This window comes from Homo sapiens, chromosome 9, assembly GCF_000001405.40.
Source record: "Homo sapiens chromosome 9, GRCh38.p14 Primary Assembly".
Taxonomy (NCBI): Eukaryota; Metazoa; Chordata; class Mammalia; order Primates; family Hominidae; genus Homo; species Homo sapiens.
The window spans coordinates 41,314,520-41,602,877 of record NC_000009.12 but is presented as its reverse complement, the minus strand read 5'-3'; the positions used below and the strand labels follow the sequence as shown (position 1 = coordinate 41,602,877).

Below are 288,358 nucleotides of genomic sequence, written 5' to 3'. Positions count from 1 at the left end.
TTCTTCTTTTCTTTATTTATTTTCTGGCAGTGTTAACTTAAATAATCAGTCTTCAATCTCTGAGATTCTTTTCTTGGCTTAGTCCATTCTGCTGTGAATATTTCCAATCATTTTATGAAATTCTTGTAGTGTATTTTGTAACTCTACCTGCTAGGTTTGGTTTTAGTTTGTTTGTTTGTTTGTCTTGTTTTGTTTTTTCAAATGGCTAATTTTTTTCTCTTTAATCATTTTACTGGATTCCTCAGATTCTTGGAAATAGTGTTCAACTTTCTACTGAATTTCAATGATCTTCATTTCCTTCTACCTCTCAGTTCTATATCTGTCATTTCAGCCATTTCCTTCTATTTAACAACCATTGCTGTAGAACTAGTGCAGTCATTTGGAGGTAAAGTGACACTCTGACTTTTTGAGTTGCTAGAGTTCTTATGTTGGCTTTTTTCTCATCTGTGTGGGCTGGTGTTTCTTTAACTGTGGTATAATTTGAGCATAGTCAGTTGACTTTGTTTCTGGATGTTTTCAAAGCACCTTTTTGCATGATCTTTATTAGTAGCTGAATTATTGTCCTGGGTTTCACAGAGGCTTATATTAGCAAAGTAATTTTAGAGTTGAAGTTTCTGCTGCAATCTGGCTGATGACACTTAGGTATAATGGCTGATAGGTAGGCTCTTGTTCAGCCTACCTACCTATAATGGCTGATAGGTAGGCTCTTGTTCATACACAAATATATATTTTCTCACATTTGCAGCCATGCTCCGTGTCAGTATTCTGTGTGTGTAGGCTTCCCTCCTACTGAAATGCTGGCTGCATAGCTTGGCTTGTCACTGCAGTGCTGCACATCACAGCCCTGGGGTGAGCTCAAGGTTTTTGTTTCCTCACAAGCTTGGGGACAAAAGGGGTGAGGACCTTGGCAGTGGTAATGTGTGGAGGTCTATCACTTGTCTTTTGCAGCTCCACCATACAGAAATGCAGAGATGCTGCCAAATGGAGTGGTCAACCTTTGATGGGGCCTGTGCATTTTGGAACCAAGCTGGGGGACACTACTGGTGATGAGCAGAGGGTGTCAGGGCTTGTGAGAAGACAGATTCATCTCTTCTCTGTAGGGTAGCTGCAGTGTGCTGGAGGTGTGAGTAAAGCACTTGGGGTCTTGTTCCCTCCCCAGTTGGAGGGCAGCAAGGGCAGTACTGCTGAATAGCGGTTGCAGAAAAACTTTCAGTTGCTTCTGGGATCTCCACCCCAGAGAAATGCAGAACCACTGCCACTGGGCATTTTCAGCCTGGAGTGGGGCTGCTGCACTATGAGCCTTTGCTGGGACCCCTGCCTGGTGAAGAGCAGGGGATCAGGGGCTCACAGAGAATAGAGATTGGGCTCCATGCCATATGGTGATCATATGGTAATCATAGTGTGCTGGAAGCATGAGTAAAGCATTCAGGCTCTTTTATTTCTTTCCCAGTCTAAGACAGCAAGGGCAGGTACTACTGCATTGGCAGTGGCAGTTGGCTGTCATTTGCCTCTGGGAGCTCCATCACAGGATAACACAGAGCCACTGGCAATAGAAATGTTCAGCTTGGGTGAGGTAGCTACTCTGCAGGCCCAAGCAAGGAGTTCTGCTTAGTGAAGGATAGGAGTTGGGAGCTCACAAGGAAGAGAGACTGGGCTCTACGCTATATGGCAGCTGTGTCATGATGAAGGAGCTAGTGAAGCAACCAGGATTTTGTTCTTTCCCCAGCCCAAGGGGAGTTTCTTAGTCCTTTTTTACACTGCTGATAAAGACATACCTGACACTGGACAATTTACAAAAGAAAGAGGTTTAATCAATTTGTAGTTCTACATGGCTGAGGAGGCCTCAAACTCATGGCAGAAGTCAAGAAGAGGAGCAAGTCACATCTTACATGGATGACTGCAGCCAAATAGAGACCTCGTTTGGGGAAATTCCCATTTTTAAAGCCATCAGATTTCATGAGACCCATTCACTATCATGAGAACAGCATGGGGAAGACTCACTCTCATGATTCAATCATTTCCCACTGGGTCCCTCCCACAACATGTAGAAGTTATGGGAACTACAAGATGAGACTTGGGTGGGGACACAGAGTCAAACCATAGTATTATACCCCTGGCCCCTCCCAAATCTCATATCTTCACATTTCAAAACCAATCATGCCTTCCCAACAGTCCCAAAAAGCCTTAACTAATTTCAGCATTAACTCAAAAGTCCACAGTCCAAAGTCTCATCTGAGACAAGTCAAGTCCCTTCCACTTATGAGCCTGTAAAATCAAAAGTAAGTTAGTTACTTCCTAGATACAATGGGGGTACAGGCATTGGGTAAATACAGCCATTCCAAATGGGAGAAATTGGCCAAAACAACAGGGCTACATGCCCCATGCAAGTGTGAAATCCAGAGGGACAGTCAAATTTTAAAGCTCCAAAATGATCTCCCAGTAACTCTATGTCTCACATCCAGGTCATGCTAATGCAAGAGGTGGGTTCCCAAGGTCTTGGGTAGCTCCTCCCCCGTGGCTGTGTAGGGTACAGCCTCCCTCATGGCTGCTTTCACAGGGTGACATTGAGTGTCTTAGTCTTCTCTAGGTGCACGGTGCAAGCTGTCAGTGGATTTACCATTCTGGGGTCTGGAGGACGGTGGCCCTCTTCTCACAGCTGCATTAGGCAGTGCCCCAGTAGGGACTCTCTGTGGGGGCTCCAACCCCACATTTCCCTTCCACACTGCCCTAAACAGTGGTTCTTTATGAGGGCCTCACCCTTGCAGTGAACTTATTCCTGGACATCCAGGCATTTCCATACATCTGAAATCTAGGCAGAGATTCCCAAACCCCCATTTTTGACTTCTGTGCACTCACAGGCTCAACATCAAGTGGAAGCTGCCAAGGTTTGGGGCTTGTACCCTCTGAAGCCACAGCCTAAAGTCTACATTGGCCCCTTTCAGCCATGGCTGGAGCAGCTGGGACACAGGGTGCCAAGTCCCCAGGCTGCTCACAGCATGATGACCTTGGGCCTGGCCCACAAAACCACTTTTTTTCTCCTAGGTCACCAGGCCTGTGATGGAAGGGGCTGCCATGAAGACCTCTGGCATGCCTTAGAGACATTTTCCCTATTGTCTTGGGGATTAACATTCATCTCCTCATTACTTATACAAATTTCTGCAGCTGACTTAAATTTCTCCTCAGAAAATGGGATTTTCTTTTCTATCACATTGTCAAGCTGCAAACTTTTTGAACTTTTATGCTCTACTTCCTTTATAAAACTGAGTGACTTTAACAGCACCCAGGTCACATCTTGAATGCTTTGCTGCTTAGAAATTTCTTCCATGAGATACCCTAAATCATCTTTCTCAAGTTCAAAGTTCCACAAATCTCTAGGCCTGGAGCAAAATGCCACCAGTCTCTTTGCTAAAACATAACAAAAGTCACCTTTGTTCTAGTCCCCAAGATCCTCATCTCCATTGGAGACCACCTCATCCTGGATTTCATTGTCCGTATCAGTAACATCATTTTAGGCAAAACCATTCAACAAGTCTCTAGGTGGTTCTAAACTTTGCCACATTTTCCTGTCTCCTTCTGAGTGCTCCAAGCTGTTTCAACCTCTGCCTGTTACCCAGTTCTAAAGTTGCTTCCACATTTTCAGGCACTTTTCAGTAGAGCCCACTCTACTGGTACCAATTTACTGTATTATTCCATTTTCATGCTGCTGATAGACAGACCTGAGACTGGGCAATTTACAAAAGAAGGAGGTTTAATCAACTTACAGTTCCACGTGGCTGGGAAGGCCTCACAATCATGGTGAAAGGTAAGTAGGAGCAAGTCACATCTTACATGGATGGCAGCAGGCTAAGAGAGAGCTTGTGTCAGGAAACTCCTGTTTTTAAAATCATTAGATCTCATGAGACCCATCCACTATGACGAGAACAGCATGGGAAATACCCATCTCCATTATTCAGTCATTTCCCACCAGGTACCTCCCACAAAACATGGGAATTGTGGGATCTACAGGATGAGATTTGAATGGGGACACAGAGCCAAACCATATCAGGCAGCAAGGGTGGTACCACTGTATGTAATGGCAGAGGGGCTGTGGGTTGTCACTGGGAATTCTATCCCAGAGAAATGCACAGGTGCCACTGTCTGAAGTGTTCAAGTGGGAGCAGGGTAGCTGTGCTGGGGCCGAGGTCGGGAGGCCCTACCCAGTGAGAAGTAGCAGGAGCAAAGACAGACATGGAAAAAAGTCTGACAACACCTCCATAAGGCAGATGTGCTGAGCTGAAGACCTGCTATAATCCTTAAGCCTCTTTGCTATCTCTTGATCTGAGGGCATTATGGGCAGGGGCTATAGCAGGCAAAAACGGCAGGCCTGTCTTATACCTATGAGAGCTCTGTCCCAGGGAAATGCAATGCTGCTTCTGGCCCAAGTTGTCAGGCTGAGGTAGGTGGCTGTGCTGGAGGCTCAAGCCAGGAGGCCCTGACCAGTGAGGAGTAGAAGGGGCCATGACCAACATTAAAAACTATATGACTGCTTTTCCAGAAGGCAGCTTGCCCTGTGCTGGAGGCCCACAACAGTCATAACACTCTTCACTCCCTCCTGACCTTGAAGGCAGTTGGGTAGTGGCTGGAGCTGCAATAGCAGCAAAAACAGCAGATATGTCTATTGCATCTGGGAGCTTCATCCCAGAGAAATGCAGAGCTGCTGCCAGTTGAAGAGGTCAAATGGGTGTTTCATGGCTGTTCTGGAGTTCCAGGTCAGTGTGCCTTGCCTGGAGAGGTTAACCAGAGGCAAGGCATGAAGTCCCTCTGCTCCTCAGAACCATGAATGTAGCCACTAACTTTTGGCATGCAGAGAACTTGGCGTTCTTGTTGGTGAAGCTATGGCAACTAGCACTGGGGTGCTTAGGGGTCTAAGACCCCTGGGACTTCTCATGTGCCTGATCTGGAGCTCTGCCCAGATTCTATGCAGCTCTCCTTGTTAGTCTGAAGGCCCCAGGGGGAGGGACTCAGGGTGGATCACCTGTGCCTATGATTACAAAGGTCCGTGACAGAAGTATGGGGCCATGGGGCTCTCTCTCAGTCACTATTTCTTTGTGGTAAGGATCCTCCCCTGACTCCACCCAATCCTGGGTGGGTGGCTGTTGTGTCTTGCTGTTTTTGTTCTCCATGGCTTCTGTTGCTTCCTTGCTGAATCCCAACATGTCCTCTTGGAAGATCCAGTTGAAGTGCTAGTGTTTACTGGCCAGTCTATTTCCTTTTCACGAGAGTGGAGCATACTAGCTGCTTCTAGTAAGTCATCTTGGCACTTGATCACAAAAGACATTTGTTTTTCACAGTTCTGCAGGCTGGCAAGTCCAAGTTAAAGGTGCCAGCAGATTCAATTCTTGGTAAGAGTTCTTCCTGGCTTGCAGACAGCTGCCTTCTCATTGTATTTTCACTAGGAAGAAAAAAGAAGGTCTAGTGTCTCTTAATTGGATAAATTTTTAAAACCAAAATTATTGAAGGTGATTCTAATACACCTTTCTCAGTAACTCATATAAATATACCGGATGCATTATTAAGATTATTAGTGTATTTAAAAATATACAATTTCTGGCTGGGCGCAGTGGCTCATGCCTATAATCCTAGCACTTTGGGAGGCCAAGGCGGGTGGATCATGAGGTCAGGAGATCAAGACCATCCTGGCTAACACAGTGAAATCCTGTCTCTGCTAAAAATACAAAAAAAAAAAAAAATTAGCTGGATGTGGTGGTGGGCACCTATAGTCCCAGCAACTATGGAGGCTGAGGCAGGAGAATGGTGTGAACCCAGGAGGTGGAGTTTGCAGTGAGCCGAAATCGTGCCACTGCACTCCAGACTGGGTGACAGAGCGAGATTCCCTCTCAAAAAAATAAAATAAAATAAATAGTTATATAAAAATAAACAATTTCTGCCCTTATTTATCTATATAATTTTGTATAATTATTTTATGATTGCTTATTATTCATTTTAGTGGCCACTTTGAAAATAATTAATGTTTGTATAAAAATAAACATTAATTTAATAAACTAACAGAATAGCATATAAATTTCCACTAACATCCTATCAAAATTTATATAATTATAGTATTTTATAAGTCATTTTAGTGCTATATAAAGTTAAGAAAAATGGCCAAAAGTCTAAAAAAATTTAAAAAAATAAAATAGGAATAGAAAAAGGAAGAAAATAATTTATTTTTTAAGTTAAAAAATCATTTTTTTAAATGTAGAGAAATACATGTTTTTAAGAGAACACATACCTTTAATCACAAGAAAAAAGTGCCTTTAAAAATAAAAATATTATATAACATAATAATATAAAAGTTTCTTTTTGAATTTTGAAGTTGTTATAGTTTTAAAATTGTATGTATTTGGCATTTCTTTTATTTTGCTTTATGTTAACATTCAAATTTCATCTTCGAATTTTAATTATCCTTAAAAATTTCTAGGTGCCTCTTAGTTGAATTCTAGACAAAATTTATCTTTACAACTTTTTTTTATTATACTCTAAGTTCTAGGGCACATGTGCAAAATGTGCAGGTTTGTTATATATGTATACATGTGTCGTGTTGGTTTGCTGCACCCATTAACTCATCATTTACATTAGATATTTCTCTTAATGCTATCCCTCCCCCATCTTTTTATCTGCTATACAAATATATTTTTATGCAATATCAGTCATTAATATAGTTAATGATATAGTTAGCATAGTTAATTACAAAACATAGTAATTTTATTGTTAAATATTATAATTTTAAATTATTATTGATGGTTTTTACAATATGTATCATATTAGTAATACACCTTAACACACCAAAAGTATGTCAGCCCATAATGATGTTATTTTACTCATTTATTTTAGTTTCGTGTTTGAAATTTTTATGTTCAGCTAATAGAAAAAAAAATAACAAGACAGAGAAATACAAATATAGCAAATATCGTCCAAGCAATAATCCCCAACTGAACAATGCCAAGATATACATTGTCTGATTTCTTCTTTCATTTAGATATTTGCATGAATTTTAAAGCTTTTGTATATTTTTTATTTTATTAAAAATAATTTTCTGTCTTGCTTAACATGTTACTTATTTAAAAACATAAAATATTTAATCTACTTCATATCATCCAAATATATGAATTAGCTCATTTTCTCTTCTCTATATATGATCTTGTGTCTTTATTCAGACAAAATAGTTCTGTCATTTAAATGTTTCCTTATCTTTGGCATAGTGTGATTTTTCTTTTTAAAATTATTATAGTTCAATAATATATCAAGCTAGTGGGAGAAAAGCAAAGGTGAATTAAACTATGTTTCAGTAAAATGTAAAAAAAAAATCTGATTTTAAGTAATTACTAACTATGTACAGTCACGAACTCATGAACCAACAGTATAGAAGAAATAATTGGTGCGATTTGGGCAAACTAGAAAAAGCCAAGAAAAATGAAAAGATCTTTTTATATGATCATTCTTAATTAGAGCCACTGACAGTGAATGTAAGAATGTTTAATGTATGTGACCTATAAAGATTTGCTAGATTCTGACTGACTCAGAGGTTATATATTACTTCTCACACTTCTTTATTAAAATTATTTTGTTTTTTTTTTTTTTTTTTTTTGAGACGGAGTCTCGCTCTGTCGCCCAGGCCGGACTGCGGACTGCAGTGGCGCAATCTCGGCTCACTGCAAGCTCCGCTTCCCGGGTTCACGCCATTCTCCTGCCGCCCGCCACCACGCCCGGCTAATTTTTTGTATTTTTAGTAGAGACGGGGTTTCACCTTGTTAGCCAGGATGGTCTCGATCTCCTGACCTCATGATCCACCCGCCTCGGCCTCCCAAAGTGCTGGGATTACAGGCGTGAGCCACCGCGCCCGGCCATTTTGTTTTTAACTTAAGCATCATTTTTATAACTAAAGTGACAGTTATACATGAACAAGTATAATAGTTTGTCTAAAATATTTTGTACTAAAGCAGGAAGACTGAAGTGTGAATAATCTCAGTAAAAATGTATAAAATATATTTTGGACATGCAGTCACTAAAGTGACAGTTATACATGAACAAGTATAATAGTTTGTCTAAAATATTTTGTACCAAAGCAGGAAGACTGAAGTGTGAATAATCTCAGTAAAAATGTATAAAATATATTTTGGACATGCAGTCATTCATTGAAATGTACACATGAAGTAAATCAAGTGACCTCATCATTGAATAAATTGAGAAATATATGAGGTTGAATTAATTTCTTCTTCCACAGAATTTTTTTATTTATTTCATTTTTGTTCAATGTTTCTTGATATAAAATAGATTATTTTCTATTATTTTCAGATGTCTCAGAAATCTTTCCAGTTCTTTCCTACGGTCTTCAATACATTTTTAAAAATTAATGCAAAATGTGGACCATTTAAAAACTAGATTTTCTCAAAGATTGAGTGTTGAAGGTAGTGCCCCTGGAGATTATTTGTTAAAGAATGTTTAAAACTAACTAGCACATGCCTAGTCTTTGACATGATTTGTTTTGTAAGATCCTTGTCATCATGATATGTATTCAGGAAAAGGAGTATTCTCAGATTACAGATAAAGAAGCTAAGTCAGACATGTATTGAGTATGTAACTTGATGTGAGCCATAAATAAAAATGTGCCAAATATATTAGGTAATTGTATAAATCTAAAGCATTCTATAATAGTATATTATCTCTGGCTGGTGAATCTAGCAAACACAACATATAGTTATCTCTCCATATAGGTGGGGATCAATTCCAGGGGCACCTTCATGTACCAAAATCCACATATACTCAAGTTTCCCAGTTGGCCCTGTGGAACCTGTTTATAGGAAAAGGCAACCCTACAGAAAACACCGCACTTTTTATTGAGTTTGGTTGAAAAAATAATATGCATATAAGTGGACCTGCGTAGTGTACACATGTGTTCAAGGGTCAACTGTAGCTGAAAGCAAACCACATTTAGTTTGTACATATATTTTAGAGAGAATATTTGTGAAGTGTTTTATTTTTTAAAAAAAAAAGCTAACTAAAGAACTAAAAGAACCAAAAGCAAACCAAAATATAAAAAATAAACATTTTTCTAGCTCTGCAATGTAAGACATTTACTTTAAATTATTCAAATGTACCTAAATAGGAATCTAATTTCAAGTTTATGCTATTTTTGAAGTAAGAAACATGCTGTGTCATTTATGAAACTAGAAATATATGATTGAAAAAGAGTCTACATAGTGAGAGAACTTGACCATAATCTTTGAAAGTAAAATCAAACGAAAGCTTATGTAAAAAGTGTGATCATTAGGCTTTAATTTTTAAAATATGATAATAAAATAAGAGATATTGAATGTTGCTAAAATTTTTAAATATGTTATGATAACAGCATACATGGAATATTATACATTTATTCAAATTATGTTTTAAAAATAATGACATAAACATACTTCTTATACATTATGATTGAAATGCTGAGGTTTTATTTAATACATAACCAATAAAGCTAAGAACCCCTTAAAAATCAAGACGTACTCCTTAAATAAAATATTGAGTGAGTACTTATAAGGCAATAAGTTTTGTAAAATATGCTAAAAATTTTTAAAAATTCTCTACATATTCGAGACATACTTGAAGATACTGTGGGTTTTGTTCCAGACCATCACAATAAAGCAAAAATCACAATAAAACAAGTCAACAAAAATTTTTGGTTTCTCAATGCATATAAAAGTTATGTTTACATTGTACTGTAAAGGGTGCAATAGTATTATGGTTAAACAAATAATGTACTTACCTTAATTTTAAAAAGCTTTATTGCTAAGTAATGTTAATCATCTGAGCCTTCAGTGAGTCATAATGTTTTGGTTGCTGGAGGGTCTTGCCTCAGTACTGGTGGTTGCTGACTGATCAGGGTTGTGATTGCTAAAGGCTGGGGTGGCTGTGGGAATTTCTTTTTCTTTCTTTTTTTTTTTTTTTTTGAGTCAGAGTCTCACTCCGTCGCCCAGTCTGGAGTGCAATGGCACCATCTCGGCTCACTGTAACCTCCACCTCCCAGGTTCAAGCAATTCCCCTCCCTCAGCCTACCAAGTAGCCAGGATTGCAGGTGCCTGCCACCACACCCAGCTAATTTTTGCATTTTTAGTAGATATGGGGTTTCATTTTGGCCAGGCTGGTCTCCAACTCCTGACCTCAGGTGATCTGCTCTCCTTGACCTCCCAAAGTGCTGGGATTACAGGTGTGAGCCGCCGTGCACAGAGTTTCATAAGACAGCAATGAAGTATGCTGCATTGAATGACTCTTTCATGAAAGACTTCTCTGTAGCATAGGATATCATTTGATAGTACTTATCCACAGTAGAACTTCATTCAAAATTAGAGGCAATCCTTTCAAGCCCTGCCATTGCTCTATCAATTACATTTAGGGACTATTCTAAATCCTCATTGTTATTTCAATAATGTTCACAGTATCCTCACCAGGAATAGATTCCATCTCAAGAAACCACTTTCTTTGTTCATCTATAAGAAGCAACTGCTCATCTGTTAGTTATATTACAAGATTGCAGCAATTCAGTGACATCTTTAGGCTCCACTTTTAATCCTAGTTCTCTTGCTATTTCCATTACATCTGCAATTACTTTCTCCTCTGAAGTCTTGAACCCCTCAAAGTCATCCATGAGGGTTGGAAGCAACTTGTTCTAAACTCCTACTAATGTTGATACTTTAGCTTTCTTCCATGAATCACAAATGTTCCTAATAGTATCTAGAATGGTGGATCTTTTCCAGAAGATTTTTCAGATCCATCAGAGGAATCACTATCTATGACAGCTACAACCTTACAAAATGTATATATTAAGTTATAAGACCTGAAAGTCAAAATTGCTTCTTGATCCATGAGCTACAGAATTGGTGTTGTGTTAGGTTGCATGAAACAACATTAATGTCCTTGTATATGTTCATCAGAGCTCTTGGGTGACCATGTACATTGTCCACAAGCAGTAATATTTGAAAGAGAATCTTTTATTTGGATCAGTATGTCTCAACAGTGGGCTTAAAGTATTCAGTAAACCATGCTATAAACAGGTGTTCTGTCATAAAGGCTTTGTTGCTTCATTTATAGAGACAAGCAGAGTAGATTTGGCATAATTCTTATTAGCCTTAGGATTTTCAAATGGTAAATAAGCATTGGCTTCAACTGAAAGTCACTAGCTGCACTAACCCCTAACAAGAGTGTCAGTCTGTCATTTGAAGCTTTGAAGCCAGGAATTGACTTCTCCCCTCTAGCTATGAAAGGCTTAGATGAAATCTTCTTTCAATATAAAACTGTTCTGTCTACATTGAAAATCTGTTGTTTAGGGTAGTCACATTCATCAATTATTTTAGCTAAATTTTCTAAATAATTTGCTGAAGCTTTTTCATCAGCAGTTACTGTTTCACTTTCCACTTTTATGTTGTTAAGATGGCTCCTTTCCCTCTACCTTAAGAACCAACCTTTGTCAGCTTCCAACTTTTCTTCTGCAGTTTTCTCTTACCTCTCTCAGCCTTCATAGAATTGAAGAACATTAGAGCTTTGGTCTAGATTGCGTCTTGGCTGAAGATAATGTTGTAGCTGATTTGACTTTCTGGCCAAACCACTAAAACATTCCAAGTCTCAGCAATAAGGCTGTTTCTCTTTCTTATTGTTCCTGTGTTCACTGGAGTCGCAGTTTTGATTTCCTTCAAGAATTTTTTCTTTGCATTCACAACTTGGCTAACTGTTAAAAACAAGAGTTCTAGCTTTAGATCTAAGTTGGCTTTTGACATGTCTTCCTTGCCAGGCTTAAGTATTTCCGGCTTTTGATTTAAAATAACACACATGAAAGTCTTTCTTACACTTGAACACTTAGAGCCTATTATAAGGTTATTAACTGGCCTAATTTCACTATTGTTGTGTCTCACAAATTGGAGTCACTAAGAGAGGGAGAGAGACAGGGAAGTTCTGTTCAGTGGAGTAGTCAGAAGACACACAATATGTATTGATTAAGTTGCTATCTCTTAAAGGTATGGTTTGTGGTTTCTCCCCATATTACAGTAGCAACATCAAAGATCACTGAATACAGATCACCATAACAGATATAATAATAGTGAAAAAGCTTGCAATATTGTGAGAATCACCAAAATGTGACACGGAGACATGGAGTGAGCACATGTTGTAAACAAAGTGGCTCTAGTAGACTTCCTCAATGCAGGCTTGCCACAAACCTTCAATTTGTGAAAAAGGCAGTATGTGAAGTGCAATATAGCAAAGGTATATGTAAGGTACCAGTACATCACCATGATAGACCCAAACTTTATACCAGGCACTACCGAAAGAGTAAAATTAGCACAACAGTTAGCATAGACAACATGACAACTTTTGTAGGGCCATAGTATAGTTTCAGATATTGTTCACATTCTCTGCAACAAAAGAAGTTAAGATACATTACAGAAAGGAGAATATGAAAGCAGTATTAGTAAAAGGGAATATCCCAACAATAGGAAAGCACCCCATTTGGATATTTACAAAAATTCTAAAAATTATCTTGTGAAAATGTGAAATCCATATTTTAAAGGTCTTCGAAAAAGAGAAAAATAGACTAAAATTTTATTAATTAAAGTAAATATTAACTCCAATAAATGAGGAGAATTAGAATGCATTAAGGTGTTTTAAAATTATAAAACTTACTAAAGTAATTTGGAAAAAAATGTGTATCGATAACACTCATTTAAGAAAACATGGTCACGATTTAGTCAAATCTCATCTTTTGTCCCTTGTTTTTGTTTTTAAAAGTTGTAATAATAATTGATATTTACTCAATATCTTCATATATTGAGTAAAACCATATACCAAACAAAAATTGCATCCTTTATATAAGTAGAGAAATTAGACTTAAAATAAATAACAAGTGAGAGACCATGGTGCCAACCTAGTTTGTCATTTTTCTTTAGAAAATCCTAAGTTATTTGTTGTCAAAATTATCAATATTTTATATTTTGTTGCTCTTGCAAGTAAAGCATTTCTAATTAAAGACCTTAGGGCTTCACATATCCTTCAGATAGCTGGTAAAATGCTGCTTTTTGCTAGAAGCCTTCTCCGCCCTTTCTATATAACAGCAACCTCTCTTCTCAGTTTCTTGTCATCTCCAGTACACCTTCTAGCTGCTTTTCTAATTTTATTTTTCCCAAGCACAACTTAGCACTTTACTGGAAGTCATCTGTTTTCTGCTTCACAAAGCAAGGACTTGTCTCCGTTGTGCCCAGCTCTAGCCTCAGGGCCTAGAAAAGTACTCAGCATGTAATGTGCACCAAATACATGTATATTGGATTAATATTTAAATGTGTATATACTTAGCTGTGAATAAATAGCATCAATATTCGTTTTTTAAATGTTAAAAATATAAAGTGTATAGCCTTCAAAAGTACACTGTACATAAATAATTTGAAGGTGATGAAGAGGACCCTGAAACAGGAATGGATTCCTAATTCCTAGCAGGGATTTAATGGCCATCACGGAGCAGCCAGATGTTATAAGATAAGGATATAAGATCTGAGAGGCATGGCAGGTAAGAATAGAGCTAACATACATTTTACTTAAAATTTTTGAATTGGCTATATTGAAAAAAGTTTAACACATGTTACCACAGCAAACACTCTAAAAACTCTCTACTAAGAATTTTGGCTTAGACCAAGGCCAACATTGCTCTGGACATAAAATGGCCTTTTATACATGATGATGATATTTTCAAAACTAAGTAAGTTAAGTACATTATTTAAAAGATTTTAGTCCTGTTTTACCTGTTATTTCACTACTAAAGGATTTTTCTACTCTGAGTTCACTTTATCATTCTTTTTTCAGAATTTTATCTGTGCTTATTTTAAATAAACATGAAAATTACTACCATTTAAGATAAATATCCTTTTATCTTTCAATTATTTTTCCAGAGCAGTGCTTTAAGTATTCATATAATTATGAGAGTTTCTAAAATTTTACATATTTTATAACAGTTCATTCTGTGTGAGTTTTCTTTTAATTTTTATAAGAAATATCTTGAGAACAGTGATACATAATATATTATGCAAAACCTGAAAAAAATAGTAAGTGATTTCCAGCATCAAAGGTCATTTATTCTTCTGAGAGCCTAGTGACCTTTAAGTTAATTTCCTATTTTATGGATTTTTATAAATTACTTAGTATGTGGGTTATGTGTACAGAAAGCACACCACGTAACTTTAAATTGTTCTCAAATCATTTTGTAAGTCATCAGATAAGTAGCTACTTAAGTAATCTATATATTTGTAATAAATATTTGTGTAGAAATAATAGAATGAGGAAGTCCTTCTTCATAACTTTGAATAAAACACTATTTCTCCAGTTAACCTGGAGGGCAAATAAACCTTTTAAAAATATAACAGAAAAGTTCGATAAGAGCACAAAGTGTGTATTAAGTAAATGTTACAAAGGATAAATGGAAGTGAAATACCTGGATTATCCTTACTGAGAATTCAACACCTATAAGTGAATTATAAGTGAAATCACAACTATCACAAACTTTGCTCCATCTCATTTTGGAATTGTAACAGCCTCAAGGGCATAATAACTTTCAAAAGACGGTCACTGAGTGCCAACTATATGCCAGCCCATATGCTAGGTACGGACTGCTAGGTTTTTTTCTTACTAATTAGAATCACTTAACTGCTTGAAAATGTGCATTGGTGGTAAACCTATTATCAGCCCTTACTCTATCTTTAAAATTTTAAGTTAAATTTTTGATTTAATGTAGAATCATTTTATACACACACACACACACGCCACACACCGAAACATATAACTATTTTTCTTGAAATATCAAAATACCACAAAAGCATTATGATTTTGTTTTCCTAAAATGTTTTAGTGTAAATGACAGTTAGATCTGTAGTCTGATTGCCTTAAAAAGTTGTTTCATCTCTCTGAACTTGAATTATTATTATTATTATTTTTTGAGATGGAGTCTCGCTCTGTAGCCCAGGCTGGAGTGCAGTAGCACGATCTCGGCTCACTGCCAGCTCCACTTCCCAGGTTCACGCCATTCTCCTGCCTCAGCCTCCCGAGTAGCTGGGACTACAGGTGCCCACCACCACGCCCGGCTAATTTTTTGTATTTTTAGTAGAGACAGGATTTCACCATGTTAGCCAGGATGGTCTCGATCTCCTGACCCAGTGATCTAACCCCCTTGGCCTCCCAAAGTGCTGGGATTACAGGTGTGAGCCCGAACCCTGAACTTGAATTTTTTAATCTGTAAAATGACATGATAATATTAATATGCTGATCAAAGTTTGTTTGCTCTCAGATCAATTTCCTCAGCAGTTTTCTTTTATTTTTTCACTGTAACAGAAATCTGCATTTCCCATGCTTCCTTGTCATCTAGTCTTTGGGTAGATTCAGGCAAGGGAAGGCAAAAGCCAAAGATTGAAGGACAGGAAAAGGCAAGGAGAAGGGCCACTTCTGTTTTCGTTTGTTTGTTTTCTCTGCTTCTAATGACACCTACATCAGAGGTCATATTTCTCCCTGGTCCCATTTCTCACCAGCAGTAATTCTACTGTGAAATGGCTCATTACTGGATCTCTGGAACTTTAGTTTCTCCCATTGACCTTACTATCATGAGGAAAGGATTAGTTCTCTGCTAGTGCTAATACTTTCATCACTATTCCTTGCTTTGTTTCTTAGTTATTTTCACCCCGATGTTACCTGCTCCACATAATAAAATCAGATTGTTTGTAAGTCCTAGACTAGTTTCTGCCTTGCTGGCTATATCCTCAATGAAGAGCAAATATTTACCTCATGGGAGAAATAGACCTAATGGATTTAGGAGTTTAGCAGTTTACAGGGCACAAATTAAATCTCAATAAATATTTACTCTGAGTAAAAAAGTACAAAATAGAAGTACAATTCTTTTTTATTGTCATTGATTTCAGAGCAAAATGAATCAACAGTTGACAAATTAAGGATTAACTTATGCAAGATTATTCAACAAATATTTATTATTCATTTGCTCTATGCCAGAAATGTGTCTTCATGCCAGGTTAAGAAAAAGAGAAAACAGAAAAAAAAATAGCTGTCCCTGACTAAAAGAGCTTACGTTCTTTCTTTTTGGGCGAGAAAGGCAGTGAAAAATTAAAAAAAGAAACGCAGTATTAACATGCGGATAAGTTCTAGGGTGAAATTTGAATGCAGATCCAGAGTGACTGTCTGCCTCTCAAAAGAATTCTGCTGAGATGTCTAGAAGTAAGTAGAGTAGCAAGCAAATATCTACAGCGCGTGTCTCTTTCAAAGACAGAAAAACAAAGTGGTTTTTAAGGTGGGTGAATCTTGGCATTTCCAAGAAATATCAGGAGGCTCTTAAGGATAGAATGACCAAAACAATGAGGGCTGTGATAAAATAAATTGGGGGAGGTATGGAGAAGGATCCCATATTGTTGCTTTCACAAACAATGACAAGGTTTTGGGTTTTACTTTGAGAAGGGGAACAATTAGAAAGCTATGAGCAAGACTGTGAAATTATTTGATTTATGTTTTATAATCATTCTGACTCCTGGCTGAAAAACAGCCTCTAGGAATGAAAGTGAGAGAAATAGGGTCATCATTTATGAAGCTATTCCAATGATCCAGTGCTTTGGCAGTTGCCTGGACATGGCTAGTAAGAGGTAAAAGTAATCTGATACATCTTAAAGGCAGGTGTTCATGGATTTGATATGGCAAATGAAAGAAAGAAACCGCTATGTGTTATATTCCTTGAGCCAAAATTGAGGTGTAAAATAAACATGCTCACATAAATGGTTGATTATGTTCTTAAATGAAGGAGAAAATAGTTGCAGTGATGTTAAGTCATCAACCATTTAAAATGTTGCTTTTGAAAGAGATGAATCAAGGAAGGGATGGACATGAATTTTCCTTACCTAAAAAGCTAGTGAAAATTAAGAGTGACATGAACAGGATTAAAACTTTATTTTATAGTGGTACTGAGATGAAACATCACACTATCTGACTTCATAGCTTAAAAATATAATCACCCCACCAACTTCTCACTCTTTTCAAGGATTTTGTGAGTAACCAGCTTTAATTTGGAAAACCTAGACTTCTACATACAGATTGTTATGTTTGTGAGTATGATTATTTCTATCATTTTGTTTTACATTGTGCTTTATCATTCAATAATTAATATCTATCATTTTCCATTAACTAATTTATTTTATGACCATTTATTATTATTATTACCCTATGGTAGTCAATAATTACTGATACATATTCCATTGTTTTTTGGGATTTGATATAGAATCAGAGAAGTTTGTTGCCAACTCCTTTTTAGTTGAATATATATTGTTTTTGTCTTATATTTAGTTTTTGTAAAACTTCAGATTTTTCATCTTGCCCCACTATTTATTGCTAAAAATCATATCCAAATATGACAAGGTTTAGGAACACACACAGTTAATGAACACATGTTAAAGTATAATAACACAGAATACATTTTTGAAAGTAAGTTTATTAAAATTAGCAATATATTTCTAGTTATATGCATAAGGATATACCAACATGGATTTTGCCTGCCCAATATTAATTTTCTCTTAATTTCTTACTTACAGAACTTCAATTTGGTCATGAGTCTAAGCCCCAAATTATGTTTGCTGTCGTATACTCATGACAGCTCTTTTTCTTGATTTTTCTAGCCTTTATCCATTTGGAAATGTGAACCACCTTTTATAGGTGAGATACAGTATAGCTGAACACTTCTCTAAAGGTTTCTGTAAAAAAGCATAAATGTACAAGCCTATCATCCCGATTCTATTTAGTTTGCCTTGAATATGAATGTGATAAATGAAGTAAGATCTCACATCTTGCAACATGAAATGGGAGAAGGGTCAACATAGAAGAAATGTCAGAAGAAATGAACCAATAGAAAATTCCTCATTTGCTAAATTTTGTTAAAAGAAAAAAATAGATTTTAATATTAATCTGATCTACACAGGCAAATGTTAACTGCAATGAAAATGTCTTTTAGATAATTCAGAACACTTTCCATCCTTGGTAAAAGTATTCATTTTACTGACTCACTATTATATATTTTGTTAAGTTAGAAACTCATATTCAATCAAAGGAAATAAAAGTTCCCCCTAATTTCTAGGAATATAAAAAAATAGGTACACATAGCTTAGATAATATTTTCTATATTTGTTCAAGTAAATCAGTTTAGTAATTGTTTGAAATACTTCCAATTGATATGAGTCCAATTTTAGAAGGAATTTTAGTTGGAAGTGTTATTCTCTTTATGAAGATGTAAATGGCTCTGTTTACTGGCCAATATTTACATACACATACAGTCAATGAATGTTAATTTGCACACAGTGGCATATATAATTCAAAGTTCATTTTATTAGTTAATTTAGATATGGTTCAATGAGAGTTTCAAACTGAGGGCATAGAGTCATATAACATACTCTAGAAGAACAACTCACAAAAACTAAAATAAATTGCTTTACCATGTTTGCCTTTGTATTTCACTTTTTGTGTTCTGAAGAATAAGCATGGTAAAATTTACATATATCTAATGCATATAATGGGCAATGTATGAATTATTTTACAAATTACTCATAACCAGAAGAGTTCTGTTGGATTTTACCATATGGCCAGATTCATCTTGCCTTTCAAACTTATGTAAGTAATTTTTCCAAATCTCTTTTTTTCCCATAACATACATGCTGCTGAGTCCACTCCTCCAAACTAAGTAAAGATAGGAATGCTCATGGCCAAATCATAAGTATAGAAAGTGACTTTTGAACTGATGAAGACTTTCTTCTTGTCTACGCTTTAGTCAGGCTTCTAGGAACACTCTTTTTGACTCTACTTTGTCCTTGGGCCCTGTCTTTACACTGCCTAGTCCAGCTGTTGCAAGAATGCTGCTAAGTCAGTTTAGAGAGAATCTCCCACTCTTGATATCTGATCACTCTGGCTTGCCTTCAGCAAGAATCCTCTTACGTTAGCTAACAAGAAATCCCCTACCCTTGATGTCTCCTCTTAGTAATTTGTATTCATTGACAACCTTTCACTCTGCTCATTAGCTGCACTTCCCAGATATCTTTGCTGTGTTCAGAGTTGAACCTTATCTCTCTTGCCTGTTAGAATCATCTTGACACCTATCATTTTAATCTTAAATAAAGTGATCCTTAACCATTTTAACAAGTGTTGGAAATTTTTTTATTCAGCAGAACTAACAAATTGTTTGCGAACTATTGAAATAGAACTATTCTATTACGGCCTGCAGATATTTTTCTCAATTATAATTCACTTTCATACTGTGAAAGTATCTTTGCTTTGTGTATATCTTTTTCATATAAAAACTTTTAATTTGGCAGGGAATAGTGGCTCATGCCTGTAATCCCAGAACTTTGGGAGGCCCAGACGAGTGGATCATGTAGGTCAGGAGTTGAGACCAGCCTGGCCAACATGGCAAAACCCCATCTCTACTAAAAGTACAAAAATTATCTGGGCATGGTTGTGGGCACCTGTATTCTCAGGTACTTGGGAGACTGAGGCAGCAGAATCGCTTGAACCCAGGAAGCAGAGGTTGCAGTGAGCCAAGATCAGGCTGCTGCACTCTAGCCTGAGTGATAGAGTGAGTGAGACTCTGTCTCAAAAAACAAAAAACAAAAAAACCTTTCGATTTATTTTCCAGAGGTCTATTTTTAATTTAGTAACAAGATTTTAAAAAATATTTATAAAATTAAATAACAATAGAATGTTAGAACTAGGCCCTATAAAATATAAAATTGTCAAAATTGGTTAGCATGATTGTAGCTTGAAGGATCCTATTGTTAATGTGGCAACTTCTGAAACCAAACATCATCATGCTTAGCATCAAGAGCTAAAGTAGTCATGAGTTAATGGAGAAGAACAACTAAGGAATTGGCTGCCGAAGTAAAGTTTATGCTAAATTTAAATGAAATGAAATAACAAAGTAGTTTGAAATGAACATTCCATTGATTATTTTTAAAATTTTATTTATTAACAAAGTAGCTTATACTAACTGCCCACTGTCTATCCCAATAGTTACAGCAATAACATATAGTTAACATTTGTAATTAAATATTTCATTTCATACAAATAGTATTTTAAAATTCAAGTGTTGATTTTTAAGCCTTTGAATGTTTGGCTGTTTAAAATTTAAGTGCATATAAAAATTGTAGAAAAGGGTCATTATTAATAAAATACTCAAAATATGGTAAATTTTGCATGATGATTTAATATATGCAAATTGACAAGTGATGTGAATAGTACATTTGAATAGAGAAAATATGTACATAAATGAATGGTATTTCAGAATCTAAGCAAATTGATGACTACATTATGTACTTGTCCCCAATGTAAATGAAATATTAATTAGAAAACTTTTTTTTTCACTAAAGGGCTGAACATAAAGTGTGATGGCAAATTGGTGTGTTCTTGTATTTCTTGTCTTTGGGGATTCTTTTCAGTATATTTTCACTTAATGTTTTAGCAACATTTTTCGTCATCCTTTTACACTTATAGCTGGACTATGCTTAGTGATAGAAAATAGTTATATAATGGGATTATACTTGGCCATATGAATTTGATGGTATGAGTTAATCTGTGTTTCATCTTACTTGTGTCTACTTGTAAGTCATTGATGCTAATGTTATTAGTAATTTTTAGAGGGTAGAAATGTTTTCTATATGACATTTTTGAGAAAAGGAAGTCAATAAATCCCATTTGATATGCAACAGAAATAAAGATCTCTTATTTCAATTTTAAAATGCTTTATAACTTACATTGCTTTGTTTTATGCATTATTTGTTTTGATCAGATGCAAAATGAGTCAGTAATGTCATCTAACCACAAGTTTGATACATTTTTTTAAAGAAAAATTTCCAAAATACTTTAACTGAGCAATAGGCTAATACTTCATAAATTAAAATATTTAAATACTCAATCTTTCTGAGTGGATATTTGTTGCATATCTGATAACTTGGCCTAATTCTGTAATTGGGATGAGAACTACCCAATTTTATTGGTAACCTCTTTTCTGCTCTGCAACTTTGGAAATACTATGGAGGACTCCAAATTCATTTGAGACAAAAATATTAAAAATGTATCCCCTGATTAGGATTTCAGTTCCAAAGCTCTCCTTGGAGGGATATAGAGCTGGAGAAAATCACATTTATTTTTCGTCTCTTTAATATTGATATATAAAAGTCAGGTTAAAATTAGTATCAAATTGGGAAGCCTGCATGGTAAACCGGCTGGAATAATACACTCTGCAATATGAAGGAAAAAGGAAAAATTTAGTTGATTTATTTACCTAACTATAATTTTTTAAAGAATTTTAAGTTTCTAATAAATTTAACTATAAATTTTTAATTTTCTATCTTTCATTTAGTACCATCTATATAAACTTTTCCAGGCTACTTCTCTGAATCACCTGGCAAAATCTTATAATTTACCACCTAATTGAATAAAACACACACACAAAATAATCTATTTTGAATAATAAACATCATTTATAATTATCTTGTTGAGATTGAGAGTAATCATCAGGTGTGGAAAAACTATTGAGGAAATTTTAACAATTTAAAATGTAATAATCTTTTTTGTATTATGTGTGTTTTATACTCAGAAGTGCATATGTTTTATAAAATTATGTGAATTTATAAATGTGGTCAATATTAATATTAAATTGTATCTTTTAATAGTATCTTCAATTATCTTTTTTTTTGCTGCTGGATTCCATTTAGAAAAAAAATGTTCTATATAGCAGTGTTGCTTTCTTTTTCTTTTCTTTTTGCTTTTCTTTCTTTTTTCTATTGATAAAGTATTTACTTGATCTTGGGGAAGAGGTATATAATCAAGTGACCACATTTTTCTTTGTTACATATTATTAAAAATTTATAATCAATCTTTCCAAATTGTAATCGGTCTGAAACCCATTTGCTTTACTCAAATTATTTAGTGACTGTAAAAGTTTCAGAAACATATGAAAGTTACAAATTAGCTTTAAATGTGTCATGTTTAAAGCAGTTGTTTTAAAAGCTAAGTCATTATCCATTATTATGTAACTAGTATTCTAAATATCACATCTTTGCATTGTTTGACTTTTAAGGCATATGAAGTGTTTTGGATCAGAGAAATCATTTGCTTCACATCCCTAAGAGACAGACTCTATGGGTACTGAGTCATGCTAACAGTGGCAAAACCTGACAAACAATAAGCATCTTTTTCAAATATTTTAAACATTTCACATAAAAATTTACTTTTAGCATACATTGCAGCCATCGAGGAAGCCTAAAGTAAGGAAAACCTCAGTGAAATATGATGAAGTTAATAAAAAGAAATAGCCATCATTTTATTTGTTTAAATTGCCATTATCTCTCATATAATTATGTACAATATATAACATAGGATAATTAAGTCAAACTGTGTACCTACAGATATGGAGAGCCTTATATTTTAGGAAAAAGTAAAATGTAAATTAACTGGTAAAGATGAGCTTTTCAATCTATAAGGCATAGACACTTTTCCTTGGTGGATTTGAAAAGGTTCTTATAAATCTGAAAATAAGATAGTTTTTCTATAATAAATGGTAAAAAACACTTTCACATCTTAACCTTATCATAGTATCACAATGCTGGAATGTTTTTACTAGGAAATAAGTAAGCTAATTCAATTATAAATTGCAGTAGAGGAAAGGATGAAGGTTAAAAAACACTATTCAAATCCTTAGTCATGAGGTTGAATTCATTGAATCAGAGTGTGAATATATATCTATATTTGAGACAGAATGTGTATGTATGTGTGTGAGTGTGAGTGTGTGTGTACAGTCATTAGACATTTGCCTCATGGACAGTGGAGGAAAACATTTGCTGAGCTGCTTTCCTACCTTAAAGATTTACAACTGCACTGTTTTCAAGATATACTTTCTATATCTCAAATAATTTAATATATTATGTTTAGTTGTTGATATAACAAGATATCTGAATACCCCATAATTGAAATTATACCTGGAAATAAATACTTGAAATACTTGCTTCAGTGACATTTGTGGAAGTATACTTATTTAAGTTCAAATTATAGGTATATTGAACAAAATGATATTGGATTCTTCACTGGCTGCATACTTCTGAAACTTGTAAATAATTTGAAATTAGTTTCCAAGAACAGAAAGACAAATATTAGATAGGAAATACCAAATTCTTAAGATTCATACATATAAAAGTGAAATAAAAATCAAACTTAATCTTATCATGAATTTTCTACTGTGGCTTAATTTTAGAACTTGTTATAAAAATAGAAATGCTATTAATTTAATTACATTTATTAAAATCTAAAAATAGGTGATTATAGCTAGGACATTGACAAATGTAACTATACATGAGTAAATATAACTGAGGATAGCAACACATGAAATATATCATAAAATTGAATTATTCTATAAATAGTATTAAGTCTGTATTACTTGGAACTTGATTCCACTTAGAATGTCCCTGCTTTTATTTATTTATTTATTTTTGTAAACAAAATGAACAAGAGGTTATTACACTTCATTCACTGAGAAAAGGTAACACTACATCAAAGATAACTCACATACTTGCAGAAATATGGAAGGTAGTTCTTTCTTTTTTTTTGTTAAGAAATAGGGTCTCACTATGTTGCCCAGGTTGTAGTGCAGTGACTATTCAAAGGGGTCATCCCACTACTGATAAGCAGAGGAGTTTTATTCTGCTCAATTTTTGAGTTGACCACTCCTTAGGCAACCTGGTGGTCTTCTGCTCCCTGGAAGCTAACATATTGATGCCAAACTTAGTGCAGACACTTCATCAGCATAGTGCATACAACCCAGAACTCCTGGGCTCAAGTGTTCCTCCCGCCTCAGCATCCTGAGTAGCTGGGACAACAGGTGTGTGTCACCTGGCTGAAAGGTATTTTTAAATACAAATGTTGTCCAGGAGTGACAGAAGCTGGAGAATTGGACTACTTGATGGAGGCTTTGTACAAGCTTTGAACAATAATAACAACAAAATTGAAATGCCAAAAATATTGTTTAATTAGCAGTTAACCACCAATAAAAGGAAGCCAGCCATTTCACACAGAGGATTTTGTTAATTGATTGCGTGATTCAAGGAAATAATATTATTAGGTGTGTATTAGTCCATTATTGCATTGCTATAAAGAAATACCCGAGATTGGGTAATTTATAAAGAAAAGAGTTTCAACTGACTCACAGTTCTGCATGCTGTACAGAAAGAATGTTGCATCTGCTGGGCATGTGGGGAGGCCTCATGAAATGTATAACCATGGTGGGAAAATGAAGAGGGAGCCGGTGCTTCATATAGCGGGGAGCAGGAAGAAAAGTGAGAGGTGAGGAGGTGCTACACCCTTTTAACAACCAGATTTCATAATAACTCACTCACTCACTATCATAAGAATAGCACCAAGGAAATGGTATTAAACCATTAAAAAGAAACCACTCCACAATCCAATAACCTCCCATCAGGCCCCACCTCCAACACTGGGTATTACAATTTGACATGAGATTTGGTTGGGGACATAGATCCAAACCATATTATTTTGCCCTAGTCCCTCCCAAATTTTGTCTTTCTCAGTTTGCAAAATATAATCATGCCTTCCCATCAGTCCCTCAAAGTCTTAACTCACTTCAGCATTAACTCAAACATCCAAAGTCTAAAGTCTTATCTGAGATGAGGCAAGCCCCTTCTGCCTAAGACCCTGTAAAATTAAAAAAAAAAAAACACCCAAGATATAATGTATAATGGGGGTACAGGGATTGGGTAAATACTCCCATTTCAAAAGGGAGAAATTGGCCAAAAGTAAGGGGCTACGGGCCCCATGCAAGTCTGAAACCCAGTAGGAAAGTTATTAAGTCTTAAAGCTTAACAATCTCCTTTGACGCCATCCAGGGCATACCACTGCAAGGGGTGAGCTCCCAAAGCCTTGTGCTGCTCCACTCCTGTGACTTTGCAGGGTTCAGCTCCCACAGCTGCTCTCAAGGGCTGGTGTTGAGTGCTTGCACCATTTCCAGGCACACGGTACAAGTGCTGGTGGATCTACCATTCTGGGGTCTGGAAGATAGTGTCCCTCTTCTCATAGTTCCCCTAGATAGTGGTCCAGTAGGGACACTGTGTGGTGGCTCCAACCCCACCTTTCCCCTCTTCAGTGCCCTCGTAGAGATTCTCCATCAGGGCTCTGACCCTGCAGCAGATTTCTGACTGTACATCTAGGTTTGTTCATACATTCTCTGAAATCTAGCCTCAACTCTTGTACTCTGTGCACCCTCAGGCTTAATGCCACATGGAAGCCATCAAGACTTATGGCTTGAACCCTCTGGAGCAGCATCCTGAGCTGTACCTGGGCCACTTGGAGCCATGGCTAGAGCTGCAACAGATGAGATGCATGTAGTAGTGTCCCATTCTTCCTTCGTTGTCCTCTGAGCCTGTGATGGGAGGAGCTGCCGCAAAGGTCTCTGAAATGGCCTGGAGGGTATCCCTCATTTTCTTGGCTATCAGCATGTGCCTTCCTTTTAGTTAAGCAAGCAAGTTTCTGCAGCTTGCTTGAATTTCTCTCCTGAAAATGGGCTTTTTGTTCTACCACATGGCCAGGCTGCAAATTTTTCAAGTTTCTACACTCTGCTTCCCTTCTAAATATAAGTTTCAGTTTGAGGTCATTTCTTTGCTCACACACATCAAAATAGTTTGTCAGAAGTAGTGAGCTTACCTCCTGAATGCTTTGCTGCTTAGAAATTTTTTCCACCAGATACCCACCAGAACTTGAGATACTCTCAAGTTCAAAATTCCACAGATCCCTAGGGCAGACCCACAGTGCAGCCAACCTTTTTGCTAATGCCTAACTAAAGTGACCTTTGCTCCAGTTCCCATTAAGTTCCTTATCTCCATCTGAGACCTCCTCAGCCTGGACTTCATTGTGTGTCTCTATCAGTAGCTTGGTCACAACAATGTAACAAGACTCTAGTAAGTTCAAAACTTGCCCTCATCTTCCTGTCTTCTTCTGATCTCTCCAAACCCTTCCAATCTCTGCCCACTATCCAGTTTCAAAGCCACTTTCACATTTTCCGGTATGTTTACAACAATATCATATTCCTCTACCAATTTTCTATATTAGTCCTTTCTTACATTGCTCTAAAGAAATACCTGAGACTGGGTAATTTATAAAGAAAAGCAGTTTAATTGGCTCATGGTTCTGCACGTTATACAGAAAGCATGATGCATCTGCTGGGCTTCTGCGGGGGCCTCAGTAAGCTAACAATCATGGCAGAAGGTGAAGGGGGAGCCAGCACTTCACATGGCTGGAAGCAGGAAGAAGAGTGAGAGGTGGGGAGGTGCTATACACTTTTAACAACCAGACTCACAATAACTCACTCACTGTCACAAGAACAGCACCAAGGAGATGGTGCTAAACCATTTAAGAGAAACCGCCCAATGATCCAATTGCCTCCCAACAGGCCCTACCTCTAACAGTGGGACTTACAGTTTGACATGAGATTTGGGTGGGGACACAGATCCAAATGATATCAATGTGTTAAAAGGAAAAGGAGATAGCAGTGGGAAATGGATATTTAACTTCAGTTTATGAGTTTTTATTTTAGAGTTCTAAAATTATGTCTTATACTGCCTATACAAGTGCTAGAATAGTTTCTGTATTAAGTGGTAGATATTAATATCCAAATATCATACTTACCTTCTTTGACCTTGCAGTTTAAGACGGCATTTTAAGAAAGTAAACAAACACATTGATTTTTTTTTTAAAGGAGACATTTTTCAGTAAAGGATATAAGTATGTTAACATGAGAGATATAGAAAAATTACAGATGGACAGACAATCCTACATAGAAACCTAAGGAAGTATTTAACTCAGACACAGAGATTGAGAAGAGTAAAGTGGGTGAAATCTGGGAAAGAATGCTTCCAGTAGAAGAAACAGAATATTGAAGGAACAGAGATTGATGTCAAGAGTTCAGGGAAACAAACCAGAATAAGAATGTTTAGACAAAAGGCTGATGGTAGAAGGAAATTAAGACTGAAAGTTATAGAGAGCACAGGCTTACTCGAAAATTAGTAGACAAAAGAACATCTGTAAGTTCAATCATGAAGGAGTGCCAGAATTAAAGAGAAAATAAGGAAATAATAAAGGGAATCTTTTGATGTGAGGAACCAATTGGGCTACCAACTCAGCCTGCCAGCCTGCCATTCCAGTGACAGTAGGAAATAAATGTTCTGTAAGTTATTTGGAAATTAGAGGACAAAGTAATTGTTTGTTCTATAGGTAGAGAAGCATTTTTGTAAATGATAATACAGCTGTTCTACCGATTTCTCTTAATTTTCAAAATTTTTGAAGGGGTACACATTTTCATGATTTGTTCATTCTGATTTCCAACTCATATTTGTTCATCATTTTCTCTTTACTTTTTAAAAAGTTGAAAGACATTCGTGTCACAAAATTTTCACAGGATAATTTTTCTAGTTGCAACTGTAGATTTATGTGGATATATACAAATCTCTCTAGTGACACATCTAAAGATTAATGTTATGTTCTGTTCCATAGGGAGCAAATATACCACATGAAACATTGCAACTATGAATCCAACTAGACTGTATGGGAAACATATATTGAAAAATAAATTAAAATTATAAGTTCTATGAGAAAACACAAACATTTGAGTAAAAAAATGAGAAAGGTTTAGTGGTGACTTCTTCCCATGTTAGAAAAAAGGATTCATAATGAACAACTTTTTTTTCATGTATTTCCTACAATTGAGTAAAATAATAGGACTAGGTAAGTTTACTGGTTTGCATTTTTTCATCTGGGTCTGGTTTTTCATTTCAATTGTTAGCCATTGTATTAACTACTTTCACCATTCAAAGGAATGAATGATCTGCCATAGTATTTTCTGCAGTTCCATCTCTTGTTTTCAGTATCATTCCAATTCTGCATCTATCTAATTTTGATCTCTGTTCTATTTATTTTCCTGATTCATAACATTTTGCTTTGTGCTGAGCTCCTAATTGTCTCTCTGTCATTCTCAACATTTTAGCCCTATGGTCTAAAAGATGCCCAAAAGAATGTAGCATATTCTAGTATATCAGTGGGACAACATAAACAACTTGCTTAATTGTTAATCTATTTAAAAATGAAACAGTGTTTTTCATTTTTTCAATCAATTTAATGCTGACTAGATCCTATAACTACATTCTACTTTTTATAACTAAAGAACTCCAGAAAAATAAATGTAATAGCTTTGCTGGAAAAGATTAACCTTACAGTGCCTTCCTAATGCCCTTACTTTTTTTTTTTTTTGAAAAGTGTTTTCTGGTACACAAAAATAATATTCTGAAATATCTCTCTGATATTTGATTGCCGGATTTAACCTACATACCTCTGAACCTTGGTTTTTCAGACATGCAAACTGCTTAACAAGTTCCAATGCATTAATCAATGCACCATTGCATAACTTACAGTAAGAAAAGTTGGTAGATATTTCAGCAATGCCATAAAATATGCTTCCATTTAACACTTTGAGACAACCAATACACTATTTATATTATTGAGACAAAACAAACCTAAGATCACAGAAAAATATTTATTTTAATAGAATGGTATTTAAGTAGATAGTTTTTTTGTTGTGTTTTTGTTTGTTTGTTTGTTTGTTTGTTTTTGAGATGGAGTCTCCCTCTGTCGCCCAGGTTGGAGTTCAGTGGCCCAGTCTTGGCTCACTGTAACCTCCCCTTCCCAAGTTCAAGCAGTTCTCCCTGCCTCAGCCTCCTGAGTAGCTGAAATTACAGGCATGCACCACCACGCCTGTTTAATTTTTGTGTTTTTAGTAAAGATGGGATGTCACTATGTTGGCCAGGCTCGTCTTGAACTCCTGACCTCAGGTGATCTGCCCACCTTGGCCTCCCAAAGTGTAAGTAGATAGTCTAAATGATTATGGGTTTCAATAGGTTTTGTTAATTTGTTTTAGTTGACATACAAGAGCACTACAAAACCACATTATTTTATTTTAATTTTTACCAGTAAACTTCATTATATTAAAGGCCATATTGCCCACTGAATATGATTTTGATAAGCACAACTTCTATAATTTACAACTTACTGTATATGGTCTAATATAAATTACATTTAGCTATCTTGAATAAAAGATACGAATCGCCAAAAACTTAATATATAAAATAATTTCTACAATCAATTAAGCCACATGGGGCCTGGTGTGCAAGGGCTGCAAACAGCAGCATCCTAGGTAGTGTGCAGCAGCCTGTTCCTTGCGTACAACAGCCTTTGCCATTGGACATTTATGTCTTGGATCTAGTGCTTTCCCTAGTCTAGGTTTAAGACCGGATGTAGTATGCCTTTGGAAAGCCTCAGGACCCAGAGGTCAGAGTTCACATTGGCCATGTTCATCCATACCAAGCTGCAAACCCTGGAGCATGTGACTGAGGCCTTATTTAGGGCCAAATTCAAGTTCAGTGAATGCCCAAAAAGCCACATCTCAAAGAAGTGCGATTTTACTAAGTTTAATGCATATACATTTTAAGACTTGGTGGCTGAGAAACAACTCATCCTGGATGGCTGTGGGGCCAAATATAGCCCTGGAATCATGGGCCCCTGGACAAGCAGCTAGCCCTGCATTAGAAAAGAGCTGCCCCCTCTTTACGCATGCCCACCAGTGAATTCTATTTCCTGTACATCTAATAAATCAATCTATTTATGTATCTATCTATCTATCTATCTATCTATCTATCTATCTATCTATCATCTAAATAATTCAATAATATGCAGTAGATTAAAAAAATAAACACAACTTGATGTCTAACTACTGTGGATATATTTTGTCAGTTATTAACATTCCCCTTTCAGGTTAATATCAAGTCAACAAAAATTTGGAGTTCTCTTGACCCTTTCCCCAATGTGTAAATTAGTAATATAATGTCAATATTCAGACAGGCAAATAAACTAAGCTCCCTTTGATGAAAACGACATGCAGTAACGCTTCCCTACTGAGAATCATCTTAGTTTGTGAAATCATAATCTGGAATGGCTATATCTGCAAAATACATTAAAAGAAAGAAAATATGAAAAACATAATCTACAATACTTTTATGTATATCTAATCATTTTATATTTCTTTTTTATTATACTACTTGAAATACATACATAAAGGATAAAGAGTTTCAACAAATCTCAAAAAGGAAACCTAATTATGTATAATATTCTGACTGATTTTGTTTGCTCACCAAATTGAAATTGAAAAGAAAAAATACAGCACTCTATAAAAAAAAAAGATTTCAAAATATAATTATTGTCTCCCTTTGAAAATATAAATGTTTAAATAATGGTGAAATAGAGAACATAAACATTCACAAATATTACATATCCATTCAACATTTTCAGGTATTATTTTGTTTTGTTCAAACCTCCCCTTCTGTCATTTTTCTCTCCTTTCTTTATCTTTAGCATAACTGAGCTGCTTTCCAAACATCTATAGTTATACCAGACATAGCATTTTCCAACATCAAACATGGTTTTTCTTAAACACCAGCTCCAAATATTAATTCCCAGGGAAAATGACATTTTCCATATATGAGAAATATTGGAACCGATATAACAAAACTCATTAACATTTATAACATTTGAAAATAATTTCACAAAAGTTTTATTTAAAAAATTATATTGTAAATTTATGTAAGAAATTCTCTATCCATTATATGACTTGTATAACATCCACAGTATACTAAGAAAATATTTTTAAAATATAGGATAAGTTGTCTAAATAATAAATTTTTAAGACTGCTTAGAGCCACTATTAAAAATCTGAGAATAAAGCATGAATATTTTTTGATCTATAGAGATTATATATCAGCATGCTGGCATTGGCTTTTATTACAGAATAAGCATTTTAATCTTCATTCACTCTCATCAATTCACTACAGAAAGCAGCTTAAAAAAAAAGACCATCAGTTGTAGAAAACAGTTAGTATTTCGATGGTTTACCTGGAAGTTTACTGGGCATAAATTTATAAAATACATTTATTGATGGAAATAAACTGTTTTACTAAACAATATTACAGAATTCTGAATAGATGCTGATTAAGCAGCAAATCAACAAAACTGTTTATTTACCAGTTTGGTGGCTATTATGCTAATTAGATCATCTGTTTAAAATGTGTCCATATGGACAATTTTTCTGTAAATGTTTTCTTTATCTCCACATTGTGTGGTAGTATTTTCATATAACCAAGTAGAAATTAACTTAAAAATTAGTTATTTAAAGATGACAATAGAAGGTTTTGAACTTTGAGTTCCAAAAGGCAAGCAAATATTTCTGAAATAAAATATATTATATATATTTAATTTCTAATTTAATTTACATATGAAATATTTTTAAAATTCAAATGAATTTGAGCTATTTTCACATTGATTGGACTGTTTTTGTACCTCATTTTGCTTGGTCACACTAAAGTGAGATTCATCATCTTGTGGCACCAAAGGAAAACCAGTGTGATTATAAGGAAATTATTATAGTTAGACAACTGTGCATTAATTTCATCATTAAGGACCAAACATGTATACAGATATAAATACTTTTCTCAATACATTACTTGCAACATATGCACAATTATGTAACAATTATGGTGAACTAAGTCTCCTAGAAATTTCCAAAATAATTTTTTTGTCTTTTTTAACCTCTAAATCCATATAAATCAAGGGAAAATATTCTTGCACATATGTATATTTAAACATGAACCTAGCCAAAAGTAAGAGAAATTTTAAAAAGTATAACATATCAAAATGTGGAAATTTCTGTGTTTAGGGAAAAATCTATCCCATTAAGAGCTTGCATTAGAAAAGAAAAATTACCTTGAAATTATGATGAAAGCTTCCAACTTGTTATTATAAAAATGAGAACAAATTAATTATGAAGCAATCAGAAAGAAGAAAATAATAAAGGTTAATGAAGAAATAAACAACATTAAATGGAGAAAAATTATATAGCTAAGTAAATTAAACTAAATTTAGATCTTTGAAGGGATCAATACAATTGTTAAATCTCTGGCCAGACTAAGGAGAAAATAATAGGAAATAAATAATTTACAAATTTTAAGAACGATAGAAGTGGCTGGGGGTGGTGGCTCATGCCTGAAATCCCAGCACTTTGGGAGGCCGAGGCAGGCGGATCGTTTGAGGTCAGGAGTTCCAGACCAGCCTGGCCAACATAGTGAAACCCTGTCTCTACTAAAAATACAAAAATTAGCCGAGCGTGATGGCGCATGCCTGTATTCCCAGCTACTCGGGAGGCTGAGGCACAAGAATTGCTTGAAGCTGGGAGGTGGAATTTGCAGTGAGTAGAGATCAGGCCACTGCACTCAAGCCCGGGCGACAGAACGGGACTCTGTCTCAAAACAAATAAACTACAAAAAAAGAATGATAGAAGTAACATTTCCGTTGTCCTACAACAGTTTAAGGATAACTAAATGAATACCATGATGAAATTTATAAATGTAAATTAGTTAATTTAGATTAAGTGTATAAATCCCTCAAAAGACACAAACTAAGGCAAACTCAAAAAGAAAGCAATAACATGCACATCCCTATATATCTGTTTTAAATTTATTAATACCCACCTAGATAAACGAACTGACAAATTTTACTAATATTTAAGGAGATATAATTTATACATTACACAAAAGTTTAAGAAATAAAAAAGAGGAAACACTTTTGTTTTTTTTTTAATAAGAGGTTGCTTTGTATTTTTTTATTATACTTTAAGTTTTAGGGTACATGTGCACATTGTGCAGGTTAGTTACATATGTATACATGTGCCATGCTGGTGCACTGCACCCACTAACTCGTCATCTAGCATTAGGTATATCTCCCAATGCTATCCCTCCCCCCTCCCCCCACCCCACAACAGTCCCCAGAGTGTGATATTCCCCTTCCTGTGTCCATATGATCTCATTGTTCAATTCCCACCTCTGAGTGAGAATATGCGGTGTTTGGTTTTTTGTTCTTGCGATAGTTTACTGAGAATGATGATTTCCAATTTCATCCATGTCCCTACAAAGGACATGAACTCATCATTTTTTATGGCTGCATAGTATTCCATGGTGTATATGTGCCACATTTTCTTAATCCAGTCTATCATTGTTGGACATTTGGGTTGTTTCCAAGTCTTTGCTATTGTGAATAATACCGCAATAAACCTATGTGTGCATGTGTCTTTATAGCAGCATGATTTATAGTCCTTTGGGTATATACCCAGTAATGGGATGGCTGGGTCAAATGGCATTTCCAGTTCTAGATCCCTGAGGAATCACCACACTGACTTCCACAATGGTTGAACTAGTTTACAGTTCCACCAACAGTGTAAAAGTGTTCCTATTTCTCCACATCCTCTCCAGCACCTGTTGTTTCCTGACTTTTTAATGATCGCCATTCTAACTGGTGTGAGATGGTATCTCATTGTGGTTTTGATTTGCATTTCTCTGATGGCCAGTGATGGTGAGCATTTGGTACAAGGAGGAACTGGTACCATTCCTTCTGAAACTATTCCAATCAATAGAAAAAGAGGGAATCCTCCCTAACTCTTTTTACGAGGCCAGCATCATTCTGATACCAAAGCCAGGCAGAGACACAACAAAAAAAGAGAATTTTAGACCAACATCCTTGATGAACATTGATGCAAAAATCCTCAATAAAATACTGGCAAAACGAATCCAGCAGCACATCAAAAAGCTTATTCACCATGATCAAGTGGGCTTCATCCCTGGGATGCAAGGCTGGTTCAATATATGCAAATCAATAAATGTAATCCACCATATAAACAGAGCCAAAGACAAAAACCACATGATTATCTCAATAGATGCAGAAAAAGCCTTTGACAAAATTCAACAACCCTTCATGCTAAAAACTCTCAATAAATTGGGTATTGATGGGACGTATTTCAAAATAATAAGAGGAAACACTTTTCAACATGTTTTATGAGTCTACCATTACCCCCATACCAAAACCATAAAAACGACATTACAAGAAAATGTCCTGTAGACAAATATGTATTTAGATGATGAATTTAGATTTCAAAAACTTCAGCAAAATATTATCCAATTAAATCCTCTCATGTATGTGTGTGTATGTGTGTGCATGCACGTGTGTTTGTAAAATATATCATTACTAATTGGCATTTATCTTGGGAGTTCAAGATGGTTTCCATATTCAATCAACCCATCAATGTGGACTATGGTCACTTGCAAAGACCAGCAAATCCTCTACACAAAAGGCCACTAGAAATTCATTAAAACAGCCTTCCATCACTCTCGAAATTGACCAAAGCATTCAACTACCTGAGAAATATTTATGTTTGGAAAGCTATTGAAATGCAATTAAAAATATCAGGAAACCTGTTTTTACCTTTTGTCCTAATCTTGCTAAATCCTTCTTAATTTTAGGAGACACTGCTTCTCCTTCCACTGTTCTTTTACTTTCTCCTTCCCCTTTGTTTTTGCCTCCCTCTTCCTCTCCCTTTTCTACATTCCTTCTCTCTCCTAAATGCTGTATAAATTTCTACATATATAATCATATTATTTACAAATAGGAACAGTTTTACTTATTTCTTTCCAGTCTGCATTTATTTTATTCTTCCTTTTTTTCCTTACACACTGGATAGAACTCTAAGTATTATGTTGAAAAAGAGTGATAAAAGCAAACATCTTTGCTTTATTCCTGAGCATACATGTGGAAAACATTCAGTGTTTCACAGCTAAATATGATGGATTTTTTGTATGCTCTTTATCAAGATGAAGGAATTTTCTGCTATTTCTGGTTTGCTGAATTTTTATCACAAGTAACTGTTGAATAGTGTCTTTTTCCCCTGCATTTATTGTACTGTTCATGCATTTTCCTATTTTAGAATATTAATATGATGAACTATATTATTAGATCTTTTAAAATATTGCAACTGTCTTGCATTTCTGGAATAAACATGGCTTGGTCATGTGTCACTTTTTTACATAGTGTCGTATTCAAGTTGTTGAGGATTTTGCATCTAGGGTATATTTGTAGATTTGCATCTAGGTTATGTTGGTCTAAAGTTTTGTTTGTTTGTTTTCCTTTTCTTTTTTTTATCATCTTTGTCTTCTTCTGTTTAAGTGTCATGCTTGCTTCATAAAATGAATTGAGAAGCATTTCTTCCTCTTCTGTTTCTCGAAAATTGTAGAGAACTCTTGTTTTTTTTTTTTGTTGTTTGTTTGTTGTTTTGTTTTTTCTTATTTTTATCCTCATACTGAGAACCAAACAGTCTGGAGTGTAAAACATGGTTCCTCATTCCAGTTAAATCTAGTACACAATGACAACAACCCTCTTGGGTTAAGCATTGGCCTACTAACAGAAAAAAACCTTCAGGGAGATAGATGCTGATCTAGGCATTGTGAGAAAAGCTGAATTCATTTTTAATCATGAATGGCTTTTAAGGAAAGAAGATTTATTAACTAAAATAAATAGATTAGAGGGAATTCTCATCTATGAGAGAGGAAGGGATGGGGATTCAACCTGGAAAAAATGATGAAGTTTTAGTGAACTTGGTAAGGTAGACTCAACAATTAATGATGGATAATGCTAGGACCCAACACTGGTAATGAGCTTGTATTATGACTCAATAGCATCACTTTATCACTTTAACACAGATGGAGGCCTAAATAACCATAAGGTAATGGTTCTTCTTAGATGCAGAAGGACACATTTATATAATCTTAGGGACCCCATCTCTGAGGTCACTCATAACTTATATTAATTCATTGTTATTGCCATTGCCCCAAGAATAGATAAGGATAAGACATCCTGTAGTACAGGTAGCAGAGATATAAACTATTCTTATTCTTGTGTCTTGTCTATAGGAAGGGAGTGTATCCTGGTGTATGACAGCATATAGTAGAGACCATTGTCAATTAGGGCCTGTGAACTAAGACAAGGTGACTGGCTAAGTCCACAACCCATTAGAAACCCAGAAATAATCAAATCATGCTGAGTAGTAATAACACTTATTTATAATACTATATGGTATAAAGACAAGAACCAATTATGTTGAGTAGCTGTAACAAATAGCTCTATCATTCATAATAACTTTTTCTGTAATAAAACTGAATTGTAACATGATCATACTGCAATATGACATTACACTAGCATTGTTGGTAAGATTCAACTATCTTATGTAGAGAAGTTATATAATGCTTATATTGATAATCAAATGTATTAACATATTGAGTTAAAGCCTCTTCAGAATGTAATCTGGGTGAATAATAAATGGCCTGAGAAAACAGAATTTAGCTAACCATTATCTAATTTCAATGCTAAATAGTTCTGGACAGATTTATCAAAAAGTAAAAATAAAAGCAGATTGAGAGGAGGAATGAGTAATTTCATTTGTACAAAATATTAAAGTGTATGTAATGGCCTTGTAGGATGCATTAGTAATTTTTAAAAATCAATCTTTACCCTACACTGTGACCATAAAATGCTAGGCATATTCATGTTAATATTACTGTTGTTACTGTCATATAAATGCCATATTCAATGTAGATGCTCAGAAAAATATGATTGTTTTGCTACAGAAGAGATTAGACCAGGGACAATAAATATGGATTAGGCAAGAATGTGTTAACTCAGCAGGCCAGGGTTTCTTCAACCCTGCACATTCAAAGGTAAGGTTTGTTTTTAGGACTAGCTAGCCTCTGAGTTCTGGAAATAGTCCTACCGTGAAGAGTGTTTTTGTATATCTGAGGCCTTGGGTTTATGGTGAATGACTGACTTTATATGCCTGAGGCCCTGAGCCATGCTGTATTTATTTGAACCATGTAGTATCAATTTAACCAGATACATTTATTCTAAGATATGATTTATGCTGAATGCCTGGTTTTGTTCTAGAGGGATCATGGAAAGGAAGCTGAATTTGCCAAGTTTTGCCACGTGGGCATTGCATGCCTATGTGATTAACCACCAATAAAAACCTGGGACATCAAAGAATAAATAAGCTGCTCTAATTGCCAAGAATTCACATGTGGTTGTATGCAGCATTACTGGGAAATTGAAGTGTATCTGCATGTGATTCTGCTGTGATGGACACTTGTAAGTTTGTTCCTGGAGTCTCCTGGAATTTGCCCTGAGAATCTTTTTCCTTTGTTGATATGACTCTGCATCCTTTTGTTTTAATAAACTGTAAACATGAGTATAATTGCTTCTCTGAGTTCTGAGAGTTTTTTAAATAATCAAAGCTGAAGAGCAATGGAGACCCCCACCAAAACATCTTTACACATTTCAATTTTGTATTGAAGTAAATTTTATTTTCTTTTTTATACCTCCCATATATATTCTATTTTTCTCATTATTATTTATTTTATCCCAAATCTTTTATCTGTGATCATTTTCCTTTGTTTGAAATTTGTCTTTTGAAATTTCTTTGGAAGGTGCTTTTGGATGATAAATTTTCTGTTATTCTTTGTCTAAAATGTCATTATTTTGACTCATTTATAAAAGGAGTTTTTGTGTTTTATAAACCTCTAATGTATAGAAGTGTGTCTAAACTCATTGAGGATATTTTCCAAATTTTTTCCTACTTTTTATTGCTGTTGATAAGAAGTCAGTGTTGGTATTTTGACTTTTAAGTTATGTGTCATTTTGTTGTGGTAGTTCTGAAGATCTTCCCTCTGTTTTATATTCTCCTTCACCTTTCATAAATGTACTTTATATTTATTTGGTAATAAATTTTGAACATATACTATGCTATAAAGATAATCTAGGCCCTTTGGTTACATCTTGTAAATAAAATCAACAAAATCTGTTTTGAGATTATATTGTAATATAAGATACCCAAAGTAAATAGGATGTGTACCATATGTTTGAAGGTGGTAAATACGATGAGAAAAATAGATCAGGTCAGGAAGAATGAAGATGATTGAAGGTACAGGTTATGATAAAAACTTAGGTGTGCCGAGGAATGAATTCATCTTATGTATCTTGAGTGTAATGTCTTATTTCTCCTGAATCTGAGAATTTGATGTCTTTCATTAGGGATGTCAGTAAATCTCACTAATGAATATATTAGACTCCAGTTTAATATATGATAGTCATTTTCATTCTGTCTTTCATATCACTGAATCCTTTCTCTTTATTGTTCATTTTTATACATCTCTTAATAGTCAAAGTGAATTTAACTATGTTTTACGTTATGTGGTTATTCTCACTTTAGCTATCTCTAATATATTATGAATGTGTCAGTTGTGTGTTTACTATTGTTTGAATTAAACTTTTAAATCATTCATTTTAATTCTTACTTAATTCAAACTTGTTTGTTATACATTCTTATAATTCCAGTATCTGGAGTCTTTCTTCATGTGATTCTTTTATCTCCCTGTTTTCCTCCTATATTCTTTTCATGCACCATCTTTCTCTGTGTGTTTTGTTTTGTTTTACTGTCAATTCCTAACTAATAGAAGTATATTTATGCAAATAATTTTAGGATAGAATTGAAATAGGTTTCCCAAAAGGATTATATAAATTTGTTTGTACCAAAGGCCCAGGGTTATCAACAGAATGAGATCACTTTAAATTTCTGTCCTGAGGATTTTCAAGTTACACAGGTCATATTAGTGAGAACCCCAGAAAAGGGCATTCTTTTTTTTTTTTATATTTCACTTTACGTCCTGGAATAATACATGTGCAGAACGTACAGGTTTGCTACATAGGTATACATGTGCCATGGTTGTTTGCTGCACCTATCAACCCATCATCTAGGTTTTAAGCCCCACATGCAGGTATTTGTCTTAATGCTCTCCCTCCCCTTGCCCTCCACCCCCAACAGGTCCCGGTGTGTAATGTTCCTCTCCCTGTGTCCATGTGCAGAACCTGCAGTTTTGTTACACAGGTAAACATGTGCCATGGTGGTTTGCTTCACCCTTCAACTCGTCACCTACATTAGGTATTTCTCCTAATGTTATCCTTCCCCTAGGCCCCCACCCCTTGCAGCCCCTCCCTGATGATCCCCTCCCTGTGACCATGTGTTCTCATTGTTCAACTCCCACTTATGAAAACATGTGGTGTTTGGTTTTCCTGTGTTAGTCTGCTGAGAGGGATGGCTTCCAGCTTCATCCATGTCCCTGCAAAGGACACAAACTCATCCTTTTTTATGGCTGCATAGTATTCCATGGTGTATATGTGCCACATTTTCTTTATCCAGTCTATCATTGATGGACATTTGGGTTGGTTCCAAGTCTTTGCTATTGTAAATAGTGCTGCAATAAACATACGTGTGCCTGTGTCTTTAGAGTAGAATAATTTATAATCCTTTGAGTATATACCCAGTAATAAGATTGCTGGCTCAAATGGTATTTCTAGTTCTAGATCCTTGAGGAATCACCATACTGTCTTCCACAATGGTTGAACTAATTTACACTCCCACCAATAGTGTAAGAGTGTTCTCTTACTACACTTCCAATTTGGCTGGACTTTGAACTTTGTCTCTGGTCCCCTGCTTTTTACAGTCCCAAGAAACATGGCCTCATCCTTATCAGGACCAGAGAATGCTCTCAAGGTAAAACCTTAATTTTCATAAAATTGTTGTCTTCTTGCCTGATAATTGTGACACTAAAGCAAGATTTTTTTAATGTTTCAACCAACTTTTAAGAATTATTTTAGTGGTAGGACTGAGCCAGGTTTCTAATCCACACTACTGCAGATAAAAAAATGACAAAAGGTAACTTTCAAAAATAGAGGCCGGGCGTGGTGGCTCACGCCTGTAATCCCAGCACTTTGGGAGGCCAAGGCGGGCAGATCACGAGGTCAGGAAATTGAGACTATCCTGGCTAACACGGTGAAACCCCGCCTCTACTAAAAATACAAAAAAAATTAGCTGGGCGTGGTGTCGGGTGCCTGTAGTCCCAGCTGCTCGGGAGGCTGAGGCAGGAGAATGGTGTGAACCCACAAGGTGGAGCTTGCAGTGAGCCGAGATCGCGCCACAGGACTCCAGCCTGGGTGACAGAGAGAGACTCCATCTCAAAAAAAAAAAAAAAAAAAAAAAGAAATTCATCTTTTTTCATGAAAGATTTATTATACATTCTAAATAAAATGGAGATAGAAAGTTAGCATTTGAACTTTAAAGTTGTTAGCATAAGGAGCAATGAAAACTAAATTTCTCCTGGGAGTTACTCATTTTTCTGGGTTGTAAATGAATGCCATATTATTTTTTGATGTTTAATGTAAAATATTATTGACTGTAATAATCCAATATGATCTAGGATATTCAGTCTTACACAACATAGGGATACAGTATAGGTTGATGTACATCCAAAATTATAACACACTTTGTTCAAACACAATGCACATTACATTTTCCTGTAGCTCAAATCTGTGTTATCTGTATTATTAAGAGATATAAAGAGAGGATTCAAAATAATAGCTGAAGAATTCTCACTAATTTTATGAATCTAGTAGATCAAAATGTTACTCTAACATTAATAATTTCATAATACAGACTGTGAGGCTTATATAAATCTGTTTCAAAAAATGTATAGCATTCTTTAGCTTTCATGTTGTAAAACATTCAGAATATAATCCAAAATAAAGTTGTAATAAATTATCGCATTTTAATGAGTATTTTAACATAAAACGTGAGTTTGGGATTATTATAAATCCAAAGACACATAAACTCAGTTTCTAAAAGATATGATTGAGGGGAAATCATGATTTATTATATCTTCATTTTATCAAAAAAAGACACAGTTATTATTTATAATAAAGATGATTACAATGCACACATACTCTTTTGTGAGTTGCCACAGAATTTTCTATTACCAAAACCTGTCAAGTTCAACACATGTCTAGAATATGTATAAATAAAGGTTGATCTGTGATATTAGATATTATCAAATAAAAAATATTCTTATTGAAAAAAATGTGATTCCTTATGACAACTTCAGGGCATCTTCTATTTGCCCCCTGTTATCAACAGGGGAAATTTTCTTTCCTACATTTCTCACTAATCATTTCTGACAAGTAGTTGGCAAGCTTAACTCTAAAGGGTCGTCCATAGGGTTCTAGGTCAACCTTACCCTTTGGGAAGAAAGTACACATGATGTCTATGAATAAATGCCCTCCAACAAAGGAAAAGGACAATGCTTTACATAGTGTGTGCATAATCATTTTTCAACATAATTAGCTTATCTATTTGTGACATGATTTTACTGTCATTGCAGGTGTTTGACATGACCCACGTTTTTTCTTTGTGCCAAGAAATACAATGGTTTTGTATTACATTAATACTTTAGATCATCTATAATATGAGTCAGGTTTGGTTAAAAAATATATAAAAATAAAAATCTCAGTTCTATTCGAAATACTAATGAAAGTATCTTACCAAAGTAAGACATTAGCAATGCATTGTCTGTCACTTGATATTTTGTGTGTTTGCTCATTTCAACAAGGGAAAGAGAATTAGAAAATTGGAAGAAAATTATTTAAGTAATTCTTGTAAAATTAATATACATATTAAATATCATGAAGGGTAGAAACAGAGTTAACATTTAAAACGTTTATAACTAATGTGTAAATTTAATTGAAAGCCAACTGATTGCTCTGAATTTTTATGAGGAATAATCACAATTGTACAGAAAATAACTGACACCGAAAGTATCTACCTTTTCACATTTAAATGCAAGTGACTTTTTGTTCATTCATTCAAAAATTATGGATTATTATACTTTAGCTTAAATGTTTGTCTCCCCTCTAAAAGCCATTTTGAAACTTAATCCTCAATGCAATAGTATTAAGAAGTCAGGCCTTTAGGAGTAATTAGGCCATGAGGACTCTGTACTCATAGATGGGATTAGTGCATTGCAAAAGGGCTGAAGGGAACTAGCTAATGTAAGGACACAGCATTCAAGTTACCATTTTAGAAGCAGAAACTGGGACCTCACTTGGTGCCAAACCTGCCAGAACCATGGTTTTGAACTTTTCAGCCTCCTGGACTGTGAGAAACAAGTTTCTGTTCTTATCAGTCTCAGCTATTTTGTTACAGAAGCACAAGCGAACTGAGACCTGAGATGGGAGTGTTTATGTGCTAGGTATGGAGCTAATTTCTGAATAAATAAAGATGAATACATTCTATGACCTCATCATCTAGTGCCTGTTACAGTGACGCAGCGGATATTTTTTCTTGCCTTATTACTCATTTTTGCTCTCCTCACTAAATATTGAGGAAAACATGAATGCATCATCAGTTTTTCCACTGATAGAACTGTTTAAGAAGTACATATGACATTATATTTTTTCTTTCTGTATTCTGTAGACTTACCTGTAAAGTCTAAGGCTAACATTGACTTTATGCTAATTAGTACTGTGTTCATTTCAGATGTGTAATATGCCTTGTACAAATATAAATAGATAAAACATTAAAGGTGCTACTACTCAAAACACACAGGGAATAAAATATTCTATTTGAAACATCAACATAGAGTTTACACTGAGGGAAATTTTTATTCATTAGTTTAAATGGGGAAAATACAATAAATATTATTGGGTTAAAATAGAGAAAGTTAAGTGGAAAGATGAAATGATGAAGAACCCAGAGAAAATTGTTCAGTTTGCATACAAATTGGGAAATTAACACCTAACCTGCCTAGGTAGAATTTCATAGCATTAACTAAAATAATTACTTAAACTTACAAGATTTATTAGAAAAATATGAATAGAAAAATAAAATGCATTGTTGCATTTTATGTAATTTTACTTGAACTTAGTTTATAACATGTACATAGATTAAGTTGATTTAAATATTTTATGTACAAAAAACTATATTGTTGAAGATTCTAAGAGCTTAAAACTAAAATACAAGATAAACATTTACTTAACAAAAAGAGTAAATAAGATGAAGAATTTGAAAGAATTTAAGAATTAATTTCAGTTTCTTTTCCAAAATGTATGTGGTTAGCCTACAATGCTTTTACAATCTGTTATTTCATGAGTATGAATATTGATTTTATTATTACCTAAACATGTATTATTTTTAAAATATGGCAAAAGAATTAAAGTTCTATAGTTTGACAAAGCTGTAAAGCAGATCAATCCTTTGACAGCTTAATGAATAAAGCATGCATGTAGTTGACACTAATTCATTTAATAAACATTTGTAGAACATATATGTGTAAGAAATTGTGCTAAGGAGATGAATGGCACATTAAAATAAGAAGACAAGTTTCCAGATACTAAGGAGTTTATGTAACTGTAAGGTACATAAAACAATACAAATGAAAAGGCTAAAATAAATCAGAAAATGAAGGGAAGAAAACAAATATCCATATTAAGTATACATAATATCTCAAATATTCTTTAAGATGTCTTAAATAGATTTTAATATTTAATCCTAATGACAGGATAATCTGATTTATTACAGACGATATAATTGAGGCTAATACAAATCTGTTGACTTTAAATTTTCAAAGTCTTCCTGAATTATTTGACTGTGTAATATTTTGGTAAACATAAATAAGTGGATACTAATGCATTGAAACAGAAACAGAATACTGTTCAAGAAATAGAAAAAAATGAAACAACACAAAAGATCGAATTTGTAGTATGACTACAATTTAAGATTTAATAAAGACAAAAATAGAAACCAATATGTAGTTAGGAGGATAGAAAAAAGTACAGTGGACCCTCCATATCCACAGGTTCTGCATGTGTGGATTCAACCACCCATGGATCAAAAATATTTGGAAAAACATTTATGAAAAAGTGAACACATATGGAATTCTGCCTTGTCATTATCCCCTAAAGAACACACTATAACTAACTACATAACATTTACATTGTACTTGGTATCATAAGAAATCTAGAGATGATTTAAAGTATGTGACAGTGTGGATGTAGGTGTATAAAATACTATTATACATCATTTTATGGAAGGGTCTTGAGCATCTGTAGATTTTTGTGTCTGAGGGTTCCTAGAACCAGTACCCCACAAATACAGAGGAACAACTGTAATGAGTTCCTAGTAAACTAGGCTGAAGTATTATAACTGTACACAAAATAATTTAAGGCAGAATGATTAAATAATATATAGCAGTATGTATAAGAAGTGAAGATAATTGAAAATTAAATTGATAGGAAAGACATGACAAATATAATGAAATCAATGGAAAAGTTAAAACTTTAGCAAGATGTACAAGCAAGGATTGGGTAGATTTCATCTGAAAGATATAATTTCTAATGACAAAGTACTTTAATAGTCTAGCCTAATATTTTATTGTATCTTAAAACTTCCCTCTGGCTCATTCTGGTCTTATCACACCAGCTTTCTTATGGCTTCTTTTATCTGCCAAGAATTATGCTCTGGTCTAATTGACCTCCCCAAATTTGTATATTAAAATTCTCACCACCAAGGTGATAATATTAAAAAATGGGCAATTTTGTAGGTGACTGGATCATGGGAGTGGAGCCCTTATGAAAGGTGCCAGAGAGACCCCTCCCTCTTCCACCATGTGAGGTTAGACTGAGAAATACATCTCTGTGGTTTATGAGCTGCTCAGTCTATGGCATTTTGTTATAGCAGCCCATGCTAATGAATACAGATGACCGTGTGTCTGCAGACCTTCCTAGGAAATTATTGAGTCCTTCATTGAATACTAAACTGTGAATACATGAGAGAAAATAACTGAAGCCTGGGGTAAAATGCCAACACAAAGGGTTTGAAGAACAATTCTCAAAGCTCAGAAAGCTCTGCAAATATTATTGTTGCCACAAACCAAAGTAGAAGACAGGGTAATGTATGAGCTATTAGGTAGAATCTTTGGAAGAATCCTGCTTTTGTGATGGAACTCACTCATTCCTAAACCTAAAGCAACTCTACATCTTCTCTAAGAAAATTTTATAGCAATCTCTAAAAGCATCAAACTGATTCCAAATAATTTAACTGTGTTTGAGAACAAAATACAAATATACAAAAGGAATTCAACAAAATCCATCACATAACAATATAGAATTCACAATATCTGGTTTTGGTGAACATAATAATTAGCGTTGAAACATGTTAATTCAGGTGTTAAAAATATGCTTTATTTTTTCAAATAAGATGGGAAAATATGTATATTACGAGAAGATAAAAATGGAAGAAATAAAAACAAGCAGACTCCTAAAACAGAAAAAATAACTATATTAGATTAAAAATGTATGAATAAATTTAACAGCACTTTAACCATTGTAGAAAAAATACCAGTGATTTTGATAACATAACAATATAAACTATCCAAAACAGAAAACATAGACACATTTGAAAAAACAACCACACTGTGTTTGACAATATCAAGCAGCATAATACAAGAAGAGATGGAGTCCCAGAAGAACACTGAGTGGATGTATGTGTGTGAGTATGTGGTAGGGAAGAACAAAACCAAAAATTTGAAGAAACGATTGCCAAAATGTTATTAGAATCACAAATAAAGACAAAATGGCAAGGTAAACTATTGTCTAATTTCTGAAAATCAGTGAGAAAGAGAAAAATCTTAAAAGGCATCAGAGATGAAAAAATAATCCACATCAAAAGAAATACACACACAAACACACAAATACGGGCAATTTTCTTCAGAAACTATGAAAGCTTGGAGACAATGGAGCAATCATAAATAATTAAATAATAAAAAACAGCTTTATCTACATTTTTATAACAAGTAGAAAATTTTAAGCACTAAAGCAAAATAGGGCTCATTTATTTTTAGAAAATTAAAAATAGGTTTGGAACTAGGGTAAAGAAAATGACACAACTAGGTCCCAAAACCTAAAGAGCTACTCACTTTCAGAGTTATATATTTGAGATTGAGAGTGCAAGACTTGTGCCTTGTGTGACCCGAGAGAGTGCCTCATTAAGTGTTTCACCAGAGGTAAAATTTGCTCATCTCAACGTTGTCTCAGCACTGAACAAAATCTAAAGAATTTCATTGTCAGTCATCCTCCATTGTCATTTATAAGAAAGATTCCTAAGGCAGAAGTAAAATTTTATGAGATGTATATGTGTGTCTGCAGAAAAAAACTGGCAATGTATTATACTGCATATCAAGTGATATACTGTTATTTGAAAGTAGGCTGTGGGCCGGGCGCGGTGGCTCACGCCTGTAATCCCAGCACTTTGGGAGGCCGAGGCGGGCGGATCACGAGGTCAGGAGATCGAGACCATCCCGGCTAAAATGGTGAAACCCCGTCTCTACTAAAAATACAAAAAATTAGCCGGGCGTAGTGGCGGGTGCCTGTAGTCCCAGCTACTTGGGAGGCTGAGGCAGGAGAATGGCGTGAACCCGGGAGGCGGAGCTTGCAGTGAGCCGAGATCCCGCCACTGCACTCCAGCCTGGGCAACAGAGCGAGACTCCGTCTCAAAAAAAAAAAAAAAAAAAAAAGAAAGTAGGCTGTGATGAGTTAAGTATTTATATTTTAAAACTTAAAGTAGAAGTATTTATATTTTAAACCTTAAAACAGAAGTATTTATATTTTAAACCTTAAAGCAGAACCTAAAAAAGAAGTACATTAGTAAACCAATAGTAGAAATAACACAAAATAATGAAGTACATATTTAACTAATCTACAAAATTTAAAAAAAGGATAAATAATTGAACAAGGAGCATATAAGATAAATAGAAAACATAGCAAGAAGGTATATTTAAACCTAAGCTTATTCATAATCACATTACATTACATGTAAATCATTCATACACATCAATGAAAAATCAGAAATCTAATTCTGTCTACTAAAATTCTACTGCAAATATAAATACATAGATATCTGTGTGTGTAGTACAAACAAAAATTTATAGAAAACTAGAGTTACTATATTAATGTCAAACTAAATATATTTCAGAATGAAATATATTACTAGTGATAGAAAATATACTCACTGATTATAAAGGGGTCAATTTATTAAGATAACTAAACAATATTAACACAAAGAAACTATACATGTTAAGGTGATGAATATCAGAATCCTGATTTGATAATTGTATGTCGTATGCTTGTATGCATATGTACCCCATACATATGTGCAACTATTATGTATCCATAATAATTAAAAATTTTTTAGAAATAAAGAATTAGATAAATGTAATAGTGCCATGTGTTTATGTTAGAAAAGAAAAAAGAATCTAATCAGTTCCTAAAGCAAATTAAACCCAAACAAAACAGAATGCTGTTGTCTGAATGTTTGTGTCTCCTCGAATTTCCTATGTAGAAATCCTAACTCCCAAACTTATGGTATTAGGAGATGGGGTCTTCTGGGAGGTGCTTAGATCATGAAAGTAGAGATCTGGGGCTCTTTTATAAGGGTACTAAATTAGTACTACATTAAGGATAGTAAATGAGTAGTTTTCTTACATAAGAGACCCCAGAGAGCTACCTTGCTCTTTCCATTATGTGAAGATGCAGAGAGAAGGAACCATCTATGAACCAGGAAATGGGCCCTCACCAGACATCAAATATTTGAGAGCCTTGATTTCAGACCTCTCAGCCTCCGGAACTATGAGAAGTAAATTTATAAGTTATAAGTTTATGTTATTATAAATTATAAAATTATGTTGTTTATAAGCCACAACAAAAAGGTATTTTTCTATTGCAGTCGAAATGTACTAAGGTACAAAGAAATAATAAAATACATATAAGAACAAAAATCAATAAAAATTGAAAGAACACCAAAATGGAATATCAATAAAATAAAAAGCTAATTTATTAAAAAATGAAAAAATTCTAGCTATACTTAACAAAAAAGAGAAAAAATGCTAAATACTAAAGCCAGTAATGAAAGGCTGTCACTAATTATACTATAGGTTATAAAATGATAGTAAGCATACAATGTTTAAACTTTATGCAAATACATTTTAAAAGTTTGGTAAACGGACACATTACTTGAGAGAAAAGAGGTTACAAAATTCACTTAAAAATAAAGAGACACCATGAATAATCCTGCATCTATTAAATACATTAAATCTATAATTTGAAACTCACACACAAAATAATTCCAGGTCAGGAAGGTTTCACTCTTGTATTCTCACAATGTTTAAAGAATAAATAGTAACAACTCTATGCAAAGTCTTCCAGAAATAAAAGAGGAAGCAACCCTAACAATACATTATATGAGGTACAGATTACCCTTAAAGGAAAAAAATAGGTAGAGATTAACAGAAAACTACAGACCTACATTTTGATTTAAAAAAATTTTTTTTTCTTTTATTATTATACTTTAAGTTTTAGGGTACATGTGCACAATGTGCAGGTTAGTTACATATGTATACATGTACCATGCTGGTGCGCTGCACCCACTAACTCGTCATCTACCATTAGGTATATCTCCCAATGCTATCCCTCCCCCCTCCCCCCACCCCACAACAGTCCCCAGAGTGTGATGTTCCCCTTCCTGTGTCCATGTGATCTCATTGTTCAATTCCCACCTATGAGTGAGAATATGCGGTGTTTGGTTGTTTGTTCTTGCAGTAGTTTACTGAGAATGATGATTTCCAATTTCATCCATGTCCCTACAAAGGACATGAACTCATCATGTTTTATGGCTGCATAGTATTCCATGGTGTATATGTGCCACATTTTCTTAATCCAGTCTATCATTGTTGGACATTTGGGTTGGTTCCAAGTCTTTGCTATTGTGAATAGTGCCACAATAAACATACGTGTGCATGTGTCTTCATAGCAGCATGATTTATAGTCCTTTGGGCATATAGCCAGTAATGGGATGGCTGGGTCAAATGGTATTTCTAGTTCTAGATCCCTGGGGAATCGCCACACTGACTTCCACAATGGTTGAACTAGTTTACAGTCCCACCAACAGTGTAAAAGTGTTCCTATTTCTCCACATCCTCTCCAGCACTTGTTGTTTCCTGACTTTTTAATGATCGCCCTTCTAACTGGTGTGAGATGGTATCTCATTGTGGTTTTGATTTGCATTTCTCTGATGGCTAGTGATGATAAGCATTTTTTCATGTGTTTTTTGGCTGCATAAATGTCTTCTTTTGAGAAGTGTCTGTTCATGTCCTTCGCCCACTTTTTGATGGGGTTGTTTGTTTTTTTCTTGTCAATTTGTTTGAGTTCATTGTAGATTCTGGATATTAGCCCTTTGTCAGATGAGTAGGTTGCAAAAATTTTCTCCCATTTTGTAGGTTGCCTGTTCACTCTGATGGTAGTTTCTTTTGCTGTGCAGAAGCTCTTTAGTTTAATTAGATCCCATTTGTCAATTTTGTCTTTTGTTGCCATTGCTTTTGGTGTTTTAGACATGAAGTCCTTGCCCATGCCTATGTCCTGAATGGTATTGCCTAGGTTTTCTTCTAGGGTTTTTATGGTTTTAGGTCTAACGTTTAAGTCTTTAATCCATCTTGAATTGATTTTTGTATAAGGTGTAAGGAAGGGATCCAGTTTCAGCTTTCTACATATGGCTCGCCAATTTTCCCAGCACCATTTATTAAATAGGGAATCCTTTCCCCAATGCTTGTTTTTCTCAGGTTTGTCAAAGATCAGATAGTTGTAGATATGCAGCGTTATTTCTGAGGGCTCTGTTCTGTTCCATTGATCTATATGTCTGTTTTGGTACCAGTACCATGCTGTTTTGGTAACTGTAGACTTGTAGTATAGTTTGAAGTCAGGTAGCGTGATGCCTCCAGCTTTGTTCTTTTGGCTTAGGATTGACTCGGCGATGCAGGCTCTTTTTTGGTTTCATATGAACTTTAAAGTAGTTTTTTCCAATTCTGTGAAGAAAGTCATTGGTAGCTTGATGGGGATGGCATTGAATCTGTAAATTACCTTGGGCAGTATGGCCATTTTCACGATATTGATTCTTCCTACCCATGAGCATGGAATGTTCTTCCAGTTGTTTGTATCCTCTTTTATTTCCTTGAGCAGTGGTTTGTAGTTCTCCTTGTAGAGGTCCTTCACATCCCTTGTTAGTTGGATTCCTAGGTATTTTATTCTCTTTGAGGCAATTGTGAATGGGAGTTCACTCATGATTTGACTCTCTGTTTGTTTGTTGTTGGTGTATAAGAATGCTTGTGATTTTTGTACGTTGATTTTGTATCCTGAGACTTTGCTGTAGTTGCTTATCAGCTTAAGGAGATTTTGGGCTGAGACAATGGGGTTTTCTAGATATACAATCATGTCATCTGCAAACAGGGACAATTTGACTTCCTCTTTTCCTAATTGAATACCCTTTATTTCCTTCTCCTGCCTAATTGCCCTGGCCAGAACTTCCAACACTATGTTGAATAGGAGTGGTGAGAGAGGGCATCCCTGTCTTGTGCCAGTTTTCAAAGGGAATGCTTCCAGTTTTTTCCCATTCAGTATGATATTGGCTGTAGATTTGTCATAGATAGCTCCTATTATTTTGAAATACGTCTCATCAATACCTAATTTTTTGAGAGTTTTTAGCATGGAGTGTTGTTGAATTTTGTCAAAGGCCTTTTCTGCATCTATTGAGATAATCATGTGGTTTTTGTCTTTGGCTCTGTTTATATGCTGGATTACATTTATTGATTTGCGTATATTGAACAAGCCTTGCATCCCAGGGATGAAGCCCACTTGATCATGGTGGATAAGCTTTTTGATGTGCTGCTGGATTCGGTTTGCCAGTATTTTATTGAGGATTTTTGCATCAATGTTCATCAAGGATATTAAATTTTTATAGGATTATTTTATTAAAAGTAGAAAAGCATTTGATGACATTTTACACATATTCATAATAAAGACTTACAGAAAAGTAGGCAAGAGAAACAAATTATTTCAAAAGTAATAAACATATATAAAAATAGTTAATATAGTGAAATACCAAATGGTTCCTCCTACTATAAGAAAGAATGCAAAAATATCCACTATGAACCATTCTGTTCGATACTTAGAAAACTGCAATACAGTGCTGAGAGACATTAAGGCAGACCTAAATAAATGGAGAGATAAACCAAGTTCAATAATTTGAATGCTTTATAGTGTTAAGAAGGTAGTTCTACTAAATTGATTTCTAGATTAATTGCAATATCAGTCCAAATCTCCGTAGGCTTTTTATATAAATAACAAATATTTTTTCAAAATTACTAGGTAATGTTATAAAATATTATAAATTAATATTGAAAATATTTTACATGAAAGTTCAAATTTCTGGAGTCTTTTAAGATAAGAGGATGGCAGTATTTCTATGGTATAACTACTAAGTATATAAAAACTGAAGACTTCTATTAATATCAGACAAAATGGGCCACAAATCAAGAAATATTTTTAGGAGGATAAAGATCAATATAATTGGTCCAATTCATCAAGAGAACCTGATAATGCAAAATGTTTTTTCACACATTAACAAACAATTCTGCATTTAAAATACTCAAGCCAAAAACTTACAGAATTGAAAAGAAAAATATACAAATCCACAATATATTTAAAGATTTGAAAACTATTTTCTGATATTATTAAACAAGTAAATAAAAAATTTTAAAGAAAATATCTACAAATTTAATGACATTATAACCTAACAAGTTCTAGGATGCATAGAATATTATACTCATCACCAGCAACAACTTATTTTATTTTCCAAGTGCACTGACATTCATCACATGTTAGGCAACAAATAATAAATTTTCAACAAATTTAACAGGATTAGATCATGGAGAGTATGTTCTCTGACCCAATAGAATTAAATTTAAAATAAAAAACCAAAACTACAATGAAATCCCCAAATATTTAGATATAATAAACTTCTAATGATGCCTTGTAGCAAATAGTAAATCAAAAGATAAATTAGAAAGTATTTTGGTCTGGATAAAAATAAAAACACTACAACTTCAGGATTCCTTTGGAGAAATACGAAGTTTTTAATGTTTATATTAGAAAAAGGAGAAATGTCTAAAATTAATGACACAAATGTCTACCTGAAAAAGTGAAAATAAAACCAAATTAAACAAGAAGTAGAAAGTAAAATATAGAGAAAAACTAAAATTTTATAAAGACATAACAGAAATACAAAAGGAAAAGATGAAATTTAAAGCTGATTCTTTGATAAAAGGAATAAAATGAATTAAATTCTAGATAGTCTGAGAAGGATACAAAGACAGAAATCTGTCAGCAACCACTTTCAGGAAATAAAGTGGGCAAGGTTGGGAAGATGGTAGGTGTTGTAAAGATACTACAAATATCGAAATGATAATAACTTAAATTATAAAAACTTTATGCCAATAAATTTGATAATGGTTGAATAAATTGTATGGTTAGCAAAATAATCTTTACAATTACTCTAGAATAAATAAAATTTCTTCATATCTTTAGATTTATTAAAGATACTGAATTTTAATTTAATACCTTCTTAGGGGAAACAAATTCCAGACTCAGGTGCCTTCACTGTTAAATTTCATTCTTTTTAAATAGGTAAATGTTACAGTGATTATTACTCAAGTGTATATCCTGAGAATTTTTACATAAATTTGTTACATAGATTAACTTTTTTTTCTTCAAAATACAACTAATTTACTGATTATACTTTTTGGGTCTTCTATTAACATTATTAGCAAAATTTAGAAAATTTATTCATTTATATACAAAATTAATAGATACATTAAATACTTACTCTGTGCCACCCAATGCCCAATTCACTGAGAGCATTTTACTGAATAAACAAAAAATTTTGACCCTTGATTACCTTATTGTTGGAGGTAACAAACCATAGAAGATAGACAATAGTCAATGTAAAAATAAATAAGTGGTTTTGACAATGGACAATAAGCAAAAATACCTGTTCACTTGTTGTATTGGTCCGTTCTCACACTGCTATAAAGAGCTGCTAGATGCTGGTTAATATATAAAGGAAAGAGGCTTAATTGACTCACAATTCTGCAGGTCTGGGGAGGCCTCAGAAAACTTACAATCATGCCAGAAGGGGAAGCAAACCATGTCCTTCTGCACATTGTGGCAGGAAGGAAAAGTGCAGAGTGAAGGGGGTAAAAGCTTTCTATGAAACCACCAAATCTCATGAGAACTCACTCACTATCACGAGAACAACATGGGAGAACCACCCCATGATCTAATCACCTCCCGGAGGTCCCTCCCCCAACACATGGGGATTATAAATCTGATTATAATTCAAGATGAGATTTTGTGTGGGAATGGAGACAAATCATATCACTAGAATAGATAATATATATAATACATAAGTAAATTTTATAGTATACTAGCAGATGGTTAATTCTACTAACAAATACAGAAAGGTAAAGGATGAAAGGGATCTCTTGTTTAAGAAAGGGATACACATTTATATGTGTTGATTTTAAGGAATCAACAAGGAATGATTAGCAAGACTTGAAGAGAAAGGAGAAGCCATGTGAGCCTCTGGGGTGGAATGTTACAGGCAAAGATAAAAGCCAGGAAAAAGCAGACACTTCCTATATTCCTGTATTCATCCATTTTTATCCTACTGATAAAGACATACCCCAGCCTGGGAAATTTACAAAAGAAAGAGGTTTAATGGACTTATGGTTCCACATGGCTGGGGAAACCTCACAATCATGGCAGATGGCCAGGAAGAGCAAGTCACATCTTACATGGATGGCGGCAGGCAAAGAGAGAGCTTGTTCAGAAAAACTCCCTCTTATTTAACCGTAAGATCTTGTGGGACTTATTCACTATCATGAGGATGGGATGGCCTGCCACCATGATTCAATTATCTCCCACCTGGTCCCTCCCACAACACATGGGAATTCAAGATGAGATGTGGGTGGGGACAAAGCCATACCGTATCACCATCTCTGTGCAAATGTTCTCTCTCTTCTATTTAGCTCTGCAATTCTAGCTAAATTTTCCTTTCTAAGCCCCAATCTTCAATTTCTCAATATACAGGGAGAGTTATCCTTTCTTTGGATTATCCTTTCACTGTGTCTTCTGGAAACTGAGAGAAAGCTTGGAATAAGATTTTATTTTTTCTTTTATCAGGGATCAGCATCCTCAGCTTCTTGTCAATGGTTAAAAAATCACTGTTGATTATATTTTGTCTGCAGTTAGTTTTTATTTGTGTGTGTGTTTTTTTGTTTTTTGTTTGTTTGTTTTGTAAAGAATTTAGTTTAGTTCCTCTTACTGTATCATGGTGAAGTACAGCTATCTTCAACCTATTTTTTCTGACCAACCTTTGTCTTTATATTGATTTAACATTACTTTTTAAATTTAGTCTTAAAATTCTTACTTTAAATAGTAGTTTTAGACTACTTATATTTAATATTGTTATCTATATTTTGACCTTAAATCTACTATCATAAAATTTATTTTCCATAAAATTTAATCTGTTCTTTATTACTATTTTCCACTTTTGATGCTTTACCTTGGATTAAGTGTTTAATTTTGAATTTTATTTTATTTCAACTAATAGATTATTAGTCATATGTTTTTGCTTATTTTGTCCTGTTAGGTAGGTGCTCTAAGGTTTATACTATGGACCTTAACTTTCCAATAACATTAAGGTGACTGAATATTTTTGCCCCGATACCTAGAAAAAGACAAGCATGCTTGCTCTGATAAATTCTTTTGAAGCTTATACTACACGTCTTAGCAATGCAATGAGAGAGGTAAGAATACATACAATTTAGAAAGAAAGATGTCTTTCTTCACAGATATTATTATATTCTGTGCAGAAAATAAAAAAGATATTTGCAAAAAAGTTAGTAAAATTGTGTGTTTATCTAGATCACAGGATATAATAATAATATACAGAAATCCAGTATATTTTGATAGATTTGCAATGACTATTCATAATCTGAGATTAAAAAAATAACAAGGAAAATAAGGGAGTGCTCAAATGCTAAGAAAGACATGTTAAAAGAGCTGAGAAACTTGAATAGTTCCTACTAGCAAAATTAGCAAAACTGAATCAATAAAATAAGTAAAGGAACAGATCATGGGCCACTGAAAGAAATAGGAATCCATGGGTCCACGTGAGATAAATCCACGAATTAATGAATGAATAAAAGAAGGAAACACTATTATTTTCCCACAGAGTGCCAACCAATAAAAGGAAAAGGGTTGATATTGTATGTTAAAAAATTATCATTTGAAAATTTTCACATTGTATTTGATTGAGTGTTGAGGCATCAATGGATGCTAAACCTAGTGGGTAAATGTTGGAGAAGAAATGGGATATTTTCACACTCTCAAAGTATCTCTCCGCAAAACACTTAATTTTAGATTAATTACATGTGTATATACATGTATACAATAGATAGTCTATATGTAAAAAATATCATTTTATGTCATGTTATATTAATATAAAGAAAATGAGGAGTACCTCTGCAATAGAGAAATCTGGAAGACATTACCTTTCAAATGATCAAAATTAAAATCACCACTGATGGGAAAAATTAATTTCATATATAACCTGAAGAAATATGATAAGAAGAGCATAGCATCATGTTGGTGATTTTATTGCCAATAATGCATGTCTTGACACCTCATTATGAGAAAACACCAGACAAATCGAAATTGGGAGACATTCTAAAAATAGAATCCATTGGAATATTACCTTCAAAAAATGTTTAGGATGCTATGAAGGTTGAAGAAGGACTATGGAATGCTTCTGATTTAAAGAAGTTAAAGAGACATAGAAACCAGGAACAACACATTATCCTGAAGTGGATTGTTTTTTATAAAAAGCATCAGGGCAGTTTGTGAACTAGAATGGGTCCTCTCTTGGTGATTGTTACATGACAGCCGTTTGCATCACTTTAGCAACTTAAAGATAAATTGCTTAAAGATAAATTGGCATCGTTTCATACAAACATTAAAGAAAATGGTAATGTCCAACAGGCAAAGAGTGCCTGCCTAATTACTGTTCCAGGGGTCCTCAGGGAGCTGTTTTCCTACTATCTTCTTGATTTTTAAAATATATTTTAGTTGATTAGTTTTATTCATGCCATAATTGGTGGAAATTAATCCTTGATTCTATAAATTGTTACCTCGTCAGTTTCCAATGTTTTTTGTTTGTTTGTTTCTCTTTCCTTATTTATTTATTTATGCTTTTCTTTTACTTTTTTTGTAAAGTGGAATAAGTTAGGAATGAGTATATTATGACCAACTAAACTGAGTAGTTTTATGTCAAGTTGCAAATTACGTTAAGTATCAAATATTTGATTTTTCTTAGATTTCAAAATAGTCACATTTTCAGAAAAAATCATTAGTAGTTTTCTAAAAATAAAATCCTCTTGATTCAACAAAACATACTTGATGTGGTTTTTCCTCCCAAAACAGGCTCCTCCTTGAGTTATTGGGAATAAGTAATGCTTCTCAATAAAGCTTCGTGTCAACAAATCTGAACATATAACATCTCAGCTAGAGCAAGTTACTAAAAATAGGATCAATTTGTAGCTTGCAGTCATGCCTTCATATCCACTTTTCAATTAATCCTGCTTAATTCAGAGAATGTATAAATATGTAATTTTGCATCACTTAAGGCAGCCATTTTATTTTGAAATGCAACTAACGTTATATGCATAAATTCAATAAATATAAAGCTGTTTTCAAAAATTGAATGTTTTTACTTGTAAGTTATTCTTTCAATAATAGTAAAGAGATGATCACTAGTCAGTTTATTTTTCATAGTTGAATTGATTTAGTTGAGCTTCATTGGGTGTTCTTATGTTTTAGTCATGAGTCCATGCTCTTTAACAAGCTAAAGGAAACCATATTATATGCTAAAAGATGTCAGTTTGTGAGCAATTTAATGAATATATAGAGTTACAACATTTTTCCCGATTGGATGTTGGGGTTTACTATAATTCTTTGTTACTTTATATGTGAATATACTCACTACTCACTATGTTTATGTATGTAGGAAACATGCTAGTGATGAAAATTCAAGCAGTTATTACCCTGGTTTTCTTTCATTAACAAAATACAGAATAGAAATTATCTACTTATTCTTGGAGGTCTTAAAATATCTTTTCAGTTGACTGATAATTCTGCTATCAAGAGCTACAAGTAGGTGCTCTGGCCGTCTATATCTGTATTTCCATATATTCAATTCCTTACTATATATTTCTCATTTGATATTCTATACCCAATTCAAACAAAACCATTTCATGTATACAATGTACTTTTATTTATGCTTTTCTCTATCATTAAGTAGAAAGCCATTTGCACCTTAGTCTAAATCTGAAATGTGCCTCTACCTAACATTTCTAATACATTTTCACTATTTCTTAGTTATTAGAATAAATTTGCATAATTTCTGAAACAACTTTCCCTATGGAGTATTCCCTTTAGTTTCTTTTCCCTTCCAAACAATTTAATGAATTACAAATATGGGGGAGATACTTTTTCAATGGGTAAGACTTGACTTCTACAAATACATGTTTAATTCCTTCTCAAAATTATTTCTACTTCCTCTTATTCAACACTGTGCTAGATTTTAGGGATATATAATAAGACAATATATGAGGTCCTTGCTGTTGTGAAAGGTACATTCTTATCTTTGGCAAATTGTAGAATCTTTAGCTTTGGTATGCAAGGGCATTGGTGTTTGGTACATGCTTGGCTCTTTGCCTTAAGAATTGCCTCTTTCCACCATGCATATTTCACCTGTGTGGGAATTCTTGCAGATCTCTGTATTATTGATAGTCATTTTGCTCTGATATTTTATACAAAGCTGAATCAGCAACAGTATGACTAAACACAACCAAAAAAGAAAGCTAGAAAGATTATATTAGACACTTACGTGTATGGATCATTATGGTGAGGACTGCTAAAAAAAAAAAAAAAAAAAAAACCTTCAGCCAAAATAAATTTACAGTTTAATCGAGTAATGAATGATTCATAAATTGGAAAGCCCCCACAATCACAGCAGATTCAGAGAGACTCCAGGCGTGTCTCATGGTCAGAATGAATTTATAGACAATACAAAGTAAAGTGACGCATAGAAATCAGAAGTGAGGTACAGAAACAGCTGGATTGGTTATGGCTTGGCACTTGCCTTATTTGAACACTCAGCTGTATGCGACTAGTTGAAGTATGGCTGCTGGAATTGGCCAAGACTCAGCGATTGTTACAGGCGCATATTCCTAAGTTAGGTTTTAGTCTTGTGTACCTATTGAGTTAGGTTGCAGTTCATTCACAAGGACTGAAATATAGAAGTATGGCGTTTTTCTCAGGCCATATTTAATTTGATTTAACAGGACTTTGGGTATGTCATTGTATTTTACTAATATATTTTACAAACACCCCATGTTATCTTAATCTATTTAAGTTCACACTTTTTAATCAAATTTTACTTTAAATGTATCTAACCTCCTAAATTTCTGCCTTTGTGAACCAATAATACTTTTTCCAAATTCTTATTATAGCATATATCAGACTATATAGCTATAGACACTTTGGCATCATTGTTTTCCCATACAAAACACAATACATTTAATGAATTAATGAATGATGCATCAGCAAAGAAGGTTTTACTGAAAGTAAGAAAAATTATAAGCCAGTTTGGGTTTCCCAAGAATCAGACACCAAGATGGAATTACACGTATAAGAGAGTAACCAGAGAAAACGCCTTTGAAGAATAAAGAGAAGATAGAGCAAGAGGCTGCAAGAGCCTCCAGATCATGATGCAAGCCGGCACCTCAAAAGAAGAGAGAGCATGAAAGATAATTGGAAAGGAGGAGCCTCAGAGAAGAGTGCAGATCTGAGAAATTGTCAGCCACACTGAAAGAGCACCAAAGTGAACTTTGACCTTTAGATGAGTCCATGTGGGACAAGAATGAAAAGCCCTATAATATCTTCCTTGCTCAGCATTGGCAGGGAGCAACCTAAGGAGAGCATGGCACCTGCATGTAAGCCAAAAATAAAATTCAATGTCCGTTAACCAACTAAATGGGCCCTTTATCTTGGCCAAGGGCATTTTAAACTAAACCTGAAACAGTAATGGAGGCCATGACGGAAATGGGTAGTTGAACATGCCTCGTTATTTACTTTCATCCTTTCGGAATTCATGCATAGCTGAACAGTGTTAACATTAAAGTAGAGACTTAAGAATGACAAAACAGACTCTTCGTAGCAATAAGATATCAACATGACAGATAGCAGGCCTTGAAAGAAATCAAAGTATTTCACCACAAAAATACATTTCTTTGACATATTTTGAAATGGCCCTACAAGGCTGTTTCTGTGGGGAAAATCTCCATTTTGTAGAGAATCCCCTTCTCTTTCCAAGTCTTTTTCCTGATTTTTCCTGATTCCAAGTCCTTTTTCCTTTTTATGTCTGATAAAAATCATTTACAATCTATTCTCAGTGAAGCCTGCTACCTGCAAGCTTCATCTGCATAAGAACCTTGGTCTCTAAAACACCTTATCTTAACCCATACACTCCTGTCTATTGATTCCGGTCTTTAGATAAATTATTTTAGCCAGTTGTCAAATGCCAGTCAGAAAATCTTCGAATTCACCTTTAACCTGGAAGCCTTCACCCACCCCACCCCCACCTGCTTTGAGTTGTCTCACCTTTCCCAATTTTACCAATGTGTATCTTAGGTGTACTTATTGATGTCTTATGTCTCCCTCACATGTATAAATCCAAGCTGTAGCCCAACAACCTTGGCACATGTTCTTAGGATCTCCTGGGCTGTGTGACAGGCCGAGGTCACTCATATTTGCCTCAGAATAAATCTCTTCAAATATTTCTCAGAGTTTGACTCTTTTCTTCAACACGCATTACCACTGTAGTAGCTCTGAAGTGGTTGAGTTGGAGGTAACCCACCAACAACCCTCCTCATGGAAATTTCTCTTGAATGAAAATATGGGAGGAGTAAATTCTTCACTGCCAAATACTATTTCAAATTCTTTCAAGCATAAGGTAAATTCATTATTTAACATAAAAGTCAATCAAGAGGTAAAAAGAGGTCACAGTTTGCTTACATATTTTCTGGCACTTCTTTGCTATTGGCTGTGTCACTTTTACCCTTAACATTTCTGCAAAAATGTCTGCAGACATTTAGGGTCATCATATTCAGATACAACCTTACCCAGAAGACCAAGAAAGAGACACCAAGAGAAACATTTATCTTAAAAACTCTTAAGGTAATTTGCCCTGATTTGCCTTTGTACTGAATTGGGCCATATGCGTATTTTTGTTCTTATTTTTGGCAAAGAATCAGGCTATACTTAGAGTAATCACATCATACCTGAATCTGAAGACGAGACAGTAAACTTAGAGAAGTACTGAAGCCTTAGAAGCCTTGGATATATTGAATATGTTCTATTTTAGAAAGAAAAGGTGAGATAATGTATGCTGGCAGTCAACCAACAGCATATGCTCCTAATGAACAACTGGAGAGTCATTTAAGTTCAATGTTGGGGATTTTATTAGAAACTGTAAGATGAACACACAATTCATTTTCTCTTTCCTTGTAAATTTGGACAATATTTGCTATATTCGCCTATATTTTGGCATAGAAATTTAGGTTCTAAGTATATAGTAGTGATGTAGCCTTCTTACAGGGTCACATAGACCCAGAATTAATAATTTTTAACACTCTTTTTATCCTCTCTGGTTGGCTAACATTAAAACAATCCACAGAAAACCCCCAAGAGCTATGTATTGAGGATGGCAAAACCACAGATGGGAAAATAATAAATCTTTGAATGACCCTGCAGGAAATCACAGATAGCATTCCTATTATTTAAGCAAGCAATAACTTTTATTGTTTTAAGAGTTGGAGGTTTAATTTTTTCAGCATTACTGTTACCACAATTATTACAGGAAATGAAACCAGTAAAAAAAAAATAGAGGGAACAAGGTTTATTGACATCTATGAGGCATTTTCTTTCCCCTAATATTACATACTCTAGATTTTATTTCTGCACAAAAAATATTCTCTATGTCTAGCCTAAAGAACTATGTCTTATTCATATTTATACTCTTCATAGATCAAAAGTGTGCTTAAAATACTGTACATTTAATGAGTTATTTTTGAATGTAAGCAACTTTGAATTCATCTTTGCATTTTTAATCTTATGTTTCTATTAAATGTATTATTAAATTCTACTAACACTTTCCTCAAAATAATTCTCAATATTTTGGTTTTTAATTTTTTACTGCCTTTGCATTCTCCTGGCAGAGACCCATTTCACCTCTCCTATAGATTATTTCATAAAGATTTTATCATCTGTATCATATATATTTACAATATTAAAAGTTATCTGTAGCACGCTCTCATTGTTGCTTATAGATTAGGTTTGCTTCTCTATGTACTACTCTGGTAGGCAGTGGTTAAATATACTGCTTTAAGCCTTTTCACAGTACCTTCTATAATATCATCATGCACAATTTTAGGCACACAGCAGAAAATCAATGAAACATATTTAATTGACTAAAAATTGAAAAACATTGGTATATATGTAGGACAGATACTGATATTTTTATAAGCCCAACTCGGAAATGGTGATGCATAAAAAGTTGATAATTCCTTTTAGCAGAAACTATTAATAGTCATTTTTCAACATAATGCAAAATATATTTGAGATTGATAAATATTTTAGAACTCAAGTGCAAGAAAGCCATTAAGGGAATCCCACAATTTTTGTTGTTTCTAAAACCTAATATAATTTAAGATTATGAACAGCCTTCTTTCTCAGAAGAAAAACATATCACCAACCCACCATATTAAAAAAATGCATTATTCCAATCAATCTTGTTAATATACCATAGAAATTGAATTTTTTAAAAAAATTCAGAACTTTAAAAATAAATACTAACCATAATAGCTCAATTAAAATTATATCTATATTCTTGGAGGTTTTCAAATGCCATATCTAAAAACAGGATATAGTAAGGTATATCCAGGGATAAACTAGCTGTTAAAAAATAATTGATTGAGACCTGTTATTATTGGCTAAGTAAACTTCTCTTACCTTCCAAAACATGTTCCATTATTTCATAAGATCTAGAAATGATATCAAGTTTGAAATTTGTTGAAATGTTTTCCTATTGACCTACTTATAAATGGGTTATTTACATATTCAGCGTAATTACTTGTGCTTAAAACTGTTTTCAGGATAAATTTGAACTATGTCATTGTTCATATAAAAGAAAGATGCTTCTTTTCAATTAATTTGTATTAGTTAATAATTCTACAAATTGTGTTTATTTCAATGGAGATTAAAGAATATAAAAAGAATAATGTTTCTGTTTTAGACTATACTTTATTAGTAAACCATTTGGGGGGTGGGGCAATGAGGATAAACTCCATCAAAGGAACATAAGTTAGAAAAGCTGTAACATAAACTTAGGTTATAAGTCTGAATTACCCTAGACAGTTAGTCTATGGAATATGAGACTGTATGCAGCCTCAGCTGGAAGCACTGCCCTTAAGCAAAGACCATGAAAGAGATGCTGAAATAATTATTCAGGCAGAAATTTAGTATAATATTTCTTTGGGAATGTTCTCCGATAGTTGGAAGTCAAAATAACAAGTAATTCTCACTTCCATTCTTTGTCTTCTCAATATACATCCCTATATCTTGCAAGGCATTTAGCAAATTAAAGTACATTTACCAGCCTCTTTGCACTTTGATGAGTCAATGTAACTAAGTTTTGGACGATAACGTGTGAACAGAAGCAATATTTGCAGCATCTAAAAGAAATGTGTGTGACCTTTTACCCCTGTTACCATGCTTTAGAATTCATAGCTGTTTTCAGCTATTTTATATATAAAATAAGCATATAAAAGCGACAAAATAAATCAACATCGTAGAGCTATCGTGACATCACTGGACTTCTCCTAAAACTTTTACATGAAAAATATGTGAATTATTTCAAGCTGCTCTACTTGTTTTTCATAGACTCTGTCATTAATTAATTTTTTATGTACCACTAAAAAGCATTTTAAAATGCCTCTAAACTATGGCACACTGCTAAATATTTTCTAGATGCCTCAAAAAAGTTTTTATATGCAGTAATTTTGTTTTACATACACATGCACACTTAACTGATTTCAAGTTTTTTCAACTTTCATATGAAATTGAAAGTTGAAAAGGTACATGAAATGTCTTTTTGAAATTCCTAACTCAATTTAATTTTTTTTTACATTTAGGTTTACCATACTGTTTTAACAAAATGATCCGTATTTATTCTAATATTTTTAAAACTTTAGGAATAAATTAATATTTTGGATTGTTCTACAGTATTGTATCCTGAACTGGAACTTTTATTACTGATTTATTAATTGAAATATGAAATATGATATGCACATGTGAAAGACACAGATCTTGAGCATATAGCATTAAACATTTTTAGAACGTAAAATACTAATGTCATCACAACCTACATGAATATGAATTGAGTATTACTAGAATCCAGGAGTCTCTATTGTGAACCTCCAATCATTACTATAGGCAACCACTGTTCTTACTTTTATCTTTATAAATTACATTTGCTTGACATTGAACTTCATAGAAATTGAACCATACAATAGATATTAATTTCAATCTGGTTCAAAAAAACACAACCAACAGCGTGGGTGTCAGTGTGATATTCTGTGCTGCTTCTCAGCTGAATCAATGGTGCTGACAGCTGCAATAGCAACAACAGTGTCTTCAGAAGTTTTACTGAGAGTTTGGAGTCCAGAGTTTCTGCCTAACGGCAGCTGCGCTCAAATAGGGCCAATGGTCAGTCTGGAATCATGGGACCCAGAATGCACCACCTTCTCCTACTCATTTTTCACAGTTAAGGATGGAAGTGGCTTCCTTCATTTGCTCATCATCTGGAGTAGCAGGCCTCTTTTGCTCTTTCAGTGTTTCTAACATTGTTGTAACCACGCCCCCAACCCCTGTATTATATTGTCTATGCTTTAAAAACTATATTGTGGACTTGAATAAAATTTATTTTCCCATTCCTGGTAAAAAATAATTGGGTCATTCTTTACTCATGTATCAATTCAAATTTCTAAGACTCTATTTATCTCTTCTCCTCAATAATGTTTCTTTTTTCTTTTGCTTTTTTTTAGACTTGTGCTTTTTTAGGTCTTGTGCTCTCACCCAGGCTGGAGTGCAGTGGCTGGAACACAGCTCACTACAGCCTTGACCTCTTGAATTCAAGTGATCCTCACACTTCAGCCTCCAGAGTAGCTTTGATGACAGGTGTGTGCCACCAGGCCCAGCTACTTTTCTTTACTTTTTGTAGAGACATGGTCTTGCCATATTACCCAGGCTAGTCTCAGATCCCTGGGCTCAAGTATCCTCCTGCCTCCACCTCCCAAAGTGCTGGGATTATAGGCATAAGCCACCATGCCCAGCTAATGTTTTCTATTTACCATAGCTTTTCACATATATATGTTATTATATATGTAATATACATATATAATATAGTATGGATGTGTATATACTATATTATTAACAATTAGATCTAAAATATAGAAAGAATTTTAATACCTTTATTTTCTGTACCTTCATAGTTAATCTCATATTTTCTAAATCTGTTAATGTGGCACTGGTCACAGTTATAGCTCCAAAGAATGAGCATCCACTTAATCTCATAACCAGGACCCAACCTGCAACATTAGTATTACAAATTAATTTCTAATTCCAGTCTCACTCTTTCATCACCAGTTCTATCTTTGCACACTTACTAATCCCAATTATTTTAAAGCAAGTTGCTTAACCTGCTGTGGCAGTTTTCCCCTCTCCTTCAACTTTCTCTCTCTTTTTTTTTCTCCTAATAATACCCGCCAAGTAAGAATCCCTTTCATTACATACATCAAATAGCCACTTCTTCCAACAATTTTATTCAACCTAAGTATTCAACCTAAGGGCTTAGATTCATGGTCTGTCCTTACAATGCCGTTCCATCTTTTTAAAGCTAATTGCAATGCACCTAGTCATTTTTATTGCAGCACTATGTATGATAGCCAAGATACAGAATAAGCCTAAGTGTCTGGCAACAGATGAATGCAAAAAGAAAATGCACTATCTGTATACAATGAAGTACTCTTTAGCCATAAAAAATAAAATCTTGCCATTTATGACAATATGGATGAATCTAGAGGACATCACGGTAAGTGAAATAAGCCAGACACAGACAGACAAGTACAGCATGATCTCACTCATAAGTGGAGTCTAAAAAAAAAAGAAAATACAAACATTTAAAAAAGTTAATAGCATAGAAGCAGAGAGTAGAAAAATGTTACCAGAGACTAAAGACAGGAGGACGAAAAGAAGGATGAGGAAACTTTGATTGGTGGTATAAAATTACAACTAGATAAGAGCAAAAAATTCTGGTGTTCTGTTGCACGTAGAGTAAGTATGGTTAACAGTGAAATATCGTATATTACAAAATAGCTTGAAGAGTTGTCTTCGAATGTTCTCACCACAAAGAAATGATAAATATGTAAGATAATAGATTCACTCTGAATGGATCATTATACAACATGGATAGGTATCCAGGTATGAAATTATACCCCATGAATATGTACAATTATTACATGTCAATTAATAAATAAATAATAAGATCACTAGATTTAATCAAGAGACTCTTATTGACTTGCTCTCATTTTAGAGTTTTAAAACTAGTCTGCCCTATTGCAAACTACCTATTTTTAAAACTACTCTTCTCCTGCACAAAAATCTCTCAAAGTCTCCTTTCTCCTGAAAGAAAAATGACCTATTTAATTTACAAATATTTCAAAAATTAGTACACAACATTTTATATATGAAAAGAATGCTGTAGACTGACTTGCAAATAACATTCTAAGATTCCCATTACCTTTAAGAGGAGTCAGCTGTCATTTTGGAAAAATTAAGATTTCAACAATTTTACACATATTTTGAAAATAATTTTGATAATGAAAAATGTTCAATCTTAAATCGTGTAAATAAGTAAATAGAGAGGTAAAATAAAGAGCTTGATGTTTATGTGATATTGAGAAAAAATCTTTTTTAAAAATAAAATACAGATTAAAATACAACTTTGTGCTTTAACTGAAGGGTGTCCCTACTCCCTGATGTGTTTGAGACTGTCACAAACCTGAACCCATTTGGACAATACATCAAATAATCATTTTGCATCATTTCACTATTGGGGAAATGATAACTTCTTACATTAAATGAAAAAAAACTGAAAAAGTAGTATTACTTTGTCTTTTAAGTGGCAAGATAGGGTTGATATGATGCCGAAGTACAAACAGTAGGGACTAAGTGAGGATGGAGGATATATGAATAAATGTATCAAAAGTCAAGAGAAATGATAAAACAGACAATTCTGGGGAACAGTAGTAGAAGATATGCATGGAATATGGTTAGACAGACAGTGATATTTACTTTTGAGTTTTGCTTATATATTTCTAACATTTCTTGATAGGACTGGCATTCTAACAGTTATTCTTATTGTTATAAATTCTTTTAAAAATACTTTTTCTCCAAACATCTCAGTTCAAATTATAGAGTTAAAGGAAACTATAGTAATAAAATAAAATATTAATTATTTCAAAAGAAAAAGAGAAAAATTTGTACACTTAATTTAAAATTGTTTTCAGTCTTATTTTCGCAAGCAATTTACCAATAGATTTGTAATGCACAGTAATGTTGAATGAGTATTGAAGCTATTGAAATACAGAAGTAAGTCAGTTTTTCATTATGCTGTGAGTGATGTCCTGAAACACATTAACTTGATATTTTATCTATTGTTTAATATCATTCCCCATGAATTACTTATAATGGTAATAGATTAATATCTTTGGGAGTACTGTAAATAATTATATAATTCAGCCAGGAATTACCTTGTTCATTTGCTAACATTGTTATATTCTTTCAAAAGCAAATAGCAAAAATAATTTTCAACTGACATACATATGGAATACTTACTCTTCAACTATCTCAAAATGCCCAGATTTTCTCAATAACTTTCCTATTGATTTAATTATAGGCATTAGAAATGAGTATTCTAGTACAAGAATAAATAGTGTTGTCTCTCCTTCATCCCCCAGTACTCCTAAATATTTACTAAAAATCTCAATGCTAATCAATAGTGGAAGTATTTGGTGCCTAATGATGGCATTCCATTCCTTCCTTGAAGTCCAACACACAGAGTAATAGAAATCTCATGAATGTGATTGTGTGAGGTTGCTCATAATACTTGGATCTATAGAGAGAATCACTTAACAGACATTAGTTGAATCAGAAACTACTTCTCATTTCATTGAGTTCTATGTAGTCCCCAACCTTTGTGGCACCAGGGACTGGTTTTGTGGAAGACAATATTTCCACGGACAGGGGAGCAGAGGATGGTTTCAGGATTGTAATGGTTAATAATAGGTGTCAACTTAATTGGATTGAAGGATGCCTAGATAATTGGTAAAGAATAGTTTCTGGGTGTGTCAGTGAGGGTGTTGCTGGAGGAGATTAACATTTGAGTCGGACTGGGAGAGGAAGACCGATCCTCAATGTGGGTGGACACCATCCAATTGACTGTCAGCTTGGCTAGAACAAAGCTGGTGGAAGAAGGTGGGATAAGCTGACTTAATGAGTCTTCTGGCTTTCATCATTGTGCTGTGCTGGATGCTTCCTGCCCTTGGACATCAGATTCCAGGTTCTTTAGGCTTTGAACACTTGAACTTACAGCAGTGGTTTTCCAGGGGCTTTCAGGCCCTTGGCCACAGACTAAATGTTGCACTGCCAGCTTTCCTACTTTTGAGGCTTTTGTAGCTGAACTAAGCCTTTGTTGGCTTCCTTGCCCCTCAGCTTGCAGACAGCCTATCATGGGACTTCACCTTGTGATCATATAGTCAATTCTCATTAATAAACTCCTTTTCATATATACATATATCTTATAAGTTCTGTCCCTCTGGAGAACCCTGACTAATACAGGCATGAAACTTTTCCACCTCAGATCATCGGGCATTAGATTCTCATGAGGTATGCACAACCTAGATCCCTTGCATGCTCAGTTCATAATAGGGTTCACATTCCTATAAGAATCTAATGCTGTAGCTGATTCGACAGGAGGCAGAGCTCAGGTGGTAATGCTCACTCACCTGCCGCTCACCTCCTGCTGTATGATCTGATTCCTAACAAGCCATAGCTCATAACCAAGGGTTGAGGACCACTGTGTTAAAAGATAAACTAAGACACAATAAAATTTTAAATATGTTATTTACACAATGATTTATGACTCAGGCAGCTCCAAACCATAAAAGTGGCTTAAGAGCACCACTGAGGGATCACAGGGGGAGGCTTTTAGAGGACAGGCACAGAAGAAAACTAAAGATAGTATTTGACTATTTATAGTTGTACAGTTATTTGTACCTTATTTGGTACCAAAGTTGTACGTTATTAGGTCTATCCCACTGGAAAGTCTTCAGTTGTATGATTATGTGTGTTGGCTACTTCTGATTGGTTGAACTTAAGTTCTGTTTTTCTTTAATATAGAAATTGATAAGAATAGCTCAAGTTTCCCTTATATCTGTAGATCAAACAAGGTTTAGATCACTTATGATGCCTAACTGGTTTTGTCTGCTCAGAAATTCTTCAGGCCTGGACTCCATTTTAATTTACTTTAATGATTGTTACTTTAAATTTGGATTAAACAGTGGATTCATATGTACTGAGTGAAAAAAAATGGAAATAGATGTTATAAAATTTATTTGAAATCATTCAGCCAGGATGTTTTAAACAGCATAAATTAGCAGAATTACCAAAAACACATTTTGAAAAAACCTTGAAGCAATTTTAATGTATTGCAAAATGTGAAGGAGACTAGTAGGACAAAAACTTAAAGGTTGAGTTTGAGATATGATGCAGGGTTTTTTGCTCCTTAGCCCAGCTAGGCCTAAGTTCTGAAGAAGTAGGCACATGGACACTCAAAGGGTAAGTGTAGTAGAATTTATTTAGTGAAAGGAAAGCTCTCAGCAAAGAGAGGGGTCCTGACATGAAGTTCTTGGTTGCCCCCTTAACAGTTGAATACAAGGGCATTTTTTTTTTCTTGAGACAGAGCCTCACTCTGTTGCCAAGGCTGGAGTGCAATGGCGTGATCTTGGCTCACTATACCCTCTGCCTTCCAGGTTCAAGTGATTCTCCTGCCTCAGCCTCCTGAATAGCTGGGATTATTGGCACATGTCACCAGGCCCGGATAATTTTTGTAGTTTTAGTAGAGATGGGATTTACCATGTTGGTCAGGCTGGTCTCCAACTCCTGCTCTAGTGATCTGCCCGCCTCTGCCTCCTGAAGTGTTTGGATTACAGGTGTGAGCTACTGCACCCGGCAACAAGGACATTTTTATACAAGCTGATAGGGCTGTGAATTCCTGGTTGTATGAGACATGAATTCCTGGTTGCTCCACTCCACCTTTCCAGTGAGTTAAGTGGGCCCTTAGTCTGTGCCTCTCCATATTGATTTATTTCCCTTAATGCACATATGTTAAGGAACGAAATTTTCCACTATGGGCATGTTTAGGCAAGCTCCCTTAGCAAGTACGCTTATCCGCACAAAATATTTGGTATAAACACCTGGGGGGTGGGTAAGAGGTTCTCCAGGGGACCCTTTCCTGACTGTCTCCCTAAAGCAAGTTGGCTGACTCCTTTCATTCCTCCCTTCAGGAGTGGAGACCCCAAATTCTGTTGGGGAAAGTGTACAACGACTGCTCTTAACTGCTTCCTGCTGACAAGGGGTGCTGTTTTGGGAAAGTGGCAGTTAAGGCTCCTCCTGAGGTCAGTTTAAGGGTCCCCAAAGAGAACGGTGTGTTCATGAGTGGTTCTGTTTGCATCACCATTTGATGTTGAACGGCCTTTAAGTGAGAAGAAACAATTTGGGTTATTAGAAGACATATTCAAAATGAAACAAAGGGATAAGGACAGCTCAAAACAAAACAAAACAAAACAAAATCTCAAGGCTGCCAATACAGCCAGATAACTCGTGGCTATAGTTATGCCTGCTAAGGTTTGTATTCATGGGGCTTGGCTTTGATTAGCTCCCTTGGTCTTATTTTCCCAAACAAAGAAATCTCTGGGTTATGGGCACCTATTTACTCCGATCACCTGGAAGGATTTGCAGGATAATTGTTCAGAATTAAAATATTGATCCAGATTTTTTATATTATTCATCCCTTTGGTTCTTTTGAGCTGCAGCCGTACATTGCTGGTTGGTCCACAGGAATAAGCAGGGTAGTCTAAAATGTAGGCAAAAACTTAAAAACAACTAATGGGATTATAATGTAATGACAAATGTAGAATACGTTTTGAAACATAATTTCTCTCTCTCCAGTCCTCATTTTTGTCAAAAACAAATCATGATAGGACTCAGTTGTTTGAAAAAATAAACTTTAGCCTTATACTTGTCTTATTTGCATAAAGTGCAAAAAGAATAATTATTTTTCCCATAGGCTTTTAAATTGGCTTTGATGGAACTCTGTTCCATAAGGCATCTCAGTTAAGACCTTTTAAGGCCAAGCCCAGCCAAGGGTTTCCACCCTCAAATATCTACAAGTTTGGTAAATCATTCTCTTCTTGATGTCCCAAGAACAAGCTTTTTAACAGGCCCAGGAGCTTTTTAACAGACTCCTAAGCCTGTTAAAAAGTGACATGCTTTACTCCCCATGGGTTAGGAACCTTGTACAAGGACTGTGTTGACAAGGTATATAGCCAGTTTTCCCAAGGAACTTTTATTGGCAAGTCCAGCTTAATGACTTAAAGGAACATATACCCTTCCAGTAAAAGCCTTGGTAAAACCACCAGTTTCTTCAATTGTGTCCTGTTGCAAAAGAAAATGTATTCTTATTGCACTGATGAAAATAACTGAATTGCCATAAATTAAATATTCTCACAAATAGTTTCCAAATTCTGGCAAAGCCAGGCAGAGAGAAACAAACATCCTTCAAATTTTGTTCACAGGTGTATAGTTTACTCAATTATTAAAGGCTTTAAATAGTTCAAAATAAGTATTCTTGACTCAGAAAAACAAAGCAAGGATCACCAAAGTTTTAAGCAAAAAGGTTAAAAATAATACTTGTTTTCTATTAGTTCAATCCATTCTGTTCTCTTATTCTGCTTGATATTCATGAACATTTCAGTTCTTTATGAGTACTGTATTTTTTTCAATGTCATAATCTCCAGAGCTAATGGAATCTTGCATTTGAGAACACTTGTCAAAATCCTGTAGCTGATTATAAATCATCTTTTGAGTAGGATCAAAAGAAGACATTTGTCTGTGAATGATGAAATGTCCAGGGTAGTTACTGTCAAGAATACAATTGACAAAGAAATTTAGTTATTTCTAGGGTTTACAATAACTAAACATAATAACCTTAATTATGATTGATAGCATATATTCAGACATTAGAATTTTAGAAATCTCATATAATTTTGAAACATATTAATATTATTCACTAAAATATAACCTAAAGCAGATTAAATATAACTTTGGAAATACCATATAACTAAACATTTCAAAAAACCCAGTTTTCTTCTGTTTTGGATGTTCCAGGGACCAGGAAAGACAATTTTGAAACTGAAGTTTGATTTTGGGAAGACTGTTAATTACGTTAGAGGCTCAAAGCACTTGATATTATAAAATAGAATTCCAAGTTACCATATGTCATTTATTTTAGCCAAAATGATGACTCAAACATTTTAAAACAACGCAAAAGCATATTCACAGGAAGAGGGAAAACTTAGCTTTCCAAACAATCTGTCGTTAATTTTACAGAGAAATGCTGTTCAAGTGAAAGCCTAATTTCATCCTTGCATTAGTCTACTGTTGATGTCAACCCCAATTTTTTTAATGAAAACTTATAGATAATTATATCTAATCTTATCTAGTTTGACCATGAGGTGAGATTTTTTTACACTTTTATAACCCTTTACAAATTGTTGTTAAAGAGCAGATCAGCGCCTTTAGAAAACCTTGTTGTGTTTTATTTCAATGCTCAATTTACAAAAACAAAATACTTTTTTGAAATTAGTCAATATGTTCACACAATTTCTTTTGCAAGATTAATTTTTACAAACTTTTCACCATTTGTTTAAACCTTCAGCTTTATCTTACCTAATTCAAAACAATCCTTTAACCCAAGGCAAAAATTTACATTTTCATGCATTCTTATAATCTTTTACTAAAAACATATTTTACTTTCCTTACTTACCTTATATGTAAATCTATTTTCATTGTCTCAATTACAGGTTATTATGGTAACTCCTAGCAATTTTTAACTTTAATGTAAAACCTGGCAAGTTGCTTTAATTATGTAGTAGGCATAAATAAAGTCTGATTCCTTCCTGCATAATTAAGGGTGTGGTTAATTCCATATGTCCCTGGACTTATTAATTGTGAAGCAGGCAAATTGAATAGTGTATTAGTCAATTTTCATGCTGCTGATAAAGGCAATCTTGAGACTGGGCAATTTACAAAAGAAAGAGGTTTAATTGGACTTACAGTTCCACGTGGCTGAGGAGGCCTCACAATCATAGCAGAAGGCAAGGGGGAGCAAGTGACATCTTATGTGGATGGTGGCAAACCAAAAAAGAGAGCTTGTGCAGAGAAACTCTCATTTTTAAAACCATCAGATCCATGAAACCCATTACTATCATGAGAACAGCATAAAAAGACCCACCCTCATGATTCAATCATCTCCCACTGGGTCCCTGCCACAACACATGGAAATTACGGGAGCTACAAGATGAGATTTGGGTGGGGACACAGAGCCAAACTTTATCAAATAATTCTTAAAAGCCAAAGAAGCAGTTAATAACTTTGAAGCATTTAGCTAACCTAGTATCTGACCTACATGATTCAGCCCACATATTTACATTTTAAAGACATTTGTATTTTACCAATTATTTTTAAAACAGCCTTTATTTCTTAAAGATTATAGTCATGTGAACTGAAAAGGTATTACAGCTTTTATTTTTCTTCAAAAAATATTTGATCTAAGTGCTTATTTTCCTAGAGCTTTTTTATATAAACATCACACCCATAAGAAATAGAAAATTACACAGATGAACAAAAGCAAATTCAGTACTTGTAAGATTTTTCATTTGCCAATCTTCTGAATAGATTATTGGCCTCTGGGTGAAGCCCTTCAAGAGCAGGGTCTAGGACAGCATACAGTTTCTAGGGCCTAATAAACAGGCATAGCTGGAAGACAGAGACAGATTTTGAGAAGGATCTATCCACTTTTAATTCCTGGGGTTTCGTGAGGAAAACAGAGGGTGTTTTTTCCCCAAAATGGGGTCTGCGGCACCTTCTTTGTTTTTTCCCAGGAGCCCCGGGCTATCAGAAGTTATCTTAGAGCCTCTCATGTATGCACTGAATGACAAGACAAAATGGGAAAAAAAAAATCATTCAACAGAGAAAGAACCTTTTTCCAGAAAAACAAGATCCATGCAGAGAAAAATTTAAAGGCCTTTAAATATACCTATAACTTGGATATCCACTTTTAATTCAGCTGTGCTCTAAGAAAATCGTTTCATATCTATTACCCAACTTTAGCCATGCCGAGCAGCCAATATTTCTGGCTTTTGAACTTTATTAAAAATAACCTCACAGGTGAAACCAACAAGCCTCAACTAAGGTTATGACTTAACTGTAAGTGTAAAAGTTATTTTCAAAGAGGTGCTAAGCAGTTTTTACAGAATCTAAGATCTTTAAAGTTGGTTCAGACAAAGGAAGATTTAAGAAAGGAAGCTAAAGTTGTTTATAGAGGGGAAGAGAATCAGCAAATGGTAGAAGTCACACAGATATTGGCCAAAATATACTCATTCCCTAAGCCGGGATTAAACCCGGGCCACCATTGTAAAATGGCAGAGGCCAAAAGAAAGTATTATCAAGTGGTTACAAGGTCAAGCTCCTAAGGACAAAAAACAAGATGAAGAACTGCAGCAAGGTTTGTTACTGACCAGTTTGCCAGGCTGGTTTGATCAGCAAACTTTTGGGGTCCTAGGCCTGCATTCTATCCTAAGGTACCCCTCTTTATGACAGAACTATACAGAAAGACACACAAAGCACACTACATTGGCTACAGCTTAAGGCTAGCCTCATAAATCCTTTTTTTCTATTTATCAGAACTTCAGAGAGTATATAAACAGTGATTTAAACAGGGATTTTATCATTTATTCAACTGGTTTGCACAGGGAGAAGGAGGCCAGAAGTCTGACTGGTAAGAACTATTTTTTTTTTTTTTTTTTTTTTTTTTTTGAGACAGAGTCTCCCTCTGTCCCCAGGCTGGAGTGCAGTGGTGTGATCTCGGCTCACTGCAAGCTCCATCTCCCAGGTTCACGCCATTCTCCTGCCTCAGCCTCCGGAGTAGCTGGGACTACAGGTGCCCGCTACCACGCCCGGCTAATTTTTTGTTGTTGTTGTCGTTGTTATTTTTAGTAGAGATGGGGTTTCACCGTGTCAGCCAGGATGGTCTCCATCTCCCGACCTCATGATCCGCCTGCCTTGGCCTCCCAAAATGCTGGGATTACAGGCGTGAGCCACTGCACCCGGCCCTGGTAAGAACTTTTACCCTTTTGCTGGTGTACCAGGCTTCTGAGTTGCCCTTTTTCATGCTCAGTTTTGAGCCAAGCAGTTTAAGGTTTGGAGAAATTAACTTTTCCCAGTTTAAGAGATGCATCCAAAGGGAGTGTCCTGTGGTACAGCGACACAATGACCCACCCACAAAGAGAGGACAGAGGAGGAAAAAGGAGAAAGGAGGTGTTTTTTCAGAAGAGTCCTAGTGATTCAGGAGGCAATCAAGAGAAATATGGGCTGCAGATGATTGGTTACTCACCTAAGAAGAGGGGAGCAAGGCATCCCTAGTTTCTTCTTTTTCCTAGTAAATACCTGAGGTACATGAGGGAGAGGAGAAAAGTGTCCTCTTTCTTTCTTCTGTTCTTATATCCCTGAGTCCTGGTGATCTTGGCAGGTTACCACCCATGGGTGCCAGTGCAGCTTTCACCTATGTTAACAGGGGGCTTACAGGGTGCGAGTTATCCACCATTACCCATGCGCTGCTTGTCCCACTGTTGTCGATAACTTTTGAGTTCTCTAGATTTCATACATGCCGTGGATACTAGAATGACCTCTATCCACGAGATGGAAGGGGGCCTAATCGGCAGCAATGAGTCATGCTAACCTAAAGCTTTGGAGCTGGGTCTTCCTTAAACAAGGGAGAGAAAAGGCTGTCTTGGGAATTGGGGTCCTGGCCTAATAAGAAAAAACAAAAACAAAAACCAACAAAAAACCTCTCATAAAAGTTAACTCCTTACAAAGTGGAGAAAAGAAAAAAAAATAAAATAAAACAGCTTAAGTGCAGGGTGGGGAAGATGCCTGGAGGAGAAACCTTTTATTCTTATGCAAATGAGTTCCTCCTATAGGGAGAGAACATTTTAATTGCTGTCTCCTCCTTTCTGGCTCAGCCAGGGGAGGAAAGACACTGTGGGTGCATGGGGAGAGGGAAGAGTGAGCAGGAAATGCTGGCCACCTAGCCAAGTGGGGCCCTTGGGCTATGTGCCCCAGACGGGAGGGGAGGGGGTTGGGAGTTGCCACTCTCCCATTTGTCTCACATGTGTACCTGTGGCCATTGGAGGTTGGGGTAAGGGACATGTCTCTAAAAACGGAGGGAGAGCACATTGTTCTGAATTGTATAGAATTTATTAAGTTAAAGGAAAGCTCTCAGCAAAGAGAGGAGTCCTGAAAGTAGGTTCCCGGTTGCCCTCTTCACAGGTGAATCAAAGGCATTTTTATATAAGCTGATGGGGCTGAGTTCCCTATTTGTATAAGGCGTGAATTCCTGTAGGCTCCACTGCATCCTTCCAGAGTGCATGCAGACCCTTAGTCTGAGACATTCCATATTGATTTATTTTTCTTACTGCCCACGTGTTAAGAAACAAAATTTTCCACTGCGGGCATGTTTAGGCAAGCCCCCGGAGCAAGTACCCTTATGTGCACAAAACATCTGGTATAAACACTTGTGGAGCAGATAGGAGGTTCTCTGGGGGACCCTTCCCTTAGTGTCTGCCTAAAGCAAGCTGGCTAACTTTTCAGAAAGAGACAGAGAAAATGAAGTAGCTACCAAAGTATTCTGGGTCTACAAGTGATATTATTTTCAACAAGTATTCAAATGCCATTCTAGTCTAAACTAATTCATTATAAATCAGCTAATATTAAGTAAATATTTTACAAATTAAAAACTAGTTACAAAAGGTAGAGACCTCAAAGAAAGGCAGAAATGAGGCAAATGGGGAAAAATTATGGTGACTTAAAGCCTATATATTGTGATCTGGAGAATTAGAATTTAATTTGTCTATACAAAGTAGGTCATGATCCTGATAAGTTTAGCAATTAGAGTATTTATAAAAAGTAAGAGCTAAATAATTTGTTTCAGGGATGCACTTTTATTTCAATTATCTAGACCTGAAATTATATTTTTTTGAGATCGTTCAGGAAGAAGAAATTACATGAGGAGAACTTTCTAATCAGTATGCTTAGTGTAAATATATCTGATGAGTTCATAAGTCTGTTTCATTTATTATTCTTCAGTATAGGTCTGTAGCATGACACAAACAATTCCTGATGACTTCAGCTACCTTTTTAAGGAAGGTAGACTTGCTCCATCCCCTATCTTCTATTTTGCATCTGAAAGAGGATCATACTCCTGTTTAAGTCAACTTTATTAATGTTTTTCAAAATATTTCTTCTCTTGCCAATATAAAATAATGAAATTGTAGTAAAATGGGGATTGTCTTCCTCAAGATGAGTAATTTTTCATGAACAATTTATTTAATTATTTCAATAATTATTCAAAAATGATTTCAAATTATTTCAACAATTTATCTTATGAACATTTATTTCATTATTTATTCACACCATCAAATAATATTTTACATTGAGTCCAAATTTTTTGCATTGCTGTTCATGTCAGGTTTATATTGGAATTAATTCTCTATGACCTCCTTTTTAAGCACTGCTAAATAGATAGTAATCTTTCTTTCTATAACAGTTGAGTTTAAATTGCTTTTCTTAATTTTCTCTGACAGAGAACATTATTTTTTATTGTTGTAAACAAGCTATATTCTACATATTTAATTATTTGGAATTTGATTTGTGTATATTTTTCAGTGGAAGCTAACTTCTTCCTAATGTCTCCATCTACATTTCATATTTATTCATCCATTCACATATTCAACAAAATTTGAGAATCTGTTTTTGGGCTTTTAATACTCATCTTATTCATTTTACTATTTATGTATTTATTTCTTTATTTATTTAGAAACTGGTTCTCACTTAGTTGCCCACGTTAGAGTGTAGTGATGCCATCATAGCTCATGGCAGCCTCAAACTCCTGGGCTCAAGTTTGTTAATTTTATTTTAAATGTCCACACAGTGTTCTCAGTCAGAAACAGATTTCTTAATAATGTGTGTTGGCTGCTCCTTTTCCCAGTTCTTATCTTTGGACAGTATAAAGAGATCCAGATCATCCTAGTGAGAGGCCAGACTCTCTGAAAGCAAGAAGTTAAGAACAATGGTTTTTTTCCTTGTCTTTGTTTTTATACTTATACTAGGACGGAAACGGCTGTTTTTCTGTCCTTCTAAGAGGATATCTTCTTTATTCCAAACTTTTGGAATGTTGTAAAATCTCTCCTGGAACCAAATAACCCTGTATCTCCAAGTTTTTATGACCTATAGCTGTCTCCAAATTCTGGAACATCATATCTTTTGACATATGAATACAAAAACCTAGTCTTCCTCTTACCCTAGTACTTAACCTAGGAACCTAGTAATCTAAGGATTTTAAAAATTTGACCCTCTTAGGGGAGTAAAAGAAGTTTTCCTATTGTTGCAAATCAGAGAAATTAACTGGACAAAGGGCTACAGATTTAATTCTCTCAGTGTGTGAAGAGTCTCAAGAAGCTAGTGCTTTGAGAGAATCCATGAGAAACCCAGGGACCTTTAATATCTCCTCATTATTATTTGCATAGCACACTACCAGGGGAGATGGAGAATTAAAATAATAATATATTTTTAATAACTTTAAGTTCTCTTAAATCATATGGTTTTTTAAGGATAAAAAAAATCCTGGATATCTATGGCTATACTTAGACATATGTAATATACATACATAACACAATAGCTTTTGGGGAACAAGTGGTTTTTGGTTACAGAGTGGTAAAGTCTGAGATTTTGGTGCCCTTGTCACCCAAGTAGTGTACATTGTACCCAATATGTAGTGTTTTATCCCTCACCCACCTCCTACTCTCCCCATTAGTGGTCTCCAATGTCCATTATACCACTCTGTATGCATACCCATGGCTTAGCTACCACTTAAAAGTGAGAATATATGATATTTGGTTTTCCATTCCTGAGTTACTTCACTTAGAATAATGGCCTCCAGCTCCAGTTGGAGTTGCTGCAAATGACATTATTTCATTCTTTTTAGGGCTGAGTAGTATGTCATGGTGTATGTTTACCACATTTCTTTATCCACTCATTGGTTGAGGAGCACTTAGGTTGGTTCTGTATCTTTGTAATTGTGAATTGTACTGCAATAAACATATACATGCAGATGTATTTTTGATACAATGACTTTTTTTAATTTGAGTAGTTAACCAGTAGTGGGATTGATGGACTGAATGCTAGATCTACTTTTAGTTATTTCAAAAATCTCCATAATGCTTTACATAAAGGAGGTACTAATTTACATTCCCACCAGCAATGTATAAGCATGCCCTTTTCACCACATTCATGCCAAAATCTGTTTCTTTGTTTTTTTTGACTTTTTAATAATGGCTATTATGCTGGGAAAAGATGGTATCTCACTGTGGTTTTAATTTGCATTTCTTTGATGATTAGTGACATTGAGAATTTTTTATATGTTTGTTGGTCATTTGTATATCTTCTTTTGAGAAATGTCTATTCATGTAATTTTTTTTCACTTTCTGTTGGGATTATTTTTTCTTGCTGATTTGTTTTCCTTGTTAATTCTAGATATTAATTATTTGCTAGATGCATACTTTGTAAACATTTTCTTCTATTCTCTGAGTTATCTGTTTACTGTGATGACTATTTCTTTTGCTGTGAAGGTTTTTAGTTTACTTATGTCCTTTTTATTTATTTTTGTTTTTGTTGCACTTACTTTTGGAGTCTTAGTCATAAAGTTTTGGCTTAGGTAAATATCCAGATGTGTTTTTCTTAGTTTTTTTCCAGAATTTTTATGGTTTTGGGTTTTATATTTAAGTCTGATCCATCTTCTAATTTTTGTAGATGGTGAGAAAGAGTGATCCAGTTTCATTCTTCTACATGTGGCTGTCTTGTTTTCCCTGCATCATTTATTGAATAGGGTGTCCTTTCCTATTTATGTTTTTGAATGCTTTGTGGAGGATCAGTTGGTTGTATACATTTGGCTTTATTTCTGGTTTCTCTATTCCTTTCCTTTGGTTTATTTATCTACCTTTATACCAGTACCATGCATGCTGTTTTGATTACTAAAACCTTGTATTATAACTTGAAGTCTCTTAAAACTATGCCTCCGGATTTGTTCTTTTTGCTCAGAGTTGCTTTTTTAATTCAAGCTTATTTCTGGTTTCATAAGAATTTAGAATTGCTTTCTCTAATTCTATGAAAAATGATGTCAGTATTTTGATAGGAAGTGCATTGAATCTGTAGATTGCTTTTAGCAGTAAGGTCATTTTCACAAATATGATTCTTCCTATCCATGAGCATGGGATGTATTTCCATTTGTTTATATCATCTCTAATTTATTTCAGCAGTTTTTGTAGCTCTCCTTATGGAGATCTTTCACTTATTTGGTTAAGTGTATTTCAATTTTTTTTCTGCTGCTATTGTAAAAGAAATTGAGTTCTTGATTTGATTCTCAGCTTGATCATTGTTGGTGCTATGCAGTAGTACTAATTTGTGTACATTCATTTTGTAACCTAAGATTTTATGAATTCATTCATCAAATAGAAGAGTCTTTTGGTGGAATTCTTAGGTTTATCTAAGTATATGCTTAAATCATCAGCAAACAGAGATAATTTGTCTTCCTCTTTTCCAGCTTGGATGCCCTTTATTTCTTCCTCTTGCTTGATTGCTCTGGGTAGGACTTCCAGTACTATGTTAAGTAGAAGTGGTGAAAATGGGCATCCTTAACTTGTTCTAGCCCTCAGTGGGAAGACTTTCAACTTTTCCCCATTCAATATGATGTTGGCCATGGGTTTGTCATATATAGCTTTTATTATTTTGAGATATGTTTATTCTATGTCTAGTTTGTTTAGGGTTTTTATCATAAAGCAATGCTGGATTTTACTGAATGTTTTTATGCATCTATTGAGATGATCATACGTATTTGGTTTTTAATTCTGTTTATAAAATACATCACATTTATTACCTTGCGTATGTTGAGTCATCCTTGCCTCCCTGGGATGAGACTCACTTGATTATAGTGAATTGTCTTTTTGATATGTTTTTGGATTTGATTTGCCAGTATCTGTTAAGAATTTTTGCGTATGTCTTTATCAGAGATGTTCATTTGTAGTTTTCTTTTTTTATGATATGCCTTTTTCTGGTTTTGGTATCAGGGTGATACTGGCTTCATAGAATGAGTTAAGGAGGATTCCCTTTTTCTCAGTCTTTTAGAGTAGTTTCAGTAGGCTTGGTACCAGTTCTTCTTTGAATGTCTGATAGAATTTGGCTGTGATCTGTCTGGGTTTTTTAGTCGGCATTTTTTTTTTCTTACTTATACAATCTCACTGCTTGTTATTGGTCTGTAAGGATACCTATTTCTTCCTGGTTTAAGCTGGTAGGGTTGTATGTTTCCCGGAATCTATCTATTTTCTTTACTTTTATTTTTATGTGCATAGAGGTTACATAGTAGTCTCAAATGATCTTTTATATTTCTGTGATATTGGTTAAAATGTTTCCATTTTCATTTCTAATTGAGCTAATTTAAACTTCTATCTTCTTAATTGTTCTAACTAATGTTCTAACTAATTGTTAGAACAATTGTTAATCGTTCTAATTGTTAGAACAATTGTTAATCGTTCTAACAATCTTAATTCTTCTAACTAATGATCTATTGTATTTCTATTTTCAAATAACCAAATTTTGTTTCATTAAACTTTTGTATTTTTATTTCAATTTCATTTAGTTCTGCTTTAATCTTTCTTTTCTTCTCCTGGCTTTAAGTTTGATTTGTTGTTTCTATAGTTTCTTGAGGTATGACATTATGTTGCGAATTTGTAATCTTTCAGACTTTTTTACGTAGGTGTTCAGTGCTAGAAACTTTCCTTTTAGCATTGCTTTTGCTATGTCCCAGAGGTTTTGATAACTTGTGTCACTATAATCATCCATTTAAAGAATTTTTTAATTTCTTTCTTCATTTCATTGTTAACCCAGTAATCATTAAGAAGCAGATTGTTCAATTTCCAGGTAATTGTATAGTTTTAAGGGTTCCTTTTGGAGCTCATTTCTAGTTTTATTTCACTGTGACCTGAGAAGGTACTTTATATAATTTTGACTTTTTAAAATTTATTGAGATTTGTTTTTGTGGCCTATCCTATGGTCTGTCTTGGAGGCTGTTCTATGTGTTGATGAGAAGAATGTGAATTCTGCGGTTTTTGGGTACAATGTTCTGTAAACATCTGTTAGGTCCATTTCTTCTGGACTGCAACTTAAGTCCAGTGTTTTTTTGTTTTTGTTGTTGTTGACTTCCTGCTTCAGTGATCTGTCTAGTGCTGTCAGTGGAGTGTTAGAGTTCCTCACTATTATTGTGTTGCTGTCTATTCCTTTTCTTAGGTCTAGTAGTAATTGTTTTATAAATGTAGGAGCTCCAGTGTTATGTGCATACTTATGTAGAATTATTATATTTTGTTGAATTAATTATTTAATTATTATGTAATGACTTTCTTTGGTTTTTTTTTTTACTATTGTTGCTTTAAAGTCTACTTTATCTGATATAACTACACCTGCTTGCTTTTGGTTTCCATTTGCATTGAATATCCTTCTCCACCCCCTTACCTTGAGTCTATGAGAATCTTTGTATGTTAGGTTCTGATGCAGCTCAACATTTTGTTTCAAGATTTAGCATTTCTTGTAGGACTGGTCTGATAGGGACAGATTCCCTCAGCATTTGCTTGTCTGAGGAAGACATTATTTCTCTTTCATTTATGAGACTCAGTTTTGCTGGATACAAAATTTTTGACTAATAGTTATTTTGTCTAAGGATATTAAAGATAAGCCTAAAGATACAGTGAACTTCTGGCCTGTAAGATTTCTGCTGAGAAGTCTGCTGTTAGTCTAATAGGTTTTCCTTTATAGGTTACTTGTTGCTTTTGTCTCACTGTTCTTAGAATTCATTTCTTCATGTTGACTTTAGATAGCTTGATTACTATATGGCTTTGTAATGTCAGTTTTGCAGTGAACCTCCCCAGAGCTCATTGAGTTTCTTGTATTTGGACATCTAAATATCTAGCAAGGCTAGCAAAGTTTTCTTCAATTATGCCCTCAAATAAGTATTCAAAAAGTTTTGCTGTTTCTTCTCCCTCAGGAACAGCAATTGCTATATTTGGCCATTTTACATAGTCACCTATTTCTAAGAGACTTTGCTTATTTCTTTGAATTATTTTTCTGGCATTTCAAAGATTTCATCTTGGTTGGGATCCATTGCTGGGGACTTAGTGTGTTCTTTTTGAGGTGTTATAGAACCCTATTTTGTCCTATTGCCAGAATTATTTTTCTGGTTTCTTCTCATTTGGATAGAGTATATCTTCTAATTACTTTTGAGACTATATCTTCTAATTATTTTTGAATTTATTTTTTGATTTGACTGTGATTTTTCACTTTTTTTTTTTTCACTTTGAGGATGTGACTTTAATGTTTATAGTTTATTGTAACCTAATTCAGCTCTGGGTGCTTTCAGGGGTGAAGACTGTATAAGTTCCCTGGTTATTTAAAATCTTTGTATGTTGGCTTTCTCAGATGCTAGTTGTGGTAACATTATGCTCAGTGTGTGTGTGGAGGTTCACTGTTTCCTGTGGGGTAGCAATGGCAGAGGTCTCATGAAGCTTATCTAGTTCCCAAGTGGTGTGCACGTTTTTGCCTTTTTTTTTCTCCCAGTGTTTTCTTTACCTGGTTGAATAATTCAGATTTCAGGCCAGTAGGGGAGGTGTCCCTGAGTGAAAACCAGCAGATTGGTAAATGCAATACCCAATGGTGGGAAGAAGCCCAAGCCTTGACCGAGGCATCTGTGGGAGCTCTTAGTGAAATGCACTGAGGTCTTTTCACGGGGAAGGGAGGGAGCCACTTCAGCTCCCTTGCCAGGCCCCCAGGAAAGCAGGTCACACTCCTAAATACAGTTCTAGCTATTCAGATTAGCAGGCCCTTTTTATTTGCAGGAATTCTCACGTTCCAAGTAGAGAGAGATTGTGATTCTATGCCTTATGCAAATCTGAATCTGGAGGGGACTCCTCCTCTGGGGACGCAGGTAACTTGAAGTGTTCCAGAAAGGCTATCTACAGGTCCACTCATGCTAAATTCCCATAAGAGAAGCACCAGCTGTGTCTGCAGTGGTGAATGAGGGGGGAAAGTCTTTTTCTTCAAGACCGTTCTGTAGATTTTCCCAAGTCCAGCACTGTACCTGTGCCTCTACTGAAAGAAACTTTCCACAGGTGGGAAGTTCTGGACTCAAGTCCTGCCATCTAGATTCTTTTTTCCATGGGGTGTGCCACTGATGTGCACTCCCCCTTATCCTAAGAGTAGGAGTCCCTGAGGGCCAGACTAGTATGAATGCTGCTACTTCTCTGGTTCTAGCCACCTAGTGGGACTGCCACACTCCAGGTTGGTGCTGGGGAATGTCTACAAGGGGTCCAGTGATGTGACCTGTTCTCAAGACTCCGTAATGAGTAGCAACAACAGCTCTCATGGGGGTGACAGGAGAATGACATAGACTCTGTGAGATTTCTTGATTATAAGTAGCCTTGGTGCATTGGCTTTTCTGTAATGCCACCTGTAGTAGTAATGAACTGGTCGCATGGACAGACTCAGGACCTCCTAGTTAGCCAAGGTTATATAGGCAAAGGTGATAGCTTAGGTCACACACAAGTTTTCTCTTTCCTGTGCACTGTTAGTGTGCCTGCAGATGCTGTAATGGATTGTGTCAGTAGGCCTCCAGCCACAAGGTGGCACTTGAAAAAGAGCACCAGCTGGTAGCAGTGGGATTTGTGCTTGCCTTATGTTACGCAGGGGAGGTAAGCTGATGACTCAGGCAATGGGCAGGGCCATTGAGCTCTCAAAATTTTCTATTCTTTGTGTTAAGCTACCAGGGCAGATGGAGGGGCAAAGCCAGCTGGGGGCTGAATCAGGCAAGTTCACATTCTAGCTCTCTTTTGTCTGCCATGTGTGGGCAAAAGCACTGTCCCCAGTGGGGATCAGATAGTGGTCCTCTGGCTGTAGGAGTAATGTTGCAGGGAGTACCACAGCTGCCTCTGCTGCAGAGAAGCATCTGTATGAGGATTAGGGAGCAGCAGGCAGCAGTTAGCCCCACTCAGCTCCCACACACTTGGCAAAGCAGGTCTTGCACCTGCAGTGTCCCACTCGCAGCAGCTTGGTTCCAAGCAGTCAACACTCAGAACTCAACACTGCCCAAGGCCATAAGACTTCCCAGAAGAGACTGCAACCATGGCTTCCAGGTCACGCCTCTCCTAGTTGGCCCATGAAGCAGGGGCACCCAGCTCTTGCACCTATGGCTGCAGCACATTTCCCATCTGCCCCATGGTTCTGACCAAGGGGGTTTGTCTCCACTCGAGATTATATCATGAATCTCAGTTGAGAGCTTCTCTCAACCTGTGACCACTGCCTGAGTTACCTGGCTGACTTCTGTGAGGTCCCCTGTGAGATAGGATCAGGGATGGCTTTCCTCTGTCCTGCTGGGCATGCACACTAAGCCCGTCCCCATGCTGCTACTTCTCATATATGCCCCACTGCTCACTAAATCAGCTCCAGCGCTGGGTGGGATTAAGGCCTTTCCCTGTGGCCTGGATTGCTTGGTTCCCCAGTAGGAGTATATGTCCTAGAGGCAGTTTATCCCTATCTGACATTCTAGGGACTTAAAGTTTTCCTCCTGGCTCATGATTTTAGACAGCAACCTGACACTTCTTTCAAAAAGTCTGTGCTTTCTTTCAGTTTTCCTGTTAATTTTCTGTGTTGCTTCTTGGAAAAAATTTACAGTGTGAATCTCCACACACAATTCTGTCTTTCCAAATAGGAGAGGCATGCTAACAATGACTCTAATCTGCCATTTTGAGAAAAAAAAATACTGGAGGTCTTTATTATTTTTTTAATACTATAGCCCATTCTGAGTTTTCATTACAACCTCCACTCTAGTATTGTATCTACTTTTCACAAACCCCTATCTTTGGTAGCTGGATTTAATTCATTAATTTTAAAATTTTGATAAAAATTATGACATAATTATATTATTATGTATTTTCATTTGATTATCTAGGTTTATGAAACTGACTAAACTAATAATTATTTGATAATATGATTATATTCTGCCAATTCATTCTACGTGTTCCTTGGATATGTTAATAAACAATAGAAACAAGTCCAACTAAAAGACATCACTTATTCTGACTCTTGTTTTGAAAAATAAAACCTGACAAATCAAATAAAAGTAAATGAATTATTATTCAGACATCCACTTATGGTTTGGGTATATATTTTGACAGTCCATGAGAAAAATTCCTCCAAGGGTCTTCACCTCCAGACATAAAATCACTTTGTTGCTTTTCTAAAAGCTATTTTTAAAAACACCAACATCTTTTTAAATTCTCCCATCTATAAGTTGGCAAAAATATCTGTTGAGGTTTGTAAGCAACATTAACATTTTAAATAATAAATGTAATATTTAGGGGCAATTTAATTTAGTGACTCAAGGCATCTAATATTTGGTATCAGTATACGAATATTAAGAAACATTTAGCCCTTTTATTTATAGTATTTTTTATAGTAAAACAATTTCTACTTTCTATTATGCTTCTTGTTCTGTGATAGTTTACTATTTCTGAAACTTTATTTTTTACAAAATTTCAAGTTGAGTCTAAAAAAATTATATTTTGTTGTTTTGAAAAATATGTAGCCTAAAACTGTACATGCTAACAGTTGAGTTTTATCAGTGTTATTTTTACTAAACCTAATCACTATAAAATAGCTATATCTTGTGTATGTTAAAAATGTGAAATAAGATGAGAATGTATTTGCTATTCTATTAATTAAATTATATGAATTAGTAGCAACTATTAAGATGCTTTGAATATTCCCTTAGGTGGATGAGAACATGTGAGCAAGTACTAGCACAGTGGTAGATGCTTTGTAAATTGCTCTTACTTTCCTAATGATTGACAGGCTAATAGCTAAATAACTAAGATAATATAAGCACTTTCTTAGAATTTAGAGATCCACTTAAAAGACAGGTTTTCATTAGGAATTTCTGTACTTTATTTCACATTTCCATAAAAAAATTCCTCATTGCAAGAACCACTGCACCTATTATATGAAAAAACTCAAGAGAAAACAATCAGGTGACCATTACCTCTAAAACATCTGATTTGATTCAGTTATCCTATAGGAATCAAGTATCAGGCTTTACAAGATCCTCTTTTTTCAATGTTGTTTTACTGCCTAAAACAATGTTTAAGATGACTAATTCACGTTTCTTTTTGTGACTTATTTTTACTTGATCTAATTTCTAAAGTGATCTTTATGAGGTGTCTTGCCTAAAAATTTGCCTATACTTATAAATGCATTTTCACTTACTACAATCTCATTTTTTACTGTACTGTAGATGTACAGTTAGTTGAATGCATACATAATACTTTTGAGAATATATGAGGTTTTACATAAGAAGAATCATATTGAAGTGGTTATCTAGCATATCTAAAGAGGAAACAACAGAGAAGCAAGCTGGAAACAATATGTAGACATCAGTAATTATTTTAATTTCACAAGACAAACATTTATCAATCCTGTATTCAAAACCTACATATATGCTACTTAGGATGCAGAAATAGCTATGTACATTCATTGCCACCAAGGCATTTATGATCCAATTGAAGGGCAAATACAAACACAATGAAGTTTCTTTGTGTAGCAATTACACAAATAAAACTTCATAAGCTTGCCAAGAAAAGCAAGAACGAAGAAAGGAAAGAAAGAAGGAAGAAAAACAAATGGCAAAACAGAGCAATATTTAAATGTGGTTATGATTCAGCCAACCATTACATTTAATGATAATGTGCCTGTTTGGGAAAGAAAATAGAAGAATTAACTGAATGCCAAGGGGAGGGGGAAGGAACAAATGAAAAAATCAAAACAAAATAAAACTGTGAAAGATAATTAATGGGAATAGAAAAAATTATGTACAAAAAGCATTTTATTTGGAGAGTAATTTAGATCTTTAGGAATATATTGGCTATATTCAAGTTCCTATACTTAAGTGCTATACAATAATAATTAAAGGTACCAGATTTAGTAAAGGGATTTTGCACCATGAACTTTTTTTTCCTGTAAAGATACAAATATATCTCCTTAGTAGAACAGATAACCTCACAGATTTATGACACTGTTATATATCAATCTATATTTATTTATTTAACCAAGCAATCTTAATGTTATTTTGCTAAATTGCTTCTAAATGTCCCAGTTTCTCAGATTCCCTTTGTGTCATTTAAAACATCTATTTGTTATTTATTAATTCAAGTTAATATCTTTAAAACCTATTCATTTTATATTTGTCTGAGAGCTATGATTTTAAGCTTCTAAAGATTATATTTTAATAGAAATCAGGGACTAGTTACCTTTAATCTGGGGGAGATACTACATATTTTAAAGCCTGAAGTCAATGTCTAGACAAAAGTTTCTGCTTAACATCAAAGGGTATGCAACATTGGCTGTGGCTCTCAAATATTAAGAAAGGAAAACACAACTGGGAATTTGTCACTAGCACTTTATTCTTTACTCAGGATTGAAGTAGAATTTTTTAACGCCAATATTTTTCAGAAACTTTAAACATTAGAAATAAAATAAAAACTAGCCCAATTCCAATATTCCCCATGGATTTCCTAGCAGAAGAAATGTGAAACTCTTATGGAGAAATAATCCAATATTGCAAACACAAGGATTTGCCACTACAGAAACTAACAAGTTAAATTGAAAACTATATTAAAAATAAATTCACAAACAAAAATTACAAAATACACAATGAAAAATAATATACATGCCAGGCGCGGTGGCTCACGCCCGTAATCCCAGCAATTTCGGAGGCTGAGGCGGGTGGATCACCTGAGGTCAGGAGTTCAAGACCAGCCAGGCCAACATGGCAAAACCCCGTCTCTACTAAAAATACAAAAAATTAGCCAGGCATGGTGGCAGGCGCCTATAATCCCAGATATTTGGGAGGCTGAAATAGGAGAATTGCTTGAACCTGGGAGGCGGAAGTTGCAGCAAGCTGATATTGCACCATTGCAACCCAGCTTGGGCAACAAAGTGAGACTCTGTCTCAAAAAAAAAAAAAAAAAACCAGCAATAAGAGTCAGCAGATGTAAAACAGCAGAATTAAAAGTATGTGTAAAAATAGATGAATAATTTGAAAAAAATTATAAAATTAATAATATCTAATGAACATACATAAACACTAAAGACATTTAAAAAGAAATGAAGAGCAGATTTGGCAAAGGATATCCAAAAATAAAAATATAGTAATTGAATTTAAAAACCTATGAGATATGGATGATTAAAATTAATATAATAAATATATATCACAGAGAAATAAAGTTATCAATATAGAGCAAGATGGACAAAAATTATTATTATATTAGATACTTTGGGTGCATTTAAGATGGTATTGAGGCAATATCTAAAGGTAATAACTGGAAATTTTCTGTAAGTCATTAAAGAAAAAAAATTTTCACATTCAGGAATTGGACAAGTTCTGAACAGATTTGATAAAAATAAATCCAAACTAGAAAGAACACTGATTTGGTGAATATTTTAAAAAGAAGCTAGTTCACTGAAAAACTAATACAATAATGCAATGGCATACCAAGTTCCAAATGCAAAATATACAGTGCAAGATAGAATACTATACACAGTGCTGAGACTTTTTGGGTCTACAGAATTTTAAGAAAGCACACTCATGGATTCATTGAACAACCTTTTTAAAGTAACAAAGAAAGAAAAAAGAAAACACTAAAAAAGACAAGTGTGAGAAGCAAGTGGCAACTGTAAACCTGTTAAATGTAAGGGTAAATCTAAATAAGCATTAATTATTTGAAAATGTGAGGCCAGGAGTCCAGTCCAACCTGGGTAACAAAGTGAGGCATGAGTTACAATTAAAATACTAGAAAAGTATTGACCATTTCAATTAAATGTTCCTTTCAAATCACTGATTATTTTCATGTTCCAAAATTTAAAGGTTAATTTTTTATTCTCATTTTATTGATCTATCAGTAGTCTCTTTTTCTTTAATTAAAAAACAAACAAACAAAAACACATAAACAAACAAACAAAAAAACCCAGCTTTTTTTCTTTGGCTTCCAGAACACGTCCTCTTGGCTTTCTTCTTATGTCTTTGTATGCTATTTCTTAGTCTTTGGAACACTTCTGTGTCCACCCCCACTCCCTTGATGAGTTCTCACAGAGCCATGGTTTACAATATTGTTTATGCTAAGAACTTGCAAATTTGTACCTCTACCTCTTACTTCTCTTCTAAATGCCAGGCTCTTACATCCAACTTCTTATGCTGTCTTCTTTTGAGAAGCTAATAAACATCTCAACTTTGAAATGCACATTCTCACCTACGACCATTTGTCTCAAAGCAAAAATCTTAGAGTCAATCCTACTTATTTTCTTTGTCAAGAATTGCACATCCCACCTTTCAGTGAGTCTTGCTGCTTGCTCTACATTCAGAATCTATCCAAAGTTAGTCACTCTCTTAGTCTCTCCCAGAAACAGATCCCAGTAAAAACATTCAATCAGAAGTAATTTGGGATGTAGAGAAAAACTGTATTCTTTTTCTTCCCTCAGCCTTTTGATGTGTTTATTTCAATGCTATTTTTACAATGTTTCTTACTGAATACATTAATTAAAATTGTAATCTGCCACTATTACTGTGTATCCTGCCTTGCTTTATTTTCTTCACAAAATATATAACTTTTCAACACCTGTCTATATTTTATTTCTTTTGTGTCATCCTATATCTGACTGTAATCTTTACAAAGGCAAGGATTTTTTTCTTTAATATCCTAAATGTAGATGTTTGTCTCTAGTAGATTCAATGGTGCCTCCCAAAATATGATAAATATGCACATATCTTTCCATATGCTAGCCCACAGAAACTGTAGATGTGACCTAATTTTTTTGTATATATTAATAAGGATCTTGAGATGACGTCATACTGGATGATCCTAGTGCACCCTAAATCCAATAAGTGTTCTTATGAAAGACAGAAGAGGAGAAGATACAGGAAATAGAAGAAGGCTACTTGAGGATGGAAGCAGAGCTTGGAGTTATGCAGCTACAAACCAAAGAATGCCTTGAGCCACCAGCAGCTGAAAGAGGTAAAGTAGGATCCACCCATAAACACTTGAGAAGGAAAGTGGGCCTATCTATACCTTGATTTCAGATTTCTGCCCTACAGAACTGTAAGAGAATATATTTCTTTTGCTTTAAATGTTTAGGTTTGTGGTAATTTGTTATAACAGATCCAGCAAACTCATATACTAGCACTGAGCAGATATTCAATAAGAATTGATTATGAATTATAGTCATTAAGATAGTGCGGCATTGACTCAGAGATGAACAATTTGTTCACTAGACTATAGCAGAAAATTCAAAAATTCATGGTAGACTTTCGATATTTTACATATGAATTGTCGTATCACCCAGAAAAATGAATAACTATTCATAAAATAGCAGTGATACATTTGATTAACATATAGAAAAATTGTAAATTGTATTCTATCATCACATTAACTTCAAATGTGAAAGACATCTTGTATCACTTTTAAAGAAAATATAAAATATATTTTATTTAGTAAAATTGAATTTGTAGAATGATGACTTTTTTTTTACTTTACTGCTTAATACTTGAGAAATTCTCCTCTTTGATGAGGCTATTAGAAAACAGGAACTCTAACAATTATATAGTGGGAAGATAAATTCATACAACGACTTTGGAAAGCTACTTGACAATGTAAGGATGAAAGTGCCCAAAGTTGTAAAATTTCCCTGCTCTATGTGTATCCTATGAAAATTCTAATATATATAAACAACAAAACAATAAATATTTATTGTAGCTTTGTTTTTAACATTTACAATGGTAAATATAAAAATGCCAATATTTCCTGATATGAAAATTGATAGCTTTATATTATATATATAATGAAATCCCATATAGAAATTAAACAAAAACAGATACCCAAGTATCAGCTGGAATGGTTCTCAAAAATATCATAGTGAGATTATAAAGCATGTGTTGAAATAATACAGAGAAAACAATAACATCTTATTTAAATTTGAAGATACAAACACTACTGTATGCTGTGTAAAATATTCTATACACAGACCTGTACTCAAAAATAGAGAAATATACAAGGGGATGCTAAACAATTTTAGCCTGTAGTTATCCCTTGTAGAATTTCTTATAATCTTGTTTCTGGTTATGTTGCTGTATCAATTATTTTTCAGTTTTGGGTATGTGTGAAATATTTCATAAAAGGAAGTTGGACGTTTTAATAATACATTGACTTTAAGAGGAGGAAGAATAGGTGATTGGGGTATTTTGTTATATACCAACACATGACTGAAATAATCATCTATTCTAATTCTGTTCAGTTCAGTGGAAAGTCTTTGAAGCTTTTTTAACAGAGTTGCAGTTTGTCATATCTTTGAGAACATTGTGTTAGATTAAGTGGAACAGGAATGCTTAGAGGGAAGGAGATTAAAATAATGTGTTGTATGGATATTTGAGGTGACATACAATAGAACTGGAAAATAAAGAAACTTCATGAAAAATAGTATAAAAAGAGACATAAATGACTTACCAATTGACTGCTGTGTTTGATAGATGGGAATTGTAGTCGTAACATTGGATGAAATAGGAAAGACAGACTAGTAGAGCTCTTTGGAGGCAAATTCTATAAGTTCTTTTTACATTTTGAGTGGAAGTTTTCACTTTTAAATGAAATGCATATGGATAAAAAATAAAGGTAAATATAGTTATTATGAAATTGTCAACATAAAATGAGAGTTGATGCATAAAAATGAATAGACTGGAAAAAGGGAACTTTTTAAATATAAAAAAATTGCCTCTTTTCTGACAGTATTCTTTCTTCTTAAACTTCATGAGTATTCCTGGACATTAAAGTGAAAAAAAACTATCATAAAACTATGACTCTATCATACTGTAACATTTCAGGGCCCACATTATTATACCTCCTCTCTCCATCTTGCATGACTGTTTAAAATGGTTCTGTTTGATACACTGACACTCAATTTCTTTTTATATGGAATGTAATTTGGGAGATTCTCTAAACAATCTGTATAATGGCAGACATGGAGTACAACTGAAATTAGAAATATTCTGTTGTAGTTTCCATTCTTTCTTAAAGGTTTTAACATTTTGTTATGAACATGACAAGCCTTATTTTTTTTTCCACACATAGAAGGAACACGATATAAATAGAACAAAACACTGTGAAATACTGCAAATGTAGAATAATTATTTGATCTCATGCACACACCTCGGTAATTTAAATTAAATTCTATAAGTAAATGACTAAATATTTTAAAATTAACTACTTTAAATTAAGATGTATTTAGAAATAATTTTAATGTTATTGAAATTTTTTTAAAAACCTATTGTAATATAAGAAATCATGATATAATGCAAATACTACATATTTTCAGAAAATTTGGTAATGAATATCATCTCCCAAAAAACCATCTTAGTCATCGCATAAAATTCTACAAATGATATCTGATTTTAATTTAGAGGAAAGTACATGAACTGAAAGTCCCAACTGAATAAATGCTTAAAAAAGGATGATTTAAAAAAATTTAAAGGTAACATTTATTAATTAAAATAATTCTGATAGAAAATCCTAACAATGTACATTATTGTCTAGATTTATAATTCCGTAAATTAAATATACATCCCCCTGCAAGTGGCAATACTTCAAAAATTAATTCTAGTTTACAATTTAGTATAAAATAATGTATTAGAAGTGTCCCTGAAAGATGGAGTTTAATGGAGAAAAATGAGGAATATTATGAGTATCAGGACATGGAGAAGAGTAAAAAGTCAATATTGTGGGACAAATTAAATGACATAAAAAAATCACCTTTTTTCATTTGATATAATGTAATGGTTATAAAATATCTCCTCAGAGTTCTTCAACTGTCATTTCATTGAGATGTGGGGACTGGGGTCTCTGACCTTGAATCTGGGAGGACTTTTAACTTCTTTGACTAAGAGAATACAAAAAAAAGCAATGCTGTGTAACTTTTGAGATCTGGCCTAAATCGACAATCTGACTTCTGCTCACTTTTTTTCAGAATCCTCCGTCTCAGGAGGGCCCCAGTATTGCCAGGCTGGGAGAAACCCAAACCATGAGGATAGACCACGAATAGGAGTTCTGGTTGACAATCCCAGTTCATTCCTAGCTTCAAATACACAAGGCCAAGTGCCAGATATGGGCATAAAAAGCAATTTTGGAAGTGGACACTCCAGTCCCAGCTGTCCTAGCCCTCAGCTATTTGAGTTGCATCCAGACATGTAAATCTTCCCAGCTGAGGCCTCATCATTGAGGTGCAGAAAAGGGGCATGCCCACTGTGCCTGTTTCTAAATTCCTGACCCACAGAACCTGTGAGCATAATACAAGTTTACTATTTTATACCAGTAAGTTTGGGGTATAGTATTATGCAACAATACAACCTGATATACAAAAAATCTCTTCTTTGTTACATAAACTCTATATAAACTGGCATATGCTTAGTTCTTAAACCTCTCTCCAATCTCCTTCTCTTTCCCCATACTCAAACTAATCTTTTTTTTTCTGCTCCTTCAACAAACCAGCACTTGTATTTACACATTAGATAAATTGCACCATTAACTTAAAAAACACAATTTCCAAGATTTTTACAAAACTGTGTCTTATAGTTTAAAGTATCTCAGCCTTTAAGTATCACTTGTTAGATAACATTTAGTTGCCAATCTTTTTATAATTGCTTTCTCTTACTCTACTCCGTAGCTTACAGTCCTTCCTGCCATATTTATCGTATTTGTATAACAGATCAAAATCTGTGGTTATCTATTTATTTACCTAATTTTCAGCTCTCTCCACTTATTATCATATAAGTTACAAACATTTCAGGTCATATCTTCGGTTTACCACACTATGCCAGTAGCTTAAATATCACATTACCCATACTAGCCACTCAAAAATATTTACTATGGAATTAATGGAACTCTAAATTTAATCTGGTCTCCAAACTAAATATATGGCATAAGTATCAATATAGGTTTCAGGTAGATAGGGTTTAGCTATAAGGAATACAGGGTGCAACTAAAAGCAGTTTTCACCGGCAAGATGTTTACTTACTTCTACAAAAGACAGGAGTACAAGCCAGGACAGGATAAGAAGAGCAGCCACACAGGGACGCTGAAGATTTGTTATACACATGCAGGGACATTAATAGCATTTCCTTAGAAAGAGGTATGCTATAAGATAGCATGATGCCTGTAGCACCCTGAGACATGATTGCTCATATTGCAGCCAAGAAAAATAGGAAAGGCTGAAGCAGCAAAGGGCAAAGGGGCAAAAGGCCAAAGCCATGCAGGCCAAGTTTGTGCTTTTTTAAAGGCTTTACCGGGAACCTATCTTATGATATCCATTTCAATGTCACAAAATTCACATGGCCACACTAAGAAACATGGATATTTTACTTTCCAAATAAAAAACTAGGAAGAGAAGTTTACATTTGCATAGCCTATCAATAGTGTCTGCCAAGATATTTCCATTTTTTAGTGTATCAGAAAATTGGGCACACATGACTAACATACTTTTTTCATTTTAAATAGAAACAAATGCGTGTGCATATATATATGTAAAATATACATATTTATATGTGTGAAAATATGTGTGCATGTATGTGTGTGTGTGTGTGTAAAACCAATCAACTTCTGCTGAAAAACTTCTGTAAAACTCATTTTTTTTTTTCCAGTATGTTTCCTCTGAAGACAATCTTCACATCTAGGGAATATTAATGGTAATAATAACAGCATTGATTTATTGAGAGTTTTCCTATGTAACAATTACTATACAAGTATGCCATTTAATCTATTTCTCTAGTTTCAATATTAATATTGGTACTTAATAAATGAGTAAACTGAAAATAATAAGTTTAAAATCTTTTTTCACAGCTAGTCAGCAATACAACTGGGATTTGATATCAGATTCATACGATTCCGAAGACCCTGACCACCAAATGCAAAAGGTACATGGCAACAGCTGATTGCAATGAGAGAAAAACAACTAATAAGGCAACAAGCAGGATACTAAGATATTTTCCAAAATGAATAGCACTGATTCTGTGAGGAATGAACATTGCCAAACAAGTGTTTTGTTTTGTTTTTCAACTCCTCTAAAAAAATTCACATATATGCATGCCACTTTCCTGAAAAATATCTGCCTCATAATTGCCATAAGAAACGGTATGGACAACTCTTAAACATTCTGAAAGTAGTCAGGGATGGGGGAAAGCATTTGCTGTTTTAGTCTGTTCCTGGTCTTATAACAAATACCACAAACTGGGTAATTTATGATTACAGAAATGTATTTCTGAAAGTTCAGGAGTTGGGAAGTTCAAGATTATGGCACCAACATATTCATTGTCTGATGAGGGCCTGTTTCATAGATGTCATTTTGCATGACTTAATCACATGGTAGGAAAAGCAAAGGGACAAAATGGACAAATGCCATGTTGTCACATGGCAGAAGAAATGGAAGAGCCAGGAAGCTCTCAGAAGCTTCCTTAATTAGGATATTAATCTCATTATGAGTGCACAGCCATCATGACTTAATTGCCTCCAAAGGCCCCACTTCCTCATCACTTTGAGGATTAAACTTAAACATGAATTTGGAGGAAATATATTCAAACTCTAGGACTAGTTTAAATGTAGCTAAAAAGGTTTCTTCATTCTGTAATCGTTAATATGCTAATATTTTTGTAAATATCCAAGAGGAAGCTAAAGCATATAATATTCCAAAATTTATTTCTGTTTGTGGATATTATGTTTTCCTCTCATTCTATCTTAAGAAATTAGTGTCCTCAAGAAACACTATATAGGATAATTGTCTTTCAAGTTCATCAACTACCGGTTCTTGATTCTTCAGTAGCTAATCCTAGATAGTAATACTTAACAGATTATAAAAACTTGGGTGCTGCTATATAAATGCGCTGAAACTCCCAGGGAACCAAACATAAGGACTTAAAGAGAGATGTAACTAGGGATCATAATCATGAATTTCAGCTGCTTCTCTATCTTTGTCAGTGAGCAAATGACCATACAAAATAAGGTATTCAATTATTAATTCTGTGCCCATATCCCGGAATTTTGCCCAATATATTTGTAAGTTTAGATAAATAAGGCACTAATGCCAGGGATATGTAGCATTAGTTCTGGGTTTATAAAGGGATATTCACAACCTCTTGCCATCCACAGAATTTATCAGCCCAAAGTAAACTATACTCGTTAGTTAAGGGCAACCTGAGACATGTTTAAAACTGAGGTGGACTGAAGAGTCAACTAATTGCGGGAATCTTTTATTTGGCTGAAATGTTCAAACAAGTCCCACTCTGAATTCTATTAGAAGTCCATCATTGGCTTCTCTCTCTTTCTCACTGTCTTAAATCATGTATTTTATAACACTATGAAGAATGAAGTTCAAAAGAATAAGCTAAATTTAATTAATTAAATTATTTATTTATTTATTTTGAGACAGAGTCTCACTCTGTCACCCAGGCCAGAGTTCAGTTGCACGATCTTGGCTCAGTGCATCCTTCACCTCCTGGGCTCAAGAGATCCTCCTGAAGCAGGGTATTTCCCTGACCCCTTCATGGGACTCGTGACAGGGGTGCCCCATTTACTCAGCCCACTGCTCTCAACTCCTCAAGGGAGGGAGTGCGCAATTGAACAAGGCAGGAACTGGAGTACACGAGTGTTGGAACCAGTGGCCTCTTTGGTGCCAGAAGGAGTGAACTCACCCACTCTGACCTGCTGTGTTCCACCTCTTGCAGGAGAGAGCATGCAGGTGAGCAGGTACAGGAGCCAGGAAGAGAGCTTTGGGGTGTTGGCAGGAGCAAACTCCATGTGGGCCCCATAGCAGCCCCTGGGGTTAGGGGGGTGCCTGTGATTCCTGAAGCCCCTGTGGGCATATTACAGTGCTCCTTTAGCTCTGCCGTCTTCAGACAGCTGAAGTGTTAGCAGCTCAGCATGCCTTTTTGTATCCACACTCACTCCTGAGCTCTTGTTTGGCATCCAGGAAAAAATCAGCTCACAGAAACGAATTGAAGGATGGTAAATGCAGAGGATTTTATTGCCAAGGAAAGTGGCTCTCAGCAGGAAGGGCAGCTGGGAAGGAGATGTAGCAGGAAGGTTTCTGGCTGGACTCTTCTCCAAAGTTGCACTGTCAAGCTGTCTCTCTGAAATCAAGCTGCTTCTCTCCAACGTCCAACCGTAGTCTCTGATGCCCAGCTGCTGCTTCTCTTTTGATGTTCAGCTGCTTCTCTTTTTTGCTAGCTGAGTCTGGGGTTTTTATGGGCACAGGATGGGGGACAGGGGAGGTCATGGGTAATTTTGTAAAAGGCAACATTTGAGTGGGAAAACAGGAATGTATGTTCTCACTTTGGGCTTTGGTTCCAGGCTTGAGGGTGGAGCCGTTGCCAGGGACCTGCCCTCTTTTGCCCAGAATTTCCCTGCCTCCCTTCCCTATCACTCCCACCCCATCACTCCCACCTCAACATCCTGAGTAGCTGGGATTATAGGCGCACACCACCGCATCTGATTAATATTTAAATTTTTTGTAGAGACAGGGTTTTGTCATGTTGCCCAGGCCGGTCTCAAACCCTGGGCTCAAGTGATTTGCCCACCTCAGCCTCCCAAAGTTCTGGGATTACAGGTGTGAGCCAGTGTGCCTGGCCCTAAATAATATTTATATGGGCATTTTGTAATTATTATTTTTTAATAATATAAATGTTTCCTTTTTAATATGAATTTTTCAAGAGTTTTATAATTGACTGATTATTCATTAAAATTTAATGAAGGACAGGAATTGGCTATTTTTCTGAATGACAAAAATTAGGAAATTTTTAGAGAGATGATGAATTTATCCTAGAATGTATGGAAAGAGTAAATCTTGTTATATAGAACAAGCAACTTTCCAATCCGAAGGATCTTAGAATAATAAAAATTTTTTTTCTTATAATTGTTTTCTTATAATTGTTTCAAAGTAATACTTTAGACCAAAAATTGTATATCTCAGTAGGTGGCCTATATGATAATTAAAAAATTAAAAGCTAAGTTAATTAAATTTTTAATTAATTTAATTTTTATTAATTTTAATTATCAATCTTCATTGAAGAATTTTGTCCAAAAAATGTGGACAATATGTGTCATAAGGATTAATCACCATAAAATAGTCCCCAAAGGAAATTAAAGGACTGATTAGATAGTACTAAAATAACAATCATACAAAGTAGAAAGTGGTGTTATAAGAGAAATGTAGATAAAATATTGTAAGAAACTAAAGTAGGAAGATAATGTTTTGAGTTGTGGGAGATCAGGGAAGGTTTTTTGGAAAAAGTAACGTTTAAGCTAGATCTTAGAGAGACATGACTTAATAGAAAAGTAGGCAAAAAAATATGAATAACCCTTTCAGATTACAGGCAATACAAATTATGATAAATATAAAAAAATTCTCACTTCACTAATAATCAAGTAATTGAATTAAACAATTGGATACCATTTTTTCTTCAGCAGACTGGCAAAACATAAGATGTTAACAAGGGTTTTGAGGGTACAGGGAAGAGGGTAGGCTCAAACTATGCTGGTATCAATGTAACCAAGATCTCCTTTGGAGTACAATTGTTATATAGTCTACATTCTGTAAAAACTAAACACATATGTTTGCCTTTCCACTTTTGGAAATACATGGTAGATAATCATGCAAGAATGTCAATTGCAGTATTGTGTTGTAATTTTTAAAAATACTCTAGATATTCATCAATATATAACTACAAATAAAAATAGTTGGACTATCATGCAGACTACAATGCCTCTATTGTGGCATAATAGTTAATAATACAATCTCTGAGAGCAGAATATCTGGATTTGAATAATTTGCTCTCCCTCCAAATGACCTTGAGCAAAGTACTTACAATCTTTTTCTCTCTTCCATAAAATGGAGATAACAGCATTGCCAATTTATTAGCATGTCATGATGATTAAATGAGATAATCCATATATCACACCAAGTACCCACTACGTAATAAGCAACTAATTAAATTTGACTAATATTAATAATTTCATTATTATTCATCTTAATATCATGGCATGACTTCTAAGGTATATTATTAAATAGAAAAAGAGAAGTTTTAAACTGAGCCATAGTTTAGAACTTGACTTAAAGCAGACTCACAAAGCAAATGCTCATATCTAGGACAGGTAAATCTACACGTGTTTATACACACATTCACTGTATTTGGGGAAAATACACACCAAACTGGAAACACTGGTTGTCTCTGAAGAAGAGACAGGGCTTTGGCAATATTCAAATTAGGCTTTAACTGTTTCTGAAAGTTTCAGTTCTCTATAAGGAGAAGGTGTTACTTATGTAATTTTTAAAAATTACATATTAAGTACTAAATGACTGAAGCTTCTTAGAATTGATGGGGGCAGGCATCACATGGGCAGCAAGGCATTCACATAATGGAGAATCATGGTCTCCTGTAGATGTCTAGGAGTGATAAAATTAACTACCTTTTAGGTGGTGTAGTTTCCTGGTTGAGCTGATAATTATTAAGTTAATGATTAGTAGGTTATTTCTCAACACCGAAGAGATTATTAGTGTTTCAAAGTTTTCACTGTAATTCATCTGTAAAACCATTCAACCTACTTCCAGTACACCTCAGTAATCTGGTGACAAGAGAGTATTCTTGCTCACTTTATTTACTCTTCAGTGATCTAATGCCAATAATGCCAGCCTATAGAAACAACAGCCAATTATAACAAAAAGCACATTAAAAAGTCAAATATAGCTGGGTAATAGACATAAAAATACCTTATTAACATTTTTATAACACTCTGAACTGAAATAAACAGACCACTCTCGATTTTAGCATCTGGTTCCAAACAATTCTTGTTTGGGTGATAACTTTTTAAAAACAAATGTTGGGCATCTTTCATCGACTTTTCATCAAGTAACAGCTGTTCCTTTAGAGCAAAATGTATGCATGTTGGAAGTGTGACTGATGCTCACTTCTGTTTTGTTCTGTGTGAGAAAGCTTTATGTTGGGTGCAATTCAGAAAACAAATGGTTTCAAATCTTTTGAATAGATGCCATAGCACAGTTTAAATGCAGCTTCTTGTGATTTTTAGAATAATTTCAGCCACAATTTTTACATTCAATTTATAACTATACTAAGACATTCTCCTTCAGAACAAAGGCATTTCTGTTTTCATGTGCTCTTGGGCATCTTCGGGTCATTCATTATATCAATCATTTATCTTCGTAAAGTGTTTGGCTATGAACAATTACTTACTACACCAAAGCATGAAAGAAATAGATACAGCTCATCTGCTCTTGAATGCATTTCTACAGATTCCCTTAGGATAATTCCTGTTTCAACTTAAGCTATTAAATTTTTTGCTGCATTCAAATCACCTCATCTGCTGAAACATGTGGAGACAAATAACCACAGACGTTTGCATGAAGGTTCAGGTGTATTTAAGGGCAGCTTAATTATAAGACACTATGAAATTCTCCTAATTAATTTGGAGCTAAATATTCTACATCAAATATTTTACAAAACTTAAAGAAATATTTACTTTTCACATGATTACGATTTTGATACTAGGTTAAAAATGACTTATACTGGCATTTTTTAAACAGTTTAAGACAAATAATGTTTTTGATACTGTTTATTATAACATATGAAAAGTCTTTATGCAGATATACTCTATTTTATCGTCTGTTCATTTCATGTTGCATTTGCATGCACTCCTGAATTACTTGTTACTAAAACATACAGAACAAACAGAAAGTTAAAATTGGTTAATTTCTATCTAATCTGGATAAGATAAACACAATGAGTGAAATAAATCATTATGTCAAATAACAAAAACCTCATGCATAGAAACTTCAACATTTCTGAATAACAAAAAGTATAACATTATGTAGGGCAATGTTCCACTTTTGTATCAACTAGAAATAAGCCCTGAATCTGAATGATGAAATTTTAATAGTAACTGTTGACCACAGGGCAGAGTTTACTCTCTTGGTCAGATGCTTTTGTGAATGACACAAACTGTGTGTCCAGATCACTTTTCCCTATAATCACTTCAAATTACTTGACTTTTTGATCTCTTCCTTTTTTCTGTCTCTTTTTTGTCCACAACAGATATTCCAAATATCCACCGAGTTTTCAAATACTCCAGTCCATATTTGGTCTTCCCATTCCTAGCAGAAGTACTTTGTCTTCTACTTCCCAGAATAATGTTAATTCTCTTATTTTAGACTTGCTTGCTTTAATTTGTATTTATTCTTGGCTTTTTTTCTTTCCATCTCACAGGATAAGAGGGCATCTCTTCTTCCATATTCATAAATACGTTGCCAACAGGAATTTGTTGTTATTTACACTTTCTTCTCCTAGACATTTTAATTTTACTTACCTTCCCTGAGCACATGGCAAAGTCAAAACACAAGCAGAATCTTACTTATGAATAGAGGCAGATTTATTAAGCCAGGGGTAGGCAAACTATAGCCAATGAGCCAAAGCCAGGCTGCCACGGGTTTTTATAAATAAAATTTTATAGGAACTCAGCCACAGACATTCCTTTACATATTGCCTACAGCTGCTTAAGCACTACAAAGGCAAAGTTGCATATTTACAACACAAATAATATGGCCTGCAAGCCTAAAGTATCTACTATCGTGCCCTTTATAGAAAATGTTTATCAGCTTTTGTTCTCTTATCCTAAGTTATGAGGCTTACATTTCCGGCCACCTCATTTGCATTTGAGTTTCCAGTTTTGAGTTTGTAGTTTTGTATTCTTGCTTAAAGAGCCCCAAACCCTGACCGCCAAATTGAATGTGCTGTAGATCCCACAAAATATGGATCCAATCAAGCTGATGCCATGTCATTATCTGTAGCTTTTATTCTTTGCCATCACACACCTTCCTTGAACAGTTAGGCTTCTGCAAAAAATCTTAAATAATCACTGATATGGGTTGGTTCTGTGTCTTCACCCAAATCTCATCTTGTAGCTCCCATAATTTCCACGTGTTATGGGAAGGATCCAGTGGGAGATGTCTGAATCATGAGGGCACGTATGTCCCATGCTGTTCCCATGATAGTGAATGGATCTCACGAGATCTGATGGTGTTAAAAATGGGAGTTTCTCCACACAATCTCTTTTTTGCCTGCTGCCATCCATGTAAGATGTAGCTTACTCCTTGCCTTCCACCATGATTATGATGCCTCTCCAGCCATGTGGAACTGTAAGTCCAACAAACCACTTTCTTTCGTAAATTGCCCAGTTGCAGGTATGTTTTTATCAGCAGCATGAAAATGAACTAATACAGTAAATTGTTACCAGTAGAGTGGGGTGCTGGTGGAAACATATCCAAAAATATGGAAGCGACATTGGAACTGGGTAACAAGCAGAGGTTGGAACAGTTTGGAGGACTCAGAAGAAGACAGGAAAATGTGGCCAAGTTTGGAACTTCCTAGAGACTTGCTGAATGGCTTTGAACAAAATGCTGACAGTGATATGGACAATGAAATCCAGGCTGAAGTGGTCTCAGCTGGTGATAAGGAACTTGTTGGGAACCGGAGTAAAGGTGAATCTTGCTACATTTTAGCAAAGACACTGGTGGCATTTTGCCCGGCCCTATAGATTTGTAGAACTTTGAACTTGAGAGAGATGATTTAGGGTATCTGGCAGAAGAAATTTCTAAGCAGGAAAGCACTTAAAATGTGAATTCGGTGCTGTTGAGGGCATTCAGTTTTATAAGGGAAGCAGAGCATAAAAATTTGGAAAATTTGCAGCCTGACAATGCAATAGAAAAGAAAATCCCATTTTCTGAGGAGAAATCCAAGCCAACTATGGACATTTGCATAAGATAATGGGGAAAATGTCTCCAGGGCATGTCAAAGGTGGAGACCTTAGCCTCTCCCATCACAGGCACAGAGACCTAGGAGGAAGAAGTGGTTTTGTGGGCTGGGCCCAGGGTTCCTTTGCTGTGTGCAGCCTAGGGACTTCATCCCCTGCATCACAGCAACTCTAGCTATGGCTGAAAGGGGACAACATAGAGCTCAGGCTATGGCTTCAGAGGGTGCAAGCCCCAAGCTTTGGCATCTCCCATGTGGTGTTGAGCCTACGAGTGCACAGAAGTCAAGAATTGAGGTTTGGGAACCTCTGCCTAGATTTCAGAAGATGTATGGAAACGCCTGAATGCCGAGGCAGGAGTTTGCCACATGGGTGGGGTCCTCATGGAGAACCTCTGCTAGGGCAGTGCAGAAGGAAAATGTGGGGAGGGAGCCCCCACACAGAATCCCTACTGGGGCACCACCTAGTGGAGCTGTGAGAAGAGGGCCACCGTCTTCCAGACCCCAGAAGTGTAGATCCACTGACAGCTTGCACTGTGTGCATGGAAAAGCTGCAGACACTTAACACCAGCCCATGAAGGCAGCCAGGAGGGAGACTGTACCCGGCAGAGCCAGAGGGGTGGAACTGCCCAAGACCATGGGTATCCACCTCTTGCCTCAGCGTGACCTAGATGTGAGACATGGAGTCAAAGGAGCTTTAGATTTGACTGCCCTTCTGGATTTCAGAATTGCATGGGGCTTGTAGCCTCTTTGTTTTGGCCAATTTCTCCCATTTGCAATGGCTGCGTTTACCCAATCCCTGTACCCCTGTAACCCCATTGTATCTAGGAAATAACTAACTTGATTTTGATTTTACAGGGTCATAGGTGGAAGGGACTTGCCTTGTCTCAGATGAAACTTTGGACTGTGGACTTTTGAGTTAATGCTAAAAAGAGTTGACATTTTGGGGGACTGTTGGGAAGGCATGACTGGTTTTGAAACATGCAGATATGAGATTTGGGAGGGGCTGGAGTGAAATGACATGGTTTGGCTCTGTGTCCCCATCCAAATCTCATCTTCTAGCTCCCATAATTTCTGTATGTAGTGGGAGGGACCTGATGGGAGAAGACTGAATCATGGGGGCAGGTCTTTCCCATGCTGTTCTCATAATAGTGAATGGGTCTCACAAGATCTAGTGGTGTTAAAAACAGGATTTTCTCTGCACAAGCTCTTTTTTTGCCTGCTGCCACCCACATAAGATGTGTCTTGCTCCTTTTTGCCATGATTGTGAGTCCTCCCCAGCCATGTGGAACTGTATGTCCAATAAACCATTTTCTTTTGTAAGTTGTCCAGTCATGGGTATGTCTTTATCAGCAGTGTTAAAATGGACTAATACAATCACTCTATCAAATGAGATAATATTTATTCCTTTACCACTGACAACTCTCTCTCGGCTCTTCTATTCAATCATGTTACTGATAGACGCTTTGCTTTTTGTTTTTGTTGTTTAACCTGATTGTTATAGCTTATTTTATGAATTTCTGTTCTTCTTTTAATTTTACAACAATTTTACTATTTCTCCTTACATGTTTATAAGTCATATGGAGACTCCTTCTCATCTACCCTGACCCCAGAATATTAAAACTTTTCAGAGTTTCAGGATTAATTCCATTATATGGACATGATTCCTTGAGATAGGAAAAACTGATTGGATTGTGACATTAGACTTATCAGAATCTAAGATCTTACAAAATATAAAGCTTTACTAGTAATTTCACGAACTCAGGTAATCATTAGGCATGGGCAAATCAGAGAATTATTTAGATCTCTTAATCTGATTCTTTAGATCCTTGGTTCTGTCATTAGATACTCCCTTGCCCAGGCAGATAGATGAGACTTCTAGAGAGGTATGCCGACAATTTATTTACATGGAGATACCTGGCTCAATTATCAAATATCTTAATTTTTATGCAGATAGTTACATATGTGGTATATGTGACATTTTCCAGGGAGCCCCATAAATCCACAACCTTCTACTTTGTTAACCATAAGCAATTCTAAACGACCAAGTACATTCTGCTAAAAGCATTTCTGTGATAGATAATCACTCTCCTGCCAGCAAAAAAACAAATTGTTTGTCAGGAGCTGTCATTAGTATGTTTATATAAGCAAAATGGGCTTCCTTCCTTCTGTGGATCCTGGCAGGGCATCTCAGTAATCAGAAAGAATCAAAGACCCTTTCCTTCCCAATCTGCTCTGGCCTTGGTCAACATCTTAGTGCCAAATATTGCTGGTGTATTATCATTATTGGCTTACACCATTTTCTGCAGTGTTTCACTTAAGCCAACTAATACTCTGACCTTGATTTGAACCATCCAACAGAGAGTAGGAATTCCCTCCACAAAGCATGTTACTCATTAACATCTTCCTTTACAAGTCTCTTGATGTTCATTCACAAACTCAATTACCTTTTACCTCCATCAACCTCAATTATTTGCATCATTTTCCATGGGCCTATGGGAGTATTTAATTGAATACATATTTTTTCTTCTCAAATCAAATTTTCTGAAAAAAATTTGTTTCTATGAACTGTATTTTAGGTATATTCCAGGTTGGTACAAACACTAATTTTCAGGGGTCATTATGTCAAAGAGCCCATCCACACCCCATGGCCTACATATGTCAAAGGATTGTTCTTTATTCATCCACTTTCTATGAATTCCACACACGGGAGATAAACTTCTTTTTCATCCATATTACCAGGGTTGTCAGGGAGCAACACTGAAGGTCACAGTGTTCAGTGAAACCTTGCCGTAACTTAGACTAAACACGTTTTTCCCATAATTTTACTTCTTCAAATTCTTTCTTTCTTTTTCTTTCTTTCTCTTTCTTTCTTTTCCTTTCTTTCTTTCTTTCTTTCTTTCTTTCTTTCTTTCTTTCTTTCTTTCTTTCTTTTTCTTTCTTTCTTTCTCTTTCTTTCTCTCTTTCTCCTTTTCTTTCTCTCTCTCTCTCTCTCTTTTTCTTTCTTTTTCTTTCTTTTTTTTTTTTTTTGACAGGGTTTCACTCTTGTCACCTGGCTGGAGTGCAGTGGCACAATCTCGGCTCATTGCAACCTTCACCTCACAGGTTCAAGCAATTCTCCTGCCTTAGCCTCCCGAGTAGCTGGGATTACAAGCACCTGCCACCATGCCTGGCTAATTTTGTATTTTTAGTAGAGACGGGGTTTCGCCATATTGACCAGGCTTGTCTTGAACTCCTGACCTCAGGTGATCCACACTCCTCAGCCTACCTAAGTGCTGGGATTTTACAAGTGTGAGCCACTGCGCCCGACGTTGAGCTTGTTTCTTTATGAATTCCTGCAACTCAACATTAAAGACATAATATCCCATAGTGATTAATATATCCAATAGTCCTTCCTGACTAAAGGTACAAAGTTAATCCTAGTGTTGTTAATAAGCATGGAAGTCATTATTTATTCAGTGTCTTCAGTTCAAGCATTGTCTTAAACCAAACTGATTTCCTACTACAACTGAGTCCTCTAAAAACAGCTTCCTCTAGTGTCCCTATTTGAAGTAGCAAGTCATTTTTATCATAATGATGGGCCTCCTAGAACACTACTTCGATTAGATTTAATATCACATGACCAAATCCTGTAATTCTTTCAAAATGCCTGGCAAAGGGTCCAGTGCTGCTTAACTTGCCACTCATGTAGTTCATATTATGTGCTAATTAAATGTGTCTAGTTTGAAAGCATTGTCTACACCTACAAATAATGTGCTTCATGAAATTCTCAATTAGGTATATCCTAGCACCAGATACCGTTTTATCTGGCTGTGCCATAGGCTTCCCTTAAATGTCCTCTACGTACCTCTTGAGGGAGTTATTTATAATTTTAAAGCATTAAAGCAAACATAAAATCACATTCTCTGAGGCTTTCTAGGTTCTAGTTTTATATTATTTAAATTAATTCCATTTACATTCACACTGATATGTTCAAAGCAACAGACCAGATCAAGCTGTGACATACCAGACAGGCAGCCACTATCTGCTTTCTATCATAACCAGGGAGCTGTCTTAGCAATGTATCATTTTGATTTATGGCCATATAGGGTGCAGAAATTCTATTCTACAGCATCCTCTGCTCTGTACAATTCATTGGTAGTTTCTCTGGAAAAAAATAATCTAGAATGGTAAACAAAGCCTAGAAACTGAGTGATAACTGTAGTCAACTACACACAAGCTGAGTTGTCAGGGGGCACTTTGTCATCTGTTTTATTCAAATTATACAGGTAGAACATCCAAATCAGTAGGAGTCCAATTTTCCTTTTCTGCAGTAAGCAGGCCAAGAGATTTTCACCAACAAAGCCCATTTGTTTGGATGACAATAGCAAAAGATAGTTAAGTATGATATCCTCACTCTGAGCTGTTTGCATGAAAATATTGTAGTGGCTTCCCTCCACGGTAATGTAATCTACTTATAAACACCTTTCCCATCTGCTATGATTTTACCCTATTTCCAAATGCTTCCTCCCAATATCAGGCTGTATAACTCATCATGCATAATGTTTGCCCGCACAATCAATAACAAGAACCTTACTAGCACACCCAAACAAATGTTTGGGTTTTATTTGTTTGTTTGTTTAACTTTTATTTTAAGTTCATGGGTACATGTGCAGATTTGTTACACAGGTAAACTTGTGTCATGGGGTTTGTTGTCAAACAAATGTTATAAGTGACAGACAAAGGACCTCAGAAGTCTCTCCTCTGCTTGATAATGGAGCTACCTTCACCTTTAGCCCTAATTGGTTACATAGGAAGGAACTTTTGATCCACCACAAATTACCTTTCAGAAAAGGCACAGTCAAATTAAATGACACAAATATCATGTCTTGGGTATTGTATAATCTTCCTCTGGTGCAAGTAAATTTAAAACTGGGTTTGAGACCGCCATTAGAGGCCAAATAAAAGTATTAGAGGTGGGAAAGATATAAAGTTATATATTATTGCATTCTCCTTCACTCCCTCATTACTACCTCTTGATATTAGTAAGGCACAGTGGATTTTGTTATTTATTTCTCATATTAGTCTCAGGACGCAATGGTTTCACTAAATGAACCCTTAATAATTTTTGAGCAAGGGGCCTTGCTTTTCATTTTTCACTGGGTTACAGAAGTTATGTAGCTGGTCCTTCCTGTTGACATTGGCTGTGTCATTCAGTGCAACAGCATGTGTCTTTCAAATGGATTATAGCAAACAGCTGCCACAGGCATATTTTGAGTCAAAATCCTAAGGAGTCTAAATTGGTGGTCTCATTTAACTTTTCCTAAAGGGCTCTAGTTTGGGTATGCCCTAATATCATCTGACCAGTTGGATGGGATCATAAGGGCCTAATGTTATTGCCTGTGCTACCACCTACCACAATACTTTTCATGCTTATTTCTGTTCAGTACCTGCAGTGAGTTAAGTAGTGCTCTTCTGAAATTATTATTCATTCAGAATCTCAGAAGGTGACCTTCTTTAGAAATTTGCACATATAATTAGTTAAGATGAGCTCCTACTAGATTAAGGAGGGTCCTAATTCCAATGACTGGAGGTGTTTTTATAAGAAGAGAGGACACATGGAGAAGAGATTGAAAATGAAAGCAGAAATTGGAGTAATAAATCTATAAGTAATAAAGCTCCAAAAATTTGTAGGAGAGAGTAGAACCTAGGCAGGGGCAAGAAAAGATTTTTTTCTGTGGCTTTTCAAGGAAGCGTGACCCTATTGACTCCTTGGCTTCAGACTTCTAGCCTCCAGAACTGTGAAATAATAAATTTCAGTTGTTTTAAGCTACCCAGTCTGTGGTAATTTGTTCCAGCAGCCCTAGGAAAGTACTACAATGCTGTATTCACGTTCTGAACTCTTTCCAGTTATTTTGTGAGTATGGGTAGACAAGATTCTTAGAACAGTCTTGACAGTCTCTGAGTTTATTGCTTATTGGTGGGTCCTATGAAAGATAAATTACTTCTCACAGTTTAAGGAATGTCCTAAGTTGATCTGCACTAATTTATAGGATTTAGTTGGAGTTTAAGGAATGTCCTAAGTTGATCTGTACTAATTTCCAGGAATTAATTTGCACCTTGGGCTGTGCCTTAAATTCTAGCTGGATTTATCAGCCAGCTTCTATTTGTAATATGGGTGACTATGGTCCTTAACTCCTCTCCTAATTTTTGCTCTGAGAAGAAAATTATCATCATACCATGAAAGTAGTAGATGAACTCTATCTTTTAGGTTATTCTTTACCAGATTATGGAAATGTGATAATGAATTTTTTTTAAATCCATGATAAGACAGTAAACATATACTTGTTTCTATTCTGCAAAGCTTAAAATCTTCCTACTTGAAATTAACAAAAAAAAAACTCTTAGGAGGCCCCTGAGATTGGTTTAATGCTCTGTTGTAGCTATCTGGAAATTCTTAATAATTTTTGAGTAAGTATCCATGCATTTTCATTTTATACTCAGCTCTATGAATTATGTAGTTAATCTTGATAACATATCAGAGCCTCTTGTCTACTTTATTTTCTGTACATTCTTCATCATATCAGGTACAGATGAAGCATGCAAATGAACCACCTTGATACTCTACTGTAAATGTCCAGGGGCTACCTACTTATTGACCAGTTAGAACTACAAAAAGGAAGTTAATGTGGGGAGGGGAACTTCCTTCTGAACCATTTTCTTAATTACAACAGTAGTCTCTTATTGCGCCCTTGGAATTCTGCATTGCTTAATATTTACTACTGTGGAGAGCTTGAGCAATTCCAAAGGATCCCATTTGGCATAGCTGATTAAAATTTGGTGAAGAGTGAGCTCAGTCTTCATCCTCTGTGGAAACACAAAGACGACAATGTCCCATTCATATTGAATGACAATTGCAATTTTGTATTTATGTAAAGGTAGCACAAGCAGGTAATATTCTCTCCAACCACACATTTCAACCTGTAACTTCATCTTTACCTTGGTTTCCTCCCTGATGTTCTCTTCATGCACTCCAGATTTCACTTAGAGCATGTATGAGACTCTTTCCTACCTTCCATAAGGCCTACTGTAAATTCTGCTCTACATCCTACCAATGATAAGAAACTTTGAATACCACCCCAGGTAACTTTGTTCAAATTATATATATGGCCTCAGATCCAGACCTCAGTTCTTTATTTAATTGTTTTCAGATTCTACGGCTTTAATTAAGGCAGTAAACCCAGCCCCCTGTTCAAGTATGTTCTGTTCTATATCACTATCCTCATAATTGGATTTGAACTCTTTCAGCCACAATAAATAAAGCAAATTTTCTATGATTCTTTAAGGGATTGGTGGGGGCTACAGTACTCCTCTCCTCTGATTCAAAAGTTGATAATGTGCTTTTATTTTCTTATTAAAAATTCTATCAAGGCTTACTTTTTAAATCCTATTTATATTTTCTTCAAAAGTAAATTAATTCAAGTGAGCTGCCTTTCTATTTTCTCTTCTGATTTTTAATTTCTCCCTGTTGTGCACATGATATAAATGCTTTTTCTCCATATAATCCCATGTATAGTAACTAAACCTGTATGTTTGTTACTGTTCTCTGAATATATATATTTGGCCCTCAAGGTTATATAAGTCTTGTAAGACAGAGAATCATTAGCTTATCCCATTCACTCTATCTCTTATTATTTGTATCAATAGCATTAACTAAGGTGTTTTCTCTCTGGAAAATATAAAGCCTGTCAACATTTACACTTGTATCATTCCTATCATGTGAAAAGGAGAATCCAATTGGCAATTTGGAGAGGAGTAGTAGCAGTTACCCTTCTCAGTATAGGACTGACAAATCTCACCTTAACAACTGCAGCCGATATGCTGTCACAGTATTTGGAAGTGTTTTCTCAAAAGTTTACAGCCATTTAATGATTAGCCATGACCATGAATAGTCCTTTGCATCAGATAATAATAGAATTGCAACATGTCCTCCATCATTAATTTGAAGAATCCATGCCAATGTTAATTCACCAGTCTTCTGTTAGTGAATACTCTGTTCTTTAATAAAATATAGTTTTCACTCATCACCTGTCCTTGGACTCCGGTTACATAAATAGTTTGTCCAATAATCAATATTTTGAGTCATTTCTAAGGATACATGAAATTTCTCCAAGAAACCAGGGAGGGATAAGAAGGTTTTCCAGTGAATAAAATGTAATCTCGCAGCTTTTTCTCCCACTATCATCTCCTCCTATTAAAAACTAACCTATTAAAAGGTTAGCTTTTACAAGTATGCTAGCAGGAGTCAGTCAATGGGATTTGTACCCAATTTCCCTTTGTCCATGTACTCCCTAGACCCGTACTCCCAGACTGTAGTCTATGGCCCCCAGATTTCAATGGTAAGACTTATTTCCCTTAACCTGCCTCAAAGATTCCACTACCTCATACCAAAAATGTACAGCCAACTATCCTGAGAACAAATTCTCATATTTTTCCATTATTTCCTTTTGAAAAGGAGCCCAGGTAGAAAAAGAAAACATTCACTATTTTGGTGTGTGGGTCTAAAAGACAATCCTGCTCTCAGTGCCAATCTGAACCCACAAAAAGCATTGAATTGTCAAATCGGACTCAGATTGAAGATTTTGCTCAGTATCATGCTTTCTGAATAATTTCAAAGATAAAATAATCATGTATGGGTTAAGTGGGGAGAGACCTGTGTCCTTTCATCTTCATTGAATGTGGTCTCATCCAAGTTTCTAGATTTGGTTTCTAAGTAAAATGTACAGTTGCTTTACTTACTCAGGTGTATTCTCAGTTACAAACCATCTCCTTTTATACTTAGATAGCAACACAGCTAACGTGACATTTTCTTGGGAATCATCACCCTACATTTATTGATTCCTGGCTTATTTTTCTTAAGCAATTTTAGACAACTCCTCATGGTCTGCTAGAAACATTTTATGAGGAATGATTCTTTGGCTACCAAAAACTATTTAGTTTATTTTCTAAGAGACTTGCATTAATATGTTTGCAGAAAAATTAAACCAGAACACCTGACTTCTTTATTTCCCAGGAGTTTTCCTCCACACCTGCCCCCATCAGGGGAGAAAATTGATCAGGAGGTACCACCCCTTTCCACACCATTCTTGAATCTATTCTACAGAACTCTCTCACATGGTCTAGCAATATGTTTAAGGTAGAACCCTTTTTCTATCAATATTTCTTATGTGTTAAATTTGCATTATTATATGTTGACTAGAAATTATATATTCCTTCTTAAACATTAATCATAATGAATCTAAAAACCTAATTTATTTCAACCAATAAATTTCTCTTTAATTCCTGTCCTCAACATTCTTGTCCTCAATATTCCTATTGTTACTGTTACAGTTATGAAATCATCTTAATGAAATCACAGCTAGACCAGTGCATTAATTTAAAACAATAGCATCCTTTTTCTATAATTTAACTTCTTCCAACTTTTCTTCGCTGTTGTATAATGATAATTACTCTAAAATGACAATCTGATCATTAAAACTTTAATCATTTACTCTCTGCCAATTTCATAAATAAATATTTGATTCACAGTTGTTATTTCTTCTTCAAGATACATCAAATAATCCACCTTTATGAAAAGCAATTTACTGTTTCATAAATGTGCTTTATTATGTCACATATTCAGTCTTTTAAACATTTTGTGCCATCCTTGGTCATCAAATAAATTTCTATCTACTAAATATGACTGACTTAGCAAAACGATAGCCTTAGTTTCATGCATGTCTCCATCAATTTTGGAATTGCTTTTATGCCCAAACTGCAGTGGGAGAAAAACACACAACAAAATTGTGTTGATTGTTATCTCTTTAAAACCACAACCTTGAAAAGCAAATGTGCCTTTAAGGCGGCCAAACAAGCCCATTTTTCTTTTGTTAGCCATTGCCTTCTTCCTCTTATGTAAGATTAACTTATGGATTCTTTCCTCATTTCACACCCCTCACATACTTTTCTTCAATCTCAATGCCAGCTGATGACCTTGTTTCCTGTGTCAAAAAATAAATACATAGATAGATAAATAACAATGAAGAGGAAATGTATGCAGACTCCCACTACTACATATACTTAACGCCAGTATCTAAAATTACACACTACTCATCCTGCATATTAATAGAGCAGGGTCTTTTCTCTGGTACTATGGACAAACTGAGCCAGATAATTCTATGTTTGGGATGGGGTGTTGGAAAGGTTGCCTTGTATGTTGCAGGATGTTTAGCAACATCCCTGGCCTCTCCAATTCGATGCTAGTAGTAACTCCATTCACAAGTTGTGACAACAGAAAACATCTCCAAACATTGCCAATTGGCTCCTTGCAGAGTGAAATCTCTCCTTAAAGAAAACCACTGCCAGAAATGAAATGTTTATACACCTACCTCAAGCTTACACCTTTACTTGTTCATCAACTCTTTCTGACTACACAGGCTATAGACAGATACTTTTCAATACTTACCCCTCTTATACATAATCAAATTTTCCTCATTATTGGGTCATTTCATGATCATACAAATAAGCTATTACTTCTGTCATACTAGAAAATAAAAGCAAATAAGCAACCAGTATTCTTCATTTTCCCCATTTTCATTGTCAGATACCACCAGGGAATTTGATCCCTTTTTCACCAAAACTCTTTAAAAGGATAATTTATAGTCACCGTGTCATTTGCTCCCTGCATTTTCTCTTTAATCATTTCATTTCCATACAGATTTTTGCCCCCCACTACTCTAATTAAACCTGTCCTCCACTTTGTTAATCTTATAGTTATTTTTCTCACCTTACTTGATTTATCAGCAGCATTTGAAGTAGATTATTCTCATAATACTATCTTCATTTGACTCCCTGGTTTTATATTATTTGTATACTTCTCTCTCTCTCTGTCTCCCTCTCTCTCTCTCTCTTTTAGTGTTTTCTTCTATTCCTCAGACTCAATGTTGGAATGCTCCAGGCCTCAGTATTTTATTTCCCCCCACCATCATCTTTCTCTGTACTTCTTTCCTTGGTTATCTCATCCAATCTCGTGGTTTTACATGCAGTGTAAATGCTAATGACTCCCAAATTTATATTTCCATGCCATATCTCTATCCCAAATTCCACACGCATAAATCCAATTGCATTTTTTACACTTCCACCTGAATGTCGTGATGATAATGGGTCTATTTTTCCTGAGACCCATTCCTCACTCTGCCCAGTTCAGTTCATAAGACAGAGGGGATGAACACTGTGGATTATGTAGCTCAGATTTTCTGAAAGCTGGCTTCCAGTTAGGCTCAAACAATAGGAGACACATGTAGAAAGATGAAAGGCAGGAACAAGGAGAAATCTAGATATTGTCTCATTTTCTCCCTGTCATCCCTAATAACAGTTACATTTTTTCCAGGCTCCTGCTCCTTTACATAGGCCCACTGTGGTTCCAGCTTCCCCCAAATATCCCTCCCTGCAGCTCCAGTAGTACAGCCTCCTATCCCTGTTCTCCAAGGGAAGGTGATAGTAGCCTCCCATTGTTGCTAAATTGTAGGTTGCCTCACTGTCCCCTGGTTGGCTTTAATTTTTTTAAAGTTATTTCTACCATCAATTACCTGTATCAATTCCCTTTGTTTTAAATTCTCAATGATTTCAGTTTTCCTGGCTAGTTTCTGATTACTTCAGATACCTAATGGAAATCTCAAAGAAAGTATGACTCAAGAGAAATTGTTGATTTCCATCTCCCAGCTACTACCAAACCTGTTTATGCTTATCCATTTCATTTGATGGCAAGTCCTTCCTCTGGTTGCTTAAACTCAAAGACTTTATAATATGTAGAATCAACTACTTCTCACCATGTCTACTGAGGTGTGAATTACTACTGTTTTCCTCTTGGATAAAGTCAATATCTAAAGAGGGGACTTTTCCTAAAAGTGTCCTCTTACAGTCAGTTACCAACACAATATCCACAGTCATCCTTTTTACATAAAAGAGCGTGTCACTTCTCTTCTTAGGACCTGTAGTGACCCTCTCTTTCATTGATGGTAAAATTCTAAGGCAGTGTGAGTTTTAAAATACCCTGTAAATATGTACAATTATTATGTCATTTAAATATAATATATATTTTTAAAAATTAAAAACGTATATCAAGGCCCAAATTACTTCTGTGTGCTCATCGTTAACTCCCCTTCCTCACTCATCTCCAGCCACACTGGTTTCCTTGAACCCCTTCAAACAAGCCAGATATGGGGCTGTCTTGGGCTTTTGCACCGTCTTTTCCCTCTGCCTGGGTTCCCTTCCTTCAGATATCTACATGTTTAATCCCTCACCACCTTTAAATTTTTGCATAAATGCTATCTTTTCAATGATGTTTTCTACGGCCTCCCTACTTAGCATCTCAACCTGTTTCTTGGACCAGCATTAGAAAATGAATATAGAGAGATGAACACAATATATATGGCCCTGCCCTCATAGTCCTAGCAATCTACAGGGACACAAAATAATATGCAAAAAAGTATTTGAATTATCTTCAGCACCTTTCTAAAGAAAAAAAGCTACTTAAAACTTACACTTAGAAGTGCTCAATATGAGTCAATACATTATGTCACCACCTAAAGTAACAAGATGTTAGGCTGCAACTGCTGTATGTTTTGAATGAGACTCATTACACTACAAAGTCACATACTTGTTTAATATTATAATAAGACAGAACTAAATTTAAATCATAGTTATACCAAACACTAGCTACTCTGAATCTCTACATCTCAATGTTCTCACCAGCAAAATCAAGCTAATAATAATACTAGCTTCTTAAAGTTATTTAAAAGATAAATGAGCTAAGATATGTAATGCTCATAGCCCATTTAGAAAGGCAAAATATAAGGTACAGTACATAGAAACCACTGACCATTGGTAATTCTGAAACACTACAGGTCAGACAGTTTGAATGAACCATATACTAAAGGTTGGAAAAGTTATTTGATTAAACTCTGCCTTTTTTTTTTCTGGGAAGAACACATAGATTAATCACTTTGTATAATCCCAACCTCTCCCTTCTTGGGAGTGGAGATAGGGGAAACAGTTTTCATCATCTATGATCTTAAGTTTCCTCATGCTCTTTCTCATCGTTAAGACAATACCACTTATTTTAGCTTATTGTTACAATAGTATTTCATTTTTTTCTAACAACTTGGTATTAGTCAAGATGGGATATAATAACAAATGACTCTTGAAATCTTCATGGGTGCCATGGGAAGTTTCAAGAACACAACTTGAAAGTGAATTGCATGACTTTGTTCTGTATTTCATTGACCACTAACTCATTCAGTGAGCCTGAAAGTAACTGTGTATATCACTGTTAGTATACTATGCATGCCAGATACCCAAGACTCAAACTTTTCCTTTCCTTTAGATACCACCTACTTAGTCATCAATTTTGGTTCAACCTACTCCACTAAATAGCTTTGACTTCCATTCACTTACCACTTTAGATTAGTGCTATAGACTCCTATTTTACCTCCTTCATATCAATCCCCTTAAAACTCCCAATAGCTTCCATTGTTTCAAACAAAAGCTCAAATTCCTTTAATGTAAAGTGTTATATGAACTGGCACCCTATATACTTTATATCCTAATCTCTCATCTTTCATTTATTTCTTTAACTCCTGACTCATGTAACAAAAATGTATTTATCTCAGCACGTATTTGATCCCTTATTTGTTATGCTCTCCCAAATGTCCCTGTATTTTTCATTGAATAGTAATTGCCACATTTTATTTTATATGCTTGTGTTACCATTTATATATATATTTTCTACAGACTCTGCTTTTAGAAGGCATACACTGGCCAGGCGCAGTGGCTCACACCTGTAATCCCAGCACTTTGGGAGGCTGAGGCTGGCGGATCATGAGGTCAGGAGATCGAGACCATCCTGGCTAACACGGTGAAACTCCATCTCTACTAAAAATACAAAAAATAAGCCGGGCGTGGTGGCGGGCGCCTGTAGTCCCAGCTATTCGGGAGACTGAAGCAGGAGAATGGTGTGAACCCAGGAGGCGGAGCTTGCAGTGAGCCGAGATCGTGCCACTGCACTCTAGCCTGGGCGACAGAGTGAGAATCTGTCTCAAAAAAAAAAAAAAAAAAAAAGGCATACACTGTGATATTTGCAACATCAAACAAACAAACAAAAAAACTAAAATTGGAAGAATACCCAAAAATAACTCAAAGGAATAATTTTAGTTTCAATTAATTGATTATGGCCTTTATCATTTCAAGATTTTTATATGTCTACTTTTATGAACTCTAGGCTAGTTTTTTCCACTTTTATTTCTACAATCATAGGGCCTATTTTATATTTTCTCTTGCACTTGATTATAGAAGAGATTGAAATGAGTTAGGAAACATGTACTTGAAACCAATAATGGGCACACTTTACAGGATTCCAAAATCTAAAAATATCATAACATAACTTCAGGGAAGAGTAAGAAGTATTGGTGTCATTTTTTTCCTTTTAGTAGATTAGTTGAAGAGGTAAATTGAACATGGACTATGTGTCAGACTTTTTTTTCCAAATTATATTCTTAAATATATAGTAAAACATATGCTAGAGACAGTTTTTTAATAACAAACAATATTTGAATTGAGATCCTGAAGAAAAATAAATTAACTGTGTAAAAATGTATTACTAAATATCTGCATTTTCTAGAGATGTATCCTTAAGTATGTAGGTATAAAATTACACTCTGAGATATATTTTTAAAATAATTTGGCAAGAAGAGAACAGGGATACCTTAAGCAGAAACAACAAAATTATGATAATTGTTGAATATGTGTGATGGTTGTATGTTAATGTATTGATTATTTTGTGTGGGTATGAAAACATGATAATAAAATCAAATTACAAAAAAATAAAAAATACCTCTTGCTTTTTTAGCAGCTTATTACATTGTTTATAACAGTGTCTACAGCGCTATGATTGGTCAGAGCCAGAGACTATAACATTTAATAAAACGAGTCCTCTAGAAGCTCATGGGAGTTCATTTACGGCAGCGAAGACCTATATTAAATGGACTGAATATTTAAGGAGTAATTATGTTGAGTAATGTGTTTATTTATAGTTTTAATTATACATTATCTTTTTTGGTTATCTTTAAAATATATTAAGCTTATGCAAATAGGATATGCGTCATAACCCAGGATCTATTATCTGAATTGCTTATATACTTATAATAACATAACTTTAAAAGAAAGAATCAAACCATATTGCTAGCTTACAGGTTGGATCTTTCTAGACAATAGTTATTTACCTGAATGTTTATTTTTGTTTTGCATCTTCATCAGTTAAAACCAACAGTTACAATACAAATGAAAGTTAAAAAATAATAATATTATTAATGTGAAATTTCAATGTGCTTAGCAATAAATAATGGGAATAAGAATTATCCAGGATGTACTAAATGCTACAAGAATTATATAAGTCTAATGAACATGATGCTTTTGAACTTAAGTAAATTCTATGTGCTTAACTATTTTTATTGTTTATAGATTTAGGACTTCTGAATGCATTATTTTTGCTGTTATGGGATATTATGAATTCACCTTAGTAGACTTTTGCTTACAGGACATAAAATTAATTTATTCTATGAATTTTTTCTTCTTTTCCTAAAAATGTGTAAGTTCTGTGATTTCTTGGACTAAAAGATATCTATTTACATAGTGAAAGGCCAGGCCTTGTAAAGATCGTGACAGTATTCAATCCTATTCTTGTTTTTTTGTTTCAACGTGTTGCTAGTTATCTTATCTCAGTGTATTGTATTTATATAACTGCATATTTGATTGAGATACCTAACCTATGAGACATATTAACATAATGAACACATGTAAGCACACAACCCAATTTAAGCATAAGAACAGTATCAATAATTTTGCAGTTATCTTTCACTCTTTTTCAGTCACACAGAGACAACTATACTCTTAATTTTGTGTTTAGAGTCCTCTATTTTCTTAATAGACAGATTGCACATGGTTAAAGGTCTATCTTTACATCAAGAGAGCCTGTGTTTGGATCTTGTTCACCCCGCTTATGTCTCTTTTGAAGTTATGCTTAAGCTTTATCCCTTGTTCCTTTATGGAAATTTGAGTATTTTAGGAAAAGTAAAAAAAAAAAAAAAAAAAAGAAAGAAACTTTAAAGTAGAATGATAAAATCTAGTGTTTTTAGATACAGAAGTGAGAAGCTGAATACGGGTAAAGCATGATGGACTATGGGAAGAACGGAATTTCTTGTGTGTGACTGCTCATTCAATAAGCTATATTTTTAAAGACCTGAACAGGTTATAGCTATTGGTTATCTACAAGTGGAATTCTCAAACACGAAAATGAAAGCCTGACAAATAAGATGCTAATGCCATTTTCACTTAAAAAATAGAACAAGCGAAAGAGAGAAATAAAAGCACTAGCCCAGTAAGAACATCCTCTATTTGCCTTACTCATAAGCCATTTCAGGGCCATATCTGCAAAACTAGGAAGAAACTGCTAAGTGCTAAAACATTTTAACCAATCACTTTAAGAAAGGCAGAGGAAGCAAATCACTCTAGTAGATAAAACAGGAGAGACTGAAGTTGCTATAGTTGTAATCTTTTTAAAAATAATCTATTTGTTTTGAAGAAAATCCCAATAGGAAGGTGTCTTCATTTTTAAAGGTATCTCTCTTCAGATACTATTTAATATTCAATGTGCTAATAATGTCAAAAATTGTTAAATGCATATATATCTGTATTTCAAATAGGATAGTTTATCAAGTCAGGTTTTCCAAGAAGCTGATACTATGCAATTATAAGTCACTCAAAAGGTTATGAGAGGAACGTTAGATAAAGATTAAGAAGAAAAAGCAGATCTAAGTGCAGGGAGTCTTCAGTGATGCAAGCCTGGCTTCTGTCAAAGGAGGGGGAGAAGGAAGAAGGATGAGAATGAAAGAGTCACAGCCTGAAACACAGTTTAGGAAGTTTTGGCCCGGACAATAGGAGTCTCCAGTCCAAAGTCTTCTGTTGGAAGGTTATCACAAATCTTAAAAATGGCCTTCATCAATACTCCGAGCATGCTCAGTCATTGGCCAGGAACAGCCAGAGAAAATATGGTCTGAGTGCAAAGATAGTCATACAACCAGAAAAACAGTAGCTGGGGCTGCCTGTCATCCATGCTCACTGAAGCAAGAGTTGTGAGTGGTGACCACATATATCAAATATTTCTATGAAAAAAACAAAACAAAACAAAACCCAATCAAGTGAAACTCCAAAATGATAACCTTTAATGCTTATTAGATGGCACAAGTGTTAGGTTGGGTATTTTACTAAATATTTAATCATTGTATATGCACATATTTATGGGCATGTGAGCTTAATTTCTGTTTTTAAATTCAGAATGCTTCAATAATAACATTGCATTTTATATAATCCTGATTTTCTTTTTTAAAATCAGCTCAAAAGGAGAAGTTAAATATTCAGCTTTAATTTCACCAGTAGATTTTTAATGTTTTGTAATCATAATGTTTAATTTGTGCTGTTCTTAGAACTTTAATTATGAAGCTAAATTGTACTAATACCCATTAGGTACTTCTTAATTGAAGGCACATCATATGTCTGATGTGGCAGTACTAATTGGTGTAATTAAATTCTAATATGCTTCAGTAGCCTGATTTTTTTAAGTGAATAAAAAGCTGATAGAAATAAGTCAGCTCTTGAAGCTGCATAGTTGTATAATACATACACGTGTTTGCATTTGTAACATGCACATTTATTCAGAAGAAACAACTCATTAATTTATTCTAAAACCATTTCACCTGATAACTTAAAATACAGAGTAAAACAAATTGGTCAGGTAAATATACATGTAACTTAAAAAGAAACAGTCATGTACTTTAGGCATAAGGACAATGCTTTTCTCTTTTACAAATTCTAAGTTAGGTCAAATTCTCTGAAAGTCACTACCTTTCTTTACTGTGATGTGTTTTCGGTGAAGTTACAGCCTATTTGCAAATCACATCACTGGTTTGTCCAAGCAGAGGTAGATGAGAGGTAAGCTCCTGTCCTGCTAAAAGTCTCCTAAAAACAGCAAGAAAATATTTTTACATGTTCAAAAATGCTCATTTATTTATATTCCTAAATTTTCTTTTACTCAGTATAATATAGATAATTTAAAAATAAGTAGAATATTTTTATTATATATGTTTTATTTTTATACTTCTAGTTAAATTAATAGTGGAACATTATATATCTATTAAATGTTTTAAATTACATGGAATTAAAATATCAAAGTTAATTATGTTATTATAATTTTTAAATTTCAGAAACCTTCTTTAAAATTCTTACTGTTTTATCTTAAAAAATTCATATAGAAATTGTGGTCAGATGTAAACTGTGACTCTGAGCACAAATCCCAATGCTATTGCCAATTTAATTCCAATTTTTGTGTTCACACATGAAATGTAGTTTTTCTTTTATTGAGTTTTAAAAATCTGTAAGATTTACCTATCTGAATATACACTCAGGTCTAGCTTCATGTTCCTGTGACCTGTGTGGTCACAAAAGGACCCATGTACATAATGACCTCATACTTGGCCTAATGCTCTCCTGTTGCCATCTTGAAACGCTTAACACTTTGAACGAGGTACAACATCCACTTCATTTTGCGCTGGGCCCTGCAAATCATGTAGACAGTCATATATGAGTCCAGTATTTTCCTACCACCAGACATTTTAATGTACTGAAGAGATAAAAAAAAACCTAATAATTAGAAGTTTTAAAAGAATATTTTTAAGAGTTGTTGTTTGTTTGTTTGTTTTTTAATCCTAGATGTCTCAAGCTTGCCTTCCATTAGATAATGCAGTAAGGAACCCCCAGTTTACAACACAGGGCAGGCAGGAAGACAACCAACTCAATGGGATCTCTGTCCTGTGCAGTCATCACCAGCTGATCCTTCTTTTTCTCCACTAAGGTGGTGACAGCGTTAACCCCCATTAAAAGGACAGGTGATCTCTTAGTGGGGATGTCTCCTTTGCTTTTTTCTCAGCCCAGGCCAACAGTCTCTGCTGCTTCTCTTGCTTTGTCTCTGGTCTGTACTTGCCAGCCAGCTTACCCCATTGAGCAGCTGTTTGGTGGTCCAAGGCCCTGGTGAACTGACTAATCACAGAAGGCACTTCTAGCTGCTTATAGAGGATGGCTCTCTGCTGCTGCAACCTAGTATAATGGGGCCATTTGACAAAGCAAGTGAGGTCCCTTTTGGGCTGGATGTTCTGTCCAATGCCAAAATGTCCTGTCCAGTGCCAAATTTCTCAAATGGAAGATTCACCACTTTCATGGTCTCCTGCTTTTTCAAGACCGCAAGGGTTAGCACCACCTTCTTCCCTTTGGCCTTTTTTCTTTTTCGCACCTTGGGTAGCTGGAGAAGAGAATAATAAGATCTTGAGAGAAAAATAAGTTGAAGCCAGAGGTAAAACTGAATATTGGTAATATCTTTTTGTTTTAGGGTTGCTTTCCATTTTAGAAAGTAATTCAGAGTGTTATTTTTTAAAAATCATATATCAGAGTTCTCTAATAAATTTCAAACTTAAAAGAACATTTAACTTCATAAGAGAAGAGAAATGTTTCATGAACATATTTTAAAGATAGGGAAACTAGAATACAATTTGGAGTAAAACTAATATTTTAAGTAACCTGGAGATAGGACTCATATCTTTTAATAGAACATGCATTCTAACAAGCCAGTGATTTTTCAAAGTTTTCTAAAACACTTTTCTCAAACCACATTTAACCTAGAAGTAGAAACAAATAAAAGACACAAAATTAGAGTTAATTTTATTGTAACTGGGTTGGCTCCAGAGATTATAGTTAGGAAGTGATTACATTAAGCTCTACATATGCAGCATTCTAGCAAATTTCAATGCAGTAGACAAAATCTATAAATAATGTGAAACACATATTAACATGTTAAGCATAATATGCATTCATTGTCTTCAACAGAATAGTTCCCTATTAATTTTTTAAATGTAATACAATTTTACTTTAAAAACACTGAAAAATCAACATATTTCATTAAGAAAAAATTATAAATGTTGCAAAATGATGATGAAAATACCTATAGTAATAATTCCCAACTATAACAATTTTGTTTTATCTAATACTGGTCAGCTTTCCATGTGTCCAAGCATTACAGGACTTTTCATTAAGCCTAATCCTCACAAGAACATTGCTTTGAGCGATGTTCCAGAGTGGTAGTCCTTTAAGGCATTAGAACGATTTGTGAAATCCCTAAAAATACTAGGGGAAATATTCAAAAAATGACAATAGTGCCATTATTCCTCCTCCTCAAAGAGACTATCAGAACTAAAACTCTTTGCTTCATGTTCCTGTTTACTTCTGTCACTTTCAAGTCACAGAGGTATTATCAGACTGTCATCATTATATGACTCTGCTTTTCCAACAGAATCAATTACCTATTCCTTATCTCACAACTTGATAGTGATAGATATTGAATGCTTATGTTCTGATTAGCAAACTCTTTTTGCGTTTTTAATAACAACTTGAACTCCTGATATGTCTGGAAAATATAACCCCTTCAACAGCCCTTTCAATGGGTTGCTACTATTTTGCTCACCCCATCTTCACCTGCCTAATCATGAGGAGGCGGGGTATATACAATTTCAGTTAATTTGTAGTTATCAGTCTATTATAGTTCTTTCCTTCTGAAAACCAACAAGTAAATAAACCAGCAAGCATCACCAATAAACTTTGACAGTTTATGGTTCATAACGTACGTCTACACCAAACTTTCCATTCAAATGCTTTTTCAAACCTTTGTTTGGTTTCTTTCTCTATTAAGACAACTTTTGCTTTTGGCTTTCAAAGGCATTCTCTCCATTATAAACTCTGTCGTTATTCTCTATTGTGCTTACCTCAAACTGATAACTCTTTCAAATCTTACCTGTCAGTTTCTTGACCACCATGCATGTTAATAACATTTCTTCTCTATTTTAGACAGCAAATGTTTCTCAATATTAAAAAAAAAAAATCCTACTCTTTGGTCCTCTCTACCTCCCATTTCATCCAATATCACTTGTTCAAGACCTGAACTCGTACAGGTTTTTAACCTGTTGAAGACTGTCACTCTATGGACTCTACTCTCTTCTCTCTCCTCCATAGCCTTCTCATTGCCTATCTTCCCTACTTGTCCAGGAAATGATGACATGTTTCATCACCATAATTAATCCATTTCAAATGGCCTTTATGCCAAATGATTTTATTATATACTCTTTCTGTGCCATGCCTTGTTTTCCAAATTTACCACAGTACAAATTTTACAATTAGTTTTCCATTACTGAATTAGTACCAATCTCTGTCTTAAAAAATAAATACAGTAAAAAATGATAACGAATTTATTTCTTCTTATAATACTATCACTGGTGCATGGTTAGAATAAATTAATCTTAGGATGATATAAGCATTTCTCCAAATAGTCTTCAAATTCATTGATTTTTTTGTGATTTCAATTTCCATATTTATTGTTCCTGTTGCAATTTTTTCAGATTTTATATGTATTAACTCAGAACACACACCTCTTATCACACATATTTTTTCATGTAATTTATCTAAATCTTATAGAAAAGGGTCCATTTGCATTTTCTCTTATTAGACTCCTGATTTCAAATAATATATTACTTATGAGTATTTTTCTGTGCTGTAGTTATTCATTCTTATAGATATGTAACATAATTCCTTTTGCAAAGGTAAAAATTGAGCTATCTCTTGTTGAGGATTTGTTGATCTCTGTCTAAAGTTTCAAAAATAAAGAACTTTAAAAGCAAAATGTAAATTCCTTTCAAGTTTTAGTAAAATTACTTCAAACTTAGTAGCTTAAACAATACAGATTTATTATGTTACAGTTCTGTAAGACAGAAATCTGACTTGATCACACCATGGTAAAACCAAGATACTGCCAGGGTTGGTTTTTTCTTGGGGGGGGTCTGTGGGAAGAGTTTGTTTCCTTTGGTTTTCCACAGCCCAGAGGCTGCTTGCATTCCTTTGATCACTGTCCCTTCCTCCATTTTTAAAATGAGGAATGGAGTCAGGGTGACTATGGTTAGCAATATTGTATTGTATATTTCAAAATAGCTAGAAGAGAGGATTTTTGAATTCTCTCACCGTAAAGATATCAAAGATGTATGAAGTGAAGAATATGTTGAATATCCTGATTCAATATTTAAACTATACATACACGTGTTGAAACATCACACTGTATCCCATAAATATGTACAATAATTATGTGTCATAAAACAAGATTTAAATTGTTTTAAAGGGCCAGCAATGGCAGTTTGTGAGTTCCCATCTCATCACTCTAACTTCTTCTGCCTCCTTCCACTTGTAAATGTCCTTCTGATTATTTTGGTCCCATCAGGATAATCCAGAATAACTTTCCTATCTTAATATCAACTGACGAACAACCTTAGTTTAGTCTACAATTTCAATTTTCCTTTGCCATGCAACTAACATATTCACAAATTCTGGGGACTAGAATGTGGACACCCATTGTATTAGTTTGTCCTCACACTGCTAATAAAGACACAGCTGAGACTGGGTAATTTATAAAAGAAAGAGGTTTAACTGACTTATAGTTCCACATGGCTGGTGAGCCCTCAAAATCATGGTGGAAAGCCAATGAGAAGCAATGTTGCATCCCACGTGGTGGCAGGCAAGAGAGCTTGTGCAGGAGAACTCCCGTTTATAAACCCAGCAGATCTCGTGAAACTTATTTACTACCACAAGAACAGCATGGGATAAACCGTCCCCATGATTAAATTCTCTCTACCTGACCCCATTCTTCACATGGAATTATTACAATTCAAGGTGAGATTTGGGTGGGGATACAGCCAAATCACATCATCTGTGGAGAGCTGTGATTCTGCCTACCACAAGTAAGATGTACAAAGCATGGAAGGAGCTACAGCCAGAAACAATTATACCATTGGGAATTTCTAGCAGAATAAATAGCAGTTATTAACTGATAAGTTAATAGATTAAGTAAACCTAAATAATTGCCTTCATTAGCAGCGAGGCTTTTGATGGTCCATGTATCACAGATATTTAAACACAAATACATTTTTCTCATTTATTCCAATAACAAAGTGTTTGTTTTGTTTTGTTTTGTTTTGTTTGTTTGGTTTGTTTTGTTTTGTTTTTGAAAGTTTGGTATGAGAGAGAAAGAGATGAGCTGATTTGACTACTCCAGGCTAGAGGATATGTAGCTGAGAGTCTATGGCTGAGTGGAGGAAAAAAAAAAAATCACAAGCCCTGTCCAGGATAACAGAGAGAGAAAGCTGTTTCTGTTGAGATTTGATGGCCCTCATCACACCAAATTTGGGCTTCTAGCTAGCCTCAGTTCTTCAGATAACTGACCTTCCTTCTTTCCTCCCTCTTGTAATAGTCTTTGTGTACTAGAAGTACCTTGAAATACTGGGTCAGAAAATGTGGCACAAAAGAGAAAAGCTGGCTCACTCCACATCTTGACCTGATCATTTCCTGAACATGATTGAGGTAGATGACTCTTTGCTCCTCTTTGGCTGACCTGCAGGAATAACATTGGGAATAAGCAAATCTCCTTTGGACTCCAGAGGGTGGTGGTCAGGAAGTGGGCCATTGAGAACCTAGGTGGAAATGCAGGCCAGATTATCGGAGTAGTTTGCTTTATAATGTTAAAATATTTATACACATGTTATGTGGGCCTCTATTTCCACTCTTATCTTAGAGCCCACACGTATTATGGAGGGTCTAGCAGTGTTTGTGGAGTTTTTGGTACTATACCTTTTTCAAGATAAAGTAAAAAACATTTATGGATAATTTAATTGTTTCCTATGTAGATTCCAGTGCCAAATTCCTTTCTTAGACACTGTTTCTAGTATAACATGTTAATATGTGACCCCTGTTTCACTTACAGATTTTTAGAGATCTATCCCAGGTTACTTAATTCAACTCCAAGACATACTTTTCTTTTAAATGCAGGGAATAAAGGGTCAGTTACTTAGTTACTCCGGTTTTATTTAATCCTACTGTCATCTGACAATATGGTACTGATACTATTTCCTATTTCTAGATGGTTGCTAGAAATATACTGTAATATTTATTCTTGATATATGTTTGTTACTTTAACGGGAATACATAGGCTATAAATAGTCCCCTTGCCTCTCACAAGTTAGACAGTCCTGCCCAGAATGCCCTGCTGAAGAGTTGTAGCAGATCACCCTGTTCCTCCTTAACCTCTCTGTTCCTCATATGCTCACCTGTAAAATAGTGATCATAGTAACACCCATCTTGTGATGATGTAGAGAGGTTTAAAGAAGCGAATTAGGGGAGGCCAGGCATGGTGGCTTATGTCTGTAATTCCAGCACTTTGGGAGTCCAATCACTTGAAGTCAGGAGTTCGAGACCAGCCTGGCCAACATGGTGAAACCCACTTCTACTAAAACAAACAAACAAACAAACAAAAAACACAAAAATTAACTGGGCATTGTGGCAGTTGCTTCTAATCCCAGCTACTTGGTTGGCTGAGGCAGGAGAATCCGTTGGACCCAGGAGGCGGAGGTTGCAGTGAGCCGAGGTCACACCACTGCACTCCAGCTTGGGTAACAGAGCAAGGTTTTGTCTCAAAAAAAAAAAAAAAGAAAGAAACCAATTAGGGTGGAAACACTTAGAACAGGGTGTTCATAAGTTGTCACCCTCTTGAAGCAATTGTTGGACACTATTTTAAAAATGTTTTACTTCTGAGTGAAATGTTGCATTTTATTTTACTGGAAGATTCTTATGTAGTTTAAGTACATTTTACGGTATTGTCAAAGAGCATGAGCAAAATATTTAGGAAAGATGAGACCATATTTCTTTTATTTATGACATTGCCACAAAAAATCAGGTAGATGAATTTGTATTAAGTTTTTGTACCAATTTCATATCTAAAATTTCAAAGAATTTTATTGCAACAAACTCTTTCTTACCATTAACTCAAAAAAATTCTGTTTTAAATTGACTTCATTCCATAAGTCTCTACACTACTAATTTGGCCAGAAGTTATTTTCAATCCTAATTGGGAACAACAAAGATCCACATGATATCCTTTCAATTTATGATGTTGAAGAAAGTTGAATTGTAATAATTTGAGTGTGCAGTCAAAGCAATTTTCAATACTATGTATCACTATAGAAACAAGGGAGAATGTCTTGGTTAACTATTTAAGTGGCTTGAGTATGGCAATTAAAATTTCATCTAAGCTCATTTTGATGAATCTTGAAGGTGACATTTATTTCTTATGCTCTGAACATCGTAAGTTCTGTTGATTTTTATGGGAAGTTTTCAAGGTCATTTTCAGAGATCTATGACAAAATGACATTATTTGAGAAAAAAAAGAAGAAATAGCTCGAAGTTTAAAGCATTATGGTATTCCCTAAGCCCAAAATTTTCTCCCTTTACAAAAACAAATGAAAGGCAAAATAGACAAACAAAGAAACCATCAAGAATACCTTGAATCACTGTTGGTGCGAATGAAAATTAGTTCGACCATTGTGGAAGACAGTGTGGAGATTCCTCATGGATCTAGAATCAGAAATCCCATGACCCAGTAGTCACATTACTTGGTATATACCCAAAGGAATATAAATCATTCTATTATGAAGACACATGCACACATATGTTTATTGCAGCAGCTATACTATTTATTATAGCAAAGACATGGAACCAACCCAAATGCCCATCAGTGATAGACTAGATAAAGAAAATGTGGTACATATACACCATGGAATACTATGCAGCCATCTAAAGAACCAGATCATATCCTTTGTAGGAACATGGAAACCACCATCCTCATCAAACTAACACAGGAACAGAAAACCAAACACCTCATGTTCTCACTCATAAGTGAGAGTTGATCAACGAGAACACATTGACACAGGGAGGGGAACAACACACAGTGGGGCCTGTTGGGGCGTGGGGGGAAAGGGGAGGGAGAGCATTAGGACTGATATCTAATGCATGCAGCTTAAAACCTAGATGATGGTTTGATAGGGGCAGCAAACCACCATGGCACATGTATACCTATGTAACAAACCTGCAAATTCTGCATATGTATCCCAGAAATTAAAGTAAAATAAAATAAAATAAAATAATAAAAACAACAACAAAATGTACCTTGAATCTCCAAAATAAGTTAAGACAAATAGTTAAAATTGAGCATGCTTTTATTAGAAGAAGAAAATGTCATTGAAAATATAACAGATAATTTATAGATGGGAACATACGTAAAAACGTATAAGTACTTAGATCTGCTAGATAAAGTGAGTCCCAAATGATAAGGTTACAAAAATAATGTTTTTTTTGTAGAATATGTGTTTTCAATGAGAAAGTGTTGCAAAAGTCAGTCATACAGATTGGTAACTTTTATGTTTATTTTTCAAAAGCAGCTCAAAATAGTTCTTTAGATTCTGTAACACCACGGTGTCCTAATTTTGCTCCTAAAATTTTGTCACAAAATTTTAAATTCACTTGCAAATTGATCTTCATTTAATCTTCCTCTAGGTGTGTAAGCTAAATCAGAGATCTGCATGAACTGCTTATTACTCTTTCATGCTATACATTCTCCCTAGGTAATTTTGATCACTGCAATCTTTTCCATCATCATTTCTACTTGAAGACTAACTAATATAGGTAGAACAAATTTCAACTTCTAGACCTATATGCTTTCCAGATATCTCAAATAAAAGATAAAATTTGGGGAGATATACCATGTTCATGATTTTGAAATAGTCAAGACTGTGTGATATTGTCCTCAAGAAAGACTAAATAGATCAACAGAACAGAATAGAAAATACAAAAACAGATTTACACATATAGTTAAAATCTTTTTTTTTAAATAGCAAGTCAATTCATCAGGGAAAGTATCAGCTTTGAAGAAATGGAAGAGTTTTCAAAGCAAGAAATGTAAAACAGTTGGGTATTTATAAGCAATAGAAAAACAAATTTGATTCATAGCTTGCAAAATATATAAACATTAATAAAAAGCCAACCTGAATGTATTGAAATCTTAGATATAAACATAAGATAAATCTTTGTGACCTTAGTTGAAACAAATAAATGCTGTATATGACATTAAACATTTAATTTGTAAAATAAAATATTAACTTGAACTTCTTCAAAAGTGAAAATTTTTACTCTTTTTTAAAAATTATTATACTTTAAGTTCTGGGAAACATGTGCAGAATGTGTAGGTTTGTTACATAGGTATATACATGCCATGGTGGTTTGCTGCACCCTTCAACCCATCATCTATTTTAGGTATTTCTCCTAATGCTATCCCTCCCCAAGCCCCCCACCCCCTGACAGGCCCCAGTGTGTGATGTTCCCTTCCCTGTGTCCATGTGCTCTAATTTTTCAGCTCCCAATTATGAGTGAGAACATGCGGTGTTTGGTTTTCTGTTCCTGTGTTAGTTTGCTGAGAATGATCGTTTCCAGCTTTATCCATGTCCCTGCAAAGGACATGAACTCATCCTTTTTTATGGCTGCATAGTGTTCCATAGTGTATATGTGCCACATTTTCTTTATCCAGTCTATGATTGATGGGCATTTGTGTTGGTTCCAAGTCTTTGCTATTGTGAACAGTGCTGCAATAAACCTACGTGTGCATGTGTCTTTATACTAGAATGATTCATAATCCTTTTTCTATTTAGTAATGGGATTGCTGGGTCAAACGGTATTTCTAGTTCTAGATCCTTGAAGAATCACCACACTGTCTTCCACAATGGTTGAACTAATTTACACTTTCACCAACAGTGTAAAAGTGTTCCTATTTCTCCACATCCTCTCCAGCATCTGTTGTTTTCTGACTTTTTAATGATCACCATTCTAACCAGAGTGAGATGGTATCTCATTGTGGTTTTGATTTGCATTTCCCTAATGACGAATGATGATGAGCTTTTTTTTCACATGTTTTTTGGCCGCATAAATGTCTTCTTTTGAGAAGTGTCTGTTCATATCCTTTGACCACTTTTCGATGGGGTTGTTTGTATTTTTTCTTGCAAATTTGTTTAAGTTCTTTGTAGATTCTGGATATTAGCCCTTTGTCAGATGGATAGATTGCAAAAATTTTCTCCCATTCTGTAGGTTGCCTGTTCACTCTGATGATAGTTTATTTTGCTGTGCAGAAGCTCTTTAGTTTAATTAGATCCCATTCATCAATTTTGGCTTTTGTTGCCAATGCATTTGCTGTTGTAGTCATGAAGTTTTTGTCCATGCCTATGTCCTGAATGGTATTGCCTAGGTGTTCTGCTAAGGTTTTTATAGTTTTAGGTCTTATGTTTAAGGCTTCAATCCATCTTGAGTGAATTTTTGTATAAGATGTAAGGAAGGGATCCAGTTTCAGTTTTCCACTACCCAGTTTTCCCAATACCATTTATTAAATAGGGAATCCTTTCCCCATTGCTTGTTTTTGTCAGGTTTGTCAAAGATCAGAGGGCTGTAGATGTGTGGCTTTATTTCTTAGGCCTCTGTTCTGTTCTGTTGGTCTACATAACTGTTTTGGTACCAGTACCATGCTGTTTTGGTTACTGTAGCCTTGCAGTATATTTTAAAGTCAGGTCACATGATACTTCCAGCTTTGTTCTTTTTGCTTAGGATTGTCTTGGCTATACAACCTCTTTTTTGGTTTTGTATGAAATTTAAAGTAGGTTTTTCTAATTCTGTGAAGAAAGTCAATGGTAGCTTGATGGGGATAGCATTGAATTTATAAATTACTTCAGCAGTATGGACATTTTCATATTGATTCTTCCTATCCATGAGCATGGAATAGTTTGCCATTTGTTTGTGTCCTCTCCTATTTCCTTGAACAGTGGTTTGTAGTTCTCCTTGAGGAGATCCTTCACATCCCTTGTAAGTTGTTTTCCTAGGTATTTTATTCTCTTTGTAGCAATTGTGAATGGGAGTTCACTCATGATTTGGCTCTCTGTTTGTCTGTTGTTGTTGTATAGGAATGCTTGTTATTTTTGCACATTGATTTTGAATCCTGAGATTTTGCTGAAGTTGCTTATCAGCTTAAGGAGATAAGCTGAGACGATGGGGTTTTCTAAATATACAATCTTGTCATCTGCAAACAGAGACAATTTGACTTCCTCTCTTCCTGTTTGAATACGCTTTATTGCTTTCTCTTGCCTGATTGCCTTGGCTAGAACTTTCAATACTATGCTTAATAGGAATGGAAAAGGGCATTTAAAAATAATTTTTTAAAAACTATGAACTGAGAAAACATTTGAATAGCATATATCTTATTGGCCAAGAAAGGTTTATCTCATCAGGACTAATGTTTGTCTTTAGAACTGGCACTTGGCTGGCTTTTGGAAGATAACCTGTGGGCCCTTAATATATTCTGCCTGTTGACAGTGTTTCTATACATCTTTGGCTTTAGAGTACAGTGCACAAGTGGTTTTCAGCGTCTGAGGCCTTGGACCATGCTGTGCTCATTTGAACAGATAAGCTTATCCTAACAATATAATTTAGAGTCAATGGCTATATTTTCTCTGACAGATGCTGTAGTCTGAGTAGCTGAAATCACTCATATAGGCACCACCTTACATGACTGATGCCCAAGTAAAAGCCCTGGAGACCAAAACTTAAATGAGCTTCTCTGATTGACAACACTTCAATATGCTGTCAAATATTGTTGCTGGGAGAATTACGTGTGTTCTTATGGGATTCCACTGGGAGAGGACACCTGAAAGCTTGTACCTGATATCTTCTACATTTCTCCCCATGGGCTTTTTTTCTTTGTTGATTTTAATCTGTATCTTTTCATTGTAGTAAACTGTAACTATGAATGTAACGTGTTTTCTAAGACCTGTGAATCATTATAGTTAATCTTTGAGCCTAAGGGTGGTCATAAGGAGCCCCAACACATTAATAAATTACTTTCATAAAGAATATATAAAAGCTGTCAAAAATCAAAAATAAAACAAATCACCCAATTTTTTAAAAGGCAAAAGATTGAAAAAGATGTCATGATAGAAGACATGGATGACAAATAAGTATATCAAAAAATTTTAACATCTGTAGTCATTAAAGAATTGAAAACCACAAAGAAATACTACTGATAGTTATTACAATGTCCAAAGTGAAAAAAAATATTGACCCTACCAGGTATATGCAACAAAATGGAGGAACTGAAACTTTAATATACTTTTGATTGACAACCACTTTGAAAAATAGATAGATTGACAGCTTCTTAAAAAAGTAAACCTACGCTTACCACTTAATCTAGTCATTTATCTTCTAGATATTTCCCCCTCGAAAAATGAAAAAGAAATTGTTGTATATAAATATTCATAGGCATTTTCTCTTTAATAGCTAAAAAGTGGTCATGACCCACATATTCATTAACAAGTAATTGGTGATATATACATACAGCAAAATTCTGCTCAGCAATAAAAAGGTTCGACTACTGACACATGCAACAACATGAATGAATTTCAAAAGAATTTTGCTGTAAAGCAAAAATGCCAGCCAAAAAATAGTGCACCTTATATGATTCCATTTATATAAAACTTCTGGATGCACCAATATACAATATACAGTAATATACAATACTGAAAGATGGTCAGCAGTTGTCTAGCTAAGATGCTTATTAGGAGAGACAATAATTGCAAAAGGGGATTATTAAAAGTAGTCATGAGGAAACATTTTGTGGATTTATATGTTCACTATCTTGACAATAATGATGATCTCACGGATGTATAAATATGTCAGAGCATATCTAATAATCTATCTTACATATTTTTGGCTTTTAATATGTTAATTATAGCTCAATAAATTTTTTAAAAACTCATTGGACTCTATCTGTAATGTGTGTATGTTTAGTTTTAAGTAGAGTGCAGCTAAATTTTTCTCCACCATTACAATTTTCAAACATACTTTCACTTACAGAATAGCATACTGAAAATTAACACATGCTTTTATAATTATAAATAAAATAGTAATATATCATTTCTGCTGAAATAAATGCAAACCAATTACAAGGAATTTATTAGTTTTTATTTTAGTTACTTCATATATATTAGCATCTAAGCCTCAAAGATTCACTATGTAATTGTGTAAATTAGTAGTAGGGTTACCTGAATCTGGCTTAATAGTGAATTAATCAGTATTTATCTTTAAACATTTTTTCCTTTATGAATTGTGTCACACTTTTAAAGAGCCCTTCCTACATTACAAGCATGTATAAAATATATTCTTATACTATTTTAGAATAATTTCAGAAGTTAGATTGTTTTCTAGATTTAGTGTTTTCATTGATACCAAATTTATTTTTATGTACATAAATGTATGATTTTAAGTTAGATTATTTCAAACTGGTATCCCTGCAATTATCTGAACAAAATTTTTAAGTAGTCACATTGACTTTTTTTTTCAAAAGTTAGTTTTAAGCTATTTGATAACATATGGATCTACTTCACTAAAGTTGTATTTTTGTGTGTAATTCTTTAACCCATCTGGAGATATTTTGGTTGTTTTTCGATCAGATAGCCAGTTAAACCAGAAAGAAAAATCTTACCAAAAAGTTTCCACTTAGAAAATTTAATAGCCAAAAAAACTAATATATGCAAGAATGAACAAAAACATATTGATAAAAGTTATACATCATATTTTTATTGAAATATTTCATAATGAAATGTTTCACATGGTTAAAGAACTACAAATTCATCCAGTGTAAATAAAAACTTCATGGGAAATGTATAATATATGAGGGATTATTTGATATCTGAAAAAATTAGATAGAAAATAAATGCTTAAAAACTTCTAGAAGGTAATCCAGTAGAATATTTATCAGCTTAGGCTAACAAATGATATAAACATGATTAAAGAAGAGCTAAACTTGAATAAAAATATTAAGTTGATGACAAGTGTAAAACACCATTCTTCAAAATATGCAATTACAAATAGGAAAGTGCTAATAGGAGAAAAAATAAGATGTTTATAATGCAAAAAGTATTAACATTCAAAACTGTTGATAATATAAAGAAAGATATTATAAGGAAAAGTATTCCAGTAGTAGAGTAACCTAAATATAAGGCAATTTGAAGAAAGAAAAGAGGAATCATGAATAGGTTTATCAATCCTGATTCCATCTCACCAGTGATTAGACTGGTAAATAAGAAAATGTGTGATAATACCAAGGGTAATAAAGATATATTTCATTTACATTTACAGTGCTGGTAAACATACACTGTACAACCACTTTGGAGAAAACTTGGAAGTACCTAAAATGTGAAAATGTACAGTTGCTCTTGATCCAGCAAGGGTACCTCTGAGTATATATTGTGGAAAAATTCTCACACATGCATACACAGTGAAACATGTATGAGTGCTTATAGCAGCATTGTTGGGATTTTCTTTAAACCCTAGATTTGACCTATATATCTATCAGTAGAGAATCAAAATATAATTCAAGCTATTGTTATACAGTGGGATATAGTACATCACTGATAATTAATACAAATTAATATTATGAACCACTCAAGTTTCAATCAAATATTAGGTCATGGTATAATGAAATTATAAAACTATTTAGAGTTAAAAACAGGCAAAAATGTCATATTTATTTTAGAATTCATAATTGAATAGTAGAAGAAAGTAAAAATGCATAGGAATCATCAACATGAAACACAGGAAAAATAAATGAAACATAGGCAGGTGATTGTCTGCAGAGCAAGAAAGTAGAGTTTATTAAGGAGGGCAGTATGAGAACTATCTAAGATATTTTAGGATAAGAAGCAGTTTTGTGAATTTGAATTCATTAAATAACGCTTTCTATTTTGTTTTGTTATTCATCATTTAACTTTTTTTAAAAATATAAAGAATTCTCATAAGTATTTTTAAACTAGAAGACAAATAAGTGGAATGAAACATCTAAATGTCAAATTTTGGTGTGTACTTCCTATTAATTTCTAAGCAGGGACACCTGGCAAACAGAAATAACTCTGAGGACATGTGGGATTTTGAATTTTTGGACACCTCTGTAAAGTTATTTGGCAAGCAATAATAATAGCTACCACTTATTTATCAAGTGTTTACTAATGTACTAAGCATTGCCATATATGGTTTATTACTTCTATCCTATTTAGTATTCAAATCAATATGATGTCTATTTTTGTTCTGTTTTAAAAATAAAGAAGCTAACATGTCCAAGCCACATATTTAGTAAGTATTGGAACTACATCAAAACAAGAAAGAAACATTTCAATGGTTTATCCTACTGTCTACTTCCTAAAGGAAAATTATAAATTTACAGTAACTGATCCAAATACATTTCCAGAGTTACTTTGGCTTTCACAGTGTTGGCCAGCACAATGTGTTTTTTGTTTGTTTGTTTGCTTGCTTCCTTGTTTTTAAATTGAGAACATTCCCATAGTTGACTATTTCAATATTTAATTCTCCAATCTTGTATTTTTGGTTTATCTTGATAAACATCAAATAAGGTGGAGGCAGTTTACACTGAATAGACTTAAGAAGCTGATCTTCACAAGAAAGTTCAGATGCTTCATTTTACCACAATTTCTCCACTGCTTAGTTTTATTACACCTAGTCCATATCACGCATTTGGGTTACTTGCCTGGCTCATCTATGACAGAAAAGAAGGAAAGGAGAAAGGAAGCAAAAGAGAATAAAGAACCTAAATAAGTGCTATTCATCTATTCAGAGCTATTTCAAAAAATTAAGTGAATGTTTTCTTCAGTATTCTCAGTCAAATCTTGCTTCATACTTATTATAAATACCCTGAAGGAGTCATACCAATGTGTTCTCTGTAAATGCCATGAACAACACTTTGTTTTTGTATAACGGTTTTCATGACTATTGTATTAATAGCACATTTAATAATATTTCAATAGGTCAAAATTATGTCATATGTTTTCTTACAAATTTTTGTCATTTTTTAGAATTAATGCTACAGCCCAGAAAATAAATATTATTATGAAAGCTTGTTTGTAAAAAATTTCAGTAATTTTATATCTTTTTGGTAAGATTAGTGGCTTCTATTGTATATATTTACAATGGATATCAATGTTGATATTGAGTTATCCAATCTAATATTCTTAATAGCTCTAGCTTGAACTATGAATGGTAGATGACTATGTTCTGTACGTATACCAATATGAGTATTTTTCTATGTTAAAGATTTTACTAGAATCCTTAAATAAACCATAATCATCTAATATGATTTTCTGCTGGAATTTATATAATTTATTATCATAAAAAGATATTGAATTGCTCAGATAAAAATTTTAACTTCTATAAATCTTAATATATAAAAATATGGTCTTCTTCAACAAATTGACATTGCAAATTGGTTTAGAATATCCTTAAATAATTATAGCTTTACTTTCAAATAAGCTACTTTTGCAAATTGTTATCATTTTTAACTTAACTTTTGTGTTTTGTTTTTTGTTTGTATTTATGTCTTCCCCAAATGTCCTCTTTTTTTATGCAAACGTAGAGAAGGCAGACACCTAGAATTCCATCCTAGAATTAAGACGTGACAATAAACTTTGATTTTGTAAGTGCATTGTACGCTGACCTAATAGAAGATGAAAAGTGGAAAAATTTGCACAATGAGTTCAAGAACTCTGAGGAAAAGTATTCAAACAGTCTGGTTATGAAAACCTTATTAAGTGGAAATTTCATACCAAACAAGGCTGCACAGCTTGGAAAAGCCCTGCACTTAAAATTAACTTCAGCCGGTGATGTGCTGAGGCTCTTGACTCAAGTACAGGCACACGGGCTGGCTATGATTTGGAGAAACATGGTAAGTCATATGAATGTTAGTTGATAACTAATTTTATTGTTCATGTGCGGAGGACATAGGGTCAAATGTGCCCCAAGAAGACCTCGAGAAAATATATGTGGCTCTGGATACAGACCTCATGTGACAAAAGGAAGCAATAACCAGGAAAAACTGATTCTCTCTGCTTATCATTTAGAACAATCAAAATAAGTTTGAAATGAAAAAAACTCTAGGGGTTTTGAAATTGTTAAACTGGCATGTACATACTAAAAGGGAGCCAATAAGGAAATTACTACTAATAGGGCATGGGGGAAAGCAGATCCAAAGTTCTAATTAATGTTTTAAAATGATGGTATCCATTTGCCGATTTTAAGATAAGTCCATACTGCTGAAAATTGCTCTATGTTTCTTATCACATTTATCTATGTCAGCATTTATTTTACTTCTAAATTTAATTACAATTTTTAAATTCCATTATACAAGTTATCTCACATTTAACTATTTGTTACCTTTCCTTCTCATCTTACAATATTACTTCTCTACCTGTCAAACTATATACAGTCCAGTTCCTATTCCAATTATGGCTATAATTGCAGTACAATTAATCAATTAATTAACAAAGCATAGCAAAAAATCAAAAGAACTTTAAAAAATTATGTATAATTGTGATCAATATGGATGTTTTTAAATATGTTCAACTATTTATACTATTTTCCTTCTCAAAGAATCATCAGAATGCTGAACACATAAAATAAACATTGGATAAATTAAAAATAATTTTTCATTCTAAACAATCTAATTTAAGTATAGTTCCTATTTAGACTTAACCATAACACTTTGAAAAACTTGAAAGAATTCACTGATTTTTTATAAAATTTAAAATTAATACATATTACACAATTTGTAATATATATTTTTACTTTGAACATGAGGGCATTTTAAATGGAGCTTCTTTGAAATATAATTCACATATAAAAATTTCAGAAAATTTTAAGGACCTTTTTCTTTTTACTAATGCTTTGATTAGGATTTCAGTCTGCATACAAATTTGTCAAGATTTTAGCTGATACTCATTCAGGAAACTATTTTAATAGATCATTACCTTTCCTTATCTCTCAATGTCATTAGATATGTACATTTTAATCTTAATTTCTAGGACAAATATACTTATCTTTTTCTGATTATGTGCCTCTAAGTTTGATAAAAAGTTCTTGATGCAACCAGTGGACTCAACACTTCTCCTTACTTTGCATTTATAATAATAGGCTTATAGCAGTTTTTTTCTCCAAATTAAAGTATAAATATTTAATTTTTACTTTTAATTTTTAAACGTTACTCAATAGTATGTTTATAAAATGACTTCTGGAAAAACATGTCTATTTTCTATCATTTATCATGTCATAATTGAGAGAAGCAAGGACCCAAATTCATTTAATTATAACACATAAAACTGAATAAATATAGATGACAGATATGTGTTCTTTGTTTTTACATATCTGTTGTAAACCATATTACTCAGATTATCTCACTTCTTTCAACTTTTCTAATAAAAGCAATTACCATACCTATGTGGAATGTATTTTAATAGTAATTCATTTTAATAAAAGTTATATATTTTTAGGAGGTCAAAATAGAAATTTCAATTTATGAAATGTTGACTTTTTAATCTTATTGACATATTTTCTGGAGGCAAATTGTAGAACTATTTGAATAGCAACAGAAATTTCCAGTGGAGAGACAGTCAGATACGAAACTTCCGTGAGAAAACTGTATTTATCAGTGACTGAAAATCCTTGGATTAGGACCTAACTCCCACCTACTTGTTCTTGTAGATACTCTGTCTAAATACAGATATAGATAGATACAGATACAGATACAGATATAGACATAGATACAAGTACAGTTACATAGAAAAATAATATTATAAGATATCCTGAAATATATATAATATGTTAGTTTCTAACATTGTTTTAAAAGTTAGTTGTTTAACCAATCAAAGCAGAAACAACTTAAACAGACTTTACAAAAATTCATCAGATTTAATAAAGTTGTCTATTCGAAGATAGGGACTTTTTTCTTTTTTAAAAATTAAATGAGAAAGCAACAATTGGTAAATTCAAATTCCTTTCTTATCAAAACACGTATTTTGAATTTTTATTGTTTAAAACAATATAGAATTTGAATTAATAGCTATCTTAGTAAGGAAATATCTTTCCTCAAGACTGCAATGTGCTATCTTGCATACAAAATTACCAAATAAACACAGTGACTGCTGATAAATTTCTACCTAATTATTTAATATGGTTCCCTTGAAAAATGAATGATTAAATGAATTAAACAACAGTTAAACAATTAGATTCAGTATGATATTATGTGCATACTGTACATACTTTTGTATTTTCAAGGTCAATCATTGCATAGAAAGAAATTAATTTTTTTAAGAAGTTAAAAATATAGTACTTAATCTTGAATAAATTTGTTAATAACTAGGGCACATTAAAATATGCCTCAAACGTAGTAAAATTACATTTTAACATTTATACAAGAGGTTGTCTAGAATATCACAAAAGAAAAATAACCTAAAAATAAAAACTTTCCCAAAACAAAGACTCAAAAGCAGCCCAAAACTGTTACAACAATAAAAATAATGCCACAATATTTGTTTCTATTTTAATTGAAAAAAGGAAAAGCAGATTTAGTTATTACTCTAAATAGATACTTTATTGTTGATTTTTCTAGATTTAATAGATTCAATAGTTTGAACTTAAAACCGTATTTCTCAATTTTACTCTAATTTTCTAACCTCAAACTTAAAACACATCATTTCCCTCTTTATTTTCCCACCAACCACACACACTAGCCATGTCATTCTATTTGTATTTACCTCATTCTTTTTCACATACTCTTTGTGTGTGATTCTGCTTTACCATCTTTTAGAATATCTTTTCTCAATTTTTCACCTATATCAAATATTGTTTTAATATATAGCATATTAATAGAAAAGCTAAGGTATAGTAAGGTAAACAGATCGGAAGACAATTGCCATTGAAAAGATACTCAGAATTTCCAAGAGAAGGGAGCATGTCACGCCAGGGGAGACTACAGGGAAGAACTCAGGTCCATCAGGAAACAGAGAGAGGGAGGAATTCACGAGCAAGACCCTAGACTGTGGTGTTTGCAGGAAGAAACCAAGCAGGGTAAACAAGCTTAGGACCGGCTCGTTTGAATAATTTCAGTGGGCTCTGGGGCATAAGAGCTGTCCCTGGTTCTCTGGTTTTTGGCCCTAGCGTGATTAGGACAGAAGCACAGTGGCCTGGAGTGTGACAGCCCTATAGAGTATTTGTTTGGGAATTGGTTAGTTTGTATTTGTAAAGCCCATCTTCATGCGGAGTTCAGGGGAGACTTCGTAGCCAGAAGCTGAGGCAGGGTGACTCCAGCATACTATCCATCTTCAAGAACAAGATGTGTCTGAATTGCTGTATGTTATAAAGTTTCGATGTCTAATAGAGCAAATCTTTCATCCTGTTGGTTCTCTTTGATTTAATTTGCTTTTTTTTCTCTCTAAGTACTGTTCTCGGAATAAGCCAATCTGATATGTGTGTCACTATTCCAAGGAATGAGTAGATCACACTTTATTTTTCTGCTTCTTGTGAACATTAATTAGTTCAGTTTTCTGAAATTTTCAATGCTATTGTGATTTTTTAAAATTAACAATGCTACTTTGCTTATTGTGTACTTGTCACCAGAAATGCAAGAGCTAAGATGTCTCTGGAAATGGAATTCCTGGGTCACAGGGTTGGCACATGATCAACATTATTAGATAATGTTAAATTGTTGTACAATGTAATCACATTAATTTGTATGCCAATAGTAGTATATAAAAGTTTGAATTGCCCTACATCCAAACTCACACAAAAATAAATGCAGTCTAAAAATTTATAATGTGATGTATATGAAATTATATTTTGGGCTGGGCGCAGTGGTTCGTGCCTGTAATCCCAACACTTTGGGAGGCCAAGGTGGGCGGATCAACAGAGGTGAGGAGTTCAAGACCAGCCTGGACAACGTGGGGAAACCCCGTCTCTACTAAAAATACAAAAATTAGCTGGGCATGGTGGTGCGTGCCTGTAATCCCAGCTACTTGAGAGGCTGAGGCAGGAGAATAGCTTGAATCCAGGAGGTGGATGTTGCAATGAGCTGGGATCATGCCACTGCACTCCAGCCTGAGTGACAGAGTGAGACTCCCTCTCAAAAAAAAAAAAAAAAATTGTATTTTGTTGTTTTATAGTTTTAATTTGAATTAATAATAAGCTTTGGTACCATTTCATATATTTTAACTTTTTTATTATTTAAAAAGTCTGCTTATGTATTTTCCTATTTTAATTTTTATGTCTTTTTCTAAATCCTTAACAGAAATTAATTGTATCATGAATTTTAATAGATTGTTATGTACTTGCAAATGTTGCCATGCTGTTTATGATGATTTTTCATTTTACCAATGGTGATTTAGAAGGAACAGATACTCTTGATATAAGTGGGACCAAACTTACAAATCATCTTGCTCCAGTCAGTTTTTGTGCTGGTTTGAAAATTTTTTTCATACTCTGAGATTCAGGCTAAATTGCTTTTAAAATTTTAAAGCTTTGTGTTTCAAATTTATATTCTTGATGAGATGTATAGAGTGAGAATGAGATACATTGTCTTTTTATTATAAACAATCTTGCTTTAGTAGCTACTGAAGTTTACTTTTGAAATTGTATTTCTTAAATATTTCTGTTAATTATAGAAAATTGATTTTGTATTCTATTTTATATCCATTAACTTTGCTCATTTAGTAATTCTAATAATCCTAGGCATTCTCCACAATGCATTGTAAGATAATGTATACATTTCATAGGATGACAATTTTTAGGTACACTTAATGGTATGGGACTATAGATTATTGGAATTTTCTTTGGTTTAAAATTGGCAAACTATTTTTAAGGGGAAGTTGTTAACAATCACTTTCTACAATATGTGACTCTCTCTTCAAAGAGTAAATCAGAGACAAATCTTTTTTTTCAAATTTCTTTTTTTGAAAATCAATAATAATGACCCTATTTTTTAGTTTGAATGGATTCTCATTAATTTAAAATGCAAATATTTTGGACTAAATGTTTGTGTCCCTCCCACCCCAAATTTAAATTTTGAAGCCCTAATCCCCAGTATTATGGTTTTGGAGATGTGGGCCTTTGGAGGTCAAAAGGTTGAGATGAAACCATGAGGATGGAGTCCTCATGATGGAATTAGTGAATTTATTATAAAAGACACAGAAGAGCACTTTCTTGTATACTTCCTTTGTCTCTGTCTCTCTGTGTGTTTCTCTATCTCTCTTCCCTTTGGGAACACAACAAAAGGTATCTGTGTGACAAGCATGAAGAATACCCTCAGCAGAAACTGACTATGTGTATGCTGATCGTGTACTTCTTAGCCTCCAAACTATGCGGAAAAAATTTTGTTGTACAAGACACCAAGTTTATTGCATTTTGTTACGGCAGCCTGAGCAGTCTAACAAGAAAGCAATAAAAAGTATAAGTAATTAAGATGAAACTAAATTTATCATCCAAATTCTCACCATAAAGAAATAACCATTTTCAAAATATGTAGAACAAGATTTTACATATTTTCCTAAAGTTTATAGACAGAGATAATTGATAAAGATTTTATACAAACTGACTATTAAGAAATGATTGTATTTAATTATAACAGAAGATAAAAATAATTTTGTATAGAGAAACTGATTAACGTTTATGCATATTTGTTCTTAAAGTACATTCAAAGTTAAGAGAACAGATTATAAAATCATAAGTTAGAGTTCTTATAGTATAGGTTTCTTACAAGAAGGGAAGAAAGCAAAATAAATTTAACACAACTAAAGCAGATCTTGCAGAATGTGATTCATATATGGACATGAGTCAGCTTCCTAAACCTGAATCTCAGTGTTATATAGATGAACCCACTCAGACAGAAACAACATTGAACTAGAACAGAACTCCTTTGACAGGCAATGCACATGTTTTTAGGAGAGCAGACTGTAAGCTTTCTCTGAGCCTCAGAGAGGCAGAAGGTAAGAATGATTCTGGGTTATGCATCCTCAAGTTTTTGTTTAAACTCTCTGAATAAGTACCTCATTCCATTTTGCCGGGGCAAAGTGAGTGGATGGGGAAAGTAGGCCAAGGGCATTATGTGAATGGGTCACTTCAAAGGGAAAAACATATCTGAAACATGGTAGAAGCACCCCATAACTACTTTTTCATGCCTTTGGCCTATTGGACTTAACCATTATAGCAATGATGACTCAAAAACTACACTAAAGCAGTGTTAAGAGGAACATTGACGGTGCTAAATGCATTCATCAGGGGGACAAAAAGGTCTCAAGTTAATGACCTAACATAGCAACTAGGGGAATTAGAAAAAAAGCAACAGAAAAGACCCAACCCCAAAGCTAGTAGAAGAAAAAAAATAACTGAAGTCAGAGAACTGAAAAAAAATTGTTATCTAAAAGTCCACACAAAAGATGAAGCCAAGAGTTTTTTTAATAAACAATACTGATAGATCATTAGCTAGATTAGCAAAGAAAAAGAGAAGATCCAAATAAGTATAATCAGAAATTATAAAGATTATATTAAAATTGATCCCATGAAAATACAAAAGATATGCAGAGACTATTATGAGCACCTCTCTGCACACAAATCTAGAGGAAATGAATAAATTCCTGGAAACACACAATCTCCCAAGATTGAATCAGGAAGAAAGTGAAAACCTGAACGGACCAATAAGAAGTTTGGAAATGGAATTAGTAATAAAAACCTACGAAAAAAAATAAAATAAAAGCCCTGTAACAGATGGATTCACAGCTGAGTTCTATCAGAGGGGCAAGGGAGAAATGATACCAATCCTACTGAAATGTCTCCAAAAAATCAAGGAGGAGGGGCTTCTATCTAACTCATACTACAAAGCCAGCATTACCCTGTTACCAAATCTGGCATAGACCACGGAAAAAGAAAAAAGAAAACTACAGATCAATATCTCTGATGAAAATACAAGCAAAAATTGTCAAACCAAATCCAGCAGCACATCAAAAAGTTCATTCACTATGACTAAGTAGGGTTTATTCCTGGGATATAAAGTTGATTCAACATATGCAAATTGATAAATGTGATTCACCACATAAACAGAATCAAAAACAAAAAACATAGGATCATCTCAATAGATACAGAACAAGCCATCAATAAAATTCAACATTCCAGCCAGGCGCGGTGGCTCACGCCTGTAATCCCAGCACTTCGGGAGGCCGAGACGGGCGGATCATGAGGTCAGGAGATCGAGACCACGGTGAAACCCCGTCTCTACTAAAAATACAAAAAATTAGCCGGGCATGGTGGCGGGCGCCTGTAGTCCCAGCTACTCGGGAGGCTGAGGCAGGAGAATGGCGTGAACCCGGGAGGTGGAGCTTGCAGTGAGCTGAGATCTCGCCACTGTGCTCCAGCCTGGGCAACAGAGTGAGACTCCATCTCAAAAATAAATAAATAAATAAATAAATAAATGAAATTCAACGTTCCTTTTATGATAAAAACCCTCAACAGATTAGGCATTGAAGGAACATACCTCAAAATAATAAAACTATCTATGACAAACCCACAGTCGCCATCAAACTGAACAGCAAAAGCTGGAACCACACCCCTGGAGAACTGAGACACGACACAGATGCCCACTTTTACCACTTCTATTCAGCATAGCACTGAAAGTCCTAGTGAGAGCAAACAGGCAAGAGAAAGAAACAAAAGCCATCCAAATAGGAAAAGAAATTAAACAATCTCTCTTTGCCAATGCTGTGATTCTACACATAGAAAACCCTAAAGTTTCCATCAGAAGGCTCTTTGAACTGACAAGTGAATTCAGTAAAGTTTCAAGAAATAAAAACATTGTAGGAAAATAAGTAGCATTTTTATGAACCAAAATCATTGCAGCTAATAACCAAATCAAGAACACAATCCAATTTACAATAGCCACAAAGAAAATGAAATACCTAGGAATTCATCCAACCAAGGGGGTCAAAGACCACTACAAGGAGAAGTACAAGACACTGTTGAAAGAAATCAGAGATGACACATAAATGGAAAAATATCCATGCTCATGGATTGGAAGAATCAATATTGTTAAAATGGATATACTGCCTAAAGCAATTTACAGATTCAATGCTATTCCTATCAAAATACCAATGTCATTTTTTAAATAATTAGAATGAAACCTATTATAAAATTCATCTGGAACCACAAAAGAGCTTGAATAGCCAAAGCAATCCTAAGCAAAAAGAAAAGCCAGAGGTATCACATTGCCAGACTTCAAACTGTACTATAAGGCTACAGTGATCAAAACAGCATGGTACTGATACAAAAACAGACACACAGACCAGTGGAAGAGAATACAGTACCCAGAACTAAATTTGCCCACTTACAACTATGTGACCTTTGAAGAAGCTGACAAAAACAAGCAATGGAAAAAAAATCCCTATTCAATAAATTGTGCTGTGGTAACTGGCTAGCCATATACAGAAGATTGAAATTGGACCCCTGCCTCTCAACATAGATGAAAATTAACTCAAGATAGATTAAAGATTTACGAGTAAGACCTAAAACTATAATAATACTAGAAGAAAATCTAAGAAGTACCCTTTTTGATATAGGCTTTGGCAAATGGATGACTGAGTTCCCGAAAGCACTTGCAACAAAAACAAAAATTGACAGGTGGGATCTAATTAAACTAAAGAGCTTCTGCCTACCAAAGGAAACTATCAACAGAGTAAACAGACAACTTAAAGAATGGGAGAAAATATTTGCAAAGTATGCTTCTCATTAAGGTCTAATATCCAGCATCTGTAAGGAATTTAAACAAATCTACAAGCAAAAAATCCAAAAAATCCACCTAAAAAATGGGCAAAGGACATGAACAGACATTTCTCAAAAGGTGTCGTAACAAGCAGACAAGAAACATTAAAAATTGCTAAACTTCACTAATCATCACATAAATTCAAATGCAAAAACCACAATGAAATACCGTCTCACACCAGTCAGAATGGCAATTATTAAAACTTACAAAAAACAACAGATGTTGAGAAGTCTGTGGAGAAATGGGAACGCTTATACATTGTAGGTGGGAATGCAAACTAGTTCAGCCACTGTGGAGAGAAGTTTTGAGATTCTTCAAATAACTTAAAATAGAACTACCATTTGACCCAGCAATCCCACTATTGAGTATATATACCCAAGGGAAAATAATTTATTTTATCTAAGAGACACATGCACCCGTATGTTCATTGCAGCACTATTCACAATACCAAAGCAATAGAATTAACCTAAGTGTCCATCAATAGAGAATTGGGTAAAGAAAATATGGTATGTATACATCACAAAAAACAATGCAGCCATAAAAATGAACAAAGTCATGTTCTTTGTGGCAACATGAATGGAGCTGGAGACCATTATCCTAAGTGACCTAATAGAAGAACAGAAAGCCACATACCACATCTTCTCACTTATAGATGGTAGCTAAACATTGAATACACATGTTAAGATGGGAACAATAGACATTGGGGACCACTAGATTGGGGAGGAAAGGTAGGGGTTGTGGGCTGAAGAACTACCTGTTGGGTACTGTGTTACTGCCTGGGTGGTAGGATCACTGGGACTCCAAGCCTCAGCATCACACAATTACTCATGTAACAGTCTTTCATTAACCTATAATAAAAGTTGAAATTAATTAAAAAAACAAAACAACTACATTGTTTCATTGCTCTAGATTTCTTTTTGTCTCCATTTAATTATGGAGAGACTTGCAGAGACAGAAATGACTGTCATGTGTTCTTATACACATAAAGCCCTAGAAACAGGAGCCACAGCACATCATGCACTGGGGCCATATGGGGAAGTACCAGAGTCAGTGAAGGCAAAAGGAGCAAGACTAAAGCATGAGCCAGAGCCTTTAATATGGTTTTCCTTGGAAGGAATGAGTGAGACAGTGTAAGCAGCTGAGCAGGTTTAAGACTGGGTAGTGTGAGTACTTTTTGTGTAATTTAGTCCCTAGTGTTCCAGCACCTGATTCTGGGGTGACGAAAGCAGAGGGATAATGTCCCAGACCACAGGAGCCATATAATAAGAGTCAAGTGAGGGTGTGGATTCTGGATTGGTTGGTTTGCATATAAATAACATGATCATAGGCAAGTTGTTTAGTATTTCTAGAAATTAGCTAACCCTAGGAGGAGCACTCTGCCTTGAAACCCATATGGTCTCAAGATGTCAAAGCAAAACAAAAACAATAACCATGATTAATACAGCAAGATGGAATAAGCTATATATTGCCTTAAGGAAGAAGTTACTTGGCTCTCTATGGCTGATCGTCATAACCTGAAAGATTTGTTCTCTTGACTTGAGTTGGACAACTGGGGTTTTATTTCTGAAGCATTTTATAGGAACTACTCATTGTTCTTGTTTTTGTCATAGTAGTCATGATGCTGGCCAATTGCATTCAACTCAGTCTTAACTTCCTTTTTATAGCAGCCCTCTCACCAGAAGATCGCCCTTACTACAAAACTGCAAAAAGTTCAAGAACATCTCATAATATGGTTGACAATAGAGACAACTAAACAGTCTCTAAGTCGTGAAGATTTGAATCTCTAAACTTCCCTGAATTGGCTTGGTCAATGCCTCACAAGCTAGTTAATGACAAAATGGGAGGAGGGGTAGCCAGACCATATATAAGAATAGAGTTCTGACCCACATCTTTGTAGCAACCAGCCTGGGAAGCCAAACCACAGCCTCTGCATCAACCAGCCCCAAATGAATAGGATTTAGTTAATGATTGCCAGGTTCCCTATTTTTGCCCCCGCTGCCAACTCAGGACCCATCAGAGAAAGTCAAGTATGCTTTCTGACTGATCACATAAGATGCTCCATTTCCCCTTATTTATTTAGTCCATCTTCAGCTTCCCCATACAACCTTAAGGCAGAGCATATCCAAAAGCTTTCCTTTTCCAAGTACAAAACTTTCCTATTCCTCAGCCTTTCTTTGAGTCTCTGCAAAACATATATGATGACAGCTGACTTTCTTGTTATAAAAAGTCTGAATAAATATAGATTCTCTCTGTTATTATTAGGTGTTATTTATTTCCACAATCTACAAAAAATCTTCAGGCAGGGTACTATTTAAAAGTGCAATATTGAAAAATTCCACATAAAATCAGGAAAAAAGAAATAATGTTCATCTCACTACTGTTCTTCTACACATTACTGTAAGCACTAACCATTATAAAAAGAAGAAAAATAAAGGGCATAATGATTGAATAGGAAAAACAAAATTGTCTTTACTTGAAAATGAGATGATTATGGAAAAAAACCTAAGGAATACATTTCAAAAGCTACTAGAACTAAATTATATATATATATATATATATATATATATATATATATATATATATATATATGAAATTTATAGCAAACAAGGTTAATATATGAAAGTGCATGTTGAGTGTTCCTTATCCAGATATCTGAAATCTGAAATGCTCTAAAAGCTGAAACTTTTTGAGAGCTGACGTGATGCTCAAGGAAATGTTCACTTAAGCATTACAGATTTTGGATTTCTGGATTAGCACTACTGAATTTGTAAGTATAATGTAAATATTCTGAAATCTGAAAATGATTTGAAATCTGAAATACCTCTGGTCCCAAGCATTTTTTAACTCACTATATGTGCTCATTTTTTTTTTTAACAAATACCTATTAAGCAGACACTATGAACAAAAACTGTGCAAACATTGGAAATACATAAGTAAGCAAGGCAGAAGGGCCTCTTGTATTAAAAATAAACGAAGGAGGACACTAGTTAAAGTGGTAAGGACAGATTTTAATCAGTAATAATGATTGCAACAGGGAAAAGAGTGCAGCATGAGTTGAATTCAACTTCAATTTGTATATTGGCAACTGATTGTTTTATTTTATTTTAGATTCTAGGGGTACATCTGAACGTTTGTCACATGGGTATACTGTGTGATGCTGAATATTGGACTTCTAATGATCTCATCACCCATGTGGTGGACATAAGACCCAATAGATAGTTTTTCAACAGTTGGCCAGCTCCCTCTCTCTTCCCTTTTGGAATCTCCAGTGTTTATGGTTCCCATCTTTGTGTTTTGGGGTACCAAATGTTTACCTCCTACTTATAAGTGAAAACGTGGTATTTAGTTTGCTGTTTTTGCATTAATTCGACAAGCATTTTGGATAAGCAGTTCTTAACCGGTAAAATGTGTTGTTGCATACTAATAATGAATCACTAAAACATAATAATAAATTCTATTCACAATAGAATAATCACAAGCATATAATTCTTAGGAATAAAGGCAACAAAATATGCGTAGTTCTTTTATCTAGAAGCTAAAAAATATTATTGAGAAATTTTAAGAAAAAATAGAAAACGTAGATCTATACATGTTCTTATTGATATGTTATTTATATTAAGATATCCATCCACCTTATATTGATCTACAAATGTATTTCAACTCTGATGAAAATCACATCAGATTTTACTGCAAAATAAAAATAAACAATGTGATGTCAAGATGTATATAAATATGCAGAAATACAAAGGAACATAGGTAACTTAGCCAATCTTGGAAAAGAATATAATCAAAGAAGTAACATTAAATTATTTTAAGATTTTTAAAGCTGCATGTTAAAAAATGGAGCATCCATAAATATGTTTATGTTTAACATAGATGATGAACTGATTTTCTATGAAGACAAAGGACAATAGAAAACACATATTTTTACAACATATCTGAAACAACTAGATAAATTTATGAAAATCAAATTAATTTTTTTATTTCTAACTTTTTCTGTTGCCCAGGCTGGAGTGGTGCAATCATAGCTCACTGCAGCCTCGAACTCCTGGGCTCAAGAAATCCTCCTTCTTCAGTCTCCTAATGCACTGGGGTTACAAATGTGAGTCATCATGCTTAGCCTAACGTCAATGTTTATCCCATATCATTTACAAATTTGCGATGAATCCAATTTGAGATGCTCATAAACATAAATATGAAACATAAATATAAAAACTAATACTATAAAGCATATAAGAGAACAATCTTGCATCTTAGGGAGGCAAAATATTACATCTTTAGGGAGGCAAAAATATTTCAGACAAAACAAACAGAAAATGTAGCCATAAAGGAAAAAATTATATAAATAGGGCTTCCTCAAAATAAGATTTTCTACTCATCAAGAGAAAGCATTGAAAAAAATTAAAAGGCAGGACACAGAATCAGAGGAATTATTTTTAATACATACAAATGACTTAGAAGATCTTAATAAGTAGTACTATTCAGTAATAAAATGTCTAACAGCCTCTCCCCAAATAGGCATGGGTCTTGAATATCTTACAAAGGAAGATATGCAATGTCACATGAACAGGCACTGGACATCATTATTCATTAGGAATATGCAAATATACATGACAATGACAGCCATTGCACATTCACTAGAAATTATTTAAAGAAATTTTAAAATACTGACAATACCAAAAATTATAGATATGTAGCAACTGGAAGTCTTTTTGTTTCTTAAGAGTGTAAAATGGGGCAAACACTCCAGAGAACAGTTAATTATTTTCTTATAAAGTTTAAAATATATTTTTCTTTGACCCAGTAAGTTTTTTCTCTGTTACGTATACAAAAGAAATAATAACTGATGCCACGATAAAGATTTATTCAAAACTTATTAGAACAGTTTTATTCTTAAAACTAAACCTTGAAACAACCCAAACAACCTTCAATAAAGGAATGGATACACGAATTGTATATATTCATACAGTGGACACTACAGTACTCAGAATTAACAACAACAACAACAAATCAGATATTGACGTGTAACAAAATGTCTGGGCCTCTATAAAATATTATATTGAATGAAATAAAAAAGTTGAATATCTATTCTTATTATGTTGAACAAATTAAAAAAAATTACATGGCATAAAGTTCCATTTATATGACATTCCAGAAGAGGCAAAACTAATCCATGGTTATGAAAATAAGAATGGATTAAAGATTTGATGTGTGAGTGAGATTTAAGTGGAAAGGCATGAAGGAATTTTTGAGGTGAGGAAAATGCCTGTAGCTTGAATCGGTATTGATTATATGGGTCTTTGTATTTGTCCAAAGTTATTGAATTGTAAACTTTAGATCTGTGCATTTCACAGTTTAAAAAAATTTGCCTCACCAGTGAAACTCTGTCTACCTAAAGTCTGCAGAAAGCATAACTCAAGAATTTAACATAAGGTCCCCTAATCACATGAAGGTAAGAAACAGCCATCTTTTAAACATTTAAAAAGTCAGGGGAATAAAAAATCCAGGAGTTTTTTTTTTTTTAATAACTATTAAACTTATGCCAGTGAAAGAAAATAAAATTAATTTTCACAAAAGTTGATACACATGACTGAGGATAAATCTATATTGATATTGTTGAGATTAAAATACAACGCAATTTTAATAAACATTTAAAACACGGACATGGTGTCCCTAACAATTTGTTGATAGGGGAGAGGATAATATAAAAATTAATTTTATGAATCCCACATAAGTACTTGTTAAAAACATATGCCTCTGTTCTTTTTATTTAGGAATCACTCACAGAAAGCACACATTCTTTGCTTCTGCACTAACTCTGGAATTCAATATTAGAAGGCTCAACTGCCATGAATATAAATCAAATTCATCTGCATCCCCTATATCAGACTAAATGTGTTTGTTTCTCAGTATTCTGCTATGTTCCTTGTATTAATTTTAATAGAATCAAAACTGAGATATGGAAGAGGATGTTATATATTGAACACCTTTTCTTCCATCTAGCATACCCAATATTTGCCGCATGGGCCAGAAATATGAGAATTAGAAATGCGTCTTTATTTGGGGTCCTTACTTCATTCACAATTCTAGATAGTCTTCCAGTTATGACAAAGTCTAAGAATTTTATTTTTAAATAAATTATTATCATATTTTTCTGTTACCATTTTTTGGTTGGTTTTCCATGCAGTTTGTGCCTACTTCCAGGAGGAAGACACCTACACACATTTACTCTTCTCTGCTTTCTTTACAAATTTGAATATGAAAAAGAGAGCCAGGAACTGCCAAAAGCTGGTTACTCCAAGACCCTAGGCATTCTGTCAAAATCTAACTTGGATGATCATGTAAAATACTTATCATTTTATTAATATCAGTATGTTCATTCAAATGGTAACAAGATTTTCACTTGATTTCTAAATCACTGATCTTAAGTGAAAAATATCAAAATAGAGGACTTCACAAATATTATCATTTAGAACATCCTCACTTTAAACAACCTAAAGTTATTTTTAATGTTGAATCAATCATACTCTGACCTTCTCCATAGGAAAGGAAAATGTAAATATCCCAGACAGCAGAGAGCAAACTGTCATAAAAATAAAACTGTACTTTCAAATAGCTGTAGTCCACAGCACAGCTCTAACCCAAATTGTCATTTCAACTGCTTCACATTATTAGAAAATACTTACCTTCTAGCTTTGAACATGAAAGAAAAGTACTCTTAGTCTATCAGTTTCCCTAACTAGGAGATTCATGTATTTGTTGGGGTCATATAAAGAAACTGATAGTGCAATTTAATAAGGATAATGCAGAGAGGATTTGGAGACTCTTTGCAAAGCTGTTGAAGGGATGAGAAAGAACACAAGAGACTGCAGTAACCTTTGGTTAGAGTGATTTTTATCACCCCTAGTTTGAAAGGGCCAGTGGCAAAGCAAGTTTACTAACTTTAGGATAAAGTAGACTCATCAGGAAAAGAGCAACCACCTAAGCTTAAGGGACAAAGCCAATCACCCCTGGGAAGCCAGTGTTAAAAATACTTGATCTTGCTCTCTGCTTTCCTGAGAATACAAATCATTCACTTTAACTCATTGAATTCACTCAGCAGTCAGAAGAAAAGGAAGCCTCTTGTTGGAATTCATACTAAGAAGATCAGAAAGTGTAGTGGAAAAGAGAGGACTAAAACTGCAGGTGCAAGTAGAAGTCAGTGACCAAAAAGAAGTGTATTTGTATTGTTCATTTGACCTCATTTATTTTAGTATGCAAGCGTATGCTTAAAAATATTTCAGCCTTCTTTTTACTATATATGCAATTCGTCATTATTTATTGAGAGATTATATATTCATCATTACTTCAATGATCTCATTTTTAGCTTTCCTCTTCTTTATTAATGGATGCAGTAACTTCTGGCATTCCCCTGAGAATATTAATTCTACTTATTTGGAAGTACTCTTTTTATTGCTCTCTGCTGTCTTTCTTTTGTATTTGATACATCTTTCATTTGCTTTATGTTATTTTAATCTTACCCTATGCACTTACAATGATGGCACTTCTCCGAATGACTGTTGATTTTCTTCCTTTCTTTCTTTTTTTCATGTTGTCTACATTTTTTTTTCAAGGTGAGTTTCTGCTAGACTGTTATTACTGAGCAATCCTTTGGTGGAGAAGGAGGTTCATGCTGCTACAGGCCACAATTTGCCTCATTTGCAGTCAGATCAGGCTTTTTGTCAGAGAGAGGACATGCCCATTAGGCAATATGTATTCAGATACTTCCAACTGATCGTTGCCTTTTCTTTCTGATTCAAATTCCCATTCTCAATATATTTACCTAATGTATGCCTCCATTTTGCCTTTTTAAGCAAGACTAAAAAATCAATACCCTTGAAAAAAATTGATTAATTTGGCTAACTTAAATTTAAAGTCTTCACTTCTAGCAAAATAGTTTTACTACATATTTTTTACTATGAGAAAATATGTAAACTATGTATATGAAAGCAAATCTATAAATAATTTAGAAAAATAAAAATATTTCAATAGAAAAGTGGGAAAATGTAAAAATAGGTACTTACTGGAAGAATCAAGAGATTAGTTCTAAAGACCTTAATTATTTATTTAAACTAATTTAATTAAAATTTTAAAAATAATTAAATTTTTCAATAATCAAGTAAAACAAATTAAACTTAAACAATAGAACCTTTTATTTTGAGATGCAAAAGCATGAATCAAAGACATCTGTAAAGCTTAAACGTATTCAGATTGTAAAGCTAACCCATGTAAACCAAACTAGGCCAGGAATTAGACTATATTAGCGCCCCAGACTCCCCCAAGTGTCCCTTCCTAAAAGAAGCTCCTCTCACCCTAAGTTTTATGTATAATTTTTTTGCTGTGCTTCAAAAAGGTATAGCATGTATGCATCTCTGAACAACATACCTTAGTGTTTTTTGGCCTGCTTTGATAATTACTATGAAATCCTCTTTCTGTATTATTTTGTGCCACACTCCTTTTGTTCAACATATGTTTATGAGTGACAGCCCTGTTGTTGCAAGCAGTTGTAATTTATTTATTTTCACTGCTCTATAATATTTGATTGTTTATATAGATGAGAATTTTCTATTTTATTCCTTATATACATTTGTGTTATTTTAAAGTTTGGTTGCTTAGGAGCAAAGTCAATATGAAAATACTTGGACATATGCTCTCAGAATTATATGCATAAGTTTATCTACAACATATAACTATCCAAGGAATTTTAGGAGCAAACATATGTGGATACTTATTTAATCACAGACTAACTTTTTTTCAAATCAGTTGTATCAATTTATACTTCTTCCTGTGGTACCTAAGATTTCATAAAATTATACTTTCAATCCATGGGTTTAGCAAAATAATTCAAAGTTTAATAATATCAAATTGACATCTGTAATTTAAGACCACTTTAGATGAAAATTTTTGATATCTATTAAATTTTACAACGTGAATAACTTATAAGCACAATTTTCCTTAACTCATCATCTGTCTTATGAAATACTAACATATGTGCAATAAAATGCAATAGGATGTCAATTACAGCTTTTTAAAAATAGTCAAAAGCCCATTAAATAGATTAAATGTCCACCAATAGAGAAATGGCTAAGTAAATATGACATATCTAAGAGTTAAAGAAATGATAAAGATTAACGTGTGTTGAATCACTAAGATTTCCAATACATATTAAATTGAAAAATAAAAACACATTATTGTGGTTAAAAATACACAAAGTATTAGATTATCAAATCAGACTCACATGCATCGGAGATCTTATGCAAACTTAACTAATAATTTTATGGATAAAAATTATTGTGAGGTACAGGTGGAGCAAGGTAAGGTCAGATAGCACTGTGAGAATCCCACATCAGGTATGCTTTGAACAAGGATAATAGATGATGATTCTGAGTAAGATGTGCGGTCATCTCACTTACACAGAGGAGATATTTAGATCACAAAATATCTCATTTTGTCTTTAGATGGTCCAGGAAACTACGCCCCATGAGTCAAAGAGATTTAGGTTTTATTATAAACAACCCTAGAAAAGAAATCACAGCACATGCATTCTTCTAAAAGCATTCTGTAGGTAAGATATTCCTTCCTGGAAACTTCTTAGTTTGTTTGCCAAGAGGTTAGCCAGTTATATGGTTACCAAAAAACCTGCCTTCTTTGTCTCCAGCATGTTTCTTATTAAAGAGAATGAATGAATTGCAGAACTATTGTTTGCACATTTACTTTTAAATGGTTTATCAGTAAAATATGTGAGAATACATTTTTAAAATAAACTTATGTGATTGCTTTGGAAAATGTCTGGAAATACGCAAACCACACTGATAATAATGGCCTTCTGGGGATGAACCAACACACAATAGATTTACTGGTAATCGTTTGATTTTTTCAAAAGTACTACATTCCTGTATAATTTGCATGATTAAAATGTATTTAATATAATTTCCACCTGTGATAATTTTCTTGTGTATAAATAGGACATTGCTCTTGCTATTAGCAGCTATATACTGTAATATTTATAGTTGAACCACAGGGTTTAGCAGACTTCAGCCCATACACTGAACCTGTCCTATTGCCTGTTTTTGTACAACCTGCAGCTAAGAATGTTTTTATATTTTTTGAATAATACAAAAATATCAACAGAATAATAGTTCGTAAAACAAAATTAACAAAATTTAACATTTGTGTCTATGAATAAAGTTGATAATATTGTAACCACAGCCATTTGTTTGCATTTTGTCTACTTTCTTGTTACAACAGGGTTTAGCAGTTGTGACAGAAACTTCTACAATGTTCCCAAAGCCTAAAATATTTACTGTCTTACCCTTTATAGAAATAAATACTTTGCTGACACTGTGACTCATAATAATGTTTGCAACTACTTTTTGAATAAGCTCAAAAGTTTACAGACACACACTCCTAAAATATTTGTTATATTGCTCTTTATAGAAATAATTTGCTTATCCCTGTGAATTATAGTGATGTATACAACTGATTTTTGAATAAGTTAAAAAATTTAGCTGGGGCGGTGGCTCACACCTGTAATCCCAGCACTTTGGGAGGCTGAGGCGGGCAGATCACCTGAGGTCGGGAGTTCAAGACCAGCCTGACCAATGTGGAGAAACCCAGTCTCTACTAAAAATACAAAATTAGCTGGGTGTGGTGGCGCATGCCTGTAATCTCAGCTACTCGGGAGGCTGAGGCAGGAGAATCACTTGAACCTGGGAGGCGGAGGTTACAGTGAGCCGAGATTGCACCATTGCACTCCAGCCTGGGCAACAAGAGCGAAACTCAGTCTCAAAAAAAAAAAAAACTTTACACACACACACAAACATGGATTATGGATTGAGTTGCATGTATTTGAATATTAGTTTTGTTATTCTTGCAACTTATTAGGGGGTTTGACACTTTTTCTAAATTACAATTGGGTGAAATTTTTGCAATTGATAAATTGCTAGATAACATAATCTAGCTCATATGATAACTTTAGATGTTAAATCAGTAATAAACCTTATGAAGATCTATGTTTCTAGGAAATAATTACTTCAACAAGAAGGGAAAGTAAAGACAGAAGGTAAAACAAAATATAAGACGAAATAAAATAAAGATGGGAATTGAATGCCATAGAAGTGTGGAAGTTGGAGGGAAAGTTTCTAAAATTATTTGGATAAAAAGGAAGCCATATATTTTACTGAATCTTCTAGATGGGTTTTAATTCTGTATCCTTTCATACTCACGTACTATGCCATTTTTTTCAACTTTTCATTCCACTTGCACTTCCTAACTTATGATGAATTTACCTATATAGAGTCGTTTTATCATTTAGACTAAAATTGTATTTATTTGAAGGTAAGAACGGTCATATACTTCTTAGTTGTTTTCAGAATTGAAAACATGGTTGAGGCCAGGCACGGTGTCTCTCATCTGTAATCCTAGCACTTTGAGAGGCCGAGGCGGGGGGACTACGAGATCAGGAGTTCAATACCAGCCTGACCAACATGGAGAAACGCGGTCTCTACTAAAATTACAAAATTAGCTGGGTATGGTAGTGCACACCTGTAATCCCAGCTATTTGGGAGGCTGAGTAAGGAGAATCGCTTGAACCCTGGAGGCAGAGGTTGCAGTGAGCCGAGATCACGCCATTGCACTCCAGCCTAGGCAACAAGAGCAAAACTCATCTCAAAAGAAAAAAAAAAAAAAAGAAAAAAGAAAACATGGTTGAAAGTCAATATCCATGTGATAAATTGAGTTAGAAAGCCAATGAGAGCTTAGCTAATATAAAGGTGATGGAATTCACTATCAAAACTTCTCAGAGACTTAGAAAAAATATGGAAAATTAGTGAAAATGTAAGAGAATGAGGCTCGAAATCAAGATAATTAAACTGCAAACCTTAAGAAGGCAGGAAAGATATCCTTTACTTAGTTTGTCTTGTCCAACTAATGGTTAGTTGAATGCCATGCACATAACACATCCCTCTGAGTACTTATTGAATAAATGTAGAATGTCATTCTGGAATAAATTGAGGCAAGAAACTAGAGGGATAGCAGTGTGAAAAGTGAGATTAATTTATTTGGTATAGAGTCAGTAAATTTAAGTGGGCCATTTGAAACAACAAGCTTAAAAGAAAACCAAATAAGCATTTTCAATGCATAGAAATGCAACCATTTTTCTCCTTCTGTACTTTATCCATTCAAACATTGCTTGAAAAAAAATATAACTTTCAGTCTTGCTTTTTTATCTCCACCAAACTCAGATAATTTTGGTCGTTGATGACCTTTCTAAGCTAATTCCTATTTTAGAATGCTATGGACGAATGAATCTCAAAACTTCTTTTAACCAATTTATTTTATTCCATTTCCTAAGGAATAGAAACTTTTTACCTCCAACCCAGGGGAGCTATGAAACAAACTCCCCATTTATTTCCAATCCAAACACATTTGATAAAACAGGCAGAGGAATTTTTTATCAGATCTGTATTTTAAATTTTCATGACTGTTGTTCAAGAGTTTCCATTCTTGTTCATAAATATGTAGAGGCTTAAAATTCTTTTCTGAAAAATAAACTGCTACTTTAAATGATTTTAACTCATTTTTATAATACTTTTTTTATTCTCTGATGATCTCTTGCTGTTTTTCTTTCTCTAGAAATGTTCTAAGAATAAATTAGCTGATATAGTAAGAAAGGTTCACAAAATGAGTCCTTCACCTATACAGCACCTCTTCTAAATAACAGAGAGATTACAAATCCAATGTATTTAAACTCTGAGTTGTCTATATGTGTAGTGTTATAAAATGTAGCTGTCAGTTTTAACAGCTTTTCCCCCTGAGATTTCAGTGGCTAGCTAATGATCTTTTTTAAGAATTAGGACATTTTCTAGATAGCGAAATGGCAGGAAAACATATCAAATACATATTTTTCCATTATAGTATTCTGAGGACTGTAAAGTCTTACTCAATGTATATCACTTTTAATTTTTAGGATACATAGAAATATTTGCTAGTAGAAATAAATGGCAAGTGTTTACTTGAAGATGGTTTAGAAAGATGCTTTTCTCTTTTAATTTGAATTGCTACTGTAAATGTCATCACATGTATTTCAGTATTGTCTATGCCAACTTTGTACCTGAAAAACAGTATTATGAATTGGGCATTATATTCCATCTTCATAAATTAAAAAAGAAACATAATAACTAGCGAAGTGGAATGAGGAAGGTGTGGGGAGACACAGAAATTTTCAAAAGTAGTAACAAATTCAAGCATGTGTTAGCTTAATATATCATAACTTAAATGATTTAAATTAGGTATATGTTTATACCAATAAGTTTTAAATTCTTAATTCTTACCTCATCAAGTACCAACAAAGAATGCCCTTCCATATTAATACACTTTGGGAATTAAGATAAAGTATATGTAATTAAATCATCAAACTCCTTTTGCTGTTTAGCAGGTAGTTTGATATAATAAGAGAAATTGTGTTCTCATTATATATTTGTCACAATGAATGAATGTAAAACCTTAATCAGGCTATCTGACTTCTTTTAGTGACATTACCCTTTTTGCAACCAACACATCAAATTAGTAATATTTATCCTACAAAAATAATGTGAAGATAAATGAGATAAGATATATAATAGTCACAAATACTTATTGAATAAAGCTGTTTTTATTTATATATTTCTATGTACTTACTAGATATGTTCTTATTAAATATTTTATTATGGTATATGTCAAGTCTTTTACTTCTTTTTTTATACTTAGTGTATTATAGAACTCACCATCCAATAAAATTGTAATACAATTTTCTTGATTTACTAATCCTAGGTGAAAAAAAAAAATATATATATATATATATGTTGTTTTCTGTTTGAATTATGCTTAGTTGATGGCATTTTCAATAATCTCTCTGATTCTTCCTTTTCCTGTTTAAACTACTCTCATTCTCATTGTGGCCTAGAGTTCTTTTTCCCTAATATTGCCTTCAGAAGGCTAAGTTTCTAATATAATAACAATTTGAGTCTTTACCACTTCTCTCTAGAATCGTGATTTAGACTAGGTTATTAGAGTAAACAATATGATTCCAAATTTTGTCCTTTTTTTAATGGGCTAGCATCCAAAAAGCATAAGAATTCTGGGGGGAAATGACATAATTAAGCTAGATTATTTTAATTTAAATTCAGAATTAAAAATGATTTTCAATAGCTTCTTTGTCTTAATTTAATAAGCTTTTGTTGAACATTGATTATATTTTGAATTCTATTTTTTCTTTTGTTTTTAGTTGGCACATAATTATACGTATTTATGGGATACAGAGTGATATTTTGATACATGTATACAATATGAAATATTCTAATCAGAGTAATTAGCATACTATCACCTTGTACATTTGTCATTTCCTTGTGATGTGAATATTCAGAATTCTATCTGGTAGGTTTTTAAAAAAATTCACTAAATTATTGTTAACTTAATTCACCCTGCAGTGCTACAGAACGCTAGAGCTATTCCTCCCTTCTAGCTACAACTTTGTTACAAAGTTAACTTTGCTTACCAACCTCTTTCCATCCTCTTCTTATTCCCATCCTTTCCAGCCTCTGATAACTACAATTCTACTTGTTACTTTTATAAGCCCATTTTTAGCTCCCACATATAAGTGAGAACATGTGGTTTTTCTCTCTCTGTGCCTGTCTTATTTCACTTAACATAATGTCCTCCAGGCTCATCTACGTTGTAACTAATAACATGATTTCAATTCATTACAAAACTTAAAAGGATACTCAACAGTGCCAAACATTCTATTTTAGTTTCCCAATGCATTCACTCCCACAGCATTCATAACAATAACCTTCTACAAAGTTACCACATGTCTTATGCTAAATTGATGAGATCTCCCAATATTAAGTAAATTCTGTCCCTTAGCTCTCCCTCTCATTTTAGTATTATCATTCTCATTAATGAATAATTCCCTTTTTGTTAAAAGTTTACATTGACCTACCGTTGTCCTTCAGTTATCAACTTACTTTGTATTCTTTCTTTGAAAGAAATCAATCAAACAATAGACAGTCTCCTTCAATATTTCCTGTACTGTCTTCAACCCACTTAGCTGAGTACTTTCTTTTTTCTCTACTTACTCACTTTTTCCCCTGAGTGTTCTCAAGCATTTTCATGAGTTTAAAGGCCAGTTACATGATAGCATCTCAGAATATTTCCAATTTTGGTATCTTCTCTGAGTTAGAGCTTTGCATAGTCATCTACTTACTTAATATCAAATGTGGATTGTTTTATAGACAACTGAAATTCATAATGTTTTAAGTAGAGTTTTGTTATTTTCTCTGCTTCCCAGTTTGTGTGTGTATGCTTGTTTGTTTACTTCAGCTGGTGTTCCCATTGATTTTATCTTATCTAATACACCAAAACCCTATCAGTAGCTCTTTTCTTCAAACTTGCACATATATTAAATATGTATTTCATTATTTTGAACAAGGTCTCCACCTTCTTGTCCTTTCACTTTAATAGTTTTCTAATTCATTTCCTTGTGTTTATTCTTGTCCCTGTAAAAATTATTCTTGGTTTAAGAGGCAGAGATATATATGTATTATAAACACAGGGAAACAAATTAGATATAAACCAATTACTATAAACCAATGTAATAATAATAATATATATTACATTTTTTTCTATTTTTTTATTTCTTCTTTTTCTTTTTTATTTTTTGTAATGTAAGCAAGATTCTTTCCCTCCTCTGCCTTAAATCCTTTAGTTACTTGTGGAGTACAATTACAAATCTCCAGGATGCTAAAGCTCTGCTCTGCTGTCTACAACCACAGGCACCATTCAAGACCCTCACTCCTAATGAGACAGGGCTCTTTCCACTCTTGAAACACAGTTTTTCCCCAAGTCAGGGTTTTGCACAAGGTAACATCCTGTCTTTGAAGCTTCATAGTTTGGCTTTTTAATCAAATGGTTCCTTTTCCATATTTAAGTCATCACTTTACATTTCATTTTCTTGGAGAGGTCTTCGCATGACTCCAAGCTATCACCAGTTATGTGCTATCGTAGAACATGGTTTATCCAGAAATAGTGATAACTTTCATCACTATTGATCATTCTTTGGTTTTCTTTACATTTATTTTATATCTTAAACACTGTAATATAAAAGACCTCAGGGATGGACCATGAATTTCATATTTAGCACAATACTTCAGAAGATCCATCCTATCCTTTTTCTTTTTTATTCATTTTATTTTAAAATTTTCATTTTGAACTACTTTAAAGCTTACAAAAATATATTTAAAAAAATCAAGAATTCCTATATATTCTTCACCCAGCTTCTTGACTGCTAACACCATATCTAAGAGTACAGTTACTCACATTAGGAAATTGATACAGAATTAGTTACTTACCTACAGACCTTATTTACATATTTTGTTCATGGTTCCACTAATGTTTTTTAACTAGGATCAAAATCAGGGTCACATATTGCATTTATCTGCTACATTTCTTTAGTTTTCTTTATTCGGGTGCGGAGGCTCATGCCTGTAATCCCAGCACTTTGGGAGGCCGAGGCGGGCGGATCATGAGAACAGGAGATGGAGACCATCCTAGCTAAAACGGTGAAACCCCGTCTCTACTAAAAATACAAAAAATTAGCTGGCGTGGTGGCGGGCACCTGTAGTCCCAGCTACTTGGGAGGCTGAGGCAGGAAAATGGCGTGAACCCAGGCGGCGGAGCTTTCAGTGAGCAGAGATCACGCCTCTGCACTCCAGCCTTGGCAACAGTGCAAGACTCCATCTCAAAAAAAAAAAAAAGTTAAAAAAGAAAATTCAGCTTTTCTTTTTGTCTTTCATGCCCTTGATACTTGTTTTTTGTAGATTATTTTGAAGTTTGATTTTTTTCTAATATTTCTTCATGGTTAAATTCACATAATATATTTTGGCAAGAATGCCACAATGCCGAGGTTGTCCTTCTCAGTGCATCATATCAGGAGGCACATGATATTATTGTGTCCTAATATTGTTGACGTTAACTCTGATCACTTGAATAAGACATTGTCTGCCACATTTCTCCACTTCAAAGTTACCATTTTTAAAATCAGTATTTTGTTGAGAGATACTTGGAGATTATGTAAATATCTTGTTTCTCATAATTGTATCCACTAATTTTAGCAGACTTGTCTGCAACAATTATGTGGTATTTGCCAAGAAATGAGAATCTATTTCCACTATTCTTTCTATATTTATTGATTAGAATTCTACTGTATGGAAAAGCTTTCCTTTGTCCCACTTTTCTTATTTATCCAATTATTTATTTATATTAGTGTGGATTCATGTGTATTTGGTTTAATTAATCTGAATAATCTATTGCCATCATTATTTATTCCCTTGTTCAATTTATCTCAGTTTGGGTCACTGAGAGCCACTTCTAGTTAGCTCCTATGTTCTTTGGCATGTCTCAATCATTAGTTGAGACTTCCTTATTTTCTTAACAACAACAGATGTCTCAGACCCATTTTGTTCTTTCTGCCGCATGCACCTAGAATCAGGCATTGATCCAAGGAGCTCTGTATCCTTTTAAAGAAGAAAAAAGTGAATCCAAGATTTGAATGCTAGATGTGCTGATTGCTATTAAAATGTTATTGCTTCTAGTCTTAGTGGTTAAAATTAAGAAATATACACACATTCAGCCGGGCGCTATGGCTCACACCTGTAATCCCAGCACTTTGGAAGGCTGAGATGGGCGGATTATGAGGTCAGAAGATCAAGACCATCCTGGCTAACACGGTGAAACCCCGTCTCTATTAAAAATACAAAAAAATTAGCTGGGCGTGGTGGCAGGTGCCTGTAGTCCCAGCTACTTGGGAGACTGAGGCAGGAGAATGGCATGAATCCAGGAGGCAGAGCTTGCAGTGAGCCGAGATCGGGCCACTGCACTCCAAGCTGGGCAACAGAGAAAGACTCCATCTCAAAAAAAAAAAAAATATATATATATATATATATATATATATATACACATTCACACACAAACGTGCGTCTAGGTCTATTTATATATCTACACATTCTTTTCAATTTCTATCTAATGTAGAAAAAAAGTAAACTTAAGTATATATTGATAGTTTTGATTCTGATTGAACACCATAAGTGTTATTCTAGTCTCCACTCCCCCTCATTTCTAAATTCTTTTTCTAAAACGGAATCAGTTTTGTTTTAGTTAATATACTTAATATAATTATTTGCTTTTTATTTTTTTTTTTAATTTCAACTTTTAGATTTGAGGATATATGTGAGTGTTTGTTACAGAGTATACTGCATGATGCTGAGGTTTGGGTATGACTGAACCCATCATCCAGGTAGTGAGCATAGAACCCAAGAGGTATTTTCTATGGCACTTTACACATTCTAGAAAACTGGTTGTTAATTAACACAAGCACCTATAATAGTGCCTGATATATTTAGTACTCAAAATATATGTTAAATTAAAAACAAATGTATAAATTAATGGTTGAATATCATAATAATTACTCAAAATGTAACATAATTCCAAAGGAGAAAACTTTTTTCTAAAAAGGCTCTCTCAATTGCTCTTTCTGATTTACTATTTTCCCCAATCTGTAGTTGCTTCATTATTGTTTGGAATTTTGCATTAGTTGTCAATAAACAAAAAATATGGATCATATCACAGCTCTTTCATTGCTTTCATTTCTTGAGATATATGAATGTATGTGATATATTTGATGTCCTGTATTTTATCTTTATTGCTTTTTGATACTTAAGAACATCTAGAAAAGAAGATAAATATTAATCATGTCAGAAATTATCAAAGGTTGATTACAATAAAAATTTCTCTAATGTGATAACCACTCAAAAACTTCCTTCTTCATCAAAACACAGTATTTTTAAAAAAATGCAGTGCTGCATTTTTATTTCACAGAAAATAATCAAATGGTAGCCAGAATATTTTGAACTAGAGTCACATAGGATATTCTAATAATACTGCTTGTGAAAGAAGTATTGAGGAGGTCTTAGGACCAAAGAATATTTGTTTAATAGTGTCAGAATTCATTTTAACACCATAAAAAGGATATGTATTTGTTCAATTTTCACTCACTGCACAAAGAATTAGATAAAAGAAGATTTTCAGTAATAGCATTCATTTTGAGTCTTACCAATCCTTTCAGTTTTGGTATAACAAAAATGCTATTAGCTTTTACTCTGTTGTGTTGAATTTTGATGATTTCTGACAGTCTTCACTGAGATGCTCAAAGAGATGAGACTTGCCAGTCGAAAAACTTAAGATCTCATTAAATTTACCAGCAACATAAAAGCTATTTCTGCCTCTTAACTTTTTGATGTGTTGCCTTTTTCTAATCCTCTTCTCAGGACCTATTTAAAAGACAATAAAAATTTTGTTTTTGTGTGTTGAAAGATTTCTCCATTATCAAGAGAGTAGTCCTTAACTTTAGAATGACTGCATATATAGATATGAAAAATAAGGAAACAATTATTAGGAAAACTAATCAAATATTTTACTAACATTTAGTAATTTTAACAAAATTATTGTGCATTGTATTTTGTAGCATTTATGCAGAGGATATACTAACCTGTTTAAATTTTTAGACAAAAATAGTAGAAAATAGAACATCGTCATTTTCAGGAGCAAGGAAGTAACCTGTGAAAAAGTGAATGCCTTTCTTCAAATAATATGCTAATGAAAGGCTGAGATATTAATGTCTAAATATTATAAAACTTTCATTTTAATATAATGTTTTACTTTATATTTATATTATATTGTATAACAAAGAAATGTGAGTCTTGTTACACCTGAGAACTTGAACTGGCAATCTACATATTGTTGTTGAAACAATTTTAAGTTAAACATACAATGAGAGGGAAAAATGATTCTGTTGCCTCAATTTTAAAAGGAATATTTTGAAGAACTAATTTTCCATATAATAGCTTGTTATGATCTTGCCTTTTAGCCTCCCTGGATAAAGAAATGCATACTTATAATAATTGAAGGAAGACAATTTTCCTTGTTTTCTGCAAATTAGAAATATATTAGGCTATTAAATACATAATTCAAAATATACAGAATAAAGGTATTATAGAACCTAAGAATTATATAAAGAATTATATACATAAAGTAATGAATACATATACAAATAGTATAAAAATACTAAAAATAGTATTTGCTTATTGATTAATTACTATGGGTATTATATAACTCTTAGTTTCTACATTGCTTTTCTATTCTTAGTTATTATAATAGGTATATTATAATTACTAATATGCATAAACTACTTATAGTTTATATGAATGTGTTATATGTACATGTATATTATAATAACTAATACCTATAAACTATTTACAATTATATGTATTATAATAACTAATAAATATAAACTACTTATTGTCAAAACTGTTTTTAACTATTAAAAGATAAAGCACACAGATATGTTTTCTTTACTAGGTATTCCCAGAAGCACTCATAAAACTCGGGGTTTTCACATAGCAGTGATTACAGACTTGCTATTTTTATTATTCCCATTTTATAGATTAAGAGCACAAGACCCATATTAGTGTTATTTAGCCATGTCATAGAGCCAATTCCCAGATATTTTTTCCACTTGTTTTGTCATGAAGAATGAGAAGTAGAATCAGCATCAAGTTTGTGCTAAACAAGTACAATAATAAGAAGCACAGCAAATGCTGACTAGACTGTAAGAATATTTTTGCTTTTAGGCCACCCGAAAAAGATAAGATATATGAGGTGATCAAAGTGAATAATTATATAAACAAGAGGAATTAGAATATGAATAAGCCAGGAAAAATAGGAATAGGCCAAGAAAACACACACACCCATTTCTTATTTAAACCTAAAGGGAGACAAATTCATTCAATCTATACATATTTATTTTGCTACCTCAATAGAGATAAATATCTTCTCTAAGAAAAATCCCACTTTACTTAATATGTATCACATTTACCTAATAAATAACATATTACTAAAACAGAGAGCAACCAGTGTTTTACTCTTTTTTTTTCAGAGATTTTTTGCTCTTGTTGCCCAAGTTGGAGTGCAATGGCATGATCCCAACTCACTGCAACCTCCACCTCCCAGGTTCAAGCAATTCTCCTGCCTCAGCCTGCCAAGCAGCTGGGCTTACAGGCATGCACCAACACGCCTGGCTAATTTTTGTGGTTTTTTTTAGTAGACACGGGATTTCACCATGTCGGTCAGGCTAGTCTCGAACACCTGACCTCAAGTGATCCACCCGCCTCGGCCTCCCAAAGTGCTGGGATTATAGGCATGAGCCTTTGCGCCTGACCTCATTTATTTTCATATAAAATATAGGGTCAAGTATGTTGAGATATTAGTTACGTTGTATTTTGCTCAGTATTGCCTGAGAGTTGGATTATTTTATCATTGTAGAGAATAGCTTCTAGATTATGAGAATATTAAATAAAATAAACTGGAGAGACTCTCAGCAGCAAACTATGGTATGTAAGTTCATATGTAAATATGTATCTATCTATCTATTTATCTATCTAATCTATCCTATCTATCTATCTATCATCTATCTATCCATCTATCTATCTCCTTTTCTTTCATTTATGTCTGGATCTGTACCAAACACCAGGCAGAGGAGTTAGGAGAAGTAACTGAAAAACCCATGGGTGACATCACCAACTAAAACAGGTGACAAATAATCAGCATGAAACCCAGAATACAAGAGTAATTGTCCTAATCATTGGCAGCATAGGGCCAGTACCAGCTGGAGTTAATGGCAAAGATAAAATGAAGATAAAAGGAAGTATTGTAAGATCTTAATATCAATAAACTACAACAAGAAATCATCAATAATGCTCACTCGCAAAAGAAAAATACTTACCCTGAAGAAAAACAATTGGAACAAAATCAAAATTAATCAGAGAATCAGATAATCTGAGACAAGTAAGATAAATTTTAGAAAATAATTTTTAGAAAAAAATAATTTGAAGGTACATAAAATCAAATAGAAGTGGTACAAACTATAGTAAGAGATATAGAGTATAAAAATAAGAGTAAAAAACAGAAATTGAGAGATTAAAAATATCTAAAAATTTTCTAAACATAAAACTTAGGCAAAGAATAGTAATACCCATGTAATGGTTATTTCTAAGAACAAAAATTAAAATAAAAAATAATATTAATTATTTGAGCATGAAGGTAAAAGGATAAGAAGTTTATATTGATAATAGACTTCTTGATAGCAACATTTTATACAGGATGATAATCAAGAAATGGTTTAATGATTATGAAACAGATAACACAGTAGCGAGATGAGATTTTATTCATGCAAACTATGAATCATGTCTAAGGAATGTAGAACTTCATGAATATTTATGATTTTAAAAAACATTGTTCCTGTGATGGCTTTTTTAGAAATGTCCTACCTACTGACAAGAAGACAAACATCATGTGAAGCTTCTGGATAAGGACTAAATATGTTTAATTTTATAATTAAGAGCAAGTAATGGGGATTAAAGTGACAAAACATGATGCTATTAAGTGTGTTAAACATGAAGAAATAATGCAACTCAACAACAAACAGAAAAAAGGAGAAGAAAAAGAAAGTAGACGAATCTTAATGACTATCTCGGGAGTATCTAACTGCCATTAAAAAATATGGAATTAAAGTAAATAAATGTTAAGCAAAAAGAGAGAAGAAAGGAAAGAGAGTTTACTAGAGAACAGTATTACTACTCATTGAAGAAAACAATAGATAGTATTCAAACACACTAGAGGACTAGTATATTTTATTATAATATTATTATAAGATAATAATAAGAATAAACATAGAAACATTTATAAATACCAGATGAGTATATCCCGCGCCTCAAATTAAAGTGTAAATACAGGGCAAGATTTTATATAAATTATTTATATAGCAAAAACTTATATAACAGAACTTAACACCAGCATAACAGGTATATCAAAGACACAAATGGGCTTAACTCACCATTAAATGGCGTACTTTTAGATTGGCTAATGGAGCAGAATCCAATCTATTCTGTGTGCAAGAAACATATTGAACAAGGCAATTCAGAATGGTTTAATGTAAAAGGAAGAGCAAAGATAGATCTTGTATGATAGCAAGATCCTGAAATAGTTGTCAGAATTTTGCTATTGAGACAAGATAGAATTTAAGACAAAATAAATTTAACAGGATAAGGAAGGGAAATTTATTCTACAGAAGGATTCATGCTTCATTCTACATTAAAAATAAAATATATATTAATAACATACACAAAATTACAATTTTCATAAAGCAGAAATAACAGAAGTTGAAAGAAGAAATAGACATTAAAACTGGAGATTTTAACATAGCTTATTAATTGGTAAGTCCTTGAAGAATGCAAATAAGCCTCACTTTTAGTAATTAAAAAAAATTAACACAAATACTGACAAAGACTCTCTCCTTCACCAAACTTTAGTCAGATTTTTGAGCTCTCCTCTCAACTAGATCTTCACCTAGGCCCCTTGCCTAGTCTCCATAGCTCACTTTTAACAAGAATCCTTAAGTCCATATAGAGAGAATCTTGATATCTGATCACCCTGAGCTGCCTTCAGCAAGAATCCTGTTAATTTGGTTTAGCAAGAGTTCCCCTACTTTTGACGTCTCCTCTTAATAATTTTCCATCCACTGACCCCTTCACACTGCTCTTTTGCTATAAATTTCCATGTGTGCTTGTATTTGGAATTGAGCTCATTTCTCTACTAAAGTCTCTTTTCCTGTGTTGTAATAATTTCTGAATAAAATCTTTCTTTACTGCTTTAATTACCCTCTGGCTCTGGTTCTCTTTGACATTACTCTTTGAAGAATCACTTTAGGGGAAAAGAATAAATGCAAGAAGACAAAGTCAGAGACTATTATCCAAATATAGAATGGAGATAATGATATCATACTGAATGGGCAAAAACTGGAAGCATTCCCTTTGAAAACTGGCACAAGACAGGGATGCCCTCTCTCACCACTCATATTCAACATAGCATTGGAAGTTCTGGCCAGGGTAATTAGGCAGGGGAAGGAAATAAAGGGTATTCAATTAGGAAAAGAGGAAGTCAAATTGTCCCTGTTTGCAGACGACATGATTGTATATCTAGAAAACCCCATTGTCTCAGCCCAAAATCTCCTTAAGCTGATAAGCAACTTCAGCAAAGTCTCAGGATACAAAATCAATGTACAAAAATCACAAGCATTCTTATACACCAATAACAGACAGACAGAGAGCCAAATCATGAGTGAACTCCCGTTCACAATTGCTTCAAAGAGAATAAAATACCCAGGAATCCAACTTACAAGGGATGTGAAGGACCTCTTCAAGGAGAACTACAAACCACTGCTCAATGAAATAAAAGAGGATACAAACAAATGGAAGAACATTCCATGCTCATGGGTAGGAAGAATCAATATCGTGAAAATGGCCATACTGCCCAAGGTAATTTACAGATTCAATGCCATCCCCATCAAGCTACCAATGACTTTCTTCACAGAATTGGAAAAAACTACTTTAAAGTTCATATGAAACCAAAAAAGAGCCCGCATTGCCAAGTCAATCCTAAGCCAAAAGAACAAAGCTGGAGGCATCACACTACCTGACTTCAAACTATACTACAAGGCTACAGTAACCAAAACAGCATGGTACTGGTACCAAAACAGACATATAGATCAATGGAACAGAACAGAGACTTCAGAAATAACGCCACATATCTACAACTATCTGATCTTTGACAAACCTGAGAAAAACAAGCATTGGGGAAAGGATTCCCTATTTAATAAATGGTACTGGGAAAACTGGCTAGCCATATGTAGAGAGCTGAAACTGAATCTCTTCCTTACACCTTATACAAAAATTAAATCAAGATGGATTAAAGACTTAAACATTAGACCTAAAACCATAAAAACCCTAGAAGAAAACCTAGGCATTACCATTCAGGACATAGGCATGGGCAAGGACTTCATGTGTAAAACACCAAAAGCAATGGCAACAAAATCCAAAATTGACAAATGGGATCTAATTAAACTAAGGAGCTTCTGCACAGCAAAAGAAACTACCATCAGAGTGAACAGGCAACCTACAGAATGGGAGAAAATTTTCGCAACCTACTCATCTGTCAAAGGGCCAATATCCAGAATCTACAGTGAACTCAAACAAATTTACAAGAAAAAAACAAACAACCCCATCAAAAAGTGGGCAAAGGATATGAACAGACACTTCTCAAAAGAAGACATTTATGCAGCCAAAAAACACATGAAAAAATGTTCACCATCACTGGCCATCAGAGAAATGCAAATCAAAACCACAATGAGATACCATCTCACACCAGTTAGAATGGCAATCATTAAAAAGTCAGGAAACAACAGGTGCTGGAGAGGATGTGGAGAAATAGGGACACTTTTACACTGCTGGTGGGACTGTAAACTAGTTCAACCATTGTGGAAGTCAGTGTGGCGATTCCTCAGGGATCTAGAACTAGAAATACCATTTGACCCAGCCATCCCATTACTGGGTATATACCCAAAGAACTATAAATCATGCTGCTATGAAGACACATGCACACGTATGTTTATTGCGGCACTATTCACAATAGCAAAGACTTGGAACCAACCCAAATGTCCAACAATGATAGACTGGATTAAGAAAATGTGGCACATATACACCATGGAATACTATGCAGCCATAAAAAATGATGAGTTCATGTCCTTTGTAGGGACGTGGATGAAATTGGAAATCATCATTCTCAGTAAACTATCGCAAGAACAAAAAACCAAACACCGCATATTCTCACTTATAGGTGGGAACTGAACAATGAGAACACATGGACACAGGAAGGGGAACATCACACTCTGGGGACTGTTGTGGGGTGGGGGGAGGGGGGAGGGATAGCTTTAGGAGATACACCTAATGCTAATTGATGAGTTAATGGGTGCAGCACACCAGCATGGCACATGTATACATATGTAACTAACCTGTACATTGTGCACATGTACCCTAAAACATAAAGTATAATAATAATAAAAAAAAAGGAATGGAGATAATGATGACGGTGATGTTTTGGATAGTGATTGCAATGGACTGCATGGCTGTTGCCACCCTGTCTCTGAAACTTATAGGTGGAAATCCTAACCCTTAATATGATGGTATTAGGAGGTGGGACTTTCAGGAGGTGGTTACATCATGAGGTTGGAGCCCTTCTAAATGGAACTAGTTCCCCTATATAATAGACCCAAGAGAGTTCTCTCACTCTCTGACATGTGAGGATACAAGAAGAAAATGGTAGTCTGCAACTTAGAAGAGAGATATCACTGAAACCTGGTCACTCTGGTACCATGGTCTCAGACTTCTAGCCTTTAGAACTGTGAAAAAATTGATTTTTGTTATTTCTAAGCCACCTAGTCTATAGGTCTTTGTGATAGCAGTCAGAATTGACTAAAACAGTAATAGTAGCAATGGCAATGGAAAGAGTGAATGCATTTGATATATACTTTGAAGAAAGAAATAACAGGACTATCAGTCATGTGGACGTTTGGCATGAGAGAAATGCAAGATGGTAATTAAACAAATTTCTGTCTAAGTCTGAAGGTTGAAGAATAGTCACAGGTAAAAGTAAAGCTATGGGAGTTACCGACACTTATGAGCCTTTTAAAGGAATTATTTATTTTTATTGTTAAATCACCAAGGAAGGGTTGAAACAGACAATAGAAATTAACGCCAAATGAGCTGAAAAAAAAATGTGTTGCAATTGAGTTGGGAATAAAAAGCTGAGGTGGCAAGAAGAAAAGCAAGGTTGGCATATTTTTAAAGAACTCTATAATGAATAATGTTTTGAAGAGGAAGAAATTTTCAACAATTTGAAATGCTGCTGAGACTTTGGGAAATGTGAATGGTGCCCATGTAGAAGTTATTGACAGTCATTGAAACAACACTCCCTTTAGCATTATGTATAAGAAACTAGATTAGAATGAAACAAATGGATTCTTAATTCCAGAATTGTGGAGAAATAGAAAATCTAAAAACGTATTGGAAACACAAGAAATGCAACATGAACTATAATAACCATCCATTTCAATAAAATTAGAGGATTTCAGGTTCAGGCCATGATAAAGTAGCACAAACTCACACCCTGAAGTTGGCTATAAAAGCTGGGCAAAATATGTTAGACAACTGTTGGAAGACACTGGAGAAAAATCAATGTATACAGAGCTTGAGTGGGATTATTATTAAAAAGAAATAATTATAGACTATAAATTACATTCACTCAGACATTTTTCCTCTAATAACATTTCCCAAATACTGATGTGAAGAAAGAAAGCATACACAGAAAGTGAAATTTTACTGTGTTGAGGTGACAGAGATTAGAGTTCAGAGTATCTAGTGTGTATGGGGCTCACGAGACAAATTTCCAAGAAGGAAGTAACCACAGAGAGAGAGCCTGAATATCTGCATACAAATGCCCCTTAAGTGTGGCCAGTATCAAAGATATGTATGCACAAGGTGAGACGTCAAGAAGCCTAGCAGAAATCAATAAATGGGAGGTTGGAGTGCTGAGTTTAGATTTCAGCTAGTGGTTTAGAGAAGAAAGAGGTTGTGGTTCAAACACTGGTAATTATAGAGGATGAGATGGGAGTGAGAAACTATATGGCTAAATGTGGTCATTCTTCAGGTTTTAGCTTTTATGCAGGGTGCTATATGCTGGTTACTTCCAACCCTGTAAAAGTTATTATTTAATTACCTACATATAAAAGGTGACCATGAATAGGCATAAGATGAAAGTATGTCATTAATCAAAATGATGATTAATTCAATTCTCTATAATTGAGATTCAATTAAAAAGATTATTCATCACATTCACAGAGTAAATGAGAAAAATCACATAATTTCAGTAGATGCAGATACATAAGATCTGTATCCTAACAGATATTGATACAAAGAAGTATTTGATAAAATTCATCATTAATTTACTGTATATATATATGCTCTTATTAAACTAGGATTTAAAAGGCACTTCATTAAGTTGATAAAGTGTATCTTTTGAAATCCTATAAACAATATCTTATGACATAATAATGTGGGAATGTTAGAAGACTTGCTTTTAAACCTGGGAACAAGAAGAGATTCTCTGTTATTTTCCTATGCTGCTGTAACAAATTGCCACAAAATGGGTAGCTTAAAGCAACACAGACTTTTTCTCTTATAGTTCTGAAGGCCAAAAATTCATAATCAGTATCAGTGGTCTAAAACCAAGGTGTGATCAGCACCCTATTTTTTCCAGAGAACTCAGGGGAGAGTAATTCTAGAAATTATTCCAGAAACGCAGCTTCTAGAACTACATTTCTCGTCTCAAAGTCCCCTTCTTCTATCTTCAAAGATAGCAGCATATAATTTTCAAATATTTCTCCACTTTCATGATCACACAACCTAGATTCTATGTCAAATCTCCCTCTCCATCACTCTTATAAGGACACTTAAGATTGCATTTAGAGCCCACCAAGATAATTCATGATAATCTTCCATCACAAAATTCTTCACTTACTCACATCTGCAAGTCTCTTTGACATAAAGGTTACATTTACAGGTACTAAGGATTAAGACCTGACATCTCTTGAGACCATTATTCAGCCTAACACAGATGTCCTCTCTTGCTGCTTGTTTTACACATTGTACTTTTCTGAATACTTTTGAGAAAGTTTGCTCTAAAGAAGAAAAAAAAAGTAGTTCTATATTTGTGAGACATGTAGACTGAGGAGAATGACTATTTTTCTAATGTGATAAATAAAAGCACATTTATGTGACAATAGCAATAATAGAGAAGATAAATGAAAGTTATGCAGAAGGGAGAAGATTTGACAATAGCAAGCATGAAAGCCCTGCAGGAGAAAAGTTTGGATGGGATACTGAATAAAATTGTAATATTACTTTTTGATGCATACGTTCACACCATTTTTTCACAATGCTTCCTAGATTGCTGTGTATTTCTTTCCCATCTATATATATATACACACATATATATCCACATATATATATACACACATATATATACACATATATATACACACATATATATACACATATATATACACACATATATATACACATATATATACACATATATACACACATATATATACACATATATATACACACACATATATATACACATATATACACACATATATACACACATATATACACACATATATACACACATATATATACACACACACATATATATATACACATTTTGACTGAAAATGATTGGGATGAAAGAAAATGAGAAAGAAAAACGGAATAAGGAATTCTCAATTACATAAATAGAATATTATAATTAGTAAACCATGAATGAAAGAAGGCATATGGGCTGGGCGCGGTGGCTCACGCCTCTAATCCCAGCACTTTGGGCGGCCAAGGTGGGCGGTTATGAAGTCAGGAGATCGAGACCATTCTGGCTAACAGGGTGAAACCCCGTCTCTACTAAAAATAGGGAAAAGTTAGTCAGGCGTGGTGATGGGCACCTGTAGTGCCAGCTAGTCGGGAGGAGGCTGAGGCAGGAGAATGGTGTGAACCCAGGAGGCAGAGCTTGCAGTGAGCCGAGATCGCAGCACTGCACTCCAGCCTGGGTGACAGAGCGAGATTCCATCTCAGAAAAAAGAAAAAAAAAAAAAAGGAATACTTGATAAAAAAGTTATCCATATATCAGATAAGAAGATGTAAAATTTATGTGCTATCTACTTCTGGAATTTCCACCATAAGGGAATAATAATGATGTAGGGGTTCACTTGAAGGACAGAACTTGTACTTGGTTACTTATGTACACAATCTCTGCCTTACTCACTTTTGGTGGATCATATTGTGTCATTTCAATGTGGCCATTATTGTCTTTTATGAACATATACAACAAAGTAATATACCTTTACATAATGTCTACATCTCTACTGTAATTTAAACTTTAGTGGCTCAAAAATGCTAAATTACAAAATAGAGAAAGATGTGTGTTAAATGCAGATTAATATAATTTAAATAATATTATATATGATAAGGGTTTGTAAAACTTAACCATTAAGATGGATAGATGAGAAAGATAGAAACCTAGAATACAATACTAGCAAATCTGGAAACATAGTAGAGATGAGTTCAATAATTCGATTCTACATAAGAGGTCATCAAACTACAAAGCACAGAGCTAATCAGGCCACTGATGCATTTTGGTAAACAAAGTTTTATTAGAATAAAGTGACATCCTTTTATTTTACATATTGTTTACGGCTACTTATGCACTATGATGGCAAATACTGGTACTTGTGACAGAGATCACATGGCACATACATTCTAAAATACTTAATAGTTGGCCCTTCACGAAAGGTTTTGAGAGCTACTGCTCTAGGAAATCTCAGGTTCAATGTCAGTTATGAATCAGTGTTGCTTAGCATAGCCATGTTTGAAATCCTTTCCAATGACAATAATTGTTACTGCCTCTAGACAGAAGAGTCCAATTATTTTAAGGTTTCATTATTAGGAATGGTTCATTTAATTAAGCCATAGTTGTTACTTCAAGTATAATTAATTAGTGAAGGTATATTGCTTTTATGGGATATAATTAATAGGAAAATAGGTTACTGCTGTGTGGCATAGTTATAATTTAAATGCTGTGGCTTTATAGAATTTAAAGGTAGGGTCTGCTTATTATGAATTATGCCTCCCATCATCTAGCTCATGTGAGGTAGTTATGGAATAGCACAATATTTATGTTTGCTGATAATTTATTTTAGATATAATGGTTGGTTAGGAAGGAGTTCATGGTGAAGAAGGTATATGTCACAAAAACATGCCTAAAATGGTGATGGAGAAGACGAATCCGTGTATTTATTCATTTAATAAATTATGTTGTCATTCAAGCAAATAAAAATAGTCTTTACTCTGAGCAATCATATAAAATATCTGTTGTATAATTAATCGTGTGCTTCTGAATAAAATTGATGAAAGCATAGTTTGCATTATAAGCATTAATTCATTAAAATTTACCCTGAACATTGTTATTTGGTTTTATTAGCAAGAAATATAGCACTTGGAATGGTTTACTAAATACATGTGAAGAACTCTAGATCATAAAGAACCTAAAATACAGAATTTTCAGCATTATTATAATCTATTTAATTACACATTCAGGTTTATTTGTTACTGAAACTTAGTAACTTGATTTTGGGAGTTTTATATCGCTTCTGTGTCTTGTTTGTTTGCACAAGTTTGTTTATGGTGAAGTGCAAAGTATTTTAGTAAAAGGGATTTGAGCCACAGATGACAAATAATTACAGGAACATATAACATAAACTACACTCGGACTTTAAAGCAGGTTTAGATTATATTACTTTGGTTATTATTCTTTGTTTTCAAAAGGGAATGATGGGTTATAGCTATATGCCCAAATATTTAAGCAAAACACGACAAAAGAAAGGTGAAGAGACCTTTTATCTAATGGCCAAAGTAGAAGGTAGCACTCATAAAATATACTGTTTTGTGTAATAAGTGAATGGAATCTTTACACAATTTTTTGCTAGGGTTAATTGTTTAGGAAACTTTTCTAATTGGCAACTACTTCATAGAAAAACTTGATCCAGACCTATATGTGGAACTTCCCTTTATATTAACTTGCTGAAATTATTAAAGTTAAAAGCTTGTTTTTCCAGGTTGATACTCTCAAGACCTACAAAGACCAGCACATTGAAGCAATCAGTTGATTACCGTCATGATGCCTGCGTATGTTTGTTTCATGTCAGACACACCTGAGGTCTGTAATTGAATACATAAAGAGTGCAACCATGGAAGAAACAAGGTTGGCTTGTGGTGTTCCTATGGCAGCATCGACACAGCTTCAAGTGCACCATGAGCATGAGCACTGCCAAGAAAATATATTGGCTCTCAACTCTCAGAATACTGCCGCGTCTAGAACTTTTGGCCTTGCCAACCACTGGGCAGTAAGAGACAGTAACAAATCACAGCAGATACTGTTTCCTTAGAGCAATTAAATTACATCAGAAAAACTAAGCTGAGTGATAACAAAACAATTTCTAAATGTCAGGAGCCTATATCAATTCATTCATAAGTTGCTCATTTCACATGTCCTTGGTGTTGCTTATGATTCTACTCATGGGTCATTGTCACCTTTATACCAGGATCTAGAGGACAAAGCAGCCACTCCAGAACACTGAAAGTTACTGTAGTCAAGGAAAAAAAGAATGTTGTGAGGCACGCTCTGAATTTTTGCCTCTAGAAGGAAACAGACACTTTAGTCTACTAACATTTCAATAAGCAAAAGGAAATCACATTCCATAACTGAATTAAACAGGGCAGTGAGCTATATCCTACCATGTGCATGAAGAAGCCAAAAAATATGTAAGCAATCCTAATGTTTATCACCTTAAATTTATCCATGCATGCTACTGTGGTCACTTTCACTGTAAAAGCAGTCATTGCAGAATCATCACTAGTATCTCAGTGTATTAGTCAGGGCAATTAATATTAGTTTCTGAACCAAACTGCAAATATCTGTGACTTAACACAATTTTTTTTCTTCTCATTCATATAATAATTCTGTAGAGGATTAACTTTCTGAAATTCCTTAAAGGTTTTCACTGAATCCTCTGCATTTAATATAAAGAGGAGTATGAGAAGCATTGCGTGAGGTATCTTATAGCTCAGTCTAAAAGTGGGAAATATAACTTCTACCTACATTTCATTCACCAGTGAAATGGTCTCATCCTACCTGCAATTGAGGCTGAAAAATACAGCATTTCCTTGTGGTCCAAAGAAAGAAATAATGTTATCTCACCAATCTCTGTCAAGGTCAGTCCTTCTGATGCCAAAATACCTGCTTTAATCTTCCTCCCATTATAAAACACACCGACTTCTCTCAAAATGAAAAATGCAGAGTTCTTTCAAGGTCTGGCATCCAGCTCAAAATGTAGTATCTCTGGCCACTCATAATTCTCCCAGTGAAGTCCAGATAAGGTCCTCATTTCTCAGTAAAATCTAAACTTAAAAGAATAAATATGTGTCCTGTGTACAAATATGCAACGGTGAAGTGGGAACAAGGTGGCAGCAATAAATACATCTCTATCACCACAGTCATTTGTTCTTGACTATTTGCAAATCATTTCAGGAAGACATGGTGAAACATCCTACACTGTGAGTGGCAGAACCCCATGTGCACTGCAATCTCATTTCCTACCCTCCGGAGGAGTATATAAACTTTTCCTACATAAATAATGGCCATATTTTTGTATCAATACATTGTAAGTTCTAAGATGTGTGTGTTTTTTTAAGAGGAATTAAAATAGAAAAGCATATACCTAAAAGATGTTCCTCGGGATATATCTGCATATATTCTCTACTCTTGTCATTTTAAGTAAAAATACAGTGGTCCCTTGATATCCTCAAGAGACAGGGTCCAGGACCCCAGAGGATACCAAAATCAGCACATATTCAAGTAATCCTGTGGAACCAGAGTATACAAAAAGTCAGTCCTCCATATCTGCGGGTTTTTCATCCTGTGGCTACTGTATTTTGATCCACATTTCAATGCAGATGCTGATTTTTTTAATTAAAATAATCTCTATATAAGGGATGCACACAGCTCAAGCTCATGTTGTTCAAGTGTCAACCGTACTTTTTTATTTCTGTCCAATATAATTTAAATAACATAATTCTGTGAACTGCATGTCATTAATTACATATACTAAGAGGTGGCATAACAATGTGTTTAAATTCCAAGAAATGGTGGCTAGCAAATTTAATTCTCATCTCTGCTCTGCCACAGACAAGTTCTGAAGTCTTGAGCAAATCATGAGTATCTGTCTCTAGCTTACTCATCTTAAGAAGGAGCCAGTAAGTGGCAATTATCTTTCAGTGTTCTTATGAGGAGTAAATAACCTGTACACATCAATGCTTAGAACAGAGCTTGCCATGTGGTATTATGTCCGGAGTTGGTTCCTGCCGGTGGGTTTGGTGGGTTCGTGGTCTCGCTGACTTCAAGAATGGAGTCACGGACCTTTCCCATGTTACAGATCTTAAAGATCGTGTGGACCCAACGAGTGAGCGGTAGCAAGGTTTATTGTGAAGAGCAAAAGGAGAAAGCTCCCACAGCATGGAAGGTGACACCAGCAGGTTGCTGCTGCTGGCTGGGGTGGCCAGCTTTTATTCACGTATTGGCCCCTCCCATGTTCCATTTTTGTCCTACCAGAGTGCCCTTTTTTTCAATCCTCCCTGCAATTGGCTACTTTTAGGATCCTGCTGATTGGTGCGTTTTACAGAGCGCTGATTGGTGCATTTTACAATCCTCTTGCTAGACAAAAAAGTTCTCCAAGTCCCCACTCCACCTAGGAAGTCCAGCTGGCTTCACCTCTCAGTATGTTCTGAATAAATTGGGCTATTAAATATGTGATATGAATTAATCAAGCAGAGAAAAAGTTACTAGTGACAGGGAAAAGGAGAAAATATGTATTCAATATTATGTTGTAAACAATTTATAAATATGCTTCACCTATGAGTTTCTTCTCAGTACCTTAGAAACTATAACACCATGGAAAATTTTGGATAGTTTAGGGAAGTGCATCATTTGGTAATGTGAAAAATAAGATGGTCGTGATAAAGGAACTTGGGAAAAAAGAAATGGCATGAATTTTGAGAACACGTACTTTCTGAGAATTTTCATGTTTAGAAAAGAGCAAGCTAAAAATCTGGAAGCGTGTTTGTTCACAGGCAATTTTCAATTGGTCTCATGCATTTCTGTGCATCTTGCAAATAGAAAGGCACTAGTTTCACATTTATTACAGGTTTTCCTTTTTAAAGATCTTTATATAGTGGATAGCCCTGGAAGATCAAGATATTGTTTATTTATGGATGAGAGAACAGATTTGTTTATTTTCAAGTAAAATGAAGATAGTGTTTCCTCCACAGAAAACATCAGACAAGTGTGCTTACTGCTCATTTATTAAAGATTTAAGTTTCCTTTACTTGGAGTTCTTCATCTGTGACACAAACTGTGTGTAGCATCAACTTGAACTCCTTGTCATCATCTCCAGTAAACTTGAGGGAAAACAGGAACCAGAGCAAAGATGAAGCTCGTGCAACTCTGTGCTGTACTGCAAATAATGGAAGTCTTTCTGTCTCTGACCAAACAGTTATGTGTCTTCTGCCAACATCCATAAAACTGAAGCAGGCTAACTTGTAAGCTCAGATCCTTCACAGTTCTTGACAATAGTCCCTTAAAACTGTCTGCAGATGCACATCCCTTGGAAAAATTTTGCATCCTTTTAAGAATAATTAATATCCTAGTTAATGACAACTATATGACAGGATAGGTCACTTTAAGCTTCTACCCAGATTACTACAACTTTTAGGTAAATAATGTATATGCCATTTTTTCTAAGGCTATCTAGCCATTTTTGATATAGAAAACAATATTGTGTAAGATAAGCTGAGCATATTTTTCACTTCGTTTTTGTTTTGCAAAACAATTTTATTGGTTTTGTTAATGCCCCAATCATCAGTACTGCTTGGTATAAGAGCCGAGTTTGAAGAATTATCATGTTGCAAATGTATTTTGCTCAGTTATTTCAAATTAGTAGACAGAATTGAGAAGTGGAACATTTTAGAAAAATATTGGTTAATCATACTTGGAATTTGGTTATGTAATATCTCTTTCTCTTTTGGGGAATACAAAGGTTCATAAACTAGTGATAATCTTCACTCTTGGAACCATTAGATGCTATCATGATGTTAGCACAGAAGATAAATTTATAATGTTGCAGTGAGGTAAGGAAATAAAACATGTAAGTCTTTGAAAACAACACTATGACAGCCCTTGCAGGCTAAAAATTAGACACCAAAGCATTTTTTGTTACTTTTGGAGAATAAAAGAAGTGTGCCCCTCAATGTCTTGTGGGAGAAAATATATAGTTTGATACACTTGTCAATATCTCTAACTCAAAAATGATGAGTATAAGGAGTGACCCTTATTGTAGGCTTATATTTCTCTCCAACAATTAAGAGAGTTGGTGGGGATGTTTTTTCCATGAATTCATCCCGGGCCCCAGGAGATTTTCATCTTGTATTCTCTTTATAATCCTATCTTAGTGTTTCATCCTCATGGCTAAGTTCAGCAATACTTCTGCATTCCAGACAGTAAAATGTGTAAGAAGAGATGTAAAAACAATCAGCTTTGTCTTTATGGAGATTAACTTAAATTTATGCTCATAATATAATTTATATTATATTTGATCAAAATTAATCACTGATAAGAGACTATAGAAGGTAATCTCCTGCTTGTGGTCATATGTACTTAGGATTCTATTACTAAACAAAATGAAAGAATGCATTATATGGACAATTAGTGGTCTCTAGTACAAAGAAATTACCAGGTCATTTCCAATTCTCAATATTAAAAAAAAGTTTATTTCTTACTGCACTATCAAATTGGAAAGGTCAGTACAGGGGCATTCAATAATAGTAAAAATATTAATAACAATCATATGTATAACAACAGAATCATTTAAAAAGATGTATATTTAAAATGTGATTATTGCATTTTATTTCCCCTGGCAGAAAATAATAAACTGGAGAAAAATCACATTTGATTGATGTCTGTTACATGGATTTTTAAAATTTGTATCAATGAATGCTTTTTAAAGGTAAACTAATTGAGGCCTACTGAAGATAAATAAATCTTTAGTTATTTTGGTAAATATATTTTACAGTTTCATTCTTTTTCAACTTAAGTTAGATAATAGGTACTATATTCTCTCCTAATGTAAATGTTTATGAGCATTGAAACTCCATCTGGAGAAAATAGAAACACTTTTAATTTAAATGACGCTTGAAGAAGGAAATGTATAAATGTATTCAAAACTGTAAGTGAAAATGGGAAGGTCCTATTAAAAAAAAAAGGACAAACACTTTCCAATGACCTTTCTATAATATTAGCAAATTTATTATGATCTGTTATGAAAGACTGTTTTGCCTTCCTTGTTTCTACTGTCTCAACTCCCTAAGTACTAATTCAATTGAAAAGTAACTTCAGGTATGGGTCCATTTTAATGTCCCTCTACAAGATCTGCAGTGCCATTAATTACAATCATATAATCTTAGAGCCAAGGACCCTTAGAGATTATCTAATCCTATTCTATTAATGCATGATGAAATGGGTTTAGCAATCTGTCTAAGGTTACACAAATTCAAAAACACATAGAAAGTTTTCATAATCAAATTAAATTAAAAGTATAAAACAATTAATGTCACTAATTTATGTATAAGAAAATATTAAATATCATTTTATATGAATTGATTCTGATAATTTTAATGAGTTCATAACAATGCTTCTAAATATTTCAAAATTTTAGTTTATCATCCAAATATGATAATAATATACACTTTTATAAGTGAGTCTTCTACAGTGAAAATTACTAATTATAGGAAAGAGAAAATCATAGATAAATAGGGTTGTATCAACTCTTAAAATGTACATGTGGAAATTTAAAAATATCCTCTTGCCAAGGGGATGTTGATGTCATTCCATAACAGGATTGACATGTGTAATTAAAACAAACAACAAAAATTAAGAATATATAAATAATATTTTAAATGCTTGAATTTATTATTTATAATGAATATTGAAATTTATTTAGTGAGATAAAAGGTTAAAAAATTCTTGAATATAATTATACTACTTTTATAATAAAATGTATCCAAGCTGAAATCTCACTTCTGTTGTCAACTGCTTTGATGGTTCTAGACTCATTTCCCTATTTTTGGTGAGTCATAAGATGGATGACACACATGCTCAATAGCAGGTTATTTTCATGGCTAAGGTTTATCATAGCAAAAACTACAGAGCAAAACCAGTTCTACTCATATTTTTAATGAATAGTAAACTAATGATATCTTGTTATTCCTATGCTTTGTCTATCATACCTACACATAAATATAAGCACTGGTAAGTTCTGGTTCCAAACATAGCTTATATATGAATGCCATAATCATTCAACATGCATACATTAGCCTTGAATTTTGAAGATTAAAAATTGTTTGTAAAACTATCTAGAAAAAATTTATTATCATTACAGCCACAGTTAGATTACAAAAGGGTTCATCAGAAATCTCTGAGGTATATAATGGGGAAAGAATATTTTGACTACCACTTTAACAGGTCTGTTATTTAATAATATTAGTTTCTTTTTAATTGATGTTTCGTGGACATCCAGAATACTAGCTATAAAATCATATATGCTGCATAATGCAAGCAAAACAAAAGCACCTGTAAATATTACAGAAGACTATACATGTATGTATATCATTGCCATAAAATACCTATATACATACACGTATATACACACATAATTGTTTTCACAACCATGATATTACTTACAAAAGCATGCAAATTTAGGGAGATGGCTAAATAAGTTATGGCTTTTTCATAAATTGTAAGCCTATTCATTATAAAATATTATTGAGGATCAACTTTCATTTGTTCCCCAACAAATTATTGAGCATCTACTATGTATATTCTAGGCCCATTTGTAGGGACTGGGGAAAAAATAGTGAAAATAACATTCAGAATGTCTTGGCTTCACAGAGCTGTTGTTCCAGTGTTGGGAGAAAAACAGTAATTAATACCACAAAGTATCATGTGTTGTATGCCAGATGGTTTAAGTTCTATTCTAAAAAATGTGGCAAAGAAGGGGAATAGAGAGTTCTGGGCACAAGAGGTGCTGGATACTGAACAAGATGGTTGCTGAAAGCCTCGATGGGTGGTATCATCTGAATACAATGAATGGTTATGAGAGAATGAGCCAAGAGCATAATTGAGAGAACATATTTTCAGGGAGCAGAAATAGCAAATGAGGCCTTGGTGTATGAACGCACCCGTGAGGTTCCACTAAGGATGCCAATGTGATACAGCAGAGGAGATGAGGTCACACTCCATGGGGAGATGGTCACATAAAGCTTCTTAGAAAATGGTAAGAACTTTTGTTTATTTAATTGGCAGCCATGAAGGGTTTTAAACAGAAAAGCAATCGCCTCTTTAAAGAATTAGCAGTAACAGTTTGACTGATCTGTGAAAATAGACCATAGCATAGCAAAAGAGAAAACAGGGAAATTAGTGAGGAAACTATCGTGTAAACTATTCCTGAAGCTGTTGTAAACTATAAACTATGTAAATTATAAATTGAAATTGTTCTATGCAAACAATATATATTTGAACCCTGTATATTAGAGGCAAAAGTCCATGATATTGGCAATGTTTTGGCCTGAACTATGGGAGGAACAGAGTTGGAATTACTCACCTGGGTTTAAATTTGGGAGGAGCAAATTTGGGATTAGAGGATAGGAAAGATCAATAGTTTTATTTTTAACAGGCTTAATTTTAAATAGACACTTAATCATATAATATATTTTAAATAAATTATTAATCATAAAATAATGTCAGGCTAATTTTAATACTCACCTATCAATTATAAATAAATAAAATGATAAGAAAATACATAAAATCCGCAATAGTTGTTGTAATTAGACAGTGGAGTTACTTGTGATTTTAATGATGTAGGAATTATTCTGTTTTTTTAAATAATAAATCTTTATTAATTTTATAATTATCAAAGATGCTATAAAAAGAAATATTTTTTATTACTATGCTACTGATGTATTTCCATTGCATTGACTAACAAAATTAATACTAGAATTTTCAAAAGTATCCACAGTGGTTACTTTATTTGCACTGTTAATTCAGCTCTTTTTAAGTATGCCTTCTAGTTCCCTAATTGATATAATTCAGAGACTACACTTGGACACAATTTAATGAATAAGCAAATTAGGTCCAGTTATTCCAATATGAAATTCCTTTTAATTATGGGCTACTTTTGGAGATGTAGAATAATTTGAATGTTTAATTTGGTGACTCAGTATGACCTACTTCACATTGTTTTATGAGTGGGTGAAAAATATAAGTGCTAGGAAATGTGTACCAGAAATAATTTGTCATCTAATTACATTTCGGAACATTATACCTCCTCAAAACTTTGTTTCAGCATATATCTCATTTTAAAAATCTATGTTGTATATATGTTTACTTCTTTAAAATTTTAAAAATGTTTGTGGCATTCACATAAAATACAGAAGAGAATAGCAATAAGTGACATACATATACTTCAGGACCTGAACATTTATATGACTACATTTTTTTCTTTCCTTAAAAAGAATATATTCAAATACATCATGAGAAAAATGTATAGCTTTATAGTTAGGATAAACCTTTAATTCAAGTGCTGTTACTTGAATTAAGGATGCACAAGCCCCGGACTCTACTCCACAAACCTCACCTGCTATTCTCACCACATAAATACCTAGGGAGAGGGATCTGTCTGAAGGAACCTTTCCCACAACAGCCTTTATTCAAAATGACACACCTGCCACTTTCCTGATGCCTACTCTTGTACTCCAACTGCAGAGTGATTTATTACACACAGTTTGCTTGTATGTTATATAACAGTGATTACATCAAGGATTTGGGTACTAGCTAACTGAATTGATATATTTGAAAGTACTTTATAAAACAGAAAGTGCTGAACAACCATTAAGTATACAGAATGATTTGGCAACAATCATATGTAGTACCATATTTTCTGAAATATCTATTTCTTAAAAAACAAGTTTCATTAAGTGTATTATTTGCTGAATAATCTTTCAAAGGTCATGTTTTCATATAGCTACTATTATTGCATTTTGAAATCAAACATTATTTTCTTTGCCATTTCAGAGAAGCCCTTGGTAATCCAGCCCGCAAATGCAATTCATGCGCATGGCTCTAAAGAGAAATGGGCAAACAAAAAGATTAACTACACATTCAATAGTCATTTATTTATTTTCTTAGAGATATCTACAGTAGCTCTCTCTTATCCTTATTTTAATAAATGCTGACGTATAGAATTAGTGAGATTTTTGGTAATAATATTTTTTTTTGAGGCAGAGTCTTGCTCTGCCAACCAGGTTGAAGTGCAGTGGTACAATCTCCACTCCCTGCAACCTCCACCTCCTGGGTTTAAGCGATTCTCCTGCCTCAGCCTCCTGAGTAGCTGACAGGTGTGCACCACCACACCCTGGCTAATTTTTTGCATTTTTAGTAGAGATGGAGTTTCACCATGTTGGCCAGGCTGGTCTCACTCCTGACCTCAAGTGATCTGCCTGCCTCGGCCTCCCAGAGTGCTGGGATTACAGGCATGAGCCACCGTGCCCACCCGGGTTATAAATTTGTTATTCCTCTTGTGGTTGTTTGGGATGTGTATTTGTGTGTGTGTGCACATATACATATTATTGAATTTACGACGTTACTCCAAAGGCTTTTCTTTAACTATTTTGCTTGATGTATATTCAACAATGATAGTCTCAAACAAACAAACAAAAAACAGACCACACATCTGATTTTTCACCAATACTGTTTATAGAATGAACCTGTATAGAGTCTGAAGCTATTCTGATGATAAATTGACTATAGGACTAGAAAAAACTATTTTGCCATTTTACAAACTCTCATTATGCACCTTATATAATAGTGCCAAGTTAATAAATTTGCTTCTATGTTTATAGTCTGCAACGGAAAAAACTTACGAGGTACTATTTTCCAGATGAAAGTGAAAGTGATGACAGATTTTATTTCTTCACTTAAATTATTAAGATATACCTTTATTATGTGAGCATAATCGATTTTATTGCAGGGAAGTCCCTTAATTCAGTAAAAAAGACAGGATTGCTTCTTGAATATTAAAACATTTTCATCTTTTCAGTTTTGCTTTTCTTGATTATCTATTTTTCTTTTTACTGAGTAATGTATATCATTTTTTAATTAAATATAATTTAAATAATATTTTACAATAATCTAAAATGCTTCTGAATACTTCGTCAATAACTTTTGGATGTTCAATAACATTAAGAACGATTACATTTTTCAAATATTATTTTTGCATTATTTATATGTTTGCATTTTTACAAGTGTTCTAATCGCATATTGCAAGGCCAAATCAGAATTTTTAAAGACTTTATTTTATTAACATTTAATTATAGCAACAATTAAGAAATAAAACAAAATGACATAAAATTTTAAATCATATGAATAAATTAAACCTATATATTTAAATTACTTTACAATTTTAGCATTTTTCATAAATGTACAGAAATTTCATTTTGTGTCTGTTGTTATAATTATTACAATATTAAAATTATGTAATGGAAAAATAAATTAAGCATCAATTAAGACAGCATACATCTGTTGACAAAAGAAAGAGAAGGTATATTTGATTTCCTTGATTTTTTCCTCTCAAAATTGAGAAATAGTTTAATTTTATAAATCTATATCCATTTAAATTACTTAAGTCACCATTTTAGCCTAATTTTTTCATTTTCTAGATAGATTACTCTTCTTTTTTTTTTTTTTTAAAAAGGTATCATTTATTCTGGTTACGGGTAAAAGACAACTTTAGATGTGCAAATATTTAGATATATAATCACAATTAGTATTTTTACTTCATGAAATCTTTAGGCGCAAACTTTGCTGTTCTAAACTAAAATTTGGATTCCAATTCAAAAGCTAAAGACTATCATAGTGTGATTATCCCAAATGAACTCTTTTACCTAACACTTACTGAAATTTCAAGATAAGTAGTATTGAGATTCTACAAGTCAGTAAGAGGTCTTCTCCCTGTGAACTTTTAGGTTTTAAGGGCACAAGGAATTTAATGGCTACTGGGCTAAAGAATGTAATAACCACTATTGTGCATATGATTTTAGTCATATAGGCAAAAAGCCTAGGAGTTACATTGTTTGGTCAGATGGCATAAGTACAATTAATTGCAATATAAATTGTCAGATTGTTTCAAAAAGCTCTACAATAAATTATTCTTCACCAGAAATATATGAGAGAACACTAGAAACAATAAGTCCTATAGATATCTTTAAATGCTACCTATTTGATGGTTTTTCTGGTGACATTCCTGTGTTATTTTAATTTGTATTTTCTTTACCACCCATGAATCTTAACAGATTTTTCTATGAAAGTTCAGCACTTTGATTCATTCTTCTGTGGACTGACTGCCTGTGCCTATCCACTTCCCTGGCTCTCTTGCTTGGTGTGTGCATGTGGCTTAGTTTTAGCAAATAGAATATTTGCTGTCCCTGAGCCTTAGTCTTAAATCCTTATACAAGCACTTTTTCTTGTTATCTTACCTGTTTGTCTGACTTGGGTGATGATTCTTAGAGTAATTTTGGTTGCCAAATGTTAAAGTTAGTAGAAGTACTATAAGCCTCTGAGTGGCTAAATGGTAGTTATTTCTGTGGCCTGAATACTCTTATGAGATATTCAGAGAGATTGAGAGGGAAGAATTATTTTTGAAGACATGGAATTTTTATTTTCTATTCCTTAGAACAGTTTAGTTTACCCTAAATAGTAACTACCTATTATTTTCCTCTGCTAATTTTTCTTGAGGCTCCTAACTTTATCAGGTGAATTTTAAGACATCTGTGAGGCTGGGCACGGTGGCTCACACCTGTAATCCCAGCACTTTGGGAGGCTGAGGCAGGCAGATCACGAGGCCAGGAGTTCAAGACCAGCCTGGCCAACATGGTGAAACCTCGTCTCTACTAAAAAGAAAAAAATTAGCTAAGTGTGGTGGCGGTCGCCTGCAGTTCCAACTACTCGGGAGGTTGAGGCAGGAGAATTGTCTGAACCCGGGAGGCGGAGGTTGCAGTGAGCCGAGATCGTGCCACTGCATACCAGCCTGGGTGACAGGCAAGACTATATCTCAAAATAAATACATACATACATACATACATACATACATACAAACACATATATGTAATGTATAAATATTACCTTTTTGTCATCTATTTAACAAAATATTTGCTCAAATATATCCTTCCATCTGACAACTATTTAACATTACTTTTCTAATATTTTTACCTTATTGCTGCTGACTTGATACATTTTTATTCATTCCACTACATCCTTGTTATTTTGGAAGATCTATCCTTTATTTCTTTATTAAGGGGTATCTTCAATTTTTTGACCTCACAATTAGATGCATAATTTTCAAGTACTATTTGAAATAAAGATGCCTTCTATTGTCTTAGCAAATTAGTCAATTTCTCTACTTACCCCTCCTCAATAAGTTGACAAATTCAAAAAACATAAATTTCCCCATTTCTTTTTCACCACTCCCCTCCAAGAAACCTTGGAACCAGTTTGTTCCAAGGTTTGTTCCCACCAAAGTCTAGATTATACAAAAATATTTTAGAATGTTAACGATATATTGTTAGTAAAATTCTTCTATTGAATAGTTTATGATAATTTGTCAACATGAAATGTTAAGCAGACATTGAATACCAACTAGAGCTATCCATATTCTCTTAACGGGATTTCCATTGAGTTATTGATGAAAGATAAAGTGATATAAAGAAAATGTGTATACACCGAGTGCAAAATATTTTATACCCTTTATGTGGCCATGAATATTAAATCACAGCTATGGGAGGAAATTGCCAAATACATATATTAGGCTGTTAAAAACTGTTTTTCTGAGCTCTGGAAACTGATGGATAGGCATAGCAGAAGAGAGCAGAAGCAAGCCAAGAAATCAAGGAAAGGATACAGCTATATAACAAGAAATAAAATAAAAGTACGTAATGTAATTCCCTTAGAAAATGAAGTAGGGTGACTGAGAAGATGTGGAGAACCTTTATACCAATGTCCTTTTTCTAATCAGATTTGATTATAAAACATCGACATAAAATCAATATATGTGTATTATATTCATTTCAATTTTAATTTCAAGACCTAATTTTGCTGTCTTAAAGATCATGGATAACTCCATCTTATCTCAGTGTTCAATCTATAATTCATTAAAACAGTTTTCAAAAGAATTTTCAAAATACTTTATTATGATTACAACCATACTTAATCTTCAATTAGGACATACTATGTGATAAATACTATGGTGAAGTACTTCTCAATAATCCATATTCTTAAACACAACAAGTTCTAGGATCAAACTGCTTACATTTATATATTTGCTCAATCACTTGCAACATAAATATTTTACAGATGAAGAAACTAAAACACTTTTTTTTTTCTCCGAAACTGTTTCAGGGCTAACTTACTCATGAGCTTGGTAAAAATAAAAATTATTAGATACCTTGTGGATCCGTTGCATACATTTCAAATTTAAGTTTTTGAAGCACTTTTTGAAAAGACTTCTTTATGTGACATTTGTTCATTAAAAACACAGTGATTCTTTTTTGAAATATGATCCAATTGTAAAATATCCTGTGTCTAGAAATGAATTTATTTTCCTAACAAAAATGAATTAAATTATTAATTAATTAAATTCTCAGAACCATTATTTAAACCAAGTGTGTTGATCCTACAACCAGTGAAAATAATCCCTACAATGCTAAAAATGTGTGTGCTATTATCCATCTATTTCCTAGTTCATTAAAGCCAAGTTATCATAATCTGGACTTTTTACCAAAGATTTTCAGGGATGTCAAAGGTTTTTACTCCTAAATTTAATATGCTGAAATATTACTTTATGTTCTATTTATTTTTATTCATTTAAAATAACATTTTTCTCTATGTTGCGATTGCAAAAATTAACTTATTTACATATATACATGATGTCATGATATACTCTAGGCACAATTTTGGATATTTCCTTTTCCCAATCTGTTTAACTTACACAGGTAATCAATATATGTAATCACCAAGCAAAAGACCTTCATTGGTTTCTATTTTGTTATTTTTTCCTCTGGAAAAGAGTTTAAGATAGTTTTAACATGAAGAATAGCAACCATATTTTTTGCATACTGTTATTTCTTCAAAGACGCTTAATCTATATAAACAAATTTTAAAAACCCTGGTATCAGTTAGGTAAAATCTCTGAGATTTAAAATATTTACTAAGCTACCAAATGTTAAGCAACACGGGATTCTGAGAGATTGGCCAATGGCAAGGATTGTAAGGGAACAAAAACTTGGAAACAATGCTGTTTGTCGACATCTTGAATAATTTGCTGTGCCTCTATTTTATGTCACAGTATTTCCACTTCCAGGCCTATACAAATAAATAAAATCAGTGTTATACACAGAATAGGTACGCACACACACACAAGCGTTCAGATATAAAGATTTCAACTGTAGCATCATTTGTAATAAACAATATTGGAAACAATGTTGGTATATATTGCTAAGAAAATGTGTCGAGATCAATTTAGTATAATTATATAATGAGATATATGATTATTTCATTTCTTTATGGAATGAGTGTAATGGGAAAATCCAGTGGAAAGCTTACGTTAAAGCTAAGAAAGTTAAATCTTTAAGACCTTTCATGTGTATGGGTCTTTCTCGGGGTCATACGAGTTTTGCAAAATTTGCTATGTAAGATGCTTAATTAAAAATAAGAAAAGCCACACCTGTTTTGACTCCCATTTGCCTTTAGTCATTTATCTCCCTGTCAGGTAGTGCGGGTCCAGCCTACAGCACTTTTAGTATTCAGCTAAGGGGAAGTTGAATAGAGACATATTTAATTTCAGTTCATTGAGGTTAATGTGCTTGATTTAAAGCCACTTCCATGTAAAATGAAGTTGTTTCTGGCAGTACAGAGACTTTCTATTGCTCACTCCATAGATTCATCCAGTGTCGTAGCACAGAGGTGCAGAGGCAGGAATGTTGTGAGACACATGTCATGCAGTACTTGGTACCAGAGGCTGCAGAGAAGGAAAGAAACAGCTGCCCTTAACCTAGCTCTCCTTTCCACTAATTCTTACCGTGGTGGTGATGTGGTGAGAACCAGATGTCCTACATGTAAGGGGATCTGCTGTAGGCAAAGAACTCTGGAAAAAAGAACCTGAGCATTTTTGTGGAAGAGTGACCCAGTTGCTCTGACCCCCTTCTGAGTGTGTCTCCATAGTCACAAAACGGAAAAAAGTCTGAGTTCTTACTCTAACCACTTGGATAAAAATAAATCTCTCTAGGGGAAAGATAACACTAGAGTCTCCAGCTTTGTAACTTCTGGGATGCATCTACTGGGTCTCATCTTCTCTTGAAATGTAAATATATATCCCTAGTGAGGTAAATCCCTCAGGATGGCCCCTAACCATGTTCTTTCTGTGAATTAATTTCCAGAGCTAGTTCTTAGCGTAGAGCAGAAGTCTGAGTAAAATTTGTTGAGAAAGTTCTTACTATGCATAAATTATTTACAGCCTAACACTATCCATTAAAATCAATAAGAGAAAGACAAACTAATCCAAAATGACTCTGCAATCGGGGCTCTAAAACAATGCAGGTTGACTGTAATTGTTAAAATGAATTTGGAAGGTATTTGATCTTATCTGTTAAAATTAAGTATATGCATACCCTGTGACCAATAATTCTGCTACTATCATCCAACAGGAACACATAAACATATTCAGCAAATGTACAAAATTTTTTATTAAAGAATTATTCACAACAGCTTAAATTGGAAGTTTTGCAGTTATCCATCAAGAGTAAAATAAACACATCATAGCATATATATACATACATGGAGTATTATCAAGCAAGAAGGATAAATGGTATACCCAAGAGAGCTTTGATGACTCTCCTAAATACATTTCTGAGTAACAGAAGCCATCCAGAAAAGAATATATATTGTTTAATTCTATTATAAAAGTTCAAAAATAGGTTAAAAAAAGTCTATGTTATTAGCAATCAGAATAATAATTACTTGCAGATGGAGCAGATGGTAATTTAAGGGAATTTTATTGTGAAATATGTACAATCACTTTGTTAAAATTAATTAACTATATACTATTTGTGTATTTCAATAAAAATGTTTAATAAACTATCTCATCGTTGTTATTTACATTTATTAAATAGCATTTAGGCATGGGTGAAAAGGTTTAACTTGACTGGCCTGAATTGCTCAAATACTATACATTCCAAAGAGGGGTCCCTCTGCAGGACTAGACCTTAGACTAGGAGTTCATCTCTGAGCCCTTGGAGTATTTTGCTTGATAAAAGTGTTCTTGTTTTCCTGAAGTCTTGGGCCATACTCTCCCAGTTCGACCAGAAAAGGTTATGTTATCAACGTGACTTATGTGAACATCTGTTTTTACTCTGGGTGTAGGAAGAAAGTTGTGCTTAAATGTCATGGAGCTGAGGTCAATCATATGGGCATTACATGACTATGCGACTGATCCCAGTAAACACCTTCGACAACTAGGCTCCAGCGAGTGTTCCTGGTTGGCAATGCTTTGTACTTTACATATTGTTGTTGGGATAATTAAACATGTCCCCATGCAACTGCTCTGGGAGGGGACACCTGAGAGCTTGGACTTGGTTTCTCCTGGAGTTCACTTCATTTGTCTTTTCTCTTAGCTGACTTCTATCTGTACTGTTTTTACTGTAATATACTGTAACAATGAGTACTACAGCTTCTGATTCCCTTAGAGACTTCCAATAAATTACCAGGTCTCAAATGGTCTTGGGAACCCCTGGCATATTACTGAACTTAAAGTTTTCAGAATATCTGTATTTGGTATATTCCATGGCAAGCACTATACCCATCACACTTTTTCATTTATTGACATAACTCCAAATATTTCCACATATCTAAAATTCAGGAAAGTAACCCTATCCTTACCTCTGAGGATAAAGCTTGTTAAGCATAGGTAAACCATGATAATTTAAATTCACCTGTTTGTGACTGACTTTTTTTAATGACTGTTTTTAGTCAAGAAAATGTGAGGGTAGGTCTGCCAAGAGCTACTGAAAAGAGTTACATTTTCTAAAAAAAAAAAATCCTCATCTTTTCTCTTTGAGAATAATTTGTGGTGTTTCTGAAATCATTGTCTGCCCATAAAGAGAGATTACTTAAACAAAAAGTCTGTATAAAATATGACTACAGAGAAAGATGAGAAAAAAATCATATTCTTGATTAATTTATTGATCTATTAAATTAATAGTCTTGGAAGTAGATCCCTCTTTGGACTTCCAGTTAGAGACAGGGCCTTACTCTATGGCCCAGGCTGGAGTGTAGTAGTGCCACCATAGCTCATTGTGTAGCTCACCGCAACCTCAAACTCCTGGACTCAAGCAAACCTCCTGCCTCAGCCTCCCAAGTGGCTGGAATACAGACCGGTGCCACCATGACCACACCTGGCTATTTTTTTTTCAGTTGTAGAGCTGAGGTCTCCCTATGTTGCTCAGGCTGGTTTTGAACTCCTGGCCTCCAGTGAGCCTCCCACCTCAGCCTCCCAAAATGCTGGGATTCCAGGCATAAGCCACCAGACCTGGCCTATTTATAGTTTAAATTTTCTCATCGTCTAAATAAAAGATCTAAAACTAATTGTCTAAGTTGGTGGAGCAGTCAGAACACACACATTTATTGATTAAATTCATTGTCATATATGGATGTGGTTCATGGTGCCCAAAACAATTACAATAGTAACATCAAAGGTCACTGGTTACAGATTATCATATCAAATATAATTATAGTTAAAAAGTTTGAAATATTGTGAGATTTACCTAGATATGGCACAGAGATACAAATGAACACATGCTATTACAAAGTGGTGCCAATAAAGTTGCTTGATGCAGGGTGGTCATAAACCTTCAATTTGTGTAAAACACATTATCTGTGAAGCCAAGTGAAGCAAAGCACAATCAATTGAAGTATGTCTATATTCCACTGCCTTTTTAGAGTGTATATAGTTGTATTACATAACATACATAATATATATACAAATATATATAATATATATACAAATATATATAATATATATACTTGGGTATATGTAATATATATTATATATATTTGTATATATATTATACATACATATTATATACATATATAGTATACATATATATTATACATATATATTATATATATATATATTTGATATGGACTGTGTCTTGTTTCCCCAAAATTAATATATTGAAGCCTTAACTCTCAATGTGTTAGCATTTGGAGGTGGGACCTTTGGAAGTAATTAGGTTTAGATGAGCCCATAAGGATGGGGTCTTCATGATGGGATTAGTGCTCTTACAGGTAGAGACCAGAGAGCTAACGCTTTCTATTCACTATGTACGTACATAGGAAAAAGGCAGCCCTTTGAAAGCCCAGAAGATGACCCTCCTCAGACTTGCCAGGTTCAAGAACTATAAGAAATAAATGTCTATTGTTCAGACCAGCGCCTATCTTATTTTTATATAGCAGCCTGAGCTTACTAAAACAATTAAGAAAAAACAGCAAAGCAAACAAACAAAAGCAACTATGTTTAAAACTCCTGGAAAAATAATTTATCTTCTGTGCAGCTGTTTTTTTAAGATTTTCCTTTAATGTATTTCCTCTCATTTTTCTTGCGTCTTATTTGGAGTCTGTAGTAGCATAGTTCTTAATTTGCTTATCAAGTAATTTACATCATATTAAACATGAATTTCAACCAGCAAAGAATATTATTAAAACTTCTGGACTAATGTTATTCACTTGTATTCTTTCCTACTACCCGGAAATGCTTTTGCTGGCAATGATTTCTCCTTTGATGTTGTGAAGTTTCGGGCCATTGTTAGAGAAACAGGTCCACTTGCCGATTAGCAGGCAGTAGGCTTTGTGACCTAAGTTCAGTAACAGAAGATCATTACTTTCTCTGGCAATTTGATACAACATGCTTCATATATTCCAAAATTCATCAATTTTCTGCTCTGTTGATGTCCTCCTTTATTATGTTAAAGAGTTGCCACAGTATAGTTTATTCATAATGCTATTTTCAGTTGAATTGCTAGAGCTCCACTTTAGCATTTTAAAATCATATTATCGCATGTTTATTTCCAAATTAAAATCCTCTCTTAAAAATCAGGGATATCAGTATTCATCTCTTTTTATGTAAAAATATTAAAAAATTAGAAGTGAAATATCACAGAAGATATTTTAAATATGAAGACAAATAATGAAATAAGGAGAATTTTAAAAGCCAAATATTTTGGATCAGAGTAAGAAGTTAGTGGTAAAAGATAAAGGTTATCCAACAACCTTTTGCAAATGAAGCCAAAAAAGTAGGTTTGTGCAACAGTGAATAACTAAAATTACAACTCTTTTATATTTCATTAAAAAACATGCCCTTTTTCAAAATGTCAGATCGGTTTAATCACACCATAAAATTATTTACCCAAAGTTAAGGAAAAATAGCATACTGTCATATAAGTAGAAAATTTAAATACACAATTGATATTTAACGTTCTCTAAGCAATGTAAAGATTTCTTTTAAGGCATCTAACAGAGTTGTATTTATTATTAGGGATCAAAAAGTGTATAAATTAGCACAATATATTTTATATAAAATGAATCTGATTGTGTTTTCTCTTATAAGAGTATACAATTATAATTCTGAATTTTGAATTTATTCTTAAACAAATAAAAACAACTGCTATATCTGAATTCTTGTTTTATGTCACTCTTGTGCATATTTTTTACTATCTATATTTTAGGCATTTTATAGGTTAAGTATGCGCAGTTGGAGCTTACTCAATATAGCCTAGCAATGCTCCCTGTTTCTTTTTTTTAACCTTTAATTTCAGGGGTACATGTGCAGGTTTGTTATATAAATACATTTGCATCATGGGGGTTTGTTTTACAGATTAATTCATTACCCAGGCATTAAGCCTATGATTCATTAGTTATTTTTCCAGATGGTCTCCCTCCCCCGACCTTCTGCCCTCTTGCAGGCCCCGGTGTCTGTTGTTCCCTTCTTTGTGTGCATGTGTTCTCATCATTTAGCTTGCACTTACAAGTGAGAGAATGTGGCATTTGTTTTTTCGTTCCTACATTCATTTGCTAAGGATAATGGCCTTCAATTCCATCCATATTCCTTCAGAACACATGATCTCATTCCTTTTTATGGCTACATCTTATTCCCTGGTGTATATGTTCAACATTTTATTTATCCAGTCTTTACTATTGATGGCCATTTAGGTCTATTCCATGTCTTTGTTAATGTGAATAGTGCTGCAGTGAACATATGTGTGCGTGTGTCTTTATAATAGAACAATGTATATTCCTTTGGATATATACCCAGTAATGGGATTGCTGGGTCTAATGGTAGTTCTGTTTTTAGGTCTTTGAGGAATCACCACACTGTTTTCCACAATGGCTGAATTAATTTACATTCCCTTTAACAGTGTATAGTGTTCCTTTTTCTCTGCAACCTTACCAGCACCTGCTATTTTTTGACTTTTTAATAATAGCCATTCTGACTGGTGTGCTTACTGGTTCTTAATCTCACCCACATCTTAGAATAATGTGGAACATTTCAAACTACCGACACCTCTTTCTAAAAACTGAAGTTCTGTTTTAATTGGACTTTAGTAGAGCCAAGAAATGAGTATTATTTAAAATCTTGCCATGTGATTCTACTAGGAAGCCAGGGTTCAGAGCCATGGATTACATTTTTAATATAAATACACATTATTAGTTGAAGCAGTTTTAAGTTAGGATAGCTGTAACGTTGATTGAAAGGGGAATACTTAAAACAGAACCCTGCCTTGGGTCGTCAAGACTTAAAAAATTCTTCTGTTTTTATTCTATTAAATATAATCATGCATTCACTTACTTTAGCATTTATAATTCTAAAACACATTGCAAATTTCACAAAACTACCATTTTCTAAATGTCAACACTCTAAATACACCATTTATTTTTCAAAGTAGTATATTCACTTCAAATTCCATTGCTGTGTCAAGAGTTAGTTGAACTTAAAATATAATTAATAGTTACTCAGCAAAAATAGAAAGATGTTAGCTGACTGTGTCAAAAGAAATATTTTAACACTGATTTCATTTTTACTAAATGACTGAATTTGTCTTTATATTTTATGCTTAAGCTTCTCTGCTTTCTTTCTATTTTTTGTGGTTTAAATAAAGAACCATGATTATCTGTATAACTGATTGCTCAAAGTAATTAATCATTTTTCTTATGAAATTACCAGGGTAAATTAAGAATCATAATTACAGAGTTTTCTCTTGTCTAGAGGAAACATACTGAGAAACTGTGTTAGGAAATTATTATTTCAAAACCCAGTCTAAGTTCTTAGCCACTGGACTTTAAAAAATACATATTACATATACTTTTTCTAACATGATTGAGAATATAGTTTGTTTCAGATTTCCACATTTCTTAAATGAAAACAATAAAGAATTCAAAAGGCAAAAGGTACTGTAAAAAAAAAAGGTATTCGATCTCATGTAAATGAGAATCCTACACTCTCAGTGAATTTTACTAGAGGGGAACTTATTGTCACATCAGATTGTTTGTTCAAGATACTATTTCTGATGTATTTTATTAAAGAATTCAAAAGGCAAAGGTATTGTAAAAAAAGTTATTTGATCACATGTAAATGAAAATTCTACCTTCTTATTGAATTTTACTAATTAGAGGGATAATTATTCTCGCATCAGGTTATTTGCACAAGATACTATTTCTGATCTATTTTATTAAAAGTCACCATTTATCATTGGTTTTCATCTCATGTTATATATGCAAATGAAACTCCTTTGAGTATGCAACGGTTATTTACTGCAGTGAATATTGTATAATCATATTTATCAAAATGTTCTTCTTTGAAATATTTTTCTAGTGCTTATTAGCAAACAGTTTTTATATTTGAGAAAGTGAAACGTGGACTTCAGAATCAGATTTAGGCCATATGGTAAGCCAGTTGCCTGAAAAATCTTCATAACAAATGCTAATATTGATGAATTTTGGAGATGTCATTATATATGTATACCTAAAACTACAGGAAAACAAAGAAAATTACCAATGCCAGAAACACAGGCAACACTTAAAACCAGCAAGACCAGTTGCTCTGACTTTTCTGGATGGCAAGAGAGATGGACCCAGCAATTTATAAATTTGGATTTTCTTTTTTTTTTTTTTTTTTTTTGAGACGGAGTCTCGCTCTGTGGCCCAGGCGGGAGTGCAGTGGCGCAATCTTGGCTCACTGCAAGCTCCGCCTCCCGGGTTCACGCCATTCTCCTGCCGCAGCCTCCCGAGTAGCTGGGACTACAGGCGCCCGCCATCACGCCCAGCTAATTTTTTTTTGTATTTTTAGTAGAGACGGGGTTTCACCGTGTTAGCCAGGATGGTCTCGATCTCCTGACCTCGTGATCCACCCGCCTCGGCCTCCCAAAGTGCTGGGATTACAAGCGTGAGCCACCGCGCCCGGCCAAATTTGGATTTTCTTAATGCTCATCAGCGAAGGGGTGATGCATAGCTGGACCTAGATTGAAAGAGTAAAGAAAAATACTTATTAACCAACCCAGTATAATTAAGAAGTTTGTCTGTAAATACTAGAACAATTGGTAGAAAAAACAAATACATATTCTCCCCTGAGAATCTGTAACATCAGGATTATCCATCATGTGTTGTTTGACTTCAAACTTTTAAATTATACAGCCTTGAACCATGAACCATCAAATTAACAAATTAACATATAGATTATTTTCTGGCCATTGATACACTGGAAGTTTGGTGGAAGAGATGCAAAATCATTCCAGAGCAAAAGCTGAAAATTTTTTTCTGCAAAGGGCAAGATAATAAACATCTTAGGCATTATTGACCATTTTAAAGAGCAGCTTATAGTCACCAAAAGGAATATCAACAAACTAGAAAGTGAAGATGAAGAATTATCCAGAATGCAGAATATGAACCAAAAGATAGAACATAAGATAAGCTGAAAGCCATGGAGGATTGAATAAAACTATCCAAGGAATATCTAAAAGAAATTCTGAAAAGAGAATAGTAGGAATAAAAATAATGGGATTATAATAGTTTGCTTCTACTTCTGGGATGAATGTAGTAGTTGTATAAGACACATACTCTTATTAAAATGACAAGAAAAAGCTGGATAAATTATAAAAGCCATATATTTTTTAAAGCATGAGGGAACTGTAGAAACAATGATGAATAGATGAACTAAGAGTACAGACATACCTGAGTGTTCGAAATGGGCCAAAGAGCATGATGCATTCATAGCGTCTACTAGTCAATTCTGGCACAAATTAGGAAGTAGAAGGCATGTTCAATGGAGGCAAAACAGTAATATATATATAAACATGTGGGTAAGTCTAAAGAAGCATTTGCTATATTGAATCAAACAAATACAATAAAGTAAAACAAATACTAGAGAACATTGTTAAGCTGAGTTAAGTTTGGCTCAAAGTGCCCATTGTACTTGCCTAATTAAGTTTGGCCCAAAGCGGCATCCATACATAGTGACTGTACTCTAACTTAATGTGTAGATAAGTTGTAAGCTAATGTAGATATATGGACTTGTAACCAAGCAACTGAGACTCAACCAATCATAGGAGCCAAACCCTTAGTCAATCCTAGGCTGAATGCTGCCAAATTATGCCCAAATAAGGCAAATATTGAACTGCACCAATCAGGGAAACTCTGAATATAATTTTATATGTTCTGGTTATAAATACATCTCACCACTCTGGATGTGGAGTCACTCTGAACGATCTTTGTTCTGGGATGGTGCCTACTTCTCAAACCTTTTTCTTGGTCAAATAAACTTAGTGAAATTTAACATGTCTTAGTTGCATTTTTTTTAAACAACATTCAAAGACCTACAAAATAGGACAGGGAACTTGTATTTAGACTATACTGTCTAAATGCAACGTATTTATGCTAGTTATTTGTGTGTTATAGAGAATATAGTGATATTGATATACTTTAAGTCATTTATGTACATCGGGAAGAGGAAAAAAAAAGTTACCCAATTCAATGGAAGTCAAACGAAGAAGCAGAACAGAGCTACCAGAAAAACATGATAAGAGTTAAAGAAGATGGGAGCTCAAAGAGGAAAACTGTCACTGAATTTGGGGAACTTTTCCTTGCAAGCCAAGTTAACTTTTATTCAGATAGAATTCTCAGATGAAAAAGACAGAAATTATAGTCTATGGCTGACAAAATATAGAGAGTCTGCCCAGAGACTTTTGCTATTCTAAGCTAGAATCATAAGGTTAATACACTCCAATGAAGGAGAAAACAAGAACCAGCTCTTGAGCATACTTGAAGTCTGGGACCAAATCTGAGTTGTTCAGATACTCATATTTTCACCCTGATTTAAGATGATCTGATATGGGTAATGCTTGCATAAGCAAAACTTCTGGAGGAACTTATCTCCATAGTAGACAACAAGGTAATCTTAAACTATCCTGACACTAATTGGGTGTATAAACTTGGCCAAGTCATTTTTCCCTTTGAGTCTCAGTTTCCTCAACTGTAACGTGAATATGAAAGTAACTAACTTGTAGGTCTGTATTAAAAATAAAGTCAATTATTTTGGTAAATCATTTGTATGCAATATAGCATACATGAGAGAGAGAGAGAGAGTTTGTGTGCATGTGTTTAGAGAGACATGGAGAGAGAGACACACATACACAGAGAAGAATCAGTATATTGTTAAGGATAACAACATCCAGAAACAAATCGACAGACAAGAAAAACAATTTAAATAATAGAATTATCAGACAGAAGTTAAAGAACAAAACATAGGCTTAAAGATGCACATAGGAAAATACAAATATGATCATGGTAGATTTAGAAAGGAAATACCTGCTAGAAGTAACAGAGAACTACTAGAAAATTAACGAAGTGCAGTAGGAAGAAAGAAAATAAATTATTGAAGAAAAGTTTCAAGATACAAAGGATAGAGTTAAACGTTAATATGTGTCTAAACTTTACCAGGAAAAGAGAGACAAAGGCAATAACTAAGGAAATAATAGAGAATGTTTTTAGTACTGATTGAAGACAGATATAAGCAGATTTAAGAAGGTCAACAAATTCTGAGTGGAGTAAGAAAAGTACAATGAAGAAAACAAAAGACAAAGCCAAAATTCTGTAAAGCAGCCTGAAAATAAGGCTTATTACCATTAAATAACAACATTTCAGTCTATAGAAACTTACATCCTAGGAGAGGGAATACTTTAAATAAAAAAGTAATGGATGAAAAGAGAAAAATTCCATCAAGTGGGATAACTGTTATCCATAAAGAAGTAGCAGGTGAAATGGGGAGTAAAAAAACAAACATATATAAATCCTCTTATTTTATATATTATAGCTCAATTTTATTCCCATCTTTGATAATCCAAAAATTATACACTGATCAATATATCTGTTCTAAATGTTAAGATTCCAACAGGTAGATCATGTCTCTCAAAATGTGTTGCACATTGCCTCAACTGGAGGTTCATGATGCATATTAAAATAAGAAAGGCTTAGAGAATTCTTACAGCAAGGAAAACAATGTAAGTTTATTTAATTTAGTGTTTTAGCTATATATTTAATAATTATTTTAGGTAGGCAGTTGTTTAAAGACAATAGAAATTACTTGGAATTTAAAGCAAGCAAAAATGAATGCGTTGGAAAAGCACAACGCAGCTCTTAGAATTGAAAAAAAAAGTAGGTGAACCAGCCTCAGGCAGTAATCAGAGAGCAAGTCAGAACCAGTATCAGAAAAAGGAAGTTCTGCTTTTCATGTGGCTATTGTCCTGTCAGTCATGACCGCTGGCCACTGCCAGCAAAGCATGCACAGGCATTTTCTGGAATGCTGCTGGGCTCTGCTTTAGCTTGTCACTTCCCACTTTACCATTGGATTCAAAAAATCTATCCATCTGACAGGAATAATTTCAGACTCTCTGCCTACTTCTTACCTTGCAAGGTTAAAAATGCAAGGAATGAGTGGTTATTCTTGGGTCTCTGGTTTACATTTTAGCCTCCAGTTGGTGGGAAGAGAAAAATCTACTCACAAACAGCTTCAAAACGGAAAGGTCCTATATTGGCATTCCTACATAAAAGAAAGTACTGGGGGGCTTGACAAATGGACATTTGTCTTCAAAGAACACATTTTCTCCTTTAGACAAAGTTTGCACTTATATAGCACAATTAACCTACTTCTTATCAATCAATAAAATGAAGAGACAATTACAGAACAGGATAAGGTGTTTGCAAACTATGTATTCAACAAGGTTTGATATCCAGAATATATAAGGAACTCAAAAAACTCAATAGCAAAAGAAAAAGTTGACTAAAAAATGGACAAAAGAAGACATACAAATGGCCAAAAAATATATAAAGAAATGCTCAACATCATTAAGCCTCAGAAAAATGCAAAACAAAACCGCAATGAGCTATCACCTTATCCCAGTTTAAATGATGGATATTATCAAGAAGACAAAATATAACAAATGGAAACGATAATGTGGAGAAAGAGGAATGTTATACACTGTTGGTGGGAATTTAAAATAGTATAGCTGTTATGAAAAGCAGTATGGAGTTTCCACAAAAAATAAAAAAGAGAACTACTATATTACCCAGCAATCCCACTACTGGGTACGTAATCAAAAAAAATGAAATTAGTATGTCAAAGAGACATCTGCACCCAGGGATATTGAAGCATCATTCAAAATAGCCGTGATATGGAATCTGCCTAAATGCTCATCTAACAACAAATGGATAAAGAAAATGTGGTGTATAAATGTATATCTATCTATCTATCTATCTATCTATCTATCTATCTATCTATCTATCATCTATCTATTTATCATCTATCTATCCACCCCTCCAGAACAATATTCAGCCATAAAATGCTGTTATTTTTAGCAATGTGGATGAAGTTGGAGGACACTTTGTTAAGTGAAATAAGCCAGGCACAGAAAGACAAGCACTGCATGATCAAATTCATATCTGGAGTTTTAAGGATATGGAGAAAGATGTTAGGTTTTTTCCTTGTGTGAACAATATTTAAAATTATTATATTTGGAGAGATAACTAGAATACTTCTGCCAACTTAACTATGACCCATTGAATTGCTCTGAATTATAAATCAGATACTCTGAATTAGCACTTCACTACCATTTTTAAATCTACAGCATTTATATAAATTAATAACTGCTGTAGAGCATACTACTCATGGCTGAAAAAAGTGACCTGATGATTCGAGCTATCTAAGACCCACCTGATGTCTGACAGCACTAAGGATCAAGCTATCACCTCTCCCTTAACACATCTTTCACACCAGTGTGCTAGAGCAGATAGCTGAAAAGTTTTCCCTAAGCCAGAGATCATTCTGACAAGGCATGTGGAACAATGGAGATGTCAGCATGCTTTCAAGACAAGTAACAGTAATCCTGGCTCTTAACTTGCTTTAATAATAATGAATTCTTTTATCAAGTCCTGAGGAATGAGGGCTTCCAGGTGCCGTATTTCCAGGTGCTTATCAGAATTTTTCTTTGCTGATAAGAACAATTGTTGCAGCATGCTTTGCTAATCATATACAGAAAGACAAGAAATTTATATTCTAATAATAGAACACAAGTCCATCTCTTGCATCTGATTTAGCCAGATTAAGTCACCTTTCCACCAATATCAATCTGGAAGTGATATCATGAACTAAATGGTGTCAACCTGGGGTTTGTATTATATCTCGACAAAGGAAAAGAAGTTGCCATCATTGGCAAGGTACATACAGGATACATCTCTGTTTCGGCAGATGGGATGAGATTTCCCTGATTCTCCTACACTGCAGAGGGTAGAGGGAGGTATTTATATAATACACAGAATTTTAATTGAAGAAGCAAAGAGGAATGGATTAATGGGATTAATAGTGTTTATCCAATACAAGATGAAAAACAACATATTATTGTTTGTATCGTGATGGTTCTAGAATAAAACACATCATTTCTCTAATTTTAGTTAGATCTTTGCTGAAAGAAAAAGATAAATAAAATACCCTACAGTTTATCCATATCCATGTTCTTCTACACTAAATATTCATCTTTGATTAGTTATTTTTAACTATATTTGATTTCTTTATAAATTACATTTTGAAACTTTAAACACATAAAGACATTGTTTCCCCTTAAAAGATTTTTCTTTTCCTTTCTTTTGTTTTTTTAATCTAAAACTTACTTTCAAAAACAATGACTTTCATAAACTTGCAACTTGTTAAATATAGTATTTTTATTAACATTCTAGTTTGTAACACAAGGCAAAACCTAAACACTTACCATTTATAAATAATGGGTAATACTGTTTCAACTTAACCTTGAGAATGTAGAAAAAAAATTGAGTCCAGTCTGATAGCAACCAAAAGATCTCAGAAACAGTAATCTTAATGCTCGCCTGGCAGACACAATCTGCACAGAACTTAGTCAAAATAAGATTAAAAGTCCATAGCAATTTCCTTGAGTGGCCAGTCAGATATCCCCCATTACAGTCACCAACCAGCCTGCCCCTGGGGCCTATTTCAGAAATAAATTGGTTTGTAGATGAGCTGATGCAGAAGAAGGAAAAAAAAAATGTTTTCTTGAGACTGTACCTAAATCTTATCAAGTAATACAGGGAAGCTTCAAAGTCTTTTTATTCTGAAATGTTATTTTATTCTGCTTTATATCATCTTAAATTTATTAGTATTATATTAAATATTAGTTTATGTAAGCTTATTATTTGACTCTGTATAGGATATAATAGATGGCATTGAATATTTAATAAGATAGCAACAGCAATAACACCTGGGAAATTGTTCAGGGAAGGATTCTATTCAGTTATTAAAAGATTTGCATACTTATTTCACTAATATTACTAGCAATCACAAGCATTGGGTAACGCTAGACAAATCTGCAAGAGGTACCGTTATTCCAGCACCTTAAAAACATTTTTCAATCTGAAAGATACTTCTAGATGTTTTTTTCCATAACAGAGCAGATGATTTCTAAGTGTTTATATCACTGAAACTTCACAGTATTAGTGGAATATGTTATCCTTTATACCAAAAGTAATCAGATTATTTTATAAAGCAATTATCAATTAAAAGTAGATTACTAAGAACATACTGTATAAAATGCCTTATGGGCTATTAATTCTGCATGCATTGCCACATTTGATTGTCTCAAAAAACCTCCTGAAATATGTATTCTTAACACACTTTTATTGAGAACATTATGAGTAATAAAAGTTGAAAGATTTTCCCAAAGATGTACAAGTAAAACAGGTCCTCAAATAAAGTTGTTTTATTCAATGTTGTTTTGCTATAATGTAGATGAGAATAAATATTGATTCCTGGACAGGGCTACCATCTGTGTAGGGTCTGCATGTTCTCCCCATGCCTGCATGGGTTTTCTCCAGGAACTCCTGCTTCCTCTCACATCCCCAAGATGTGCATGTCTGGTTAATTGGCATTTCCCCACTGTGTGTCCCAATGTGAGTGAATGTGGTTGTGCCCTGCCATGGAATAGCATCCTGTGCAGGGTTTATTCCTGCATTGCATGCTGAGTAAGAATAGGTTCTTGCCACCCGAGACTCTGAACTGGAATAATTGGGTAAATAATCATCTTACTTGTTTTTATCAATCTTTTTAAAAATGTATGTATACCTCACACTTATTTCAGTGTTGAATGTTATAAGTGTTTTAGTCTCCATTTAGAAGTACAGTGATAATATTGTGACCAGAAATATGCAGTAGGAACTTATATCTTGTTGTATCAATTGGCCTATGGTAAAATTTGTTTCATTGTTCACCATTTTGCTGATAGTTGCAGTTTCCAATAATCTACTGATATTAAATGTGGACTTACTATGTAAACAATAGCAAGGATCCTAAATCCTAGGTTATATCTAAGTTTAAATGGCTTGACACCAAGTCAGAATTGCCTTATGACCATGCTCTTATAAGTGTTTCATTTTTTAAAACAGTGCAAACTGAATTTTGCATGAGAATTATCATTAAAAAAATTTTTGCTACAGATAGGATCTTGCTATGTTGCCCAGGTTGACCTTGAAGTTCTGGGTTCAAATGATCCTTTTGCCTCAGCATCCAGTGTACCTGGGACTACAACTGTGTGCCACCATACCCAGGGCTGCAGGAAAAGTTGTTATGTAAAGCAGTGATTTATGAAAATAAGACTTTATTTGGGCAACATAGAAAATGTAAACAAAAAGAGTTGCTCAACATAAAACTTACTCAAGTCACAATTTACCTCTGACATGACATATTTCCATCCACTTCAGAAAAAAAATGTGTATACCTTTTTATTTCTTTTTTTCTTTTCTTTCCTTTTTTTTTTTTTTTTAGACGGGCTGGAGTGCAGTCACAGCTCACTGCACCTTTGAGCTCCTGGGCTAAAGTAATCTTCCTTTCTCAGCCTCCTGAGTAGTTAGAACTAAGACATGCACCACCATGTCTGGCTAATTTTTAACACTTTTTTGTGGAGATGGAGTCTCGCTATGTTGCCCAGGCTGGTCTTGAACTTCTGGCCACATGCTATCCTCTCACCTCGACCCCCCAAAGTACTTGGATTATCGGCTCAAGTACTTAGATGTATTAACCAGGATCACAGAGAGCTTGATTTTGTAAGTTTGAGTTAGCATGTAATAACTGCAGTTGATTTTGATGCATGTATTTAATGAGAATCATTGCTTTAGACTATATGATATTTGAAACAAAAGAGCAATAGGACTGCATGGCACAATATAAAGTCTGTTATGACATAGTGACTTTAATATATTTTAATTAAAATTATAATAGTAAAAGCTAAAAATGACAAGACAATTGTTAGAAATCATATCACAACAGCATAATCATGTATCCATAAGTGATTGATACAATAACATGAACTGACATTTTGCTGCAATATTAATCAGTTAATACAGGTTTTTAGGTTTCAGTTAACTGGTTAATCATAAAATATTATATAAAAAATTATCAAATTGTGTAAGTCATCTCACTGTATTCTAAAATTTATGTTATTTTATATTTCTAATCTATGTTTTGCAGAGATCATGAAAATTTTACTGGGTAACTGAAGAAGAATTGTCCCAAGGACTTGAATAAATGTTAATGTTCATAACAGTATGTTCTAAAAAGAAATTTAAGTAAAAAAGGAAAAAACATATTTCATTTTAAAAATATCTACCCATGCACATCATTCATCTAAAAAACCCATTTAATATAATCATCTAGTTATGTAAAGATATACCCAATAGCTACTTAAAATAGAAATATTCTATTTCATTATTAGAAATTATTATTTTAAAAGGTTGTTAAAACATCAAAAATATGCTTATTTCTAGTAACCAGAGAACACAGCAGGGTTATGAAACTTTGGATTCCTGTTTGATTTGGCAGGTAACTAGATTAACAAAAATACAAGGTTTTGAGTTTCAAAACAGAATAGCATATTTAAAAAATACTTGGTGGGTGTCTGGCAATTGAGAGACCTTAGTAGCACAATCATTGGTCTTCACAATCACTGCCAGGTACTCTTTCAAACTAGCTTGAATAACTGCAAAACACATTATCAACCCAGCTTCTTTTTGCTGGACCTGGGCATATATAAACTGATTAGATTTAAAAATAGAAAAAATAGAGTTTTTTCAGTTGTGTTTGAAGAGGTGAACCCTTGGACTCAAAATCTCTCAAAAGTCCTGTCTTTCGCTTCAGAATCTGCATTAATTTGCACAGGAATATACTTCTGTGTTTTAATAAACACATGCAATTTTTCTGTTTTCATCTTGCAAGTAATGACAGCTTTGTTCTCAAACCAATTTTGTTTTTTATAGATTTTACCCTGATATATAATGAAGAGACAATTGCATGATCTGTGTAGAAATTCTTCCTCTAAACTAAATTATACTACCTTAGAAATCTGACATGAAAGTACCAAAACTATGTAAATTGACCTCACCAAGAAAATTATTACATAAAACAGTGATTCATGGAAATAAGACTTGATTTGGGCAACATAGAAAGTATTAAAACTAAAAAGGAGTTGCTTGAGATAAAATTTACCCAAGTGACAATTTTACCTGTGACAAACATATTTCCATCCACTGCAGAAACAAATGTGTTTAGTTTATTAAAGTATATGTTTAACAGCAAAAAATAAATAGAATAAATTTATTATCCCTATCCAGTGACAAACACAATTTTAAAATAAAAATGAAAACATCCTGCTTATATTTGCTATACTATTTCATGCATTAGGCTAAGATATATGGTTATTTCCATGCTTTCAGGATGTGTTTAACAAATCTCTTATACATTTTCCCATTGTTGTCATTTTAATATCTTGAATATAATATTAAATAAACATTTCTACAAATAATTTGAACCTCAAAGTTTCATAAACATCTATCCTTCAATATTTAGGCCTAAAAAGTAATCTCCATTATCTATCAAATTCTAAATTTGAACTTACTATGGTTTACTCCTACTTTTTAATTATTACTTTGGTTAAAGATACTTCATGATATTATTAAGTTCCTTACTAATAATGTATATGGTTGTATTACATTCATTTATCCATCAAGACTAACTTTGAGCTACTATGAAATATAATTCAAATCATTCACATAATATCTAATGAATGATTACTATAATACAAAGCACTATACTAGGTTTCATAAGTGATACAAAAACAAGTGCAACCGCCTCAGTAACCAACACATTTGCAGTCTAATAGAGGAAAACAAGCCCTGTTATAAGAATAATTATAGTAAAAGGCTATATAAAATACAATCCATTTTGAGACACACCTTCAACTCTATTTGCTAATTCTCATTTTCACTCTTTAGTTTATTTTTAGATTAAATAGTTATTTTCACAAATCAGTCTGAGGACAGAGTTTTTTGTTTTGTTTTGTTTTGTTTTGTTTTGTTTTTGTGAGTCATCAGCACTATGCAATTGCATATACCTGTTGTGTTTAGTCTACAAAGGCTGAACATCATGTAATAGTTTTTATGCATTTTGTTCATAGGTTACTGGGTGCTTTAAGGCAAAACTGAATGAGTTTCCAATAGTCAGTACAAAACTACAAGAAATACAGGCACAAAGTGCCTGGGGTTATCCTCAGATGAAGTTAGATTTGAATTGCATTCAATAACCTTTTTTACAATGTGTAGATGCTCAAAGCAAATACAATAGTTTCTCTTTGCCTCTGTGACTTGAGTTCATAGTGTTGTGTTTAAATATAACTTTTGTAATGTCTACTTCACTGAAGAAACTTTTAAAAAATTTGACTTATAATGGTTTTCTGTAATAACCTATGGTGCTTGGTTTGTAAAGTAAAACAGGAACTCAATTTAGTACCTACTGAATAATAACATTTTTTAACTGAGATTCCACTCATAAGGCACCTAAATTTTTAAAGTTAAAACATATTATATTGACATTAAATTTAAAAAGAATAAACAAGTTAGAGAAGAAATAAAAAAAAAATCTTCAGAGAATAAACTGCTTCCAAGTATACAAGTACTAAAGAGGCTACACACTGGTATGCTCATTATAAATAAAAACACTCATTCATGTAATTTTATCTCATTACTACATATTTAAAATAATCTCTTATCATTATAGTAGGCCATCATTTTCCAAATAGCATCAAGAATCCTTATTTTGAAATAGTAATCAGATCATGTAGTTCTCCTGATCAGATCTCTTCACACTCTAGAATAAGATGCATACCTTCATTTTAGCTTTTAGACTTTTTTCTGATCTAGCTCTAGATTATTGTTTGATCTCATTTTTACTATTCTTCTCATTGCTCATTCAATTCAATTTCAAGCATAATGATTTTTTGCTCTTTTGGGAATACACTAGCTTTTTGATTTCATTAGAGCCTGTACACTTCCCTCTTCCTGAAATGTTCTTCCCCAAATTTATGTATAGCTTATTTTCTCTCTTTGTTCAGGGCTCAGTGTAATTGTAGATTGTTCTCTACCTTGAATATGTCTTACCCCTCATTTGACTGGTTTTCCTTCATACCAATTATTTGTATTCTAAAATATTTTATATTTTTCTGTTGACTTGTTCACTGAGTTCCTTCCTCTAAAATGTAGCTTCATGAGGGCGATATTTTGTTAAAATTGTATGCTACTGTATCACTAGAACTGAGAACAATGCCTGAACAGAGTAGCTACTCATGACTCATTGGCTAAAACAAGTTAATGAATGAGAACAGGCAGGTAGAAAGCCAGGAAGGAAAAGAGGATATTATATTAAGTTGAATGAGGGATTAAATGAATATAAATAAGCTGAAAGTAGCATAGGTTATGCAATATGCTTAATAAAGTATGTTTGTCTATTTTCGTTATGTAATCCAAAACCTGGCTGACCACAAAACTTGCTTTTTATTCACTTTCTCTTTCTTCCCTGTTTAGTGCAGCATAAAATTAGTTATCGATTTTATCTCTTAACGCTCCACCTCTATTAGTGAAAGGATCTTCTCTTATCATATTTCCAGTCCAAAGTTCAGTGGAAACTTTTTACACTCTTACAGTCTATTTGAAATCCTTATATCATAAACATACCAGCACTTATCCCAGCACTATTCACAGTAGCAAAGATATTGAATCAACCTAAGTGTCCGCCAATAGATGATTTGATAAAGAAAATGTGAGATGGTACCATCTCACTCCAGTTAGAATGGAGATCACTAAAAAGTCAGAGAACAACAGATACTGGAGAGAATGTGGAGCAATAGGAATGCTTTTACACCGTTGGTGGGAGTGTAAATTAGTTTAACCATTGTGGAAGACAGTGTGGAAATTTTTCAGGGATCTAGAACTAGAAATACCTTTTGACCCAGCAATCCTATTACTGGGTATATGCCCAAAGGATTATAAATCATCCTACTCTGAAGACACATGCACACATATGTTTATTGCAGCACTGTTGACAATAGCAAAGACTTGGAACCAACCCAAATGCCCACCAACGATAGACTGGATAAAGAAAATGTGGCACATATGCATCATGGAATACTATGCAGCCATAAAAAATGATGAGTTCATGTCCTTTGCAGGGACATGAATGAAATTGGCAAACATCATTCTCAGCAAGCTAACACAAGAACAGAAAACCAAACACTGCATGCTCTCACTCATAAGTGGGAGCTGAACAATGAGAATACATGGACACAAGAAGGGGAACATCACACTCCACAGCCTGTCAGAGGGTGAGGGGCTAGGGGAGGGGTAGCATTTAGAGAAAGACCTAATGTAGATGACAGGTTGATGAGTGCAGCAAACCACTATGGTACGTGTATACCTACATAACAAACCTGCAAGTTCTGCACATGTACCCCAGAACTTAAAGTATAATAAAAAAGATTTCCACCTAAAGATAAGAAGATATGATGATATACACAGTGGAATACAATTCAGCCTTTAAAAATAATATACTCATGAAACATGTATTTTGGAGCAGTTTGGATGGAACTGGAGGACATTATCTTAGATGAAAGTCAGACACAGAAAGACAGATACTGCATGTTCTCATTTATAAATGGGAGGTAATTAATGCATTCACATGGACATAGAGTGTGCAATGATAGAGACTTGGACATGAAGACTTGGAAGAGTTGGGGGAGAGTGAGAGGGGAGTAAATGATAAGAAATTACTTAATAAGTACAAGGTATGCTTTTTAGGTGATGAATATGCTGAACATCCTGACTTCACTATGCAACCTATGGATGTAACAAAATTACAGTTGCACTCCATAAATTTATAGAAATAAAATAAAATAAATTACATTTTAATAGAGACACTATCAGAGAAATACACCAAAATGACTCGACTGAATTGGAAATGGAAAAGGTAGAAATCTCATTTTCTCTTCAGAGACTATTGCAAATTTGTATGTATGTAATACACTAATCACATCAGATGCCAGTTTTAAGTACATATTTTCCTCCACTGTGTAGATTTGTTTCAATACGGAAAAATTTCAGAACATACGTAATCAATACAAAGCCATTCTCAGTAATTTATTTTCATTCCATGCCATGTTACTTAGGTTTACATTTACTACCTTAGAAAACATTATGTACAAAAGCTTTTCTTTCTTATAGTGAATTAAATCTCCAACTGCTTTTGTTTCTATTTTAAGAAAGTAAATATTATGACATAAATGTTTGCAATGTTTTTGTTTAAATAAAGTATTTCTAGATTTCTCTTAATTCATAGTTACGTTTGTTTCTTTATTGATGTTCAAACACAGACTTTTAAAAATTCATATTTTTTTCAAAATGTGTGACTATTTACTTTCTAGCTCAATTTAAAAAGCATTTACCATAAAAATGGCAGTATCTTTTTGTACAGATGCTACCTCTGAATCAAAGCCTCTCAGCAACTGGCAAACAGGAAGCTCTAATGCACTTTAACCCTAATAGTTATAAAATATGCAATCATCTGAAATCACATACTGATTTCCACTTCTTTTCTAACTACGGTTATATGTAAATATTTCACTTTCAATAATAGATCTTTGCCTGTTTATTTAGTTTTTTTTTTTCCTTGGCTTAGAAATAGTTTTTATGAAATATTCAAATACAAACATAGTCTCTAAAAGCAAAGTATGGTTCTTTGACAGCCAAAACACTTTCCCCTAAGCATTTCATTAGTTATATAAGTGATAAATGTTTTTCTGAATGGGAATTTACCTAAAGTGTTTCAAAATTAGGTGACCATTTGTGCTTTCCAAACCATACAGAACTTTATATTTATTCCTGGGTAAATCACCCATTTCCTTGTTCATCAAGATCAGGTGAAATGATATCCATGTGAGATAATTAATTCCTCTGCTATCTATTTTATTATACTTAGTTATTCATCTAAAATAAATATCTACTATAACAAGTAAAATATATAATAGTGTCGAAGACAACAAGAGTATGTGTTTGCAGTATGTGTAATAGAGTTAAATATATCTAAATATAGTATATCTGTACTAAGGCAATGAACATCAATTTTAGCTAATCACCCTCATTAAAGCAAAGGGCACTACCATATGTGACACAGTTGTCATTGACAGTCTGTTAAATCTTGTAGCTGAGGTAACTGACAGGGAAGAGTTTGTGATAGTGAAATTTGTAGAACTAAGATCAAATTACCAAACACGTAGGCATTATTAAACAAATTCTCACCAATTACTTCAAAAATATTGTAACTTCTATTTAATATTTCTTGTTTTTAATCTTAAAAACTCTAAATTGAGTAGAATTTGAAATAGCAGTAAATTTCAGGTTAATGGAAATACAATCACACTTGTTATTATTGTTCAATTTTTTTTTATTAAGTCTGAAGAAATATTTACTTGAATATGACATCTAAGAATGATGGACAAAAGCTTTTTAAATTTTCTTTCCACTCCTTTTTCTGAAAGCTTTGATACAAAAATCATTTGACACAAATGATTTTTTTTTTTTTTTGTGACAGGATCTTACTATGTTGCCCAGGCTGAAGTGCAGTGTGCTCATGCAATCCTCCCATCTCAGCCTCCTGAGTAACTGGGACTACAGGCACATGCCACCATGCCCAGCTAATTTTTGTATCTTTAGTAGAAACAAGGTTTTGCCACATTGCCCAGGCTGGTCTCCAACTCGTGGGCTGAAGTGATCTGCCCACCTTGGCCTCCCAGTGTTCTGGGATTACAGGAGTGAGCCACTGTACCCGGCTGATGCAAATGATTTCTATTATTAATATCTTGCAGTTAGTCTTCCATTGGATAACCATCAATGTCAAAATAAAGATTATTAGTTACTGAAGGACTGAAAAATCAAAAATCAACTTCATGAGATGCTTTACAAACAAGTGTTCTCTTTTAATATTTGACTCAGTAAAAGTTTTTAAGAAAAGTTAAGTTTGTGTTTTTATTTGTGTATACTCTCTAGTGCTTAAATGTATCAGGATAGAACTTTTCTAAACTAGGTCAGTCTTTTTTCCATATCTATGGTTGAATACTTCAGTTAAATAAAGCAATGGTAGATAGCAAACTATGTTATAATTGGCATTTTGGGCACTGGTTGCAATTAATTGCCAAAAAAAGCATATCTCACCACAATTGATCTCTCATTTTTCCACTCTCATTTATTTCCCTTCACTTCCTTCTTGGCTTCTGCAAAAGCATTTGTTTTTCCTTTTTCTTTCTTCTTTAAAAAAATATATTTGAAGAGATTTATTCTAAGCCAAATATGAGTAACCATGGCCAGTGACACAGCACTCAGGAGGTCCTGAGAACATGTGCCCAAGGTGGTTGGGATGCAGCTTGCTTTTATACATTTTAGAGAGGCATGAGACATCAATTAACTACACTTAAGAAATACATCAGTTTGATCCAGAAAGGTGGGACAACTCAAAGCAGAGGGAGTGGGGGTGGGAGGGGTTGGGGCTGGCAGGGGGGTTGGGGGATGGGAGGATATTGGGGTTTGGGGGTTGGTTCCAGGCTATAGGTGAATTTAAACATTTTCTGGTTGATAATTGGTTGAGTTTGATTCAAGACCTGGGAATGATAGAAAGGGAATGTTCAGGTTAAGATAAAAGACTGTGGAGACCAAGGTTCTTTTGAAGTCTTACAGTGGCTGCCCTTAGAGACAATAAATGACAAGTGTTTCCTATTCAGATCTTTAAAAGGTACTAGACTTTTAGTTAATCTCTTTAGAACTGCGAGGGCCATTTTTTCATATTATAATTTATCTCCTTCATGTCTGTAACAAAGATAGGAATCGCTATAAAGTGTCTTCCCAGTTTCTGCCTAACCACATCCCTGGATTTCCTGGCTCCTGGCTTGGCATATGTTTGGGGTTAGCCTTCTCCCACTGCTAATTTGTATGCCATAAGATGGTTGTTTTGTTCCTCAGTACATTTATGTCAGATATAATTGTTACTGTAGTAAACAACTATTGTGTAAAAAAATGATAAGTGAGTGTGAAAGTAAAAAAACAAATCAGAAAATGAAGCAGAATGTAAATAATTGATAAAGACAAGTTCTGAAAAAATATCAAATTGGATTTAGGAGTCAGACACCTGTAAGAGGTTTATTTGAGGGGCTAAGCGTGCTGGTATTTACACACATATTACTTCTTGTGTCTCTTCAATTTATTGGTTCATTTCAAAAAACCAAAGCTAAAAATCATAAAATATTCATTATGTAAAAAGAAACAAAGTTCAATGAATCCATACATACATACCAAAGACCTTTGTCGGATAGTTGACAAGTATATTTGCATATATGTTTTCCAAGGTAAAAGAAAATTTGTGGCTGGGCACGGCAACTCATGCCTGCAATCCCAGCATTTCGGGAGGCCAAAGCCGGTGGATCAGCTGAAGTCAGGCATCCAAGACCAGCCTGGCCAACACGGTGAAACCCCATCTCTACTAAAAATACAAAAAAATAGCTGGGCATGGTGGCTGGCACCTGTAATCCCAGCTACTTGGGAGGCCGAGGCAGGAGAATTGCTTGAACCCGGGAGGCAGAGTTTGCAGTAAGCTGAGATCAAGCCACTGCACTACAGCCTGGGCAACAAGAGTGAAACTCTGTCTCAAAAAAAAAAAAAAAAAAAAAGAAAGAAAGAAAGAAAAAGAAAAAAGAAAATTTGTAGGATATGGATAAGTAATTTATTTTAGAAGAATTTTTTTTTTTGTAGAATGATTTGTGCTAAAGCAATACATCTCTTTCTATCATATACTGATATCTTGAAAACTTTTATAACGTTTCTAGTCACATTCAGTATTTTAAAAATAGGATTGATTCTAAGTTTTGAGTTTATGGTGTATTTGAATATTAGAGATATTATCTCTTATACATTTCAAAGCTTTGCTGCATTCTAAACTCAGTCCTGCCTTAGCCTTAGTAACGGCAATGAAGTGCGGGGATAGAATGTTCACTATTTTTTTATGTGCTGTTAAAATTTCATACCTCCTGTTCTATCTTGAAGTCTTACAGTTTTGGAATGGTGAGTGGGGGAAACAAGCATAAAACTATTACATAATTCATGCAGTTTTCACTGGGCAACAGTATCTATCCTCTGAATGGTGAAATGGCTACTTTTCATTTATTTATTTTTTTCTCTCCTGGGGTAAAGCGCTTGAAAACTGCACCACTGGGAAATTGCAGCTATAGTCCATGTTTCAACATAGTCCATGCTTCTTTGAGTTGGCCACTTACTGTTTACTCTCATCTCCTTAGGTTTAGCAGTAAAGACCTGTAAGATTTCTTCTGTTAGGATCATCTAGCCATTCCAAACATTTCTCTTAGATTTGATTCTTTCAAGACAAATCAACCCAATAAAAATCTCATAAATAAAGGTGAGCTAGCTACCACATTTGGTGTTCTCATCTGACCAAACCAAATTTTATGTATACATTCAATTCTCAATCCAACCCAGTCTGTTTGCCTAAGCCATTCCAGACAAACTTCCACTTTGAAGGTTTTAAATGCATAAGTCAGATAGCAATCCTTCAGTTGCCCCAGAGGCACATCACGTTCTTTGAATGCTTCAGTATAGTCCTCTTCATTTAGCAATCAGTGAGGCAATACACTGGCATCATGATCCCTTTTTTTAGGAACTCTGTACAAAATTCCCTTTGAAAATATAAATTTTGGAAATGAGTGATGAGCAAAGGGGTTTCATTAACATTATCACAATCTCTTGATATATCTGCTTGATAATGTAGCACCTATTATTTGGGGCCATTAGGACCTTGGCAGAAATTCTGGTAAATGTAAAGAAACCACATTTAACATCCAGTTAATTTAGTTTGTTTGTTTGTTTTGTTTTTGTTTTTGTTTTTGAGACGTTGTCTTACTCTGTCACCCAGGCTAGAGTGCGGTGGTGTGATCTCGACTCACTGCAACCTCCACCTCCACCTTCTGGGTTCAAGCAATTATCTTCCTCAGCCTGGGATTACAGGAACCCACCACCATGCCCACCTAATTTTGTATTTTTAGTAAAGACGGGGTTTCACCGTCTTGGTCAGGCTAGTCTTGAATGCCTGACCTCGTGATCCACCTGCCTCGACCTCCCAAAGTGCTGGAACTACAGGCATGAGCCACCTTGCCTGGCCTCAATATTGTTTTTAATAATTTCTGCTTTACTTGCAGTTAATCATATCAGGCCGTCTACCATACCCAGTTGTGTCAGCAAGAAGATCTGTACAATGATAAGTAACACATGGCTCCCAGAGCTAACATATTCCTAACACTTATATAAACACTTTTTCAGAAATTTGACAATATTTTATAATTAAACAATATCTTATTTTACAAGAAAAGATATGGTATCACAATACTCTGAGCAAAGAGTTAATTTGCTTCTCAAATTTCCTAGATAATGAAGTAGTCCTAAAATATTTAACTCAGTATTGGTAATAGTTTCAATTTGAGGAAGTGTTCTGAATAGCCTTTTTAATGCTGATGTCATAAGATTGTGTTACAAACACAGACTTTCATTTAAAGACACTTTATTTTTAATTTTGTTCTAAAAAATAAAATTATATATAAATACACATGTATCCTAAACTATATATGTATAATATACATATATGTATATATATACACAGAGAGAGAGAGGAGAGAGAAACAGAGACAAAGAGAGCCATAAATCCTGAATTTGTTGTTGTCAATGGTGTTTGATAGCATCACTTTGTAACTCAATAGGATATATCTGCACAAAGCTAAAATTAATTTATTTTTGCCATACAAGGCAAGTGTATCTTGTTGACATCTATAGAGAAAATAAATCACCCTCTAAAGAACTGTTTATAAATAAATAATTGATATCTGAAAATTCAGAAAAAGTACCACTATCATTTTACTTCCCATATTGCATTGAAATTATATGTTTATGCTTCTCTTGCTTCTACCTCTCTGTGAGTTCAAGGTTAGAAAAGGAGAAATTTTTATCTTAGCATTCCCAGGACCAATCACAATATCTAATACTTAGAGCGTGCAATGTTGGTTGAACTGAAATAAATCTGATATAAAAACAAATAATGCTTTAGGGAAGTGATTTTTCATTTGAGATTATTTTCTCAGAAAAATTAATATGACCAGGTTGTCATCCTATGCAAACATCAGTATGCCTTACTGATTTTTCACTAAGTTATATAGCTTATATTATAAGACTTTTTTATGGGTGTCTCTACCTACAGATTCCAGGCACTAACAAACCTGTAGAAATTCATAAATTTAATGCATTTTATCAAGTTGATTAATATAGCATGAACATTTTTCAACTGGCTTCACAAATCATTTATTGTTAAATGTTATTCTTATACCTGTATTAGAGAGAAAAAAGCCAGAGGTAGCAAGGTGATATACAGATCAACTGGAAATCCACAAGTTTTGGTTTGGAACTCTTTGGAAAATTGAATAAAGAGTCACACCTTGCTCAAAACTGAATTAGTAAAAGCGATGCACATATCAATAAACAAACTTCTCTAATAAAAAAAGCATTAAAAATATAGTCAGCATATATTTTTCTGGAATATAAAATTGAGGAACTAGAATAATTCAACTTGAATAAGTGTAACTAATTCATTTTCTGCAAAATATTACCCAGAGTTTGAGTATTTTTCTATTTATTCTATCGGAAAAAAATGATATACCACTGTACTGGAAATATTCAGAAAAGTTTGTCTATTTTTTAAAATTGTACTTATTATACCTTTATAACCGTAAGATAATATATTTATTATTTGAATGAGAATTAAATGTTTATGATTTATACAAAAATGCCTGACACAGACTACTATGCCCACAAAAGTTGAATGGTTGTTTTTAGCTTATATATACCTATACAGGTTAATAGATATATCTTTACTTCTTTTTTCTTTTTTTTTGAGACGGAGTCTCACTCTGCAGCCCAGGTTGGAGTGCAGTGACATGATCTCGGCTCACTGCAAGCTCTGCCTCCCAAGTTCACGGTGTCCTCCTACCTCAGCCTCCTGAATAGCTGGGACTACAGGTGCCCGCCACCACGCCCGTCTTATTTTTTGTATTTTTAGTAGCGATAGGGTTTCACCGTGTTAGCCAGGATGGTCTCAATCTCTTGACATTGTGATCCGCCTGCCTCAGCCTCCCAAAGTGCTGGGATTATAGGCGCGAGCCACCGCACCCGGCCAATATATCTTTACTTCTTATAAGAAATGAGTAACTTTATTAATTCTACCAACAGATAACATTCTTCCTCTCAGAGAGTAATATGCAATCATTTCCTAACCTTATTTTATTGCGCTATATTTTAAATATAATAAACGTGTCAAAAATGTGGTTTCGTACTTTTTATAAATTGATATATTTACCTAATTACACTAAATCTAGAAAATACTATTGTGCTTATTCAAACTTCTCTTCTCTTCTTCAGAGGCAAACCTGTATAATTTCGTTGGTTTGTTTGTTTGTTTTAAGACGTAGTCTTACTCTGTTACCCAGGCTAGAGTGCAGTGGTACAATGTGAGGTCACTGCAACCTCCGCCTCCCGGGTTCAAGCGATTCTCCGGCTTCAGCATCCCAAATAACTCGGATTAAACCCTTATAATTTCTATCATGATTGATTAATTTTGTTCATCTTCAAATTCCAATAATTAGAATTCCTACAGGATGTGTGTGTGAGTGTGTATCTGGTTTATTTTCTTTAGCATAAATACATATTTGAGATTTAGCCAAATATTTGTGTGTATCATTTGTTTATTTTTCCTCATATTTCTGAGTTGCCTACGTATTTGTCAGAGTTTGCTTATTCATTAGTCTGTTAGTGAATATTCAGATTGCTTTCAGAATTAGCTTTTACAAATAAAGGACTTAGGTGCATTCTCAAACAGGTTTTTGTGTAAATATATGCTTTTATTTTTGTTGGATAAATTTCTAGAATTGACATTGCTGTGCTATAGGGTAGATGTATGTTGGCCTTATTGAGAGGCGAATTATTTTTCAAAGCGGTTGTTCCACTTTTTTTTTTTTTTTGAGACACAGTCTCGCGCTGTCGTCTGGGCTGGAGTGCACTGGCGTAATCTGGGCTCACCGCAAGCTCCACTTCTCAGGTTCACGCCATTCTCCTGCCTCAGCTTCCTGATTAGTTGGGACTACAGGCGCCCGCCACCATACCCGGCTAATTTTTTTTTTTTTTTTTTTTTTTTTGGATTTTTAGTAGAGACGGGGTTTCACCATGATAGCCAGGATAGTCTCGATCTCATGACCCCGTGATCCGCCCGCCTCGGCCCCCCAAAGTGCTGGGATTACAGGCATGAGCCACCGCGCCCAGCCAGTTGTTCTATTTTACACTCTCACAAGAAATAGACACGACTTCTAGTTTCCCCACATATTTGCCAATATTAGTATTATCATTTTAAATGGTAGTCTTTCCAGTTTCGATGCATTTTGGTTGCATTTCCCCTTATCTAATAACACTGAGCATCTTTTCACATTCCTATAAGCCACTTGTATCTCTTGTTTTGTGAAATACCTGTTCAAGATTCTTATAACTATTTAGTGGATCTCAGGAGTACTCTGTGCGTTTTGAACACGCAATTTTTTTCTCATACATATATGGAATAATTTATCACAGTCTATGGCTTAAAATTATATTTTCTTACATTTTGCAGCTTTATTAGGATACATTTTTAATATCTACAATTTATCAATTTTTACTCTTATGATAGTGCTTTCTCTGTTCAGAAATACTTTTCCTATTATAATAGCTCACAGATATTGTTTAATTTTTTTCTTTTAAAAGCTTTCTGAATTTTGCTTTTTCATTTTTATGCCTACATTAAAAATATTGGACTAGTTTTGTGTATACAAAGGACTGATGCATGTATTTTTTTAATATGAGAATGCATTTATTTCAAAAGCCTTTGTTAAAGACTTACTTTCCCCACTGAATTATCTACATGCCCTTATAAACATTTAATTTACTGCATAGGTGGAGGTCTAATTTTGAACCCTTCTTTATCCTTATTATTTTTGTGTTATGATGCTTTGATACTGCAGCTTTCTTAGATGTCTGAAAATTGGCTCTATTTTTTTCTCAAAATTCTAGGTCCTGTGAATTTTCCAAACAAATTTTGGCAATAGCTTGTGAATTTCTCTCAAAATGTTTGCCACAATTTACTACAGAGTTGTAGTAAATAGATATAGAATTCATTGTAGTCAATAAATTACAAACTATAGATTGCATTGATGCTTTTTTTTTTTTTTTTTTTTTTGAGACAGAATCTCACCTTGTCACCCAGGTTGGAGTGCAGTGGCACAATCTTGGCTCACTGCAACCTCAGCCTCCCAGATTCAAGCAATTATCCTGCCTCAGCCTCCTGAGTAGCTGGGACTACAGGCCCGTGCCACCATGCCTGGCTAATTTTTTTGTATTTTTTTTTTTTAGTAGAGACAGGGTTTTATCGTGTTAGCCAGTATAGTCTTGATCTCCTGACCTTGTGATCCGCCCACCTTGGCCTCCCAAAGTGCTGGGATTACAGGCATGAGCAACTGCGCCCAGCCGCTACTGCATTGATTCTAAAGATTAACTTCCAGAGAATTCACATCAATGTTGCATCTTCAAATCTAAGAACATGGTAGATCTTTACATTTATTTAAGTCTTCTGTAATGTTTCTCTACAAGAAATTTTAAAAAGTTTTAGTGTGAAAGATTTTTAAAGGTTTCACTTAAATTATTCTTAACTATTTTTATACCATTAAAATTTTACTTTTAAATGTATTCTCAATTGTTTATTTCTAGTATTTAGAAATTCCATTAATTTTCCATATTGTATTTTGTGTATTGACCTTGCATTCTACACATTCTGCACCATTATTGAATTTGATTCTTATTATTCACAGCTTTTTAAATAAATATATTAGGATTTTCTTCATATACAATATACATATATATGTTCTGTGAATAAAAATATTTTTTCTTTTCACTTTTCAATTTTTATGCTTTTCATTTCTTGACCCCATGCAAGTCCGAAATCCAGAGGGGCAGCCAAATCTTAAAGCTCCAAAATGATCTCCTTTGACTCCATGTCTCACATCCTGATCATGCAGATGCAAGAGGTGGGTTCCCATGGTATTGGGCAGCTCTGCCCCTGTGGCTTTGCGGGATATAGCCTGCCTTCTGGCTGCTTTTGTGGGCTGGTGTTGAGTGTCTGTGGCTTTCCCAGGCACATGGTGTTGTTGGTGGATCTAACATTCTGAGGTCTGGAGGATGGTGGCCCTCTTCCCACAGGTCCACCAGGCGGTACCCCAGTAGGGACTCTGTGTGGGGGCTCCCACCCAACATTTCCCTTCCTCACTGCCCTAGCAGAGGTTATCAATGAGGGCCCCATCTCTGCAGCAAACTTTTGCATCGGCATCCAGGTGTTTCCATATATCTTCTGAAATCTAAGCAGATGTTCCCAAACCTCAATTCTTGATTTCTGTGCATCCACAGGCTCAACACCACGTGGAAGCTGCCAAGGCTTGGGGCTTCCACCCTATGAAGCAACAGCTCAAGCTATACTTTGGTCCCTTTTAGTCACAGCTGGAGTGGCTGGGATGCAGGGCACCAACACCCTACACTGCACACAGCATGGGGACCCTGGGCCCAGCAAAACCGTTTTATTCTAGGCCTCTGAGACTGTGATGGGAAGGGCTGCTGTGAAGACTTCTGACATGCCCAGGAGACATTTTCACCATTGTCTTGGGGATTGACATTCAGTTCCTCGTTACTTATGCAAATTTCTGCAGCCAGCTTAACTTTCTCCTCAGAAAATGGGTTTTTCTCTTCTATCACATTGTCAGGCTGCAAATTTTCTGAACTTTTATGCTCTGCTTGCCTTATAAAATGAATGCCTTTAAAAGCACCCAAGTCACTTCTTCAATGCTTTGCTGTTTAGAAATTTCTTCTGTCAGATACCCTAATTCTTCTGTCAAGTTCTAAGTTTCACTAATCTTTAGGGCACGGGCAAAATGCTGCCAGTCTCTTTGCTAAAACATAACAAGAGTCAACTTTGCTCTAGTTTCTAACAAGTTCCTCAACTCCATCTGAGACCACATCAGCCTGGATCTCATTGTTCACATCATTATCAGCGTTTTGGTCAAAGCCATTCAAAACGTCTCTAGGAAGTTCCAAACTTTCCTGCATTTTCCTGTCTTCTGCTGAGCCCTTCAAACTGTTCCAACCCCTGCCTGTTACGCAGTTCCAAAATTGCTTCTGCATTTTCAGGTATCTTTTCAGCAGCATCCCACTCTACTGATACCAGTTTACTGTATTAGTCTGTTTTAATGCTGCTGATAAAGACATACCCAAGACTGGGCAATTGACAAAAGAAAAAAGGTTTAATTGGACTTACAGTTTCATGTAGCTGGGGAAGCCTCACAATCATGGTGGAAGGCAAAGAGGAGCAAGTCGTATCTTACGTGGATGGCAGCAGGCAAAGAGAGCTTGTGCAGGAAAACTCCCCCTTATAATAACCATCAGACCTCATGAGACTTACTCACTATCAGGAAAACAGCACAGGAAAAGCCTACCTCCATGATTCAATTACCTCCCACCAGGTTCCTCCCACAACGTATGGGAATTCAAGATGAGATTTGGGTGGGGACACAGCCAAACCACATCAATGAAGCTCTCTGTTGTATATGTTAATGCTGATAATGTTTTTTTGTTTTGTTTTTGAGATAGAGAAGGAGATCTTAGAGACAAAAAAGGGGAAGCTCCATTAAAATTGGTAAAGGAAGAAACATAATATGAAAGGAGGGAAATAATAAGGTAAAAGATGCAGAGACTGCTTTCCAGACAAAGTAAGAATGAACTTCACTTTGGAATAACAAAGCAGTGCTTGCTTGGCAAGGTGAGTCTTAGAATCTGACTAACATCAACAGGGCAGAGTCTCAGGTAATTAACAAAACCAGGAAGGAACAGGGAGCAGCAATGCTAAAACACAAGAAACCAGGTTACTTTGTCCTACTTCATAGTTGTTATTTTCCTAATCATTGGAGATAAGCTATGATTAACAGAAAAACTACCCATGTAAAATATTGTCACCCAACTTTTAAGAAAAACAAGAAAGAAGATACAAAACTTAGCAAACAGAATAAGTAATTTCAGAGAATCAGAATTAAGAAAAGAAACAAATGTAATTACAGTAAGTGTAATTCATATCTTCAGAGACATGCAAGAAGAGGTTGCATTTTAGAAAATACTGATAATAGCTCTTGGATTAAAAACTCAACAGATGTTCTGAAGAGAACAATAGACATAGTTAAATATAGATCTAGCAAGTTTGAAGTTTAAAAGTTGAATAATTTTCTCTGAATCCAATGGCTAGGAAAAAATGAAGAAAGGTAAAGGGAGGTAAAGTGAAGATAAAGAATTGTTGACGTAAAGTTGTTTAAAATGCTAGAAAAAAAGGAAAGTAAACATAAAGATGGAAATAATTAAAGAACTAATTTAAATATTTTTTAGAACTAGAAATACTGTAGATTTGAGATTTAAAGTTTTCATAGAAGTATGAACTTATATTAATGGAGAAATTCTACTGACAGACATCTCTTGAAGAAGCAATGGGATACTAATGATTAGGACAGAATCATAAAGACTTCCAGAGTAGGAGGATAGAAAGGTAATTTTCAATGGAATAAGAAGTAGATAGAAAAGAAAATTTATTCTTAAACATGTAGATGTTGTTAATAACTGGGACAAGACCATCAATGTCTGAAGAAATAAATGTTTTTACAAATAGTGTCCTATAAGTACCCAAATACGCATTTAATTTTGTGGACAAAGCAAAGACAATTGTGCATATCTCCCAATTCCCAAGCATTTAAAAATCCAAAAATAAAATAATAAAATTAACAAACAGATTTTTAGAATTATATCTGGCAGGAGTTTGGATCAGTCATAGAGTGCAATAGCATACTTGAAAATAAGGACAATATGGCCATTTTAATGATATTGATTCTTCCTATCCATGAGCATAGAATGTTTTTTCATTTGTTTCATCCTCTCTGATATCTTTGGTGTTTTTAGTTCTTACAGAGATCTTTCACCTCACTAGTTAGCTGTATTCCTAGGTATTTGATTCTTTTTGCAGCAATTGTGAATCAGATTGCATTCCTGATTTGGCTCTCCGCTTGACTCTTGTTGGTGTATGGGAATGCGAGTAATTTTTGTATGTTCTTTTTGTATCCTGAGACTCTGCCAAAGGTGTTTTTCATCTTAAGGAGCTTTCGGGCCTTAAGCTTTTGGGCCTATAAAGTTTTCTACATATAGGATCATGTAATCTACAGACAGGGATAGTTTGACGTCCTTTCTTCCTATTTGGGTACCCTTTATTTCTTTCTCTTGCCTAACTGTTTTGGCAAGGACTTCCAATACTATGTTGAACAGGAGTGGTGAGAGAGGGCATCCTTGTCTTGTGCACAAAATACACTAAAATAAAATTGCTTAAAACTAGTGATAAAGAAAAATTCTCAAAGTGGCCAATGACAAAAACACAGTTTGCACAGAGGAACAAAAAATGCCAGCAAACATTTTATTAGAAACAAAGAAAATTAGAAGATAATGAAGCAACATCTTTAAAGTACTGGAAGATAAACATTGTCAGCTGGGAATTGTAGACTCAGAGAAACTATCTTTCAGGATGTAGGTGAAATAAAGATTTTTTCAGGCACTTAGAACCTGAAAGAAATCATCACCAGTAAAACAACACTATAAAAAATGTTAAAGAAAAAGTTTCAGGCAGAAGTAAAATAATATCAAAAGGAAATTTGGATCTACATAGAAGAATGAAAAGCACTGGAAATGGTATCAACATGGTTAAATATATAAGATCCTTTTATTTCTGTTTGAATTCAATTGATTGTTTAAACAAGGGGTCAGCAAGCTATAGCTTCATGGGTGGACTGCCTGTTTATGTGAACAAATTTTTACTGAGACACATTCATGCTCATTTGTTTATGTATTATCAATGGGTGCTATAGAATTACAAAAGCAGAATTAAGTAGTTGTAACAGAGCCTAATGGCACACAAGCCTAAAATATTTAGCTTTTAAGGAAAGCATGTCCGGTTCTGGTGGCTCATGCCTGTAATCCCAGCATTTTGGGAGGCCGAGATGGGCGGATCACGAGGTCAGGAAATTAAGACCATCCTGGGCAACATGATGAAACCCCGTATCTACTAAAAATACAAACATTAGCTGGGTGTGGTGGCATGTGCCTGTAATCCCAGCTACTCGGGAGGCTGAGGCAGGACAATCGCTTGAACCCAGGAGGCAGAGGTTGCAGTGAGCTGAGATGGCACTACTGCACTGCAGCCTGGTACAAAGCTAGACTCTGTCTCAAAAAAAAAAAAAAAAAAGAGAGAGAAGAAAACAACATTATTAACCTCTAATTTAAACAAGAATAATAACAATTTATAATGAGTTTACAACATATATAAAAATAAATTAATGACAATAACAGAACAACAGTTAGGATAAAATAATGAAAATGTTGTTACTTCATGATACTGTATGTAAAGTAGTATATTATAATTTGAAGGTAGAATGTGATGAGTTAAACATGTATACTACAAACTCAAAAGCAACCATTAAAATTAACAATATAGAGTTTTAATTCTCAAGTAAAAAAGGAGATAAGATGAAACCATAAAATATATTTGATTCATAGAAAAGAAGGCAAACAAGAGGGAAAATAAGCAAAAAACAGATGGGATGGTAGGGGAAGCAAAATTTTATTACCATCTTCTTAGTTTTTTTTTTTTCCTCTGCTAAGCCTGAGAATTAAATTGATATAAGACAGATCAACAGGAAAATGCATACAAATTTATTTAATGCATGTATTATGTGGCATGCGAGATTCTTTAAGGAAGGAAGACTCCATGACATAATCACTTATGTTCTGAAGTAGACACAGAGTAGTAAATTGTGAAATATGACAAGACAAAGGAGCTGGAACTAGTGTAGTTAATTGGGTGAAGAGGTGATTAACAGGATAAGGGTTGGTTTAACAAGGTCTGTTTGTACAGGTTTCCCTTGCCTCAACTTCTCATCCTGGGTGATGAGACTGTTACTTTCCTTCTTGTATAAAGAGGGCAACTTTCATGTAGAAATTTTACCTCCTACTTTTAAGAAAAAGGAAAATCAGAGTGCTTTAAAGGAAAATCAGAGTGCTTTTCTTGCATCTGCTATTTTTCAAGTGTCTTTAACTCAAAAAAATCAATATGCCAAAGTGGCATGTTTGGGGGTATCTGGTTCTGAATTCCTTCAGGAAAGATAGAAAGCAAAAGCAAAATAATAGGTTTAAAACTAAAAATATCCAGGTGCGGTGGCTCACGCCTATAATCCCAGCACTTTGGGAGACTGAGGTGGGCAGATCATGAGGTCAGGAGTTCGAGACCAGCCTGGCCAACATAGTGAAACCCTGTCTCTACTAAAAATACAAAAAATTAGCCAGGCATGGTGGCGGGCACCTGTAATGCCAGCTACTCAGAAGGCTGAGGCAGGAGAATGGCTTGAACCCAGGAAGCAGAGGTTGCAGTGAGCCAAGATCATCGCATTGCACTCCAGCCTGGGCAACAGAGCCAGACTCTGTCTCAAAAAAAAAAAAAAAAAAAAAAAAAAAGAAAAAAAAATATGTATATATGCACACATAACCACATTACATATAAATGGTCTAAATATACCAATTTAAAAGCAGATTGGATCAATGAAACAAGATCTAAGTTATTACTGTCTAGAAGAAATTCAAGAATATCCTAATAAAAGATATCTATGTAAAAACAATAGCTGGCATCATACCTAATGAAGAAAAATCAGTTTATTTCCCCCGATTTCAGGAACAAGATGAGTCCATTAACTCTTAGCACTTTGTTTTAACATTTCACTAGACGTTCTACCAAGTAAAATAGACAAAAAACATAAACAAAAGAATTACAGACGGGAAAGGAAAATGTAGATTGGGTTTATTTATAGACGGCATGTCTATGTAGAAAGTCCACTGAAATCTACAAAAACACTGCTGGCTATAATAAGTGAGTTAGCAACATAAAAAAGAAAAAAAGCAACATATTAAACTAATATTTCCATATACCAGCAATGAACAATAAAAAATTAAAATAAAAGTACTATTAATAATATCATGAAAAATGTAGAAGAATTAGGAATTAATCTATCAAATGATGTAAGAGTCTGGTACACTAAAACTCAAAACACTGCAGAAAGTTAAAGAAGACTTAAATAAATGGAAAGATGTAATATGAATATGGGTTAGAAAATTCACATGGTAAAATGTGATTATCCCTAAATATAGATTCAATACAGTCCCAATTAAAATATTATTAGGCATTGTTTTATAGGAATTTACACACTAATTTTAAAACTTCAGTAGAAATGCAAAGAGTCTAAAATAGCCAAAATAATCCTTAAAAATAAGAATATTTTTGAAGGATTAGCACAATCTAATACCAAAGCTTATAAGGCTACAGTAATGAAAATAGTGTGATATTGGCATAAAGATAGACAGAAATGTCATTGGAAGATAATAGAAAATTCAGAAATATATGTACAGAATTTTGGTAAATTGGTGTTCTCCAAAGATACAAAGGTAATTCAGTAAATAAAAGATAGCCCTTCAACAAATTCTGCTGGAACAATTAGATACTCATATGCAAAAAGTAGAACTTTAACACGTAACTCATGATACAAAAATTAATTTAGTACAGATCATATGCCTAAATGTAAAATGTAAAAACAAAGTGAAAAAAAAGGAAGAAAAATTATGTATAGGAGAAAATATAGAAAAGTATTTGACCTCAGGCTAGTAAATACTACTTAGACATGACACAAACACCGTTTCATCAAAGTAGAAATTGACAACTTGAGTTCATCAAAATGTAAAACATATGTTCCTCAGGAAACACTGTAAAACAAATAGAAATATAAGACACTACTGAGAACAATATTTGCAAAATATATGTCTGGCAAAAAAGTTGTGTCCAGAAAACATAAGAACTCTCAAAACTTGATAATAAATCTAACAACTCTAATAAAAGTAGGCAAATGACTTAAATGAATACTTCTTCTCTAAAGAACATATGTAGATAGAAAGTAAACACATGGAAAGATCCTCAATATCATTAGTCATTAGGGAATTAATCTGTGTCTGTCAAAAATGAGTTGGGTACAGTTGCTCAAGCCTGTAATCCCAGCACTTTGGAAGGTCAAGGCAGCAGGGTTTCTTGACCCCAGGAGTTAGAGAGCAGCCTGGGCAACATAGTGAGATCCTGTCTCTACAAAAAAGAAAGAGACATGGCATGGTGTCTCTATTTAGCTAGGCATGGTGGCACATGCTTGTAGTACCAGCTACTCGGAAGCTGAGGTGGGAGAATCACTTGAGCCCAGGAGGTGGAGCCTGCAGTGAACTATGGTTGTGCCAATGCACTCCAGCCTGCGTGACAGAGCAAGAACCCATCTCAAAAAAGAAAAAAAGAGGCCAGGCGCAGTGGCTCACACCTGTAATCGCAGCACTCTGGGAGGTCAAGGTGGGTGGATCACCTGAGGTCAAGAGATCGAGACCAGCCTGACCAACATGCTGAAACCCCATCTCTACTAAAAATACAAAAATTAGCTGGGCATGGTGATGCGCGCCTATATCCCAGCTACTTGGGAGGCTGAGGCAGGAGAACTGTTTGAACTCGGGAGGTGTAGATTGCAGTGAGCCGAGATCGCGCCATTGAACTCCAGCCTGGGCAACAAGAGTGAAACTTCGTCTCAAAAAAAAAAAGAAAGAAAAAAGAATGGCTAAAGTTAAAAAGGCTGGTCATGCCAAGTGTTGGCAATACTATAGAGGACAACCAACATACATGCACTGCTAATGGTAATGGAAATTAGTACAATGACTCTGGAAAAAGGCTTGTCAGTTTTTAAAATATTTTGACGTATGCACCTATCATATGACTGCCAATCAATTTGTAGGGAAATGAAAGTATATGTAAATAAAAAACTTGTACCAAAACATTCACAGCACTTTTTTATAGGAGAGAGGGGCTAATAGTGAAGAGCATGTAACAATCAAATATTCATTAACAGATAAATGAATAAGCAAGCTTTGATATATCCATATTTTGAAATACTACAAGCAATAAAAGAAATGAAACTTTCATCCATACTATAAAATAGATTAATCTCAATAAATATGCTAATTAATAGAAGCTAGATCAAAAGAGAACAAACAGTATGATATCATTTATATAAAAAGAGGCATTAGAGCCTAGTAGTTAGGAGTGCAGCTTCTGGAAGCAAAATCCTTAGTATGATGTTTTGGCTCATTGACTGCAGCATTTATTTTATGTGCGCTCTTAAGGTTTTTATAGAAACAATATGCCTCAGTTTACTCATCTATATAATGACTATATCGATAGTCATCTACTTTATAAAATATAGTATTTTATAATGTAATACTTTATAATATATATTTGATATATATTTTAAAATGTATTTATTATATTTTATAAAGTATAAATAATATAAAATAATATCTATAGTTGTTGACTTATAAAAATAAAGATTAAATGAACAAAAATATGTGAAGCACTAGTTTACTACCTAGAAAATGGTACATTCTAAATATCTTCATGATTGTAATAAATAAATGTATCCTTATATGTTATTTTATTAATAATAAACAAAAATTTATTTTTAGAATAATGAATATAATTATTTTTATTTTTAGAATAAATAATAATGAATAATAATATTATTATTCATACTTATACACCTTTGAAAAATCATAGGGTAAGATGATTGAAATTCTGTGTATAGCATCTCAGCAGATGAGATCTATAAGAAAGAACCATTGCACCCCCATTTACTTAAATCAGTTATAGCTTAAGTTGTTTGAAAAAAGTCATTTATTGGAATCACCACATGACATCAATCAAGAGCAAAGTGTGTAGAATACTGTCAAGTTTCTCCAAGAATTTATTTCTGTTTTCAATTTGCAACTCACTGAAGCATTGAACATTTTATGAGCTCTACAGCTAACAATGCCTGGGAATTTAAATATTTTCCATGGCATATGATTACTTCAAATGAAAAAAAAGAAGCAGATATGATAATGAATAATTTACCATGTATATATGGTACAAAGTAGAATCTTTAAAAATAAAGACACAAACAGCAACAACCACAAAAACCTCAATTGTTTCTGCTTTTGTTCTATTTTTAGTGAACTTAAAATTTTAAGAGAAACTCTTTCTCCTTGTTTTTAACACGTGTAGAGAGAGGTGTGGAATATTGTAAAGCTTTTTATCTGACTCGGCCTGAGTCTCAGTAGATGAAGACTCATCGAGTTTAGTAGGCCGAATAGTTTTTTCTAAAAGATATGTGATGCGTTAATCCTTGGAATCTTTGAATATAATGACACGTTAAACAGTGAATATTACCTTATATGGCAATGCTTGTGATTAAGTTAAGGACTTTAAGGGAAGGGGCTTATTCTGAAATATACTCACGGGTCTTTAATTCAATGACAAATGTTCTTCTTTTTTTTTTTTTTTTGAGATGGAGTCTTGTTCTTTCGCCCAGGCTGGTGGAGTGCAGTGGTGCAATCTCTGCTCACTGCAACCTCTGCCTCCCAGGTTCAAGCAACTCTCCTGCCTCAGCCTCCTGAGGAGTGGGATTACAAGCGCCTGCCATCATGCCCAGATAATTTTTATACTTTTATTAGAGGAAGGGTTTCACCATGTTAGCCAGGCTGGTCTCAAACTCCTGACCTCAAGTTATTCGCCCTCCTCGGCCTCCCAAATTGCTGGGATTACAGGCATGAGCCACTGTGCCTGGCCTGACAAATGTTCTTTTAAGAGTGAGTCAGAGGGAGACTTGACACACAGAAGAGGAGGCAATGTGACCAGGGAGCAGAGATTGGAGTGGTGCAGCCCCCAGAAGCTGGGGTAAAGGAATGCTCGCATGAGTAAAGGAATGCTGGCAGCCCCCAGAAGCTGGAAGATCCACAGAATGGATTCTCTCTAGGGACCTCAGAGCGAGTGTGGCCCCACTGTATTTAGGACTTCTAGCCTCTAGAACTGTTTTAGAATGCATTGCTGTTGTTGAAGTCATTTAGTTTGTGTCAATTTGTTGTGATAGCCTAGGGAACTAATATAATGAAGCATGGAGAGAGAGAGAGGATAAAAGGTGAAAACCATGTGCCAAAACTAAAGAGATGCTGACATTTGTGATTAAATAGAATAATTGCACTATTTAAGATTAATCACTTGAGCCTCGGAGGTGGAGGCTGTAGTGAGTCATCATGGTGCCACTGCATTCCAGCCTGCATGACAGAGAGAGACTCTGTCTTAGGGAAGAAAAAAAAAGATTAAGGTGGTCCAGAATGCACCCAAGCATAAAATGCAAAGATGATCTTGCCCCATGTATATTTTAGCATACTACTTAGGTACTATTTATTTTTTAATTATCTCCTTTTTACATTTTGACAATTTTACCCCAGTGGTCAAGCCTTGTATTAGAAAAGACAGAAAGAAGGAAAAGAAAGAAGGCAGGAAGGAAGGCAAGGGGAAAGAAGGGGAAGGAAAGGAAGTGGAAGGGAAGGGGAAGGGAAGGGGAAGAGAAGGGGAAGAGAAGGGGAGGAGAAGGGGAGGGGAAGGGGAGGGGAGGGGAAACATGTTGCTTTGGACAGAATAAATGGGTAAGGGTTTCTATTTTAATTAGATTAAGATTAATTAGATTAAACCTCTGAGGAAGTCTTACTTGAGCTGAGAAACTAAATATGAGAGGGAGGAGTACCACTGCATTGGTTATAGATGGGGTAGAAGTCTACAAAAGAGTTCATTGAGGAATAGAATAGTAAATAAGTGACTTAATAATGAGTTTGTTGCCGGGCGCAGTGGCTCAAGCGTGTAATCCCAGCACTTTGGGAGGCCGAGGCGGGCGGATCACGAGGTCAGGGGATCAAGACCATCCTGGCTAACACGGTGAAACCCCGTCTCTACTAAACAAAATACAAAAAATTAGCCGGGCATGGTGGCGGGAGCCTGCAGTCCCAGCTAGTCGGGAGGCTGAGGCAGGAGAATGGCGTGAACCCGGGAGGCGGAGGTTGAGTGAGCCAAGATCGCGCCACTACACTCCAGCCTGGGCGATAGAGCGAGACTCTGTCTCCAAAAAAAAAAAAAAAAAAAAAATAATAATAATAATAATGAGTTTGTATTGTTCTTATTTTGCAAAAGAATGCAAGATCTGGGTAGAGAAAAGGCAAGAGGGAGGACTTCCCAGATTGAATCAATAATATTAACAGTATCAATCTGCCACTAATAATTATTTAAGAAAAGTATTTTTCTGCTTTCAGTTTTATTTATTAAATAGTTTCTGCTAGCCTAATGTTAAAGTCTGCCAACTAGTTCCTTCAAGTTAATCACATTCACTTTTGATTCCCTCTTAACACATTAAGATATTTTATAACTCTGTGAGTTTAAAATCTGATGCAAATTCATTGTGGTCAGGCAAGATGCAAGACCAGTCAGGCAAATACACTTCCCTTATTTTTTATGGGTCTGAAATATCTTTTGTCTTGGGAGATGTATTATTATACAAAAGATCTATTTGGCAATTTATAGTTTGCTTTTTATCTATTCAATTGTTCCCTGGTATTCTTAGAACAGAAAAGCGAACCTTTTAAGAATAATAACATGCCAATTACCTTTAATTACTCTCTAGCTCTTTCAGTTAAACAAAAAAACCCTCTCATTTTAGGTTTAGTTTGTAACTGAATAGAACATTTTATATCTAAACCCTTAATGGAAAGGCTTTCCTATTTCCCACAATTTTCTTTTCTATTTAATGTATTCTCTAAATTTAACACATTATTTAAAATGCCATCCATATACCTGATCAACTTGAAAAGATGGAGAAACAAAGAAGTAAAGTTTGTTATCTTTTCACATTTTATTCTGTTTCCATTTTCATAATCAAATAAATGTAGACTGTAAAATACTTATTTACAAATCTGTCTGATTTATATAATAAACTCTGAGGAAACTGGAATGAAGTAGTGCTACAAGCAAGGGACAGAATAAAGTTTTGTGTATTAATTACCTGATTTATACTTTAGTCCCTTTAAGTAAAGGAACGTAACAAATAGAAGGATAGTTATTAATATATTTGGAGGAGAAAGAAAGATAAAATGAAAGATACAATGTTCTTAAAAACCGAGAGTTTTATCTTTTTTCAGAAGTCTAAAAAATATTTAAACATCTTCCTTTATGTTAGCGCATATTTATGTTATACATTTCATTTACAAGTAATTGTATGGTAAATAGTTACAAAAACAACAAGGAAAAGCTTTGAGTTAAGGAGCTCATGATTTTCAGTGTAAAATACATGTTATTTGAGTAATTTGGGAAACTGACAGAAGCTTTCTTGCAGTCAAGAATGCTGCTCAAAAATTAATTTTAAAATAAAAATAAAAGAAAAAAAATCCTGAAAGCTTATGTAGCAAAACAAGTATTGTAGTCCATTACAAAAATTAGCCTTTTCTGAAATCATGTTAAAAAGCAAAAAGATCTTAGAGCAGAATTTCATGTACAGTTCATTTTGGAACTGATCTTACTTCCTTGGTAGGTGGTCTTACTTCATCCTGTTGGAGCCCATCATGGAGAGCTGTTTTACAAATATTCTTAGCTCTACTACCCACATAAAAATTCAACCTATGACTCCTGTTTCTGATAAAGTAGCTATTTAAATTCATTAAGAATGTTTCATCATTTTAGTATGCAAAATGCATTGTTAGATTATGTAAGTGACACATGCTATCTTAAAAGTTAATAAATCTCCCAGAAGAAATTAGACTCAGATGCTATATTTATTATGGAGAATTAAGAAATACCTAAGGTTACTGTGATCATCACTTAGGAGTTTTGAATCAATTATATGAGAAACTAAAGAAGAAACTTTGACCGGAAAAAAAATGAACCAACAAGAAAAAAATTATATAAAGTCATTTTATTGGACACAAATGCTAAAAATTAGAAAAACCATACATTTTACTCTATCAATCTGTTAGGAAAAACTATAGAATATGATAGTGATTGCATTGATTCTGCTTAGCAAATTAAATGCAAAACTAAGATATTCACCAAATATAAAATATAGTTATTTTCTAAGAAATAAAACTCACACAACTGCCATTTTTAGCAGAATGGTGGCAACTGCCATTTTTAGCAGAAACCAAAACTATTTCCTGTTAACAAGAAGGAAAAACCATCAGTGAACACTCAAGTAATAATCAGGGGACTAGGATGAACTCTCAGTAAGAAACCACTGGAATATACCTGGACTAAATCTATTCTAACAAAATTAAGTATACCAACCGAATAGTTTTGTGTGTGCATTTGTTTTTACTATATACTTTTATAATCTCAAAAGTACCTAAAAGGAGGCAAAACAAGAAAGGATTTGTCTACAGAAAGTAAAAATAAGAATGATTATAAAATATTGTTAAAGAAAAGACACTGCACAGAATAGTCATGGAGATTTCTGTACTAATCACCTTGATCATAATGAATAATCACTGAATTTCACTGGCCTATTTTCCTCCACAAGATTCTATGTTAGGTAAGCAACTTTGGGTAATTCAATAATAGGAAAGATGTTTCTTTTATAACATATCTGATTTGTACAACTAATTGAAATACATTTTATGCTATAAAATAAAAATGGTAACTCTTATTTACACAGCTATTTATTGTGAATTTGTATAAAGACAGCTCATCCTTAGAACATAATAGACTAGGATTCTTGGTAAAGTATATATTGTATATCTGAAAAATGTAATAGTGACAATATTAAAGTGTTGCCACTTAGTGCTGTGTTACCTAAAGTGTGTGACGCTTTCTGTCAGTCTTATCACTGACATTTAAATTTCAGATATAGGTGAATTCAATATTGAAGTGAATAGAGCTACCGACATTTGCTTTCCTAATATTCATGGAAGTTGTTGTTGACCTCTCATAGATAAATAAGCAAATAATATCTTCAAAAATATATCTAACTTGACTCAAATACTTCTAAGTATTTTGTCATTTGAAGGGATATGAGCAAGTTGAGAAGAAGAAATGTGGAGAGAGAAATATTCATGAAAACTAAATTTATAACATTCAACTATTGCTCAATTCTTAGAAATTTAATCACTACTTATATTTTAAAGCAAAATATTTTTGAACTTATTTAGAAAAATATGACTTCATCTCTCATATGTCCATTCAAAGTTTTAAACAAAGTATAAAAGGAAATTAAACAGTGGAGGAAATGAGAAAGGTCATAGGCATTCAAGAGGTTTCAACAAATTTCTGGAGGAATGAAAGGTAATTGAAGGATGTGTTAAAATAATTTCTATTATTATCTTTATAGATTTAGTGTCCAGTAAACCTTTTATAAACAATCCAACTTGCTGTTTTGTGTTCTTGAACTTTATTTAAACTGAATTATATTGTACATATTCTTTTGTGACTTAATCATACCACTGCATATTATGTTTGTGAGAGTAAGCCACATTAACATATCTAAATAAAGTTATCTATTTTTTTTCTAAAGTGTAGTATTCCACTGTATGAATCTACCACATTCTACTGTTGTTTAACTTTTGCATTGCTTATAGTACTTAACTGAGCCTGTAAATATTTTGGATTACATTTCTTAATGGCCAACCATGTACATACAAAATAAGGAGTGAAAGCCAATTGCTGATTAGAATATATGGTCATCTTCAATATTACTGGGTAATACAAGCCTCTTTTTAAAACGGATATAATTTCCATTTCCAGGAAAGCATATGAAATTATTATTGCTCTATATGTTTGCCAGAAGTCTGTCTTGTCAGACCGTTTTTGGTCAATCTCTTGTATAAGTAATAATGTACATATAAAACATTTTCATTTGCATTTTTGTGTTAAAAATAAGTTAAAGTGATTCTAAATATGTATGGTGGACACTTACATTGTACATTTTATAAAGCACATGTGCAAGCCATTTTCTTTGTTTTACTGTCGGGTTTTCTGTAATTTTTGCCTGGCTTTACATTTAAATATTGATTGCCAAGGAATTGATTGTTAAATATTATATAAGGTAAAGAATCACTTTAATTATTTTCCATATGTATAGCCAGTTTTCTCACTCTCATTTATTGGCAAATTTATTTTTCACCACTGATCTATAATACTAGCTTTCTTACATATCATGGGTTCTTATATTTTCCTTACTGTAGTCTACCTATTCCATTTCATTGATTATTTATTACTTTGTTAATACCACATTGCATTAATTCTTATATTTCCTGTAATATATTTTTCCTTCCTCAATAAATTATTAACTGAATTTTAATATTTTTAGAGTTTACATAAATTCTAGAATTAGCTTGTCAATATCTAAATCAAACCTTACTGGGTTTTACTTTGGATGCACTAGTTACAAAGATTAATTTTGGGGAGAAGTGATTTCATTAAAGTCTTTCAATTCAAGAATATATTTATGTCAATGTTATGTCTATGTTTATTTGAACTTTATTTAAACTGAGTTATACTGTACATATTCTTTTGTGACTTAATCATGCCACTAAATATTATGTTTGTGAGAGTAAGCCACACTGACACATCTAAATAAAGTTCTCTACTTATTTGAAATGCATTTCAATATTGCATAATATATTTGTGTCAAAGCATCTTGCTAAAAGCTCATATTCATTAGTATAATGTATCTTAGAATCATTTTGAATTTTCTGTGTACTTAGTGTCATCGGTAACATAGTAATCTGTTTTCTCTTTCATAATTCTTATTTTTTTAATATTTACAATCCTATCCCAGTGTCTAAGACCTGCAAAAGGATAAATAAAATTGCTTGTACCATCTATGTTTATTTTGTTCCCAATCACAAAGGAAATATTTGAACATTCCATTGTTAAGTGTTATAATTTCAATAGAACTTTTGAAAACAAATGTTATCAGTTAAACTAGATTCTCTTTTAATTTCGGGTTGTTAAAATGTATGACTTTTTAAGAAAATAAAATTAAATATGCTTATAATATTGTTAAGTTATTTGTTGTGGTGTATCATATTAATTGATACCTTTACATGAGGCCATTATTGCTTCCCAGGGTTTCTTAGAATAAACATTGGCTGTGATGTCTTACATTTTAATGCATTGCTTATTTCTGCATGGAACTTTTTTAAGTTTTCCTTCAATATTTTCATAAATTACATTGGTGTTTAATTTACTTTCCCTTTACTATCCTTGTCAGGTTATAATATCAGAGTCATAATAGCATAATAAAATAAAATAGAGTATGTTCTTTCCTGTTTCATGCTCAGAAAGAATTGTATGTAAGATTGGAATTATTGTTTTGTTTCATGTTTGAAACAACTTGCCAGTAAAGTCATCATGGCTTGAAATTATCTTTATGATATGATTTCTGACTACTGATTACATGCATTTGTTGTAGCACAATTCAGATTTTTCTTTTCACTTTAGGTTACTTTTGGAAAAATGCATGTTTCAAGTAATTGTACACATTTTACATATATTTCCAAATTTATTGAATTAAACGTTTTCATACTACACTAATTTACCTTCTTGATATTTGTATTATTTATAACAAAACTCAATAAACTGTGGCAAATAAGCCAGACAGTATTTATAAATAAAGTATTACTGGAACACTGTCATGCTCATTCATTGACATACTGTCAATTTATGCCACAACAATAGAATTGATTAGTTGCAACAAACCATATAGCCCAAAAACCTAAAATAATTACCAACAGATCCTTTCCAAAAAACAAAAAAAATTCTTGACACCTGATGTATAATTATTTCCTATTTTGATTCCTGAGATGGCATACTTGTTTCTTCTCTTAATTTTATCAAGCCATTTCTCCAGAGTTTTGTTATTGTATGGCTCCTACAACAACTAACAAACTTTTGGCCATATTTCTTGACTTTTCTTTCCCTGTATTCTTAATCACTATGCATGTATTTATTATTTCCTTTTATTTCTGTTGATATTTCTAACTTCTACCAATAAATTCAAAACATTTTAAAAATTAATTTGTTGTCCTCATAAAATAAGAATTTAAGGTTCTACATTTTCCTCTAAAATGACACATTTTATAATGTAGTATACATTTTTTAATTAAAAATATTTTATAATTTCCATTATGATTTGCTCTTGGGTGTTGAGTTACTAAGAAGTATATTTCTGAGGTTTTTCTTCAATATGACTGACTATAGATATTTGACTCTAGTTATTCTCAGAAAGAGAAAGCAAAGTTATGGATAAATAATCGTTAATTCCAATATCTATATAGACGGAAGTGTGCTAGAGCACCACAAGAAGAAATTTGAACACAGAAAAATAAGGAAGCAAGAACCCAGCAGACATTATACTCTGAGGGACTTGATGTTCCATGGAAAAGCACAGGTGGGGGTGTCTTTTGCTCTTCTCACCTCTGCGGCAGACTGCTTGTTTCTGAACTGTTGGAGAGCCCTCCATTCTCACAAGCCCAAGCACTGGTGTGGGCCGCAATCTTGGAACAAATTGAGGACAGAGAACAAGGCTACTATTTCCTGCAGTGCCACTTGCCCTTCACCCAGCCCCAAGATGAGGTGGTGGGCACCATACTGGATATGCCTCTGTGGTGGACTTCTATACTGCCTTTGAGTGAGAGAGAGGCTTGCCCCATCCCCTTGCCGGCTTCCTTCTCCGTCCCTGCGTCGAGCTGTGGCTAGATTTCTCCATGAGGGCAGAGGGCAGGGCAAGAGGCGTGAGAAGCATCTTCTGGAAGGTCTGCGGGCACCCTCCTGCGGGTGGACAATGAGCGCCTGGGAGGCCGTTGTCCTTGGTTGGGGAGCGGTCGTCTGGATCTAGCCTAGCAAAGAGGCTGCTCCGGATGGGGAGGGAATGAAAACCCCTGCGGCTCCGACGCAGATGCCCACGTTGCCCAGGCCTTCACAGACCCCCAAGCCGGAACCGCCGGGAAAACGATTGCCAACCGGCCACAACACCCAGGCAGAGACGCGGGGAGAGGCTGACCAGAAGAAAGGCCGACGTGCAAGAAACCCAGCCTCCGGCGCACAGGGAACATGTGTCCCAAGGCGCACGCACACACAGACGGACAGAGACAGAAAGAGAGGGCGACGGAAAGAGCGAGAAGGGAGAGAGGGAGAGAGAGAGAGAGAGAGAGAGAGACTTAAGAGAGAGACGGTAGTGGGCACACAGACACGCGCGCGCGCGCACACACACACGCAGACACACAGACACACACACACCCCCATAACGGACACAGACATACAGCAGGTAACACCCACCCCCAGGCAGCCCCTGAAGCTGCCGGGTTCTAGTCTCCGCGACTACGAGCCACCGGTGAGACAGCAGCCCACGGGCACACAGGGAGACCTGTCCTTGACATCACAAGGGCGCCACTTTTGGGGAGACTCACCCGCACACCGTCCGCGCACGCCTGAGGCTGGGATCCCGCGCTGCCTCCCCGGCGATCTGTCTGAGGTTTCTTCCTCCTGGGGTTTCTTCCTGCTGGTGGACCCTCCGCGAATCCCGGCCTCCGGAGACCGTCCTGGTAACTGCCCTGGCCAGGGCTGGTCTCAGCCCCGACTCTGACGCACGATCACACAGGGCTCCTACTTCGCCAAGTCTCAGGGACCCATACCCGGGCAACGGTGGCGGTCACTGTGACCAAAGCGGCGGCTCGGGCCTCGCGCATGCGCACTGGCGAGGCCGACTCACCCGCCCCACCCCCCTTACTCGGCAGAGTCAGGCTGCGGACCCTTTAAAAAATGGCGGCGACGCGGCGGCTGCGGGGACTGGTGCGGCGGTGCTGGAGGTTGCGGCGGCGGCTGCGGCGCAGCCCCGGGCGGCGGGTGGGAAGAGGACTACCAGAGGGGCCTGCGGGAGACCCAGGGTCGGACCCATAGGAGTCCTGTCGTCAGGACCTCCTTGATCGGTCTTCTGCTTGGGTTCTCGGTGAAGGAGGAGCTTCGGGTGTTGGCTGGGCTGCGCGGACTCCTCTTGGGATCCGATGATGGATCCCACCCGGTGATCGGGAATGGGGTTACAATGCAGTGAGGCGGAAAGGCTCTCGCCGGGGCACAGAAAGATCCCCAGGGCCGCAAGGCGTGCTGTCGCCTGCAAAGGCACTGACCCACGAGCCCACTGCCTCCCTCCTTCCTGGGTGGAGCAGGGGCCTGCCTTCATCTCCAAGGCCCGGGGGCTCCGGCATCTCGACGCGGCTTCTGGAGACACGGGCAAAGAGAGACAGAGGCTAGTCCGAGCCGGAGCCAGTGTGACCACACGTGGCACTGACGTCCCCCAAGAGCACATGCAGTGAGCCTGTGTCTCTGAGGCCGTAGTGGGCGACGACGAGACGGACAGTGATGTCCAGGCCTGCGCCCGGGGGCCACTGGAGACCTGCCCCTCAAAGCGGAGGAAACGCCAAGCTCACCTGAAAACCTGCGAGACAGGGCCTGTGCACGAGTCCAGTACTCCTACTTCGCCAAGTCTCAGGGACCCATCCCCGAGCAACGGTGGCGGCGCAGAGAAGAGCACGGCGCCGGCGCAGGTGCAGAGAGACAGGAGGCTGATGGGGGGAAGTTGAGGCACCTGGGGCAGAGAAAAAAATGCATTGCCAAGAGGTTTCTGGGTCATCTACTGACGAAAATGTCTTCCCATCAGCCCTTGCGCTGGTCCCCAGGGACCCTGGCATCCGTCGTTGGCGCCCAGGGTGCGCGTCGGGCCACTAGGGGTACCCCAACTCGGACAGAAGGCCCATGAGTTGAATTTGAAGTTTGTGGGAATAGAGGTGAGGCACCAGGGGCAGAAAAAAAACAGGAGACCTCGCCTCAGACAAGCGGGGCCTGGGTCCCCCATGGATGAAAGTGCCTTCCCATTATGCTGTACCCTGGGCAGAGTGGACAGTGACGACCCTGGTTCGAGCCCAGGGTGCGCTTCGGGACCGCTTGCGGTTACCAGAAAGTGAACAAATGGTCCATGAGCGGAAGGTGAGGCACCTGAGGCAGAGAAAGTAAAGAAACGCGCCGCCGAGAAGCAGTGCCTGGGTCCCTCACGGAGGAAATTGTCTTCTCCTTAGCCCGTTCGCTTGGCAGTGAGGTCCCTGGCGTCCCTGGTTTGATCCCAGGGTACGCCTCGGGCCACTAGTGTTACCCCAAGGTGGGCAGAAAGCCCATAAGGGGAAGGCGAGGCACCTGGGGCAGAGAAAAAAAAAACTTCGCCGCAGAGAAGCGCGGCCTGATTCCCCACGGACGAAAGTGTCTTCCCATCAGTCCCTGCACTGGGACCCGGGGACCCTGGTGTCCCTGGTTCGAGCTCAGGGTGTGCCTCAGCCGCTACGTGCACCCCAAGGGGAGCTTTGGGAGCACAAAGCCCATGAGGGAAAGTGAGTTTTGAGGGAGGAGTGGTGAGGCACCTGTCACAGAAAAAGAAAAAAAAACAACCCGCGCCACAGAGAAGCAGGGCCTGGGTCCCCCACGATGAAAATGCCTTCCCATCAGCTCCTGCTCTGGGCCCTGTGGACCCTGGAGACCCTGGTTCAAGCCACGGGTGGGCCTCGAGCCCGCTAGGGGTACCCCCGTGCGCCTCTCTGCGCCTGCGCCGGCGCCCTGTGCCTTTGCGAGGGCGGAGCTGCCTTCTCCTCAGCACAGACCCGGAGAGCATTGCCAGGGCGGAGCTGAGTTCTCCTCTGCACAGACTTCGGAGATACAGCGAAGCGGAGCATGTTCTCCTCAGCACAGACCCGGGAGGGCGGGCCAGGGGCACCGCGAGGGCGGAGCTGCGTTCTGCTCAGCACACACCCGGGAGACACCGCGAAGGCAGAGCAGCGTTCTCAGCACAGACCTTGTGGGCACTGCCTCGCTTTGGGACTACTCGGAGCCGCATCAGTGGTGAATAAAATCCTTCCTGTTTGCAGCCCTTAATAATCAGGGTCAGAGACCAGTTAGAAGTGTTCAGTGTGGAAAACGGGAAACCAAAAGCCCCTCTGAATCCTACCCACCGAGGTTCTCCCCAGCCAAGGCGAGGCGGCCGCAGTGCGAGATCCACACCGCAGCCTCGGAAGACAAGCGGGCAGAAATCCCATGAGGGGCAGTTGAGGTTTGAGGAAGGCGAGGTGAGGCACCTGTGGCAGAAAAAAAAAAAAACCGCACCACGGAGAAGCAGAGCCTGGGTCCCCAACGGACAAAAGTGTCTTCCCATTAGCCCTTGCGCTGGGCCCAGGTGACCCTGGCATTCCTGGTTCGAGACCAGGGTGCGCTTCAGGCCGCTAGGGGTGCCCAAAAGCGGGCAGAAGGCCCATGAGGGGAAGGTGATGCACCTGGGGCAGAGAAAAAAAAAAAAAAAAAAAACCGCGCCGCCTATAAGCGGGGCCTGGCTCCCCCACAGAAGAAACTGTCCTCACATCAGCGCTTGCGCTGCGCCCCAGGGACCCTGGTATCCCTGGCTCGAGCCCAGCGTGCGCCTCGGCCTGCTAGGGGTACCCCAAGGCAGACAGAAGGCCCATGAGGGAAAGGTGAGACACCTGGGGCAGAGAAAAAAATAAAAAAACTGCGCCGCCCAGAAGTGGGGCCTGGGTCCCCCACAGACGAACGTCCCTACCCATCAGCCCTGAACTGGGCCCCGGAGACCCTAGCGTCCCTGGCTCGAAACCAGGGTGCGCTTCAGGCCCGCTAGTGGTACCTCAAGGTGGGCAGAAAGCCCATGAGGGGAAGGTGAGGCACCTGGGGAAAAGCGAAAAAAACAAAAACAAAAACGTCGCAGAGAAGCAGAGCCTGGGTCCCCGAGGAAGAAAGTGTCTTCGCATCAGCCCTTGCGCTGGGCCCCGGGGACCCTGGTGTCCCAGTTTCGAACCCAGGGTGTGCGTCTGGCCACTAGGGGTACCCCAAGTCGGACAGAAGGCCCATGAGGGGAAGGTGAGGTTTGAGGGAGGAGACGTGAGGCAACTGTGGCAGGAAAAAAAAAAAAAAAAAAAAACACGCCGCGGAGAAGCGGGGCCTGGGTCCCCAACGGACGAAAGTGCCTTCCCATCAGCCCCTGCGCTGGGCCCCATGGACACTGGCGACCCTGGTTAGAGCCCAGGGTGCGCCTCGTGCCCAATAAGGGTATCCCAAAGCGGGCAGAATGCTCATTAGGGGAAGGTGAGACACCTGGGGCAGAGAAAAAAAAAAACCGCGCCGCAAAGAAGCGGGACCTGGGTCCCCCACGGATGAAAGTGTCTTCCCATCAGCCCCTGCCCTGGGCCCCATGGACCCTGGCAACCCTGGTTCGAGCCCCAGGTGCGCTTCGCGCCCGCTAGGGTTACCCAGAAGCCGGCAGAAGGCCCATGAGAGGAAGGTAAGACACCTGGGGCAAAGGAAAAAAAAAACCGCGCTTGCAGAAAAGCGGGGCCTGGCTCCTCCACGGACGAAGGTGCCTTCCCATCAGCCCCTGCGCTGGGCCCTGGGGAACCTGGTGTCCCTGGCTGGAAACCAGGGTACACCTTGGACCCGCTAGGGGTACCCCAAGGAGAGCAGAAAGCCCATGAGGGGAAGGTGAGGCATCTGCGGCAGAGAAAGAAGAAAAACCGCGCAGCGGAGAAGCGGGGCCTGGGTCCCCCACTGACGAAAGTGTCTTTCCGTCAGCCCTTGAGCTGGGTCCCGAGGACGCTGACATCCCTGGTTCGAGCCCACGCTGCGCCTCAGGCTGCTACGAGTACCCCAAGGAGGAAAGAAGGCCCAAAAGTTTCAGCTGAGGTTTGAGGCAGGAGAGATGAGGCACCTGTGGCAGAAAAAAAAAAAAAAAAAAAAAAAAAAAAAAAAAACGCGCAGCGGAGAATTGGTGCCTGGGTCTCCCAGGGACGAAAGTGCCTTCCCATCAGCCACTGCGCTTGGCCCCATGGAACCTGGCCTCCATGGTTCGAGCCCAGGGTGCGCCTCGGGCCGCTAGGGGTACCCCAAAGTGTGCAGAAGGCCTATGAGGGGAAGGTGAGGCACCTGGGGCAGAGAAAAAAAAAAAACACCTCGCCGCGGAGAAGCGGGGACTGGGTCCCCCCACGGACGAAAGTGTCTTCCCATCAGCCCTTGCGCTGGGCCACAGGGACCCTGGCTTCCCTGGTTCGAGCCCACAGTGCACCTCGGGCCGCTAGGTGTACCCCAAGGCAGACAGAAGGCCCATGAGGGGAAGGTGAGGTTTGAGGGAGGAGCGGTGAGGCACCTGTGGCAGAAAAAAAAAACGCGCCACGGAGAAGCAGGGCATGGGTCCCCCACGGACGAAGGTGCCTTCCCATCAGGCCCTGCGCTGAGCCCCGTGGACCCTGGCGACCTTGACTCAAACCCACGGTGCGCCTCGGGCCGTTAGGGGTACCCCGAGGCAGGCAGAAAGCCCATGAGGGGAAGTTGAGGTTTGAGGGAGGAGAGGTGAGGCACCTGTGGCAGACAAAAAAAAAAAAAAAAAAAAAAAACCGCACCGCAGAGAAGCGGGGCCTGGGTCCGCCACGGACGAAAGTGTCTTCCCATCAGCCCTTGCGCTGCGCCCCGGGGACCCTGACGACCCTGATTCGAGCCGAGGGTGCGCCTCGGTCCACTAGGGGTACCCCAAAGCAGGCAGATGGCTCATGAGGGGAAGGTGAGGTACCTGGGGCAGCCAAAAGAAAAAAAAAACTGCGCCGCGGAGAAGCGGTGCCTGGGTCCCCCACGGACGAAAGTGTCTTCCTATCAGCCCTTGCACTGGGCCCCGGGAACCCTGGCGTCCCTGGTTCGACCCCATGGTTCGCCTCGGGCCGCTAGGGGTACCCCAAGGCGGGCAGAAGGCCTATGAGGCGAAGGGGAGGTTTGAGGGAAGGGAGGTGAGGCACCTATGGCAGAAAAAAAAAACGCGCCACGGAGAAGGGGGGCCTGGGTCCCCCACGGACGAAAGTGCTTTACCATTAGCCCCTGCGCTTGGCCCCGTGCACCCTGGCGACCCTGGTTCGAACCCAGTGTGCGCCTCGGGCCGCTAGCCGTACCCCAAAGTGGGCAGAAGCCCATGAGGGGAAGGTGAGGCACCTGGGGCAGAGAAAAAAGGAAAAAACCTCGCCACGGAGAAGGGAGGCCTGGGTTCCCCACGAAAGAAAGTGCCTTCCCATCAGACCCGGTGCTAGGCCCCAGGGACCCTGGCATCCCTGGTTCGAGCCCAGGGTGCGCCTCGGGCCGCTGGGGGTACCCCAAGGCGGACAGAAAGCCCATGAGGGGAAGGTGAGGCACCTGTGGCAGAAAAAAAAAAAACCGCGCCGCAGTGAAGCTGGGCCTGTGTCCCCCACTGACGAAAGTGCCTTCCCATCAGGCATTGCGCTGGACCTCGCGGACACTGGCGACCCTGGTTTGAGCCCAGGGTGCGCCTTGGGCCCGCTAGGGGTACCCAGAAGCGGGCAGAAGGCCCATGAGGGGTAGGTGAGGCACCTGAGGCAGAGAAAAAAAAAACTGTGCCGCGGAGAAGCGGGGCCTGGGTCCCCCACGGAAGAAAGTGTCTTCCCATCAGCCCCTGAGCTGGGCCCAGGGGACCCTGGCATCCCTGGTTCAAGACCAGGGTGCGCTTCGGGCCTCTTGGGGTACCCCATGGCGGGCAGAAAGCCTATGAGGGGAAGGTGAGGTTTGAGGGAGGAGAGGTATGGCACCTGTGGCATAAAAGAAAAAAAAAACCGCGCCACAGAGAAGCAGGGCCTGGGTCCCCCAAGGACGAAAGTGCCGTCTCATCCGCCCTTGTGCTGGGCCCCGGGGACCCTGTCGTCCCTGGCTCGAATCCAGGGTGCGCCTCTGGCCTGCTAGGGGTAACCCAAAGCGGGCAGAAGGCCCATGAGGGGAAGGTGAGTCACCTGGGGTAGAGAAAAAAAAAAAAAACACAGCGCTGCGGAGAAGCGGGGCCTGGGTCCCCCACGGGTGAAAGTGTCTTCCCATCAACCCTTGCGCTGGGCCCCGGGGACCCTGGCGACCCTTATTTGAGCCCAGCGTGTGCCTGGGGCCACTAGGGGTACCCCAAAGCGGGCAGAAGACCCATGAGGGGAAGGTGACCCACCTGGGGCAGAGGGAAAAAAAAACGCGCCACGGAGAAGCGGGGCCTGGGACCCCCACGGAAGAAAGTGTCTCCCCATCAGCCCTTGCGCTGTGCCCTGGGGACCCTGGCATCCCTGGTTCGAGCCCAGGGTGCGCCTCGGGCCGCCAGGGGTACCACAAGGTGGACAGAAGGCCCATGAGGGGAAGGTGAGGCACCTGGGGCAGAGAAAAAAAAAAACTGCGCCGCCGAGAAGTGAGGACTGGGTCCCCCACGGACGAAAGTGTATTCCCATGAACCCTTGCGCTGAGCCCCAGGGACCCTGGCACCCCTGGTTCGAGTCCAGTGTGTTCCTAGGGCGGCTAGGGGTACCGCAAGTCGGACAGAAGGCCCATGAGGGGAAGTGAGGTTTCAGGAAGTAGAGGTGAGGCACCTGTGGCAGGTGTCCATCTGTAAACTGTTTATCCATGTGAGCCCTGATGTCCACCAGGGGCTGGATGTCCCCCTGGGGCTAGATGTTCGCCTGGAGCCTGGTGCCCACCTGGGGCCTGATATCCACGAGAGGCTTAGTTATCCACCTATGGCCATCTGGAGCCAGAGGCCCACCTGAGGTCTGGTGTACACCTAAGGCCTGATCTCTACCTGGGGCTTGGGTGTTCATGTGGGGCCTGATGTCCACCTAAGACCATGTGTTCACCTGGAGCCTGGGTGACCATCTGGGTTATGATGTTCAGCTGGGGCCCAGAGTTCAGCTGGGGACTGGGTCAACCTTCTGCCTGATGCACACCTGGGGACTAGGTACCCACCTGGGCTCCAGTGTTCACTGGGGCCTGCTGTCTACCTGGGGCCTTGTATTTACCTAGGACCAGTGCATCCATCTGGGGTCTGAGTGCCCTCATGGAGCCTGGAGTTTTCCTGGGGACTGGGGTCTGCCTTAGGCTTAAGTGTACATCTGTGGCCTCGTGTCCACCTTGGGACAGATGTCCACCTGGGGACGGATATTCAGTAGGGGCCTGAGTGTCCACCTGGTTTTTGATGTCTACCTGGGGCCTGGTGTTCATCTGAGGTGTGATATCCACCTGGGGCCTGGACATTTGCCTGGAACCTGATGTACAGCTGGTGCCTGAAGTTCATCTATGCCTGGTGTCTCCTTGGGGCCAGGTAGTCAACACAGGGCCTGAAGACCTTCTAGAGTTCAGTGTTCACCTGGGGTCCGAAGTCCACCTAGGGCTTGGGTGTCCAAATAGGGCCTGGTGTCAGCTTGAGATTTGTGTATTTACCTAGGGCCTGGTTGTCCACTTGGGGCTTGATTTTTTACTTGGTTTTTGTGTTAATCTGGGGTCTAGTGTCCACCTGGGGCCTGGGTATCCACCTAGGGACTATTGTTCAGCTGGAGACTAATGACTACCTATGGCCTGGTAATCACCTAAGGCTTTGTTTCACTTAGGTACTTGGTGCCAAACTGTTGCCTGCTGTTCACCTGGGGTATGGTGTCCACCTGGGGTCTGGATGTCAGCCTGGGGCTTGTTGTATACATGTATCTTAGATATCCAGATAAGGGTCTGTTTTCTGCTTAGGTGCAGCAGTCCATCTGGTGCTTGAGTGTCAACCTAAGGCCTGATGTCTATGTTGGACCTAGGGTTCACCTGAGGCCTGATATCCACCTGGGGCCTCAATGTCCAAACGGGGCCTGATGCCCATCTGGGCCCTGGGTGTCCACCTGCAGCATGGATGTCCACTGGTACTTTATATCCACCAGGGGCCTAATGTCCACCTAAGACCTGGTGTTCACCTGGGGTCTGATGTTCAGCTGAAGACCGGATGTCCACCTGGAGCCGAGGAATCCACTCAGGGACTGGTGTTGAACTGGGGCCTGATGACCACCCGGGGACAAGGTACACACCAGGCTTGTTGTCCACCTGTCACCAGATGTCCACCTGAGTCCTGATGTCCATCTTGATCCTGTTTGTCCACATTAGGCCTGGTGTCCAGCTGGGGCCTAGGTACCCACTGGGGGCTTCCTGTTAACCTGGGGACTGGTGTCATTCTGGGGCCTAATGACCACCTGGGTTGTATTATTCACCTGGGGCCTGGTGTCCACTTGGGGCTTGAGTGTAACCTTGGACCTGGCACCCACATAGGATTGGGTATCAAACTGGCCCCTTGGTGTCCAGTTAAGACATCATGTGAACCTGGCGCCTGAGTGTCCACTTGGGGCCAAATGACTACTGGGGGCCTGAATGTCAACCTAGAATCTGAGGTTTACTAGGGGCCTAGGTATCCACCTGGGGCCTATTGTCCACCTGAGCCTGGGTGTCAACCTGGGGCCTGATGTAAACCTCTAGTTCAGTGTCCACCTTGGGCTTGATGTCAACCTGGAGCCTGATGTCCACCTGAGTACTGATGTTCACCTTTGACCTGATGTCCACCTGTGGACTGTTTATCCACCCATGGCCTGATGTTCACCTGGGGCTGAATGTCCAACTGTGACTTGTTGTGCACCTGGAACCTAGGCATCCACCTGCAGCCTGATGTTCAGCTGGGCTGGGACCCGGAGTTCACCTGAGGCATGATGTCCACCTGAAGCTTGATGTTCACCTGGGGGCTGGGTGTCCACTTGGGGCCCAATATCCACCTGGACTAGGTACCCACCTGGGATCTGGTATTCACTCAAGATTGGTGTTCAGCTGTGGCCTAATGACCACCTGGGTCACGGTGTCTACCTTGGACTGGGTGCTCACCTGGAGCCAGTGTTCACTGGGGGCCTAGTGTGCACCTGAGACTGGGGTATGCACCTGGGGCCTGGTGTCTACCTGGTGCCTAGGTATCCACTTGGGGCCTAATGTTCATCGGGAATCTGATATCCACCTGGGGCCTTGTAATTACCTGGGTTCTGGGCATCCACCTAGGGCTTGAGTATCCTCCTGGGGCCTTGAGTTTTACTAGGGACTCGTGTCTGCCTTGGACCTGAGTGTATATCTGTTGCCTAATGTACACCTTGAGAGTGATGTCAACCTGGGGACAGATGTCCTCTTGGGGTCTGAGTGTGCACCTGGTGCCTGACGTCTGCCTAGGGACTTGTGTTCACCTGACACCTGATATCCACCTGGGGCCTGGGTGTCCACGAGGGGCTGATGTTCAGCTGGAGACTGGATATCCACCTGGGGCTTGGGGATCCATCCAGAAACTGATGTCAAACTGGGGCCTGATGTCTACCTGCGGACTAGGTATCCATGTGAGGCTTGATGTTCATCCATGGCCAGACGTCCATCTGATGCTTGATGTCCACCTTACTCCTGGGTGTCTACTGGAGACCTCATGTCCAACTAGAGCTTAGGAACCTACTGGGGGCCTCGTGTAAACCTGGGGACTGGTATGAAGCTGGGTCCTAATGATCCCCTGGGTCATATTATTCACCTAGGGCCTCATGTCCACTTGGGGCTTCAGTGTCAACCTTAGGTCTTGTGTTCATCTTTGACCTGGTGTACACCTGGGACACCTACGGACTTGGTGTCCAGTTGAGGTGTCATGACCACCTGGGGACTGAATGTCAATCTGGGGTCTGATGTAAACCTCTAGTTCAGTATCCACCTGGGCCTGGTCTTCGCCTGGGGCCTGCGGTCTACCTGGGCCTTGCTGTCAACCTAGGGCCTGATGTAAACCTCTAGTTCAGTATCCACCTGGGGCCAGATGTCTTCCTAGAGACTTATATTCACTTTTGACCTGATGTCCACCTGGGGACTTGCTATCCATCCATGGTCTGATATTCACCTGGAGACAGATGTTCAACTGTGGCCAGAAGTGCTCCTGGGGTCTGGGCTTCCACCTGGAGCCTGATGTTTAGCTGGGGCTAGAGTTCACATGGAGAATGATGTCCACCTGAAGTTTGATGTTTACCTGGGGCCTGATACCTACCTGGTGCCCAAGTATTCTCATGTGCCTAACATCCACTAGTTGGCCTGGTGTTCATCTGAGGGCTTGGTGTCAACCAGTGGCTTTATGTACACCTGGATTCTAGTGTCCTCCTGGGGCCTTATGCCTACCAGGAGTCTGGTGTACCCCTGGGGTCTAGTATCCACCTGGAGTCTGGGCGTCCACCTGGAGCCTAATGTTGAGGTTAGACTGAGTGTCAGCCTGAGGCCTGATGTCTACTAGGGCATAGGTATTCACCTGGGGCTTGTTGTTTACCTGGGGACTAATGTCAACCTTGAGCCTAGGTATCCACCTGGGGAATAGTGTCCAGTTGCAGCCAGATGTCCACCTATGGCCTGAAGCATGGTTGTTATCCTAAGGCCTTGTATTAGTCCATTTTCACAGTTATAAAAAACTACCTGATATTAGGCAACTTATGAGGAAAAGAGGTTTAACTGACCCACAGTTCTTCAGGCTTAATAGGGAGCATGACTGGGCGGGCTCAGGACACTTACAATCATGATGTAAAGCCAAGAGGAAGTAAGCCCTTTTTACCATGTGGGAGGAGGAGGGAGACAGAATGGGGATGTGCTACACACTTTCAAATAACCAGGTCTTGTAAGAACTCTATCACGAGAACACCAAGTGGGAAGTCTGCCCCCATGATTCAATCACCATTCACCAGGCCCATTCTTCAACCCGTGGGGATTACAATTCAACATGAGATTTGGGTGGAGACATAGAGCCAATATCAGGCCTGATGCCCGCCTGGAGTCATGTCTACCTGAGGCCTTATGTAGACATGAGGCCTGGGCATTCACCTAGGACCTCATGTTAAGATAGGGGCTGGAGTTCTTTTGGTGCCTAGTGTATACCTGGGGCCCAGATGTATAACTAGAGCCTGATGTTTCAGATGGAAACCTGGGCCCCAGGTGCTCATCAGATCCCAGGTGAAAACTCAGGCTTCAGGTGCACATCAGACTCCAAGTGGACACATAGGCCCTAGGTTGATACCAAGATTTCAGGTAGACTCTGGGTCCCAGAAAAACACCCTGCCCTAGGTGGACAGCTGAACCTGAGTAGACATCAGGCCCCAGATCGACATCTGGCCCCAGGTAGATTCCTTGGCCCAAGGTGAATACTCAGTCTCCAGCCCTAGGGGAATTCAGTCTTAGGTGATTAAGGACTGGCGTTCCTCTGGGGCCTCATGTCTACCTGGGCCCTGGGAGTGCACATGGAGCCAGATGTCTATAAAGGGCCTGAGTGTCCACTAGGGCCTGAGGTTCACCAGGAGCATAGACATCCACCTAGGGCCTCATGTCCACCTAAAACCTGGTGTTCACCTGGGGCCTGGGTGACAACCTGGGATCTGATGTTCACCTGAGGCCCAGAGTTCAGCTGGTGCCTATGTCAGCCTGGCACCTGATGCACACAAGAGGACTAGGTGCCCACCTGAGGACTGGTGTTCATGGGGAACTGGTGTTCAGCTGTGGCTTGATGAGCAACTGGGTCCTGGTGTCCTCCTGGCAACTGATGTCCACCTGGGACTGCATGCTTACCTAGGGCCTGGTGTTCCCCTGGGGCCTGGTGTGCCCCTGAGATCTGGGGTCCACCTGGGCCTAGTATCCACTTGGGGCCTCATATCCATCTGGAATATCATGTCCACTTGGGGCCTTGTAGTTACCTAGGGACTGGGTGTCCTTCTGGCACTTGAGTGTCCTCCTGGGGCCTGGGGTTCTCCTGGGGCCTGGGTGTACATCTCTGGCCTGATGTCCACCTTGGGTGGATGTCCACCTGGGGACAGATGTTCACTTGTGGCTTGAGTGTCCATCTCGTGTCTAATGTCTACCTGGGGCCTGGTGTTTGCCTGAGGCCTTATATCCACCTGGGGCCTGGGCATCCATTTGAGGCCTGATGTCTACCTAAGACCCGGTGTTTAACTGGGGCACAGATTTCTTCCTGGAGCCCGACGTTCATCTGGAGCCTGAAGTTCACCTGTGCCTGTTGTCTACCTGAGGCCTATGTGTCAACCTAGGGCCTGATGACCGCCCTGAGTTCAGTGTTCACCTGGGGCCTGACATCTGCCTGGAGTCTGGGTGTCCACATAGGGCCTGATGTTGGCTTGGGACCAAAGTATTTACCTAGGGCCTGGGTGTCTACTTACAGCCTGACTTCTACATGGTTCATTGTGTCAACCTGGGGCCTGATGTCCACTTAGGGCCTAGGTAAGCTCCTTATGACTAAAGTCCACATGGGGGCTGAAACCATCTCAGACCTTGAACCTAGGGTTTAGTGTCGACCTGAGACCTGGTGACCCCCTGGGGTCAAGGTATCCACCTTGGGCCTGATGACCAACTGGGGTTTAAGGATCTACCTAGAGACTGGTGTCAACCTGGAACCTGATGTCCACTTGGGGTCTGGTGTACACCTTGGGCCTGATGCCCACCTTGGCACAGGTGTACACTTTGGGCCTAGTGTGCACCTGAAGCCTGGCTGTCAACCTGGGTCTTGATGCACACCTTTAGTCAAGTGTTAAACTGGGGCCTGATGAAATACTGGAGCCTGATTTACACCTGTGTACTGGGTCTCCACCTGGGGCCTGATGTCCACCTGCAGCCAGATATCCACCTGGCACCAGATGTCTTTGAGGAATCTGGGTGTCCACCTTGAAAATGATGTATTCCAAGAGACTAGGCATGCACATTGGGCCTGGGGTGCACCTGGGGCCTGATGTCTACCTGAGGCTGGTATTGAACTGGGGCCTGTGTGTTCACTTGGAGCCTGATGTTCATTTGGAACCTGGTGTTCACCTAGGACGTGGGTATCCACCTGGATCCTGATTTTCAAGTGGGGAGTGGATATAGACCTGGGAACTGATGGCCACCTATGCTATAAGTAACCCAACCACCTGGGGCCTGGTGTTCACCTGTGGCCTGATATCCACCTGGTACCTGTGTGTCAATCTAGAGCCTGGTGTCCACTTGAGGACTAGGCAGACACCTGGGGCTTGGTGTTCACCAGGGGCCTGGTGTTCAACTTGCAACCAGTGTCCACCTGGACCCTGTGTATCAACCTGTGGCCTAGGTGGCCACTTGGAGCTTTATGTGCACCTGGGGCCTGAGAGGTTCCTAGGATCTGATGACCACTGGGGCCCAGGTATCCACCTGGGATATCAGGCTTCAAGTGTACACCCAGGCTCCATGTGGACACCAGGCCAGGAGAACGCCAGCCCTTATCTGAACATCAGGTCCTGGATGGACTCCCAGGCTCCATGTGTACATCAGGCCCCAGGTATACACGGGACTCCAGGTGGACACCAGCACTCAATTGGATACACACCCTGAAGGTGGATACCAGGCCCCACGTGAATTCCTACACTCCAGGTGAACATCAGGTCCCAAGTGGATACCTGGACCCCAGGTGGATACCAGTCTCTAAATTAATACCAGGCCTCAGATGGTCCTTAGGAGCCATGTGGGCATTAGTCATCAGGAAGTTACCTAGGCCCAAAGTGGACATCAGGCCCCATGTTGACACAAGATCTAGTTGGAAGTCAGGCCCCAGGTGGACACCCAGGCCCTAGGTAAATACTTAGGTCCCAAGTTGACAGCAGGCCCTATATGAACACTCAGAACTCAGGTGGACATCAGGCCTCAGGTGGACATCTGAGTTCATCTGGAACCTCATGTTACAGGCCCCATGTAAACACCAGGCCTTAGATGGATACCCAATCTCTAGGTAGACATCAGAGCTCAGATTGACACAAAGACTCCAGTAGACATAATGTACCAATGAATATCCAGGCGCCCGGTAAATACCCAGGCCCCAGATTGACACCACGGTCTATGTGGACACAGAGGCCCTGGGTAGTAAACAGGCCCAAGGTGGACACTGGACTGGACATCAGATCCTAGGTTGACAACCATGCTCCAAGTTGACACCAGGCCCCAAGCGAACATCTGGCCCCAGCTGGACACTAGTCCCCTGGTGAATACCTAGTCTCAAGGTTGACATCAGACCCTATGTGAACACTAGACCCCAGATAAACACTTATGCCCTAAGTGGACATCAGGCCTCAGGTGGTTACCCAGTCCCAAGGTGAACATCAGGACCCCGATGGCACCAGTTATCAAGTGGATTCCTAGGCCCCAGGTGAATATCAAGCCCTAGGTGGATACTGAGCCCCAGGTGGATACCTGGATCCTGGTAGACATCAGGTCCCAAGAGGACACTAGAACCCAGGAGTACATTAGGCCACAGGTTAACACGAAGGCCCCAGATGAATACCAGGCCAACTTGTGGACATCAGGCCTGAGAAGGGTCCAGGTGGATATCAGGCCCCAGGTGAACATCCAGCACTCAGATGAACATTAAGCTTCAGGTAGGCATCATGCCTCAGGTGAACTCCAGGCCCCAGCTGAACATCAGGCCCCAGGTGGATGCCCAGAATCCGGGTGCACATCTGGCCACAGTTGGACATTCAACCCCAGGTGACCATCAGGCCATGGGTGAATACACGGTTTCCAGGTAGACATCAGATCAAAGGGGAACATCAGTCCCCCAGTGGACATCAGGCCCAAGGTGGACACTCAACTAGAGGTTTACATCAGGCCACATGTTGACACCTAGTCCCAGGTGGACATCAGGCCCCAGCTAGATACCTAGTCTTCCAGTGAATTTCAGACACCAGGTTGACATTCAGGCCCCCAGTGGTCATCTGGCCTCATGCGAACACTCAGACCCCAGGTGCAAATGATGTCTCAACTGGATACCAAACCCCTTGTTTGATAACCAAGGCCCAGGTGGACACCATGTCCAAGGCTGACACTCAAGCCCTAAGTGAATACCAAACTCTAGGTGAATAATTCAACCCAGGTGGTCATTAGGACCCAGCTGGATACCAGTCCCCAGGTTAACACAAGGCCCCCAGTGGGCACCTAGGCACCAGCTGGACATCAGGCCCTATGTAAATACCCGGGTCTCAGGTGAACACCATGCCCCAGGTGGACATCAGGCACTAGGTGAACACGGGGCCACAGGTGGACATCTAGCCCCTGGGCAACATCCAGCCCCAGGCGGAGATAACCATTTCCATGGATAAACCATTCCCAGGTGGATATCAGGCCTCAAGAGGATGGCAGTCACCAGGTAGACATCAGGCCTCAGATAGACACCAAGGTCCCAGATGTACAGCAGGCCCCAACTGAACCCCAGACTCATGTGGACATCAGGCCACAGGTAGACACCAAGCCTTAGGTAGATACCTAACTTCAGGTAGTCATCAGACCCAAGGTGGACACCCAGTCCCCAGGTGGACAGTCAGGCCCCAGGCACACATCAGGCCTTAAGTGGACACCCAGGCCCCAGGTTGATATCCAGTTCCCAGGCGATCACCAAGCCCCAGGTAGACACCAGGCCGTAGGTGAGCAACAGGATGCAGTAGGTCATCAGGCCACAGCTGGATACCAGTCCCCGGTGATCACAAGGCCCCAGTGGGACATAGATCTAAGGCAGACATCAGGCCCCAGGTGGACATACAGGTCTGAGGTGGAATTCACCCTGAGGGGGACATTCGGCCCCAGGTACGCATCAGGCCTCAGCTGAATAACCAGTCCCCAGGTGGACATTAACCCACAGGTCAACCACAGTCCCCAGGTTGATACCTGGTCCCCAGGTGGCTACTCAATCTGCAGGGTAACATTAGTCCCCTGTAGGATCCCAGGCCCCAAGTGGATTCCTAGGCCCCTGGTGAACATCAGGTGCAGGTGTCCAAGTAGGCCCTGGGTGGACATAACTGTGTACAGGTAAGGAGTTGACCTGTGGGGAGGATGAGCAGTCAGCAGCCCACTGGGGTCCTGAGTAGGTCTTCTGGAAGGAGGAGGCTGAGGGGATGGAACCTTAAAGAAGCAACCTCACTTCTTTGGCAACAGACCCTAACAGAACTTAGAATTCTGGTAACCAGGCCAGGCACGGTGGCTCACACCTGTAATCCCAGCACTTTGGGAGGCTGAGGCAGGAGGATCATGAAATCAGGAGATCGAGACCAGCCTGAACAACATGGTAAAACCACATGTCTACTAAAAATACAAAAAGCAAACAAGGTCAGGAGATCGAGACCATCCTGGCTAACACAGTGAAACCCCGTCTCTACTAAAAATGCAAAAATTAGCCGGGGGTAGTGGTGGGCGCCTATAGTCCCAGCTACTCGGGAGGCTGAGGCAGGAGAAAGGCATGAACCCAGGACACGGAGCTTGCAGTGAGCCCAGATCACGCCACTGCACTCCATCCAGCCTGGGTGACAGAGCGAGACTCTGTCTCAAAACAAACAAACAAACAAAAAACAAACACAAAAAAACTAGCCAGGTGTTGTGGTGCGTGTCTCGTGCCTGTAATCCCAGCTACTCAGGAGACTGAGGCAGGAGAATTGATTGAACCCAATAGGCGGAAGTTGCAGTGAGCCGAGATCATGCCACTGCACTCCACCCTGGCCAACAGAATGAGACAATGTCTCAAAAAAAAAAAAAAAAAAAAGAATCCCGATAACCAGGCACCCACATCCTAGAGTTAGCCCCATAGCCAGCTCACTTGGTGGGAAATGCTCAAGAGAGCAAGATGTTCTTGTGCTGCATCCCCATATCTCAAGTCTCCTGCTTCAGGAATGGCAGGAGTGAGAGCCTTTCTTTTCCAACGATGCCCTTGTAGGCTCATCCCTCACCCCAGATGTCTCTGGCCATTTGACAGAAGGCCCCCCCAGGTACCACAGGACAGGAGTCACCAGGTAGACATCAGGCCCCAGATGGAGCTACCAGGCCAGGCCTCACCAGTGATCCCACCAGGGCCACATCTGCACATTGTCCTTGTCCAGCTGGAGCCTCTGGAGCTCATTGAGACACAGGCACATGGTGAGGTCACCTGCAGTCTGGAAGTCTTTCCAGGGACAATGTTTTCAGGCTGAAATTCCTTTAAATTCAGTGAGGTTGTTTTCATGTTTGGAAATTCCAGTGGAAAGTGAGTGATATTGGTGACCTCTCTCCTTTTTCAGCTCCTGCTTCAGGTGCAGAAACACAGCTATTTCCAGTGCCAGCTGTTGAGCCAGTGCCAGCACCAGGGGCAGAGCCCCTTCCAGGGACAGCGCTGGAGCTAGAGGAAGCTCCAGAGCCCTCCTGCCGCTGCCCTGGGACTGCACAGGACCAGCCCAGTGAGAAGCTGCCTGACTCCATGGCACCTCCTGTAGAGCCACCGGCCTCAGCCCTGGAGCTGAAAGTGTGGCTGGAGCTAGAGGTGGCAGAGAGGGGGTGACCAGCACAGCTCCAGCCAGCAGCTCCCACACTGCTCCCAGTCCTGGGCACAGTGGAAGCTATGGAGGCAGAGACCAGGGTGTGCAACCTGGGCTCCTCTGCCTCACTGGAGAGGGACTTCTCTCATTCAGCAGAGCAGCAGCCCTGCTGCTGAAGGCCCTGCTGCTACTGCTGCTGGGGGTGTTTGCCTGCCTGCAGGAGGTGCTGGAGAGCAAGAAAAGGAGCCTGTGAGCAGGGGTTCCAGCAGGTCCTCCGGCTCCCAGAGGTGACCTCCTCCTCCAGGAATGGAGGTTTGCCCTCAGCTGGGCATCTGGGCCATTTGCCTCTAATGTGCTGCCCAGGATGGCCTCTTCTTGACAGGTGGACAGGGGTTGAGGGGGCCAGGGGGCATCTCCAAAGGAAGCTCTTAAACTCAGCAGCAGCACTCCAGAATCTCCATGCCTGCACCTGCCCAAGGATTTATTCATAGCTTAACTAAGAATTTCAAATTTCTACCATAACACTGAAATAAAGTTTGACTTTTTGAAACTTCTATGACTTCTTTCACTCCCTAATATTGTAGATGGTGTTTTTGAGGTGACGTTGAAAACCTCTGATAGTTGTGTGTTTTGTTGTGGTTCTTTGGGTGACTAAATTACCATCTGATCAAGTGATATTGAAAACCCTTCAGGTACGGCTTTTAGAAGACTTTGACCTATTTTTGCTTGTGTTGACTCTCCCTCCAGCTTTGTGGAAAGAGGGATCATGTAGGTTCATTTCTCAGGCAGATCAGTCACCTTTTGCCATCAAAGTTTTAGCATCCATTTCGAAAATTTGGTGTACAAGTTGATATTTTGGTGTTTTTAGCTAATCTGGGGTCAAAACAGAATGCCATAGATGAGGAAGCTTATAAACAAATTTGTTTCTCTCAGTTCTGGAGATGGCAAAATTCAAGGTCAAGTGGTTAGCAGATTCTGTGTCTGGTGTGGGCTTGCTTTGTGGTTCATAGCCATGTTTCTACCATGTCCTCACATGACAGAAGAGATGAGGGAGCTCTCTATGGTGCCTTCAATAGGGGCTACTAATCCCACTCATGTGGTCCCTGCCTTCATGATCTAATCATTCCCCAAGGCCCTACCTCCAAATATCATCACATAGGGAATTAGATTTCAACACTTGAATTTGAGAGGGACAATAACATTTGGTCTATAGCATCAGGTTACCCAGAGCCTTATGCATTCGGAGGAAATCCAAAATCTTCTATAAGTATTTGCTGGTCCCCTCTGGGCTTAGGGAAATCTTTAATTGCAGCTCTTGATTCAGCTTGGTCCAAGCCGAAATTCTACGTTTGCCTGAGTAACTTGTTCATGGGACAGAGGCAACTGACCATTTGGAGTTTTAGGAAATTGATGGAAGAGGGCTTGGCATCTGGATGAGAAGTGGAGGGAGAATAGAACAAAGGCACAGGAGAGAGCACAATGAGAAAGGGGAAGAGGGACATCTGGACATAAGGGCCAACTGGAGGGCAGGGAAGGTAATTTTCCTTGCATTTTAAACTCAGACCACATATCACATCAGAATCACCTGAGGGAGACGTTTTCAATGCATATTCCTGGGTTTCTTCTCTTGGAAATTTTTATTAAATCTTGAGTTGTGCTGATTTATCCATATTTATCATAAGAATTTTGGATAATTCTTACTTTGAGAGGCCCAGGCAGTGGATCACTTGAGGTCAGGAATTCAAAACCAGCCTGGCCAACATGGTGAAACCTCATCTCTACTAAAAATACAAAAATTAGCCAGGCATGGTGGTACATGCCTGTAGTCCCAGCTACTTGGGAGGCTGAGGCAGGAGAATCACTTGAATCAGGGAGGCAGAGATGACAGTGAGCTGAGATCACACCACTGCACTCCAGCCTGGGCAACAGTAAGACTCCATCTCAAAAAAAAAAAAAAAAAAAAAAAAAGAATTGTGGATAATTCTGATGCAATTAGAAAACAAAGCAGAGCTTGACAACCACTGGGTTGGGACGTATATCAGGAAGACATTTGATTATGTAAAATAACTGCAAAACAAACTGAAGGGGAATTATTTTAAAATGCTTGAATATAATTATATAATTCAACTCTTCTTATGTATGTAGTTTGACCACATATTTGATGTCTGCTATACTAAGATTGGAAATGTGTAGAAGTTTTTTTAAAAAATCAGGTAGAAGCACAGAAAAAAGGAGTTGGAGAGAAAAGAAAACTAGCTATTGTCTGGTAACAAGAGAAGAGAGGGGAAACGAAGTAGCATATTTTTGTTCATTGATGGCATCTAAATTATGATCCCAAATATTTTTTTCCTAAGAAATCCAATAATACAAGTATTCAGAGTGGAGTACCAACACTGATTTACTGGGAAAGAGAAGTGTACTCTGTTTTGCTACACAATGTTGAGGGAGAAGGAAAGGAAAATTATTTGAGTAAACAAGTAAGAGACTGGTCCTCAGGGAAGCTGTCTGCCTGAAAAATCACAACTACTGCACCTACAGATAAGCCCTGAACAGATAAGCATGCAGGGTCCAGCACAGATGCCTTCTGTTCTTTGTGTATTTGGCAAGCTCCCAGGTAAAATTTTCCTCCCTTTTTCAGGCATATACATGGCGGTCTCTGTGGGAACTTGCGCAGGGAGGAGGGGGGCTTACCTAAAACAAACCCACAGTTATAGAAACAAGAGAAGCCCACTTTGTGCTTGACTAGAGACATACCCACAGCTGGATATATAAAGGGAATTGTGCCGACAGTTTTATATATAGCTGAGAGGAGTTTCTTATAAAAGCTTTTTGATTCAACTGTAAAAACGGCAATCCACTTGGACGCCCTTGTCTGCTGCAGAGAGCTTCCTCCTTTTGCTTGTTAAACTTTCACTCCCACCTCACCTGTGTGTCCCCGTCCCTTAATCATCTTGGTGGTGAGATGAAGAACACCAGATGATACCTCACAAGAGAGACTGCTACGTTGTGGTGCATTGGCGAGACTGCAACTTTAAGAAGTGTGACTTTTATTGCTGCTGAATTATTTTATCTCCTACCCAATTGAAAATAAAGGATATAAAGTGCTTAGGTTGAACACAAAGTCCTCTGCTCTAGGTAACATCTTCAGCAGCCACATTAGCAGAGGCATGGGTGGTAATGGTGGAGTAGATGTCTCTTTGCTTCTGACAGGGTGTCTGCTTATGTGTTAAACAAAATAGTATGGTATATATTTCATTAAGAAATCTGCTAAAAAATGAAGTAAAACAGGTTCATGTTCTTAAGAGGCACAGGATTTGCTACGGCAGCAAGACCAAAAGGCTTAAGTAACAAAAATGTGCATAGTAGTTACAAACATTTTCATCTAAACAAAACAATGTGAGCATCTGCATATGACAATAACTTATGCAAAAAATATTTTTAACTGAGATTGAAATCATTTTATACATAACAAATGTTATCACTGTATTCTCAGGTAATATATTGTTTGTATATAGATGTGATAAATAATAACTTATTTAAGTTATTCATCATTTATACAACAAATAATTCTTTGGAATCTACAAAATGCTGGTTTTGTTCTAGGCACTGAATGTACAAATTGATTTAAAATATGTGTTCTTAGAGTGTGGTAGATTAAAAAATACAAAATAGGCCGGGCACAGTGGCTCACACCTGTAATCCCAGCACTTTGGGAGTCCAAGATAGGTGGATCACCTGAGGTCAGGAGTTCGAGACCAGCCTGACCAACATGGTGAAACCCCATCTCTACTAAAAATACAAAATTAGCCGAGGGTGGTGGCACAAGCCTGTAGTCCCAGCTACTCGGGAGGCAGAGGCAGGACAATCGCTTGAACCCGGGAGGTGGAGGTGGCAGTGAGCCGAGATTGCACCATTGCACTCCAGCCTGGGCAACAAGAGCAAAACTCTGCCTAATACATATACATATATTATGCATAGATACATATATACATATGTGTGTGTATATATATACATATGTGTGTATATATAACATATATACATATGTGTGTATATATATAATATATATACATATGTGTGTATATATAACATATACATATGTGTGTATATACATATATACGTAATATATAATATATGCATATGTATTATATACATATATACATAATATATAATATAGGCATATGTATTATATACATATATACATAATATATAATATATGCATGTGTATAATATACATATATATCTGTCTAATATATATACATATATACATATATTAAATATATATACATATATACATATATTAAATATATATACATATATACATATATTAAATATATATACACATATATGTTAGAAGTTGTACTGCTGAAAACAAGAGCTACCAATAAAAAAATTTCAGGAAACCTAGTGTGATTATTTTTAATAGAAATGGATATTTTAATACAGGTCTCTTGCTTTTTCTTGTGGAAATAAATGACAAGATGGAATTTCTGGGTGTTTGGTATCTGAATATTTAAGTATAGCAGGTATGGTCAGTTTTTCAAAGGCATTTTACCATCTTACTTGTCCATCGGTAACTCATAAGATATGTGGAACAACGTCCTCTCCAACAACCTCTAGTATCAGTCTTTGTAAAGTTTGTCAATTAAATGGGTGTTTTTTTGTTTTTGTTTTTCTTTTTGAGACCGTCTCACCCTGTCACCCAGGCTGTAGTGCTGCTGCGTGATCTTAGCTCACTGCAGTCTTTGCCTTCCAGGTTCAAGTGATTCTCCTGCCTTGGCCTCTCAAGTAGCTGGGACTACAGGTGCCCCCCACCACACCCAGCTAATTTTTATATGTTTAGTAAAGACAGGGTTTCACCATATTGGCCAAGCTGTTCTCAATCCTGACCTCAGATGGTCCACCTGTTTCAGCCTCCTAAAGCTCTGGGATTACAGTCATGAGCCACCGCACTTGGCTGGGTTTTCTCTCTCTCTCTCTCTCTCTCTCTCTCTCTCTCTCTCTACTTTAAGTTCTGGGATAAATGTGCAGAACATGCAGTTTTGTTACACAGGTATACATGTGTCATGGTGGTTTGCTGCAACATGGGTGTAGGTTTTGCAGGTAATTATTATATTATTAAAAGATAACAGAATACCTAGCTAAAAAAAAATGCGAGGAGGCATTGATGGGCACATGTTTAGTGAGCACATCCTGACTCCAGAATTAAAAATCCAATTTATGCCTCTGCAGTCCAATAAAATTTTTCCTTAAGAATCCAGGGATCAGACTTTCATCTCAGCAACCACTCCAATATGGTTTCTCACCTACTCATTCCAACGAGCTGCTCATATCAAAATATAAGTGCTATCCATATTGTTAAATTATAAATTGAACCATAACTTCTCAGCCTTCATCTTAATTTATATATCAGCAGCATTTCACACAGTCTATCTCCACCTTCTCTTTGTAAAACTTTTTTATAGAATTCCAGAACACTTAACTTACTTTCCCCCCACCACGTTTTTGAAAATTACCCCTAGTCCTTTTTTGCAGGTTTCATCTTTACTATTTTTCAAATGTTAGAGGACCATTAGGCTCAGGACTTTCACTTCTTATCTTTCTTATCTTTGCTTTCTTACTAATTTTTGTGTCATTAATTTCCTGATATTTCATATTACACCTAAACACTGGACACTACACCCAACACTCCCTGACTTATCCACGTGGATATCAGTTAGGAATCTCAAAATTAATATGTCTGTATGGAGCCACTGAAACTCCCCAAATTTGCTCTTCCCCATTCTGTTTAATGGCAACTCCCATTTTATAGTTTCTCAGCTCAATATTCTTGGTGTCCCCTTTTAATTCTGTCTCTATATCTCTGTCACTCTCTTCCTGTATCTGTCTGATTCTCTCCCCCTCTCTCCTCTCTCTTGCTCACTCTCACTCTTGCTCTCTCTCCCTGCTTCACACACACACAAATACGCACAGACAGACAGACACACACACACACACACACACACATTTTCAGATCTGATGTGTATGGAATTCCTGCCAGCTTTACCTTTAAAGTGTAGTAATTCCAAATGTTGTTGAAAATTCACCTTCCCACCCCCACCACTTGGTAACTATAGCACTTCCCTCACAAGGCCAAGTGCAGAGATTTCTTGGGGAAATAATGAGAACTATTATACATTCTTATTTCAAGGACCCTTAAAATTATAAGATTGCCATATTTGATACTAATTTAAGCTTCTGTCATTGCCCTTTTTTCAATCCAGTCTCCACACAGCTACCACAGTGTGCAAGTAGAAGTCTCAGCCATATCACCACACTCCTGCTTTAATGTCCCTACTCCATTGCTTCTTTTCTCCTTCAGAAGAGTTTAAGCTTAATGAAGCTGGGCAACTTTACATATTTTTCCACGAGCTGGAGATCACTTGGTGTAAGGTAAAAATGATCAGTAAATATTTTCAAATAACAGAATCCATGAATAATAGTTTTGTTTCTTTGAGAGCACATTGACTTTTAAAAATCAAGAAAATAGATTGGTCAAGAGAATTCTGCTTGTTTTGATTTTGTTATCCCTCGATTAGATTAACTGTGTTAGTATAAATGTCAGTGTGGAAAGCTATAAGCATTTCCTAAACTTTAAAATGAAAGGCATGGAATTTAAATATCTGCTCCCTTTATTCAAGCAACCAAAAAACACAACTTTTTAAATATATTTTATGTATGTATGAAATCTAAATTTATTTTTCTCTCTTTATCCCTGAATACTTTTTAAAGTTATTCATGTCCTCATTATTTTTTAATCCACTTCAGTCACATTTTAAAATATATTTTCAACTTCATTAAGAATATCTTTGTGTTCCACTGAATAGCTTGCCAAATAATAAAACATTAGCAGTATAATTTCCTCATAAACTTTATTTAATTTGCTTGGTTAAACATAGGTTTCCTACTCTCAACTCATAATTTCATTCAAGTATAATATATTCTACTTGACATTTGCAGGGTTTACATACCATGCATTTGTCATTGAAATTGGTTTTTGATATTTGAACCACTAGTTTATAATTGTATTGTTGGTTAGACTGGTCTGTAGAATCTTTCTTCGTTTTGATTCTGTGGTTTATTCATTATGGAGTAGCTGTGCTATCGTAAATTTTGAGATCAAAAGCTTAAAACATTTTATGTATTTTCAAACAAAGTGGATGGCATTTAAATATCTATTCCTTAAAATTTGGAAGAAAGGTTAACACCATATAAACCCAGAGCCTGTTTTTTAGATTAGTAGCATGTAGACATTTTCAATTTCTTCTAAAGTTGAAAAAAATAAACATTTTATATTCATAGAATGCTTGATGAAGGTAAATATTTAATTTTCACTTAAAAGAAATTTGGTTACATTGAAAGGAAATTTGGCTAATGTAAGTTAGATACATTTCTAATTAAAACAATAATTTAAGATAAATAATGCTCAAAGAACAGTGGTCACTGCATTTATTCCAGAGAGAGGACATTTATCCTGATCTGACTGTAATAACGTAGTAGGTAGAACTGCTGGCGTCGACACCCAAGCAAGGAAGGGAAGCTGGTGTCTCAAGGGGTCCCGCTGAGATGGAAAGGGTTCAGGGCCCAGACTGTTGATGTCACCTGGACCCAACCACCATGTCTCAGAAGAAGAAATGACACTCCCCTCCTGGTGCCACCCCAAACAAGGAGCTTAGCAGTGTTGCACACAAGATAGTCCTTGCAGGAGACATGTTTGACAAGTTGCTGAGGTGCCTGATGGGGCCAGGCTTTTTTTCATGAAATGAGTTTGCATCGTGAGGAAGCCTTTTTATTGGAAACCTGGCAGGGGTCCAATTTCCCCTTTGCCTTAACCCCGTAGGAGCACAGTAGACAGGGAGGAGGTCACCCAGGTGGCTGTTCCTGCTTGGCCCCCACTTCCCAGACCATTCCAGGCAGGGAGAGCCGCTGAGATCACTCCATGGGCTGCTCACATGTGGTCTGGACCTAGCCGCCCTCCTGTGCCTGGCAGGCAGCCTCTGGGCCATCAGAGGACCCACTGTGTGGTGATCAGTGGCCCACCACCTGCCCTTGTGGTGGGTGCAGTTCACAGGTGCTGCCCCAGTCCTGGCACACTGGCCTTCCCAGCCTGGCCCAGGATAGGGGATGTGAATGATCCTTGCCTGTGCCCCTTCAGACCATGTGAGGTTGGACACTCACTGCAGAAGTCCCTCCAGGTCCCTTTTCAACTGAGTTGTGGGGGACTTGCTTAGTCCTCATGCCCAGGGTCAGGGGAGGGGTGCAGAGTCTGCACCCTAAATCCCCTAGGGCCTGAGGGAGGTCTCCCAGGTGACCTCTGTCCTCTCCAGTGACATGAGTCCTCCCAGATGGCCTCAGCCCTCTCAGGTGACATGCTTCCATGGTGACTCTGGCTCTTGCAGGAGGTGGGCTACTACAGGGACATGAGCTGCCTAACTGCCATCCTCCTCCTGTATCTGCCAGAGGAAGACAACTTCTGGGCACTGGATCAGCGGATGGCTGAGGAGAGGCACTCCCTGCAGGGTAGGTGGACAGCTACCCCCAGGGCCTCACACAGCTGGGCCATGGGACGGCCACCCTGGCTGGGCGATCCTGACTTCCAGGCAAGGCAGCTTCCTTGCTTTCCAGCTTGTTAGGAGCCTTCAGGACATCCCTGCTGGGGGTCCCAGAGGGGCCCATAGCTGAACAGGGACCCTTTCACTTCAAGGCGGACACCTTTCATTCCCAACAGCAGAGGGCGCTGCAGCCTCCCCCTGGCCACCCTGTGTGTCCCAGAGCCACAGCCCTCTAGCCCTGAGTTCATGCAGGTGACTCTCACTTCCCCAAGAGTCCTCCTACCTCCCAGCTGGCCACACTCCCAGCTGCCCCCCTAGCCCACAGATGGGCCAATGAAGTCAAGATGGCAGTGTCTGCCCATCCCATGTCCCCTAGCCAGACCCCATGTCCAGGAGATGGCCATGTAGTCCTTCAGCACCCACCCGGTTCCCTCCACTAGCCACTGCCTGCCCCAGCCCTGCCTCACAGCCTCAAAGGCAGGCCTGCCCTCCTGGCACCTTTACCCAGGATGCTGCTGTGCAGTGCCTCCAGCTAGGGCCCATCTCCCTAGAGCTGAGACCACATGGTAGGGTCACCTGATGGAAGGGAGGAAGGCCTCAGGGTCTGGGGTCCCCTGCCACTGCCCAGCTCTTCCAGCTGATGGCTCCACATCTTGGGAGTGGGCTCTGATGCATGATGGGTCAGGGGCTTCTCAGGTTTCTACAGCCCAAATACTGCCCAGCTCCGGAGGCTCCTATCCCACCAGGAGTAGGTATAACACAAATCCTTCCCAAAGATCATGCGGTACCTGCTGAGTGGATGACACCCTCAACTCTTTCCCAGAGGCCCAGGGTCCCATGGGGCAGGGAAACAGAGGAAGATGGAGCTCCTCAAGGGCCTGACAAGGAGCTGAGTCCCAGCCAGGGCCTCACCCAAGATGAGGATTCTCCATGGGTTTGGAGTTGGGTTTCCTTTTCCTGCCCTGGAGGAGGAGGCAGAGGTACTAGGATGGGGGCTGAGCTCCAGCTGAGCAGGGTTAAGGGAAGTGTGTCCACCAGGCATCTGTGCATGGGGGAGTTGTTGGGAAAGCACTGGCCACTGCCCAGTGTTCTGCCCCAGGGCAGCTCAGGGGGCCCTGAGCACCTAGGGTCCAGGAAGTGCCGTGCATTGAGGTTTGTTGAGTTGGCTCCTCTGGTGTTTTGCTGATGGGGTAAGGAGGCAAATGGAGACCCCAGGCCAGGGACTCTCCTGTCCCACAAGTGCCCAGCTCCCCCAGGAGGACCTGGCTCACCCCAAGCCAGCAGGAAGCACAGGAAAGTTTCTGCATGGCACAGAAGCCAGGCCCTCCTCAAGAGGGGGCATCACACTGCAGGTGTCAGGACTCAGGCCCGCTGCTATTTCCACATTATTAATTTTATAAGGTGATATGGTTTGGCTGCGTTGCCACCCAAATCTCATCTTGAACTGTAATTTCCATAATCCTCATGTGTCCTGGGAGGGACCCAGTGAGAGGTAACTGAATCATGGCGGCAGTTTCCCCATGCTGTTCTCATGATAGTAAGTGAGTTCTCATGTGATCTGATGGTTTTATAAGCAGCTGGCATTTCCCTTGCTTGAGGTGATGAATGCCCCATTTACCCTGATGTGATTATTACACATTGCATGCCTGTGTCAAACTATCTCATGTACCCCATAAATATATACACCTACCATGTACTCATATAAATTAAAAATAAAAATAAATTTTTTAAAAAAGTGTGAGTTTTAAAGGTGAGGTTTGCCCTCCAGCGCTGGTGCCTGCCAGGTGTGACCTTCACATCATCTTTCCACATGGTCCAGGTCCCCATCTGCAGAGGCCAACAGTTCCCAGAGTGACCTTCCTCAGAAAACAGGGTCTTGGAGGAGACAGTCAGAGGAGGGGGCCTCGTCCTCCCCACTGCACAGCCCCTTGTGGGGATTGGAAGTGAGGGTCTCTGCCCACAAGTTGGCAGTCACCCTAAGCTGTTTTGTGGGAGGAAGCATAGGGAATATAGGTCAGTGCTGGAACAGCATTTCCTGATCCTGACTTGGAGAAGGTGTTAAAATCTTGACATTCCCGACTCCTCCTTTGTGAGAGCCCCTGTCCTGCAGGTCTCACAGGATTGTGAGGGCCACCTGTGGTGATGGGTTTGGAAGTGCTTTGTGAATGACACAGTGGGCCTTCCTATTCCTGTCATTGGCCTTTCGACCTTCAATACTAATTGCCTGGGGATCTCCAGGCCTCAAGGTCTAATCCTGGAAGGGTATGAGATGTCCCTAGTGGAATATTCTACACCTCCTGGGAGGTCTCTCACTTCAACCTTCACCTGACATAACCCCTGCTCCTGTTCCTTCAACCTGGAGAGCTTGCCCAGGAGCACAGGGTAGTACTGGACTGACCTCTTTGGAAAGGGTGATTACATCCTCATTTCAGCTCTCCCTCCTCCTAGCTTTCCACGTAGAAATCCAGGGCTCCATGCAGCATTTGCTGGACATGAGGGGAAAACTTTTAGGGCAGGGATCTGCCCTGGGTGGGGACAGAGGAGTATCCTGGAGTCTGAGTGTCAGGAGTGTGAGACCTGCCCAGCTGGCCAGCCCCTGTCCCCATGCTGCTCGATGCATGATGTTTCCTGCACAAGCTTCCTTTAGAGGGAAGCTTCCGGAGTGACTGCAGTGAGGTCCATGCTGTTGGGGGTGACAGAGCAGCCCTGGAGGCCCTCTGCTCTTACCCTGGCAGGAGGTGGCCAAAAAGAAGCAGGCAGAGGAAGCTTCTCCAACACGCTTGGAAAGAAATTTCCACATATCACTCACGTCACTCTTGCCACTAGAAGGAAAATTTCTACAGTGGAGTGGAAGAAAATGACTATGCTGTGGGAGAGAATGGATGCATCCAGAAGAGCAAGGCGGGAGGGAAATGTGCCCATTGCCAGAATTTTGTGTCTTTTGAAGACATTTGCCAGAATTCTACTTTTGAAGGCTGCCCCTTTTGACATTCAGTTACTGAGGAAGCTGTGGGACATTTTCAAAGCCTTTATATTAAAAAAAAAACACACAATATACTGCTGTGGGTCTGTGTTCAGGGACTATGAAGAGCACAGCTGCCACTGTTCTGTGTCGCAGATGCTGTGGGAAGTGCCTTAACACACAGAGGTTTGCTTCATGCAACCAGGTGAGGAACATCTCTAAAACATTTTACAGTCAAGAAAATTCAGTGTTCAGGAGGTTGAATGCGTTATCCAAGATCACACATATGTCCTGACAGATTTGGGGTTCAATGAAGAATTATGTATTTTAATTAAGACTTATGTATTTTAATTAATAATTATATATTTTAATTTCACATTTTAAATTTCTGCAGTTTTCTTCCATCACTTTTCACCATGCTTTCTACACTTGGAATTACTTTTTTTGGCTTCTTGATCTTCTTTACTTGTATGTTATTGATTTTCTACAAGTTTTAACATATATGATTAAAGAGTATTTCTTAATGTTTTAATAATTATCCTAGAATAAAATATATTTACTTTGATGTATGCATTGGATATTACAGTGTATTGTGTACATTTTCAAACACTTTGTGTTATACCAGAAGCATTATTCAACAGTGATCATTTTTTTACCTGAACTATGTTCAGAAAATCTTTCCACCACAGTACAAAAAGATCGACTTCATTTTGTTAACAGATGGATGTGCCATAGTGCAATTAACTGTTTAATTATCCTGTTATCCTGTTGTGGATATTTAAGTTCAAACAGTGCAGTAATAAATATGCAAGAGTGCTTTTAGACATTAAACAATATGGCTCTAAATTAAGGACCTAGTGCCTGTAATCCCAGCACTTTGGGAGGTCGAGGTGGGTGGATCACCTGAGGTCAGAAGTTTTGAGACCAGCCTGGCCAACATGGCAAAACCCCGTTTCTACAAAAAATACAAAAATTAGCTGGGTATGGTGATGCGCACTTGTAGCCCCAGCTACTCGGGAGGCTGAGGTAGGACAATTGCCTGAACCCACGAGGCAGAGGTTGCAGTGAGCTGAGATCCTGTCACTGCACTCCAGTCTGCGGGACAGAGTGAGACTCTGTCCCAATAATAAATAAATAAATAAATAATCTAGAAGTACAATTGCTTAGCCAAATTTCTTATGCATTTTGAATGATAAGAGTTGCTGCCTCATTTCTGTTACAAAGGCTATGGTAATTTACACTCAAAACACAGAATAGGTTGGTTGTTGTCACATATGGAGTCTTACTGTTGCCGAGACTGGAGTGCAGTGGTGTAATCCTAGCTCATTGTAGCCTCCAACGCCTAGGCTCAAGCAATCCTCTTACCTCAGCCTCCCTCCCAATTAACTAGGATTACAGGTGCATGCCACCACACCCGGCTAATTTTATTCTTAGTTATGGGATCTTGCTATGTTGCCCAGGCTGGTCTTGAAATCCTGGCCTCAAGGTGACCTCAGCCTCCAGTGTAGCTGACATTACAGGCGTGAGACACTGTACCTGGCTGAATGAGTGCCTCTATCCTGACACTTGTGTCCCCACGGGATCCTGCAGAATTCAGGACCCTGTCCACACAGGGGAAAACTCTCTGTTGGGGTCCTGATGACTGAGGAGGGAGCTTACCCATGGCTCTCCTGGTCATTTTTATTTAATAGTGAGCACAGAACCTCACATTTTCTGGAATGTTCCCATATGATTTTGTGAGAGAAAAGAGAATAGAGACCCCAACCCCAAGCTCACTGTGTCAAAGGGAAAATTAAGCTTGGGAACTGAGTTACGCAATACTGCCTTCCTTGTTCTCAAACACATAGCTATAACTTCACAACCCTGTGTCATAGCCTCATCCATAAGCCAGGTTCACACAGTGACAGAAGGCCGCATGTCTCCTCAGATGTCCTCCCTCACAATTTGCTGTGAACCCCTAAATCTTTCAGAATGTACATCCCACCTTAAACTATCCCTAAAAGTGAGTCGGCTCAATTTCACCCTGACAATCTCAATTACCAGCTTATTTTCATAGTTCTGGGACAAGGTCAGGACCAGAAATCATCCCTCTGCCTATCCTGAGATGAATGAATCGTTGAGTTTTCCTCTACTCCACTCCCTATATTCACATGCTTACTTTATCTTATGTAAAATGGAGATTTACTGAATGTGAGAAGAACGCATAACTGTTTCCTCTGCTCCCTCCTTTCCTATGTAAAATGTAGATATCCTGATGCTAATCAGAGCCACACAAGAATGCAAGCATTTGCTTCACTGCCTACCTTCAGTCTCACGGGAGTTCTCTGGATTTCTTGTATCAGCATGTGGACCTCTTTAGCAAGATTGAGGACAGTTTCCTGAATTATATCCTCAAAAATGTTTTCCAAGTTGCTCACTTTCTCTTCTTCTCTGTTAGAAAAGCCAGTAAGTCAGCCGGGCACAGTGGCTCATGCCAGTAATCCCAGCACTTTGGGAGGCCAAGGTGGGAGGATCACCCGAGGCCAGAAGTTTGAGATCTAACTGGCCAGCATGGCGAAACCCCATCTTTACTAAAAATACAAAAATTAGCGAGGCATGCTGGCACACGCCTGTAATCTCAGATACTTGGGAGGCTGAGGCACGAGAATTGCTTGAACCCAGGAGGTGGAGGTTTCAGTGAGCCAAGATCATGCCACTGCACTACAGACTGGGTAACAGAGTGAGATTCTGTCTCAAAAAAAAAAAAAAAAATTCCAATAAGTCATAGATTTTGTTCCTTTACCTAATCCTATATTTCTCAAAAGTTTGGTTCATTATTTTTAAATTCTTTTTTTATTTTTGTCTGACTGGGTTGATTCAAAGGTCTGGTCTTTGAGCTCTTAAATTATTTCTTCTATTTGGTCTAGTCTGTTGCTAAGGCTGTGAACTGTTTTTTGAAATTCCTATAGTAAATTTTTCAATGCAAGAAGCTCTGCTTGGTTCTTTCTCAATATGGCTATGTTGTCATTCAAATCCAGGATCGTTGTTATGGGGTTGTTGCTGGATTTCAACTTTCTGTTGGCTTTTGGTGATTTTTTTTGCCACTTATATCTTGAATACTATACCTGTCATTTCAGACGTTGCATTCTGGTTAGGACTCATTGCTAGATTGCTGGTGTAATCCTTTGGAGGTGATGGAACATTCTGGCTTTTTGTATTGCCAGAGTTCTTGTGATGGTTTCTTCTCATCTGAGAGACTTGACGCTTCCTTTGTTGAATTTGCTATCATTTGGAAGGAGTTTTTTTTTAATTTTTCATTCTTTCTTTCTCTTAAGGGTATGACTGTGGTGTATGTTGTATAGGATCATTTTGCTTCATTTCTGGGTACTTTCAGAGGACCAAGGCTCTGTACAAGTTCCTTGGTTGCAGATAGGCTCCTGTGGTGGCTTGGTGTGGTGATGTATTTTTGTTTGGTGGTGTAATTCAGGCTTCAGTCCAGTAGACAGTGCTTAAGAGTAACAGCTGGCTGCAGGGTCTTCTCCTCTGTGTACTTGTCCTCGACAGGTGCAGAAGTGACAAAGTGCCAAAAGCGCCCTGTCCCAGTGTGTACTAGTCTTCAGCAGGGGCAGAGCTGCTGGAGAAACCTAAGAAGCAGCCTCTTTCAGCCCACGTTCCTTGGGTCCCAACAGGATGACCACTGCTGGATCTGCAGCAGTGCACTAGGAAGGGGACAGAGGGCAAGAGATAACCACCTCTCTAAATCTGTTCCCAGGCTTTGGTGTGCCCCTTTCAGCAGCTGATATCGTGATCGTGTTTCCTTTGATCCAAGGGGTGGCTTTGGCAAGCTGTATTCCTCCTTCCCTTAGGGCTGGTCCTCACCAAAGTTTAGGTCTCCTGGGGAATGGGGTTCACCTCCCTCTTGTTTCTTGGAACTGATGGAGTACTCTCTCAACTGACCAAGGGAGCAGGCTGAGACACCCAGCAATGACACACACAGACCAGTTCCAGGTTGCAAAGCTGTTCTTGGCTGCAAGTCTCACCATCCTTGAGAAACCTCTGCTTTAGCAACTCTCTTCCCACTACAGTCCTGCAAGAGGAAAGAGCCTAATTCCAACACTTACTGCTGGGGCACTTTCCACACTCAACACTCAATTCTGGCTGTTGAGGCTGCTCCCCTGCTCCAGAGCAAGCACTCCAATTCCTAGCCCAAGATTAAAGTGTCTGCAGTGGCCACCATTGCCAGGCACCAAAAAATGATTGACTTTGTATGAGCCCAGATTAAAAAGGGCATCCTTCTCTCAGTCCCAGGTCTAGGTAAATGCCTGCAGCTTTTCTGAGTGTCTTTCCTCTTTCCCCATCTCTCAGCCACTTTTGTGCTAGCTCCAAGGCTTGGGAGAAACAGAGTGTTCTCCCTTAATCTGGATTGCACAAATCCCCAGTGAAAAGGTGAGTTGCAGAGGGAGACTGGCTGCTCTTCTCTCATACTGGAGTTTCACTCCCTTTTATGAACCAAATGCTATCACAGAGTCTGCTTTCCCACCTCCCCATCCACAGGATCTGGAGTGTTCTTCTCTATTCCTGTGAATTCCTATTTTTCTTCTTGAATTGAAGTCACAAAGTTTATCTTTATGCTTATTTTTCTACTTCCAAGTGGCTGAGGCACATTGAAAGCCCCTAATCCATCATTCTAGGAAAAAAGGATGGTTTAAATAAAGGAATGTTCATATAAAATATATATTAATTAGTGCAAACATATTTTATTTGACATGAGTTAGGTGAATCTTTGATACATTAATTAATTTTAAAATTGTTAAATAAAATTAGAAATATCTTCGAATTTGCCAAGGTATGTTTCTCTCCTGGGATTACTGGTCAGTTTTATTTTTTCCTTGGATAGACATTTTAAGCCATAAATCTTGACATAGACCTGATGTAGACCTCCATACCTTTCCCAGATGTGGGACAGAGCAACTGGGACAGGTCCATCCTAGCACTAAGGGATGATTAAACCTAACTTGTAGTCGTTGTACAACTATAAACATGGTTGATGCTTTAAGAGAAAGATCTTGATGGAAAGGGTTAAATGTGAAAATTGATCATATGAATTGGGTCATTCTTATCACACCAAATAAAACCATCAACGAGCCAGGGGGAGGAGGCATTCAGGGCAAAAACACCACTCCAAAAGCGTAATTCTCTGCATGCCTGGCTGCTGAAATTACCTGCTTTAAGCTGAAACCAGTTTTATCAAATGGCTACTGAAACAACCTCTTGAACACTAAGACTAGCTTTACCCACCACTGTCCCTCACCTATCAGAGCCTGCCAGCTCTCAAAAACTTTACTGGTGCCAGTGAACTTTCTCAAAGAGAAATACATACCGTTTTTCTCTCTGTCTCCCTTTTTTATAAAACCTCTAACTTTCTCTTTATGTTTTGTACATACTAAAGACACCCATTCTGCATGTATGTGTGAAGTTGTAATACTTGTATCTCAAATAAAACATTTTAATTTCAGATGTTTGTCTATATTTATTTGACTTTGACAATCTGATATTATTTAGCATTATTTCCAGTCTCCCAAATAATGTCAAAATTTTGTTATGTTAGATAGGAATATCTTGTTATTCAACTTGAAGGTAAACTGCTTGATCAATGCATGTAATTCCTTGACAGATTGTCAGCACCTCTAAGACAACATGTAGATATTGCTCATTATTAACTCATTTCATCTTTTCATGATAAATTACAAAAATTTAATTTTCATTTTTAAAATGCAAACCATTATGCCTTGTATTATGGCATTCTTGCATTACTATAAAGGAATACCTAAGCACTACATAATTTATACTGAAAAAAAAGATTGACTTGGCTCACAGTTCTGCAGGCTGTACAGGAAGCTTTGCATTGGCAGTTGCTTGGCTTCAAGAAGGGTCCTCAGGGAGCTTTTACACATGGCAGAAGGTGAAGCAAAAGAAGGTATGTCACATGGCCAGAGCAGGAGCAAGCAGGGAGAGGTGCCACACACTTTTAAACAGCCAGATGTAATGAGAACTCACTCACTCTTGCAAGGACAGTGCCAAGAGGATGGTGTTAAACATGAGAAATCAGCCCTCATGACCGCATCACCTCCCACCAGACCCCAACTCCAACACTGGGAATTACAATTCGACATGAGACTTAAAGGGTACAACATCCAAACTATTTCATTCCATCCCTGGCCCTTCAAATCTCGTGTTCTTCTCACATTGCAAAATACAATCATCCCTTCTCAATAGTCCCCCAAAAGTCTCAAACTGTTTCGGCATCACTCGAAAGTGCAGTTTCTTCTGAGACAAGGCAAGTCCTTTCCACTGATGCGCCTGTAAAATCAAAACAAGTTATTTACTTCTAAGATAAAATTGGGGTACAGGCATTGGGTAAACATTCCCATTACAAAAGAGAGAAATTGGCCAAAAGAAAGGGGCTACAGGCCCCACACAAGTTCAAATCCCAGCAGGGCAGTCATTAAAACTCGATGTTCCAAAATAATCTGCTTTGAAACCATGTCCCACATCCTGGGAACATAGAGCATTCCCACGATGCATAAGGTGGGCTCCCAAGGCCTGGGGCTGCTCTGCTCCCACAGCTCTTCTACACTGAAGGCATGAGCTGCTGGTGGCTCTATCATTCTGGGATCTGGAGGGCAGCGGCCCCCCTCCCACAGCTCCACTAGGCAGCCCCCCTAGTCAGGACCCCGAGTGGGGCCTCCAACCCCACATTTCCACTTGGCACTGTGCTAGAAGAGGTCCTCTTTGAGAGCTCCAGTGGTGCATAGTCTTCTCCCTGGGCATCCAGCCTTTCTCATACATCCTCTGAAATTTAGGCAGAGAATGCCAAGCCTCCTTCACTCTTGCACTTTGCTCACCTGCAGGCTTAACACCACATGGAAGCCACCAAGGCTTATAGTTTGCACCCTCTGAAGCCATGACCTGAGCTCTATCTGCAGCCCTTTGAACCAAGGCTGGAGCTAGAAGGGCCAGGATGCAAGGAACACCCTCCTGGGGGTGGTACAGGACAGTGATGCCCTGGCCCTGGTCCAAGTGGAACAGGAATTAAAAGAAATTAAAGAATGTGTAAGCAGAAACTCAGTTGTATGTGAGAAAACCCAGTTCCCCCTGAGAAAGAGAAAGAGCTGGAGCCCTTTAAAAATTAACTGCCTGTTTTTCTGTGGCTAGTGAGCTTCATCTCTCCTCCTTTCCCAGGCATTGTGAAGACCCTGTTTCCCTAGCTGTGCAGCTGCAAGGTCACTAGACAGATAAACTCAAGTCGTAAAACATGTTTTTCCTTGAAAAGTAAGAAATGATATAATGCATGTCTCAATTAATTGAATAACTGTCTTTGTTTCTCGCTTCTGTAATATGCTTCCCCCTGCACAGATCTCCCCACTCCCCACCACCCCACAAAATGCTTAAAAGTTAACTTAAGTCTTTGTTCAGGACTCAGTCCTTTGGTTGTTAATCTGACTGGGCCGGTGCACCTAAATAATAAATATCCTCCTCAACCCCATCAGTCTCTCTGATTCCTTAAAAAATCCCGCTACAGCCTGGGCACGGTGGCTCACGCCTGTAATCCCAGCACTTTGGGAGGCTGAGGAGGGCAGATCACGAGGTCAGGAGATTGAGACTATCATGGCTAAGACAGTGAAAACCCGTCTCTACTAAAAATACAAAAAATTAGCCAGGCATGGTGGCAGTCACCTGTAGTCCCAACTACTTGGGAGGCTGAGACAGGAGAATGGCATGTCCCGGAATGCAGAGCTTGCAGTGAGCTGAGATTGTGCCACTGCACTCCAGCCTGGGTGACAGAGTGAGGCTCCATCTCAAAATAAATAAATAAATAAATTAATTAATTAATTATTTTTTAAAATCCCACTACACAAGAAACCATTCTTTCATCCTAGACCTCTAGGTCTGTGCTGGGATGAGCTGCTGCAAAGATTTCTGAAATGCCTTCAAGGCCTTTTTTTAATTGTCTTGGCTATCAGCACCTAGCTCTTTTTCAGTTATGCAAATGTCTCTAATAAGTGGTTGCTCCACAGCCTGTTTAGATTCTTCCCCTGAAAATGCTTTATCTTCCTTTGCCAAATGGGCAGGCTGCAAATTTTCTATACTTGTATGGTCTGCTTCCCATTGAATTGTAAATTCCAACTTTAAGTCATTTTTTTGCTCCTGCATCTGAGTGTTCAAACTTCCTCAGATCCCTAGTACATGAACAGACTGCAGCCAAGTTCTTTGCAAAGGCATAACAGGCATGACCTTTATTCCAAGTCCCAGTAAGTTCCTCATTTTCATCTGAGACCGCATCAGCCGTCCATATCACTATCAGCATTTTGGTCACAACCATTTAACTAGCCTCTAAGAAATTCAGAACTTTCCTTCATCTTCCTGTATTAGGAGCCCTCCAAACTCTTCCAACTCCTGCCCATTACCTAGTTCCAAAATCACTTCCACATTTTCAAGTACCTTTATAGCAATGCCCCATGTCTCAGTACCAATTTTCTGTATTAGGCCATTCTTACATTGCTATAAAGAAATACCTGAGACTGGGTAATTTATAAAGAAAAGAGGTTTGAAAAGAGGTTTGTATAGCTGCAGGCTGTACAAACATGATTCTGGCATCTGCCTAGCTCCTGGTGAGGCCTCAGCAGGCTTTATTCACGGCAGAAGATGAAGAAGGAGCAGGCAGGCACATCACCTGGCAAGGCAGGGGAAGCACCACACACTTTTAAACAAATAGATCTTGCAAGAATTCACTCACTATCACAAAGACAGCACCAGGGACAGGATGCTAGACCATTTCTGAGAAATCCACCCCCATGATCCAATCACCTCCCTCCAGACCTACCACCAACATTGGGGATATCACAATTCAACATGAGATTTAGAGGGAACAACATCTGAGGTATCTCATGCCTCATGTTGTGACTTGGTATAATGTCCATAAGATTACACTGACTTTACACATCATATTGCAGTTTTTGCTAGCTCTTCTGTAGTAAGAAAATGGAATTCATCAGCAATGCCTTCTAAGTCTGGCTCTGTTTTCCCATGCAGACTTTTCCCTGAGCTCTGCTTGTCAGTCTTGCTAGAACCTCACCCTAGGCAGCAACCTCCAGTCTGAGATTGCCCTTGACAGTGGCTGAGGTTTGCATTGTTGGAATGGATTAGAAAAAACAAAGGGAAGACAGACCAAAACAGATTTAAATACAGATCCCATTTGTTGAAGTTTTAAGTAATTTTAAATGTTTATTTGCACCAGCTGCCCACTCCCATTGTACTCTCCTCACCCAAAAAGGTGACTTGATATTCTAGTAAAAAGCCAAACTGTGCTTTAGAGAAACCCACTTGTTACTTCTTTAAATCCATATTATTTTGCCAAAGTGAATTTTTCTTAATATGCTCTGGCAGAATCAGTAAACTAATTATTTACACCAGAGTCACTTAACCTTTCCTCTTGGTCATTTGCATGTAAATTATTTTTATATGTATAAAATTTGCTTACTCAAGAAAGCTCTTGCTATATATATATTTTTTTCTTTTTGTGGTATCTTAACATACTCTAGTCTTGTCTTGAATTCCTTAAGACTTTGAGGTAAAGAACTCTATTGTAACAAGTTTCCAAATCAAAGTGGGAAAGAGGAAGATTAGGTTAAGCATTAGGTCATCAGGTATGTAGGACAGCTAATTCCATTATCAGAATGGTAGTGATAGCCAGTTTGCATTTTGTATATTAGTTGTAACGAAAATATTCAGCATATTAGTGACAAAACCAAAGTTATTGTGAATCAGTTTATAATTTATTTTTTGAGATAGGATCTTACTCTGTCACCCAAGCTCAAGTGCAGAGGCATGATCTTGGCTCACTGAAGCCTCAACCACCTGGGCTCAAGAGATCCTCCCAGCCCAGCCTCCTTAGTATAGGTGAGTGCCACCACACCCCGCTATTTTTTCTCTAGTTTTTGTAGAGATTGGGTCTCACTTTGTTGCCAAGGCTGTTCTCAAACTCCTGGGCTCAAGCAATCCTTCTGCCTCAACCTCCCAAGTGGTGCTGGGATTACAGGTTTGAGCCACCACACCTGGCCAGTTTATAATGTTAATGGCTTTTGGAGCAGGAACCAGTGGGTGCTGCTTCTTGTCTGCAAGATGAGGAGTCTCCTCTCCCCAGAAGTGAGGCATCTTCTACCACAAGGGAGGCTTTGCCCAAACAGTCACCGAAAGGCTGAGATTGGGGAGAGAACAAAACAGGAGTGAATATGTTCCTGGAACCTAACTGCTCCCCAATTCAATTCTACTGCAGACATTCAGAATGAAGGGGACATTCAGCTGAAGAACAGGAGTGCACTGGCTGTTAAAATCTCAGATTGTAAAAACAATTTTGCTTCATTTTCCGTAAATAATTTTTAAACAATTGTTCTTAGGTGATTTTCTAAACTTCGGGTAATATCTGTGACTTAGTAAATGTTCTTTAAAAGGTGGGATAATATTTTTATTTTGTTTAATTATATGTGTTTTTAAACTAATTTTATAGGAAAAATAATTTCTTTCCTTCCCTGTTATACCAAATACAGCCTTTAGCTCAAGACACAAGTAATTCCAGGAAAACTGGAATGTAAGTTCAATATGTTGCACTAAGTACATTTGAAAGTGCATGCATTTTTATTTTAATTCATCATTCTCAGTCAACTATCGCAAGGACAAAAAACCAAACACCGCATGTTCTCACTTATAGGTGGGAATTGAACAATGAGAACACATGAACACAGGAAGGGGAACATCACACTCTGGGGGCTGTTGTGGGGTGGGGAGAGCGGGGAGGGATAGCATTAGGAGATATGCCTAAGGCTAAATGTCGAGTTAATGGGTGCAGCACACCAGCATGGCACAAGTATACATATGTAATGTATACATATGTTAATGCACCAATTCTGCATCAAGTCAGTGCAATCAGAGACACTGCAAGAATGACTTTTGGTTTTCTTTTCCTAGTTTTTGAAAGTTTCTCAAGTCTGTCATACTGGACTCTGTATTACATCTTGAATTTTTTTCACTCACTATAGATCTCCTATACGCTCAATTGTTTAGCTATTACCTTAACATTTACCCTGTGAACCCATGACATTTGAGGCTGCCAAAGTGATTATTACATGATAAAACATATACTCGGTTAAAGGCAATATTTAACAATTGTAAAACCAATAAATCAATAATTAAATCTTTCTGGCTTAGACTTAAAACTGCTTAATTTAGTCATATCTCTACCCACAACATAGGGATTCCAGCAAGGGTTGAAAGTAGAGTTGGCAAGCATTTCTATTCTCTTCTGGGACAATAATTCTTACTACCAACACTGGTTCTGACCAGTGAAATTCAAAATCAGTGAAACACTACTCAGAGTCTGAGTGAGCCAAAAATAGTTTCACTTTAGGAAAAAGTCTATATCCTTAGATGTGAGTGATTCTCTGTGAACATTTTATTCACTTTAATATATTTAAAGAAAATCTTTCTGAATTGGTGTGTTTTCTTTAGTTTGTATTCTGATACTTTGATGCTAAAAGCTTTTGATTTTAAGTTTTCATGGAGGGGCTATCTACACAATAATTTTTATACATCATTATATGCATCAATGATTAAAAAGGAGTAGAAATTTTTACACTAATTGAGAAATATTATAGACCTAACTAAATGAGGGCAAACTATAAGCAATTTGGGGAAACTATAAGGATGTAATTAAATAGTCACTGTTTTTAGAAACCATTAACTGCATATTGAAATCTTGACACTTGTTGGGAAAATGAGGTGGTAAATCAACTTGTCAGCGTGAGTACTAAATAAAACAAAATATGGTTAAGAGTGTCCCTTTAAAGTTCAGATAGTAGTTCTGCAATTTCTGATTTTAAATGTTTCTGCAAAATAGTTTATCTGAATGATTAAACTATTATTCCGTGTTCACCAACCATTAAGAAAATCTGCTGTATGACCAGGTTAAACCTGAAAATGGTATAATTCAAAACTTGATGTAGGCAATAGGTATGTAGAATGTGTTTATTCTAATATGAGAGGGCATATCAAAGTAATTTTCTTGGAGCACACTGTCAAAACAAAGCAATGGGATTTGGCCATGGACATTTCATTATTATCAAAGAGACCTGGACACTACCTTAGAGTAATAACTTTATTATTTAGCAAAGATGTTTTATAAAAAGAACAACAAAATGAGAGGAATAGAAATCACACAGGTAAAACAGATAATCTGACTTTGTGGGTCTCAGAGCAGAGATTAGTGTCTTTCAGTTTCAGAGTAAATGACCTCACTGCATTTCTCTGAACTGTCATGGTTGTCACAAATATACTGTGTTCTAACTCACTCCATGATTTAAGGTCTACAAAGTAACAAAGGCAAAATAACCTATATGCTCTACCATATTTTCCTCAATTCTAGTGTTCTTCAAAGAGAGAATGTTTTCTCTAAATCTAATTGAGAGTAATTCTGTATGGATCGCTAAACATTTCTTCAGGCAGTTGGAGTAATATGTGTCTAGGGCTAACTCAGAGGGGTCTTTTATGTCTTTTAAAAGAAGCTAACTATACTCTTGTGATATGATAATCACCATCATTGACTTACAGTTTCTAAGGTTTGAAGGGATATTGAACACTCAAGGGGCTCACATTCTTACTGATTCATGAATCTCTTCAGGTCCAGGGAACTTAGTATTTTTCAAGAGTGCAAAATGCCTAGAGACAGCTGGGAACAAATGAATGTCATTCCTGATACTGTGCTCATAGTTACTTGAGCTTCATCTCAGAAAACAAATTGTCTGGTGCAATATTTCTTACAACTTAGTTCCTAAATGAACTCAACAAACTAGTTCTTTTGTTTTATTTTATTTATTACTATTATACTTTAAGTTTTAGGGTACATGTGCACAACGTGCAGGTTTGTTACATATGTATACATGTGCCATGTTGGTGTGCTGCACCCATTAACTCGTCATTTACCATTAGGTATATCTCCTAATGCTATCCCTCCCCACTCCCCCCACCCCACAACCGTCCCTGGTGTGTGATGTTCCCCTTCCTGTGTCCATGTGTTATTGTTCAATTCCCACCTATGAGTGAGAACATGCAGTGTTTGTTTTTTTGTCCTTGTGATAGTTTGCTAAGAATGATGGTTTCCAGCTTCATCCATGTCCCTACAAAGGACATGAACTCATCATTTTTTATGGCTGCATAGTATTCCATGGTGTATATGTGCCATATTTTCTTAATCCACTCTATCATTGTTGGACATTTGGGTTGGTTCCAAGTCTTTGCTATTGTGAATAGTGCCACAATAAACATACGTGTGTATGTGTCTTTATAGCAGCATGATTTATAATCCTTTGGGTATATACCCAGTAATGGGATGGCTGGGTCAAATGGTATTTCTAGTTCTAGATCCCTGAGGAATTGCCACACTGACTTCCACAATGGTTGAGCTAGTTTACAGTCCCACCAACAGTGTAAAAGTGTTCCTATTCCTCCACATCCTCTCCAGCACCTGTTGTTTCCTGACTTTTTAGTGTTTGTCATTCTAACTGGTGTGAGATGGTATCTCATTGTGGTTTTGATTTGCATTTCTCTGATGGCCAGTGATGATGAGCATTTTTTCATGGGTTTTTTGGCTGCATAAATGTCTTCTTTTGAGAAGTGTCTGTTCATATCCTTCACCCACTTTTTGATGGGGTTGTTTGTTTTTTTCTTGTCAATTTGTTTGAGTTCTTTGTAGATTCTGGATATTAGCCCTTTGTCAGATGAGTAGGTTGTGAAAATTTTCTCCCATTCTATAGGTTGCCTGTTCATTCTGATGGTAGTTTCTTTTGCTGTTCAGAAGCTCTTTAGTTTAATTAGATCCCATTTCTCAATTTTGGCTTTTGTTGCCATTGCTTTTGGTGTTTTAGACACGAAGTCCTTGCCCATGCCTATGTCCTGAATGGTATTGCCTAGGTTTTCTTCTAGGGTTTTTATGGTTTTAGGTCTAACATGTAAGTCTTTAATCCATCTTGAATTAATTTCTGTATAAGGTGTAAGGAAGGGATCCAGTTTCAGCTTTCTACATATGGCTAGCCAGTTTTCCCAGCACCATTTATTAAATAGGGAATCCTTTCCCCATTGCTTGTTTTTGTCAGCTTTGTCAAAGATCAGATGGTTGTAGATATGCGGCATTTTTTCTGAGGGCTCTCTTCTGTTCCATTGATCTATATGTCTGTTTTGGTACCAGTACCATGCTGTTTTGGTTACTGTAGCCTTGTAGTATAGTTTGAAGTCAGGTAGCGTGATGCCTCCAGCTTTGTTCTTTTGGCTTAGGATTGACTTGGTGATGCAGGCTCTTTTTTGGTTCCATATGAACTTTAAAGTGGTTTTTTCCATTTCTGTGAGGAAAGTCATTGGTATCTTGATGGGGATGGCATTGAATCTATAAATTACCTTGGGCAGTATGGCCATTTTCACGATATTGATTCTTCCTACCCATGAGCATGGAATGTTCTTCCATTTGTTTGTATACTCTTTTATTTCATTGAGCAATGGTTTGTAGTTCTCCTTGAAGAGGTCCTTCACCTCCCTTGTATGTTGGATTCCTATGTATTTTATTCTCTTTGAAGCAATTTTGAATGGGAGTTCACTCCTGATTTGGCTCTCTGTTTGTCTGTTATTGGTGTATAAGAATGCTTGTGATTTTTGTAAGTTGATTTTGTATCCTGAGACTTTGCTGAAGTTGCTTATCAGCTTAAGGAGATTTTGGGCTGAGACAATGGGGTTTTCTAGATATACAATCATGTCATCTGCAAACAGGGACAATTTGACTTCCTCTTTTCCTAATTGAATACCCTTTATTCCCTTCTCCTGCCTGATTGCCCTGGCCAGAACTTCCAACACTATGTTGAATATGAGTGGTGAGAGAGGGCATCCCAGTCTTGTGCCAGTTTTCACAGGGAATGCTTCCAGTTTTTGTCCATTCAGTATGATATTTGCTGTGGGTTTGTCATAGATACCTCTTATTATTATGAGATATGTCCCATCAATACCTAATTTATTGAGAGTTTTTAGCATGAAGTGTTGTTGAGTTTTGTCAAAGGCCTTTTCTGCATCTATTGAGATAATCATGTGGTTTTTGTCTTTGGATCTGTTTATGTGCTGGATTATGTTTATTGATTTTATGCAAGAATAATCTAAATTTCTCTGGTGAAAAAACCTAAACATGCCTTTTAAAAATTTATATATCATTCCTTTTGTAAAATCTAATGAAAATAACA

At 36.3% G+C, this 288,358-nt stretch overlaps 3 long non-coding RNA genes and 4 pseudogenes across 7 annotated transcripts, besides 6 other annotated features; 3 read left to right on the top strand and 4 right to left on the bottom strand.

Annotated features, from left to right (window-relative positions):
* Nucleotides 23,692-23,975, bottom strand: RN7SL565P (RNA, 7SL, cytoplasmic 565, pseudogene; annotated as a pseudogene).
* Nucleotides 29,272-29,366, top strand: LOC124900281 (uncharacterized; annotated as a pseudogene).
* Nucleotides 29,367-37,167: 7,801 nt separating this feature from the next.
* Nucleotides 37,168-119,690, top strand: LOC105376065 (uncharacterized). 5 transcript variants are annotated; one of them, XR_007061516.1, is made up of 3 exons: nucleotides 37,168-37,206; nucleotides 90,495-90,677; nucleotides 95,544-119,690. It is a non-coding gene; the product is annotated as an uncharacterized LOC105376065 (long non-coding RNA). The 5 variants fall into 5 exon arrangements; XR_007061515.1 differs by lacking the exon at nucleotides 37,168-37,206 and adding an exon at nucleotides 64,201-64,242; XR_007061518.1 differs by lacking the exon at nucleotides 37,168-37,206 and adding an exon at nucleotides 69,721-69,800.
* Nucleotides 119,691-120,776: 1,086 nt separating this feature from the next.
* Nucleotides 120,777-244,016, bottom strand: LOC107984035 (uncharacterized). Its single transcript, NR_148348.1, has 3 exons — nucleotides 243,726-244,016; nucleotides 127,825-128,000; nucleotides 120,777-122,933 (listed from the first exon to the last, which is right to left on the bottom strand). It is a non-coding gene; the product is annotated as an uncharacterized LOC107984035 (long non-coding RNA).
* Nucleotides 122,344-122,945, bottom strand: RPL7AP45 (ribosomal protein L7a pseudogene 45; annotated as a pseudogene).
* Nucleotides 154,750-244,953, bottom strand: LOC124900272 (uncharacterized). The gene is made up of 2 exons (XR_007061513.1): nucleotides 244,743-244,953; nucleotides 154,750-198,028 (listed from the first exon to the last, which is right to left on the bottom strand). It is a non-coding gene; the product is annotated as an uncharacterized LOC124900272 (long non-coding RNA).
* Nucleotides 243,753-243,882: an enhancer, noted in NCBI's record as "active region_28429". NCBI's record gives its function as "activates an Ori minimal core promoter by ATAC-STARR-seq in GM12878 lymphoblastoid cells {active_cell/tissue: GM12878}" and the evidence as "EXISTENCE:reporter gene assay evidence [ECO:0000049][PMID:35858748]".
* Nucleotides 244,583-244,722: an enhancer, noted in NCBI's record as "active region_28428". NCBI's record gives its function as "activates an Ori minimal core promoter by ATAC-STARR-seq in GM12878 lymphoblastoid cells {active_cell/tissue: GM12878}" and the evidence as "EXISTENCE:reporter gene assay evidence [ECO:0000049][PMID:35858748]".
* Nucleotides 246,061-246,120: a silencer, noted in NCBI's record as "silent region_19922". NCBI's record gives its function as "represses an Ori minimal core promoter by ATAC-STARR-seq in GM12878 lymphoblastoid cells {active_cell/tissue: GM12878}" and the evidence as "EXISTENCE:reporter gene assay evidence [ECO:0000049][PMID:35858748]".
* Nucleotides 246,331-246,380: an enhancer, noted in NCBI's record as "active region_28427". NCBI's record gives its function as "activates an Ori minimal core promoter by ATAC-STARR-seq in GM12878 lymphoblastoid cells {active_cell/tissue: GM12878}" and the evidence as "EXISTENCE:reporter gene assay evidence [ECO:0000049][PMID:35858748]".
* CDRT15P6 (CDRT15 pseudogene 6) lies at nucleotides 261,263-262,045 on the top strand (annotated as a pseudogene).
* Nucleotides 269,837-270,615: an enhancer, noted in NCBI's record as "H3K4me1 hESC enhancer chr9:45415286-45416064 (GRCh37/hg19 assembly coordinates)". NCBI's record gives its function as "activates a minimal SCP1, AML or CMV promoter by ChIP-STARR-seq in naive H9 embryonic stem cells {active_cell/tissue: H9 hESC(naive)}" and the evidence as "EXISTENCE:reporter gene assay evidence [ECO:0000049][PMID:30033119]".
* Nucleotides 270,768-271,268: an enhancer, noted in NCBI's record as "H3K4me1 hESC enhancer chr9:45414633-45415133 (GRCh37/hg19 assembly coordinates)". NCBI's record gives its function as "activates a minimal SCP1, AML or CMV promoter by ChIP-STARR-seq in primed H9 embryonic stem cells {active_cell/tissue: H9 hESC(primed)}" and the evidence as "EXISTENCE:reporter gene assay evidence [ECO:0000049][PMID:30033119]".